The sequence below is a fragment of the Panthera tigris genome, chromosome E1 (assembly GCF_018350195.1).
Source record: "Panthera tigris isolate Pti1 chromosome E1, P.tigris_Pti1_mat1.1, whole genome shotgun sequence".
NCBI classification, from domain to species: Eukaryota; Metazoa; Chordata; class Mammalia; order Carnivora; family Felidae; genus Panthera; species Panthera tigris.
The window spans coordinates 31,007,487-31,295,844 of NC_056673.1; the positions used below are offsets into that span (position 1 = coordinate 31,007,487).

At 38.3% G+C, this 288,358-nt stretch overlaps 3 protein-coding genes and 1 long non-coding RNA gene across 16 annotated transcripts; 1 reads left to right on the forward strand and 3 right to left on the reverse strand.

Moving 5' to 3' along the window:
- Positions 1-14,871: 14,871 nt before the first annotated feature.
- On the reverse strand, positions 14,872-183,324 carry STXBP4 (syntaxin binding protein 4). Of its 6 annotated transcripts, XM_042966314.1 has the most exons (19): positions 183,281-183,321; positions 170,335-170,411; positions 169,261-169,385; positions 165,134-165,266; positions 155,529-155,635; positions 155,123-155,342; positions 154,077-154,155; positions 147,756-147,850; positions 136,919-137,015; positions 134,511-134,602; positions 122,717-122,806; positions 118,520-118,585; positions 93,218-93,394; positions 85,987-86,103; positions 85,421-85,470; positions 83,235-83,368; positions 37,358-37,415; positions 19,119-19,261; positions 14,872-16,709 (listed from the first exon to the last, which is right to left on the reverse strand). In XM_042966314.1, exons 3-18 carry the CDS (start codon positions 169,305-169,307, stop codon positions 19,135-19,137), a joined length of 1,689 nt encoding a protein of 562 aa, XP_042822248.1. In that variant the 5' UTR covers positions 169,308-169,385; positions 170,335-170,411; positions 183,281-183,321; the 3' UTR covers positions 14,872-16,709; positions 19,119-19,134. The 6 variants fall into 6 exon arrangements, with proteins under 6 accessions (XP_042822248.1, XP_042822249.1, XP_007086755.2 ...); XM_042966315.1 differs by lacking the exon at positions 14,872-16,709 and having other exon boundaries at positions 16,716-19,261; positions 155,123-155,132; XM_007086693.2 differs by lacking the exon at positions 14,872-16,709 and having other exon boundaries at positions 16,716-19,261.
- A 72-nt stretch (positions 183,325-183,396) lies between these two features.
- On the forward strand, positions 183,397-191,349 carry LOC102970338 (cytochrome c oxidase assembly protein COX11, mitochondrial). Its single transcript, XM_015539545.2, has 4 exons — positions 183,397-183,807; positions 186,979-187,134; positions 189,825-189,950; positions 190,336-191,349. Exons 1-4 carry the CDS (start codon positions 183,445-183,447, stop codon positions 190,516-190,518), a joined length of 828 nt encoding a protein of 275 aa, XP_015395031.2. The 5' UTR covers positions 183,397-183,444; the 3' UTR covers positions 190,519-191,349.
- Positions 191,350-191,795: 446 nt separating this feature from the next.
- TOM1L1 (target of myb1 like 1 membrane trafficking protein) lies at positions 191,796-238,913 on the reverse strand. Of its 8 annotated transcripts, none has more exons than XM_042966494.1 (16): positions 238,848-238,913; positions 237,884-237,921; positions 234,962-235,046; positions 232,810-232,888; positions 226,966-227,115; positions 226,233-226,358; positions 224,643-224,744; positions 223,336-223,452; positions 212,463-212,596; positions 206,975-207,035; positions 206,480-206,597; positions 205,488-205,584; positions 197,304-197,355; positions 195,299-195,404; positions 192,536-192,600; positions 191,796-192,048 (listed from the first exon to the last, which is right to left on the reverse strand). In XM_042966494.1, the coding sequence occupies exons 1-16, from the start codon at positions 238,856-238,858 to the stop codon at positions 191,833-191,835; spliced, it is 1,557 nt and encodes a 518-aa protein (XP_042822428.1). In that variant the 5' UTR covers positions 238,859-238,913; the 3' UTR covers positions 191,796-191,832. The 8 variants fall into 8 exon arrangements, with proteins under 8 accessions (XP_042822428.1, XP_042822427.1, XP_042822430.1 ...); XM_042966493.1 differs by having other exon boundaries at positions 237,419-237,921; positions 238,848-238,905; XM_042966498.1 differs by lacking the exon at positions 238,848-238,913 and adding an exon at positions 194,767-194,848 and having other exon boundaries at positions 191,963-192,048; positions 237,419-238,029.
- LOC122233552 lies at positions 197,373-200,722 on the reverse strand. The gene is made up of 3 exons (XR_006211149.1): positions 200,634-200,722; positions 198,385-198,540; positions 197,373-197,583 (listed from the first exon to the last, which is right to left on the reverse strand). It is a non-coding gene; the product is annotated as an uncharacterized LOC122233552 (long non-coding RNA).
- Positions 238,914-288,358: the final 49,445 nt, after the last annotated feature.

The following is a 288,358-nucleotide window of genomic DNA, read 5'->3' on the forward strand; positions in this document are numbered from 1 at the left end:
GGCTTCCTTCTGGCAATGGGAAGCACCCACAACAGAAGGGAGGATGGGAGGAGAGCAGGGTCAGGACAGACTGTCTTCCTTTCTGCCCCTTCTTGCTGTGACACTGTGTTTTGATAGCAGCCCCATCTCTGCACAACTCCAGCTCCAGCGGGAAGCCTTCTCCACAGTCCAGTTCTCAGTGGTTTCTGGCAACATTTCGTCTTAACCCTCTCCAAAGGTGCAAATGGCTTCTAACTGTTGGTGGTTTCTGGGTGCTTTGGCATGACTTGCTTGTTCCCTGAACTGTCACCAAAATATAAGTTGCGCCTTCAGTTGGACCATGTGTGGTGGCTTCTATTTCCTGTCAGGTTTCTGACTGATACAGAATTCTACTTGGTACAGGTAGGATCATGATTTTCAAATTCTCTGGGATGGTTTCTGGCAACTTTAGATTTCTGGAGGTAATTCTCAAGACAGCCCTGAATTGATGCCTTATTATACACATATAAGACAGGAGTTTTCAGGAGGCTTGCAATAAAATCTCTCCCTCTCTGCCAAACTTTCAACATCTCCTCTATGAGCATCAGTAGGTGTCTCCAGACCTCAGAAGTCATATTCTTCCGAGCAGATTTGGTGTCTATCTACAGGACTACACGACTCAGTGATATGAGAAATCTCTCCCCTCTGTTAGGAATGGCTCTGCAGTGTTCCCAAAATTCACTCTTAACTTCCTGTCTTTTAGCTCCAGTAATGGTTCTCTTGTGAAGGCTATACCCATAGTCACACAATGTTGGTTAGATTGTAGAGACACCGGTGTGAAAGAAGTTGCAGATGCAATGGATTTAGGCATCAGTGTTTTCCTTTAAGATCCTGTGATCTCATAACATTTTTTTTTAATAGAACAGAAGTTGTATTCTCTAAGAATGTATGACTGGACTGAATTGTGTTTTGGGGATATCTGGGATCTACTATAAGTAGGAAAAGGCAGAACTATTTTCAGATCTGACATATCCTGGCTTAGAATCCCAAACTGAATCACTCTGTAGTAGTCTAGGCCAACCTTAACGGAACCCGAGGTGCAGGAAAACTGTATGTTTACAACTGTTATCATGGTGAAATGTAGAAAAACTGGATTTAGGCAAGAAAATATTTGAAAATCACATATCTGACAAAGGACTTGCCTCCAGAATATATAGAGAACTCTCAAAACTCAATAGCAAGAAAATAACCCAGCTTTAAAAATGGGCAAAAGACTTGAACAGACATTTCACTAAAGAGGATATACAGATGGAAAACAAGCCCATGAAATATTGTTCAACATTAATAGCCAGGAGGGGCATGCATATTTAAACCATGATAGGATACTACTACATACCCATGAGAAGGGCTGAAATAAGATAATCATGACAATACCAAGTGCTAACAAGGACATGGAGCCCCTGGAACTCTCACACACCACACACAGAAATGTAAATGGGACAGCCATCCTATAAAATAGCTTGGAAGTTTCTTGAAAAGCTGGGTAGACAGGAAAATGTCCCCCCAAAGATGCTCACGCCCTAATTCCCAGATCTATGACAGTACCACTTTCAAAGGCAAAATCATCTTTGCAGATGTAGGGTAGGGACTTGAAACGGTGACATTATCCTGCAGTATCTGGGTGGGTTCAATCTAATCACATGAGTACTTAAAAGCACAGAATTTCCTGCTGGGTCAGAAAGAGATGTGATATGAAGAGGACATAACTGACTGTTGCTGGCTTTGAAGGTGGAGAAAAGGGGCCTTAAGCCAAGGAAGGAGAAAGGACTCTTAGTTATACAACTGAAAGGAACTGAATTCTGCCAATAACTGCCTGAGCAAGGAAAGGGTTCTTTTCTAGAGCTTCCAGAAAGAAGTGCAGCCCTGCGGATAGCTGGGATTTAGCCCGCTAAAACACACATTGGGCTTCTGACCTATAGAACTGTGAGATAAGAATACATCTGTACTGTTGAAGCCATTAAGTTTGTGGTAATTTGTTATGACAGCAGTAGACAACTCATACACCACATGGTCAAGCAATCCTGCTTCTGGGTATTTCCCCTAGAGAAGTGGACACATACGTTTATACAAAACCAAGACACAAATTTTGTATCATGTTTTCTTTTTTAAACCATAATTGCAAAACAAACACCAGTACATGGATGTTTACAGCTGCTCTATTCCAATCATTCAAACTTGGAACAACCAAAATGTCTTTCAGTGGGTGGACAGATAAACAAACTGTGGTACATCCATACAATGGAATGCTCCTCAGTAATGAAAATGAACTAACTAGTAATACATGCAACAGCCTGCATGACTCTTGAAGGCATTATGCTGAGGGAAGGAAGCCTGTCTCAGAGGGTACACACTCTATGACTATTTATATATTCTCAAAAAGAGAAAACTATATCTACAGAGAATGGTGCAGTGATTGCCAGAATTTGGGATGTGTCAATGAGAGGATGGCAGGAGGGAGCTTGCGGGGTGATAAAACTTCAGTATCTTCATTGTGGTGATGGTCAAGTGTATCTATGCATGTGTTAGAAATTCATAGACTTGTTTACTGCCCAAGAAAGTCAATTCTCTATATGATTATTTTAAAGATATTAAATAAACCCAAACCATAACAACCCAACAACAACAACAAAAAAGGAAAAACAGAAACAAACTTCATGGGCTGACACAGCTTTCTGCTCTGTGGCGTCGGAATTTCCAGTCCTAGTCAATGTGCCGTGAACATGGCTGGGGAGGAGACATGGCCACTTTTCTTACTTCATGCCCTAGCGGCTCCCTCAACAACTAAGAGTGGAAGGAGTTCCAGCAGGGGTTCTGGACATTGATCCAAGATTTTCTTTCCTCCCCAAAAGGAGGGGTTGGCTTATCCAAGCTCTACAGTCCTTCAGAGCAAATGACTAGGATTCATCTCAGCCTCTTGCCACAGGTGAGGTTGACTGACCACTTTGGCTTGCCCAGGACTGAGGGGGAGGTGGTTTTCCAGGTAGTGGGACCTCTAGTTTTAAGACCAGGGCAGTGGGGGCACCTGGGTGGCTCAGTCAATTAAGCGTCCAACTTGGGCTCAGGTCATGATCATGTGGTTCACGGGTTTGAGCCCTGCATCGGGCTCTGTGCTGACAGTGGGGGGCCTGCTTGGGATTCTCTCTCTCTGTCTCCCTCTTTCTCTGCCCCTCCCCCACTCGTGTTTTCTCTCTCTCTCTCTCAAAATAAATAAACAAACTCAAAACAAAACAAAACAAAAAACAAGCCAGGAGAGTCCCAGGGTAAACTGGGAGAAGTTGGTAACTTTAACATGACTTGGGAAAGTCACATAATTTATCTGAGCCTCAGTTTTTCATATGTAAAACAGGAAGAATGCTTACCCTGACTATTTCACCAGGTTGTTGTGAGATGCCAAATGGATATTGTAAATTCTATATAACTACAAGTTGGTAACATTATTATTAACAACAAAAAGATCATGGGATTTAGAGACAGTCTTTTTTTTTTTTAATGTTTATTTATTTATTTTGAGAAAGAGAGAGAGCAAACAGGGGAGGGGCAGAGAGAGAGGAAGAGAGAATCCCAAGCAGGCTCCACGCTATCAGTGCAGAGCCTGATGAGGGGCTTGAACTCACAAACCATGAGATCATGACCTGAGCCGAAATCAAGAGTCAGATGCTTAACCGACAGCCACCCAGGTGCCCCAGGGGACAGTCTTAAAGTGTGCGAAAAGGGGAGGTGTTATTGAAGGAAATCATACAGTTGGGGAAAATGTGTATGTGAGTCTAACTCCAAGCATTGTTGAGATCACAATTTCCATTGTGACTATAAAACTACAAATACTCAAGAATGTAACTTATGTTTTTGGCAACCTGCTCTCTGGGAGGTTTCAGTTACCTGGATCCCATGGCAGCCTAGGGGAATGATTCTCAACCTTTAAGACCCAGGTGCCTGGATCCTACTCCCAGAGATCCATATTTAATGAGTCTGGGTTTGACAAGGCTTCATAATTTTAAAAATCTCCCTGAGTGATTCTAATGTGCAACCGTGGGCTTCTTAACATATCAGAGCTGCACCTCACCCCCGTGGGGAACTTGGAGGTTTGTTCATTTGTACTCACAGTCTAATGACCTCACTTCACAAAGGAAGAGTCAGGTATGCCTCCAAGAGAGCTGACTTCCGATCTCCATAGGATAAGAACTCACATCTACAAAGAATGACCAACAGTGGGACCAGTCACACAGGGAAGTTAGTACTGTGATTGTTACTGTTCTGGATTGGGGGTGGGTGTATTTGTTTGCTAGGACTACTGGAACAACATACCCCAAACTGAGTGTCTTAAACAATAGAAATGTATTGTCTCCCAGTTACACTGGTTAAAGGCAAGAGACAGAGGTGTTGACAGGGCCATGGTCCTTCTGAAGGCACTGGGGAAGGCTCTGTTCCACACCCCTCTCCTAGCTTTAGGTAGTTCTTGGGCTTGTGGTCATATAACTCTGGTCTTCACATGGTGTTCTCCCATGTATGTTTGTCTATCTCCAAATTTCCCCCTTTAATAAGGATATTAGTGATATTGGATTAAGGCCCATTGTAATGACCTCATTTTAACTTGATTACCTTTGTAAAGAGCCTGTCTCCAAATAAGGTTACATTCTGAGGTAACAGGGGTTTGAATTTCAGCATATGAATTTGGGGAGGACACAATTCAACCCCTAACGTGAGAGACAGCCACAATTTCCATGTAGATGATGCAATTCAGATGGGCTATAAAACACCATGGTGGGATGTGGTCACAAGTGACTGGAGTCCAGTCTAGGCTCTGATGGGAAGGCAGCCCCTGGTCAGCAAAGGAAATCCATGTGAGAAGGCCTATTCACAGGTTATTTCTAGTTGATAAATCAATATCTCGGTTGAATGTTATAAGAGATGAGATTTTAAAAAATCTTTAGGCAAAATGAGAATTTCTAAAAGGAATTATGAAGTTCCTGCTCAACATATCCCAGCAAAGCTAAGTAGCTATTGGTTACGAATACTCTAGAAAAAAAAAAAAAAAAAAAAAAAAAAGGATACTTTCCATTGAAAGATGGTTGGACTGGAGGGACTTGTAAGTTCATATGGACTCTAAGATTTTGAGCTTCCTGCAAAGGCATTGTTCAGAGGCTCACCTAATGTTTTGGGGCTGCATCCTGCAACAGACACTATCTCCAGAGGAAGAACATGTCAGACCTGGCTCTGGTGCAAAGAGTAAATGTGAAAAACCTAATGATGTATTGGCTCTGCTAGACTCCAGAGCTATTTTCACTCCATAAATGTTTTCAGTGGAGAGAGAACAGGACCAGGATCTTTGACAATGGCAGCAGATAGATGTCAAATTCGGGTGCCCTGCCGAATGACTCACTCAGTGATACCGCTGGGAAATATTTAAATTGACCTCCAGAATTAGTCCTTGCTCTGCTCTCCCACCTGATCCTTTCCAGAGAATGAAAAAGGAAATATCACATCTGTGACATCTCTTGCTTTCTAGTAAGACAAAAATCCTGAATAAGCTCCCTTTGCTGTGACCCAGACCACATAAGTGTACCCCTCATAGGTGTAGACACAGACACTGAATGTGCATCCTGGTTTTTTGTTTTTGTTTTTGTTGTTGTTTTCACAATAATCGATGTAATTATGTGTATAGGTCAGGTCTCATTCATACCATAGACTAAGCATTCATTTTTCCAGCCCCTGTAAACATTACAAATTTTCACTAGATTGTATACAGAGTTTTCAATGTAAAATAATCAAATGAGATATACTTTTTTCCATACATACATATAATTACTAACATTTATTTTTTCTTATAAAAGATAAGCTTACTGTAGGGAATTTTGAAATGTAGAAAAATATAATGAATAAAATAACTATCACTAATAACGTCATCTAATATTTTCCTCAGGTTCTTCTATGGTATTTATATATAAAATCCTGTTGGTATCACACTACATACAGAATTCTGTTTTATTTTATTTCATTTAATATTATATTGGGATACTTTCCTTGGGTCATCAGATATTATTAAACATTTTCCATCATGTGAGATACCATATTTTGTTTAGACACTCTCTTAGTTTGAGGCATATATAGGTATTTGTTACCATTAAAATTTTTTTTTCATCTTTATTTATTTTTGAGAGAGAAAGAGACAGAGTGTGAGCAGGGAAAGAGCAGAGAGAGAGGGAGACACAGAATCTGAAACAGGCTTCAGGCTCTGAGCTGTCAGCACAGAGCCTGACGCGGGGCTCGAACTCACGGACCACGAGATCATGACCTGAGCCGAAGTCGGCTGCTTAACAGAATGAGCCACCCAAGCACCCCTACTTATTACTATTTTAAATAATGCTTCAGGAAACCTTTCAATACAAGATTTTTTTGTCTAAAATTGTGATCATTTGTAAGGATAAATTCATAGTAGTAGAACTTACAAGGTAAAAATATATGAACATTTTTAAGGTTCTTAACAGATATTCCAAGACTGCTTTCCAGGAGGTTTATGCCCTGATAATACTTGAAAATATTAACGTCATGTATGATCACTAACATAGGGTATTATTATGTCTTAAAAATACTTTGATTTTTGGGGTGCTTGGGTGGGTCAGTGGGTTAAGCATCTGAATCTTGATTTCAGCTCAGGTGATGATCTCATGATTCCTGGGTTTGAGATCCGGGTCAGGCTCTGTACTGACTGCTTGGAGCCTGCTTGGGATTCTCTCTCTCCCTCTCTCTCTGCCCCTCCCCTGCTCACACACACATGCTCTCTCTCTCTCAAAATAAATCAATAAACTTAAAAAAATCCTTTGCATTTTAAATCATATCTTAAGTAATTACTAATTCTAGGAAAGCCTCATATCACAGGTGGGAAGGTTTGTTTCTAATTTCTTTGAAATTGGCAGGAAAGAAAGCACCAGAAAAGACTGAGGGAGTTTGTATTGTTCACAGCCTCAAAGAGTCACTTCACAGAGTAAATAAAACAGAAATATCTGTCCTGGATCATTCGGACATTTGACTCTCATCAATGTGGGATCAAATAATTTGATCTCCTTTCAGTATTTTCTGTTAGCATGTTTAGCAATAGCTTTTAAAATCACTCTGATTGAATTAAATAATTTTTGAGAAAGCCCAATTTGTTTTCATTTGTTAAAACATTTCATCTTTAACTTAAATTTTAAGGTTGGGATGATCTAGGAACAAGGAAATTTGATCCTTAATACTACATTTAATTGATTCATTTTTCATTAAAGTGTCTTTGACACTAGGGTGTGTAACAGACATTGTTGCTGCTCTCGGATCCCTCTACCACTCTCATGGACTAATATTATTAGCCTGTGGGCTTTCACTCCTGACACCCAGCAACTACATCTCTTTGTTTATCTGACCTGGAGAGGTCAGATAATGCCAGGTTGCAAGAAACCCTTTTTTTCTACACAGAATTAGGAGTACCTGCAAATGTACATCTCCCTCCTAGGCCTCCCATGCTTAACCAATGACGGATGGTGCAGGGGTACAAATACTACTTGTTCCCTGGCCTCTGACTTATACAGCTGAGATAGGACTTAAACTGTCTCCAGAGCTCATCTGTGCGACTGAGCCTAAGTGCCCTCCAGACCCCTAGAGTAGGTTTTGCTTGAATCACATCCTTGTGTGTTTTCCCCTTCTTGCTTTTGTGTTCATCCTATTTCTCTATTTCCCTACTGTTTTTTCTTCCTAATTCACAGAAATCTTCATCTCAGGAAAACTGATACTACAAGATGTCTTGTGGTTGCTGTTGGTCAGGCAACCATAATGATACGGCTGTCTTTGCCTGCCCATGCACAAACTTAGTTGTTTCTCCTATGGCATGAATGAACTGTTACACCTTTACTTTTCAGTGGATAAAGCATTTAAGGACTACTCTGAGGAAGGAATGTGCATCTTGACTGCTGTCAAAAAAGCTATGAAATCCTTTTGAAAATTAAAAAAAAAAAAAAAAAAGCAGGTGCCAGCATAAAAACTACAGAATAGATGTCAAAGATTGGGGAGAATATCCTAGAGACAGGAGTGGACCATTCCTTTAAGAAATGCTTTATTTTGGGGCACCTGGGTGGCTCAGTCAGGTAAGCATCTGACTTTGGCTCAGGTCCCGATCTCACAGTTTGTGAGTTTGAGCCCTGTGTCATGCTCTGTGCTGGTGGTGCAGAGTCTCCTTGCGATCCTCTGTCTCCCTCTGTCTGCCCCTCCCCTGCTCTCACTCTCTCAAAAATAAATTAATAAACATTAAACAAAAGGAATGCTTGATGAAAGTGGGTGGAACTGGAAGGTATTATGCTAAGTGAAATAAGTCAGGCAGAGAAAGACAGATACCATATGTTTTCACTCATATGTGGATCTTGAGAAACTTAACAGAAGACCATGGGGGAGGGGAAGGGAAAAAAAGAGTTACAGAGAAGGAGGGAGGCAAACCATAAGAGACTCTTAAGGACTGAGAACAGACTGAGGGTTGATGGGGGGTGAGGGAGAGGGGAAAATGGGTGATGGGCATTGAGGAGGGCACTTGTTGGGATGAGCACTGGGTGTTGTATGGAAGCCAATTTGACAATAAATTATATTTTAAAAAAAGAAATGCTTCATTTTGATGGCACAGAGGATGTTATTGTAAAAAAACATGGATGACAACTCTTATTCAAAAAAGAGATTCTACCTCATGCTGGTCAGAGTGGCTAAAATAAACAAATTAGGAGACTATAGATGCTGGCGAGGATGTGGAGAAACAGGAACCCTCTTGCACTGTTGGTGGGAATGCAAACTGGTGCAGCTGCTCTGGAAAACAGTGTGGAGGTTCCTCAAAAAATTAAACATAGAACTACCCTATGACCCATCAATAGCACTGCTAGGAATTTACCCAAGGGATACAGGAGTGCTGATGCATACGGACACATGTACCCCAATGTTTATAGCAGCACTTTCAGCAATAGCCAAATTATGGAAAGAGCCTAAATGTCCATCAACTGATGAATGGATAAAGATGTGGTTTATATATACAATGGAATACTACTTGGCAACGAGAAAGAATGAAATCTTGCCATTTGCAGCAATGTGGATTGAACTGGAGGGTTCAATACTGAGTGAAATAAGTCAGGCAGAGAAAGACAGATACCATATGTTTTCACTCATATGTGGATCCTGAGAAACTTAACAGAAGACCATGGGGGAGAAGGGGAAAAAAAAAGCTACAGAGAGGGAGGGAGGCAAACCGTAAGAGACTCTTAAATACAGAGAACAAACTGAGGGTTGATGGGGGAGTGGGGGAGTGGGGGAGGCAGGAAAATGGGTGACGGGCATTGAGGAGGGCACTTGCTGGGATGAGCACTGGGTGTTGTATGGAAGCCAATTTGACAATGAATTATATTAAAAAAACAAACAAACAGAAAAAAAAACACCAAAAAAACCAAAAAAGCGATTCCAAAGAGTTCCATTTTGAATACAAAAAGTTTTAGGAATATCACAATTTATTTGTGTTTCATTTTCCTTTCTATATATACATAATAAAAGTCTATGTCCAAATAGGTCTTAGATTTACTTAAAGGGGCCATAAGACAAAAATTAAAAGTACTATGACAAGTTTTAAATGGCTCTCTTTTTTTCCCCATTTTTCATGATACATAAAATAATGGCAAGTCTTATAATGGATGGAGTCTTAAATTTGGTGAAATGCTAGTCAAGAATATGCTACTCAAAACAGAAGGAACATAATCAATGAACAACCTTGGCAACATTGAGAAAATGGAGATAACGTCAGACTTCTCATCTTCTATAATTCATAGTAAGAAATCCATTGGTGAGCAAGGACCCCCAGTGTGGTCATATTCTTGAAATTTAGTAGACTTTAGTCTATTTAATATTTCATATTCCTCCAAAGTGTGTACCTGTGTGTATATGTGGTACATGTATGCACACAAGGTGTGTATACACACACACACACACACACACACACGCACACACCCTATTTCTTTCAGATTTTCCTTACATGGGGCACTTTTGCCATTGAGAGAAGTAATCCATGCATTTAATTTGGTGCCAGCTTTTTATTTTATTTATTTTTCGTGGGGATCACAAGGCTCTATATAACTCATGTGATCCCCACACAAAAATAAAACAGCTGGCATTAGATTAAATGCATTGTTTACTTGCCTGAATGGTAAAACTGCTTAGTATATAAATCTGCCTACAAACATCATTTCATGTCCCATTTCAGAGAAATACCTGACCTGGACTGTCTATATGCCAAGGTAAGTCTATTATCCACCCAATTTGTTTTGTCCTCTTGTTTTCCCTTCCTGTATTTTGCTGATGAAAGATGAATTTCTCCACTGTGAAACAGCAACAGTCATGCAGTTCTGGTGGGCTTAGTTATAGATGGGATAATTTCTGCACTTTCAGAGTACTGTGGCAACACATAGCTCCCTTGTGCCAAATCAATTCTTCAACAACATAATTAATTAACCTCTAAGAACAGAAGTTTGAATGTTGTTGCCTTGAAATGCACTAGCCTTGTATTTTGCTTTTAGGCTTTTTCTACTCTTCCATGCCAAAATCATTCTGTTGTGTTTTTTCAAAACCTTGGGAAAATCAACAATGTTTGAGTATGTGCTTTTATAATCCTTCCACTGTGATCATACTGTGAGTTTTACGGCCAGATTTGGGTAGAATACACTTCCTTCTTCAGCAAAACCCATTATATTGTCCCAACATTAGTTGAACTGGCTAGTGTAGACAGGCTTAAACTCCCACCTCACTTTCTTTTTCATTCACTTTGTCTTTCTCTGCTAGAAGCAGGAAACAGTTAAAAGAGTTTTTGAAAACAATAAATTACCTTAAAAATGTATTCTGTAGAGGTACCTGGGTGGTTCAGTTGGTTAAGCATCTGACTTCAGCTCAGGTCATGATCCCACAGTCTGTGAGTTTGAGCCCTGTGTCAGGGTCTGTGCTGATAGCTCAGAGCCTGAAGTGTGCTTCAGATTATGTCTCCCTCTCTCTCTGCGCCCCCCCCCCCAAATATAACATTAAAAAATGTATTCTGTAATTATTTATTGATTACCGTACTGTGTCTCGTGCGAGAGACAAAAAAATAACATATAGACTTTGACTTACAGGGCTCAGTCTAGGAGAGACATATGCCTCCCTTTAGTGCCCCAATTAATTGCAAATGTAGTGTAATAAAGGCTTTATTAAAAGGTTTGCAGTAAGAGGGGGAGGGGGTGGGAATTTAGACCATGACTCCTTTTAGCTAACCTTTTCACCCTCCAGGATTCTAGATAAAAACACCCAAAAGCATCAAATAGACAAATAAGAAATGACAGACTATTTGAGCCATTTTCTGTCTCTCCATTTCCCTCCCAATGATAATTGATTGACTCACCTAGCTGCTGGTGTTGAGTGGGACAGCTGCAGTGAGAGATAGCTGGCTTTAACCAGAGTTCTGGTTTTCGTTATGACATGGAGAGAAGAAGCAAAAGAGAGTGGGTAGGACCGAATGTCAAGCCTTTAAGACTCAGTAACCCAGCACACCAGGTAAAAATAAACAGTAAATAAATGTAGTAACCCAGTGCGTGTGTGGACAGACAGGTCAGCAACTCCTCTTGGGGTAGAAGTTCTTGGTGCACCATTCCCATGTGGGAAGAGGGCTGGACGCATGTGGAAAAATGGCATCTGTAGAGTGCCAGTGCTGGGCATGGGGACGGCAGCAGGTGCCCAGATCTTCAAGGAAGAGATAAACAGAAAATGTGTGTTGAAGGGCAGGAAGCAATCTGAAGAGGAACTGAGGCTATAGAGATAGAAAGGATCTGATAATGTTAGGTGCTAGGGAATTACTGAAGAGTGGCAAGGGGGTAATAGAATCAAATATGTGCTTCAGAAAGAGAATTCTGACAGAAATGTGGTGGGAAGATTGATGGGGACAGGTGCGGTAGACAGCCAGGAAGGTATATTGCCTATATTGCAGTTATCCAGGTAATAAATTGGAAAGACCTAAAAAAACAAATAGGCAGTGTTTTCTTGGAACACAGGAAAGGGAATATATGTAAGAAGCATTCTAGAAACAGTACCTGTTTTATTCTTTATCCCAAACTCACCGAGCATGCAAGTCACTACCTGAGCGGGCAGAGGCAGAGATAGACCAAGAGTGTTACTCTAAAGGAGTTTCTTTCATGAGGAAGGAAATATCAGGAGTAGGGAATTAATGACCTTGGGCAACACTAGTCTCCACCAGCTTGCAGTTCCCTCTGTTCTTTGGAGTTACTGCTAGACTCCAGGAGGTTTATCTAGTGCCAAGGCACTCTACGTTTAGATGGCTTGATGTCACAGTTCAAACTGGGTTTTGTTGAGAGGCCATGAATGCAAAAAGTCCTCACTCAGGTCCTGTGGGGCTTCCTGCTACTCCTGTGAACCTTTTTGGTTCATGGAAACCAATCTGATCTTCCACCTGGACCACACTGGGCTGGAGGAAGCTCACTAAAGTTGCCTAAGTTTCCATCTGCCTAAACACACCATGCACTCATTTCCATCCTAGGTACAGTGAGGAATGGGTCTCCTGTGCTCTCAAAACTAACAAATATAATTGGGGTTTTGCTGCTCCTGGAAAGTGGCCCAGAAGTGGCCCCACTTTCTCTGAGTCCCACCAACAGTTTTGTTCTTTCTTCCCTCCTACAGCCATGGGAATTATTTCCTAGGTAGGGAGTAGCGTTGCTCTTCCTCCTCATGTACACCCACAAACTTTTTATCTAAATCCAGTGCCCTAAGGAACCAGACTTCTGAAACTCAAAAGAGCCTGTGCTGACCTCATACCCCTTTCCTGAGGCAAGAACATTAAATGGTCTAGAAGTTCAAATATGTGATAAAGAAGAGAGAGAAAGAAAATAAATGGAAAGAGCTTTGGTTAATTTCAGTTGAATTTCCTTTGCATAAAATATAATCACATGGGGGCTAGGACCACATCTGTTTTGTGCCACATCCTTAGTACTTAGCAAAGTGTCTGACATCTAGTAGCACTCATTGTGCTACTAGAAATAAATACAAATGCATGAGAGTTAAACCCAGGACTAAGCCTTGGTTATGGATAGCTCATTACACATTCAATTTGGCAAGTATGTATCAAACACCTACTACGTGGCAGGGACTGTGCAAGATCCTCCTGGATGGTGCTAGAGCCTTCCTACAGTGTGAACAAGACAGGTGAATCCCTGCCTTCATGGAGCTTACTCCCATTGTTAATAAGGAAGACAATAAACAACAGATCCTTACAAATTGATAAGTAATGGAGAAGAAATAAATAGGGTGAAGTAACAGAGGATAATTTAGTGATGGGGGAATGGGGATGGGGGGCGGTGAGAGCTGTTAATCTGACTGCATTTTCCCTCCAACCATCCTGACCCCTGAGAGTAAAAATCAAACTTAAGAAAAAAAAAATTAACAAAAGTAGTAGTAATGTCAGTTCAATGTAAAGTCATATGAAGAAAGCAAATACAGAATTTCATGCAATATCTACATCATTGTCACACAGGCACACTAATACTACATGTGCATAGCTGTGGTTAAAACATCTTGGGCATTTTATTTCTCAAGTGAAGTTCCATGGGCATATTCTGTTTAAAGTTCATTTAATCCTCAAAAATTACATGCAATAGAGCATATAAATTGTTTTAATGTTAGTTCTTTCTCTTCTGTAGATTGTAAAATTCAAGTTTGTTAGCACTTGAAAAAGGTGTGGCTCACTTTAGCAGAGAAAATAAAAATGTCCCTTTACCCCCAGAAAAGGGATAATATTTTCTAATTTTGCAAACACTTGATGAAGGTATCACTTGACTCTGTATTTTTACAGCTGCTCAGCATTTATTATTGGAGAGCCCCTTCTCACAGTATGTTTCTCTTTCATTTCTAGTCAAGGGGTGTTAATATTATTTTGTAGTTATTCAAATTTGAGAGAGTGATAAAGGGCCTCTCTTCAGGGGTTCTTACTAAACAAACCCCTGACTTCTTACTCCTTTAAGGAAAAATAAAAGGTTTTTGAGGAAAAAGGAAAGAAAGGAAAAAGGTGTTAGATTATGAGTTTCTTGGTTAGGGAATCAGAACTATTCTTGAAGGTAACTTCAAGACCTTGCATTTGTCTGGCATTTGGCAGGTACTAGGAAAATGGTCGCTGATTGAATTGGTTTGACAAGAGTCAGGGGATCACCCTCTTCCTTATACAGATGGAGAAACCTCAAAGAACTTGTAGGTGTGTTTACATTGGGTTTCACACTTTGCTAAGGGCTCTCACCCAAGTTAGCACATTAAAAAAATTTTGTTAATGTTTATTTATTTTTGAGAGAGAGAAAGAGAGCACGAGCAGGAGAGGGTCAGAGAGAGAGGGAGACACAGAATCTGAAGCAAGCTCCAGGCTCTGAGCTGTCAGCACAGACCTAATGTGGGGCTCAAACCCATGAACCGCGAGATCATGCCCTGAGCTGAAGTCCGGCGCTTAACCAACTGAGACACCCAGGCAACCCCCAAGTTAGCTCATTTAGAAGTGGGTCTGCACCATCATTATAGACAAGTAGGAAATGTCAGTAAAAAGATGAGAGTAATGATGTGTTTGACAGTGAATTAGTCACTGCCAGACTCCTCTATATACAGCGAGGCATTCTCTGCTGCTAAGGGACAACTAAAATCTAATGATGAAAAAAATTCAGGTCCTTAGATAACAGTAAAAAGCGGATTACTCTTCTAAGGACAAAAACAACCAAAAAAGTTACTGGCAATGTTTGCACTAAAATAAGTTCCATCATATATAGAAAATAAACTCTCATATACTATTGGTGGTGGTGTAAATTGGTTCTATTTTAATGCAGGAGAATTTATGAATATTTACCAAAATTAAAATGAACAAATCTTTGATACAGCAATTTACTTTTATGAATGTATTCCCATTATAGACCTACTGGCATAAGAGTGCATGCATATATGAAGAAAAGGATTTACTGACTGTAAGGATGTTCACTGTGACATTGTTTGTAACAGAAGACAACTCAGAACAGCTTAAGTGTTCATCAAATAGACTGATGGCTGCAGAAATTATGAGTTATCTGGGTAGTGATATTTTATGCAGACATTTGAAATGGAACAATCTATGCATCGACATGAAAAAAAAATGACCACAATAAATTACGTCAAAAGCAAGCTGATTAACAGTATGATTAACTTTGAGTAAAAATACTCATCAAAGTATTCGTGATGGCTACTTCTGGAAAGCGAGATGAGTTTTGTTGTTGTTGTTGTTTACTTTATACAATTCCCTACTACTTGATTTTTCAATGGAACTAGATTACTTTTAAAATTCAAAAGTTAAAAACAAGCTGTTCAACTCTGGCCACCTGAGAAGCTTTTTAATTTTTAACCAAGAGTAAGAGGACCCAGGAAATGGTTATTTTGCCCTACTCTGCCTTGGTGCCTCGCACTATGTTTGGCACACCGTTGATGCTAAGTACTCTCAGAATAAAGGAGTAAGGATGACCGACCCTGGTCACTCTTTCATGAAGTGAGGTGGAAGGACGTAAGAACATCAAGGTTTTCTAACCCTAGAATCTGAGCCAGTGGGTCAACAGAGAAGTTTATCACATTAATAGGGTTGATTTATATTCACGAAAAACTGGTTGTATAAACACCAACTCTCTAAAAAACAGTCTGATCGTTCTATTTGCATTGGATAAGGATTCTTAATGAGTCTCCACCATGGTTCTTTGTCTCTTGGGCATTTATCTGTTGGCTTGGAGGTCATAAAGAGGAAGGAATCTCAGACGGAGCTCAACAGTCCAGCCGATTCAGACCCTGAACGTCCTCAGTACCATTCCCATAATAAGGAGCTCAGATTGAACACTTCCTGGGTCAGTGCTTTCACTTCCCACAGGGTAATTCTTTCCTGATGAGCCCCAACTATCAGAAAGTTCCTTGTTGCACTGAACTGGAATCTGCTCCTTTGAAAAACTGACTCACAGACCCTACCTCTACCCCCAGTGTCACATACAATGGATCTAAACAGCTCTGCAGAGTGGTTTAAGAGAGTGGCTGTGCCAGATCTGTCTTGGACCCTGGCTTCCACATGTAGGTGTTGTGTGACCCCCTAGGCAAAGACTGGCAACTCTCTCTAACCCTCAATCTCTTCTTTACAAAATGGGGATTATAGTTTCTTCCTCACGGGGTTGTTTTAGGAAGATAATGAAATAATCTATGCAAACTACCCATCACAATGTGTAGTACAAAATGCTCAACAAAAAATATCCTTACAATTTCCAAAGACCTTTACCATGAGGTATTCCATGAGGAAGCAAGGAAGAAAGTGGCACAAACCAGCAAAGTTAACATATAAGGTGTCTGTCGGTAAAATGCATGCCTGAGGAGCTTGATCTCAAGTGACTCTAGCATCTCCTCTGTGTTTTCTTCACTTAGAAACAAATTAGAAAAAACACTCCCAGCAGGGGGAGGGAAATTTCATACCATTAATTTAACAACAAAAAGTCTGTACTTTGACAATTATAGACACTAACTTATAAAAGTAACTTCAGGTGTTTGAGAATCTCACTCACCTCTGGGGGACACAAGGAAAGAGCTCCCTCGAGGGCTTCTCTCAAAACTTGTCTCCCTGAAGCTTGCTCATATTCACACAGCTGTCAGGAGAAGCATGAGCCTTCTTCAGCCATTCTGAAACTTTTCTTGGGGCTAACGACTACCTATCCACCTGGATTTGACTTTATGTTATTATTCAAGACGTAAATTATAAATCCTATATATATTCACAACGTAGACCTATATTTACAACATACATCTATCTATATTACGCGCCATATGAAATTTAGTAGAGTAGGAGGCTTTAGGATCTAGGTCCTGTCTTGACCTGGCCACTGACTCACTGTGTGACCTCTTAGGATCTCAATTTACTTATCTATACAATGGCTATAATTGAGGAATCTTATGCTATCTTCTAAGGATCTGTAGGTTTGCACAGCCATGCTGGGGGCTGCTTTAATTGGGCTTCAGGCTTCTCTCATTTCAAGCAGAGTAACAATATTAAAAAAAAAAAAAAACAAACAAAAAACCTGTTACATATCTTGGGATTCTGCTTGAAAGCCCATTTGAAAAATGGGTCTTTTTCACCAAAAGATGTTTGGAAAAAAAAAAAAATCTTCAAATCACATGATCCCCAAGGCTGGGTTCCTTTTTCCTGTTTGTATTTCAGAGGTGGAGAGGGAATGAGGAGGAAGGGGTTGGGAAGAAGAGGCCACTGTGACAAACAGTAATTTCTCAGTCTTACCACGCATGGTTAAGAACAGGGTATTCTGATCACTTAATGATTCTTACTCACTTTCTTCCTAAGTATATTACCTAATGGTATCAGGACATTGGATATGAACAAATCCCTTTTTATCATTCAGTTGGTACCTAACACCCGGGACATTTAAAATGACTTTGTCCTCACTCTGCCCCAATTCCTAGCCCCAGGTTTAAATCACTAAAAAGAAAATCTTTAGCACTCCAAGTCAATGGCTCAGTCCTTCCAGGAGCTGTCTTGTGGCATCGTTACAACAAAATAACAGAAGATAGAAAGTGTAATCAGTTTGGGAGGTGACATCAGCAGTCATGAGGTCAGTCTTGAACTCACAGCGGGAGAGTTCGTGGATGTGTCCAGATAGCAGAGGAGATTCCGGGTGCCCCACTTCTCATTAACTCCCTGCAAATGTTTCCTCTGGCAGGGCAGACCCCTGATGTAAACCAGTCCCTTTACTTTAGAAAAATGTGAGCTGCTGAAAGAAGCCTGTTGAAAGGGCATCACAGAACTGCACCCTGACTTGGTGAATATTTGGGGGTATGGGAGGTGGAAGGGTTTATAGGAGAATAGTGGGGTTGAGTTTATAGGAGAATAGTGGGGTTGAGTTTATAGGAGAATAGTATGTGGGGGCAACATCCGACTGAAGAGGTACCTCTTGAATCTCTGTGGCCACTGGAGTGCACAGCTGTGGAGCTCAGCTGTATCAACAGAGCCACTGTGGCCTGCGTGTTGGGCTGTGACCTCCCCCTGCAGGGACAGCGGGGTGCAGGAGAAAAGGGGCTCGACGTGGAATCAGAAGACTCAGGTGTGAAATCTCAGCTCTAGGACAAGGTGCTTCATTTCTCTGAACCACTATTTCCCTAACTGAAAAACAAGAATAAAAATACCCACTGGATCTGCCTTACGGGCATGTTGAACAAAACAGGCATTTCGTAAGTTAGAGTCCCACAAATACGTAAACTGCATTCAGTAGCCAATGAGATAGTTGTCCAAATATGATCCTTAAGAAACCCCCAAAAGCTTGCTCAGAGCACTTTCCCAAGATACTAACATAAAAGGTTAGTCACATCAAATAAATGAAGTGCTTCACTGTGTTCACATAATTTTCCGGTAAGTCTTAATTAAAAAAACCCGTTGTATCGGATACTCTATAAAGAACTATATATAAAATTACAAATCAAGTTGTATATGAAAAATTATACATATGATAAAATCTATATATGATTTCAAAAAATATAACTAGATTATTCTTAAAGGACTACTGTAGTGGCAATTGATCTTGTAAGTGTACACACTTATATCAAAAAGTTTTACCATACCATATGCTCTCACTCATATGTAGAATTTAAGAAACAAACCAAACAAACAAAGAAAAAAAGAGACAAACACAAAAGCAGACTCTTAAATACAGAGAACAAGATGGTAGTTGCTGGGGGGAGGCGGGTAGGAGAATGGATGGAGTAAAAGGGGTTAAAGAGTACAGTTATCATGATGAGCACAGAGTAACACACAGAATTGCTGAATCACTATACTGTACACCTGAAACGGATAGAACACTGTATGTGAATTGCACTTTAATTAAATAAAAAAAATGCTCATCACAGTCCAAAAAAAAAAAAAAAGAAAGTCTTACAAAAGTAGACTAAACCCAGAGTCTCCATTTTAGAACTTCAATAAGTAGTGTGTGCTTTACTCCTATTTTAGAACATTGCATGTTGGAGTCATCCATGTAGACTGAGAAGTTAGAGACCTTGGAGCTCTGCTTCCTACAGAAGACCATCAACTCTTCGATCAGGAAGTTCTCTGGAACAGTCCTCTTCATTTTCCTCTGAGCAAGACAGGTTCAGTGCACTCATCACGGGATGGATCCAGGATGTCGTCTGTGTTACGTGGCTTGAGAAGAACAAGGAATGCAATTACAATCTGAAAGATTGTCCTTCTACCCATCCATGCAAGTACTGATCCCAGTGACACCACATCCACCCTACTGCAGCCCCTGGTCATGGGAAGCAGTTGCAACTCGATCCAATCATTTTGAAAAGTCTTGGATATGTTTTAAGGTTCAACAAAACCTATTTGTTTCTTTATTCTTTGGTAGAAAGGAATGTAGGACAATGCATCATCTTTGACAACTTGTTCTCCCTTACCCGACATTCAGTCAGCAAATCCTGGGATTCTCTTGCTGAAACATCTGTGGAATCTTTTACTCCCCCCCTCTTCTTGGGCTATACTCTGGGTCACTGAAACAGCTTGTCTCTCTGCCTCTGTTTCTACTTCTTTTCTAATTCAATCTCCTCTAGCCAAGAGATCTTTCTAAATGACAAATCTTACGCTGTTGCTTACCTGCTAAAAATTCAGTGCCAACCAATGCCTTCTGGATCAAATACCTACTCCATGGTATGAAATACCTTGATTTTTTTTTTTTTTTTACCTGCCTCAATGATACTTTTTTTTTTCTGCTAGTCTTCTTCCCTCCCATCTTGTTTATCTAGTTAACTTATACTAATTCTAAAGAACCAAATTTCCCTAGGGGTGCCTGGGTGGTTCAGTTGGTTGGACATCTGACTTCAGCTCAGGTCATGATCTCACAGTTCATGGATTTAAGCCCCACACTGGGCTCTGTGCTGACAGCTCGGAGCCTGGAGCCCACTTTGAATTCTGTGTCTCCCTCTCTCTCTGCCCCTCCCCTGCTTGCACTGTGTCTCTGTCTCTCCCTCTCAAAAATAAATGAATAGACTCAAAAAAAACAACAAAAAAACCCAAATCTCCCTCAAAATTCCTCCAATCTGAGTTCCTGATCTTATCTCTTATTACACTGTATTTTAAGTGTCTGTTTATTTTCAGGCCTTCTTACTGCATATGAAGTTCCATCAGGGCAGGAGCTATGTTTCCTATGCCTGAATTTATATGGTGCCTAACACGTGCTCAGAATGAATGACTAGGCATTTCAGGGAAGAACACAAACAGAGGTGAGGAAGGACGTACAACAGGTATAGGGCATGTTCAGGGAGCGGTGAAACAACATTACAAAGTGTGCCTCTACCTGCTGGATGGTATTTCTCAGACCTGGTTTCCAACCCTCAGCCTTTGGCTGAATGAATCTCCGGTATCCACCACTATCTGCCCAGCTCCTGAGCGTGGACAGGCAGCTTCTGGAATTAGGATGATCTGTTTCTTCTTCCTGGACACTCTTTCTACCACTGGCTTACCCTACTGCCCTCATCCATTTAGATCAGTCTCCCCTGACTCCTATCCCACCCAAACTCAACCTCAGAAGCAGTACCATGTCTTAGATCAAGTCCATCTGAGGGCTGGCACTTAAAATGATCAAATAAGATGGGGGGGGGGGTGTCTAAAAATATATCCTACATGACAAAATAGCATTTCCAAGGTATGTTAAAAGGGTTTTTAATTACTGTTACGTGAAGAAGATAATTCCACGGTCAAATAAGTTTGAGATACACTAGGTTAAACAGAGCTAAAGTTTCTTAACTGAAGGACTTCCCTAAACCTTAAATATATTAACATGTTCTATGCCTCTTCAACAGTATGTGGTATTACTCAAGCTAACGTGCCCCTGTTAGCACATGTGGGACCAGTGTTCCATAGAGCATAATTTGAGAACTATCACATAAATGCACGGACTTTATTGGCTGATGACGGCAATAACTGAAAATGTTGGACTTACTACAAACAGGCAGTTTCATCATCAGTGATGTTTTTGACCCTAAGTCCTAAATTCTCTGCATATATCCCAAAACAAATTGTTCAACTCCTCAATTTGAATATTAAAATCACCTTTCCACGGAAGATTGCTGACAGTTTCATGATGGCGCAAACAAATTTAAGTTGCTTTGAGAATCAAGGTGAAGGTGGCAAGGCCCAAACATCTTCATCATTTCAAAAGCTCAGAGTGTGGTTAAGTGGTACAAAGATTCATTATTCTCTTGACAGTAATCCACATCACTGTTATCTCTTTAAAACGGTTTAATGGAATTTCTTATTATAGTGACTAAACTTACTGAAGCATTAGATTATGCACAGGTTAACTTCATTTCCAGGCCTTTGGGGTTGGGGGAAGCTGCAAGTCTGCCCAAGTTGAAAGTGGCTTTAAAGAAATACTAATGAGTGTAACATATGAGGGCCAGGATACCGCCACACAAGGTAAAATAAGGACACGTCATTCTGTAAAAAGCACCTGTTTAAAACTAAAAGGAAAAACTTGATGAGACAATTTTGCTAATTTTAAAAATCTTGGTATATTTACTTTGATGTGATGATGCACATTTGTAATATGTTAGTCTGAAGAAGAGACTAAATTATTATAAATCCTCCCTCCCCAGTAATGTCCCGTAATTAGGAAGTGTGGGAAGGAGGGAAAACAGGAACAACCACCTGAGGAATGACTTCAGGTGCACACTCTCCTATTAAACTTTCTGAAAAATAATATTCTCATGCTTCAACATTATAACTACCTATAAATGGACATTCCATTAAACTTATCACTTAGATGAAGCAAAGGCAAAATGTCTAAGGAAAAAAATGTAGTTATAGACTCTGAACGATGACTATTAGAAAGTTCCCCTAGAAAGTGATCTTTGCCAGGAAACTTCATCGGGCACTTTTACACGAACAAGTCTACATCTGAACTTTTTCCAAATCCAAAAGTAACATCCTAAAATACTAACTGATTTAAGCTTATGTTCACAATACACTTCTCCATATATGTTTAAAAAAACACACACCCAAACACCAAACATGCAATTACAAAGGGTACTCACTGGAAAAAAACATAACAGCCAACAAAGGGATAAGGTTTCTATACTTCAAGTACACCTAGGCCTTGTGTACAAACATTCAGACTAATGCTTCTAAAACTCAGGTCATGCAATAAAGTGCCTGGCAAAGAGTTGATATTCAATAAAAGATCATGGCTAGTTTTGTTTTGTTTTTTGATAATTAGAACTTTGTGATTATTGCAAGAAAAACTTGGAACTCTTCCTATAATGCTGGAATGGGGCCATCTGTGTGTATACCATTCAATTTTATGTCCTAGTGAGCATAGTGACTAAAGAGCTTTGACATAATCAGTATGAGGAGATAATCCCAGATTTACTGGCTTGGAGAACATTCTAGTATTAGAGATATTTCCTCTCTGATTTGTGTGCTTGGTAATTCAACTGAGAAGAGACAGACCAAATCAGCCCTGTTGAGTCTGTTTAATTAATAAAGACCCCATGGTTCATACAGTGAGATGCTGCTACTTAGTATGAAAAATTTAAAGGTCTGGAGAATAAATGAGGCTGACTATGGAACGTAAAAATCTTCCATTTGAACACACACTACCTCTGGCAAATGTTCCTGCAGGGAGTGCATCTGACCTGATTTGGGGAGCAATCAACAGCAGTTCAGATATATCGGAAAATCCAAAAAGCATAATACCACTTGCCTCTGAGTGATTGCCAAATCTGTTGGTGGAAAACAGGAATATTTGATCTAGGAAGATGACAGTGTTGTGGGGTTTTATTTTTCTTTTATAATATTAGTAAATTGAAAGACATATTTTAGAACTTATAAAAAAAACCTAAGAGAACATGCTTTATTTTATTGGCAAAGCAATGTAAGTGAATTATTTAAATCCCATTATAATTACCCTCCTTATGTTTCTTACCTCCTAGCATGCAAAATGCTTTCTTTCAAAATAAAAATTTAGGACAGCCTTTAAGAGAAAAATGGTTTAAAGACAAGAAGTGTGCTAGTTTTGAAGAAATTCATTCTTAATAACCGTCTGTGATGATAAAAAGGTTCTTTTGTTAAACTCCATTGTAAATGGCACTATTTATATATCACTATGAATTTAGCAACACTGCATGTATAATTTTATCATGTTTAAGATAAGGCTGCAAAATAATGAGCCAAAGTAATTAACTTGCAATGTCCTTTTTTGGGGGGTGGGGGGATAATCCTATTCATATAATATTCATATGAATGAGAAAATAAAGACAAATAAGTAAATATATGTTCATTCAACCTGTTTCTGGTACCAGTATCTTGGAATCACTGGAAAATTTTACAACTGGCCATAAACTGCAAGTAGTAATAATAATAAAAGACTTATACTTAAAAAATAATCCCAATTGAAAACAAATGGGAAGCTAAGAACAGAAAGTGATCCATGTCAGGACTCTTGGGTAGCTCAGTTGGTTGAGTGCCTGACTCTTGATTTCAGCTCAAGTCATGATTTGATACCAGGTTTATGGGATTGAGCCTCGTGTGGGGCTCTGTGCTGAGCATGGAGCCTGCTTAAGATTCTCTTTCTCTCTCCCTCCACCCCCTCCCCTGCTCATGCGCTCTAAAGTTGAGACAGAGAGACAGAGAGAGAGAGAGAGAGAGAGAGAGAGAGAGAGAGAGAGAGAAAGTGAACTATGTCAATAAAATAATTAAAAAGTCACCAAACCTTGGTGAGGCAGCACATAACCTCGTCAGACACTGGTTATGAGAATGACTAGGAATCAGTGATATGAAGTAATCCATTCTCAAACACGTTTAAGAGAAAATTATAAGTTGTTTGTTCCTAGTGACATATAAGGAGTTCTCTCTTACATAATTTTGGAAATACAGCCCTAAAATCAAATAGGATATTTCTCATTAATTAACTTTTTAAATATCACAGAACACTTCCAGCACTTTTTAATTGAGTATTTGGAAATCCAGTGGGGGTCTGATCAAATATTAGCAGGATCTCATCCAAATCTTTACAGTCTTCGGGACAGATTTTATTTTTGTTTCCTATTTATGGCAATTTATATAAAAAATACATCAGATATCTTTTGAAAATTTAAAAATCCAATTAATTAAAAAACCTCTGGGGCATGTAGATAGCACAGTCAATTGAGCATCTGACTCTTGATTCCAGCTCAGGTCATGATCCCAGGGTTGTGTGACTGAGCCCCATGTCAGGCTCCACAGTGAGCCTGGAGCCTGTTTAAGATTCTCTCTCTCTCCTCTCCTCTCCTCTCCTATCTCTCTCTCTCTCTCTCTCCTTCTGTCCCTCCCCCTGCTCGCACACACACCTACTCTCTCTCTCCCTCTCTGCCCCTAGCTCCCCCCACTCACACCTCTCTAAAATAAAAAAAAATAAAAACCAAAACAAAACAAAAAACCATTTACATCTCAGATACCACATTATTATTATTCTGATAAGAATCTAAAGCTATAACATATTACTTACGCATAATATTGGAAAAAACTGCTGTTACTAGACTTGGAAAAGATGAACACTGAAAATTCCTGAGAAAAATGTGAAAAGTATAAATAATATTTTTAAAATCATATACACAGGCTTAGATTGTTGTCATTTACTGTATAGAGCCCAAATACTCAAGGTCCAAAGCTGATACATGTTTCCAAAAACTGTTCTACAGTCACAGATTACAGCTTTGGGCAACTCTAAATGATTGATGCTGTTTTTCATTGTGATAGGATTAAAAAGTACAGAAGGCCTCAAAGAACACATCCTACTGACACTGGTACTTATATACTGGACAATTAGATACTAATAAATAATCACAGAAATTTTGAGTCTGTATATCTACACATTCTCATGGACCCTCTGGCAGTGTCCATCAAACTTTATGTTCTTCCTTCCCTATCACAGAGTTGTTACCAGGAGGCAGCTGCCCAGGCAGCGACTACCTGTTTCAGCTACCCTTACATCCTAGTGTGAGCATGTGACTAGTTCCTGCCAATGGAAGATGAGAGAAATGTTTATCTCTTGTGGGCCAGGTTTTTAAGAAACTAGAGTGCCTTCTCTATTCTCTACTCTGACTCCTCATCCACTAACTGAACACAGAGGACTCTGAGGACCTAGGAGATGTGGAGCCATGAGCTAGAAGGAGCTGGCATACCAAAATCACCAGCCAAAGAAAAAAAAAGCCATTCAACAGCCAGGAAGCTCTGCACTGACTGGTATGAGCATTAAGCTATTGAAAGGTGGCGGTTTGTGACTACAGTTGGTGTCATTCTAAATGACACTTAAAATACTCTCAAGAGAGTATCTCAAGATGAGGCCATGACTATTACTTCCCCAGTAAACACATGTTCAACTTCTACAAACTGAAGAGGTTGGCCTTCTAAAATATAGAAGACAGGCAATAAATATATTTTTCATGCTATTTTAAATATATCACTAATAAAGACTGCCAGAATACAGATTAATGAACTGAATTTAATTAGAAACAAGTTTGCAAGACCACTGCCAAAGTTTCCTTCCACTTTAAATTCTCACTTATGAGTCCAGATACATGAAATATAAAAGCTACTTTAATATTTAATGTTTAGGTATTTCACTTTATTTATCCAATAAGTTTAATACACATCTGATTAAGTATGTGTTTCTCCACTATCAAGTTTGAAACCTTAAAAACACTAAAATTATTTGAAACATAAAATCTAAACTAATTTTATACTGATTCTAATAATATTTTTCTATTTACCAAAGTTAAATAGACACTAAAAATATATCAATATGAATGTACATATTTTACTACAGAAGAACTGAACATTCTAAAAATCACAAAACTGGATGGGACTTTGAGAATTTCCCATCTCTAAAGTCTTAAAGTGTTCTATCAGTATTAAAGACTCCATAATGTGTAAGTGTAAAAGCCACTTGAGAGTGAATTCTGTAAAGTAGAAACCCTCAATTATAAGAAAAAATTATGAGATAAATACCAAACACGTCATCAACCTTTACACTTATCTCATCAACTTTACTATTTCTTTTTTTTTTTTAATGTTTATTTACTTTTTGAGAGACAGAGAAAGAGACAGAGCGCAAGTAGGGGAGGGGAAGAGAGCGAGGGAGACACAGAATCTGAAGCAGGCTCCACACTCTAAGCTGTCAGTACAGAGCCCGACACAGGGCTCGAACCCACTAACTGCGAGATCGTGACCTGAACCGAAGTTGGATGCTTAACCGACTGAGCCTCCCATGTGCCCCAATACTATTTCTAATGGCGTCATCTTGGACTTGTGAATCAATGGACTTATCTGTCTTTTAGAACCTTAGTTTATTTTGAAGCAGAGGAAAAAGTTATACTTATCACCTTCATTTCATATATAGGAAACTAACACCGAGAGGGGTGAAATAACTTACTTTATGTCATAAAACTGGAACGTGTTTGAGCCAGGATCTAAACCCAAATCTAACTTCTGAGAATTTAGCCATTATGTTAAATTCTCTCTCTGAGGCTCTGTTATCTGGGTTGGTTTCAACAACAATATGTATGGCGGTTCTGGGATGGATTAAATGACCACCTGAAAGTGCTCTTCAGTTTTACAAGATGAGATAAAGATGTGTTGACTGATCACAGATCATACGTTTAAAGCATTTCTTAAAGCACTTGCCACAAAACTCATATTTTAATTGAGTAAGTATGAATAAAAAGTACTTGCATGAAGCCTGCTTCTCCAGACGTCTCCTATACTTTTCACATTGTGAAAATGAATTCTTAATATATCTGTCTTTGTCCACCAGGCTGTTAACTTCCAGAGGGCAGAGAAGTATTGCACGCATCTTTACAGCCTCGGTGTCAGGCTCACAGAAAATGAGGGTCAATAAATGTTTGATGCATAGATCCACCAGGCATTTCGCTGATATTATTATACCAAAAATAAAAAAATGCTCAAAAGTGGTAGACTAGCTTATTTATAATTGAGGATCAGATAAAACCATCTTCAGATGTGAAAATGCAGTAGCTGCACCCGGAATGATTCAGAAATATGTTATCAGGAAAGAGTTCAAATTATATAAATAGCCTAAAAGTTACCAAATAACCAGGACCACTAACCCTCTTCACCCATATTCTAATATCCAAGTAACTTGAAAAGGTCTATTCATATACTTGGTAGTAGGTAAAAATTGAACCACTATGATGATTCAAACAATTTTGACTAGAGTTTACTTGCTAAATAGCCAGAGTTGTATGTAAACTTACTCAAATCCCAGGATTTAAGTTATAATTATTTACATCAAACAAACACTATAGTTCGCTAAACAAATCTTGTGTTAGTAACACTGGTAAAGCATAAAATGCTACCAAAGACAAACATAATGGTAAGTAGTCTAGCTAAGAGCTCACCCTACCCCTCAATTCTCTAACCTTTACTGAAGTGATTTTACTACACTGGAATTTTCAGCCTCTGAAGTAATTCAGGATGTAGCCAAAGCCATGTTTCTAGGCATCTAATATCCAACAAAAGGATGGAGACTTTTCATAAAGGGGTCTGGTTAATGCTAAGTAACAAAGTTTAGGTGAGATCTAAGAAGATCCTTCAGCCCTTTCAATATCCTGGATCATTCTTTTGATATAGATGTTTAGATATGTGGCAGCTGGATAAGACTTCACATCAGATTAGCATTTTGTACTTTACGATGTTCTTTGATACTGATTACCCAATTTCCTTTTCGTACAAATCTCATTAACCTAACTTTTCGCTACAACTTCTACAATTGCAGAAACGGAGGCTAAGGTAGTTCAAGCATCCTGTCCACGTTCACACGGTAGCAGAACTAGGGTGTGGATGTAGACCATGGCCACTGTTCTTTCATATAGACTATGCAGACCTCATTTGAAATTCCAGATCGCCCATGTGCTAACTGGGTTGACTGTGTGTCTCTGGGACACTTACTTAAACTCTGAGTCTCAGTTCCCTAATATAGAAAACATGCCACACCTGCCTCAATAGTGTTAAGAGATAACATGAATACATCCTCTAGATCCATGCTGGACACATTCTAGGTCCCTTATAACCATCACCCTGTCCCCTCTATCTCTGACTCCCTGTATTTGTTTTATATTGGTGCAGTAACAGATTCCCACAGATTTAGTGGCTGTAAACAACACAAAGTCACTGGCTTACAGTTCTGTAGCACAGAAGTCCAACAGGGTGCTTGCTGGGTTAAAATCAAGGTGCTGGCAAGTCTGCATTCCTTTCTGGAGGCTCTAGTGGGGACTCTGTTTCCTTGCTTTTCCAGCTCAAAGGCCATCCACGTTCTGTTATTCCTAGCCCCCATCTTCAAAGCCAGCAACATAGCCTATCTGTCCCTGCTTCCACTGTCACATCTCTTTCTCTGACCCTCTTCTTCTGCCTCCCTTTTCCACTGTTAAGGCCTCATGTGATTAGATTGGACCCACCTGGATAATCCAGGCTAGTCCCCCTATTTTAAGATCAGCTATTAGCAGCCTTAATTACACCTGCGACCTTTATGCCCCTTTAGCCCGTAACCGAATGTATTCAAAGTTTGCGGAGATTGACACGTAGACACCACTGGGAGCCATTATTCTCCCTACCACACTCTCCCTCCCCTTAACTGCTTCATCCATGAAGATTAAGGCACAAGAGAAAAGGCACTGGTTTGGATTAATTTTTGCAATTTGCCTAAAACTTGGTAAATGTATAGGAAGATTATATACTACATTGTAATGGAGATTATTGGATGAAGAAAAAGAAGGTGCTGGAGATCTTATGAAAAGTAATTTAAGAAAGAATCAGCTGTGGTGAACTGAATTATGCTCCCTACCCCCTCCAATTCATATATTGAAGCCCTAATCCATAATGTGGCTGTATTTGGAGACAGAGCCTTTGGGGAGGTAAAGTTAGATGAGGTCATGGAGGTGGGGCCCTGGGTCCAATGGGACTAGTATCCTTGTAAGAAGAGGTAGAGACACCAGAGCTCTATCTCTGTGCACACAGACAAGAGGCCATGTGAGGACACAGTGAGAAGGTAGCTGTCCATATCCCAGGAAGAAAGGCCTCACCAGAAATCAATCCTGATGGCATCCTGACCTTGGACTTCTGGCCTCCAAAACTATGAGAAAATAAATTTCTGTTATTTAAGCCACTCAGTCATGGCAGTCCTAGCAGACTAATACAGCAACCAAATTTGGAAGGGAAAGTGTCTGACATAAAAGTTAGTATTTGTTAATAAATTTAAAATAAAGGGTACTGGAGGCAAAGAGAATTCCACATCTGGCTAAATAAAAGTATAACCCCCAGAGAGGTGATGCATTTCCAAAGTGCTTCTTGGAATCCCAGAGGATTTGCTTATAGTATCCCAATGAAATGCTAAAAAACATGTTTTATGCCTCAGTTATACCTGTCATTGGTCAAATGGGGGGAAAGAGTTTGATGCTGGCTGTCTAGATCTGGATGTTTTATTCATGTCCATGGGTTTTGCCATTCTGTATAACCTAAGCCAGCTGGCTGGCCTTTCATTTAAATGACAGTTGCTCATACAGCACTTCATATTGCTACACCCCTTCGTAGATATTTATAGAAAATCTAGAGCTAGCTGTCTCCTCCAGCTCCTGAGCAATGCAACCTCTCGGCTCCTGTCACAGGGCTTATGATTGGCTGGAGAGTGGCATAGGTGCAGGTTTTGGTTAGTCGTTTCTATTTGCAGCTGTGCAAAATAAAGCTGAGCTGTCATTTAAAGCCCCTCCATTGCCAAATAGCAATACTATAAAATAAAGGAAGGGAGGGAGAACTAAGTTCTGTTAAGTGCTCACCATGTGCCAGGTATTTTGCCAGGGGCTTTACCTCCCTTATTTATTCAATTCTCAAAACAATCCAAGGAGACATAAACTATTAGCCATGTTTCGTTTGTTTCTGAGAGAGAGAGAGAGAGAAAGAGAGAGAGAGAGAGAGAGAAAACGCAAGTGGGGGAGGGGCAGAGAGAGAGGGAAACACAGAATCTGAAGCAGGCTCCAGGCTGTCAGCACAGAGCCTGATGTGGGGCTCGAACCCCACATGAACTGCAAGATCATGACCCGAGTTGAAGTTGGACGCTTAACTGACTGAGCCACCCAGGTGCGCCAACTATTATCCTTGTTTTTGAATGAGTAAAGGGAGTGCAGACAGCTGAAAACAGTATCAATTAAATCAAGGTCACACTCACAAGTGGTACATAAACTAAAGGAACCCAAGTCTGTCTGAGACTAGAGTCTGCATTTTTTTTCTCACCAATTGCTTTCCTAAATTGCCACTGACAGTATTCATGCATTTGATATTTATTTAGCACCTACCGGGCATTGTGCTAGTTACTGGGTATTCTAAACCCACTGTCACATAGATGTTTACATCCAAACCAGTGGTTTCAGTACAATTTATTCATGTCTAAGAAGTGTTCAGGGACCAAATATTTTAAAAGTTCCATATTTCCTCCTTCAATTCATCTTTTATTTCTTCATTACAGTCTCATTAAGAATGAAATGCTCAGGATTCTCAGGCAGGCAGAAGATGGTGAGGGGATTACATGCACTCTCCTCTAAAATGAAGTTAAGTGCATAGAAATTGCCCTGATACCTCATCAAGGGGGCCTTACACTTATAGTAAGTCTGTGAATGGGTGTTCCTTAGCCCACCCAAAATGAATCAAAGCAGCCAAATTAATGATGTCTTCAGAGAGAGGGCTCCTGACAGTGTCCACTAAAGTGGAGCTAAAATAGTCTGCCAAGGATTTAGGAAAAGTCAAAAGTAGTAGTTTTTATTTCCAACACAGAAATGATCCATTCTTCCTTCCCCTCTGATCTCTCTAATTTCTAATTACATTAGAATTACCCAGCATAGGCTCTACTTGTAAAATAGGGGGTAAGAAAACAACCTCAAATTTTCCTCTTTTGTGCTTTCTATTTATTTTATAAATGAGAGGACACGATGTAACCTGAGCCTTTAATTAATACAGTTGGCTGACAATGGGAAGTCTTATTCATACATGTTATGATCCACATTCTTTCCTACCTGGGAACAACCTCATAGGATGTCCTACTTCAAATCAGACAATCATTTAGGAACATTAATTTCTCAGACTGGAGAGAAATGAAGAAAGCCATGCCTGCCAGACATCAGTTACCTTTTGGAGTCATTAAAGCAAAACTTTAAAATTTTTGTTTTTACATTTATTTATTTTTGAGAAACAGAGTGAGACAAAGCGTGAGCAGGGGAGGGGGAGAGAGAGAAGGAAACACAGAATCTGAAGCAGGCTCCAGGCTCTGAGCAGGTGGTCAGCACAGAGCCTGATGTGGGGCTCAAACCCACAAACTGTGAGATAATGACCGGAGCTGAAGTCAGGCGCTCAACCGACTGAGCCACTGAGGCGCCCCAAGGCAAAGCTTTTAAATACTGTCTCATAAGAACTTTTTTTGGGTGGATTGTCATTGTAAACAATGTCCATGTTCAGTATTTCAACCTACCCTCTGTACTGTCACTGTTCATCCTGGCAGAGTTCCTGGGCTAGCAAAATGTTCTGAAGACCAAAGACTGCAAAGATGTGGCCTGTGCCCCTACACCTCTTGCCCCCTGAACCCACAGCAGACGTCTAATTGATCAGACGTCACTGAGGCTGAACATAGACTTTGAACTCTTCACAAAACAATGCTTGAGACAGTGAGGTGAAATCTATTTGCCTTCCCTGCTCCAGACAGAAACTTTTGTTTTATTCAGAAATTACAGACTTTCTAGGTTATACTGATAGGCATTGATAATGCTGGAAAGTATACTGCTTCCTATGTAATGGACAAACGTTTTATAACATGAGGAGAGATCTCACATTAAAGGTGTATCAACACAAATGAATACACGGAGAATTATAAGTCAAGCATAAGTAACTTTTAAAAACAAATGATTGGGGTGCCTGGGTGGCTCAGTCGGTTAAGCAGCCGACTTCGGCTCAGGTCATGATTTCGCGGTCTGTGAGTTCGAGCCCCGCGTCGGGCTCTGTGCTGACAGCTCAGAGCCTGGAGCCTGTTTCAGATTCTGTGTCTCTCTCTCTCTGACCCTCCCCCGTTCATGCTCTGTCTCTCTCTGTCTCTAAAATAAATAAATGTTAAAAAAAAAATTAAAAAAAAAAACAACAAAAAACAAATGATTACACCTACTGGAAAAATCACTAAACGGAGTATAATTTCATGTTTGAAGTAAGTGTCTAATACTTAGATTTTTGCATTATTTATATAGATATACAGGCTATACACACACATATATAAAATACGTTTACTTACATTATATTGTGAAATAGCATTGTGGCAGGCTCCTCCAAGACAGGTCCCAATGATCCCCACCTTCTGGCATTTATACTCTTCTACACTGTACCAGGGTTAGTCTATGTGACCGATAGCATATGGCAGGAGTGATGGTATGTCACCCACTTTTGAGACTGGTCATAAAGACACTGTAGCTTTTTTCTTCATGTTTCTCTTGTTCTCACTCTTTCTCTTGTCTCTTGTTTTGGGCAAAGCCAGCTGCCTTGTTGTATAAAGCCCTTTGGAGAAAGGTCTGTGCCGTGGTGAGGAACAGAAACCTCCTGCCAACAGCCACACGTGTGAGCTTGGAACAAATATTCCAGCCCCACTAAGGCACTCTTCGATCCCTAGCTTTGGCTAACCACTTGATTGCAACTTCATGAGAAAACCAGAGAGAAAGAGCCGATGATCCAGTAAAACCACACCTGGATTCTTGACTCTCTGAAACTGGGTGAGAAAATAAATGTTTGCTGTTTTAAGCTGCGAACTTTGGGAGAAATTTATCAGGCAGCAATAGAGAATTAATACAATTATGATCACTGATCACAGTGAATCTGAATTTTTCCATAAAGAAAAGAATACAATGAAGGCAATGTGGCAGCAATGTCTAGTTTGTAATAATTACATTCAGCTTTACTATCAAACATAACTCCCGACATAATAATTTTGTTCAATTCTACAATAAATTTTAAAGTGGAATCATATCAAAGGACTACTATAAATCTATAATAGTATGCAACTTCCAAAGGGAAGAAATTGGCTAGAAAAACAGGTAAGTTAATCAGATACTTTCATCATAGCACCATCAAGATAACTGGCATTTTGTCGTTAAATTTAAGAATGCTGCCACTTTCTAAGGAGACAATACAAAGGTTTTCCCTTGAATGTGCTGGTATGCATGTGTGTGTGTATATATGTATACACACACACACTCATATATATATAGCAAGTGGGCAAGCCCTGCCTATGTGCATATTGCATACACATATTAGTATACACACATACACATATATACAAACACACACGTTTGTTAGTTCTATGAAACGCCGGCTCTAGCAATGCCAACATTTGATTAAATTTGTGTATGCCAGGTAAAACGCTTTCTTCTCTTACATCAGAACTTAAGTAGATGATTACTATAAAGTATTAATAGGTGTGCAGTGGACAAGTGGATGGATAGGAATATTCAATGAGGACTATATTCATCTGGGCATTCTTGGGACAGCAATGACAGTTATTCCTTTGCCTGAGGCTTGGCTTCCATCAGATGTAACAACTGAATTTTGGGGAAGACAGTGACAGGTGTCAATTTCAGGGAAGAGATTCTATGTATACAGACCATCATCTCCTCCGGTGTTCTGGAAGGGCAATTTCAGACTGTTCTTTTTAAGTTAAGGTGAGAGAGGCAATGGCCTGAGTTCATTAGTTGTTATTTCTTGCCTCCAAAGTACATTTACCTGGTAATTGAACTGCTTTTACCCCAAAAGCTAAGGTTATCCAGGCTCACAATTTTAGCTGGGGTAAGTGAGAGGATGAAGATTAAAAAAATAAAACAAAAAAGTTAAATAAATGGTTCCAAGAAAGACCTACAATGGATGCTTGCTTACGCAGCCATTACTTATGTGGCAACATCACCTATCTGAACATAGCAGCTAAGAGCTAGGAAGTAACCCTCTATCAAAATGTTAACAGTGAGGGGAGGGAGTGAGTTAGGGCTAAACTTTACTGTATGTACTTTGGGTCAGGTGCTATGGTAGGTTTTTCATGTACATAAGCTCATTCATTCTGGACGAGAACCCTACGAAGTGCTAATATTCTTACCAGTCCATAAATATGGAGAATTAAAGCCCAGAGAGCGTAAGTGAACATGTCTTAAGATCGTTCAGCTATGCTGTGGAGACACCAGCATTTGGACCCAAGTGGCCTCGATATAAGAAGACAAGGAAGTATGTAACACTTATTAAGTAAAACTTTCATCAAGAATAGTTAAGCTAAAATACATGTTGGTGCTTGAATGGGGTCAACTTCTAGCAGAAAAATCTAACTCATGGCAAGCAGCTCATTCCTCCATGAGGCCAGGTAAAGGAAGAACTGGCATATTGTTAGGTTTTCCTATCTTCACTATCTGACCTTTCTAATCTCCAGAAGATAACTACTTATTCTTAGAACTAAGTTTCTGTTCTGCTATTTAAAAAAATGGATAAAGTATAGAGCTCTCCCCAAATCAAGATCTGTTTAAAATATCTTTCTTGTCACATGGAAACATACTATGTTAAAATGAGGACGTGGAGGTGGTAAAGCATGGGTGTGTGTGTGTGTGTGTGTTGGGGGGTGGCTTTATGTACCTTGGTTCTGCAATTTTGCTACCGTGTGGCCCTGATCAAGTTAGTCTCTTTTCCACATAGGGTCTCCAACTCTAATGGTGAGACACTGATACCCACCAGTGTCCTCTGGGGAACAAATCTATGTTATCATTTCTGTAATGCTTTCTTTGTAAGTCAAGATTAAGGTCAAGGAAGAGAATCAGCGGAGTTCCAAAGGGCAGGTTGAAGGGATGTATTTTCTATGCTGGAGTAGACTATATAAATGTAGCGTCTCTTTCTCTTCCTTCCACAGGACTGTGAGTTAGATCTGAAGGCAGACAAATGGCTTGTTTACCCTCTCTCTTCTCCTCTCCTTGGATGCTACTCTTCTTTGTAGCAGACACCAGACCAAGACTATTGTTCCAGTCCCCAAGGCACAGTGGCTTAAGCCAGCTGGGTACCAGGCAATGGGAAACACTCTCGCTTCCTCCTTGTCTTTATCTTAGTGACTGTGTCCTTAGTATCCTTTCCTCATATGGCACCAGTTAGGCTCTGACACTCAGCTTTGGGTGAGGATATACTGACAGCTGGCTGAGGCTAAGGAGTGCTCACAGGGTCCAGACTCATTTAGATATTTTTTCAAAGGCCTTTGAACCAGAACCCCAGTTAATAATGAATGCTAGTTTGCCTTCCTTTGATCTGGCATTTCTTTTTGGGGACTTTCTAGGAGACAGGCATGGCTGAGGAGACAGGATGCAACTCACCACCACCATAATAGCATCCTAATAAGAGCCAAGTGGGGTCCACTCTACACACCATTGGGAGAATTAAATGATGCAATGCATACAAAAATCCACCTAATATATGCCTGACTACTGAGCATCATCAGGCCGTGCTCTGTAAATGCTCATTTTCCTCTCCCGTCCATCTTTTCCCTTAATCATTACAAAGTAAGTATGAGAAAGAAACCCAGTGCAAACGTGAATGTGGTTTTCATTTTCCTGCCACCACCTCTACAGTATTATGATTCAAATCTTCCAGGAACTGAACACAGTTAACTTAGCATAGCAGGGGGCAACTTTCCTTCCAGAAGAGATAGGATTCTGGCAGTGAGCAGTATGGTACTAAATGTAACCTTTGCATGGGAATCCTGGGTCCTCTATTCCAAATGTCCCTTTCTCCACACATTATAAACTGTGCCTTTGCTTTATTAATTACTTTTTGCTAGGGACCACAAGAAAAAATATACATCACAAAAATGCTTTGCCAAGTTTATTCCTAGTTTTTTTCTCAATTCTTTTTAAGTATGGAGCTTTTGAGTTCTCAATGTTTTCAATGGTCATATGACTTTTTATGTTTTTCCCCACCAACAATTATGGGTTTCTCCATACTGTAAATTAATTAACGACTACTCAGCATCTACTGTGTTCAAAGTTCTATGCTAGGAGCATCACATTTAACAACTCTATGAAGTAGGCAATACTTCCCTTATTTTATGATGAGAAAACTGAGGTGAAGAGTGACATAGGAACCTGTGTAAAGTCACAGAGCTTGAGAATCAAAATTTGAATACTGCTTTGGAAAATACTTGCACACTTGAAAGGACATCAAGGACATACCTCCCCTTTCCTCTCCAAATGCATAACAAGAACACATTACTAAAAAGGACAATCAAGGGAGTCTTTCAGGTGTCAGGAGTCTTTGGGATTCCCCTTTGTGATCTCGTAACAGCACTTGTGACACGACGGGAGCTAACCAGGACACAATGGAAGTAGATCAGACTGCGTTTCCAGGGTAAAGCTAACCAGTCCAGCTAGGACAGGTATTACTCTTGAGGCTTTCAAAGGCAGGTCTCTATTGCTGACAATCCTGCAGTGAAAAGACTTGGATTCCATTCTGGTTTGGTAATTTAGTAGCTATGGATTTTTGGGCAACTGCTCTAAGCTCTTATGCTGTCCATCCATAAAACACAAAATAAGGCCACATACTTCAAAAGATATTCTGAGAATCCGCTGAAATAGAGTTTGTTCATATTATGCCTCATTTATCTCTTTAGTTATTTACTTTTTGTCTTTCCCTACTGTTGTGTAAATTCCATGACATCAGAGAACCAGCCAGTATATTTTGCTCCTGTATCTCCAAGGCATGGAACATTGCGTGGCATAGAGCAAATGCTCAAAATATATTTGCAGAATGAATGAACTGTGTACATTGTAAAATATTAAAACAGCTGATTATTATTAACACTATTGAGTTTTAAGACATACAAAGTTGATTTTTTTCTTTAGATATTAACTTTTCATGAGTATTAATACTTTTAGCCAGAAGTGAATTCAGGCAGCCAACATTTAAGTTCAAACTATGATCCTGTTCCAACTTTTTGCTGTTTCCCTTGAAATAATTACTAGGGTTTCCCCCCCCCCAAAACGATATCTGATATTAGCATTTAAATCACATGAAATGAAAATGGTGAGGCTTCATTTCTTGTTACTAATTTTTGTAACCTCCAAGAGGGTTTCTTGGTTTTGCTGATTATTCTGCAACTTCCAGGTTCTCTCCAGATGTGAAGAAAATTGCTTACTTGGTTGAGATGCTTGTACTTACTTGATGAAGTACTTGATTCCATCTGCTGTGTAAGCTTCCTCCCACCCATAAGGTAGACCTACAGTGAAAGGAAACCAAAAATACATTTAATAAGATGATAAAGATAACTTTATTTCCTGGATGCAAACTTCCCACATCTTTACAATTATTTGAGTACATTTCTCATACAAAATAATTTTCTAGAAGGGAGGAATTAAAACAATTCAGATGAGCTTTCCTACTCAGCATCTTTAGAACACAATAAATAAGTCTCGAACAGTTAACAATCTGCTTTAGTTGCATTAACTGGATTATGACTTGTCATTTACACGGGGTGAGCATTTTTGTCAGCAGGATTCAAGCACAAATTTTTGGTGCAGGGGATGGTTTTTGCCTGAAGGCAGAAGGATGGACAAGATGGCCCCTGCTTGTCTATTTTGGCTCAAAGTTTCCTTAATTGGCTCCCTTTACATTCTTTCAGCTCCACAGGGAATTGGTGCATGAGTGCCAGATCAGCAGGGGCTTGAAAGCAGCTTCTGGACAAGACCAAATTCCTCGTGAAGGCTGAAAGTTTAGCAAAGTGATTTACAATGGATTGCAGCATTTTATTTTGTTAATTAAGATTTTGTGCATTAAACATAAACGGCCAAACAATTTGCTAAACGTAGCTTTCATTTCTGTAATGGGATTGAGTTAGTGAGCTATAAAGAAATGCAGATTGAAGTAAGCGAGAAATTATATGGCCGTATTTCTATAAACGAGCACATTTGTGTCCTCATCATATCAAGACAAGAGGCCCATGTTGAGGTAGCCACATTCTCTTATATTCCAGCTATGGCTGGTACCCCTCTAGAACAACATGGTTTTATCCCTCTGCTGCATCCATCCCTGCATACCGCTCAGGATTTTAACTGACCTTTTGGGTCAGTCCTTTGATCCTGGCTTGTCATGGATCCACTGCTGGGTATAATATGCACAAATGCACTAAAGAACAGACTCCATGGCTCAGGGAGCCTACTTCTTTGGAAAGTAACTGAGCTATCACAACAAACCATTAGGTTTCACCCCCCCCCCCCCCAAGTCTCATCATAAGGAGAGGAAAAAGGCACAACAAATAATTATTTAAATGAAATAAAACCTTACTCTATTTCTTTTTTTAAAATAATTTTAAAAATGTTTTTATTTTATTTTTGAGAGAGAGAGAGACAGTGTGAGCAGGGAAGGGGCAGAGAGAGAGAGGGAGACATAGAATCTGAAGCAGGCTCTAGGCTCTGAGCTGTCAGCACAGAGCCTGACGTGGGGCTCAAACTCACAAACTGTGAGATTATGACCTGAGCTGAAGTTTGACACTTAATCGATTGAGCCACCCAGGTGCCCCCACCTTACTCTATTTCTTCAAGAATATTCTATTTGTTTATTTATTTTGACAGAGAGAAAGAGAGAGAAAAAACACATGCGCACGAGCAGGGGAGGAGCAGGGAGAGAGGGAGAGAGAGAATCCCAAGCAGGCTCTGAGCTGTCAGCACAGAACCTGACATGGGGCTTGATTCCCATGAACCGTGAGATCATGACCTAAGCGGAAACCAAGAGTCAGACACCCAACCGACTGAGCTACCCAAGCGCCTAAAGAATATTCTTCGAGAATAGTTCTGGGGATGTTGTTTTTATAACTAAGGAAAACAAAACAAGCTTTATTAAATTACATCTATTTCCAGGCCATTAACACAAGTTATATAAAATGAGACCTTGGCTAAAAAATTCTGCAACTGTTTCCTTTGTAGATTAACTCAGGCCACCTAGGAGTTTCTTTTCTCTCTTAGTGAATAAATATTCCTATTTTAAGTAGAAAATAAGCATTTCTGGGAACTCAGCATAAGCAAATGACTAGCTTCTTACAAGTCCCTGAAGTGACACTGTGTCCATCTCTGCCAGTAGCACGTGCCCAGCCAGACAGGCCATAACAACTGCTGCTGCACGGGTTCAAGTAGATTTATTTTCTTTTTTCACACTTCCTGCATTTTTGCTACAGATCACTTTACTGATCACTAACAACCACCTGACCTGCAGGGAAGAATGTCATGACTGTACATAAGAGCTTCAATAAAATGCTCAGAAATACAAGGATATCTGGTCAGTAAGGCAAAGGCAGCTAAAAAGTTAAGTAGAAAGTCATTCTAATATGACTAAGGTTTTTGTCCAAATGATTTGTTTGTCCAACGCTCATATCTGTACCTGCAGATTTTAAGGCACAGATTTTTTCTTTTATGAAAAGGAGACAAAATGTACACTTTAGTATCTTTTAACCCATAGCATCATTTAAAAATCGAGATTGACATTGGAGTACCACACATTCCCTATCAGAATAGGATTCCTGCCCTGATTATTTTCTTCCAATTATTAAACAAGGAATATAACCTCATAACAGACTCATTAAAAGTACTAGTCCATATTCATTTTAGTCAATATGGTTATTGAATGACTACAGCCATAAAGATATTCTTATGGGTTAAATAACATGTATAGTTTATTTTAGGATAAATTCTCTGTTCTGAAAAAAATAAGCATTTCTTTTTAGAAGAGTGAATGGTTTCTTCTTTTTCATGCAGCTCCTATAATCTGAAAAACAGAACTAGAGACTTAAATGGATAGTAGCAATCTCTCAGTGATCATTCAGTAGCAGAAAACACAATTGCTGTCTAATTATAAACTGAAAAGCACAATATTGATAAACCAAATAGCTTACTTTATATAAAAAGAGCACTTTTGCTTTCCAGAAGCTTGTATACTTATGATGGCCTCAGTTTTCCATTAGTAAAAGATTTCATTTCTTCATAATAAGTGATTTGGGCAAAATCACAACATGATCTAAATACTTTTTAATAATAATTATTATTCCAAGGCATTAAATTTTTTTCTCCATTTCCCCATTTGCTTTATACTTGTAAATATATAATGTTTCTATTTTTTATTTCATATCTGTCTTAAAACTTTTATGACAACCATAATGACTTGGAATTATTTCTGATTGGAAGTATTCGTCTATGCACCCTTACATAACATTCTTTCCATCAGAGATCATCTGTTCCCAATCAACCACTTCGTGGGGATGACTCCAAAATCTTCATGAGTATCTTGCCAAAGTAAGAGTATTGTACATATTTAGCTGTTGCCTAAGACTCAACATATCTAAAACTAAACTCATGGTGTTTTCATACAAACTAGTTTCCTTCCAATTTTCCAGTCTATTTAGGTAATGAGATTCTCTTCGTTACATTGGGCCCATTCATCAAATATTTATCAATCATTTATTATATGTTCAGTATTTTACTTTGTGTTCAGTATGTGATGATGAACAAATAAACATTGACCTTGAGCTTACGGAGCTTTAAGAAATAAGCACAATGAAGACCTCATTCAAAACGGAAAGAAGTACAACAGGAGAAAAGTGTTGAATACTGTGGAAAAGTAACTTACAGTTACTAACACACAAAGAACTACAAATCACTAGGAACAAGGCCAATGACAAATAGAAGTCTGTGGAACATGTGAAACATTCAGGACACAGGAAACACAAATGCACTTAAACACATGAAAATATGCTTAACTTCACTCTTAATGAGACAAATATAAATTAAACTTTTATGAGATGCCATGTACATCATGTTAGCAAACATTTAAAAAGTTGTTTAAACAAGACACCGTGTTGGGAATGTGAAGAGACAGTCATTCGCATACTGATGGTAGTATAAATTGATAATGTATTTATGGAAACCTGTCAATATCTATACAAAATCGTAAATGCTAAAATAATAACAGTGGACATTTATTGAGTGGTTATGTGCTAGACATTGCTACAAGCACTTCACATGTACCAACTCTCTTAGCCTCACTGCAATTTTAAGAGAGGGGCTGCTATCATACCCATTTTGCAAATGAGGAAACTGAGGCACAGAAAGGTGAAATCATTTGCCCAAGTGACACAGCTGGCAGGTGGTAGAGCCCAGACTCTTAAGCACTATCCTGAATCTCCATGTACCATTTAATCTAGCAATTCTTCCAGGAATTTAGCCTACAGATATGTTTTATGTACAAGATTATTAATTGTTTAAAAAAAAAAAAAGGACTGGAAATAATCTAACCACCAATGGGGACTGACTAAAGACCATATAGCCAGATAATGGGACATTGTCCAGCTGTGAAAAAGAATGAGGACGTAATTTATGTACCAATTTGGGTAGGGGGTGTGGGATAAAGGAAGGATCTCTGGAGGAGCTGGAGTTCAGGAGGTATGGACATGGAGAAGAATACTCTAGGCTGAGCAAACGGCATGTGCAAAGGCTCTGGGGAATGGGAAAAACCTGGCACCTCTGAGGAACTGAGAGATCCTTGTTGCTGGAGTGTAGTGAATGAAGGAGGGGAGAGTGAGACAAGATTTGGCTGGACAGATAAGCAAATAGGACTGTGCCGGGTTTTGCAGGGCATGTTAAAATTGTTTGAATGTTTCTTAAAAAAGAAGCAGGAGATCTGCTTCTCATTAAGATGAGGAAAACTGCAAAGAATGTTGCTCCCACCATATGTGGGGAAAAGCTGCACAAACTAAAAAATATAATAATTTTTTCTGAGTCCCTTAGAGACTGAATTCCTCACCTGAGCTGACCCTGAAGTGAACTGAATTCCAAAGGGGTATGAGCCCCTCTGAGAAAAGATGGGACACATGAACTTTTCCCTCTTGGCACAGCACAGCAAGAAATGTTGCCATCAGAGTGGGCAAGAGGAAAACATCTAAAATTATAACAAATTTGTGAGGTCTGATTATGGGCTAGCATGATAGTTTGTAGTATTCCTGGGAGCCCCCTACACAAGGAGAATCTGCTCTCCCTAAACAGCTCCTTGCTCACGAGAAAGACTGGGGGTGGACAGGAGACCTGAGAGAGCCCCTGAGTGGTGCAGGCTCATGTAGGACCTACAAAGTTTTGAGGGTGGAGCAGGTGTTCCATCCATGTTCTGCTCCTCGCATGAGTATAAGACAGTCATCAGCTGCTATAGGGGACAAGCATAAAACCTGTGGAGCCCTGGACCCTCTCTGATATGAGGGAATAGTTGGCTGCTGCTGGGGAACAGGCAAGAGATACTCCCCACCTTGGATAGGACACTGAATGACACGAAGCAAAAGTCATCTGTTCTTGAGGGAGGGGTAAGAAGTTGTCAGACCCCAGTCCCTGCCCAGATTCCAGGAAAACTTGGTTTGTCCTGGTGGGGGCCTGGGGCAGGATGCTATAGAAAACCTGATGTCTTCATCCTGCAGTAACACTAAGTCACTGGAGGGGTGAGGGCAGGAAACCTTTCAAATCCAGAATCCTACACTGATACAAAGTGGAGTCTGACTTCCACAAGGAGAGGGGCAGGAAGCCTACTTGAGCACTGAGTAGGAGGTAGTGTTGTTTACTGCTGGGGAGGGATAGGAAGGCTGACGACGTCCCTACTTGGGCACAGTTCCTGCTAAGCCAGAGACTGGAGTAGGAAAACCAAGAGCCTCTCCCTCACCCTCACTCCCCCACATTCACCTCTAACCTTGCACTGAGCAAAAAGCAACAGCCATCTACTTATGGGGGAGGACAAGGGAGCAGCCATTAAACATCCACTGTGATGCACAAAGAGCCTACTTCCTGTCAGCTGAGGATGGAGCAGGAACACTGAGAAAAACCCTCCCACATCCTGCACTTTACATAAGCACAAGAGAGTGGCAGACAACCACTGGAGAACTCTAAACTCAGTTTAACTCCAGAAACAAAATGCAAACCCAGCTTGCCTACTAATGAGACCGAATCCTTCCCCAAGCCCCGGCCCCCACCACACTAATGGCCTGACAGAGATGAGACAGGCTCACTTCTGGGCTTAAATAATATTCATCCCAGTGTTTATGGTTTTGTACATTCAATGTCTGACACTGAATCAAAATTGTGAGACACTTAGGAAAAAACAAGAGAAAAAATATAGATCCATTGACAAAAGATAAAACTACCAACAGCACCAGATCCAGGGATAAATAAAATATTGGACTTTAAAATAATTATGATTATACACTAAAAGATCTAATGGAATCTAGTGAATTAAGGTTGTATAACCTGTGGCAATGCTCATTACTTACGTATATTATGCAGAAGGTGGGTGAGTGAGCTTGTGGAGGCCCAGAGTCTTGTGAAATAGTGGGACAGAAGGACAGACGGCCATGTGAATTGAAGGGATTTGTAAGAATGATTGGAATATGGGTCCCGGACTATAAACTGAATGAGAAGACAAGTGAAAACTACTGTGGAGGCTGAAGGATAGAGAAGACAGACAGGAGGTCTCATTGAGGACAACAGAGCACATAATGAGCTGGAAAGGTGGGAGGTTTGAGTGGGAGAACAGGGAGTTTGAACCACTATCTGCTGATGCCAAGGTTCTTGGGGAAAGTGGAGGACTGCAGTAAAATGGGAAAAAAGGGCAGTGGACAAAAGAACTGAAAAGTAAAGGTGGTGGCCACCACACATAGACACTGGCAGTTGGGTGGGGAGAAAACTGGAGAATGAGCATCTGAGAATAAAATAAAGACAATACCATCAATCTCAGACAGAGCTCAAACAGAGCCACATTTACTTGAAAAACACTTGCTATGTAATTGTTATAAAAGCTCAGATACAATTTACTTCTAGGATCTCATATATTGAGAGGAAGAGACGGGGGTGGGGGGGAGTATGGGGAAGGGAAGGGAAAACAGAAGGAGAAAGAGAGATCTCCAACTCATAATTAGGTTTCCCTAAAGAATACGACATTTATCACATAGTGGAATTTTCACTTGTAGTCAGAAAATTCGAATCTGTATGTAATGTTCTTCAATGACAAGTTGAATAACCATGGAAAAATAATAATCATGGGGAGTCTCAACTTTCTCATCTGCAGTATATAGTAGTGATAATAGTAGTTGTCTTGCCTAGGGGTTATCATGAGACTCCTATTAGATAATATAACTGTACAATGATATACAAAAAGAAGACCATTATTAGGCATAGTAATGAAAATAAAAGCCCCTTCTTCAGAGCTTATGGATCCGGAGATATAGAGTAACAGATGCTTAATATAAAAAATAAGTGTTTAAATTAACTACAGGGGAAACCTCCATTAAGGTGTAGGTATAGTTTCTACAATCCTCTTCTTAATACAGGAAATTATATCATCTCTATTTCACTCATGATAACATGCATTGAGTGGTGTGATGGTAAATGTTTAACACCCAGCTCTTGGGGGGTGGGGGAGCCCTCATTTATAGCAGTTGCTGATTTCTCTACTATGAAATACTCCTACAATGGATTTCAAGCTACTAATGTAATGTCACTGCCTACAGGGCTGTGTTGTGTTCCCAGACATAACATACACAAATAACCTCAAGAACAAAGACGATAGTACACAGTAGGAAAATAACTAGAAAGGGGTGAGTTTCGAGTATTTATTACCTTTTCTTTTAATGTAACTTACTTTACAGTTTAAACAGTTTTATTTTTAATAATGACTGTTTGATAGCACACAAAATTCTTGCAAGCCAGTACTAGCCAGCTCCAATATAACCACTGTGGAACCCATCTCTTAACCCCTTAGTCCTAAAAGACAGAAAGTTCCAAAAATCAAAGGACAGAAATACCATTTTGTCCATTAGGTGATTACGTGAAACTGCTATCAGCCTAGTCTAATGATGTGGAGAATCACTGCCCTAACAGTAAACTATGTATTAATCAAATGTTTACACAGAGTTTTCTATGTGCCTGACATTCTTCCTAATATCTCAGACACTTAATTCACTGTATCCTCATCACAACCCTGTGCGATAGGTGCTTTATTAACCTTATTTTACAAGAGGAAGCTGAGGGGTACAGAGGTTTAAGTAGCGCGCCCATTGTCACGCTGCTAATAAATGGTGTAGTCACAATTTGAACCCAAGAAATCTGGTGCTATAGCCTGTGCTTTTCACCATTGCTGCACAGCTTCCATTTCCCTAATGCCTGGGTTCATTGCCCTTGCCAATGATCAACATTTCAAAATGGTCAAATAATATCTTTGCCTAACTTTTTGAAGAACAACAATAACAAAAAGAGAAAACAAAACTCCCATATCTCAATTTCTGCATTATTACCCATAGAAATGCTCTTTTGAAAGGAACTGAAATAATTTTTAGGCTTGAACACAAAGCAGTCTATTTTAGAGACATTTTATGTTAGATTTACGATTGTACAAGTTAATTTGTAGGTCTGAATCACAGTGCCGATTTTAAAAGAATTACTAGCTAATTTTACTATGAAAAAGGAATCTGTTATACTGAGAGATGATTGTAATCTAAAAATAACCAAATAATGCAATATTTTAAATTTAAAAGTAATTTCTAAGGAAACAATTTTTTTAAAAAACTATATTAATTTCTTGAACTATGTGCTTTAAACACTCATTGAAATTAGAGTTGCATAAACACTGTAAACAGACATAATTTTGGACCCATGGCTTGAGTTTTTACCACACGGTTACATATGTCATTTAAACAAGCAAAGAATAAAAATAAAAATAAAAGCAAATGACATGTCTAAGGTAGAAAGATTTTATAGCTTTCTATATTTGCATGTCTCAAATTCAGAAGTTGAAATGCTAACATAATTATGGGAATGCAAACTGGTATAGCCACTCTGGAGAACGGTATGGAGGTTCCTTAAAAAAGTTAAAAATAGAGCTACCCTATGACCCAGCAATTGCACGATTAGGTATTTATCCAAAGGATACAAAAATGCTGATTTGAAGGGGCACATGCACCCCAATGTTTGTAGCAGCACCATCAACAATAGCCAAATTATGGAAAGAGCCCAAATGTCTATCAACTGATGAATGGATAAAGAAAATGTGGTATCTGTATATATACATACAACATATGTATACACACACACGCGCGAACACACACACACACACACACACACACACACACACACACACACACAAACTAGAATATTACTCTGTGATCAAAAAGAATGAAATCTTGCCATTTGCAACAATGTGGATGGAACTAGAGTATATTATGCTAAGCAAAATAAGTCAGAGAAAGATAAATATTATATGATTTTACTCATGTGTGGAATTTAAAAAACAAAACAGATGGAACATAGGGGAAGGGAAGGAAAAATAAGATAAAAACAAAGAGGGAGGCAAACTATAAGAGACTCTTAAATACAGAGAACAAACTCAGGGTTGCTGGAGGGGTGTTGGTGGGAGATGGGCATTGAGGAGGGCACTTGTTGGGATGAGCACTGGGTGTTGTAAGTAAGTAATGAATCACTGGGCTCTACTCCTAAAACCAATACTATACTATATGTTCACTAGTTTGGATTTAATTTTTTTTTAACATTTGTATTTATTTTTGAGACAGAGAGAGACAGAGCATGAACAGGGGAGGGTCAGAGAGAGAGGGAGACACAGAATCTGAAACAGGCTCCAGGCTCTGAGCTGTCAGCACACAGCCCGACGCGGGGCTCAAACTCACGGACCTGAGCAGAAGTCAGACTCTCAACCAACTGAGCCACCCAGGTGCCCCTCACTAGTTTGGATTTAAATAAAATTTTAGAAAATTAAAAAAAAAGAAATGCTAACATTATTAGACATAAGCTATTTCTAGATAGAAGTCACTCACTAAGCAAGTTAAAAGGCCATAATATCATCATGGTAAAAGTATTCCCAGAGGTTAGTTAGTGGTTCCCAGTCCTCTTTATCTTGTTGTCTCCATTTCTGGGCAAATAAATACTACCCTAACATCCATTTAATAGGATGGAAAAAGAGAACATTCATTCTCCACATATCTCTTCTCAACAGATACAAAACTCAGTATATTTTTACATTTGGAAGTCTTTTACCTCCAGTTAAAACCATGGGGTCCAGATATTTTAAGAAGCCAGCTTAAAAGTTCGTTCTTACACTGCTATCTCTCATCTCATGACTGAGACTCAAGATAAGAACACAGGATTCTACTGGCAAATATCTCTGGGCATTTATACAATATTGGGGGGAATGGTCTGATTTAGGTTTGTATTGCTTAAAATCAATGACATACAATGGACTTCATTACAGGCACCAATATAACTTAGCGTAAAACTTTCTGAGGCTATCCTCACTATACTGTGAGGTCTTTCTTTGCATTATCAGTCTAAACAGATGATGTGGGGTCTGGGGAGGGGAGTTTCCTAATTCCTTTTAGTGTATGAAGGTAAACAGGATTTCTTTAAAGCAAGGCTGTTATTAGAGTAGTCAACAGATTAAGAGGTTAGTGGCTGCTGAACATGAATTAAGGGACCTACTAGAAAGGGAAAAAAATGAACTGCACCTTCTTTTTTCTACTCCATTCAGGAAAACTGGTTTCGTGAATAGAGGGGTAAAGCTGCTGTCAAGTAAGCTTGATAGTCACTAGTTAAGAATAACAACAGAATGTTGGGTCGTCCAAAATAGATACCACTATTTGCCTGCAACTAACAGGTTGCCTGAGAGTAAAAGGCAAACAGACTTTATCTAAGAAAACAGGAACAGCAGTTTACGTCAAAATGCTAGATGCAAACTGACAAAGAAATAAGTATACTTCTTAAAGTGATTTAATGAGTACAATGGAATGTCTTCAGCATCTTACTACCACAACATATGTATAAAAGTATCCCATATGAGAATACTGGAATTCTAGAAATTATGTATTTTGGAAGTGAGCTTTTGAGAAAACATACTTACTGTTCATGGTTGTTTAAGTTTTCTTATAAACTTAGCAGCCTAAGGCAACATCCAGTTATTAGCTGACAGTCCTTCAGGTTGGAAGTCTGGCACGGCATGACTGGGTTCTCTGCTCAGGGCATTAAAACTGAAATCTGGGTGGGATGCCTGGGTGGCTCAGTTAAGTGTCCGACTTTAGCTCAGGTCATGATCTCACGGTTCGTGGGTTTGAGTCCCGCCTTGGGCTCTATGCTGACAGCTCAGAGCCTGGAGCCTGCTTCGGATTTTTTGTCTTCCTTTCCCTCTGCCTCTCCCCTGCGTGTACTCTGTCTCTGTCTCTCTCTCTCAAAAATGAATAAACATAAAAAAAACCAAAAACCTGAAATCAGGGTGTTAGCTGATATTGTTTTCATCGTGAGATTCTGGGGGAAAATTTGCTTCCAAATTCATTTTTGTTGTTGGCAAAATTCAGTTCCTTGCAGCTGTAGGACTCAGGTCCCCATTTTCTTGTGGGATGTCACTTGGGGATCATTCTCAGAGAGCTCAGATGTAGATGGCATTCCTTGCCATGTGACTCCCTCCATCTTCAAGCTAGCAACAGCAAGCAGCATCTTTTTCATGCTTTCAATCTGACTTCTATTTGATTTCTAGACTCAGATTTTTTTATTAAAAAAAAATTTTTTTTTAATGTTTATTTTTGACAGAGAGAGAGAGAGAGAGCGCGCGCGCGCGCGCGCGCGCGCGCATGAGTGGGGGAGGGGCAGAGAGAGAGGGAGACACAGAATCCGAAGCAGGCTCCAGGTTCTGAGCTGTCAGCACAGAGCCCGACTCGGGGCTCAAACTCACAGACCGCGAAATCATGACCTGAGCTGAAGTCGGATGTTCAACCGACTAAGCCACCCAGGCGCCCCTCTAGACTCAGATTTAAAGGGCTTGTGTGATTAGGTCTCCCTGAATAATCTGTTTTAAGGTCAACTAATTATATATGCAAAATCTCTTCACGGCAGCACCTAGATTAGTATTTGGTTGAATAACTGGTAGAAAGTGTGTATATACCAGTGGCCAGGAATTTGGGGGAACATCTTAGAATTCTGTCTATCACAACGCTCATATTATTTATTTCATATAATGTCTAAATCAGAGGTGTGACACTCTTTTGTCCCCAGGAAGGGAAATGTCACTGATAAAAACATATCAAAGGCAATAAATTTAAAAAAACTTCACAACTAATTTCAGTTTCATTTTCAAAGGAGATGTATAAAATATCAATAATCTATAATTTAAATTAGTCATGGGATTATAAACTTTTCTTCCCAATAAGTTTAGAAAACTAAAAAAAATAGTTTTGTCTTTTATTCTGTAGTCAGGGAAAGCAAGAATTAGAAGAAAAGAAAGGGGAAGAAAAAGAGAAGAAGCAAGAGAGAGACCAGAGGGTAGGAAAAGATGATGAAGAGATGAAAAACAAAAAAAAATGCTTATTGCTCCTAACAAAATTGGCTATGAAACCTTTATAAGTGTATGTAATTATAGACCATATTTTTGAAAAGTGTAAGAGATAGATAAAAGGGATTAGGACAGGTTACATTTAAGCACAGTTAAGTTTGGCAGGTAAATGGGTTTGGACATGGTGGTCTCGAATCTCCAGATCCCATCTCTCAACTTGATTTGGAATCTCACCCAAGCTGGTCCGGCCAGTCAAAATCTCCCTCACCACTTGTCCAGCATGGTAACCTCCCAACAGTCTCAGCAGTGTTGCTGGCTCCTTAAATGCCTAGACCCTGGATCTGTCAGAAACTTAAGCTCAACATTTTTTCTACTCACATTTACTGAGTGCTTACTATCCAAGCCTTGGGAGAATGGCGACCAGATTCAGAGCAGTGCCTCACACACACATACACTGGGCACTTAAGAAGTACTTGTTGACTCACTATAGAAATTTGCCTCCAACGAAGGCTGATGGTTCAGTGAATCCCGCACATATTTGAAATTCTACTGTTGTTCTAAGGTCTTTGTACTCATCAGGGGAACTTTATCACAAATATTTGCACAACTGTTATTTGTAGGTTTTGACAATGGGGTAGTGGAGGACCATCAGATAGGCAATTTTGCAAACACTGTCATAGATCAGATGAAATTAAATCAAGGCCATTGATGTTTCCCACCCTGAGGATAAATAATGTACCTCTAAGCATCACTAATTCCTAAGTATGTAGCATTTTGCTGTTAACATCCTCGTCTTTAAATTTAAAAAAAGAAGTTTACCTGGAAATCTGTTAAGGATCTCAGGTAAAATTTGAATAAATTGTAAAAACAAAACTTTTATATATTTGCCTCCAAGATTTGACTTTTTATTAAACATATTTTTTAAAAAACAGATTTAAAGAAAAGCAGTAAAAACACCTTTGTAGAGCAGGGGAATTTTCAAATAATAACTTCCTTGCAGTCAGATAAACTCATTATGAATGAACTTATGAAGCTGAGTTACAAACTCAAATAAAAGTGGTTTGAACTTTGCCTTTTCTCCTCTGCAAAGAAGGTAAGTTCTCACAGCATAATTACCATTAAAAAAATTTTTTTTCCAACCCATAGTATAGCATTCAAGACCCTTTCAAAACACATACCCATGAAAGGACACATACTTGAATGTTCATATGAGTTTTCATAGTAGCCCCAATTCAGATGTCCATCAATTAAGTGATGAGATAAGTAAGTTGTAGATTATCAGTCCCATGGAATATCACTCAGCAATATTGATAACTGACACAAACAACACCATGGATTAATCTCAAAAGCACTATACTAAGTAGAAGATGCTACATGCTTATAGTCTAATATGAAATTTTATAAAAGGTAAAATTATAGTGACAAAAAGCAGATGAGGGGCTTCCTGGGAAGTAATGGAGGAGACTGATTACACAGGAGCACATGAGAAAGTCCTGGAGTCACGGGGGTGTTATGTAACTATATACATTGTCAGAACACAATGACTTGTACACTTACATTTTATTGTATATAAATTACACCTCTTAGTTTAAAGGAGCAGAGGGAATCTCAAAGCAGTAGCATGAACAACCCCATTAAAAAAAAGACACTTTAAAAATATGGCTCCAATCTTTGTTTCCATCTTCACGTCCTATCAATCCGATCTACTGTCTAGGCTCAGAGCTATTTCTTGGAACATTATGTCCATCTTTCCCTCTATGCTTTTCCAGATAACTGTTCTTTCTACCTGGAATGCTCATTAATATGGAATACAGTCACTCAGTAACCACTTTTGAATGAATTTTAAAGACCATAGTCATGTACCAGAGTCTCTTTGTCCAGCTATAGGCAGGTCTCTGATTTAGGAATTTTTCATTTGGGAAGTCTATCAAGAATTTTTTCATTTGATGGAAAACTTACATACAATGGAATGCACAAATCTTAAGTGCACATTTACTGAATTTTGACTAATGCCAACAGCTGTGTAACCTCAAACCCTTTCAAGATATAGAACATTACCATCACCCCAGAAAGGACCCTTTCCAGTGAATCCCTACCACCATACTCCCAGAGGCTAATTCTGTTTCAGTTAACAAAAATAAATTTTTTTAACATTTACTCATTTTTGAGAGAGTTCAAGCATGAGTGGGGAAGGGGCAGAGAGAGAGGGAGACACAGAATCTGAAGCAGGCTCTAGGCTCTGAGCTGTCAGCACAGAGCCTGATGTAGGGCTTAAACCCACGAACTGTGAGATCATGACCTGAGCCGAAGTTGGCCACTTAACTGACTGAGCCATCCAGGTAACCCGACTGTTTCAGTTTTTAAAATTTTTTTTTAATGTTTATTTATTTTTGGGGGGGGGGAGAGAGAGAGAGAGAGAGAGAGAGAGAATGAGTGGAGGAGGGGCAAAGAGAGAGAGGGAGGCACAGAATCCGAAGCAGGCTCCAGGCTCTGAGCTGTCAGCACAGAGCCTGATGCGGGGCTCGAACTCAGGAACCATGAGATCATGACCTGAGCCGAGGTCAGACACTTAACCAAGTGAGCCACCCAGGTGCCCCGTGAAAAGATATAATTTTTAATTTTTGAATTTCCATAGTTTTAAAAAATGATTTATATTTCTTTGCTTAGAAAGCCAGTCTTTGCATTGATTGTGAGTGTATTTTCCTGCACATAGTTATAACAGACATTAAAGTCCTCATACGAACATCTGGGTCTTCTGGGATTTGACCTCTGTTCTTTGTCTTTTCTTTTGAAAAACAAACAAACAAAAAAACCCAAACATTTAAATTCCTGTTTGTTTTTGCACTGGGTAATTTTAGTGTACATTCTGGAAATTATGAAAGTTAATTTGTGGAAACTATAAATTCTGTTATATTACTCTGAAGAGGACTGGTTGGACTCAAGCTATACCATCTATCTCTTGGGCAGTGGATCAAATCTCAGTTCAATTTTTTTTTTTTCACCCTTGGCTGGGCTGTTGCAATCTTCCCTGCACTTGTATAGTCTGGGTTTAGCCAGAGACTTGGGCCAAGGTTATACATGGAATTTGAAATTCCCTATATCTGGCTGTTTCCTCTCTGAGCTTTCTCCCTTCACTTTCTTTCTCCCTTCACTTTCCAACAGTAGTAGTTGCCCCAAACTTCATCCTCTAGTCCCATTGGTCATTAAGACTGTAGGTTATCAGAATTTTACTGCCCTGTAGGATCTGCTAAGGCTTGGAGTAGGTGAGGCAAGGGAGGTGTCCAGGGCGCAAAATTTCAGGAGGCTTTAATTCCTAGGCTTGCACAAATGCTGAGTCAGCACCCAAGACCTGGGTGGGGATGGGGGGGTGAGGGGGGCACCTAGGTTGCCTTGCTTGCCTTACCCTAATCCCAGCCCTGAGTCCTGTCTTCACCCTAAAAGTGGAACAAACAAGAAACTTACCTCATGTTGGTTTCTTTGTGCAAGTTTTGACTAATCTCTGGAATCTGCCTGTTTTTATTCACTCTCCAGGGGCTTCACAGGTGGTTGTTTTTTGTATTTTGTACAGGCTGTATAATTGGGTTCTGCAGGATGGTTAGTCTGCCAGGAGCCTACTCAGCCATACTGGAAGCGGAACTAATGGAATTTTTGAATAGAAAGAGATCTTAGGAATCCTCTGTCCAACTATCTCATGTCACAAATTGGAGCCTGACACCAAAACAGGTTAAAGAGCTTTGTCACAGAGTCAATTACAGGGAAAAACAGAAATGTAACTTCTGATTTAGCGATCATCCACAATGCCGTTCTGCAATGACGCTGTAAGAACAAATTCTGTGCAGAGTGTAAAATGCACTCAGATCTCTCTCTCAAATGTAAATAGTGTATTAGCTCTCAATTGTTACCTCCTGTAGGTGTTTGCTATTGGTATGGGCTGAATGCGTCCCCACAAAATTCATATATTGAAACCTGAGCCCCCAGCGTCCTTGTATTTGTAGACAGGGGCACTTAAGGAAGTAATTAAAGTTAAATGAAGTCATGAAGGTGAGGGCTCTGATCCAACAGGATTATTATCCTTATAAGAGACACCAGAGAGCACCCCTCCCCCTTACCTTCCCCAAGTGTGCACAGAGGAGAGGTCATGTGGGCACACAGACAGATGGTGGTTATGCAAATGCCAACAGAAGAGGTCTCAGAATGAAACCTACTTGGCTAGTTCCTAGCCTCCAGAACTATGAGAAGTGAATTTCTGTTGTTTAAATCACCCAGTCTACAGTATTTTGTTATTGGAGCTTGAGCTAAGTAACACAGCTATAAAAATGGATCCAAATTTGCACACTGGTAAATCAGCTTATTTGACAGAATTACCTCAGTTCAACTACACAAAGGTAAATTCATACTCTTTAAAAGAGTTTGAACTCAGAAATATAAAATCTGCCAACCAGTACCATAAAAATAAAGTTGTTTTGAGGGCTAAATCCAGAACGTTCAGTAAGTCTTTTGTGAGGCTGCAGGGCAAATAGTGTTTCTAAAACAATTTCATCCTATTCTTTTTCTTACCTTATTTTTTACATGCTTATATAAAACTATTAATAAAAATCAGAGTCTATGAGTCCATTCTGCAAATGCCTTAAATAGTCATGCCTTCCCCGACGGCATGTAAGCAGACACCATATAAATGAAGTTCAGGCCCAAACACACTCACTTATTTGCAGACTCAGTTTTCTGATCCATTATGAACCTCTGCTCCTCCCCCCTTGATCTCCACACCTCCTGGCCTCACAGCCTGCCCTATCATTTGGACCTCCACCCCACCCCTCAGATTCTCCACAGAAAGCTGTTACTTCATCTCCTCTCGTGGCATCATAGGGGCCTCACCTCCCTTTTTACCCATTCTTTTTTTTTTTTTTAACTTCATGTATTTATTTTGGGAGAGACAGACACAGCGCAAGTGAGGGAAGGGCAGAGAGAGAAGGAGACAGAGAACCCCATACAGTGTGAAGCCCAATGTGGGGCTCAAACCCATGAAACCGTGAGATGATGACCTGAGCCAAAACTGAGAGTTGGACGCTCAAATGACTGAGCCACCCGGGTGATCCTACCCAAACATTCTTGATAATATAGGTCCATGGTGACTTGGCCTGGCATCTTGTCATATCTTTAGGTCAACCCAACCCAGCACAGCCTTGGCTTGGAGCAGTAACCAGTCATTATCAAATAATAGGTATTTTAGTATATATAAATTAGGAAGCAGTAAGTACAGTCAAGAGTGCATTATCTACTAGGATTTCAAGTCATATTCCTCTTTTTACATTATTCTGTTATCTCTTCTGTCTTTTTTTTTTTTGTTCATTGCCACTTGCTGTTGTAATCAGGTGGTCTGTGATGGTTACGTTAGGTCACAATATTTCATTCCTTACTCCAGCTCTCTTTTGTCCCACCTCTCCATCTGGCAGCACTTAATAAAAGCCACCCATATCATAAGGAGCTAAGAAATATGACAGTTATCTCTCATTTGCTCGGTGATGATTATAATTTCTGATAATTCAGGATGAAAGCACATGCAATTATAGTCGATTTTTATTTCTATACATTGACTTGGTTTGATTGATGTAGAGAAACATTCCAGGTAAGTGGGGTGCCAGCTCCTCCAACTCCCCCCTTAACTTCATACTGTTGTATTCAGCTTTGGTAGGACCCCAAAACATTTCTTTTCCCCTTCACTGAATTAGCTTAATAAATTACTGAACAAAAAGAAAAGCTGTTATATTTGGGGATTCTGATAACAAAAGTACTTTGGCAGGAGATTATCCAACTACTTTGTCCTCTCTCTGGACAACCCAAGTTTTGGGGTTGGAAGTTTGAGCAAACCTTCCTTTTCAATATTGAGCATCTATTTTAATTAATAATAAAAAGAAGGGTAACAAATACAAGAAATATAAAGTCACATACATTTGAATAAAACAAAGGAAGAATTAGTGAAATCTGATTAGTTTAAAATTAGTTTAAAATATGTAGTCTCCTACTTTCAAGTACACCTCGATTTGAGATAATGATCCTTATTTAAAGATATATTGTAACGATTGGATAAAAACCTATAGCTAAAAACCTAAAGCATTTGTTGTTAAAGTAGTGCTTCAAAAGTTCTTAAAAGTTTCTTCTTTTACTTTAAGCAATCTCATTTTGGTTTTAATATTTTCACGTGCTTAAGAAATCAAACATAAACACACATACCTAAATATGAAAGTTTACAATCTAGGCAGAAACTTCTGGTCAGCTGTTGTTAGGACATTTGTAAACTCAAATTAGATGCAGTTTAAATTAACTGCATTCTATGAATGATACAAATCGCTGCAGGGAATAAAAACCTATCTTCATTTATAAATATGGTCGTACCCGAAAAAAAAAAAAAAGAGTAAAAATGTTCCAACGATTCTCAACTTTTGCTTTTGCCAACAGAACCCACGATCTGTCACTCATGTCTGCCTTTGTACAGGCTACTAACTTTGCTGGAGTCACTAGCTCACTCTTTTCTTCTCTGCCTTATAAACATCTGCTCATCAGTCCAGAACCAGCTTAAATGGCACTTTCTGTGTGCATCCTCCCCCAGGTTCCTTGGCAGAGTTCATCCTCCCCTGCTTTGTGGCACTTGCGTGGTTTGTACCAGGTTCACAGCACTTACTGCTCTCTCATGTGAAACATGAGTTCCTTGAGGGCAAGGACCATGTTTTATTGGTTTTTGTATCACTTTCTGGTATACAGTGGAGTCTTTGGTGCACAGTAAATGTTCAACAATAGTTTGCTGTGTTCTCACACCCCAAGAACTAAGACTTATCCTTAGATTAAAAAAAAAAAAAAGGCAATATTGCCTGGAAAGATTTAGAAAAAAAATGTGGCATTTTAGTTAGGAATGCTTACAGGTGAAAGCAACATGCTACCCAATTAGCTGGGCAAACAAATAGGCATTTACTTTTAAGGAGCTGGGAGGTTTCTCAGCAAGAACATTAAGATTCCAGGTTTTTTCTATGTTTTTACTCTAGCATTCTTGGTGTATAGACATTTCACCCTCACAATTTTCACTCTGTGGTTGCAAGAGGGCCTGCAAAGCTACAAGCATCACATCCACATTGAAGACAGAAAGAAAGGAAAAAGAGCCGGCTAATTGAAAGCTTCCCCAGAAATTCCTAAGCAGACTCTCCTCGATATCTCATTGGCCAGAAGTGAAGGCTACCCCAGATGTAGGAGGTTGAGAAAGCAAGTATCTGATTTTATAGTTTCTGATGCGATAGACCTAGTTGGGCAAACACTGAGTTGGCCGTAGGTGACAAAGACAAAATGAAAACAGGAGAGTGGTTTAGGGTCAAGATATTAACATACCAGGTTTGTCAGAATGAGAACGCCTGAGACTTTGGAGGACTGTAAGGTATTGGTGCAAATGAGTATATAGTTAATTATTCGTGTTAAGATATCTTCTCAACTGTGGTTGCTTATAATGGCATAAATAATGAGATAACGGTTTCAATCTTGTATTTCATGATTCTTCCGGTGCTTTTAAATTACAACAGTTTTGGGGAGCCTGGGTGGCTCAGTCGATTAAGTGTCCGACTTTAGCTCAGGTCATGATCTCCCAGTTCATGGGTTCAAGCCCCACGTCAGGCTCTGTGCTGACAGCTCAGAGCCTGGAGCCTGCTTCGGATTCTGTGTCTCCTTCTCTCTCTGCCCCTCTCCCATTCACACACACACTCTCTCTCTCAAAAACAAATAAACATAAGAAAATCAAAATGTATTTATAAAAAAAAATTACAATGGTTTTCCTCTGTCTCCTATTTACCTCAACTTCCTTCTGGTTCCATCACCCCCATTCAAATTTTCTCTGAGCCAAATCTTAAATGTTGCATTCTCCATAAACATTTTTCTGATTTTAAAACAATTTCCCTCCTTATTCTTCTAAGCTATTAGCACTTTGTATCATTCACAAAATACTTAGTATCTCCAAATTTGCATTATGAAAATTTGCACAAATATTTTATTCCCCTCCTCCCATAGACTGCTAACTCCTTGAGGGTACTGAGTTTTCCTCAGACCTACTTGGTTCCAAAAGTATTATTTTGTGAACTGAATATTTAATTCATTTCCTTTTATTTGCTTATGGAGACTTTTTTTTTTAATGTTTATTTATTTTTGAATGACAGAGAGAGAGAGAAAGTGCAAGTGAGGGAGAGGCAAAGAGAGGGAGACACAGAATCTGACAGCTGTCAGCTCAGAGCCCAACACAGGGCTCGAACCCACAAACTGTGAGATCATGACTGGAGCCCAAGTCGGACGCTTAACCGACTGAGCCACCCAGGTGCCCCTATTTGTTTATGGAGACTCTTAGTGTTGGAAGGAAGGAAATGGAAGGGAAGACCAACATGTATGAAAACAGGGCCACTGCCAGCCTGTGGTGTGGATAAAACTTTTCCATTCTGTGTGGAAAATGGCTCTCCTGGTATGTGCCAGGGCTACAAAATAGTGCCTCCTCTGAGCTGATGCAATTCTGAGGGCACAGAGCTTGCAAGGGCACTCGTCTTTCTGTGAAAATTATAAAAAGGTGCTCCTTCCTCTAGAAAACGAGGGCCTGTCCCAGGGCATCCAGTCGCTTGTATTTCAGCCCCCACATACTCACTTGCCCTTGGCTTACTGCACAAAAGGCTCAGTGCTCTGCAGCAGCCACACAGAACGGATTTCAGAGGAAAAGACTCATTTCCATGCAATATATTTACAAGTCTTTGGGGATTTCTCCAGGCTCTGTAGTGATGGGAAACACAGAGCTTCACATTTTTAGATAGGTCTAATTCTCAAAGGTTCTTGCTCATAATTCTTGCTCAGAATGGAACCAAAATTTGTCCTTCTGTTGTTTCTACCTGATGGCCCAGAGACTTAACTTCTGATGTTATATATAATAATCATGTCTCAAAGCACTGCATTGGCATTGAAGCTATCTCCTCAGCAACACACAATAGCATGCAACTATTTATAGGAAAAAACCACAAACATTGTACTTGATTATCAGACATGTATGTGTACGTGTAAACACCTACATTTAAAATGGTGCACCTGGGTGGCTCAGTTGGTTAAGTGTCCGACTTCGGCTCAGGTTATGATCTTGCAGTTCATGGGTTTGAGCCCTGTGTCGGGCTCTGTGTTGACTGCTCAGAGCCTGGAGCCTGCTTCAGATTCTGTCTCCTTCTCTCTCTGCCCCTCCCCTGCTCACATTCTGTCTCTCTCTCTCAAAAATAAATAAACATTTAAAAAAATTTAGAATAACATTAAAAAAAAATAAAACCCAATAAATCCAGTCAACTTTAGGAATCTAATTTAGATTCCCTGGGAATCTTACACTTCACTGCTGTTTCCCCACTAGATCACAGTCTTTTGTTTTACTCAAAATTTTTATGACCCACCTCCTTTAATCACTTGCCATCCTACATTGATCACTGACCGTCTAACAATTAAGTATGGAATTTTAATTCGAAAACATTACCACTGATAAAAAATTAAATGCTTGCAGGTAAATTTATAGAATAGTAAGAACTGATATTTAAGATGTAGCAGTATTAAAAATTATTCTTTCTCATGTCCTCTAAGTATCTTGGGAAGAGTCTGAAATTAATTGAAAAGAGAATTTCAGAAAGTAAGTGGTGGTGGGGGAATCCTTTTAATGTATAATATTTTCTACTTGAGAGGTATGCTTTGGTAACCTTAACTGTGGTTATGTGTTAAGAATAAAAGTGAGACTATAATGTTGGTTTGATTTGATGAGTAATCAAATACATTCTTAAAAGTTATCAGTAGGATTAAAGCAAAGAAGTACAAAGGCTAGGGGCAGAAACACAACATGCGTATGTATATCCAAAGATGAATTTTCCTTGTTTGAGGTACTTAAATATCAAAACCATGAAAGAAAAGGAATGATCTTCTATTGCAGGATTCCATTTATTCAATGATAATTTATTCATACATTTTGGTAATGAACACAGGCTGGGTAAACTTTGTCTTTGTATCATCTGATATATGATAGAACTAGATACAAAGATACTTGGCTATAGTAGAAGATTAACCATCAGTTAAGGCATCACATATATGCGGATATATTTTTATTTTATATACCTATATTTATATATTTTATTTTAAATCCAAACATTCATTTGCCAATTTTTGTTAGGCCAAAGGTTGGTTTTTGTTTTGTTTTGTTTTTTGTTTTTGTTTTTTTTGGTGCTTAGTCCTCTGATTAGGGTTCTATATTGTTCTTTTTGCAGAAACCACACTCAAAATACATCAGCTATCATTTCCAGTTTCGGTTTCTTTAAAAGTGCATTGAGAACTAAGAACAGTTATGAAACAATCCAAGAGCAGAATTCTTCTAGACTTTTACAGTCCACCCTGCCCCCGATCTTTTACAGATGACTCCCTCACATCTAATCAATAGCATTGTAAGCTCACCTTTATCAAATCTTTCTAAAGCATTCAACTTAATTTTTATAAAAATAACTTTTTCTTTCCACATTCATGGTTCATTAAGTTACAAATTACACAATTAATTTATAGTACCAAGTACACCTGGCATTAATCGTTTTGGAAAAAAACACAACCAACTCTGATAAACATTTTAACTGGTAGCAGCTTATGTTCAGGGTAGCACTGGAGGGAAGCCTATCAGACAGGAGTAAACATCACCCATGGGCATCCATCCGTATGCTTCATGGAGAGAATGGAGTAGGCTGATTAAACTGGTTAAGACAGTTTCTACTTTTTTTGTAAAATTTTTTTTATTGACATTTATTTTTTGACAGAGAGAGACAGAGCACGAGTGGGGGAGGGGCAGAGAGAGGCAGGGACACAGAATCCAAAGCACACAGCCTGTCAGCAGGCTGTCAGCCTAAACTGTCAGCACACAGCCCTATGCAGGGCCTGAACTCACGGGCCATGAGATCATGACCTGAGCTGAAGTCAGAAGCTTAACTGAGCCACCCAGGTGCCCCAAGACAGTTTCTACTTTTTCAGAGAAAGTCGTTCTAAAAACATACGTATATACATATGCACAATATTAACAACTATGGAGTATTTTATAATTTACTGAGAATAATTTTTAAAAATTTACTATCTAGCAGGACAATTACTTAACTACTCAAAAGCATATGCTTTTACAACTACTCGGTTTTTCTTGGTTTCCACATCGCTATACTTGCCTTATTATCCATCTGTCTTTCTGACCACTCCTTCTCAGTCTAGCTTCTTCTTTCTCTAGACCTCTAAATTTTGTCCTTAAGATTCAGTCTAGAATCCCCTTCTTTTCTCAACTTACATTCATATCCTAGGTGATCTCACAGTTTCCATAATGTTAAAAAACCTACATGTGCTGATGACTATCATATTTGGCCAACTCAACCCTTCCTTCTGATTCCAGACTAGTATAAGCAACTCCACAATAACATCTCCACTTAGATGTCTCTTAGGCAAATTAGACCTGATTTTTCCAAAATTAAGTTTTATGTCTCAAAAGCGGATCCTCCCCGAAATCTTCCCCATCTTGCTAAATGAATCTATTCTAGCCTTCTTTCAATTCTTGGAGTAGGCAGCTCTTTGCCTCAGCCTGGGTTGATCCCTACTTAGCTTTCTAGATGGTTGGCTCCTAGTCATCTTTCCAGTCTCCACTTGAAAGCTTGTCATATGGACAGATGGTCCCTGCCCTCCCTCCATTTCTATCAGAGCAACACGTACACTACAGTCATTGAACTTCCTCAACAGAAATGACATATTTATTGGTCTTCCTGTTTATTGTTTGTTTTCCTTAACTGTACATAAGCTCAGCAAGGATAGGGATCATGTTTCATTCATCCCTGTTTACAATGAACCTCGCCTGACACATAGTAGGCCCTTGAAAATATTTGTTGGATAAATACATAGCACCTTATTCTTGTTCCTTAGAACACTTACCACAATTTGTAAGTATATAATTAAACTTTTAAAGGATGTACAATTACTCTCCATCAAATGTATGCTCTGGGGAGGCCATGTCTATTTTATTCTCTCACTCAACACACAGTGTCTGACACATAGCAGGTACTCGATCAATATTTGTTGAAGAAAGGATGAGAGGGAAGGAAGGAATAAAAGTGATGAGATGATCGAGGGAGGGAATAGACCCTAAAGAAGAATGCTTTTACAGCAGTATTTGGAGACTATGGTAACAATTCAAATACAAGCTAAAACCACTCAATCCATCATTCAGTTGTTTTGCTCATATAATGTAAACATCTGTACCTTTGGAAACAGCTAGAGGAGTCAGCATTTGCTCATAACACAGATGTTTGATGTTATATAGATACAGCTGAAACTATCATTTTATTTTCTATTAGTGCTGCCAATTTGAACAGATCTGTGTTTCTTTAAGATACATACTTCTTAAATGAGTGCTGTGCTATTTAGTCAAGACCAGAGTGTTAGGAAGCCTTGACCATGTGATGCATGTTCAGTGAAATAACCTGGAATTTGTTCCAATTTCCTGACAGTAATGTTATAGCATAATGGTTGCCTAAGAACTTTGGTTATCATCAAAATATGAATGGATTACAAAGGCAAAATTTCACAAACTCAGTGTAAGTATATTTTTTATATTTAAAAATATAAAATCTGCCATATTACTTGACATACTATAGAACTGGAGAGTGCTTCACTTTCCAGTGTGCATACTCATTAAAAAAAAGAGACAGAGATTATAACAGTAGATTGTAATAACAAGAAAGATTCTTTGAAGAGAATAGCTCAAAAAATATTTGTTTAGTACAATATCAAATTAAAGAGTCACAGCCTACCAAGAATTCCAAGATGACATCAGACAAAGAAAAAGAAATTTCTTTAAGCAGACAAAAAGTACATTATTTTTTTAAAAAAACCTAACAGTGAATCTTTAAATATTTACCTCCTGAGAAATTTCTCTCTAGAAAGATTCTTAATTATACTTTGTTTATTAGCTCATCTGCATTATAATAGCACTATGCACTCGTTTTTCATTAACAAAAGGTTTTGATTAAAAACTTTACACAGATAGTAGCTCTATGTAGCTGACTCATATTTTATTATTAGTGGTAGGTGTGCAGAAAGGGAATACACTGGTTTTGTACAGGAAATACTACAGAGAATTGAAATCTAGGTCACATAACTGAGCACTGCTATAAAAGAACAACAAAGGGCCAATGTGTTTTTTTTTTGCCTTCCACTCAAATAAGAAAATCATGTTTAAACAAAAGTTAACAATTAAATGCTTTGTAATTACATTTGGTTAACTTACATGATAATTAGTTATAACCATAATTATCCTTTTTGACCTCATAGTCTTAACATGTTACCTTCATATTTAAGAGGTTATATTCAGTGTGTACTAAGAGCAACCACTAGACAGAAAGCCAGATAATAAAATTTGTGCTTCTGTGAAATCTTTTATCTGGAAATACCAATTAAGTTTCTGTGAAATCTTTTATCTGGAAATACCAATTAAGTTTCTGTAGCGTCATTAGGCAGTAGAGTGAAGACAGGGAAACTTGGCATGTTACATGGCAAGCCAACAACCAAATAGAAAAGAAAGCCTGCTTGCTGCCCTGTGCATTCCAACAGATTTCCTTTGCTTCCATGGCTTTCTGAATGTGATATCACAGTGAACACACATCTGTGTGTTGTGATTTAGGTGCTTGATGGCTTTTGGAAACAACACAAGTACCACAAAGTATTTAGATAACAAAATGTCTAAGCTATATTCTCAAATGAGAATATGCTCCACAGCAATGTTTTGAATGCACTGATCAGGTCTTCAGGAAATGGTACTATCTCCTTTGAGCATTAAAAAAAAAAAAACACATTACAAGTGTGTATTCCTTTTTTTTTTTAAGTTACAAATGTGTATTTCTCATGAAACTTTTTAGTCCCTGAGACATGAGAAAATAAATAGCTTAGATGTTTTAGTTTAAATATAAACAATCAAACAAGTCATTATTTTCTGGTGTTTGTCTTTGCTCCTGTATTGAACCACTAATGCTATAAGGCAAGAGGCCTAAGCTGTATCATGTCTGTCCCTAACAATTCAGAAAGAGAATTGAAGAAGTCTTCCTCTGTTATTTCTCACTGTTGGTAAACCCAGCGCGTGAATTATTTCTGATCAGTCAACTTGAGTTCAGATTTGACTCCTGAGCTGTAAATATAAAAAATAATCCTAGGTGCTGGGAGATGACGTCTCTATCTCCTAACAAATGTCATTACTTAGGTGTGCTTCCCTTTGCAATTTCTTTACAACTCTGAGCTTCAGGTTCATTACTGTCAGAACCCTGCTGAGGAATTACTATTATAAATTGTGACCTGGTAACAGTCACAAATATGCGAGTAAACAGCTTATTTAAAAATAATTGCATCCTTGTACTTCATTACAGAGAAAACAAACAGTGGTTTCTACTTCACAGAACGACAACAAAAAGAGGGTGTAGTTAAAAATTCAGGAAATGTATGAACAAAATTTGCTCTTCTATTTGGGAAGAAGAACGTAATTTGTCACTCTTTGGGAGAAAAGTTCAAGGTGATGGGCTGAGGCAAACACAAATGGCCGCATTAATGTGATCTTCCTCCTAGCCCACTCCTAACGAATGAAAACACACAGAGAATGAGGTTGATAGCTGTTGGCTGGATTCAGCACATCCAAGTCTTCTGTTGTTCAACTCCCTAGGAAGTCATATTACATACTGATATATTTTCCTTAACTTCAGATTAGAAAAAAGAGCTAGATGATTTAAGAACTGTGTTTAATGTATTTATATTTTTAAAAAGAGCCAATGTGTTTCCTAAGGAAGTCTTTGAAGGTTGATTTACTGCAAGATACTCAGAAAAACCTGCAGCAGTCTGTTTCCTTAAGTTAATGTCAATTCACCATCTTCTCAAGCAATAAAGTAGCATTTTGCTGTTCATACAAACCCTCCAACCCAAAGCACAGCAATGCACTTGACAGAACTTTGTCAGTACCTTATCGATAAAGACAGATCCACCTTTGGATTACAGCCTACATTATAGGAGGAGGACAGAGCAAGGATGTGTTCAAGAAAGGCTAAAGTTGGCCAAAAAACCTTGCTCACAAAGAAAGGATATTATAGATACTTCCAACTCTTATTTTTTGGATCCCCAAATCAGGACAGTAATTAAAAGGGTGCCAAAACACTCAAAATCAAGGTTGGCTCTGGAAAATAGATCCATGATTGTCATGCCCAAAGGATCCATTGAGTTTGATGGGGTGGACTCGGGGCGGGGTTTTTTTTTCAATTATGAAACCACCAGAGAGGTGTTGCATCTTTTATGGCCATGTTCTGCCTTGATGCTATTTGACCAATTATTTTCCTGAAGTAAACAGGATAAAGGGTAATTTGACCAATTATCCTTTCCTGAAAGAAAAAAAAAGAAGAAGAAGAAGAAGAAACTGTTTTCCCTTGGGTTCTCTCTTACTTAAATAGTTCACAGTTAGCCTAGTCTTAGAGACATTTCTGTCACAAAGTCTGCACACAGCGCACACAGTTGTGATGTGCTGCCCTAAGGGACATATTACCGTTAACGGCCCATCCAGTCATTTGATTATCATTGTATGGTTAATGGCTTTTTAGGATAATAACTCTGATACAGACAATCAAATGCTTTAATTACTTTATTACCCTTTTTTATTGCAGAACAGATCCAGGCCATATTTGACTTTAATGTGAGGGTACAGTGTGGTACAACTTTAAGGCCATTATAGACAAGCATAATCCTCAACTAGGTTCCTCAGTTTCTCATTTTAGTTAAGTCTCCAGGAGTAGAGGTGGCTCCTACTCTAGATCTTATTCGTAAACAATGATTTGCACATCAAGACAAATGACAAAAGTACAAAACATCAGGAGAACGATAGACAAAATGACAAATGGGATGAGAAGCTTTCCAAAAGACTGCCAGGGGAGGGGAATATGGAATAAGTAAGCTTGGAAAGGTGGAAAGGGTATGGGGTCAACTCTTTTGTATCCCAGATATCAGACCAAATGAGCTTATAAAAGAATTGGTTGTTCCTACATTTTACAGGTGGGGAGACTGAGGCCCAGACAGGTTATGAACCTCATCAAGGTCATGTTGCTCATAAGAGGAAGATATGGGATTTGAATCCAGGAGACCTGGTTCTTGAGTCCACACTGTTAGCCACTGTGCTCCTTTTCCCATTATATAAAAAAACAACATAAAAATGTTAGAAGTTTTAAAAAGTTGGGGAAAAAAAGGGACTGAAAGTTAACGAGGCCAAAATGTAACTAATGGTTGCCTCTTGGTACTGGATTATGAGCAAGTTTTCCTGCTTGTTCATTCTTTTCAGATCTTTGCAAAATAATGAAAATACAGTTTAACACATTTTTTATGTCAGCAGACAATAAAATAAAAATATTGCTGGCCTAACTAACATTTTCCCTCTTATCTTAGCACTTCTCGATTTAGAAAAACTAGGCACACATTTAAATGACACGTTGACAGCTATCGGAGCACATGGCATCCCTCTCTAGAAAATCACAGAAACCTGGGCCCAGGCAAGAACATGTTCAGATTAAGTAACTTCCAACATATGCTGTAGGATCAGTTTAGATTCAGCTCCATTTCCCATACCTTTCTTCCCTTAACCCTAACCTTGTTTTTTTTTTTAATTTTAAAATATTTTTTTTAATATTTATTTTTGACACACACACACACACACACACACACACACACGCACACACACACAGAGTATGAGTCAGGGAGGGGCAGAGAGAGAAGGAGACACAGAATTTGAAGCCGGCTCCAGGCCCTGAGCTGTCAGCACAGAACCCGACTTGGGGCTCGAACTTAGAAACTGTGAAATCATGACCTGAGCTGAAGTCAGACGCTCAACCAACTGAGCCACTCAGGCCACCCAACCCTACACCTTTTAAACTAGAGTTACATAACTGATATTTACAATATGAACAGGAGGTCTTAAGAGATATTGAAATGCCCCATGAATCACAGAAGAAAGATTCAACTGACATTCGAGACAGTGTTGGTGTAAGATGCATATCTGCCCTCACCAATCTACCGAAGATTCTCTCGTAAAGGTCACAAATCCTTACAGTCAAAGCTGGCCCATTTCCCACATATTGTCCTCTTGTTACCAGCATTTAGTACCACTTTCCAATCTCTCCTTGAAATTCTCTTTTCCTGTTTTGTTTCTGCTTTTTTTTAAACCTCCCAGCAATATTCTTAGTTTCTACTTCTATCATCCTTTCTGTTCCCCTTCTGGCTCCCCTTCCTCCTCTAAGTTGTCCCTGACTTTTCTTTCTTCCTCTGTTACACCTTTTCTCTGCAATATTAGGGCTTGAATTATCAGAACCATAAGAATAATCCCTGCAGCAACATTTCCAACCCTGTGGTCCCTCCCTATCTCCCTCTAGATGTCAGTATTCCTAGTGCTAGTGTGTAATACAGAACTTGTCCTTCTTCTGGGTTACTTGTGAATTTTCATGGTTCTACCACCTGCCAATAATCCAGGCTCAAAAATTCAGTGCCATTTTGATTTCTCTTCCTTGTTTCTTTCTTTATCCTATGTGACCTACCTCTATGATCTTATTCACTTATTCAATTCCTACATACGGAGGATGGACTGCTGTAATGATGGATTCTGGGGCTGTGGTGGTGAAGAAGGTGAGTAAGGACCCTGCCTTCCTGGAGTTTATATTCTAGTAGGGCAGACACAATTTCAGGGAGCAATTAGTGCTTTTAAAAAAACAAATAACAGTAGAGGAATCATGAGTGATCAGTAGTGGTAACAGGGGCTACTTACTATGTTAGATAGATTGGCTAGGAAAAGCCTCTTCAGAAGATGATATTAGAATACAGACAGGGGTGTGAAAGTGAGCCTTGTGAAGATCTGAAGTAAGACCAATCCAGGGAGGTGGAACCGCAAGTACAAAGGTACTGGGGTGGAAATGAATTTGGTATGTTTGAAGAACTATAAATAGACCAATGTGACTGGTCCAAGATATCATGTGGATGACAGGGTCAGGTTTATGCATTAAAGACCACTAGAGGATAGACTGTAGGGGAGAAGTAATAGGAAGTAATTGCTATTTGTTTTTAAATATCCACATTCTCAGGCAATACCCATAATCATTGAGCCCCTTTATATAAATGAAAGTTTCAATTCAACAAATATGTGATCTCCTAACTCATAAATAAGGACATTATGACTTTAAATACTTTAGTTCCTTAGTTTAGATGAAAACAATATCACGTTTCTGAAATGGACAGTAAGCAATGGAGCATCTATTTTTGATCATTTTCTACTTATATGTTATGTAAATTAAACCAAATCTTTTGGGCATTTTGTCATCAGTAATGTCCAAGAGCAAATTAAATTAACAAAGTATTTATAAAAACTTCACAGATTGCTAGAAATGAGGTACAATGGACCAGGCATTCAGTGTACCAAACAGGAATGAATAATGCTAAAATTATGTTTCCACTAGGGGTCTACAAAGAAGGAAGCTGAAAATAAAATGAATAAAAGATAAAGGCATTTCAATTATTGTCAGGTTATAAAAGGTTTGTACTTTTATGTGATGTGAAGATAGAGAATGGAGGCATAGCAAATGAGTCCATTATGTCAGTATCATTTGGAGTCAGACAATTAAGCTTCTGGCATCTACCAACACTGAATATGTCTCATATAAAACTGAGCACAACTTGGTAGACTGAAGAGAAAAAAAGACAATTATGAAATAATCAGTATTCATATTAGGTTTTTAAGGTTCCTTTTATTTACAAAAAGCAATTCATTCATTTCTGTATTCTCTGGGTTTATTCATTTGCTTCCCTGTACATAAATAAATGTCATGCTTGCCTTTTCATTCCCAAAAGTCTAAGAGGGGAAGAACACCACAGTAGGGAAGGATGACTTTCTTTCTTATTAGGTTTATGGGTTAGGTAACTTAACAAGGAATTCATTCATCAAATGGTCTTGGAGAATCAATCATGTGTCAAGCACTGTAATAGGTAGTGAGAATGCTAAGCTGAAAGAGACATCACATGGTGAGGAGGGAAAGCAGCTCTCTTAGGAAGATTCATGACAGCATTTCTAACATAATGGCAGCCGTTTCTAGAGGCTGATGCCTTAATTAAGCTTGTAAAAAAGTATCCTTTCCATCCCTCTCCCCCCCCCCCCCCCCCCCCCCGCCAATATTTCCTTTGGATAGAAAAGAGTCAAAGAGGTGAAGGAGGTAGAAAAGAGTCATCTCATGGGGAGTATGAAGGTTGACTCAAAGCTCTAAATGTAATTTGTATCTTTTATTCTAATAGAAAGGAATGTTCTATTCCAGGGAAAATTCTAGCCATGCCATTCTGAAGGTTGTTTTCTCAACTGGGAAGACAGAAGCAAATGGCAGTAGTTGATATTTTCTATTACTGTGTAACTGGTTGATGATATTTTCTATCACCGTGTAGGAAACTACCACACATTTGACTAGCTTAGACTAATACACATGTATTTATTATCTTACAGCTTCTGTGAGTCAGGAGTCTGGGCGAGGCATAGCCAAGTACTCTGCTTAGGGTCTCACAAGGCTGCAGTCTCATCTGAGGCTTGACTGGGGAAGGTTGTTACTATCAACAGAATTCAATTCCTTGCGGTTTTAGAACTAAAGGCTTCATTTTCCCTGGCTACCCACCTGAAGCTGCCTTTGGCTTCTTGCCATGTGGGTCTCCCAACGTAAGAGCTCACCTCTTTGAAGGCAAGAAGGAGTAGGAGGCTCCAGAAAATGGGCACTAAAATCTTATGCAATATTATCATGTACATCCTGTTTTTGCTGTGTTCTATTGGTTAGAAGTAAATCACAGGTCCTGCACATACTCCAGGGGACAGGATCACAGAAAGTATGAACACTGGGAAGGAGAGATCATGGGAACCCTTACTCAAAGAGAGTCTACTACATTACCTAGACTTTTCCCCCTCTATGTTAATTTAACATACCAAATCTACTTTCTCTTTATCTTCAAATATAGCTTTTCTCATCTTTAAAAGTTTTTTTCAAAAGCGTAGGTTGATCCTGGCTTTAACATTCCTGCCACTATTCTTAAGCATTCTTGTTAGTTCTAGGTTGTCTCTTTCTCCAACGTTTGTATATTTGTTTGAACATCTAAGCTCATCAAAGAACTCTGAAATTCCCCTTGATTATATGTACACCTCTGCCCTTTCCTTCTTGTTGACACTGTAAGGGAAGTTCTGCAGTAGACTTCATCTTTTAGGAATTATTACTACATAAGCCACATTCCCATCCATAGTCTCTAAACATGAGAACAAACCCATTTAACCCAAGTTTAAAATAAAACAAAACTGGATTCTGGAATCTGTGGTATATGTCTAGATAAATACACAATTCCTGGAACCTGTGGTATATGCCCAAATATATATATAATTAAACAACTGCATCCTCTTTAGATTCTTTTGGTAGAACTACAATCCCAGCAGGTTTTACAATAGTTGAAGTGCTTCCCTATTATAACAGTTTGGTACATACCAGCCTATGATCCACTTTAATGAAAACATCACTCATATTCTTTTTCTGCCTGGGCTATTCAAGGTCCACTTTTACAGATTTACTTTGGTTTCTTTCTTTTTTTCAGCTCTTTTTGAAGCATCACCCTCCCTGACATTCATGGATTTCTTATAGGAAACTGCCTATAGTCTCACTCCCCTTCTATCCGATCTGGAAAAAAGGTGTGGTCATTCATGGAAATATTTTGGTCTCAAAGCCCCCATCGATGGTGTGTGGCACCCACCTAGGGTTAGTATGTATGAGAGGGAAGAGTTAATTCCATTCTTCCACAAGTCTCTCCTACCTCATGACTGCTTGCTTGCTTGCTTTCTACTACAGGGGCATCCTCAACATGAGCAGAGTCTGATCTTAGTGTCTGATATGTAGGTACTCAACAAATATTTATGGAAAGAACTGGCTGACGTCTATTTGTGTGGATTTGCTATATATTACATTCATTCATATGATGGGTATTTATTTCTATTTTTAAAAATCCTAGGAATGAAACTAGGACTAGTAACTAGATGTTACTAAATTGTAAAGATCAAGATATGCAAGATCCTTGTTCTCAAGGGGCTCATACTTTAATTGAGGAGACAGACAATAAACAAGTAAACCATGAAAAAAAAATAGTGTGAAGTCCTATGAAGAGAATAAAATATGGGAGTGAAAGAGAGAGCTGGAGGTAGAGAGGAGGCCAACATTAAACAGATTATTGGGGTGCCTGGCTGGCTTAGTCAGAAGAGCTTGTAACTCGACCTTGCGGTTGTGAGTTCAAGCCCCATGTTAGGGGTAGGGATTACTTAAATAAATAAAATTTAGAAGAATAGATTGTTATGAAAGCAAACAGGTTGAGGATTGAGTGATACCACGAACTGGCCTTCTCTATCCATACTGTCCTGTTTTTCTCAAGCATACCAGGAGCATCTATCAGCATTACTATTTGGCGGATTCTTCCACCAGGTATCTATAATGTTTACTCCTTTCTCATATGAGTGAAATGCCTGTGGAAGTCTAGTGTAAGGGTTCACAGTGAGCTGGTGGCTAGCTGTACCCATTCCCGGGAAGTTTTACTACTGCTGTCTTCTATACAAACTCAGCAAGTTTTCCCTCTCCTTATACAAGACTATGACATTTGGAGAGCCCTTGAGGTTGCTAGTTAGACATAAACTTTATTGTTTCAAACTTCATTGCCATGGAATAAATTTGAGCTGAAGCTGGGTTTCTTTATTGCTCTTTTAAAGAATGAAATGTTACTTGGCAACTGTTTTTAGGCATTTTAGCACTTGGTTTCTTACACGTTCTCAGTGGAGTAATTTAATAACGATAGATTACATAAATCGACATTAGTAGAGATCTTTCACCACCTTCTAAGGTTTCTTGCTTTCAAAAGAAAAAAGAAAAAAGAAAAGAAAAAGGGGGGGTGGGGAGAGAATAGTTTATATCAGATTAGGTTGCAAGAACAAAATACTCTTTTTACATAATGACAATGAATGATGAAGATTATAACGATGAAGATAATGATGATATATATTGAGTCCTACCAGGTGGGAGCCACTTTAAACATTATCTTTAATCAGCTAGCCGCTTCAGATACATTATTTTAATCCTCTAAACAATCTTATGAGTTGGTGATATCTCCAATTTCATAGATGAAGAAAATGAGACTCAGGGAGACTACAGAACCCCTGAAGCATAAATCTATTAGGTGGCAGGCCTAGATTTTGAACCTTACAAGGTTCAAAGTATAGTCTTTTTACTATACTATTCTGCTTCTGTACAAGTAAAAATGAATCTATCTTTTCGACAAAGATATGATTTAGGGTACAAACAACTATTTTTTTATATAAAAACTAAAGGCAATTTCACAAATGATACTTCATCTTATCCTGTGACGTAATGAGCCTTAATGCTCCTACTTTCCATTTCATAAATGGAACAAAACTGAGGTTGAGGAATTTACCTAAGGTTTAAAAAATCTTGTTCAAGAAGCAGGTTTTTCTCACTTCCAATGCTCCTTCTCTGTCCCACTTGGACTTTTACTTTCATTAGCATTTGGTGGTTATTTTAAAGGAACAAGAGGGGCACCTGGGTGGTTCCATCAGTTAAGCATTCGACTTTGGCTCAGGTCATGATCTCACAGTTTGTGAGTTCGAGCCCCACGTAGGGCTCTGTGCTGACAGTTCAGAGCCTGAAGCCTGTTTCGGAGTCTGTATCTCCCTCTCTCTGCCCCTCCACCACTCATACTCTGTCTCTCTCTGTGTCTCTCTCTCTCAAAAATAAATAAACATTAAAAAAAAAATTAAAAACCCCAAAGGAACAAAAAACACAAGCAGCATCGTATAGTCCCAAGACCTAATCATTTTTAGTCTAACTGGTAATGTTGGTTACATAAGTTCATAAAGTCACACATTTTTGAAAAATATTATTAAAGATTCAGTTTTTGACTCTATATCTTCCATTTCAAGATTTTTATCAGGGCATTATTCCTTCTGTATGCATTGTTTTGTAAATGCTTCCAAAAAGAAATTTTTTACTGTGAGGTTTCCATGATGCTTAAAGCTTACTTTTAAAAGGGATGCTTTAAATTTTAGAATCAACAAATGCTCACTCTAAAAAAAGAAAAAAAATCAAATATAAAGGTTTATAAAAAAACAAATACAAAAACAAAAACATATTCTCCCAATCTGACCTGAGAAAGCCACTGCTACCAATGAGTTAGGTATCCCTCTCTACCTGACTGGAAGTTATTAAAGCTCCTTAAGCCTTACTGCTTTATTCTGAATATTTGTAAATCATGCAAATTTAAGATGAGGTAAATTTTGGCCAATTCTAACTGAAATAAAAAACGAACTCTAGGGGCGCCTGGGTGGCTCAGTCAGTTAAGCATCCGACTTCGGCTCAGGTCATGATCTCACGGTTCGTGGGTTCGAGCCCCGCGTGGGGCTCTGTGCTGACAGCTCAGAGCCTGGAGCCTGTTTCGGATTCTGTGTCTCCCTCTCTCTCTGACCCTCCCCCACTCGTGCTCTGTCTCCCTCTGTCTCAAAAAAAAAAATTAAAAAAAAATGAACTCTAAAACACAATCTTATATTTATATAGTGCTTTACATTTACAAAGCACTTTTATACTAGTTCCCTCAATCCTTGAGACTTAGGAAGACTGTATCCCTACTTTACAGACAGGAGGCCAAGACTCCAAGAGGTCATCATAGCTTATCAAATCTAAGATACCACTGAGAATACCACATCTTGCCATTTTATATGCTCAAAAAAAAAGGAAAAAAATCCAATTCAATTGTGACATAATGACTTAACTGTACACCTGTGAGATTCGTAGGACTTCATATTAGAAGATCCGAGTTAGGGGTCTGGCATTGCCCTTTCCAAGCATGTGACTGAAGTAAATTATTCAAGTTATCTAAGCCTTGATCTTTTTTTTTTTTTTGAGAGAGGGAATGAGCACACGAGTGGGGGAGAGAGACAGAGGGAGAGAGGGAGAGGGAGAGGAAGAGGGAGAGGAGGGGGGGGAGAGAGGGAGAGGGAGAGGGAGAGGGAGAGAGAGAGAGAGAGAGAGAGAGAGAGAGAGAGAGAATATTAAGCAGGCTCCGTGCCCAGTGTAGAGCCTGATTCCATAACCCTGGGATCATGACCTGAGCCAAAATCAAGAGTGGGATGCTCAACCGACTGAGCCACCCAGGTGCCCTGAAATATATGACTGTTTTATTAACATACAATATATATATTTTTAAGTAGGCTTCCCACCCAGTGTGGAGCCCAACACGGGGCTTGAGCTCACGACCCTGAGATCAAGACTGGAGCTAAGATCAGAAGTCACATGCTTAACCAACTGAGCCACCCAGGTTCCGCTTCAGATCTTTTAAGTTAAAAACAATAATGTCTATCTCACAGGCTTGGTGCGAGGACATATGGATGTAAAATGGTACTTTCAAAGTGTAAAACTGATAAAAATTTTAAAATCTCCTATATCTATGGCATTATTATCTTTAAATATATGTATCTGTAGTGGTAATATTAATACTCTGTTTTGAAGGCAGGAACTTCTGGATCTTCACCCAAGTGTTGTATCATATTAAATAATTATTAAAGTCATTACTGCACATGACTGCTACTGCCACTGTCTCCCCTGAGATGAGCTGTTAATACTCTGTCCTCAGATGAACTCCAGAGAACACCTATTTCATTAACCCAAAAGCATGTATTCCATTTGGATGAGGACATTTTCAGGCTTCGAGGGAAAATATTCCTTTCTGGCACCATTCACATTTTGCTTGTCCAGTTATAACTGGATAATCCTACAGGAGCAAAACATGAACCCCACTGTAGATGCTCTATTATTGCAGTCAGTTCTAATTGTGAAAGGAATTGGAATTCCATTTTTTGAAAGAGAGATAATGTACTATACTATTTTTTTAAATTTTTTAATGTTTATTTATTTTTGAGAGAGAGAGAGAGAGAGACAGCGAGAGGCAGAGTGCAAGCAGGGAAGGGGCAGAGAGAGAGGGAGACACAGAATCTGAAGCAAGCTCCAGGCTCTGAGCTGTCAGCACAGAGCTGGACGCAGGGCTCAAACCCACAAACTGTGAGATCATGACCTGAGCCAAAGTTGGACGCTTAACTGACTGAGCCACTCAGGTGCCCCAATAATGTACTATACTTAAACATCAATGCCTTCTTTAATTTTTGAAGCAGTCTTTGTATTTTTTTTTTTTTTTTGCCTTTGTGTTGGAAATCATTCTGTGTTACAGTGTGTTCACCCATGTTAGTACTAAGATATATAGGCTTTTACCTGAATAAATCCTAGATGTTGCACATCCTGCAAGCCCCTTGACAACTATATTCCTGCCTGGTGGGAAGAATTAAGTCTCATTCACTTGGTCATGCCCTTCATAGCTCACGGATGCTGGCAGTATATGTGATTAAAATATATATATGAAACACTTCCTTGGAAATGATCTTCTATGAAAATGCCTATCGTGGTAGCTCTGGGATTGATTCATACTAGACAGTTTTTGGGTATAGTAAATACTGGAAATATGGTGGCTTTCTGATTTTTATGACTGACAAACTATTATGTTTGCTTCCTATGTACCGATAGAAAACAGTAGATAGTTACTATAGATTTGGCATTATTAAATAACTTCAGCACTTCAATTCTCAGGAATGTGTTTAATGAAAAAGGCAAATACCCAAGAGTTAATTAATGTGCAGAAGGAACAATAGGAAAATATGAGACAGTTGAAGATTGAAGATGACAACAGATAATTGCTTTGTGCTTCTGGACTTCTGGTTTACTCACTGACCTCATATGTGCGTGAATATTAAGTTTAAACATGAATACTTAATTTCAGGTGTTTCAAAATGTTATATACACTGATGAAATACTAAATCTCTTTTTAAAAATGAATATTTGTTCCTTGCTATTCAAACCTAGCCCAAGCTACTATCTTGTCCCAAGTCAATCACTGCAAAACCATGTAGTCTTTCTGCTTTTTTTACTCTGCTACTCTTACAGCCCAGTTTTAAACAAAAGCAAGAATGAGCTTTTAAAAATGTAGATCAGATCAGGTTTCTTCTCCTGCTTAAAACCACCAACGGCTCCTATGACACTCAAAATAACATCCAAACTCCTTAGAATGGTGTTCAGAGCCCTGTATGGTCCAGCTTCTTTCTGCATCTCTACCCTTAGCTCATGTTAACTCCTCTGTTTGCTCATATGTACCAGCAACTCAGAATTTCTCCTAAGTCCCTCCAATATGTCAAGATTGCTCCTATCTGACTATAGATGCTGGAGAGGATGTGGAGAAACGGGAACCCTCTTGCACTGTTGGTGGGAATGCAAACTGGTGCAGCTGCTCTGGAAAACAGTGTGGAGGTTCCTCAAAAAATTAAAAATAGATCTACCCTATGACCCAGCAGTAGCACTGCTAGGAATTTACCCAAAGGATACAGGAGTACTGATGCATAGGGGCACTTGTACCCCAATGTTTATAGCAGCATTCTCAACAATAGCTAAATTATGGAAAGAGCCTAAATGTCCATCAACTAATGAATGGATAAAGAAATTGTGGTTTATATACACAATGGAATACTACGTGGCAATGAGAAAGAATGAAATATGGCCTTTTGTAGCAACATGGATGGAACTGGAGAGTGTGATGCTAAGTGAAATAAGTCATACAGAGAAGGACAGATTCCATATGTTTTCACTCCTATGTGGATCCCGAGAAACTTAACAGAAGACCATGGGGGAGGGGAAGGAAAAAAAAAACGGTTAGAGAGGGAGGGAGCCAAAACATAAGAGACTCCTAAAAACTGAGAACAAACTGAGGGTTTATGGGGGGTGGGAGGGAGGGGTGGGTGGGTGATGGGTATTGAGGGCACCTGTTGGGATGAGCACTGGGTGTTGTATGGAAATCAATTTGACAATACATTTCATAAAAAAAAAAAAAGATTGTGCCTATCTCAAGGTTTTCATACTTGGTCAGAAAAACTCATCCCATAGATTTTCTCTTGGCTGAATCCTGGCTCAAAAGTCATCTCTTCAAAGAGGTGTAGCATTCTCACTTATACATCACCTGGTTTTATTGTATGTACAACAGTCATCACTGTCTGGGATTGTTCACTTTGCTAATTTGATTGTCCATTTTTACCCTTACAATTTACTGAAGCAGCTTGACAGTAGGGACTTTGTATGCTATTATCCCACTGCCTAGGTCATGGTCTGACTCATTGCAGATGCTCAATAAATAGATCGTGAATAATGAAGTAATAAATCTAAATGGCTACTTCAAAAAAAATATTTTAAAGAGACAAAGTACAAGCAGGAGAGAGGGGCAGAGGAAGAGAGAGACCGAATCTCAAGGAGACTCCATGCTCAGTACAGAGCCCAACATGGGGCTCGATCCCATGACTCAGGGATCATGACCTGAGCTGAAACCAAGAGCCAGATCCTCATTTGACTGAGGCACTCAGGTGTCCCAATGGTTACCTTTTCTTTATTTCTTAAATTTTTATTTATTTATTTTTCAGAGACGGTGAGGAGCAGAGAGAGGTAGGTACAGAGAATCTGAAGTGGGCTCCACATGGACAGCAGAAAGCTCTATGCAGGGCTCGAACCCATGAACTGTGAGATCATGACCTGAACGTCAGGGAGATGCTTAACCAACTGAGCCGCCCAGGTGCCCCAATGGTTACCTTTTCTTAAGTTACGTATTTTTCTCTCACTTTTTTTTTTCTGGAAATAAAACTGTACTAGGAAAGAAATTACTTATTTCCTTGAAGCTAACAATAATTCACTCATTTAAAGCAAAATTAAATAACCCAAGCAGAGTTTCTTTCCCAGAGATCACCCAAGATTTGATATATTTTCTTAACAGAACATCACAGCAGTGACCTACTTTCAATTTGCAACAATACAAGAGAATATATGAGTTCACCATTTTCCTTGAATGGTAAGACAACACCAATATTTACAATGGGTATTATCTAGCTCTAAATGATCAAGTCACTAGAGAACAGATCTACTTTACTACAAAAACAGGTAAAATTGCCTCCAAATGGCATCAGAGACATGTAAACTATCCGCTTATGCTTGGAACACCTTCTTCAACTCTAGGAGAAGAAATATATATATATATATACATATATATATATATATATATATATGTATGTGTATATATATATATGTATATATATGTATATGTAAACATATATATGTATGTGTATATATATATGTATATGTAAACATATATATGTATGTGTATATATACATATATAAATATATATATAAATAATATATATATAAATATATATATGTATATGTAAATATATATATATATATATTTACATATACATATATATATATAGCCATGATAACTTTATGGAGAAGCAAATACCATCATGCCCATTCTAAATAGTATAGCTGAATTTCACCAAAAATATATGACTTCTCTTTTGATAAACTCATGTTATCTTATAAAAATGTGTGCTGGGAGAAACAAAAAAAAGCAGTGATAACAGTTTGAGAATCAGCCTAAGTACAATGAGAAGATGCTATATCAAGTCTGAGTTCTGGATCTAAAAGAAAAAAAATCATAAAGTCCTACAAATGTTGCAGTACGACATTTCCCCTTTTTCTCATAAAACCTTTTCCCATCTGCCTAAATAACTTCTAATTAGCTTCAGAATATAAAGACAAAAAGCATCTATTATTGACATTCTAATTTTAAAAGTTAAAATACTGCTAGTTTCAGACAGTAAGGAACATCTGAATTGATGCAGGAAGCTCCCACAGACAAATATATGTAATCAGATAGTCATTGCTTGGTAGGGGTAAAGTTCACCTTCATTTTCAGTTGGTTGAGTAAAAAATTATATAATTATTCAACCACTCTATAACAGTTGAATATCCATAATTCTATTATAAGAAATGCTGTGATCCAAATACTTATATATGCATTTTTAAGCACATCTCTCATTATTTTCTTTGCAAAATACCAACAGGTAGGATTGTAGGGTTAAAATAAATGACCAACAAAATATTATTTTTGACTTTCAAAAACAGTTTTCAAATAGATATCTTAAAAGCTCTCGATATATACTGCAAAACTGATTCCCAGAAATGTTGTGCCAAATTATATTCCCACCTGTAGTGGATGAGAATATTTACTCTCAACATTAATTACTGGCAGGCCCAGATGGCTCCTAAATTGGATGGATTTTTTTTTTTTTTAATGCCTAATATATGAGTAACTTAAGAAAGTGTATTCTCCACAGGAAGATTCCTGCTCCCTGCTTCCTTTGCTCAGGCATCATTTGGGTCCTCGTGGGTGTAGAAACCTTGGCTCCAGGTGCTCATCCCAACCCCATGAATCTCTGAAGCTTAAGAGCTCACTTATCATTACAGTTTTACCCTCTGTTCTTGGTGCAGGGAGACGTGAATTTTTTGGTTTTCATCTTTTAAATACACAAACATAATTTTAAATGTCATTTCTAAGTGTAGGAGCAGAATGGGGAGGTTTTGGCATGAGATCACTCTACCATCTTGGTAGAAGGTAGTCTATTCTAAATCTTGACAGCTCTATTTTCTTGCTTTAACACTGTGGACTTTATCATGATCATATATTGGTATGCTTATGTACATATTTGTTTAAAAGATCTTGAATGAAATGTGTGTGTGTGTATGTATACACACACACACACACGTTATGTATTTCTCTTTATAGAAACTTGATGTAGAGAACTCTACTCAGAATTGGTTTTTGACCTTTGAAACAATGTGTGGACCCTCTGGTTGCACTGACATTTAACCACGTTGTTGTTGGGGAGTTACCCTCTCAAAGCTCTGGCTGGGGCTGGCCAGTGTATACTTGTGTTGTGAGTATAAGGATGATGCAGTAGTCTGAGGGGAGTGAGAGGTGAGCCAAGACCAGAGGTGGCTGTGAAGAGTGGGATGGCATTTGGTGCAGAAGCATTTGGTGCAAAGGCTCCCTTTGCATTTAAAGTGTCCTGTGTGCCCCAGTGCATGTCGATGCATGTGCGCATGTCACTGTGTGTCTTTGCTGCCTAAGAGACCAAGCCCCAGTCAGCTTTCTGCTTGACACAGAATCTGTGTGAATTCTGAGGATTCCAAAAATGCCATTGACTCACCAAGATAAAAGAGGAAAAAGAGTCCATCTGCCCCCCTAGTGAGTCTTTGGCTTTATTCATTACCCCTTCAAATTAGAATGCATTAAGGACTGTCCTCCTGCCAGAAGCACCTCCAATTATCCCATAATTGCCACTGTTGTTAGGCAGGGGGAGTAACAAGTTGGGCATTTGTGCTTTCCTTGTATGTGGCCTCACCTGCCCTATCGAAGTTTTTGGGATTTTCCTGTAACTACAAGTGCTTTTGAAGATTTTTACTCAACTTTTATATTCCATCTATCATTTCCATGGGAATCGTGAAGGAAGGTGGATGCCTGTGTTTGTGCTGCCCATCTACGAGGAAGTCAGTAAGTTCTTATTAAAGATCTCCTATGGAATAGCTGGCCAGTTATTATTTTATTATGCGTTTTAAAAGTAGAACTGCTTCTTCCTGCCTTTGTAACAGAATTATTTTGTGAAACTAGATGTCAATCAAAGATTTAAGTTCAAAACAAGTAGTTATTTCAAATAAAGATTACACTAAAACATTATGATATTGACCATGTAAATACTGATGGAGATCGATCGATAGAGGCACCTTGTAGGGGTTCCAATACTGACTGAAAATGCCTATTTTGTCTACATGCTATTTCAGTGGAGGCAGTACAGTGGAACAGACCAAAATTTTGTTATAGTTAGCAAAAAAACAACTGAAAGATAAGATGCTGATTGAGACATTTAGCCATGGTTTCCTGTGATGATTACATTATAACTCAAAATTGAAAATAACATTATATGTTATACATTAAGGAAAGCTCTCATCTGTCATATTTTTCAAATGGATCCAAACTGAAAGATTTAGACGATAGTTACTTAATACTTAGCACAGAGAAAAAGTAGTTTTAAATTAGCTGCTTTAGATGATAATAATGTGGTATCAGCATTAGCAGCACCAGCAGTAGCAATGTCCATTAATGAACACCTTATACTACCAGGTGCTCCGTTAGCTACTTTACATGTATCTCATTTAATCCTCCAACCCTGCCAGTTTAGATATTATGAACTCCACCTTTTATATGGGGAAAGAGGACCAGAGGTTAATTAATTTGCCCAATGAAGTTGGATGGCTAATTGGGGTATTCCCTGGGGCACCTCCAAGGATCATCAGAAATTCTGCAGAACACTGTTTACATGGGTTCAAACTGTTCCTCGAGGATGCCTCTATGATTCACATAATTCTCCATTGCTACAGCTATCCCGATGAGAGCTGGATGGCCAGGTTTGCAAGGCTGTAAAAAGCACTCGTGCCCTCTGTGATCCTACATCTAGGTTCTTAAGTTGGGGTTTATAAACACTCTGAAGATGGATGCAAATGTATATAATTGCACATGTCTGGTAACAGGGCTTTCTCCAGATTTCAGTAGAGGCCACCATCTAAAAAAGGTTCAGAATTATCTTCTAGATATTCCATCAGAGACTGGGTTTAAGCTATAACACCCAAGAAATCTGATTCTCATTTCTGAGGAAATCCCATTGTATAACATCCTAGATTATACTTATGTTAAGAAGAAAGTAAACGCAATTACCCAAGAGAAAATTCTGAATTGTAACTTGAAATAACCAGACAGTCACGCCAAAGGAAATGAGGTAGAGGCTGCAGCTGAATTATCTACCTCATGGTAGTAATTTTCTGCTTTCCATTACATATAGAAAAGCGACTGCATAAAGAGAAAGAAAATGAGCTGAGTTTATCTGAATTATCAAACTGAAAAAGATAGGTCATAAAAATTATGAAAGTACTGGGAATACATGCCAATGTTAGCAATTATATCTCTAAATAAGTAAAAAAGACAACGCAGAAACTATTTGCTAGTTTAAACAGCAAATGAGGTACAATCTTACGACATAAAAAGTGCCGATGGACTTTTTCACTTCTCTTCCAAAGGAGTTCTGCTGAATTTCAAATATTTTCTTTGAATAATCATGTTTGACAAATGTAAAGGTTAACGTTAGCAAGGTAATTAAAATTAATGATGGCAGTGTCCACTGGGCTATGTGTGTGTATGCAGGTGTTTCCCTCCACTGGTCCCACCCTAACTTAAAAATATCTGATATTTTAAATTCTGAGTGTACACATAATACATTAGAAGTGATTATTTTCATCTATCCTGAAACCCACAGAATTTCTTCACATAGAGAGTTCTTATAGGGTTTTTGAAATATAATTTGACTTTTTTTAATGTAATAGGTTATACAAAATTAAGAAAAAAAACCTCACTGCACAAATTGTGCATGGTTTCCAATTCTCTTTCTATAACACAGTTTTGAAGTTAAAAGTTACCCCAAAGGGTCTTTGAATATCCTCTACAAAGCCAAACCATTTACTACACAGGACTTTACTCAAAACTTATTATTTGGATACTTTGTGAACAAAGAGTTTTTTCTGTGCCTCTCTACATTTATATTTATATATATTTGATATCTCGTCCCCAGCATAGGAAAGATTAAGAGTGGCAAACAGAGACAGTGGAATGCTAGAGGCCAGCATAGAGACAACCAGCAGACAGACTGACATCAAGAGAAGAGACAGAAGAACAAACAAATTAAAAGGGAGTCCAAATCCATGAAGAGGCAAAAGTGCTGGGAGACAGGAGGAGGGAAGGATGGAAATGACTGATCACTTAAGCTCTCCCCAAGGATCTCCCTGTCTGCTGGGACACTGGCATTACTAAGCCTGTTCCCCTGCATCTCTTTCTAGCCCAGTGCTGACTCTGGGGGTGTCCAGGGACAGATCATGCAGTTCTTTAAGAGAGGTATTCTCCTGGCCCTGGCTCAGGAGGAAATGCCTGAGCCAGCAGCTCTGATGAGTGGGGAACTGGTTCAGCTATTCCATAGCCCTTTAATTAATTACCCTGCTGAGTGCCCCAGGGTCTGTTCCCAGTCTTCCCTGCCTGTGATCCTGGACATTTTTTCACGGTTCTAGTTAACTTACTGTTTCAGCATTTTTGTCCTTGAACTTTATTGTGTTTTGGGGTCTTTTGCTCAGCTGGGCTGTACCTTCCATTTTATTCTATCTGTTGGGTATTATTCAAAAATCCCTAAATGTTGGTTCTAACCTTCCAGGTTTCCAGTGCTGTTGTGGATTTATTTTTCTATCTGTTCTTCCATTTCAAAGAGACTTTGGATGGAAGTAGAGGCAAAAACATGCCTTAATCAGCTATCTTCTGTTGGAGGCCATTTCAGGCACTTTAAATAAAGTAAATATTCTCCCCCTACAAGGAGTGTATCGAGATTTTTATCAATTAGCTCTCAGTTTTACTATAGGCAAACCAACGCATTTAACAAAATTAAACTGTCAAGCTTGAAATCTCCTTTTGTTTTGTTAAATGAATTACTGGGGGAAAAAAAAGTGAAAAAATGCAGAAAACTTACAATCCATGTCAAGTATGGCCCGAACAGATTTAACAAGTTCCTTAGATTCAAGTGCCAGTGTTGCTGCGATGTTACGTCCGTTCCTTCCCAGGGGTGTGAGGGAAGTCTGAGAAGCTAACAAAGCTCTTCTTTCACTGTGATGGCAATAATGCAAAGATGAGCTTATTACGCAATAAATAGTATCCATCTTGGCTGAATCTGAACTCTTATGTACAAAAATATTTGTATTTCTGGGAATATTGAATTCTTACAGTCATAAAATGAAGTAATCACAAAACATTTCTGTTTTCTATTCTTCGTTATGTAACAAAGACATATTTAAAGAATTAGACTGACCTGATAAGAAGGAGAAATAAATCATTTGTTGGGCTTATTTTGTGAGTGCTTATGTTATGCTAACATGATGTAGCCTTTTATTTAGTTTTGTAAAAATTCAAATGAAGCACTCAGACGTAAATTTATTAAGCAGACATTTACTGTTACTTCTTATAATATTAAATATAATTTCAATGTGTATGTGCTCCTGAAATTTCTCTTAAGCTCTTCCATTTGTTGTCCCTAAATCTGAACAGCATTTATAACACTTTTTGGAGATGCAAATGTCACCTGAAATGAACGCACTCTTTTATAATTTAAAATGCTAGGTTTTACTGCAAAAAACCATCACATTAAAACTTTTATTTGAAAAGGGACAATTTTAAACTGATAACAAAACTATTATTATTTATAGTCCATCTTCTTAAGCATGATGATATTCATTCACAAGCAGACACTAAAGCATCAATTCTCAAATTCAAATACAGAGCCTTTATTCTGTGTTGAATGATCAAGTCTTAAATTTATTATAGAAGACATAGATATTAGAAAGACTGAACCATACTGTACTAGAGTTTCAGTTTCTAAGACATGGTGAAAAGTTGCTTAATATTGTTTTTTAAAGTTACCTTTTTTTCCATGAACCAGTTTAAGTTTGAGGGCAAGCTCTGGCTTTTGAATAGTCATTTTTAATCTTCATTTTTAATACCAAAACTTCTGAATTAGTATTCAAGGTCACAATGAGACCTTGGAGGGTGGGGACGGGAAATACATCTAACCATACAAGGGAATCTGATTGCTGAGTATTTTAACATTGTTATTGAAAATAATTATTATGAAATTCATGTTATCTTCATTTTATCTTGCATCATAAGCAGCATGGAGAACAATGTCTGATCTTTAATTAGAATAAAGCATGACAATAAAGTGAGTTCAAAAGTATACTATTATCACGTAAAGTACAGAGTAATCAAATTACTATGGTGCACACCTGAGACTAATATAACATTGTAGGTCAACTATATTTCAATAATAATTTTTTTTAAGTGTACTACCATAGACATTCTTCTAAGGTTAAAAAAAAATGCTTTGTGGAACCCTAAAATAGAATAAGAATACAATGAATCATCATTTATTAAACTGTTGTTTTCATAGGGAAGGGCAGAGTTCTCCTGTCTGCAAGTATGCATTGCTAGAAGTAGAAGTACATTGCTAGTGGCAGCTTTTACAAGATGAGGGAAAAAAACTGCTCTGAAAATGTATAAACAGGAAACTTTCGTTTCTGTATCTCTCATTATGTATCACAATGACCAAAGGCTTGCAGTTTGAAATACATAAATTGTATTAGTATGTTTGTAGCTCTTAGTAAGAAACTTTGAATTGGAAACAATCTGTGAACAGTAACAAAATCAAGGTGTATTCTCCAAATATATATATTTTTTTATGTCTACTGAATGTTGAAAATGAAAGAAACCGATTGTATGAACATGTTTTATAAAATTGTTTGCCATAATAACTGATCTGCTGGCTTGAGACTGACCTTTAAAGTGATTTTTATTTATACACAGGATGCTTACAGAACTTCAAGGTAATCCCCTCTTTACAGAATTCCTGACAAAAACAATATAGGTGATTCCTACCTCAATAGAGTACTAGGTTACAGTGACTGACTAAATACCTCCAGGAATTTCTTTTACAGAAATGGGGTCAAAAACAACACGTCCTTGTATCTGTTTCCACAAGACATTAAGAACAGCATCAAATCGTTATGTAGCATCTTAAGGCTATTTAAGAGATTTCTAGTATTTTAGTCACAATTACCAAATGAAAAACGTAATCATACTCTACAGTAAACACTTAAATGTTCTTACCTTAAATTTGATAAAGGATAAGAATTATCAGAAAGTAATTCTTGAATAGTCTAGAGACAAATAAGATAGTAAAGGAGATATGTAAGTTTGATATTTTTAAAACATCTTTTCTTACTTAACTAATGTTTATAACCTCCCTCCTCCTTTCACTCCCAATTGATTAAAAGGTGTTTCTGTTATGTGGGGAAAAAAGAATCAATTACATTGACATGCAACACCACTCAGATGTGTAATAATAGCTATGGAAACATTTCTTTATAGGGTAAATATTTATCAAATAATATTTGTATAGTATTAACAGTTTTGAAAAAGAGTTCAAAAAACATAGTATATATTTGGGACCATGTTATCCTGTCTGGATTATTGCTCTGTTAGCAATAGAATCTATTTGTTAGCTGGTCTTTTCATTATTTATGCAATTTTAAAATTGGCTGCTGGTTAGCATTGCTGTTTTGAGCCCAGAGAATGTCTCACTAGCCACCAAACACCATGACATTTATCTGAGTGTCAGTCATATATAGATTTATTAAAAATGGGCATAAGGTAATGTTAATGGGAAAATTTACCTCTACAAAATGAAGAAGCTTTTCAGTGGATGCCTCAAAAGTTTTTCGAGCCATTTCCGATTTTCGCAATTGGCAGTCGAGCACTGTGATTCTCTTTCTTAACTCCTGAACACTTTCCTGGATGGAGGTATCAAAAGGAGGGTCTTAAACATTTCTTTGATTTTATATCAGTGGCTCCTATGTTCAGTTTTTACTAACTAATATCCAACATTACCATATTATTTTCTCTTAGTGTACTTATCTTCTGATTTGGGGAGGCACTTAATTAACTGTATATGCATATTTAAAAGTTAGACTGTATAGGGATGCTGCAAATTTTACAAGATAAGCTGCATATGGCTTTATTGATTCTTATAGTAAAATACATTTGAATTGAGTTTATCATTGTTTTGTTTTTGTTTACAACACGGCTTACCAGCTGCTGACAGAAATCGCTACCAGTGTGGCATAACAAAAATTACTGAGAATACACATATATATTTAATGTAATATGATATAATGTAAAGATGAGCTGGCAGAGAAGTAAAGGAATCCTGTGAACAGTAAAAGAATCCCATTGACAGTAAAGGAATTTCATGAAGACAAACAACAATGCTGGGTGAACCTACTTATAAAAGAGAATGCTGAAGCATAATTTGCTCTGAGGGTATATCTTTGGGCACACATGGCAAACGAGAGAACTTTAATGGGTGAATTGGAAAGAAACAAACCTTACAGAAGTAAATCGATGGTTCTGATTTGGGTTCTGGAGAGTAGGTTAAAAAAAAAACCTTCATGGGTCCAAACTCATGAAGGTTTGAGGTCATAATTTACATTGCCTGTGTGTCTTGTAAATTTATAAGCTGAAATTTTGGTTTAAATAAGTTCCAGACTGGCAGAAGCAAACACAAAACTTCAGTGGAGGGATATTTTCTCAACTCAGATCTCAAAGAATTTCTACATATAATGTGTCAAAAGAACAAGACCTCAGGAAATAAGCTACCATGAATAAAAGTCAGCTGAAGGAAACAAATTATATAAAGGAAACAAACTATATAAAGACAGCAGATATTGGAGTAATCAGATATAGACTACAAAGTAGTGTTTAATGAGTTTTAAAAATTAGGGAGGAATTTAAGACATGATAAAGGGAAAATAAACTATAAAAATAGATCCAGATGGCATAAAAAATCAATCTTAAAAATAAAAATATAATCAAAATGAAATCAGAAACTCATTTTATGGGTTTAATATCCAATTAGATATAGCTGAAAAGAGAATGGATAAACTGGAAGGCAGAGGTAAAGAAGGTTTTCATAATGCAGCAGAAAAATAAAATGGGAGGATATAAAAAAAGGAGAAGAGGTAAGGAGAAAATAACTAGATGAAGACATAGTATATACTCAATCTGAATTACACAGGAGGGTTCAGAAAGAATGAAAGAGACATAGCTCAGGATAACAATTTGGAGTTTTTCAGATATAACAAAAGACAATGTTTCTCAGATCAGGAAACTCAGTGAATCTCAAGCACTATAAATAAAAATAAGTCAACACATGACTCATCACAAACTGCTGAACACAGATGATAAAGAGATCTTAAAATCATCAGGAAAGTAACAATGGATTGCAAACAAATAACAGATTGGCTGCTGATATCACAATCATGGAATAAAGACAATGAAAGAAATTAAGTGCAAACTTACTTTCAATGTAGCAGACATTATTTCAAGAGCAAGAGTTCAATAATGATGTTTTCAGTCAAACGAAAATGAAGAGAATGTGTTACCAACAGATCCTCATTAAACACGTTTCTAAAAGCTGTACTTCAGGAAGGAAATAATTTTAGCAAGAAGGCCTGAGATGCAAAAAAGAATGCTGGACATAGAAAATGGAAAAGAAGGCATCTATTTAAACAAAAGTTGACTCCACAAAATAAATTGTGATAGTGTCTAACTTATGGTGTTAAAAGTCAAGAAAGAACTAAAATACTGACAAAAATAGAAATTAAGTAGGAAGGAATGATTGGATTTAGGTTTTAAAGTACTATAATATTTAGAAGCAGGGGAAAATTAGTGATTAGTTTTATAATTTGAGTGAAAATAGAATGTTAAAATTTCTAAGATAATCATTAAAAATTAGAAACAGAGTACATACCTTCTATAAACCAGCAGAAGGAAATACATGGAATGGGAATTGGGGAACACAGGAGAAATCTGAACCAATTAAAAAAAAAAAAAAAAAAACAGACAAGGAGTACCTGGGTGGCTCAGTTGGTTAAGCATCTGACCCTTGATTTTGGCTCAGGTCATGATCTCACAGTTCCTGGGATCAAGCCCCAGATAAAGCCCATGTCGGGCTCTGCACTGACAGCGTGGAGCCTGATTGGGATTCTTTCTCCCTCTCTCTCTGCCCCTCCCGGCTCACACTCTCTTTCTCACAAAATATAAACAAAAAATAAACATTAAAAAACAAACAAACAGGCAAGACATGACACATTGAAAGAAAAAAAAAACACAACCAAAAACTAAAGCACAAATAAAATGCATAAAGAGGGTAGAAATGAAGCCAACGGCATTAACAAATAAAACAGGGTAAATGGAAAGATCTTTCCAATTAAAGGTCAAAAATTAGTAAGATGAGGAAACAATTCAGCTATATGTTGTTTACCACATACACAATTAAAATGTGAGGACAATGCAAAGTTAAAAGTGAAAGGAAGGAAAACAGATACACCATAAATACCAAAAGAAAACTGTTGTAACTATTCTAGTATTAATCAAAAATAAAATTAGGGGGAATATAAGATTGGTAAATTGAAGAGTCACAACATTCCATAAAGGATGATAATGTAATTCCAAGCCTATATATGGCTAAAAACATTACTTTTTTAAAAAGGGGAGATTTTTTTCTTCTTCTTATTTTTTTAACGTTTATTTATTTTTGAGAGAGACAGAATGCGCGTGCGTGAGAGAGCACCAGTAGGGGAGGGGCAGAGGAGCGGGAGACACAGACTACAAAGCAGAAGCAGACTCCAGGCTCCAAGCCTTCAGCACAGAGCCCGACATGGGGCTTGAACCCATGAGCTGTGAGATCATGACCTGAGCCGAAGTTAGATGCTTAACTCACTGAGCCACCCAGGCGCCCCAAAAAACAAGGAAGATTTTAATGCATTTCTCTGACAAAGAAATTAAGATGACTAGAGAAAAGCTGGACTTTACAATTAATGAATCTGATCTAGTGGAATATATAAAACGATACATCAAAAAACCATGAGGAATTCTTTTGAAGCTCACTTTGACCATGTGTGAACACTGGCTATACAGTATAAGCCACAAAGCAACCACCAACATATTTTGGAATCAATTATACTATAGATTAGATTCTCTGGCCACAATGCAATTATCCAGTCTTTTGCTTCAGTGGTGTTTATAAATAAAGACTCAATCATAAACATGTAAATTCTTCCCGAATTCATCTATATATTTAACTTATTTTCAGTAAAAATTCCAGTAGTTTTTTTTTTCTTTTGGTTGAATTTATAAAATACACATAAAAGGACAAAGGGTCACGTAGCCAACATACTTTTAAAGAAAAAGAACTAGGCAGGATGGTCATATATCAAGATTCCCTATAAAAGATAGAGTAACCAAAACAGTATGTTATTTGTGCAAGAATGTACAAATAGACCAGTGAAGGAGAATAGCGGGCCCTCAGAAAGATAAATGCACACGAAATCTTGATATATGACAGACCTGATTTTGTAGATCAATTAGGAAAGAAGAGGCTTTTGAATAAATGGGGCTGGGATAGTTGGTCGTTCATTTAGTATAAAGAAAGAATAAAATGGATCTCCAGCCCCATACAATGCTACGAAACCAATGACAGAAAGATCAAAACTTAGAGGCAGATATAAAGAATATCTTTGGGAATAGAAGAACTTGTAAAAGGGCACATAAGGGAAAAGACTGATAAGTTTGACTACATGAAAGTCAGTGTGTCTTTTGCCACTGGGTGAAAAGTAAGCCAAGAATCTGAGAGAAAAGATTTTTAATAACATATAATTTAATATAGGTTTAATAACTTGAACACGTGAACAATCACTACATATTAATGTGCAAAGAACAACCTAATGGGAAAAACAATTGTAAGTTATGAAAAGGCATTTCATAAAACATAAATGCCTAACAAGTACATAAATATATGCTCAACTGGCTATCTGGGCCAGGGCAAAAAGCCCTGGTTTATAGCATTTGGGGGTATAAATAATTCCACCACAGCTGATATGAAGCTACCAAACAACCTGATATCACTGAATATGCAGTTGAGAAGATATGCATACAATCACCTATTTTGAGCCGGTGCTAACTGGTCCCAACACACCCGTGGCTCAAAGTCATTAGTAATCAGGGAAATCCAAATTAAACCATAATGAGATTTACTTATTACACCTACCAGATTGATATAAATTAAAAGTAAATGAAAACAACGTGTCAGCAAGGATGTGCGGTAAATAGTATCTCTCATTCACTACTGGTGGGAGTAAAAATTGGCTCAAAAGCTTTCAAACACAATTAGGCATGACCTAGTAAAGTTGATCAATCATCATTCAACCTAGCAATTCCACTCTAAGATATGAACCCAAGAGAAACTGTTATACATGTGGAGCAGGATATATACAAAAGTGTTATCAACATTGTTCATAATAAAGAAAACAGAAACAATTGGACTGTTCATCAAATACAGAATGGACAAATATACTGTAGTATATCCATTCAAGGGAGTACAAAAAAAAAACAATGAAAATACATGAACCAACTATAAATTTCAAATAGATGAATTTCAAAAATAAAAGTTTGAGTGAAAAAAGCAAGAATAATACATGTAGGACAATTCTATTTATATAAAGTTGATAAACAGGCAGGACTCAACAACATTTACCAGTAAGAGATATAAACATATGTGGTAAAATGATCAAGAAAATGGTTAATACTAAATCCAGGAAAGTGGTAACTTCTGAGGGCAAGGGAGAAGATTGTAACTAGGGAGGGTCACTGGATCTTCAAAGGTTTTGGTAATGTTTTATTTCCTAAGCTGGGGGTAAACAGAAAAAATAAAAAATAAAAAAGGTAAGTAAGTATAGAGATAATAAAAGGGAAAACTTGAGGCACCTGGGTGGCTCAGTCGGTTAAGTGTCCGACTTCAGCTCAGGTCATGATCTTGCAGTTTATAGTTCAAGCCCTGTGTTGGGCTCTGTGCTGACAGCTCAGAGCCTGGAGCCTGCTTCAGATTCTGTGTCTCCCTCTCTCTCTCTCTGCCCCTACCCTAATCATGCTGTGTCTCTCTCTCTCTCAAAAAAAAGTAAACATTAAAAAAATTTTTTTAATGTTTATTTTTTTTAACGTTTATTTATTTTTGAGACAGAGAGAGACAGAGCATGAACGGGGGAGGGCCAGAGACACAGAATCTGAAACAGGGTCCAGGTTCTGAGCTGTCAGCACAGAGCCCAATGCGGGGCTCAAACTCATGGACCACGAGATCATGACCTGAGCCGAAGTCAGATGCTTAACTGACTGAGCCACCCAGGTGCCCCTAAAAAAAATTTTTTTAAAGGAAAAACTTACAGTGAAAAAAACATAGTTACAAAATGAACCTGCGTCTTAAAAAAGAATATTTGAATCTACGTCCTGCAACATCTTGGTCAATGTCTCTTGAAGCAATCTTAAACAATTAAAAAGAAAAAACTTTCCTTCTCTTTCTCCACTGGTATTGAGTTTGGAAAATGTTGAGATGCTCTTGTCTAATATTTTTTCTTTGAAAAATAAACAAAAGATTATTTTTTTCAGAGACACGTTAACGGCCAACTTAGAATCCTGTTAGGAGGAATGGCAGGAGACCCCATTATGCTAAAAAAGAGAAAAACTGAATTAATTACATTGCCAGACAACTTAGGACCAAAATGTCTCTCAGCTAAGAGCTGGAACAGAGAATTGCAAATAATCTATGCTTAAAAAAGTTTTTTGAATCAATTCATGAGAACTCTGAATATTATATTACTTAGAATGTATTTTTAAAGACTGTTGATTATCCCTCCAAAAGTAAACAGAGTTTTATAAAACTGTACTTTTGACATTTTGATTAATTCCCCAAATATTTTCAGAATCATGTTAAAGTTACTCACATGAACTAAGCATGGATCTCTGATTTCAAAATGTAAACACTGGGTCAAAAATAATAAATATATGTAGTATTTCTAAGTATTGTTGCCTTTTCAAGTAATATAACTTTCCCTTAGCCTTGTGTATTATCAAAGTAGGAACATCAGCTCTTTCGGAATCGGTTTAAATGGGCAGATGTGAGAAATGTATTAGTGCCTCTCAAGAGCTAGCCAAAGAAAATTTCAGATTTTCTTCTGCATTTTGCTTTTCTAAAACTGGTTTCACTTCCACTTGGTATATTTAAGGTATTTAACAGTTTTATGTTTATATAGATAGACATAAATTATTCAAATTTGCTTTATGTTTTCTTGAAAGTTGACTGTATTAGAGATGTAAACACCTATCCTAAATGAACTTGTTGAAGTCATTAAATATGTATTTCAATTTACTTAATTTTCTACCTCAGTGAAGTAAAAATGTGTATGTCTACTATAGTTTTTGAAGACCTTTCAATGAATATAGTATGTATTATGTTAAAAAATCATATAAAAAAATTCCCATAAAAAAAGGATCACATTGCCTTATAAATAGCATTCAGCATTTTGCTATTGAAATTGGAGCCTATTAAATTCAAACTCAGTTTCTTCCTATTAATTATCTTGGCCCTGGGCAAAAATTATTTAACATTCACACTTCCTTGAGTGCTCTAATCAAAGAGCAAAACCCATCCCTAGACTCTCCTCCTCCCATCCCCACAAGGCAAATTAGTAAGTTTAGGAACAAATGGAGAAAACCAATGTAATCAATTAAATGTTAAATAGTTCTAGGACTTACTGCCTGAGCTGCACAATGTTGACCAATGACCCAAATAAATTTGGGTCACATGCTTTTTCATCCCCAAGCTATGTGGATAAAGGGAGGCTCACAACCTTCACCTTACCCCCCCATCCCATCACGACACATCATCCTATCATTGAATAATAGAAGACAAACACTGACCTAGTTTAGAAGTGCAGATGAAAAGAAAATGAAAACAGGATACATGACAACGGCAAGGAAACCATGGTAACTAAAAGAGAGGACGGTTTTGCTTACTTTATTTTGGTCCGAATAATCAGCAAGCTGAGCCTTTAGATCTGTGATCTCGGCCTCTAACAGATGGATCACTTCTTCATAGTCCATTTCCATTCCGTGTGCCTGTCGCTGTGCGGCTTCGGCAAGGTGAATCCGACTTCGCAGGGCTCTGGTTTCTTCAACAACAGCTTTGGCTTCCTGAAGATTGCAAAATTCATGCCATTGAAAAAAAGCCATGTTAAAAAAAAACATACAGTTTAAACAAAATATTTTCCTCCCTCTGGAAGTTATAATTCCCCAACTTAATAGATATACATGTGTTCCTCACATATCAATGTGAAAATGAGTCTCCACGTTATTTTATTATGGACAGTAAATGCCTGATCTTACTTTTCCTCTGTTGATCTCCTGGATAATTTTCAGTATAGGATTTCCAACTTCACACAGCTAGCATAACATTTTGGAAATAAGGGAACTAGAAGGGAATTGAAAATGGAGACTAGAATAAGAACTGGCTCAGAAGATAAAAAGAGTAGGCTTCCACAAAACTCAAGTAGGTGGTAGGGCTCATGTTCTAGAAAGGTGCTTACAGCTTCATCAGATACAGCTGAGAGATCTGTGGTGTAGCAGACTTCCCTGTGGTCCAAGCCCAGGATCCAAAGCTTATTCCTAGACAGCAGTCTAACTGCTATTTCTCCCTTTTGATTTAAGCCAAAAGGTGGAATTCAGTAGCAAAACATATAGCTATTTCTATAGGGTGCAATGCTCACATGACATTTATTAAACACATGTTATGTCCTAGAAGATTCATGTGTCTTTTCTCATTTAACCTCTAGAACAGAGAAAGGCATTATTAAAAACTATTTTATACATAATTAAACAGAGGCTCAGAGAGGTTACCCACTCTGTCCAAGGACACATAGTATTGCCAGAGTTTAAACCTGGGTCTGCTAAACTCCAACATTAATGCTCTTTCACCTTTTTACTCTACAACTAACTGACAAAACAAATGACAAAACAAACAAACAAACAAATAAAAACAAATTAAAAAAACCCCAAAATTAGCTACATTCTCTACCTTAGGAAGAGGATGGAGTGACCAAAACCATTTGCGCTCTCAAAATGTGCTTTGGTGCTGGGTCGACGACAGTCCCCCCAGGACACCTAATATAATTTCACATGGCAGTTATTATACTGTAAACGATTTCTTTTTCTTTACTTGATGCAGAAATATCTTTTCTCTGCAATGGAACTTTCTGCTCCAATTGCCATGGCTAATATTCAACTATGGCTATTTTAATTTTCTCAGAGCTATTATAGGATGCTTGCTTTTGTTTGAATCTAAATACGTTTGAAATGAAGGGAGAGTTAAGAATATGGACATATTTTTAAGGGTCAATTTTTCATTCATACATGCACTAACTGTTTCCTAAGTACTTATTATATGTCAGATTCTGTTTCAGGTACTGAGGACAGAGAACCTAACAAAACAGACAAAAAGTCCTCCCTCATGCACCCCCTCCCCCCCATTTACACTCTAGTTTGGAGAGATAGACAATAAATTAGGGATTAACAGTGAAGACCTTACTGAGAAGACATTTAATCAGAGAGCTGCAGGAAGCATGGAGCCATGAAGATTTCTCAAAGAGCTTTCTGGGAAAAGGAACCAGTTTGTGCAAAGGCCCTGAGGTGGAACTGTTCCTTGCATCTTTAGAGAACAGCAAAGAAGCCAGTGTGACAGAAGTAGAGAGTGGTAAGGGACAGGAAGAAGGGAGTAGTAGGACACAAGGAGTGAGGGCAGGGATGGTGTTGGGGTGGAGTGGCAGACCTTAAGAGGCTTTTGTAGGGCATCATAAAAACTTTGGCTTTACTCAGGGTGAGATGGGAAGTTATTGGGGAGTTTGGCGCAGAGAAACGATTACGATCTGACTTAACCTGTAAGTGCAATACTTTTGCAGATGGGTTAAGAGTAAATTGTAGGGAGTGGGCAAGGGTGGAGCAGGTGGAAGAAGGGGACAGGCATAAAGTAACTGTGGCTTGAACAAGGGTGACAGTGTTGGAGTTGCTGTAAAGTGGTGAGATACTAAATATAGTTTGAAAGTAGAGCTAACAGAAGGCTTCATCATCATTAACAGCATTTACTAGGCAGCTAGCACATCCAGACAATCATATTATGTGATAAAAAATACAAAGAGGATAAAAGGTACCTTCCCTTTTACGGCTCAGTTCAGAAAATTAGGTATAACTTAGATAAGCGGAGGAACAGGGTAGGGCATGTTAGACAAAAAGACCAATGTGAACGAAGGAAGAGAGACAAGAAGGAATGTGGTACATTTGAAAAATGGCACTAGATTACTTTTGACTGGAGTACATGCTTCCTGGGAGAACAATGGATAAAAAAGGTTGAGGAGATACAGGGAAAGAACAAGCAAGGCTCTGGTGGAAATGGCATGACAGGCAAAAGAGCTTGCATCAGGTAACTTTTTTTTTTTTAATGCTTATTTATTTTTGAGAGAGAGAGAGAGAGAGAGAGAGAGAAGCAGAAAGAGAGAGACACAGAATCCGAAGCAGGCTCCAGGCTGCGAGCTGTCAGCACAGGGCCCAATGTGGGGCTCGAACTCACAAACCATGAGATCATTACCTGGGCCAAAGTCGGACATCTGACTGACTGAGCCACCCAGGTGCCCCATATCAGGTAACTTTTAAGGCCTTTTGAATAGAAATTGATTTGAGAACAGAGTGTCTCAGAAAGCAGGGTTCAGGATGGAGAGATATGGCCAACCAACTGCCTATCACACCTCTGATTCAAAGAGCTCCATTTCAGGCACAGGAACAAAAGATTCAGCGGTAGGGAATACAGTCAACAGTATTGCAACAGCGTTGCATGGCGACAGAGGGTAATTAAAAGCACAGCATAACTATGGTTGTTGAATCACTACCTTGTACACCTGAAACTTATGTAACATTGCATGTCAACTATATTCAAATAAAAAAAAAACAAAACTTGGGGCGCCTGGGTGGCTCAGTCGGTTAAACATCCGACTTCAGCTCAGGTCATGATCTCACGGTCCGTGAGTTCAAGCCCCGCATCGGGCTCTGTGCTGACAGCTCAGAGCCTGGAGCCTGTTTCGGATTCTGTGTCTCCCTCTCTCTCTGACCCTCCCCCGTTCATGCTCTCTCTGTCTCAAAAATAAATAAATGTTAAAAAATAAAAATAAAAAAAACCCAAAACTTCATTTCTTTATTTTTAAAACTGTCTTATAATAAAAAAATACTGCTACAAAGAACTATCTGGGTAAATAAAAGAACATTTATGAAGCCACATCAATTGGTTCAGGCCAGGTGACCAAGTCACTGGTGTCACAGCTTCATCACCTTCACATCAGACTGCTTTTGTACATACAGGATGCAGATGGATATTGGCACTACTGTAAATGATTTACATGGACCAACTCAGCCAATCCACACACTGCTGCCTGAGGTATGTCTATTATTATACTCATTTAACAGGTGGAAAAAACTGAAGCACAGATACATTAAGTAACTTGCTCAGAAACACAAACCTAGGGGCGCATGGGTGGCTCACTCAGTTAAGCATCTGACTCTTGGTTTCAGCTCAGGTCATGATCTCATAGTTCATGGGATCGAGCCCTGCATGGAGGTTCTGCACTGACAGTGCAGAGAAACTCTCTCTCTCCCTCTCTCTCCCTCTCTGCTCCTCCTCCCTCTACCCCGCTCATGCTCCCTCTCTCTCTCTCTCAAAAAAAAAAAAAAAAAAAAAAAGTCACAAACAGGCTAGGATTTGAACCAAGGCTGTCTAGGCACAAAGCACAAAGGTCATGCTCTTGGCTACTATGCCATACTGTCTCTCCAAAAACAGAAAATGATTTAAAAAAAAATGACTTGTATTTGACAATATCGTCAGTGCCCAACCCCACATGAGCTTAGGATGTGACCATTACAATATACTGAAATACCTTCGAGGCTGCTACACTGCTCCCCCCTTTTCCATTCATTCAATCAAGCTAGAAAAAAATATAGTGCCACTGAAGAGAAAGAGGAGGGGCAGAGAATTCTCCATAGCTGCAATGAATAATAACTAATCTGATGATTTGTCTCCTTCACACTCACTTCATGCAGCTTTTATTCCTCTATAAAAACAGCACTTTTATTTTTGTTCAAAGAATGCTAGTTAATTAAATGAAGAATCTGGATGGAATTTATATAGTCATGATAGTTCACTGATGGTAATACAGTGTGAAATGCAGTTGGGTGGTAAAAGATGCAGAGGTTTAGATGCTGAATAAATTCATGCTATTTCTTTTGTAAATGTATAACTGTTGGGTTGGTAAATGTGACCCCTTAGCAAAGTTCTAGCCCAATTCCCACTGAATGGCTGTTTAAAAGATTAGTGCATTGAAACGATGACTTTTAGAGGAAGCAGTAAAAAAGAGACAGCAGCAGTGTGCTGTATTTAGCAATACAGGATCACATAAATCCATTTTTTCTTTTCTTCCCGGGTCATCTTCTAATAAATAACTGCAAAGCCTCCCATGTCCGTAACAATTGAGCCAGAATTTTCTGAGTACCTCACCATGAGCCTGAAATCCAATCAGGATAAATGCTGCAGCTAGTTCACTGATTTATTTTGTATTAGATAAGAGATTAATTCAGTTTAGAAAGTTAGAAAATAAAAGAGAAACCAAGATGTTATAGCAATCAGAAAAATCAACATAAGTATTATGCTTTTTAATACTAAGCAGTGTGAGCACATACACCAGAAGCACATATCCATATACAAGAAATCAAATCTCTGGTTTGGTTTTTTTTTTTTTTTTTTTTGGTGACACTGAGGAAATACCTTCAACTCATACTGTCCCATTGTAAAACGAGGATTTTCCACCTTACATTTTCACAATGAATCTTCAGGAAAGATCAGGCCAAATTCTCCTTTGACAAAAGAGACAAAGGGTACTATAAACTCACACAAAGGGCACCATAAGCTCAGACAAAAGACAATGTGCTATGTGCTTTTCCACCCCCACAAGGAACATGATGTAGAAGAAAAAACATGAGTGTTAGATGAGCTAAAGCTAGGTCAGAATCTTTGATGTGTAATCTTTCTTTTTTTCTGGCTATGTAATTCTCTAAGACTCAGTTTGTCCAGATGTATAATGGGAAATAACACCTACTTTATAACATCGAAACAATTCTCACAGGAGGGTTAAAGAAACGATTATAGTTCTTGGTACTGCTCTTTCCCATTCCTCTTTACTGCTTTTGAAAAATATACATAATCACCTATGTGATCAGAGGGCTAGACTAGACAATTTATTAAGGGCTTTCCTGAGGCAATCAATTAGTAATACCAGTTATTGAACTTTAGAGAAGTTGTTTGGGAACATTGTAGGCATGGGTCTTTTTAACGTTAGCAACAATTATGTAAAAGATTTTCTTCTCCAGTTACGACTCCCTAAAGTAGGAGCAAGCATTAACAACAGTTGCACATTTGTAATTAGGCTAGCACATCCATATCACTAACCTTCGAAATTCTGTAATTTTTAAGCTAATCAGTAAATCTTTCAAAATGTCAATGGGCGACAGGAGGAAAAAAAAGAGACTGCAAAGAGATATATGTCTTGGTGTAATGTAACTTACACTACTAAGCCTGAAAGAATACTTCTCTTATCAGCTTCCTACATTCACTCATTGGAGAACCCTTGTTGGTCTTTGTCCCACTACAGCTTGTGAAAAAAGATAAAAGGGTTACTGCAGGAAGAGGGCTGTTGAAGGAAAAGTGTTTAAAAAGCAAGTTACCTCTAGTTTCCTTTTCAGATTTTTAAAACATGTATACCATTTCTCTCCAGTGGATGATCTCAAAGTAATTTGCAGATATTCACAAATGAATATGCAACTCATTCCTTATTTAAGCATGGACGCACTTTGGAGAGGGGTAGTTAATTCACAGAACTTTCTATGTGCCTCTGATATGTGCTCTCTCCTTTCTCTTTCCTTACTCCTCTTTCATGCATACATCCAGCCTACCATCCACTTCATACCCAGCCAGTTATTAAATACTGTGAAGTCTTCGTTTATGATATATTTCCACCTATTCCTTAATCTGCATTCTTGCCTCCACGACTGATTCATGTTTCCATCACCTCATAGTTAGATACTATGAGAATCACATAAATGATCACCCTGCCCATTGTGTTCTTCACTATCTGCCCATTGTGTTCTTCACTATTGCATATTCTGCATACTTTTGAAGGATCAATTTTCCCAAAATACTGCTCACGTAACAAGACTGAGATAACCTTAGGTAGTATGATAAAATAGAACCTCAGTCTCCATACTTCAAGGCTCTCCACTGCTTGTTCCAAATCTCTATTTCCAGCTTTGGCACATTCAATTCTCTTACATGATTACCATATCCAAGTACATTACTTTCCAAATTTCCCAGACTAAACTCTCCCACCTCTAAGATGCTGTCCAGCACAATGTTCCTTCTGCTATGTATACACTTTTCCTCTTTTTCCTTCATTTGATTATCTATCATTTAAAATCTCCTTTAGATTATACCTTCTCTAATCTTCCCAGACCACTTCCGCTTACAATTTTCCCTCCTTTTATCTTTTATATCTGTTGTCTATAATTAATCACATACTACTTGGTATCTCCTATTGCTATCTTGAATTGTCATTAAAATATTAAGTATTTTACTGTCTGACTTCTAAAGCCAACGAGTCTTGATTGTTCAAATTAGAACACAAGCTGAGAGTAAAACCCTATCTAACATGAACAAGTGCTCCACTTAAACCATAAATATGAGATACAACTGAGTTGATGGTAAAAATGACAACTTTGTTTTTCATATATAGTAACTGCCTTAGAAAATCTTATTAGGTAAGAAGCTTTCATAGGAAAGTTCTTCATAAAAGGTTTCAATTTTATTGGACTATTAGAATGATATTTCATTTGAATAATTACAATAACAACCATAAACCATGCTATGAAAAACACTTAATGAAAAGCAAATCACTTCATTATATTCTCTTTATATACACATTTAAAAACCCTTTCATAGTATTTATCAAGTAAATAAGATATCAAAACTATATATCAATTATATCAAAACTGTGTGGAATTAGGAACAGTTACACTTCATTGTGTTTTACAAATTTATTCTTAGTTTTTCATCACATAGATTTAAAAATTATGCACACTAGTTTATCTTTCCCAAAAAGTAGTTTTTCATCACAAGCTAATATAATATATGCTCTCAAGGACTATATAATCTTGAAGGTCCATTCCAACTCCACCTGTATCCCTGCTTCTATGAATTATGTGCTGACACTTCTTTGGAAAGTGTGTAAAATGATAGACACTCATAAATCCAAGAAACAACGATTTTCTTCAGTTTGTAAGAAAAAACAAAATCCCCACTTTGCAAAGGAAGATTTGGTTAAGCTTTCTGGAAGAAAAGCAGGTCAATCAAATTATAATTAGCTCTAATTAACCCTCCCAAGAGCTGTCAGCTTCTCTACCTGCACCTGCCTCATTCTCCAAAAGGTGCAAAATTGAGCTCTGACTCTGAACATCAAAGAAAACCAAAGAAACAATTTTCAGTCTCTGTCTATAAACAGAAGTCCCTAATCAAAGACAGACACACAGGTACACCTATCTCATAAATTTTACCATGTAACTTGTTCACAATATAAATATTAATTTGTTAAAATCCAGTTAAATATATTTAACCCTAAACATGCATTTTCTAGTTTAGTGAAGGTTGATAGAAAGAAAAAAAAAAACAACTGTCTTCCCACTTCTCCAAGTCTGATTACAAATGTACTGAAGGAAACATCTACAGTATTGGGCATTTCCTTTCCTAATCAGAATGTCAACTCTGCTCACTGAAACCTGCTACAACACAAAAGCTATGTTTTGGCTATTTAAACATTTAGAATTTATCTGGAGTTTGAGGTTTAACAAAGAGCTGGCTTTGAAACAGAAATATGTAACTTCCAATTTAACTTTTAGAGTTTTAATTCAGTTGGGATCGTAATTTTATCAAATTTTTTTGTTTGTTTTGGAAGAACTTGACCGAGAATTCCAAGCTGTAATCTAGATAGAAGGTAATAATATTCCTAAATTCATTTGGAAGAAAAAGAAATCAGTGAGAACTGGTACCACAAATTTTGGGAAACAACAGTAACAACAGGAAAGAAAGAGGTAGGATGTGGTTCAAGGACATAGGCATATACCAAAATAGTTGGTACTGGCCAAAGAAGAGTTAGATAAAACATTCATTCACCCAATAAATATTTATTGACAAAGCAGCTGAAAGAGCAGATAGCCCCAAACAGACCCTAGAATATGTAACAGTTTAATCTATGGTAATGGAGACACCACAAAAGAGTGAGTAGTTGCAACAACAAATTATCTGGGAAGACAAAAGTATAAAGTGTAGTTCCTCATTTCATACCATAGACCAAACAAAATAATTTCATAGATAGGTTAAATAAAGACAAACACAGTGAGGTGGAAAACCAGGTTAATATGTATCTGATGTCTGGTAAGGAAGGGACTTTTAAGAAAATTATTTAAAAGGAGAAGGCACAAAGAAAAAGATCTGTCAACACAAAAACACCTGTATTAAAAAATCTTTGAAAAAATTAGGAAGAGAATTTGTAGATGGGGGAAATATTTACAACAGATTTGGTAGCAAGAGCGGGTAATAATTACAGTGTAAAGAGATCTTATAAAATGACGTGGGAAAAGAGGAAAAACAGTTATTAGGAATATAAGAGAAATGAAGAGCCAAAAGGGATGAGGGGTGGGGGATAAGACGAAGGGCATATGCTCAGGAGTGACAGAATGTCCCTAGCAATCGGATCAGGAAATGAGCTACCTTCAATATTAAAGAATTGTGATGGAATTCACAATTTCATCTGAAACTCATCACCACAGACAATCCTTGGTATCTAACATGGATGACAATGGATCAAAGTACAGTATTTTCAAATAGGGTGATTTATTTATATAGGGTTGGGTATGACTAGAGAAGTCTTGTTTTTAATTCTAAAACAGTTTGTGAATAAATCACTTAACACAATGTCAGGAGAGTCCCATATTGAAGTAAGAGTACTGAAAGTGTTTCTCACATAGTAAACTGCCAAGATAAGAGTTTTATAGTGTCAGCTGCCTTATCACTACTTCCTCCTTGGGTAAAATTTACTAGTTTGTCAGCAATATATATTGTTCTAACATCAAGAGACATAAAAGTCTGGCATGTACACAGATGCTTAAAACACACCCTGAAAGGTGTTCTCTTAGTAGCTAATGAAATTTTAGGGATTTGTACTTTTAAGTTAAATAAGAAAAATTAAAGGGAGTAATGTCTGCTGTGGTAGATAAATATACCTCTGACAACACACCAGCGATTGGGCACCTACGCTACAATGCTTTATAGGTTTTGCTCTATTTTACTTTCTTCTCACTGGATTGAGAGTTCCTTGTGAATAAGACGTCTAGCTTTCCCAGTACATCCATACAAAAGAGCATTCAATAAATGTTTCTTAAATTCCCTTGCCAAGTCTCCCTTGTAAGTCACTACAATGCATGCGTGAAACAATTGATGACAGAGTGCTGAATTGGTCCCTGAACAGCCAGAAAGTAAGTGGCTCACGGCGGGGAACCCAGAACCCCAACATCAGTTCTAGCTAAGCCAACCAACTACAGAAAATACTGTCATCAAATGAACTGGAAGGTTTCTGTGAAGAATAAGGTCATTTCCCTTCCAAATTCCTCCAACTTCAAAAATTCTGTGATTCTAATTGAGCTGACACCATTCAAATGGCTTCTGTAGTATCAACAGGATAACAAAACTTTACTCAGGTTTTCTTAAAATGGTAAGACCTTTTCTACATTAAAAAGAAAACTGTTTGGGAATGGGGATTCTGAAATAGACATCTTTGTTTGCCAATGCTTGGTCAGAATGCCACATTCACGTCCAGTGAATCACTGGATATGGCTGGTGTCTGGGCAAAGAGGGACGCCAACTGGACTGTTCTTGTGTTCCCTTTCCAAGCAAGCTGTCTTTAACTCAGGCAGTTTCTTGAGCAAAGTCTAATGTTGGAAAATACATGGGTCATATTTTGATTCACAAAAAGGGAATTAATGTTGAAAAATAAATTCAACCAAGTTTTCTTTTTTAATAAGTTTCTCCACTCAGATTGCTGTCTGTCATTATAAGAGCTTTATAATTTCATCTCTCAACAAGGCTTTTAAAAAATCATTTAAAGATAACTGTAAATTATACACATTTGTAAGAAATAATAGAGGTTCCCTGTATTCTTCAATAAGCCTCTTCCAATGCTTATAACTTGCATGACTATAACAGTAAAATATCACAAACAGGAAATTTCATTGATACAACCCACCAACCTTAATCAGATTTCACCAGTTTTATAAGCACTTGGCAATAAAGAAGAACAACCTATAGATACATGCAACAACCTGGATGTGTCCCAAGGGAATTATGCTGAGTGAAAAAAGCCAATGCCCAAAAGTGACATACTGTATGATCACATTTACATAACATTCTTGAAATGACAAAATTATAGAGATAGAGAACAGATTACTGGTTGCAAGGCGTTAGTGGAGGGAGGACAGAAGGAGGTGGCTGCGGCTATAAAAGAGTAGTATGAGAGATGCTTGTAAAGCAGATTTTTAATAGAAAATAAAAGTTGACATTTTGAGGTCACAAAGTGACTACCTGAAATGGAAACATAGGAACATTTTACTATAGTACCCTTTCAGAAGAGAAAAGACTGACAAATCAAATATATGTATTTTTCTTCTTTTCCTTTCTGAAGATGAGACAGCATCTTAGAATATCTACTAGTGCTATACTGAAATACTATAAAAAATTCAGATCACGAAAAAATAAAAATAAAAAGGGTATGGGCACTGACACCACTTCTAAAAATTACAGGCTTTACTGTTTCTTTAATAAATGCAGAAAGGAACACAATCTCTAAGAGTGTAAATACATGAGTACTCCTTTAGTAAATCCCATAGTATTGTTGTTCCTTTTAGAGATATATTTAATCCGTTGTTAGTTTCCTTTGTTGCTTCATCCATCAACCAAGACAGCTCACAAGCCAGCTGCAACAGCTGTAACTAAGTTCATGTTCAACCTCAACTACCCACAGAGATTCCTGTGCTGATTTGACCTTACGTTTCTGCCTCAGGACTTCATGCTCTTGTCAAACATTCAACCCAACCTTTGCACAGGTGAGGCTAACTGCAACTGGGCTTATCTGAACGTAAAGAAGTTGCCAAATGAGCAATTTCCCATGTTTCTTTAGCGCAAGGACTGGTTCAGACAAGCTAAATACTTTGGCTTTGGACTGTTTACCAGTTCACCGCTGCCTTAGGTCATAAACACACTGCTGAAACCAACTTGAAACAACTTAAGTGTGAGAGTACATTTTTGAAAAGTTGTTGATCAAAGGAAGTTGTTAGGAGAATGGCCCATGCCTGTTAAAAGTTGTTAGAACTTGAAAAAATAACGAGAAGTCTTATTTTGTGGGAAATTGCGCTCATGATTTTAAACAGTAAGGTGGGGTTATTCTGTAAGGCATAAAAGAGAACAGTGCAGCCAATTCCTTACAAATAAGTAAGTATTCTAGTAGTCAGCCCTGGTTGAAAAAAAGCAGCACACCTGATCCTTTCTAGAGAAAAAGGATCTCTTCATAGCTTGTTCTTGCCTTTTTAGTTCTTTCCTTCCTCCCTCTCCCTTTTTCCCTCTCTCCCTATCTTTCAGTTCTTCACTGCTTTCTTTTTGGGTCACTATACTAAATAAAGGTAATTTAATTTCCATAATTTGTAATAGTTAATGGACCTTCAAAAAGGGGAGATTATTCTGTTTTTAGGATCAGGCCACTGTCTCACAATAATTCAATTAAAAGTTTATAAATGAGTGAACAAAGGATATCAAATTGAACTGGTAACCATCATTGTAAAATAAATTAAAAATCAATCTAGTGGTGTTTTAATAATCAGGTTACCTATGTACTTTTCATATAACTCAAGTTTCTGGTTTTTAAAAGTTTTTAAGAGAAGAGTTATACACATTCTCTATTTGTGATTTTTAAACACTCTTTTGCTAATTGTGAATAAAGAAATTAATCCTTGAGGAGACAGAATTTTAGTATTTTCAACAAAGTATAGGAACTCTCATTAACAATTCATCTGTATCGCTGAAATCCCCTTAAACAGAATGGTATCATTCTATATACATAAGAAGTTGAATGGTATACACGGTCAATATACTAAAAAAATAAAAACATAAAAAATAAAAAGAACAGTTTTATGGTTGATTTTGGGCAGTATATTTTTTATTGAAAGTGTATATTACTGAAATGAATAGCTGTGCCAATATGTATGGATATACTTGTATATACAAATACATACATATACTTTAAACTGTTTTTGCTAAAACTGGAAAATATACATTAATTTTTTAATGCATATTTATTTATTTTTAAAAACATTCTTTTAATGTTAATTTATTTTTGAGAGAGAGAGAGTGACAGAGTGCGAGCAGGGGAGGAGTAGAGAGGAGACACAGAATCTGAAGCAGGCTCCAGGCTCTGAGCCATCAGCACAGAGCATGCCGTGGGGCTCGAACTCACAGACCGCGAGATCATGACCTGAGCTGAAGTCGGACGCTTAACCGACTGAGCCACCCAGGTGCCCCGATGTATATTTATTTCTGAGAGAGAGAGAGAGAGAGACAGAGCATGAGGAGAGGGGCTGAGAGAGAGGGACATAGAACCTGAAGCAGCCTTCCAGGCACCCCTGGAAAATATACATTACATAATACTAAGAATACTATGAATCATTACAGCATGAACCATTATAGCCTCTCAATCACTAAATTACAAAGTCTTGACTGCTCCATTACTGTACATTCTATCACTGTTAAGTCTGATTGATTACTCTCATTGTATCTTTCACACAGACCTCGTTGGTGTATTTCCATTGCCACCACCAGGTTAAACCCTCTACTACTTATCACCTGGAAGAGTGCTTCTCAAATTTTAAAGTACGTACAAATCACCTGGCGACTTGTTAGATATGGATTCTGATTCAGGAAGTCTGGGGTGGCATGTGAGACCCTGCAATGCTAACTTCCAGGTGTTACTGACACTGCTGGTCCCGGATCATGTTCTGAGTAGCAAGAAGGTAGAGTTCTAGGGGTGCCTGGATGGCTCAATCGGTTAAGCATCCAACTCTTGATTTCCACTCAGGTCATGATCTCACAGTTCGTGATATTGAGCCCAGTGTTGGGCTCTGCACCTGCTTGGGATTCTCTCTCTCCCTCTCTCTCTCTGCCCTTCCCCTGCTCATGCACACATGTGCATACTCACGCTCTCTCTCTCTCTCTCTCTCTCAAAATAAATAAACGTTAAAAAAAAAAAAAAAGAATGTAGAGTTCTAGATTTGCAGTGTCCATTGTGGTAGCCACTAGCTATATGTGGCTATTGAGCACTTGAAATATAGCTGGTCAACTGAATTTTCAATATAGTTTTAGTTAGTTTGCATTTAAATTAAAACATTCTCAAGTATAAAATATTTTTCCATTTTACAAAACTTTACTGTTTTGATGGAGCTTTGTTTCATTTTAATGACTGCATCATTTAAGATATAATTGTTGAACTGTAGTGTTCAATAGGCATGTAAATCATTTGTGTAATATACATAAACTGATGTGGTTACTATGGATTAATTAATTTAAATTTTTAATGCAATAATGTAAGAATGTGCTTATCTGAACATTTTATGCAACAACATCAGTTACAGTAATACTTAATGTAAATCATAATTGGTATTTAAGTTGAAATGCTTATTTTTATTAGAATATAATTATTTTTTCTATTTAAAGTAGTAGGTATGGAAAAGATTTTATATTTAAAATGAAGACATATTTTTAAAAAATTTTTTTAATGTTTATTTATTTTTGAGAGAGACAGAGACAGGATGTGAGTGGGTTAGGGGCAGAGAGAGAGGGAGACACAGAATCCGAAGCAGGCTCCAGGCTCTGAGCTGTCAGCACAGAGCCCGACGCGGGGCCCGAACTCACAAGCTGTGAGATCATGACCCGAGCCGAAGTCGGACACCCAACCGACTGAGCCACCCAGGCGCCCCTAAAATGAAGACATATTACCGGTACAATATAAAATAGAGATGTATTAACTAGTAATATAATCGGGACAATAAAAAGAGGCAAATTTCATGATAAATTCAGTTGCAATCTACAAAGCTGTCTGTTGTGATGAAAAATTTTAAGTGTATAAAAAGTGAACAATATTAAGAGGCATTTTTGTACCTACATAGTGAATCTAGTGAATCTGGTAAGTTTTCTCTTAATAGTGAAACAAGAACCAATGATATCAGTCACCTGAAATCAGAAGTAAATGTTTAATATTAGTAATTTTGGCCAGCTATAAAACGGCTTGGATCGTTGCACAAAAGAGTAAATAAACCATTTTTAGATCAAGATGGTAATTTCAGTTACGATAAAAGACTAGAAAAGATATTTTACCAAAAATGAAAGATCATCAATTAAGTCACAAAACAAATGCCTACAGAATACAAGAACTTTTTAACAACATCAATGATCCATTGATTTAAAATCTGAAAAACTACAAAGACCTTTCTTTAGCTTTAGGTGAGCCATGTGACATAGGAGACACTGCCCAATTCAAACTTCATGCATGTACTGTCTTAGGGAACTTCCAAATTTATGACAAAAAGCTATCAATCTGCAGCCTAAAAAAAATTAAACTTGTGGTCTAGATATTTTTAACTTTTACATCTTTCAAAGAAAGAGTTTCAGCTGGATATTGAATAAAATTGCTTATCATAATAGATGATGCTGCAGCCTTGTTGGATCAAAAATTCAAACTTACTGACATTTTCCAACAAGAGACTGTTTTCTTTATTGCTTCATTCCACTGTACATTACATGTGGAAAATATCTGTGCTCAGTTTTTGAAACTGAATGTGTGAAAAACGTCATGGATACAGTTGTTAATATTGTTTAGTATATATGTGCAAATTCTATGACTCTTCACTAACTTTAGAAGACAATGGGTTTAATGATCCTGTGTTCTTTGCCAATACTCTTTGGCTGAATTGTGCAAGAGTTTTACAAAGATTTGCCATATTTTTAACTTGAATTAAAAATTTTCTTAAAACAGAAGGAATGCTTGCCTAATATTCAATAATCAAGGACAAAAAAAATCATTATCACACTGCACATGAATAAGCTAAATTTAAAGCACCAAGAAAAGGGAAGGCTTATTTGTGAAGCCAAACAAGTATAAGAATTTATACTGACATTAAAACTTTTAATAATATCCATCAATAATAATGATTTTACATATTTTCTACCATAAATTAATATGCAGATTTTAATTATTCATAGTGTCACATAAACTAGTTACAAAAAACTAAGAAAAATTTAAGGTATGCTAAGTTGATACTGATAAATTTAGAATTGCTTTCAATATATACTTCTTTGAACTTGATGTTAATGGTATTAAGAATTAGTGATATACTTAATTTGAAAAGACGTAGTTTTGAAATAATTTGCTTGAAAGGCAAAGTCTTCTAGAAAAGCATGAAACTGTTTTATCCATATGCATGCAAATATTATTACAAAAAGATTTTGGTATTCAGTTAGTAGAAAATTTTTAAGTTATGTCTGGAAAATTTGTGTATATGAAACCATTTTTTCAACAGTAAATCTTGTTAAATCTAAACACAGATACAGCATTTTCAATGAAAATTTAGTGTACAAAATAAGATATGCTCTAAGTGTAAATAACACTGGACTTCAAAGATACAGTATGAAAAAAGAATGTAAAAATATCTCATTAATGAATTTTTAATATTATTGCATCTTCAATCCTATTTTAGATATATCAGACTAAAGTATATTTAAAATAATTTTACCTATTTCTTTTTACTGTTTTAAAAATGTGGCCACTAGAAAATGAACAATACGGGGACGCCTGGGTGGCTCAGTCGGTTAAGCATTTGACTTCAGCTCAGGTCATGATCTCACGGCTTGGGAATTCAAGCCCCGTGTTGGGCTCTGTGCTGACAGCTTGGAGCCTGGAGCCTGTTTCGGATTCTGTGTGTGTGTGTGTGTGTGTGTGTGTGTGTCTCTCAATGGCCCCTCCCCTGTTTGTACTCTCTCTCTCTCTCTCTCACACACACACACACAAAAATAAATAAATATTTAAAAAATTTTAAAAAAGAAAATTAACAATACATAGGGGGCTCTCATACCTCCATTGGACAGTGCTGGTCCACACTATTACAAAAGCTTCTTATTTGATCTTGAGTTACTGAATACTCTTAAGTATAGATATTCTTCATTCATCCCTTTATTCACCAAATATTTACTGAGTACCTACTCTGTGTCAGATATTATTCTAATATAAATCAGAGAACACAGCAGAGATAGCTCCCCTACGAAGCTTACCCTCTATTTGGGAGATATAAAGGGCAAAAACATGACAAGCATATAACACCTAAGAAAGCAATTAATAATACCACAAAACTTCTCCACACATAGTAAGGGTTGGAGGTCAGTGGAGTGAGGGTGCAGGGAACGGGGGGGAGGGAAGAGTGATAAGAGGTGAGGTCACTGAGGTAAGAGGAGTGTGAGAACAGCAGATCAGGTAGGTCATCATAGGCTCTCACATTGACTTGTAGGCTACTACTGGTAGGATTTTGGCTTTTACTCTGTGATGGAAATCCCTAGAGAGTTCTAACTTAAGTTTTAAAAAAATACTTCTGGTTGCTCTGTTCAGATTAGACAGTATGGTGGTGGAACAAGGGTAAGAGCAGGGTGATCTGGTAGGAAGCTGTCATTACAACACAAGCCACAGATGATGGTGGCTTAGACTAGTGATGGATGTGGTGAAAAGTGGTGAAATTCTGTAGCTTTAAAAAAGTAGGGCTAACAAATTGGATGCGGAGTGTGAAGGAAAGAAAGGGATCAGATTATAGGTGAAGCAAGTTGATAATTTTTCTCCCTGTCAAGTATCTTCAGAGGCGGTCTGTTGTCTAAAATCTTAGGTTGGTATTCAAGTGCCTATATGCTTTGGCCCCAACATAGCCACCCAAACGCCACTTCCTAACACTTTTCATCTGTCCATAGCTCTCTTATATTCCTGGGCTTTTAATAATGCTGCTGCTGCTGCTGATAAAAGAATACAAACCTAAGTTACTATTTTTGAGGAACCTACTATATTATGACAGTTTTACTCTGAAAGTCTCAATTCCTATGAACAAATTATAAGACAGATATCATCACCACAGTGTTAGATACAAAAACACAAACATACTAACAGTTACTGTACAGTTAGTGTGCAAAAGGCCTATTTTGACCCTCAAGACTTTTTCTTTCATAGCATGATTTCTATGCTGTGCCCTCCGTCTGGAAAGTTCTTTCCTTTCTATGTCTGGCCCAGTTCATGTATGCGTCACCCTCTCTATAAAAAGTCTCATTATCTTCTCAGCCAGAATTAGGTTTTCCTCCTCTAAAGCAAATGGTTAAAACAAATCATTCCCACATATTTTTCAGCACCTAGCATTTCTTTTTCTAGTATTTATAATAATGACAATGATAGTTTATATTTGTTGAGTGCTTACTATGGGCTGTACACATTTATACTATATATGCTATATATGTTGCTTAATACTTCTAACAGTCTTGTGAGGGATCCCATTATCAAACTCATTTTAGAAGTGATGGAAATGAGGCTTGGAGAGATGAAGTAGCTTGCCCAAGGTCAAGAGCAAGCAAGAGGCAGGATCAGAATAAACCTACATGGTCTAACTCCAAAGCCTATTATCTGCCTCATTACTCCTTACATTAATTCACCATTCATCATATAAGATTTTTTTTCCTATTTATTTTTCCATCTATGTCCCATCTTTTTCTATTGAATCTTGTTAAGTTCTGAGACATATTTGTCTTATTTATTCATGAAGACCCAACCTTCCCTAATAACAGAAATTAATCTGTTCAGAGAAATAAATACAGGAGGGCCTCAAGTGGAAGAAGTAGGTATTGCAAGGGGAAAAAAAGCAAAATTGTTAAATTTTTCTTTAGAATCATTTCTTAATCAGTCCTTAATGTAAATATTTTGTCAAGTATGCTCTATATTCTAAAGTTCTAAGCTCTAACCATTTAGGAGAAAAGACAATTTTAATTAAATGTAGGAAAAAACCCACCTTCTCATTTGTTCCAAATGTAAAAATCAACAAAGAAGATGTCTAAATGTCTACTTTCAGGATGCAAACACTAAAACATAAAAAAGCCTGGCCATATAAACTGATGCAGGAATTTAAGACACAGCTAAAAACGCATACCAACCAAAGCACAAAAATATTTAATGAGAGTCTTAAAATTGGCCAAAAAAATAGAGGACTTTTAAACACTTATTATTTGGAAATAATTTTGAGTGCACAGCAGAGTTGCAAAAATTAGGAGTAGTACAGAAAACATTCTCATACCCTTCACCCAGATTTACCTAGTTCACCAGATTTATCCTTTCATTAACATGTTCATGAGTGAGAAATACGCTTGTAAGCCACTGGTATGTACAGGTTGTTGCTGAAGTCCTGCAAATTCTCAATCTCTCTCATATAGAAACACACATATACATGCACACACATGTGTATAGATGTATATGCATAAAACACATATACACACACATCACTTTTTTTCCTTAACCTTCTGAGGGTAAGTTACATACATCATGGCTCTTTACCCCTAAAAACTTCAGTATTTCCTAAGTATAAGTATATTCTCATATAACCATAGTTTAGTTGTCAAATTTAGGAAATTTAACACTGATCCAATACTTTTATCTAATCCACCATTTGTACTCCAAGGTTGTCAACTGACCCAATAACATCCTTTAGAACATTTTCCCCACTCCAGTGCATGATCCAGTCTACTATGGTCAGGTCTTGTATTTATTCTCCCTGTCTTTAGGCTCTTTTCATCTGAGATCTTTTATTGCTTTTCTTTCTTCTTTTTTTTAATGACATTGATATCTTTGAAGAATACGGCCATTCTGTCTTTCTCTTGTGCTCTTTCTCTCTCTTTCACACACACACTTAAAAAAAATAAAACTATTCTTGATTTTGAGTTTGTTTAATGCTTTCTCATAGGTAGACTCAGGTTACATGTTCTCTGCTGGAGGACTACATAGGTGATGTGTCCTTTTCAAGGTTTCACATTTGGAGTCACATTCTCCATCTGTTCTTCTTCTCTGGTGCTATCAATTTTTAGCACTGGGCAAGGTGTTGTCTTATTTCACTACTGTATAATTATTATTTTCCCCTAGCAATTAATAAGCAGTTTATAGAGAGCTACTTTAAAATCATGTAAATATGTAAATACTCTGCTCTTCATCAAGATTTCCCCCTAGATTTAGCATCTGATGACTCCAGCCTGATTCAGTCTATACTAAAACAGATGCAAAATGCTGATTTCCCAAATCTGGCAGCCTCTGTAGTTACGTCAGCACTCAACAGTCTATAATGAGCAAGAGCTCCCCTTTCTCCCCATTAATTAACTAATCTATTTACTAATGGTATGGACTTAAGGATTACTTTTTTCAATGGTCTGCAACTCATTACTGTATTTAATTATTTTGGTACTCAAGTTCTTCCAGATTTAGCCAGCAGGAGCCCTTTTCAAGCTTATTGCTTATGACATGACCCCGTCATTTGGAGCACTTCCTTATTTTCTGGTAAAATGAGATGTTCTAAGTTCATCTTGTATTTACCCTCCCTCCAATGCTTAAATCAGTCATTTCTCCAAGGAGACTGGGTTCCTTTAGTAGTTAATGATATCTGGGCATTTACATATGCTATGTGTTCACTGCTGTTAGAGTGTCTGCTTCTTGGTTCTTACAACTGACAGAGTCAGGGAATGAGTATATATATATATATATATATATATATATATATATATATACACACACACACACACACACATATGTATATATATAATGCATAAAAATATACATATATGTATGTGCACACATACATATAGATATTAAATTTTTTTTATGTCTATTTATTTTTGAGAGACAGAGAGACAGAGCATGAGCTGGGGAGGGGCAGAGAGAGAGGGAGACACAGAATCTAAAGCAGGCTTCAGGCTCCAAGCTGTCAGCACATAGCCTGATGTGGGGCTTGAACTCACAGACCTCAAGTTCATGACCTGAGTCTAAGTCGGACGCTTAACTGATTGAGCCACCCAGGCACCCTGACATACAGCTATTTTAGAAATGATACAATCACAATACCTCCAATTCCAGTCCATCTCACAGGATTCTTTTGTGACTTTACTCTATTTTGTATGTCTGTGTGTTTTCATTGAGATTCTGGCTCTCAACGACAATCAACACATTTGCTATCATCCATAATACATCTAAAATGGTTTCAGACTTGCTTTGCCTGCACCACTAAAACAACAATAAAACTAAACAACAACAACAAAATACTAAAAAAAGGTTCAGGATTTGTCTGCAATTCTTTTCCAACTCAGTCCCAACCTGTCAAAGTCTGAACACAAAGTCTGAACTTGTGTTCACAAGTTACTTGAATTGGTTTTCCTTTAGCATGAGGATGGTATTCATTTGAAATACAAACAGATTCATTTATTTCAGTTGGCTTGTAGCTTTAGGTTCATTTTCCCTTCCTTATCTTTATTGATTTCTTTGTACATGTGTTGAACGTGTAGAATATTAACATGCACCCAAAAGTAAAAATTACATAAAAAGTAATTCTCAGAGAGGTGTCTCTCCCATCCTGTATCTTTTCCACCCTGTGTCCACCCACACCATAGATAACCAGTTTCATCACTGTGTCGTCTTCCTTTGGTGTCTTTCATAAGAGATAAACAGATATATAACTGCTCTTGTTTATTAAACATTGCATATATGCTCTTTTGAACTCTGCTTTTTTCCTTGGTAATATCTCCTGGAAATCACTTCATATTACTCAAGAGGAATTAAGGTAAGTTTCCAATATTTTCTAATTACAAGCAAGACTGCAATACTGTGCATATATATTTTAATACTACTAGAGGCATATTTTCAGGGTAAATTCCCAGACATGAGATTGTCAGGTCAAAGGGTAAATGATATATTGATTTGTTAGAACGGCCAAATCCTCCTTCATAGGGGCACCATTCTGCATGCCAGATAAGAATGACTGTTTCAAAACATCCTCACCAACAGAGTACCATCAAGCTTTTGAATTTTTGCTCATCTGATGGGTGAGAAATGGTATTGGCATAGTTTTTCTAAAAAAAAAAAAAAAAAAAAAAAAAAAGCTTTGTTGAGGCAGAATTCTTCTATAGTAAATTTCAATATAGTAAAATTTACTAATTTTAGGTATACAGTTTGTTAACTTTGTTTAACCCAAGGTTATAAAAGTTCCTTCTAGGATTTAATTGTTTTAGTTCTTATGTTTATATCTATAATAATTCAGTTAGTTTTTTAGTATGACATGGGGTAGGGGTGGAGATTCATTTTTTTTTTCCTCATACAAGTATTTCCTTAATCTATCCCCATGTATTGTAATGAGCATCTTTCCCCCAGGTGAATTGTCTGTGAACCTTTTCGAATACCAAATGATTCTAAGTGTGGGTCAATTTCTACCAGTGTCACATTATGTTAGTTCCAGGCTTATAGCCAGGAGGAGAAGTTTGTCTGATTATGTACACTCTTCCAATTCCTTTGGTAGTTACTTATTTTTTGATGTCAGGTTTTAAAGCTGTTTTCTGTTGGAAGATGTCTTCAGCCAGTTTTTATATTCTATCATTACTAGAAGCTGGAAGTCCTATCTGAGTGTAGACTTAATTGGTATTTCTCTTATTATGAGAAAGCTTATCTTTTCCTATAATTAAGGGACATTTTCATAATGTTTTTTGGGTGAACTATCTGTTCATGTCTTTGCCAATTTTTCTACATCATTTTTCGCTTCTCAACTGTTACAAACTTCTATCTGGTTATTACTTGTGTACATGAATACAACTGAGTATTGCATTTTGATTTTATATCTTGCTAGCTTGTGAATTTTTCATTGAATGAATATTATCATTGATTGTGAATGGTATTCTGGATAACTATTATATCATCTGTAAGCAAATGGTTTTACTTATTTCTTTTCTAATTCACATACCCCTAGTTGTTTTTCTAGTCTAAATGCATTTTCTTTTTTTGTGTGCTGTTTCTATCAGGTTTAGGCACTGATGTTATACTAGTTTCAAAAGAAGAACTTGGAAATTTTCTTTCATTTTTTTTATCCTCTGAAGCCACTTATGTAGTTTTGGGATTGCCAAAGGTTTGGTTAAGTTCCCCTGTAAAACATCTGGCCTGGTCCTTTTCTAGAGGGTAGTTTCTTGATAACTCTGCTTCTTTTATGTAAATTGATCTGTTAAGCTTTCTATCTCTACTGAGGTCAGTTTTGACAAACTATATTTTCCTAAGAAAATCTTTTAAAAGAGCTTTTAAAACATCATTAACATGATCCCATTCATATTAATTGAAATAACTATGATGGTCTCAACTCAGTCATATTTTATTGAAATTATTGTGTGCATATATTATATTTACTGTGTTTATTTTGTGTGTTTCTTTCGCTTTTTTTTTTTCCTTTAAATTACTTTTGGTATTTTGTAAGGTGTGTATTTTCATTCCATAGGTTACCTTTGTTTATTACTTTTTATGGTGCCTGAAATCTCCTCTATTTTTACCTAATGTTTTACTATCTGACATCAGCCTTACTTACACAACAGAGTGGTTGTATTCTATTTTCCTTTTTTCCCCCTGCTTTATCCTCTCATTTTTTAAATAAATTGCATCTTCTGATTTTTTTGTCAGACATGTGACCTCAGTCTCATTTTTGTCTCAGCAATAGAATATCTGTGAAATGCTCATTCTTTGGGAAACTCTGGACAAAGTTATTCCAGTAATTTTTTGGCTGGATGAAACTCATCCTCTCCTAGATTCCTCAGGAATACTATGTATGTGCAGCATTCTCTGAATACTGGCACATTCCAAACTATTTTTCCAGGGCCTTGGTATCTGAAAGTCAGCTTGGCTGTATACATTTTGGTCTATATTTTCTTTCCTTTAGTTTCTTGAAAATGGTGCTCTACTTGGCCTTACTTTGTTGTGCTGAGAAGGCTGATGCTGGTCAAATTCTATTGTCTTTGTAAGTTATTTGATCTTTTCACTTGGAGGCATGGTGCATTTTCCTATCTTTAAAGCCTAATACGTTTACTGGATATGTCACAGAGTTGATCTTTCGAGGTCAGATTTCCCTAGTACCCAATGAGAGATTCAGGTCTTCTTTTATTCTGGGAAGTTTTCTTGGATTATAGTTCTAAATATTAGTGTTGTTCAGTTGTTTTATTTCTTCAAGAAACTCTTTTACTTCCTTTCACTATCGTTGTCCTGCTTATGGCATTTTTTTTCCAATGCTTTTTTATCTGTCTGTATTTATAAACTTAGTTTTCATTTCTGATATGCTTTTGTCTTTTCCTATTTCTTTCCTAAGTTTTACCAACTCTCCTTTTACTTCTTCCTGACTTTTTTTAAAATCAATTTCTATTCTTAGTTTTTTAAAAAATTTCTGATTTAAAGTGTTTTTTTGTAGTGGCAAATGCTTTGTTTAAGGATATTTGAGTTTGGAGTGTCATATTAGTTTTCTTCAGCTTTGTGGTCAAATTGTTTTGGAGAGTTTTTATCAGAAGGAAAACTTTAATTCATATTGTCTGATTTTTTACAGTAGTTTTGTAATAATGGGGACAGATTTAATTTTTTTTTTTCCTATTCCTTTTTCTTTCACAGAAAGAGTTCTTAGTTCAACAGCGCACTCTCCTGTGCAGTTCTTTATGGATCATGATTGTCATGGTGGAGGTAGATGGAAAGGACTGGTATGTATTGTTTCTCTTTCATTTCTGCATAATCTTTAATTTTCTCCTCTTATTTCCTTATTGCCTAGTCTCCAGGGGATACCATCTTGTTTCTGTTCACTTGGTTATTCCCCAGAGACAATGATTTTCCAATGTTGCCACTTCTGGTTACACACTTCCTCAAGTCCTGGGAACCACCAACTACTATTCTGTGCTTAGAGTCTGGCATTCATTATTGCATTTTCTTTCTGGAGGTGATTTTATTTGAACTTTGTCTAATTGTTCTGTTTTTCCTAGTTCTTTTCCAGAGTCATTGAACACTTACCACCCCTGTTCTTTGTATTCTAGGTTTCAGCTGCAGGCAAGCTGCAGGAGTTTGAAATTTTTTTATTCTATTTATATATATTTTCAAAGATGTGATGTTTTATGTCACAGTCATATTGAAGGTATGGGTTCTATGTGATTTTATTAGCTTTCTTTGTCGATTTTATGTTTTCTGGGGGGATAAAGTCAGGGAAATTCAAAATCAGTTGATTGTCAGTGATCTCTAGAAACGTTCTTTTATCTTTCTACTCTTAACAATATTTATTTGTATGCCTATTTCATGATAATGCCACTGTATCTGTTCTGTTGTAAGCTGCCTAAAATTTTGTGAAGAACAATGCAGAGTAAAAATAAATTTTTACTTTTTGGTACTAAAAAATAAAAGTAGGGGCACCTGGGTGGCTCAGTTGGTTAAGCATCCGACTCTTGATACTGGCTTAGGTCATGATCTCCTGGTTCATGAGACTGAGCCCCATTTTGGGCTCTGGGCTAACAGTGCATCCAGTTGATATTCTCTCTCTTTTTCACTGCCCCTTCCTTGCTTGCATGTGTACGCACTCTCTCTCTCTTTCAAAATAAATAAATATACATTAAAATAAATGAAAGTAAAAAATCCTCTGCCTTGGAGGTTTCTTTTCTTCTTTTGTTTTTTCTTTAATACAATGAAGTATGAGAAACAGAAGAAAAGAAAAAGGGAAAATAAAAGGGTAAAACAATAGAATAGCAATGAGATTGGCCATTTCAGTCCATGGTTATCTGGTTTTGAAAGCAATTTCTTTGAGCAACAGTAGCAGGACTTCAGCACAGAAACAGCCTCTGAAAGTGATTGCCATTAAGATTTATGCTATTTTATACTATGTTACTCACATCTGTAAGCTCCAGGATATTACACAGCATCATTGCTATATACCTCATATGTTTATGCACTTACACATAAAACACACATATGTAATATATGCACTTACTTGTTTCACATTCTGGAGTTCTTCTGTCAACTGTTTCTTTTGCCTTTCTGATTCAAATAGTTTTTCCTATATTTAAAAACCACTGAATTAATAACATGTTATGAAGTACCAATGAGTATCATTCTCAGGGCTTTATTTCAACATTTATAAATTGTCCAAACATCCAATCGCTACAATCTGAAAGTAGTTCTCAGTTTTCTAGCTTTACACATACCATTCAAAATTAGTTATTTACAGTACAACTGTGATATAAATGCATTTCCTGTTAACTGTAAATAGCCATTTTGTACACTCTTCACTTCTGAGCTCCAAAATAAATCCATCAGGATGAAAACGTGTAAATACTAACAAAATTTGGAAAAGAGCGATCATTACCCAGGCGCTTCCAAACTGAAGAGCATTACTGTTACATCTTAGAGGTAAAGGTCTCTTACCACATGAAAGAGGACATAAGAAATTGGATTGACTATTCTTTTCCTGATTTAGCTTGTACTTGGAAGATTATCCACAAAAATGAAGATATGGCTACCATAACCAAACTACAAAATAATAGTTACTAATGTAGAATATGCATGCAAATTAAATACTATCATCTTTTAACATTAACTTAAGCACATACTCTAAAACATTCAGTGTTTTAAAAATATATCATAAATAAATCCACATTTTATTGATCAAATCAAAAATACTCAGAGTAATTTAAGGACCATTTTACTATAAACTTGGGCAGAGGAACTGCTTGAAGATTAAGTTGAGTGGTAAATATTCATGGCAACATTGCAATGTTTATAAGAAGCATTCTGCTTCCTGGTATATTTCAGCTCATTCTTATCTAACAGATGAAATGAGGGTGTATGAAGATGAATATCATATAGCAATCTAATGAATCTGCCACAGGCCGGGAGCCAGGAAACTGCTGGCTCTCATGCTTTGATGCTCTAGCAACTCACCTTCACTCTGTGTCCTACTTTTTTTGCATCTGTAAATGGAAAATACATCTATTTTCATACAGCTTTGCAAACCAGTAGCAATCTAAACTTTGTAGGGAGATGGCTTCAAGTTAAATAAAGAACACAGCACTTTTAAAAATCATTCTTGTAAAATAAAGAAAAAAGTAGCCACTGGCATCAACTTATCTTGGTTTCGTTTTTATTTGTATTGTACCTCAAGTCAGAGATGAAGGATAGAGATGTCACAGGATAACGGCAAGTGACTAGAGAGCACCTACACATTCTGTGAACTGCATTTAACAACCTCTGTCATTTGTGTGTGTGTGTGTATAACACAAGTAAAAATACTGAAGGTACAAATGTTACCTCAATGAAGTATTTATTGCTTTGTACACTCTATATGGCCAAACAAGTGGTTCTCAGCCACTAGGTTTCCAGGTAAAGTAAATTATAAAGTACAGAATATGCTTTATCTGAGATTTTAGGTCCTATCACATTAGGGTATGTTCAGTTACGTTTTACAGACATTAAACGTGAATCCTGATTTATTGAATAGCTATTTAGGGAAGCCCTGCTTAAACATTATCTAAATACACTTTTAAATTAAAATTCTAATAATTAATACTGATATTCAAATAAACACTGAAATATATCACTAAACAATGATAAATATTAAGAAAATGAAAAAAGACTTGAGAGCCTCTCAAAATTCTAATGAACCATAAGATTAAATGGCTTACAGAGAGATAAATTATGTAAGATGCTATTTTACCAAGATAACCATTGTTGGAGATGTTTTCAAAGAGAATATGAGGAAATATTGTCAATTTATTCTTAAAGCTAAATTTGTATTTTTTCATTTTGTGACTCTTAACTGTTATACCAACAAATGTAGAAGTGGTTTCAAAGTTGTAAAAAAGTCTATAAATATTCCTTTAGTAATGGAATGTTCATACACACTTGGAAGGAACATGAATTGGTAAAATCTTTTGAAGGGTAATTTGGTAGCATGCATAAAATTTTATGTGACATATCCTTTGATAAAGCAATCTGACTTTCAGAAATATTCAATTTGTATTTTTAAAATTGTAGAAATTACTCAAAGATACAACTACAAAGCTATTTATGAAGGAATTATTTTTAATTTTTTTTAAGTTTATTTATTTTTATTTTTTTTTAATGTTTTTATTTATTTTTGAGAAAGAGAGAGAGAGAGAATGAGCAGGGGAGGGGCAGAGAGAGGGAGACACAGAATCTGAAGCAGGCTCCAGGCTCTGAGCTGTCAGGACAGAGCCTGACGTGGGGCTCAAACTCATGGACGGTGAGATCATGACCTGAGCTGAAGTCGGACGCTCAACCGACTGAGTCACCCAGGCGCCCCAAGTTTATTTATTTTTGAGAGAGAAAGAGACAGAGTGTGAGTGGGGGAGAGGCAGAGACAGAGAGGGAGAAAGAGAAAGAGAGAGAGAGAGCAGACACAGAATCTGAAACAGACTCCAGGCTCTGAGCTGTCAGCACAGAGCCTGACACGGGGCTCAAACTCTGAATGGCAAGATCATGACCTGAGTGGAAGTTGGACACTAAACCAACTGAGCCACCCAGGCACCCCTGAAGGAATTCTTTTTAATAGTGGAAAACTGGAAACAGTTTAAATATTCATCTATAAGGAACTGGCTAGAAAACTTAGGACAGAACCATTTGATGGCAGAAGAGCCATTGGGGAGAATTTGGCAGATATGCATATAATAACTTGAAAAGTAGCCTAAAATATAAGGCTAACAGGGATGCCGGGGTGGCTCAGTCAGTTAAGCATTTGACTCTTGATTTCAGCTACTTGATTCCACAATTTGTGGGTTGGAGCCCTGTGTTGGGCTCTGTGCTGACAGCATGGAGCCTGCTTGGGATTCTCTCTCTCTCCCTCTCTCTCTCTGCCCCTCTCCTGCTCATGCTCTCTCTCAAATTAAATAAATCGACTTAAAAAAAAAGAAGATATAAGGCTAACAAAGAGAGGGGAAAAAAAGAAAGCAAGCTGTAAAAATGTGTGCAGTGTGTGAAGAAATTAATGTTAAAGTTAAAACACACATATACATTTATTTTTAGAAATATAATTGGCTGTATAGAAAAAGGCTCTCGGGATGCCTGTGTGGCTTAGTTGGTTAAGCACCTGACTTCAGCTCAGGTCATGATCTCACGGTTTGTGAGTTCGAGCCCCGCGTCGGGCTCTGTGCTGACAGCGCAGAGCCTGGAGCCTGCTTCAGATTCGGTGTCTCCCTCTCTCTCTGCCCCTACCCTGCTCATGCTCGCTCTGTCTCTGTCTCTCTCTCTCTCTCAAAAATAAACAAACATTAAAAAAAATTTAAAAAAAAAAAGAAAAAGTCTCTAAAAGGACAAACAAGGTATGTTTAACAATGGCTTCCTGTAGAAGTTGGAGTTTAAATACTAAGGTAGGAAAGAAATTTCTTCCTTTTTTTAGGTGAGGTGTAAAGATTTCAGTTTAATAAAAATTAAATAAACATAGATTTTTACTTATTTCAGAAAATAAAGTAAAATAATTGAAAAAAACATATTCCTATGGTGAATTAATCATGAATCAAGTAGTTACAGTGCTTTTCTTAAAGACTTGGAAAATCTAATGTATTTATGTAAAAATTAGGATATAATTTAATATTCTACTAAAAACAAAATGAAAATATGTAAAATGAATCAAAATCTTAAAGTACATTTGGGCACAAAGTATATTTGGGCACACTGTGTGTCTATTCTTCTCTTAATCATATTGCTTTAATTCCAAATTATGTTACCAAAACAAGAGGTCTCTGAAGCATGTATTTTCCATGGGAAAAAAGTATTTCCAATGAACACCTAAGGGATCCAAAATTGTCATGGCTTGCTTTGTTGACTCATCTAATCTTTTTTGGCTTCTCATCCTTGCCACCAATATGAGAACAAAAAGGGGCAGAAGTAGCCAGATCAGAAGGTATGAGCAAAAACCAGTCTACCCTGAATCTTATATGGACATGGTGAAATATAAATAAGTATGTGAACCAAAAAGTTGACTCTTTAAAGGCCTATTGACTAAATAAATGATCTATTTTGTGATATTAACAGTTTTTGCAATATTAATTTTATTTATAATATTACAAGCATTAATATCATACATTTGATAATTTACTTATAATAAATATAATAATTTTCTTCCTTTTCTTTTTTTCTAAGCAAAATGTAAGGAGGCGAAATTGGAGATTACCTTGAGTGTATTCACTTCCTCCAAGGCATCATTTCTTTCACGCTTAAGCCTTTCCATTTCATCTGCCTCTAAGGAATCACAGGGAAGAAGCTGTCAACATTAAAATACAAGAAAAAAGTAATGCATTAAATGCTAATTATGAGAACTAGCATGAAAATCCTTTTTGACGAGTGTTAAGCTTTTGCATTTTAATAACAAAATTTGGTTTCTTTGGAGTCATTTGATTAGATGAAAGAGAATATTAAAGCAACCTGGGGAAACTTGATTTAAGCTTAACTTCACATTACTGTTATTTATAACAGAATCTAGATGATTATAACATATACATATCCTGTTGTCATCTTTATGATTGTTTCAACAATATAATTTCCCTTAAAAGTCCAAATTCTAAGACTATGTTTATAATGTCAAAAAGACGTTGAGTTATTGACATAAACTCTTCCCCAAAGACATCCACGCCAAGTACATGGTATGTAAGGCTAACAAAAGGCTGGACATTATCAACCAAGATGGTTTATGTAAACCCAGTAAAGTTCATTAATCGATTATATGTCTTGTTTTAACTAAATAAAATGCAATATTAACAGCCAAGCAGCTTAAAAAGATCCCTGCACAGAAATTGTGGATTGAAAGTAATATTAATAATTCATGCGCAAGTGAATAACAACAACAACAAAATACCAGAGATGACAATTTCTCTTCTCTTACTGCTAGCATGATCTCTTTGACAGTCAATTACAAGGTAAAAAACAATGACAATCTAATCAGAGATAAAAATCCAAGTCTAATTACAGCCATCTTGTATGTATACATTATAACAGAATAAAAAAAGTATAGAAAATATAATTTAAAGGACTATGTGGAAAAAATGATTGCTCTTATAAGAATGGGCTTAAGGTAGGGCCTTTCAGAGAGGAGAGGTAAATACAAAAGATCATAAAAATAATTAATAATGTCATCATTTATTATGAACTTACTGTGTGCAGATACATTGCTAAGGACTATATATATATTCAAAGTTATATCCTTCCTATAACCTTGTCTCCATTTAACTGAGGAGGAAACGGGCCCGAAAGGTAAGCTGCTTGCTTAAACTTTCACAGCTAATAATGGCCACCTCATGATTCTCATAGAGATCTGACTTTAGTCATTAGTCTGTGATTTTTACTAACTGCCTAACAGAAATCATGGTGGAATGGATATAAGAAATTCAGGTTTAATTTTAAATGCTAGAATAACTGAAGTAGGAGTCATCCCTCAATTTTAGGGAGAAATATTTTTCCTTAACAAACATCCTAAGCATTTTCTAAACATTTTGTCCTGACAATTACCTTTAGGTATGTATGGCCATTTGTTTTCATCATCTCATATCCTTCATCTGTCTCTGTTATTCTACTCTTTTGTGAGTACTCAACACACACTCAAAGAATTCATTCTTATACTATTTAGAATAGTTTTTGATACATATTCAAATGTAACAATATTTCTCAAAGCTCATTCCAAAGGATATTAACTAGTTTTGTACAAAAGCAAAACTGAGTCTTGGTGATGGTGGTAGTGGTCCCTGTGGCCAGGTAAATTGGAGAAATGTAGGATTTAGAAAAAATGAACTTTCCCGCAGAACTTCCAACATCCTTAATACTCTAATGAGCATTTTGAATATCCCCAAAGGAAATAAAATTTAATAACTTGTTGCATTTCCTCAAGTTATTTGACCATATCCCCAACCACCACACCTTTATTTATTTTGGGACATCTCAGTGGACTAATGCCTGCAAAAGCACAAAGTGTTCTGGGAAACACTGCTACTCAACATTCAGATAAGCCTATTATGTCTTGCATGTTATCTAAGACATGAAAAACACAGAATTCAAAAGCTTAAATAAGAATCTAGATAACACAACTATATCAATTTATTAAGAGAAATTATAGGTTGGCGTTTTAGGGATACGATTATAAACTTGTGAGCTTAAAACATGGAAGCAAATCATGAATAAAAGAGCCCATGGTACCATTTTAGGAGGTAAAATGCCAGCCCGAATAGTCATAGAACAAACCATGACTCAAAAACAAAAAAAACAAACGTGCTATAATCCTATTGCTGTTTTAGGCTAAGCAGTGAAAACCTACAGCCAGAGAATTGGCCATAGATGTTACCTGTGAATTCTTTGAAAAACCTCTTCGTGCTCAGTCATGTGTTAAGAGTTTGAGTATCTTCAACTGAGCAAGCAACAGATGAAATGAATTGTTTCTATTTAACTTCAAATGATTTCAGACAGATAACTGTTTTCTTTCCTTTTTTTTTTTTTTAATGTTCACTTATTTTTGAGAAAGAGAGAGAATGAGTGGGGAAGAGGCAGAGAGAGAGGGAGACACAGAGTTTGAAGCAGGCTCCAGGATCTCAGTTGTCAGCACAGAGCCGGATGTGAGGCTCGAACTCACGAACTACAAGATCATGACCTGAGTGGAAGTCGGACGCTTAACCAACTGAGCCCCCCAGGCGCCCCAAGACAGAGAACTGCTTTCTAACCTGCTTCCAATTCTTGGGCTTTATCCTTCCCTTCCTCCATTCCTTTCCTGTCTGGCTCTCACAGTATCATTTGTGATCCTCAGGCTGTCCTACCTCTGAAACACCTGGTAGATAACACCATAAATCATTTCCACTCTATTCTGGATAGCCACTATTCCATTCCAACACTCAATTCATTCCAACACTCAATTCATCTTCAACAGAACAATGTCTGCTTCAGGTCAATTTTATTGATAAAGCCTTCCACTAGAAACCAAGTCAATTACCTCCTTTCCTTAAATTTCTGTATATTTCCCTATTTCCTCCTTCCTTTCTCTTACTCCTTTACTTCTTTTTTTTAATGTTTTATTTTTATTTTTGAGAGCGAGTGAAAGCAAAGGAGGGGCAGAGACAACGGGAGACAGAGGATTTGAAGTGGGCTCTATCTACACTGACAGCAGAGAGCATGATGCTGGGTTTGAACTCATAAACCTTGAGATCATGACCTGAGCTGCAGTGGGACACTTAACTGACTGAGCCACCCAGGCGCCCCACTCCTTTACTTCTAATAATCTGGTTTACATATATTTCTTCCCATCCGTACATTTTGAAAATAATTTATGTCCCATGTCACCAATAAACCTAGTATTTGACAAAATAAATGCACTCCCCCATCAACTTTCTTAACCTCCTTTCTTTCATGTAACATTGCTTAAGCCATTTGTCCTTGACACTTTCTCTTCCCTATGTTTTTGATTTCCCACTATCTCACCTGCCCTTCAGAATATTTAGGCTGCTTCTAATAATTTCATTCTACTCCTTAAGTGGGAGTGGAGGAGGTTCCGCAAAGTTTGTCCCTTTCTCCCTTTCTCGCTCTCCCTGAGTGAACACTTCCACTATCATCCTCCAAATCCCTCTCTGTGTCTAGTTCCTTATTTCCAGTGGCCTTTTGGTCACTTACACCTGTCAGCATATTGAACTTACTCTCTAAAACCCAACTATCATCTTCTCCACTGTTCTCATTTCCCTATTTCTGTCAATAGCACCACCCTACTATTATTCATCATCCTAATCAAAACTCTGCAGTTAGCTTTAATTCATTCTTCCTTATTTCTTACACTCAAATGCAAGTCTTAATGATGATACACTTGTTGTTGGTAAATTATCATATATCTGTCTCTCCATTCTTCCCATTTTCCTCACCTTCATTGTTTAGTTCTTAATATTCTATATTTGGACTCTTTCCTTTGTGCCCTATCTAGGCTACCTATGACCAGTTTCATTACCTTCCAAGATAACCAACACTACTACAAGATTATTATTTCTAAACTATCAATTTTGATTGTGTCACTATTCTCCCTAATGGCTCCTCACTGACTACGAGTAAGGTACAAACTTCTAAGTATAATATTTACATTTTTAGGCCTAACTTCCTTCACTGATCTGCATGTACCTGCTTATCTTTTTAAAAAAGTAGATTACTCTAGGGGTACCTGGATGGCTTAGTCGGCTAAGCATCTGACTCTTGATTTTGACTCAGGCCATGATCTCACATTTTTGCGAGTTTGAGCCCCACATCAGGCTCTGTCCTGACCCTGCAGGGCCTGCTTGGGATTCTCTCTCTCTCTCTCTCTCTCTCTCTCTCTCTGCCCCTCCCCAGCTTGCACCCTTTTCTCTCAAAAATAAAAAACTTCCAAAAAAAAAAGGTATATTACTGTGTTTACCATTACATTATGTATATATTTTTATTCATGCTAATTCTCTTATCACTTTCTGTTCACCTCTTAAGTAGATAAAACCCTACATATCATTTAAAACTCACTCAAAAGTCAACTCTGTTAGGAATCTTCTCTGAATATTCTAGGCTCCATCATAACTATGGTCTTACCATGTAGTGCTAGAGCTTGTTTAAAATCTATTTATGTACATGACTTTCCTTGCACAATACTTTAAATTCCTTGAGGGACAGGCTTAAGTTTATTTATTTTAATAACGTGCTGGAGCAGCTAACACAATGCCATCCACACTATAGTTGTTCAATATATATTTAATGTTTTGCAGATGAAATATAATTAAGTGGCTATAAAGTACATACTGTCACACATAGTGAGACATACCTTTTATATCATGACCTCACTATAAGTGAAACATTACTCACTCTTATATAAATTTACAATTGTATTTCCAATTGTAGTCTCTCACCTGTTAAAATAGGGGTGCAATGCACTAAATTGATTTAGTAAGAAACCAAATTGTAAAAAGTCTTCATTAGGGAACATATAGTATTCTGTATATGTGTGGTAAACCCATCATATTATAATAGACCATAGTCTGCTGTTGCTAAGGTTAGAGTTCTGTTAAATTGACGCTCTAACCTTGCTTTTCTGTGTGTAACCTTATGCCAGCAGCAGGTGTTATCACTGTGTGAATTTTTTAACATAGCAATGATGATTAGAATCACAGTAAGACAATTACATTTTTAGTTCTAAAGGCCATATATTTCCAAAATTGTTAAGTTTTTTGTCAACTAAATGAAAGTAGGACTGACTTACACTGGCTTAACAATTCTTCCTTCTTGAAGCATAGCATCTCAAGAAATCTTACCAGATGCAGATGAAACAATGAGCAAAAGAAGCTCGTTACAAAAGAGTACATATTGTGTGATTCTATTTATGATGAAGTTCATCAACAGGCAAAAGCAATCTATGCTGTTATAAGTCAGAATAGTGGTTCTGTTGTAAAGGTGGGAGTGATGGTCAACTGAGACAAAGTTGGTACATTGGAGCCTTTGAGCGGTGATTACACACAAGATAGTAACAGAAATTCATCAGGTTGTACACTTGAGGTTTTTGTTCTTTACAGGGTGTTCATAATGTTGCAGCAAAAATATTTCTGAAAAGATAAATTAAGGAAAAGACAAACCAGAAGGGAAAAAAAAAAAAAGGAAACACAAGTTAAAAAAAACCCAACCATCTCTAACAGACGGATTATAAAATCTGACTCTGTTGTTTGTGACAAAATGGTTGAGGGGGTAACCATAGTGGAATTTCCCCACCTTCACAGACTGTCACTATCCTCAACCACAGATCAATTGATACTTCAGGTGCAGCACTACAGTGTTTGTTTGTTTTTTTTAATGAAACAAAAATTTTGGGAATAATACTACAAAATAATAAGATACTTTTATTTGTTTCTGATGAGCTACTTGGCAAGCAGTGATTTTTATAGTATTTTTAAAACCATGGTATGTGACCCATTAGTGAGTTTTAAGTCCAAATATTAATGAAATAGAACTGAACATTAAATAAGAATGCAATAATGTAGAAAAAGTAAGTAATGCTTTGAGACTTTTGTTTCAGTTATATATGTGAGTGTGGTGAAGTAAAAGGTATTCTTATTATGGATTCAAGTGAAAAAAAAAGCCAACATTTTATGGGGATATCTGCTACATGCTGACAAGCACAACACAACAAACGAGATCTTATAAACTGATATAATGACAATTGCACAACATTTTGATCTGAAGTTACAAACAGGAAATTACTGGCATGCAGAAGACCTTGCACAATTACCATCAGCACCTTGCTTTTGTCATCAAAGTATCACACACTGTATACACTCTTATCTGCCCTAAAATCATATTGGCTAGAAAGGAAGTAAATTACTAATGTGGAGAGCCAGTATTTCTCTGCAGCTAAGCAAGCTTTGCACGCTCACCGAAAGTACTGTGAATTCCCCGTTTCTCTTCTGTTGTAAGCTACCCGACCACCTTTGCCTTTCCTCACCAATAGTGGGGACAGTAGCTTTGAGAACTGTTTGGCAGAAAGAAAACAATGCTTGGTTGTCAATAGTAGGTAGGAAAATACATAACACCTGAAACGATCGAAAAAAAAAACAAAAACAGTGCTCTTATAGCTTCAGCTTTCCTACTTTAAATGCTACCGAATCAGTTCTGATAAATCAGTGCCTCAACTCCAGGAGACTGGGTAATTTCCTGAAAGTTTCCAAACAACTAGATCATGGGAACTCTCGTTCTCAGTGTTAGGAACTCTGTTATTCAGTGTTATAACTCGGTGTTATTGCTGTTGTGACTGCAAAGTGGTATAGCCACTTTGGAAGACGATTTGATGGTTTCTTATAAAACCAAACATCTTAACATATGATCCAGCAATTGTACTCCTTGGTAATTACCCAAAGGAGCTGAAAACTTATGTTCACACAAAAACCTGCAAATGGATGTTTACAGTAGCTTTATTCACAATTGCCAAAACTTGGAAGCAACCAACATATCCTTCAAAAGGTAAATAAGCTTCAAAATGGGTAAATAAGCTATAGTACATTCAGATAATGGAATGTTAATCAGCACTAAAAAGACATGAAAATATATGAAGGAACCATAGATGCATATTACTAAGTGAAAGAAGCCAATGTTAAAAGGCTGCATACTGTATGATTCCAACTACATGACATTATAGAAAGAGCAAAACTATGAAGACAGTAAGAGGATCAGTGATTGCAAAGGGTGAGGGGAGGGGCTGTGGGGAGATGAATAGGCAGAGCACATTGGTAAAAATCAGAGCAGTAAAAACACTCTGTATGATACCATAATGATGGATACATGCCATTATACATTTGTCCAAACTCACACAGACTATACAGGTCCCAGAGTGAACCATGATGTAAACTATAAACTTTAGGAGATTATGATGTGTCTATGTAGGTTCACCAATTATAACGAATGTACCACTCTGGTGGGGAGGGTGATAATGGTAGAGGCTATGCATGAATTGAGGCAGAAGGCATGTGGGAAATCTCTGAACCTACCCCTCAATTTTGCAGTGAATCTAAAACTGCTCTAAAGAAATGAAGTCTTAAAAACAAAAACAAAACATCATTTATTATAATGGCAAAAAAGTGAAAGGTAACTAGAAATAAATCTAACAAAATATTAATAAAGCTTGTATTGGAAAAAATGTATCCAATTATTATTTGCCATTCAAGAAGATATAAATAAGAAGTCAAAACATGCTCATAGCTAGGAAGACTTAAATTTATAAAGAGGTTGATTCTTCCCAAAATAAACTAGAAATTTGAGACAGTAAGATTTTTGCTAGAACTTATTTGGAAATGATAAGAAAAAAGATTAGCCAAATCAACATTTAGTACGAAAAACAAAGTGGGAGGTTATGTTATCAGGTATCAATACTTAAGAAGCAAAGTACACCAGAACTGAAGAATCCAAAAATGCCCATGCATGACACAGCTGGACTACAAATAATCCATCCACTGAAGTAAGAATTTGTATTTTAAACAGTACCTTTATAAAAATAATTGACCAAAATTGATATATTTATATTTTTTGATTAATTGTGTACCAATAAGTATAATTATTACTCAATTCAGAAGAAAATTTTAATGTCACAGCTTATTGAAGATATTGAATTAAAACATACATTTTAATTGTCTAAAATTTTTGCAATAAAATGATTAGATGATCACTGATAGATATTTAAGCATACTGTATTCTTTTATTTTTTAATTTTTTTAATGTTTATTTACTTTTGAGAGAAAGAGACAGAGGCGTGAATGGGGGAGGAGCAGAGAGAGGTCACAGAATCCAAAGCAGGCTCCGGGCTCTGAGCTGTCAGCACAGAGTCTGGTGGGGGGCTCAAACTCATGGACTGTGAGATGGTGACCTGAGCTGAAGTAGGATGCCCAACCCACTGAGCCACCCAGGCGCCCCTAGGCATACTGTATTCTTGAAATTATAATATATCAAGGTAATATTCTAGGGTAATATAGAATAAAAATAAGAGCAGAGAAAAAGGAAAGATGATAAATTTCTTTTTTTTTTTTTTAATTTTTAATGTTTATTTTTGAGAGAGAAAGAGACAGAGTGTGAGCTGGGGAGGGGCAGAGACAGAGGGAGACACAGAATCCGAAGCAGGCTCCAGGCTCCGAGCTGTCAGCACACAGCCCAACGTGGGGCTCGAACTCACAAACCGCAAGATCATGACCTGAGCTGATGTCAGGCACTTAACCAACTGAGCCCCCAGGCACCTCTATAAATTTCTGACAATAAGAATAAGAAAATATTTTTAAGAAAAAAATTTTTTAATTTTCAAAATTTTATTTTGAGAGAGAGAGAGAGAGAGAGAGAGAGAGGCGGAGAGAGAGGGAGAGAATCCCAAGCAGGTTCTGTGCTGTCAGCACAGAGCCCTACATGGGGCTCAATCCCACAAACCATGAGATCATGACCTGAGCTGAAATCAAGAGTCAGATGCTTAACCAATGAGTCACCCAGGTGCCCCTCAAAAGAAATATTTCATAAAATTGACTATATGCTCGATATATATCCAAAAGATTAATACCATAGAGAATTTATTTCTAATTTCTGCTATATATATGACCAAAGAATTAATAACACAGAGAAAGTGTTTCTAAAGTCAGTGAAGTACACTAGAAATCAGCAACTGAAAGGGAACTATAGAATTAGAAACTGTCTAATATAGTTCAAAATAAGCAACCACAATGGGAATATTATACACTGAAATATAATTAAAATATGATCTATAGAAACTGGAGGGTGTGAAGATTTTGTAAAAATTGTATAGTACATCTATGAGATAAAGAGCAGTACTGTTAAAATATATTAAAAATAAAATTCTGAGTTATTTTTTAACAAATTTTAGTATCCTGATGAAAGGAAAAATTTTCTAGGAAGATGTCCATTAACAGAATTATTCATGAAAAGGACAAAAACTTGAATAAAATAACATTAGAAGACATTAAAAAATAGGAAGTGCTTTCTCTACCAACAATGACCCAGGTTCATCTGGCATATAAACATTTTCAAACCTTAAAGGAACAGATACAGCTTCTATTATTTAAACAGCTATAAATAAATAAAAAAAAATTTTCAAAAGGGGCGCCTGTGTGGCTTAGTCGGTTGAGTTTTCAACTCTTGATATCAGCGCAGGTCATGATCCCAGGTTTGTGGGATCAAGCCCCGTGTTGGGCTCTGTGCTGAGCATGAAGCCCGCTTAAGACTGTCTCTCTCTCCCCCCTTGGGCTCTCTCCTCTCTCCCTAATTTATAAATTTAAAATAATTTATAAATAAGCAGATATAAAAATATTATAACTCTTATTTATTAAATAAAATAGTGCTAGCTTCTTTCTAAGAATTAAAAATGTAGAATGGCTCAAATATCATGAAAATTTATTTCTAGCTCACTTTTGCAGCTCTAGTTCCAACAAGAATTGGAAAAAAGTAAAATTTTGTGGAAGAAACAAAAATGTAATTAATTTAAAATGCCCTACTTAGAAAACCCAAGACAAATGAAAAACAACTAGAATAAGAGAGTGGCATCACACAAAATAACCATTCCAAAATTAATACCTTGGGGCATTTGCTGTCTCAGTCATTGAAGCATGTGACTCATGATCTTGGGGTTGTGAGTTCAAGCTCCAAGTTGGGTGTAGAGGTACTTTAAAAAGAAAATCTTTAAAAAAATAACTACTGGGGCGCCTGGGTGGCTCGGTCGGTTGAGTGTCTGACTTTGGCTCAGGTCATGATCTCGCAGTCTGTGAGTTCAAGCCCCACGTCGGGCTCTGTGCTGACAGCTCAGAGCCTGGAGCCTGTTTCAGATCCTGTGTCTTCCTCTCTCTCTGCCCCTCCCTCACTCATGCCCTGTCTCTCTCTCTCTCTCTCTGTCAAAAATAAATAAACATTAAAAAAAAAAAAAGAATGGTCAACTGCTATAAAACTCTCCCCCATTCTAAAAAATAAAAAAAATAAAATAAAAAAAAAATAAAAAAATAAAAAAACAACTACTATCTTTATTACCAATTAGAAAATATAATGGTTAAAAAAATGCCATTTCTAATAGCAACAAAAGCTACAGCATACCTCTTCAGATGTAATAAGAAATATTCAAGACACATATGAAGCAAGACATAATTTTCTCTTTCCAAAATATCAACAAAGACCTAAATGAATAGAGAGGTAAACTACATTCAGCTCTCCCAAACCACTCTCTAAATCCAATGCAATTCAATTTTAAAAAGTCCCAATTCAATTTTCACTACCACGGCAAAAATGATTCCAAAGATCATCTAGAAGATCAAAACCAAGAAGTTAAAAAAGTATGTATTAAGGACTTAGCCTACCAGATAACAATGAACCTAGAAATATCTAGAAATGTACAGCTAGAATAATTAAAATAATAATGTATTGGCTGAAAGAAATCGATCAATGGAACAGAGTGGTGGGTCTAGACACAGATCTGTGTATCTAGATAGAGATTCAGTATAAGGATAAAGTTTGTATTTCAAATTAGTGGCAAGGGTGGCTAGGTGGCTCAGTCGGTTAACCATCTCACTCTGATTTCGGCTCAGGTCATGATCTCGTGGTTCATGAGTTCAAGCCCCGCATCGACAGCTGACATCTGACAGCTCAGAGTCTGGAGCCTGCTTCGGATTCTGTGTCTCCCGCTCTCTCTGCCCTTCCCCTGCTCACACTCTGTCTCTCTATCTATCTCTCAAAAATAAATAAACATCAAAAAAATTTTTTTTAAAAATTAGCAAAATTGGACGGTTATCAAATAAATGACGGTGGAAAATGGGCAAGTGGTTATCCATTTGGGGCCCTAACTCATGCATAGACAAGAATAGATTTTGAGTGAATTAAATGTATAAATTGGAAAGATCTTCCTGAAAAACACAGTAACACAAAAACTCCGTAATAAAAAGGACTGAAAAATTTGATAATACAAATGTCAGAATTCAGTAGAACAAATGGCTTGTGAAGTTAATAGCCTTCACAATTCCACTTTATCGAAAGGACAAAAACAGGCAAAAGAGTTACCCTGACTGGAGGTGCGTGGGGAAGAAAAGAACGAACAGGAAAGGAACCTGGGGGTGGGAGAACATCAGGGTCCTAGTAATGTATTTCCTTAATGTTGTGTTTCTTGATCTGGATGCTGACACATGAAGATGGTTCAGACTGTAAAATTTCAGAGGATATACACTTATGAGTACTTTTCCTGTGGCAAATTTAGGGAGTACCATAAGGAAATAATGAAGAGAGGAGGGATGGGAGAGATCGACCTGAAATTTTTCCTTGTGATGTTACATTAATCTATGTTTTATCTGTTTATGAAGAAGCATATACTAGTTGCGTAATTTTTTTAAAGTGAAAAATGATAAAGGCTACATATAAGACATACAACATTCAAGACTTATGATCCAAGTACAATCAAGACAATTCTATAGGGCACACTCTACCTGTGAATCTAGTATGTTGGAAATTTCGCATTCACCAACATTTACTTCATCCAACTGCAAGGAAAACAAGTTTCTGGCCACCTGGACAAAATCTGAAATGGAACACATTTTAGTAGGAACACAACATTTAACCTCATCTAAATACATCTTTACCTTTTTTTAAATGAAGTTGAAGCTATGCATTAAAACTAACGTTTCAAATTTAATTTACTTCAATGAATTACCTTAAAGTGGTATTAACTGAAGTGACAAATATAAGCTCAAATAAAAAGTAAGTAAGAGATAAACCAGTTTTAACTTACTTGAGTTAAATTTGCTGAGGTAAATAAATCAGTTAAGTAACAATAAAGCACCTACATATCGTAGGTACATCTATTTTCTCCAACTCTTATTACGAGCAAGAACTTTCTCTGAAATATATGACAATATTGTGACTTGCAGCTTTTTTAGCTGGAACCGGAGGTTTAACAAAAATAATAATAGCAGCAGCTAATGTTTACGGAACAGCCTTCTTGCGCTAGGCACAGTGCTTTGCTATTTCATCCTCCCTTTGAGGATGGGTAGGTCCTCTTATCCTCTGTTCTACACACTGCGGCTAAGAGAAGTTAACTGCCAAACTTCCCAAGGCTGCTTGGCAAATAAGTAGCAGAGCAGGACTCAAATGAAGGTCTAACTCCAAGCCTGATGCTGGCTAGCAAACTGTAAGCTTCTTCAGACATGAGTGTGACCCATCCATCCTCAGATTTTTGAATTTTAGCTATTATATTTTTAATTTCCAAGGATCCTTTTCGTATTCTCTGATTGTTCCTAGTCTATAATATCTTACTCTTTATATCACGGATGCCTTATCTTTGTTTACCTTTCAGAGATGTTCATTATGGTTTGTCTGAAGTTCTCTCCCACTCTTGCATTATTCCTCATTTTTCAGGGTTCCTGTTTTTCTCTTTGTCAGACAGTTTGGGGCTCTTATATTTTGTCAGAGAATTTCTGCAAGTGTCTGGTGACCCTTGGCTATGAGTGCATATTTAAGAAGAATCACCACCAAAACACGCATTGGAAATCCTGTGTGCATAACTTGCCTTGTCAACTGGCTGGTTTCACTACAGAGCAATCAGGTGGCCAACTGACACCTTGGGGTCTTGCCTATCAACATGGCTGCAAAATTCACCAAGGTGTGTGTTGTGAGTGATAATTCAACATACACTCCTCCAAATTCCCTGACTGCTGGCAGCTATAGGTTCAGAATCTCTCTGGTTTAATTTCCCAAGAGGATATACTTCTTTTCCTCAGCAGGTATAAGGCAGTGCTAAATCCTGGGTTGCTTGAGAGGAGGCAGGTAATAGCATAAATACTCCTTGCACAGATTTCTAACAATCCTATTTGAAATGCCCTGCCTATACCTACCCTTCAGAAATACCTGATACTTTTAATTCCTAATTCTTTTCAGTGATAAATCAGCTTGTTCTCCATTGTGGTTCCCCCATCTCTTCAGACACATGGGCTTTGTTGCCTCTATTTACTAATTCATTTAGTTTCTTCATCCATGTTCTGTCCTTATATATTGTGGTTTTAGTTATACATGCAATTTCTTTTTTGTTCTCTTCATTATTTGGGGGTGATTTTCAAAAGGAGAGGAAAGGAAACATATTTTTTTTATCACTTTGAAACCAAAAAGTGAATTCTTTTTTAGTAATACAGATGCTTTAAAAATGATACAATATTTCATCTACTGTATGAGAAAAAAATTAAATACTGAATGCTGTCAAGGATACAAAAAACTGTTAATTCAACAAATTCATATGTAAAATATCTCTTGAAAACAACTTATCAATACCTATCAGAAGTGTAAACCACTTGTGGGAATTTATCTAAGCAGGAAAAAAACTATGATGTTAAATATAGAATTACCTATAATACCAGCTACTGAGAGACTATTAAAATCCCAGAAGTGGAAAGGCTTAATATTATAGTACATCAACTAAGTATGTCAATATCATGCTAATCTTATAAGAATAATTATACAGTACCATAAAAATATTTATTCTGTCTTATTAGCTGGAAAAAAGTATGGAAATTCATAGTAGTGGAGTTAGTTAGGACTTCTATAATTCACATTATTTCTTTTGTTATTACTAAAGCAATGTTTACACAATAAGTAAAAAATAAAAAAGGTATGATAGGATGATGATATTTTAGAGCTGGAAGATTCTAGGAAAGTCTCCTTTCTGCTGACCCAGCCAGGCCAGTATTTGTAGCTGACATTTTAGGATAGTGATTAAGGAACTTGAAATAGATATGGTCTTATTTTTCTCTCTTTCCTTACAAAGATGCATTCCTAATAAAAAGAGGTCACTATAACTCTCCCACCAAGTTTCTGTGATGACACAACATGATAAACCTAATATTACCTCCAAAAGACACTGTCCCCTTTGGGTCTACTTGCACTTGCTGTCTCAGGGCTTGGTGTTGTTCCTTTGTGGGCTGAATACCAAGATAATCTAGAGCCTGGAAGGAAAAGGACTCAAGTGAAGCAATTTTTCAAATCTCTAAAGGATAAAACTTTTCATTACAACTTTATTTTACAACCCAGTGAAAAAAATCAGTATCAGGAACAGTGACAAGAATTACATGCCCAGAGAGGGTCTGTTGACTATTTATGAATTAATTTTCTATAAAATATTAGCCTGATTCCACCACCACCTCAGTTGTTTTGTGGGGCTTTTTTTCTGCAAGACTAGCACTTTGGCTGATGCCAAATTTATAAGCATAGCCCTAGAACCAAAACTCAATTTCTTAGTTTAAAATATGTGATATGGTACAGAATAAAAAATAGCAAGGAAATTCTACTAAGTCAGGTTAAACATTAATTTCTAAAAGTGGCACTATAAAAATGGATATATTTTTTTTAACATACTTGAGACCAAAACTAAAGTTGATAAATATTCTAATTTTGGGTTATTTATCGATAGGCTTACATAAATAGTAAAGTAGAAAGCTTTCTCTGGAACCTACCTCTCTCTGCCATTTTTTTTTCTTTTTTTCCTTTTCTTTTCTCTACCTCAATTTAGTACCCATAGCAGATTAAGTATTCAGAGACTGCTTGTTGTATTCCAATACTCATTCTCTTCTTCTTCTTTAGTAACATAACCACAAGTTTTAGCTAGCAACACTTCCATCCTGCTAAAAGATATTTCCCAGCCCACTTGAGGGCTTGATGAAGCCATGGGACTATGCAATGGCGAAGGACATACAAGGTGAAGTATTGTGGAATACTTCTAGGAAGGCTTTCAAAAGTAGGTATAGGCTATTCTTGGCTCTTTCTCTCCCCTCTTTGGGCTTAATTAAAAGAGAAAATAGATGAAAGGAAGGAAAGAAGGCAAGGAGCATGCTGGAACTCAAGTAGTCATCTTGGTTCATAAGCCACTTTGGTGGAGCAGAAAGATAGTTGGAACATGGGTCTCTGACCTATAGAACTTCCATCCCAGCCCTGAACCACCTTCTTTAAGGCTTCTTTTTGGTGTGAAAGAAATAAATTTCTAGTGGAAACCACTATTATTTCAGGTTCTCCAGTTATATATAGCAAAACCTAATCTTAACTAATATAGAGGCTGATTAGATGCCCTTATTGGATTTGGGCAAGAATATATTTTGTGTCAATCATATTAAAACAAAAAAGTAGGCAAAGTTTAATATTGGTAATTATTCCTTATAAATTTCTCCCTCCTTCAAAATCTGCTCAGTCATTCATCAGTTCATTTACCAAATATCTATTCAATGCTTACTATAATCGTCAGGCACTACACTATGCAAAGGGGCACACAAAGAAGACACAGCTGCTACTCTAAAAGAGTGATGGTTTCTAGGGTGAGAATAACATGTGAATAAATGTAATTAGTGCAATATGAAATTTAATAGAAGTGTGTATAGGATATACTGTGGCAAAAACAAACTGGTTAATGTATAAGTGGTTGGGCACAGTGAGAGGAGGAGACAGGAGGAAGGAAGAATATTAGGAAAAATTCATTAAAAAGTTATTTTAGAATTTAGCTAAGTATCATCTGCCTCCTCTGTCTACATAGTCATAAATATTTGCCTTACACAACATGGAATACTGGTTCTTAACATTTCTTAAAAATTTTTTATGTTTATTCATTTTTGAGAGACAGAGTGCAAGTGGGGGAAGAGCAGAGAGAGAGGGAGACACAGAATTCGAAGCAGGCTCCAGGCTCTGAGCTGTCAGCACACAGCCCAACATGACACTAGAACCCAGGAACTGTGAGATCACGACCTGAGCCAAAGTTGGACACTCAACCGACTGAGCCACCCAGGCACCCCTGGTTCTTAACTTTTGATGTTCTTTTCCTTCAATTATAAAAATGCTACACACACACACACACACACACACACACACACACACACACACAAAGAGAGTAATACAAAGAATATCCATGTACTCAAATACTCATTGATATTTGCTTGATATATATATATATATATATATATATATATATATATATATATATATATAAAGAAAGAAACACTATAGACTTGGTTGAAAGCTTTCTCCATTGTTCCTCAGCAGGAACCACTATCCTAAGGTTGGTATATCCTTCCTTTCCATGATTTGATACCATTACTACATGTATTCCCTAATGTTATGTATTCTTGTGCACTTAAAATTTTACATCAATAGTATAATACAAATGGATACACTTACAAATTATTTTTATTTTTACTTTAATGCTATGATTTCATAATTGCTCAATATTGTTATCTGTGAAACTAGTTCACTTAACTTTAAATGGTATCCCACTGTATGAATATAAATTATATACTCTCTGATTGATGGGCTTTTATCATTATTCCTACTTATTTTTTAATACAAAACATTATACATATCTTCTTGTGTGGATGTGTGAAAATTTCTCTGCAGTATATCCCTAGAAGAGGAAATGCTGAGTCACATATGTATTGTATCTATATATTGTATCTATCTATCTATCTATCTATCTATCTATCTATCTATACTCAACTTTACTAGATACTGTAAAATTACTCTCACACTGGTTGTAACAATTTACACACATCACTAGTATATAAGCCCTTTTATTTTTCTATATTTTAAGAGCACTTGCTGTTTTCACACTTTAAATTTTGTTAATATGTTGAATATGAAATAGTATGTTGTTTGTTAAATTCCCTTCGTTATAAGTGAGATTAAACTTCTTTTACATGTTTATCAGCAATGTTTTTAACTCATAAATTACTTAGCAATATGTTTTAAGTTGTTATACATGGTTTTAAGAAATATTTTTGCTAGTGACTCCTAAATTTGGTGACATTCTTCCAAATGTGAAAACAAAGAAAGTCTTCAGATCTTGCGAAATGTCCCCTGAGGCAAAAAAACAAAAACAAAAACAAAAAAACACTGTACCCTTTACCCTTGAAAACTACTGCTCCAGAGGCAAACACTGTTAATGGTTTGATGTATAATTTTCTAAATTTTTAAATGAATATACATACACCTATATATTAAATATACATAAATTATGTGTTTATTTACAGCAATTATTACATACAGTGTTGTACATTACTTAAAAAGTATTAACATATTATAGGTTTCTATTCTGTACATTTTACATCTCTTGCATGCATTTCAAAACTGCTGTGATAGTGCATTAGCACTTAAGTATACATATATTTCAAATTTTGAATATAGCAAAACATTGTATAACTTTTAACTTTTGAATTTCTTTTAACCTTTTGAATTTCTCCCTACAGGTAATACCTGTCACACTTTTGGTTTAATATTCCCAAGTATTTTACTATATAACATTTGATATATATTAAAAACAAATATATAACAGATATACATGTCTTAAGGCAGGAAAATAACTTAAAAATTCCATGAATCCATCTAAGAAGTACAAAACTGCCAGTACTGCTGAATTCAGGTGATATATTCCTACTCCTTTAGAGTAGGAATGGTTTCGTCATTCCTCCATATTGCTATGTACTCTTGTAACATCAGCATATTCATCTTCACTGATAAATATCTGATTAGAGGAACATTCCACAATTTATTCATCCCTGACTCCTGTACATTGGGGTTTTCTGCTTACTAACAATGCAACAATGAACATTCTTGTACACATCTAAAACTTTCTGTAGGGTTTTACTCCTTACTTAGGAGTAGTTTTGGTGGGTCTTTTTTCTTTTTCTTTTTTTTGAATGATGGTAGGACTTCTGAAAATATTTTCAGGGAGCCTGGGTGGTTCAGGTTCAGTTGGTTAAGTGTCTGAGTTCGGTTCAGGTCACGATCTCACAGTTCGTGTGTTCGAGCCCCATGTCGGGCTCAGTGCTGACCGCTAAGAGCCTGGAGCCTACTACAGATTCTATATTTCCTCTCTCTGCCCCTCCCCTGCTTATGCTCTGTCTCTCTCACTCTTTCTCAAAAATAAACATTAAAACAAATTTTTTAATAAAAATATTTTAGATAGCAGTATTTTTTTTTTAATTTTTTTTTTTTTACGTTTATTTATTTTTGAGACAGAGAGAGAGCATGACCAGGGGAGGGTCAGAGAGCGAGGGAGACACAGAATCTGAAACAGGCTCCAGGCTCTGAGCTGTCAGCACAGAGCCCAATGCGGGGCTTGAACTCACAGACTGTGAGATCATGACCTGAGCCGAAGTCGGCCGCCCAACCGACTGAGCCACCCAGGCGCCCCGATAGCAGTATTTTTTAATGTTATAAGTATTACAAATATTTTCTCCCAGTTTTTGGCATAACCTTTTACTTTTTTATATTCTCTTTATGGAGTCTCTTATGGACAATTGCCAGGTATGTTTGTATACCATTATTTTATATTTTTTAAATATATGTTTATAAAATATTTTAAGTTTTGAGTTTTGTATAAATAGTATCATACTATACAAATCAATATGTAACTTTTTGTTTTAATAACAAGATTTCTTGAGATGTAATTCACCTATCATAAGGTTCATGATTTTAGGGTATAGTTGCATAGTTTTTAGTACATTGACAAGTTGGGCATCAATCACCACAAACTGTAGAACATTTTCATTGCCTTAAAAGGAAACTCTATACCCACCAGCAGTCACTTGCTATTTCCCTGTCCCCCTAGATCCAGGCAACCACTAATTTATATCCTGTCTCTATGGATTTGCCAATTCTGAGCGTTTCATATTAATAGAATCATATCATTGTGGCTTTTTGTCTGCTTCTTTCATTAGCTTAATGTTTCAAGGTCTATCTGTGTTGGAGCATGCATTAGAACTTCATTCCTTGGGGCACCTGGGTGGCTCAGTCAGTTAAGCGTCCGACTTCGCTTCAGGCCAGTGATCTCGCAGTTTGTGAGTTCGAGCCCCACGTCAGGCTCTGTGCTGACAGCTCGGAGCCTGGAGCCTGCTTCGGATTCTGTGTCTCCCTCTCTCTCTCAGCCCCTCCCATGCTCATGCTCTGTCTCTCTCTGTCTCTTGATAATAGATAAATGTTAAAAAAAAAAAAAATTAAGAACTTTTTTCCTTTTATAGCTCAATAATAACTGTCCATTATATGTATGTACTATATTTTATCTTTTTTAAGTTAAAAAAAGGTAAATCGAGAGTAAAAGAAACAAGCTATTAGTATAAAAACAGCAGGTAGATAATAACAAATTAGAAACTCAACAGGAAATATAAGATGGCTGCAAAGATACAGTGAACTAAAGAAACAATGTCGGGGTGCCTGGGTGGCTCAGTCGGTTTAATGTCCGACTTCAGCTCAGGTCATGATCTTGTGGTTCATGGGTTTGAGCCCCACATGGGGCTCTGTGCTGACAGCTCAGAACCTGGAGCCTGCTTCAGATTCTGCGACTCCCTCTATCTCTGCTCCTCTCCCGCTTGTGCTCTGTCTCTGTCTCTCGAAAATGAATAAACGTTAAAAAATTTTTAAAAAGAAGGAAACAGTGTCTCACTAAAGCTAAAATACTAAGCAATAATACGCATATAAGTTTGGAAGAGGCTTATCAGAGTTAAAGTATCATACATGCCCTGTATGTTCAAAAGAACGGTGAAGATTTTATTAACTTTAGACTGATTAAGTTCAAGATACATGTTGAACTTTTAAGGTAATCACTAAAAGAATAGCAAAAGAAGGCATAATTTCCTTTTTAAAATTTTTAAATGTTTATTTATTTTAGAAAGAGAGAGAGAGAATGAGTGAGAGAGGGGCAAAGAGAGAGGGAGACACAGAAACAGAAGCAGGCTTCAGGCTCTGAGCTGTCAGCACAGAGCCCAACACAGGGCTTGAACCCACAAACCATGAGATCATGACCTGAAGTCAGATGCTTAACCAACTGAGCTACCCAGGTGCCTCATAATTTCTAAATAAGTTAGGGGAGAAAAAATAAAATGCAAAAACAACCAACCAAATATTCAAACATAACCAAACCAAAGAATACAATAAAGGGGGAAGGGGAAGAAGTAATAGAACAAAAGTATTATTTTAATAAAATGGTAGAAATAAGTAAAAATGTATTATAATTACACAAACTATTAAGTATGTGGAGCCATGGGAACGTCTGCATAAGACTAGTGGGAATGCTACTTTACAAATCAATGCACCAATCCAACAATTACTTTCTGAGCAGTTACTATGAGTCACGCATTTTTTTAGGAACCAGAGAAAAGGAAGTGAAAATTTTGGCAACACCTCAAGTACAGATGAAGGTAAATAAACATTTTGACCTCATCATGTTTTAGTAAATCAACTTTTAAAAAGCATATGAATGATAAGCTTGAAATTTAGAAGAGTTATCTCTTGGGGAGAGAGAGAGGTGTATAATGATCAAGAAGAAACACACAGGCAATGTCAAAAATTCTCATTCTTAGCTATGTGGTGGGTACAGGTGTGTTTGTTTTAGTATTCTTTAAGCTGTACATGCACAATATAATCATTCTGTGTCTGACTGATATTTTCACATAAAGAAATAAAAACAACTTTACAGAAGTACAGCAAACAAAACACCTGTCACAGAAGGTAAGCAATATATGATTATTATTGGGGCGCCTGGTGGCTCAGTTGGTTGAGCATGAGACTCTTGATTTCAGCTCAGGTCATGATCCCAGGGTCATGGGATTGAGCCCTGTGGGGGCTCTGCACTGAGTATGGAGCCTGCTTAAGATTCTCTCTCCCTCCCTCTGCCTCTCTGTCACTCTCCCTTACTTGTGCTCTTTCTCTAAAAATAAATAAATAAATAAAAGTATATGATTATTTTTATACTAAGTAATAATGATTACAAAATAAAATCAGCTACAATGGAAACTGACCTAGAGCTAAACTTTAGAAATTTATTCTAGATGAATACAGCATGTCAGTGAGGTAAGTTCATAAATATAAGCAGGAAATAATCTATTTCTGGTCAAAAAATAGGTTCCAAAAATTTCTTGAATAATAATGAATGTCATCTTTTAACCTTTGGCAAAAATGCAAATTTGTTAATTGGACAAATAAATGCCCTTAACTCTAATGTCTGAATGATGAATTTAAAAAAAATTTAACTTCTTTACAATATTCATCACATACTTCCCAACCTAATACAAAGAACATCTCATTAACTGTAATCAGACACTGGGTATGCCGTTGCTCACTACAGCTTTCTTCAAATGTTACAGAAATGGCAAGAGGTAATGTAAATATCAGCGAAATGGCATCTGTATCCCAAAGCATCTTTCTTAGGTACAAAAATACAGATAGCACACAAGTACAGTAATTCTTTGTCTTCAAGCCAACTAATAAATTGTATACCTATTTGCTGTGTTTACCATGTCTACTTACAGGTTTAACATTAGGATTAAATGAGACCCACAGTACTCATAAAAATACTTAAAAAAATGTGGCACTGCAAATAACTATGGTGAACTTATTTTAAAATATCTGTAAAATTACATCATCCTCAGGCAAAAAGGCAATCCATTTTTCAGGCAAGGAATTAAGAGATAAGTAGTTCTGTATTAGAAATCACTTTCCAGTATATCCTGATACAAAATCGTCTAAGTAGACTGGTAAAACATAGAGGATTTCATGAAGACAATGCCATATATGTATATGTCTTGACAGGTAATTTGCTTCAGCAAATTCTAACCTCTCGTCTTTCATAAAAATTGTACTGAGTAGGCTAATTACTTAATAATCACATGGTCAGTCAATACCTTTTCCTTGTGAAATTTTATTATAATAATTTCCTAGATGCTATATGTAATATATTTACAGAAGATAAAGGAAAAAGATAATTTTATTTCATTTTAAATATTTGATCACATTGGCCTTATCTGTTACTGAATCTGTCTGCAAAGTAGCAACTGAAATAGAAGGACCTATTTCAAATGGAATGATACAGATATTATTATATTATTACGCAACTAAACGAAAAAGGAAAGGTAGCTCAGCAAATATTTTGGTAGATAGGAGCTAATTTGGATTTTGGGGAAAAAAAATTCTTATTAAGTAAGACACAGTTTCAAACTCTGAAAACAAAGAATGCTCTACTAAATAAAGTCACTAATATATTTTGAATAAAAACGCTGAATTTACACAGAACATGGGTTGCCATTACTGTAAAACCGCCATTTTATTTTTCCAGAAAAACAATTTGTTTATGCTAAAAGGAGGACCAAAACCTAAAAATTCTGATTCAACAGTAAAACAACTCAAATTTCTCAGAGTCTGTATAAATTTAGATGATTTTCTTATCTCTAAGATAATTAGATTAAAAAATAGCATGTGCTAGTCATGCGGTTATGGGGTGATGATGGGAGTTTGGAGCTGATGGCTAAGAAAGGATTCTTGAAGATGTCTTTGGTGCAAAAAGGTGATTTTATTAAAGTACGGGGACAGGACCCATGGGCAGAAAGAGCTGCACTGGGGTTGTGACGGGTAACTGTCTACTCTCAGGTTGGGAGGGGGTTAGGGACAGTGTAAGTCTCTAAGGAATTTTGGAAGCAAGGTTTCCAGGACCTTGAGGGGCTAGCTGTTGTTAGGAAAATGCTATTTATTACTGTTTAGTAAAATCTAGTCATGAGACCCTTCAGATGTACATCAGGGAGTCATATGCTTGGAGTATGATTGCCAGCATATATCTTGGGGGAGTTGAGATAAAGGAAGGTTACCAAAGGAATTTTTATATGTTAAAGTAGACTTACAGGATGGGGTGTCAGGACTAATGTTAAGCCAAGATTCCCTTTTGTCCCTAGCAAAGTGTCATCATTGAGGCAGCTGAGCTCCTAGAGGGAGGTCACTCTGCCTGGTTCAAGGACTTGTCAATGGACTGTAGGCAGTAAGGGAATTTAATTTTTCATTTGCCTTTGTTTCCCACATCACCATGGCCGGCACTTAAACCCCCTTACATCTTGATGAGGGTGATATTAAGGCTCCAGGAAACAGTCTATAGGTTTCTGGAGATTAGGTATGGATAAGATTGCCCTTTACTTGTAGTTTACTAATTTACCCGTAAAACTGAAGCAGACACCTATCCTGCATGACTGTGATCTCTATCAGTCAACAACTTGCTTTCTTTCCTTTCCCCAGTTCTTGGGCAGCCAGGAGTGTCTGAGGAATATCACACACATCCCACCTAGAGGGGGGGGATGCTGTTAGCCTGTACTTTGCCCTCAGCTTGCCCTATGCTCCCTCATCACTAGGAAAGCTTAAATCAAATAAAAGAACAAGGCTGCCAAGTAGTTATTAGCTGGATAACTTTCTCCTTACCCAGAGAAATGGTTAGTATTAAATATTGGATGTTCAGAAATGCATATTAAAGCAACATCATTAAAAAACAATAACTTTATTTTTTAGTCATTTATAGATTTTTTAAACCTCAAATAATCCAGCCACCAATAAAAAGAGAGTACACGTTAGCAGAAGAGAGCCAGGAGTTTGAAAATCTAAGGGAGATATCCTAAGTACTTAATAATGGGAAAGTTTTAATGAGCACAAACCAAGTGTTTAAACAGTGGTGGGTGTACTAGATACTGCTGTGAAGAAACTTTATCTCACTGTCAAAACAAAATACACATAAGAGTATTCAGCACTACGATGTGATGTTAAGTGATGTAGATGTGCAAAACAAGGGAAACAACTATAATAGACACAGGGACTGGAACTGAGTTACAATTTGAACAATGGTTAAGATTTAAATTGACTACGAAAACGGCACTGGTATAGGACCATGCAAAGATGTGACTATGGGAATAAGTGCAATGTGTATTGATTGTAGCTATGCACTTTCAACTCCTCCTAAGATGTAAAAAATCCTTATCCACAAAAACTGACAGGAAAACAGAGGCTGTGGACCTTCAGCCCTATATCCACTTTCATATTAAAAAACAAACAAGGGGCGCCTGGGTGGCTCAGTCGGTTGAGCGTCCGACTTCAGCTCAGGTCACTTCAGCTCAGGTCACGATCTCACGGACCCTGAGTTCGAGCCCCGCGTCGGGCTCTGGGCTGATGGCTCAGAGCCTGGAGCCTGCTTCCAGTTCTGTGTCTCCCTCTCTCTCTGCCCCTCCCCCGTTCATGCTCTGTCTCTCTCTGTCTCAAAAATAAATAAACGTTAAAAAATAAAAAAATAAAAAAAACCAAAAAACAAAAAACACGGCACATTTTTGCTGTAAGCTCCCTGGTGACCTGACAGGAAAAGCTCTAAAATGCTTTTCTACTTTTAATTCTTCCTTTTTAATCACCTTTGGTTTCTTTCACATACAATACTTTACTCTCCCCAGGACTATTTTTTTGGCACCTCCAAGTACATTCTACCATTTTCTTTGTATTTAGTGAGCATCTGACTATTTTGTTGTTTAGGATTTAGTTTCCCTTTGCTTTTTAAAAGCTTAAATAATGGAGAATTGTTTCCTTGCACTTACTGCTTTTACATACACTTTGTCATAATTTATTCCATGTTCCCTTTGAGTCTACATTGTAAAACATCACATTTGTCTTACTCCTGCACAGGAGGAAACTGATTAATTTGGTGTCAATTTAGTTACCAAAGGTTTTATTTCTATTTTGTACTCCTGAGTTGGCTGCTCAACTCAAACATAAATAATTAAAACCCAAACTGCCATTCATTTAATTGCAAATAAGTTAACTCTTCAAGAAAGTAATGGCTTTAGTTCTTTACCCTCTCAAAGAATAAGAATACTTTCTCACTGTTGTTTTATGGAAGAAAAAGGGAAATTTAAAGTATTTACCATTTCCAGTTTCTCGGCCTTAAGGCGAACAGAAGGATTTAGGGAAATCTTCTTTCCTTGTGGTCCATAATTATCAGTCCAGGCAGGGGCAATATCTAAGAGACAACAGGGTGCACGTTAATTGGAAATTTAATTGGAATAGAACTTTTCATTTGACAGAATGTGTTCTGGGTTCCTGCTGTTCAAAAATAATTCTGGCTAATCAGTTGGCAGTTTTCACTTTTGTTTTCATGATTTTTTTTTCTTTAAATCTAAAATGTATTATATCAATCAGCTTCACTTAAGCATTAAAAGATATGATATAAAAAGAATGGCCAATTACGCATTAAGTCCCATGGAAATATTAATTTAAAAGACAAACATATATCCTACCACTACCCCATCATCATCATGTCTTACTCGTTGTAAACCGAAGTCTTTTTTCTTCCAAATAAGTAAAATCGTATTAGGAATTCAAAAAGATCGTGATACTTCTTTGACAGGCAAATGTGGTTTTGTTAGGGGAGTTCTGAAGGTACTAAGGAAAAACTCATAAATGCAAATTGTTTCAAGTTTGCACCTTAAGTATGATAGACTCAGAACTTCTGGAACCAAAAATCCTATTTCTTATTTTACAGAAGGGTTATATTTCAAGGAGCATAGATGGACTTTCAAGAATTAAATTTCATACACCTCTCACCCATCCTAACAACCTTCTCAAACTCCACTGATGATTTAGATGTGCCTTTGTCCTTGCTGCATGAGTAAGAGACCAGACGCCACAAGGGACTAGACCTTGAAAAATTATTTGTTGTTTTTTTTTCATTTTTTTTCAGTTTATTTATGTTGTGAGACAGAGAGAGAGAGAGAGAGAGAGAGAGAGAGAGAGAGAGAAAGAGAGAGCGCAAGGAGGGGAGGGGCAGAGATAAAGGGAAAGAATCCCAAGCAGGCTTTGCACTGTCAGTACAGAGCCCGATGTGGGGCTAGAACTCACAAACCGTGTGATCATGACCTGAGCCAAAATCAAAGGAGTCGGACACTTAACTGACTGAGGCACCCAGGAGCCCCGAAAAATTATTTGTTTTAATATGACAAAGTTTGTGAAACAAATTCCTGTAATTCATGTCAATCCTTACATCTAAATTGTCACTATTCTAAATACACTTCTAAATGGTATTTTACTAGTTCTACATAGAAACAAGAGGAAGAGAAAAAACTTTTTGAAATGTCACATCTTTATGCAGTGTTTTAATTTTTTTAAATTTCTCAGAGCATCTGTCTCTAAGTACAAAATGATTTGCATTCTCTTTCTTAAGAACATAAGAAGCGCATATGAAAATAAATAGTCTTCCTCTAAACCTTTAACACATCCTTAACATTCTATGTAAAATCTTGAATATAGCTTATAGGTGTCAAGATCATAAAAAAAATGGTTACTGACTTTTAGTTTCAAATGGAATCAAACCTTAAGCAAGCGTGATTTTAGTATAATAGACTTCTATTATACAATTCCGATAAAAGCAGCAAAGTCTCTTTTGTTAACATGATACCTAATTTTTAGCTATGAGACAAAAAATAGTATATATCTATATATCTGTATCTATATTTTTTTCTCTTAAGTGAAATTCTGTGCCAAACCTATAGTGTGGCACAAAAGATCGGCATGGAGTGGTATAGAAGACCCAACAGCAGATAAGTCAAACTTTTATTTTTCATTTTTAAGGTATGGATTTGTGAGGCTTGACAATGACCTTCAGCTTGGTGCCTGACCTGCAGTTAAGGCACATGAATACTAGGTGGACCCAAGCTAACTTAATTATGATTTCAGACCAATAATCTTAATCCTGGGAGTGAATTACTCAATTCAAGTGTAAATGTGTGGAAGGGATGGGGGATGGGAGGGAGAGAGAGCAGACAGAGAGGGAAGGACAGGGACACACACAGCATCCAACCCACACTAAGACCTTCATTCTCACCTACATTCTCCTAGATCTAAGCATAAAAATTTGCTATGTGTAACAGTGGAAATTAACAGAAGATCAGCTCTTATTCATGCTTACTTTTAGCTAGGCAGTGCATTAAGTACTTCATATAGATACACTCATTAAGCTTTACTATAACCATATGACATATATGTTGCTATTCCCATTGAAAAGATGAAGAGATCAAGGCCCAAAAACATAAAGAAACTAGCCTATGATCACATAGCTAGTAGGTGACCATGTCAGGTTTCTAAACTCTTGTGACTCCCAGAGCTATTATTCTTTTTCTTTTGTTTGTTTGTTTAGAGAGTGCGAGTGAGAGAGCAAGCAAGAGTCGGGGAGGAACAGAGACAGAGGAAGACAGAATCCCAAGCAGGCTCCATGCTGTCAGCACAGCTCGATCCCAAGAACTGTGAGATCATGACCTGAACCCAAATCAAGAGTCAGACACTTAACCGACTGAGCCACCCAGGTGCCCCAAAGCCATTATTCTTAAGTGTTGTATCTTTTATCAGGTTTTCTCATCTGTAAAGTAGAATAAAAGAGTCCACCTTACTGGGATTGTAAAGGTAAAATAAAAAACCATAGAAAACTATTAATGAACACTATCGAATATTGTTAATATTAACAAAGCAAAATATTTTAAAAGATTTAATGTAAAATTACACTAACCCCCCCATTGAACAATATGCAATCATGGCTTAACAAAATCTCACTTTCTTTCAGATGACCTTCCCCTAAACCTATATCTTTGAGTCAAAACCTTAGGAGGATTTGTGCATAAATCTGGCATGCTTTGGTAATTCAGAATAGCTTGACCTGAAAAGCCTCCATAGACAGACAGCTTTTCCCATTTGCCAGTGACATCTCTCAATTCTGGCCTCAAGCTCTTGATTTGCTCCTCTCTAGGGGAGTGAGGATTTTCAAAGGATGGCTTATTATTCTCTTGGATCTTCTTTTCTATTCCTCTTTTTAGGAGAAGAAAGAGAATGTTTAAGAGGGCAGGATCAAAACCATTTGGTTTGTACCATGAACCCTCCATGGATATCTTTCCCTATCACTATTTGGTTTCAGTTCTAAAACCTTAGTGTGGGAGGACTGTGGTTTGTGTTATGGCAAAGTTAAAGCAACGATAACATTTCTTCACGCAATAATTCTTTACTAATTTTTTTAGGAATGTCTTTAGTATGTTTTCAGCCCACTTATAAGATCATGTGTTGGTTACCTTATAGCAATAGGTAACCAAATGGCTGTGGGTTCTGAAATAAATTTATATAATAGAAAAGTTGTTAAAAACATATTCGACTAGTGTGTGGATTTTTAAAATTCTAACCAGTTTTACACTTTGGAATAATTTTGAGATGGGAACAGAGGTATATTTGCCTCAATTAAGTTTAATTTTTGTTGAGGTTAACATTAAAACTTGTTTACATTTTTTTAATAAATACCAGCTGGCCAAAGGAATTTAGATGTGACAGTTAATGGTCTAATTTGGGAACAATCTATAATTAAGTGCTTATAACAGACAAATCACAACATAGATAAGTTACCTAGAGATAATTTAGAGTTGATTTTGGTTTTTTTTCCCCCCACAGAAACATTTGGCCTACGACATTTATGTGAAAGTAAAAATCTAGGACTAACTCAATGCTAATTCTACCCTAGGAAACTGTTCTGTTTTAATTGCATTTTAATATTTACTTTTCATACAGCTTACTCACTCAAATGTATTTTTCATTAAATCATTTTTCTATTACAAAATATGGTATTGTCTATTTTAGTCACTGATGTAAATTTACTTCATTTTATTCATCGCTCTGGGATCCCTTTGCTCTAATCAGATCTGCCTCCTAGGATCATCTGACACCTAGCTGGTCCTTAGTTCTTTACTATTGCTCATGGTACCTCTTCACTTGGGATGATCTCCTTCATCCATCGAATGATGTTTACCACTTCTTTCAAGATCTGGATGATGTCTGTTTTTTGCTAAGAATTCTGCATGTTGTGGCAAATCCTTTACTATGTACTAGTTTTGGGGGGTGGCGGGAGGATGCAGAATTGAATTAAAGGATGGGAGCTTTTGCTTCTGCTCTAAAAACATGCCCTGGAATATTATCTGAGCTACACCTTAGTCTGTGGGTTCTGTAATATTAGTAACAGCAAACTTTACTGAGCATATGCTATGTACCAATTACAGTGTTAAGTGCCTGATGTGCATGATTTCACACAGGAGTATTAGCTCACAAAGACCCACTAGGCGACTATTTCAAAGTCACACAGCTGATAATTTAGGAGCAAAGACATGAACGTCTGGGTCTGACATTTGCATTCAGAGCCTGTGCCTTCCCTACACCACGCTCACCCATTTCTCTCCTCAATCCACTTCCTTCATGTCTTTGCACTGTTTGTGACAAAACAGTATGTTCCTCTGAGCATGAAGACCACTCACATCCTGCTCCAGTTAACAAAGAACACTGCAAACAGCAGTTATTCAATAAAATAGACACATACGTATATATGTTCTAATCTGAATAATGAAAGTTTTTTTTTAACTCCATGTTTTATTTCACCATAGACTATTAAATAGTTCATGGAAAATATCCTAACTCCTTCATAATTCCTACTGAACTATGTTTTCTACATATAGGACATACTCAGTAAATGCTTCTTGAATTAATAAAAGACTGAGAAGCATTGAGTAGTTCAATTACTTTCTTTTTTTGTTTGTTTGTTTTAATGTTTATTTTATTTTTGAGAGAGAGACAGACAGAGCGTGAGCAGGGGAGGGTAAGAGAGAGAGACACACACAGAATCCCAAGCAGTTTCCAGGCTCTGAGCTGTCAGCACAGAGATAGACGTGGGGCTCGAACTCATAAGCCGTGAGATCATGACCTGAGCTGAAGTCAGATGCTTAACCGACTGAGCCACCCAGGTGCCCCTCAATTACTTTCCAAATTAAAAATATGTTATATAAATGTATCCTCACCATCGTTTGTTTTTTTCATTTATCTTTTTTTTTCTCACATGAGAAAAAACAATACATCCAGAGAATAGAAATTAATTACATTAAGGGGATAATACTAATAAAGTTTCTAAGAGTCAACAGACTCCACTCAGTAAAAGGGCATATAATTTATGGCTAAAGACTGCTGCCGACCCACTGGTAAATACTGCTCCAAATCAGAGGAAACCACTATGGAATCTGCTTTAAGTTCCTGTTAAGTGTGGTGCCTGTGTGCTGTGGTCTGAATGTTTGTGTCCTCCCCACATTCACATGTTGAAACCCTAACCCTCAAAGATGATGGCATTAGGAGATGCCTTAGGTGATAAGGGAGGAGCTCATGGATGGGATTAATGTTCTTATAAAAGAGATCCCATAGGCTTTCCTACTGCCTCCCCACATGAGGACATGATGGTAAGCCTGCAACCTGAAGAAGGCTCTTACCGGGACCCTGCCAACACCATAATCCTGGACTTCAAGCCCCCAGAACTGTTAGAAATAAATGTCTGTTGTTGATAAGCCACCCAGTCTGTGGTATTTTGTTACAGTAGCCCAAGTGGACTATCATACTATATAATTTATACTAACTTGTCCTTATTTTACAATTTTGATCTAGATTAATGCCATTAAAAATTAAAATATACAGGTAACAGTTTGCATTATAATTTAAACATATGTAATTAAAATTTCCTTTCTATAAGCATGGCTTTTTGATTGTTGTTGTAGTACTTAATTTTTGGAGATAATTTAAAAGGAAGGCTTTTTTTTCTTGATATCTCAGCCACTAACAGATACTTTACAGTTTGATAAAAATTCTTTTCTTATGTAGGTTACACAGTTAATACTTCATTGTTTTAAAAAGTCAGTAAATCATTTTATGGTAATCATAAGCAATAATATTCAATTCATAACATTGATGTTCTTTCTAACTTACATCTATAATAATCTCTTCTTAAAAAAACATATTTCTTAAGCTATGCTCCTATCTATAATATCTCTTAAAGGTGGGTTTAATAAACCTCATCAGTATTTCACTAAAAGGACAAGGCAGCCTAATCTTGATTTAAAGGCGAGTTTACATTATTTGGTTTCAACCGTCCATTGGTTATTACAGCTTCACAGATACTGCTATGATAATGCATCTTAAAATTTCAACTCTTTGTTAAGGAAAATTTCTAATAAAAATCATAATCGAACAAGGACCACTGCACAATACATTCATTTTACTCTTTTATTCATTGAAGGAAAAAAGGCATAATGCACCCTTCTTTAAAGTCTATTAAGTCACATTATGTACTCCTCGTTGAGAAAGAGTAATTGAAAGAAATAACAGTAAAGAGGAATTAAATGTGCATTTACCTGTATTAGACATATCCGTAGGGCTGTTTTCTGAAGAAGTAATTGGAGTCTGTTCTGTTTTCTTGTATCCAGTTTTTATCTATGAAAGAAAAGGAAGAATATAAAATGTCATTTTCTAAAGTAGGTCAAAGACCAGACTAGAAGCTCACGTTAACATAAAAAGAATGGTTTATAAGATTAAAGCTGTGGTCCAAAAAATATGAAATCTCTAAAATTTTGGTATATTTATCTTCAAGCAAAGCATTTCAGAATTAAAGGTAACAACTGCTTTCAGCTCTATGCTGTCCAAGGACAACAAAACATAAGGCCATGTACCTTATCTTTGGAAAGGTATTATAACCCCAAATAAAAAAAGTAGAAGAGGCTGACAGATAATATTACACTCTGCATCTTATTAGCAGGCACCTGAAACTGAAATTACCTTTGATGAATTTTATTCCATTGATTGAAAGCCTACCTGAGTTTCCTATTTTGTTCTATAGCTAACATGGAATTTAAGAGTATATGCTCTATTTGTTTTAACTTTGATTTGTTAGGGCACTGCAGCAATTAGTAATGAACTGCTGATTTTGATGTAGAAACTCCTCCTTCTGTGTGATTCTACTGGGGTGAACTAGGTATTAGCATACACACGTGAGGGAACCATATCCACCTACACTGGGTAATCAGGATTACTGTCTCACTGTGCAGGAGAATAAGCTAAGAACAAAAAGGTAGACTGCCTGTCTTCAGTCAAGCAGAAAATAGGAATAACAAGAAACCATTAGACATTTTCTGAAAATAAATATGACATGCCTAACACAGTTTTGAGTGCTATCTAGGCATATCTTTGCAAGGCCCTCCCTGATCTTGACTTTCTGAACCAAAGACACACTGACTTGAAAAACTGTATTATTGACACGGCACAGCATAAAATTCTTAAGCAGGAAAAAAAGAAAAGATCTTTCAAGTAAATAAACTGCATTGCCGAAATTATAATTCTATGTGTATGTAACAAACATAAAAATATACAGACCGGATAAATATACAGAGAAATGTAAGATTACCTGATTTCTCCTAAAAGAAGATAAAATGGTATCTGTAGTTTGGGGAGTAGATGAAGTCTTTGGAATTAGTATTTCAGGGGGAGAAGGAAGAAGGCTAAATGTTGAGGCTTGTGGTCCATATTCTCCTGAAGCTTGTAAAAGGGATGTACAAGATGGATTTTCTAGATGACTGCCATCCGACTTTTGTCTTATGAAGGCTATCTCCCAAGCAGGTTCTGACCTAGCATTAAAAAGCAATAACTTTATGGATAGGTTATGGATATGGTACAATTGAATTTTAAGATAATGTTTCAAATATTATGAAAATATACTTCTTTTAGGGTCTAAAGTATTTAAGTCTCTTAAATTACTATTTTTGAGAAGACATGCTAAAAAACTCATTCTACTTTATGGATAGGAGAGTTACCTTAACTTGGCTCTGGTAATTATGCTTTTTGCTTCTTCAAAGGATACACCAATCATAGATTCCCTGTTTATTGAGACAAGTTGATCTCCTGGCTTCAAACGTCCATCCTAACGAAAAAAGTAATATATATAAAGAAACTAAGATTGATGGTTTAAAAAAAAAAAAAAACTGATGTAACCAAACCAAAGAAAAATTTTAGTCAACAGTCTCTTAAAAAAAGAGTGAAAAGAAAATACTGGACAAAGAACTTCAATAGCAAAAAGTTTTTAGCTAGTTTGCCTACATGTGGATGAAATGGAATGGTTCGTGCATACACAGGCTAAATTTGCACACTAAAGAATCCTGAAGACATACATGAATACATATATGCCTAGATTAAGACACAGCCTGCCTGGCACACCAGGAAAAGACCTGTTTTAAAAGCTTGGTACTACGTATGAGACAGATACAGCTCTGACTCTGTGATAAAGTGAAATAATTCTAGAATATTTCAGAGTGCAAGACTCATTCACTTTAGTTTCTGAGCATTCCTGCATCTCTCATCCCACCAAATTGGTAAGATTCATTCCATAGTAAGATTTAAAAAAATTTTTTTTTAATGTTTCTTTATTTTTGAGAGTGACAGACAGAGCATGGGTGGGGGAAGGGCAGAGAGAGAGGGAGACACGGAATCCCAAACAGGCTCCAGGCTGTGAGCTGTCAAGCACAGAGCCTGATGCAGGGCTCGAACCCATGGACTGGGAGATAATGACCTGAGCCCAAGTCAGACGTTTAGCCAACTGAACCATCCAGGCGCCCCTCCGCAGTAAGATTTCTAAAAATTCAGTCAAGGATCTTAGTTAGATTGATCCTACCCATATTTCAGCTCTTTACTGGATCCGTCATAACTCCTGGGATGCAGGTCTAGCTGGTTGTATATTCAGCTTTACTCATGTCCTACTAAGGATGACCACTTCTAACCGGCTGCCTTGCGTTGTCTGCTAAGACCCAGCTCTGGCTATAACTAGCCTAACTGGATAAGAACAGAGCCTACTGATGACAAGATTTCATTTAATTTAAGTTTCTCAGTCTTTACCTGTCCTTTTCCTTAATTCAAACTGGAAAAGAAGAATGAGCTCTTTTCATTTTCAGCTCCTAAGACATGTCTCAATTATTCTCAAAGATAGAAGGCAATATTTCTGTAATGAGGGAAGAAGCTTATATGGTTAAAAGAGCTAGATTTTTACCCTAATGGCATTTAATTAAGTTCTACAAATTCAAGGAAATATCTCCCTTCAAAGTCTTATCTACGATATATTCTAAGATATATTCCTTAGAAAACTAACTGATCTTCAATCTGAACTTCATTATATATAATAATGGTAATCTATAGTTACTTCACTACTAAATAACAATAGCTATTTTTTTTGTTTTTTAAAAAGATATTTAGTGAGGCACCTGGGTGGCTCAGTCAGTTGAGCGTCTGACTTCAGATCAGGTCATGATCTTGCGATCTGTGAGTTCGAGCCCCTCATCGGGCTCTGTGCCAATAGCTCAGAGCCTGGAGCCTGCTTTGGATTCTGTGTCTCCCTCTCTCTCTGCCCCTCCCCTGTTTGTGCTCTCTCTCTCTCTCTCTCTCAGAAATAAACATTAAAAAAAATTAAAAAAAAAAAAAGATACCAAGTGCTATCTCTTACACTGAATACTAAGTACACAGGAAAATAAATAAATATAAAATATCAAAAAATTTTATGGAAATGTCATTTCAAATACTACGTAAAAGACACTATAACCTAAATGCATGACTCTACAACTCTTCTAAATTCTGAACATTACTCAAAAAATTAAACTAAAAAAAATTTGATTTTAAAATACATAAAATTTGAAAATTTCAATTTTATAAATATAACTAGCAAAGTCAGAGAACACAACACAAGTGCTATATTGACAAGTGATTTTTCCCCCCTTCTACTGACAAATGTATGAGGAGTAAAACACAACAGTAATGCTGGAAAAGACAAAGCAAAGTACCTACCAGAAGGATACTACATATTCAGTAAAACGAAAGAGCTTTTTTTTATAAGATTTTATAAACACAGTTCTGTAGTTGCCTGGGCCCAAACCTTATTACAGAGTTTGATTACATATGCATGTAAATCAACTCTATCCAGACATACTTAGACATTTATGTACATTAGCTTGTAATTTAATATGCTAAATTTTTGTTTTAGAACAGCTATCTACCCAAGGTTAAGATGAAACAGTAACAAACAAGAAAAACAACCTTTCTGCCACAGGCAAAAAGATAAGGCTAATAATGGGGGAGAATAAACAAAATTCTAGAGTGCTTATTTCCAGGAGGAAGGGTGGGGAATGTGATCAGGGAATGGACACAGGAAGCCTGAGTAGTACCTAAAATTTTCTACTTCTTAAGTCTAAGTAACTCTAAGTGAACTCTAAGCAGATTCATAGGTGTTCATTCTATTTTTATGCTCCATTTATATGTGTCAAATGTCACATCATCAAAAAGAAAAGAAATTCTCCATCCCCCCCAAATAAAAAGGAGCTCATAATATCTGCCCCAACAATGTGTTTAGCTAGCTGAATTATGTTTTGGCTTTATATTCCAGTTCTATATTGGAAGTAAGGGTCAAATAGAGAAATTTTTAATCTAATTTCAAAATAAATTAATAAGTAAGTGAAATTAAATAAATGTCATTATTAAATCCAGCCCTAGGCCATTTGGAATCAATGGTTCCAGCTCTTTATTGGAATCAGTTCAATAAGGTAGATTGCAACTAAAATTTAATGGCTATACTACTATTGACTTGTATCACAAAGCCTGGCAACAATTTAGGGAGAGAAAAGGGGAAAACGAAGACAGAAGAAAGCTCTGTTTCACTGGAGCAAAGCTTTCAAGGACACCAACAAGGAGGGGTATCTGGGTGGCTCAGTCGGTTAAGCGTCTGACTTCGGCTCAGGTCACGATATCACGGTTTGTGAGTTCGAGCCCCACGTCGGGCTCTGCACGGACAGTTCGGAGCCTGGAGCCTGCTTCGGATTCTGTCTCCCTCTCTCTCTCTCTGTCCCTCCCCTGCTCACGCTCTGTCTGTCTGTCTCTCTCTCTCTCTCTCTCTCTCTCTCAAAAATAAAAAAAACATTAAAAAAAAATTAAAGGACACTGACAAGGAAAAAAAAGGATTTTTTAGAATCAGGGTGGCAGACAGTACATACTGTCAGATGGCAGTTCTTCCATTTGGGCAGGGGCCTTCAGACACAGTGGACAGAAGAGGAAAGAGCAGGAGGTGTGGCAGCCGGATAGACCCGAATGCTAATTTGAGCTCTACAACTTGCTAGCTAGATGTTCATAAACAAATAGAGAGAGAGAGTGAGAGGGGAAGGGGGCAGGGAGAGGCACAAGAGCTAATCCACAAATCCACAAAAAACATAGATCTGAATTAAAAATTGTTGGAGGGAGCTCCCGTATCCACGTATCTTATATAGACCACAGCTGGCTGTCAGGGTTGCAGAGGAAAAGGCTACTGAAAACACACAGGTGGGGGCACCTGGGTGGCTCAGTTGGTTAAGTGTCTGCTCAGGTCATGATCTCACGGGCCGTGAGTTTGAGCCCTGCATTGGGCTCTCTGCTGTCAGCACAGGGCCTGCTTCAGATCCTCTGTCCCCCGCCCCTGCCCCTTCCCTGTTAGTGTGCTCGCGCATTCTCTCTCTCAAAGAAATAAACAAATAAACATTAAAAAAAAAAAAAAAACAGGTAGGCAACAGGGTTTCAGCAGACCTGCTATCTTCCACATTTTCTTCTCAGAGTGTACAGTATTAGCAGTACAGAGGGAAAAGCTCCCATGAACACAATTTAATGTATCTTATATTAAAGCACACTGAGGTACCGAAGTAGCATTTTCCATCAGGACAAGAGTCAGAAAAGGGACGAAGAATAATGCCCTCTAACTGCAGCTTTTGGTGTTTATATATATTTTTTCCTTTACTAAAAAGTATTTACAGCGTTTTTTTTTTTTCTTTGCCTCCTAGAATAAGATCTTAGCTGATCATGTGAATTTCTGAACCTGTTTAAAAGTCAGAACCTGCAAACTAAAACGCAGCTATTTCCGTAAAAGTCTGGCATTCAAAACCAGTGAATCTTGCCCCAGTTGGATTAATGTATATGTGAAGATACTAACTTCGGGGACATGCCGAGGCCTCTTCCACACTGTCTGGGTTCTGATTCAGCAGTTACTGAGCAACTGCATAAGGCGCCAGGCAAGGCGCCAAGCACTTTCACATGCCCACCTTCAGGGTCTGCATTCTTTTGCATTGACATTTACAAAGATGTCGAAGTCATAACATATCCCTGACCATTTAGACACTTCTGTTAAAAACCACCAGCCCTGTTCATTTACAATAACCATCATATAGTTTTCTAAATAACATGTTACCATGTTATCAGAAACCATCTATACAGCCTGACTCTGATTTAACTAACTCTTGATTCCTGAATACTAGGGAAGGCTCCTGCAAGACTTCCCGTTCTTTTCCCATTACTTTCAGAAACTGTCAACTTCTTTTACTGCCAGTTACTAATATGAATTTAGGCAAGACGCTTAATCTCTATGTGATTCCATTTTCTTAGCCGTAAAGTGGAGATAAATACCTATCACACAAGGTTGCTATTAGTAATTAAGTAACATAGATGAAATTCTAGCACACTGTAGGTGTCAAATAAAGGTGAGTTGAATCAGAATTCCATGCCTGTTGTAATTTTCACATTGATAGCAAATTTAATCCTATTTACTCCTCTAATTAAGAACCTTTAAAGGCTGCCCATGGGTAGGAAAAGTTGAAATTCCTTAGCTTCCCAGACTCAGCACAACAAACTACCTACAATCTACTTTCTCCAGCCTCACCATCCACCTTCCCTCCTCAGCATACAAATTCTTCAATCTATTCTCAGAAAATGTTGTTCACACCACCTACCCCATCACTTCTCCACCTGATGAACTGGCACTTAAACTTCACCGCCAAGTACAAACATTCGCTCTGAGGTAAGTTTGCCCCAATCGCCTGGAATTACTTATCTGTTCCTCTCTTCCCAAAAGCACTTTTACTTATCTCAGTAATTACACTTACTTTGTGCTGTCCCTATTCATCCACATAGCTTTTTCTCTCCTATTAGAGCACATTAATCCAGCAACTTCCAAACTAGCAGCCCTGATTTTTTTCAGTTGGCCAAAACCATGTCCTTTTCATGGTTGTTTCCCCCAGCCAGGTACACAATAAGCCCACAATAAATTAATCAGGGCCAGAAAACAGTCTGAGAAAATTAAGGTGGCTCAGACAGTAGTAATAATGGCAAAAGAGAAAAGAATGACTTGTAAAGTGAACCCTCTTGGGTTGCTACTTCCTTAGCTTCCACTGATGGGACTGGCTTCTAGACACTATGTCATCCAGAGGCCTTGGTCCGAGTTCCACGGTTAGGATCAGCACATTCTGAAAACAGACTTCCTCTGAAAGATAAATATGTCCTACTTCGATCCTCTGTGAACAATGACTAGCCATTAGTATCTACATCTGTGTGATCGCTGTCTTTACCTACAGGATTTGACTTAAAAAAAAAAAAAAAGGTCCTGAATTTATCAAATTTAAGATGACATTGACTGTAAGATGGCCATTATTTTACACAGCACTAAGAGAAAAAAATGCTGCCAATTACACTATGAAATTGGTTGTAAGACTCATCTCATAGAGCTTATATGTATGTGCTTTAATATAGGTCTTAGAATCAGTTAAATGATATATGAAATGTAGTATCAGGTTTGAAGAAAAGCTTTTGATCACTGCCTGCTTTCCTTACACTATTAGCAGAAAAACAAAGAAGCAAAAACATGTGAAAACTTCAAAGAAAGTTTGTGTCCAGAATGTAACACAAAGGACAAGGGAAGAAGGGGACTTGGTATGGAGCCAGATGGTGGCAGGGGAATGGGGAACAGGCAGAAACATGACAGAATGACTAAGGGATCATTCATTCATAAATATTAACTGAGCAATTAGTTTATGCCAGGCATCACTTTGGGGACTAAGGGTATTATTGTGAATAAAACCAGATAGAATCCTCCCACCTAGGAAACATATTGTCTTGTGGTCCAGACAGAGTTGATAAAATAAGTACAGATATGGATGTGTGTCTACAAACTGAGATCGGTGATATCTCAGGAAAGAAACAGGATCTAGGAGCACATATAGGAAAAAAGACCTGGCCTAAACTGGAGGGCACCGAGAACACATTCCTTAGGAATTAGTCTTTGAATAGACATTTGGAAGTCATGGCGGCAGCAGCATGGGTGTGTTCTGAGTCAGAGGGTACAGCATATGAGAAAGAACTTCAGGAAACTGAAAAAATACCGCTCCGGAAGCATAAAAATGGAAAGCCAGAGAAGTAGAGGGCAGAAGTCACGTGATACAGGCAACTGAATATTAGTTAGATAGGCTGGGGAGGAAATAGGCATGGTGCATAAAAGCAGACAAAGCTATTGTGAGATCTGATTAAAAGCTATGTGCTGGTGGTGGAGATCAAGAAGACTGATGGGCTCAAGTGATATTTAGAGAGTAAAAAAGTCAACAGCATGTGCTGATAAAACTGGGGAGGAATGTTAAGGGAGAGGAAGTAGTTAGGCTTCTGTTAGGTTTTCGAACTTGGTACAACTGGAAGGTGTCATTCATCAAGTTTGGGAACAGAGGAAGAAGCTCTCTTTGGGAAGAGATGGCCAGATGAGGCTATGGTGTGACTATCATGACTCTTGCCTCAACTACAGTGAGTTTGAGATGCCTTAAGGAGATCCAAGTGGAAATGCTGACCAAGCAATTGGACATGTGAGTATGAAGCTCAAAGGAGTATCTCAGCCAGAAAAAGGTCTAAGATTGAACACTAAAGACTCCAGACTGATATGGAACTGGCTGGTGGGGTGAAAAGGGCCTTGGAGTTCTCATATTTCCTCAGTACCTAGTACATCTAATCTCATCCTATAGGCTGTCTCTAACACTTTGAGATAGAAGAATCTTTCCTTCTATTGCAATGGAAAAATTGTCAAGATGCCCCAAGTTTGAATATGTTTTTCAAAGAAACATGGTATTTTGGTTACTGAACCAGTACTGTATTTTGTATTTCCCAGTAGGAAAACATTCATGCATGTGTAAGGGGGTGGGGGTGAGGGTTCAGGCAGCTGTGATTAATTAAAGATTTCTTCTGAGTTCCAATAGCCCTCTAACATATGAAGTTTGGGAATATAAATGCAAGATAATCCATCTATAAGCTTGGGGATTACCTATATTGTAACTCTCAAACAACAGAATATTATAATTAGACCAAGTGAAAGCACTCATATGCATTTAAAAATATGAAGGTGCTCAGTTCAGCAACTTAATAAGGATAATCTTATGAGCCTGTGTTTCCTATTGTATGAATACATCTACTATGCAGAAATTTTGCACAGATTAGAAATTTATCAACATGCCTAACAGTATTTGGAACACAGTAAATGCTATTATTAATAAAAACATTTAAAAATAAAACTGCATCAATTTGTATTTGCAGAATAAATATGCATGTAACTCTCCATCTTGAGGAAGTATACAAAAATGAGTGTGAGCATTGCAAGTGTATTTATTCTTCTCTGTCTCCACCTTTCTCTGTTTTGGCTGTTTTCTTCCTTTGGACTTGACCAGATACTGTCAAGGAACATTAATAACTCTGTGCTGCTCTCTAGTGGTAAATATAGAATATAGTCCATTAAATGACTACTTTTTGATAGCCTTCCAAACAATGAAATTCTAAGAAAAACCAATAAGAGAAAGTATTTAATTTCCCAGTCTGCTACCACTGATAGCAGATTAAGTGTCACTCAGCATGCTATCACTTTATTATTTTAACTATAAATATGTTTCATTGGAATAAAAAAGCACAAACTGATGCGTATCATAATAGCAAATTTTTATCACTTGTTAGATACCATGATCTATTATTACACTGTATGAAGTGTGGTCTAAGAAATAACTTGGCTATAGTGCACACACACACACACACACACACACACACACACGTCCCTCAACTAAAGCAGTCATAAACATCTCAATTCTTACAAGACTAATTTTATTTTTTGTTTGAATTTGTTAAACACCTTAGTATTTAAGTAAACTTTATTTGGTTAATAATTTAAATTCAATAGATAAAAGTCTGTATTATTATATATCCTAAATTTATTATATAACACTTACAACATGGTAAGTGTATCCTATTATCTCAACAAGCTTGAAACAATTGAAATCATTTCTACTATTTTCGAAATTATTGGCGAAACTAATTTTTTTTTCCTAACAAGGGGAATAAAAATCCAGTTGCCTAGATAAACTACTTGCTAAACAAATGTTTGGGGTGAGGGTGGAGGTAAGGGCAGGACTATTTATTGAATCAAAATAACTAAAAGAACAACAATATGAATAAACTTAATGTTAAAAGGATCCTTTCTCATGCTCTATAGCTTGCTGTTAATACAATTATTTTATGAAATTCTTTATATCCTATATCTCTCCAAAAAGGACTGCAGGCAATTTTCAACAAAAGACAGATAGAATCACATTAGTAAAACAGATATGGCAAATGAAATTCAGGAGGAATGAAAATGAAAATATAGTAACTAGTTTGTTAACTAAGTTGTTGATATTGTACTTCAAATGTGGATCTGAGCTTTCTAGCAACCAGAGCAAAAAGGAAATCATGATTTATATATTTCTTATAACAAAGAGGGGAGTAAGGCTTTCTAATTTGTAAGAAAAGAAAAAAAAAAGGTATTTTCTGGTCTTAAGTCTAAATCTAATTTCTCATGTGGGCAACTAAAGCGTGATATAAATAACAAACTAAACAAGAATTACTGCAAATTCAGAGATGAGCAGAATTTATATGCTGAGTCTGTATATTTTGCATTTAGGAGAGGCTAAATATGAAGGTACTTCCAGTTTAAGTGATCTGACTTAATCCAAATTCAGCAGTGGAGAGATAACATGCCTTCAAATACAATTTCTCAAAATCAGACTTTGGATAAGAGTTAAATAGCATATTATTAAAAATATATAACCTTTAGTTAAGAGTTTGAAGTCTGGGGGCACCTGGGTGGCTCAGTTGGTTAAGTGTCTGACTTCAGCTCATGATCTCACTGTTTGTGAGTTGGAGCCCCGTGTTGGGCTCTGTGCTGATAGCTCAGAGCCTGGAGCCTGCTTTAGATTCTGTGTCTCCCTCTCTCTGCCCCTCCCCTGCTCACAGACTGTCTCTCTCTCTCTCTCTCTCTCTCTCTCCCAAAAATAAATAAACATTAAAAAAAAAAAAAAAGATTCTGAAATCTGTTATTTTCCAATTTATTTCATGTTTACTTCCTATTTATTTGTTAGGTTAAAGCTCCTTGAAGGTAAAGGCCTATTTTCCAGTTCTTATAAGATCTTTCACTGAGAAATAGTCACCGGGACATTCAATTAATACTAAAAATTTACTGATGTAGTAGGAAAACAAACCTCACCACTAGTAGGTTTGGTTTTTGGTGAAGTATTATTTTTATTTTAATTTTTACCTTGTAACAGTCTCCTCCAGGAATAATTTCCTGAATATATACCAAGGGACCTTCATTCCGGTTAATTCCTCCAAGGATCTTCAGACCAAGGCCCGTTTCCTTGGTGACTATAATCATCTGAAAGGCAGGATCCCTAAGATAAAGTAAATTAGCACTCACAGGTTAGCCTAGAGGATCTATGCCCACTTTTTCTTCAAACCACTTGTTAAATCAAATTCTTAGATCTAGATAACCCCATATACTCAGTACATACCAGTAACAACATTTAGAAAAGTATGATGATAGGAAAACAATCAAATGGATTCTGTTATCTGTAGTATTTTTTTTCTATAAAAACAAACCATAGAAGAAATTACCGCAATAGTGCTTATTTCTCTGTTGTAGAAGGAAGAAAAATACCTTCAACATATAATTTAAATATATTTAAAGGTTTATTAAAGGTAACTGAACAGATTTCCCTTTTTAGCTGGCTTCTTAGACTACACTGAGGGATCAATCCCAAAATTAAAGATTTTATTGAGTTAGGTAAGTGACTTTTTAAAAGACATGTTGGCAGTCATTTAAAGCAAAATAAATATGACCTCCATTTGAGTATCAAAAAGAAAAGTTTATCTTTTTAATTTCAGAAGAGTATTTTCTGATAGAAAGCACGTGCTCATCCATAATTTCTGTCAAACGTTAAGAACAATGACATTAGAAAAGAAGGAGGGGCGCCTGAGTGGCTCAGGCAGTTAAGCCTCTGACTTTAGTTAAAGTCGTGATCTTGCAGTTCATGAGTTTGAGCCCCACATTGGGCTCTGTGCTGACAGTTCAGAGCCCGCAGTCTGCTTCAGATTCAGTGTCTTCCCCTCCCTCTGCCCCTACCCCACTTGCTCTCTCTGTCTCTCAAAAAATAAATAAATACTAAAAAATTTTTTAGAAAAAGAAAAGAAGGAACTGTCAAAAGAATTCTATAAAAGGCATACCCTCAAATTGTGTTTCTGAACACTCCAGTCAGAGTGGAGACTTTTATTGGTCAAAGAGGGCTTGAACACAGTTTCAAATAAGGCTTAGGGCTGCCTGCTTACATATGCTGTAACTGGGGTTGTGCTAAGCAATATACATACACTATGCTATTCAACTTAGCATTTATACAACTCCTAAGATTATTACCCTCATTTTTCTGAAAGCACCAAAGTCTGGGAAGGTTAACTTGGTGGTCTAAGGTTATAAAGCTGGAGAACAGCAATGGAAACCCAGTTTGTGTTACTCTAGAGGCGAAATGTGGCATAAGATATGCTTCGTGGTCGTATTAAAGCCAGTGATGAATATTGGAGCTATCTTCACACATATCAAAAAAACTGAAACTGGTATTAAAAAAGGTGCCTCGTATCTTAAATATTATTACAGTTTTTAGAAAAAGCTTTCTTAGCTTCTGCCACAAGAATTCTAACTATATCTTTAAGAAAGCATGTATTCAAAAGTTAAATAATAAAAAAGACAGGATGAAAAAAATTAAAATACAAAAAACCCCACAAAACCTTATAAGCCTTCCTGCTTTTGAATATTTTGCTCTCTACACAGGACATTGTTCAGGGTTGCATTATACAGAATTAAGCTCTGGTGTTGGATGGCCTCTCTGGTTACTAGGGCAACGGTCAATTAGCTAGAAAAAGAGGCAGAAGGCACTAGGTCCACAATGTTTCACTGTTACAGATTTCAGAAGCTCAGCCCACTTTTGATGGAATATTAGGTTATAAGGGCATAAAAGAATGAAGCCTAGAATTGAGAGAGAGGAGGTAGAGGGGGAATTAAGGTACCTCATTAGGTACCTTGTATAACCTCTTAAACCCTCTAAATGCAAATTTCCTTCAATGGGGATATTCATAATCTCCACCATATATTAGTGCTTCAGTAAAGGATCCCTCTTTTTCTAATTGTCAACAGAATTTCTGTATTTTGTACAGCATTTACTTGCCAGGACCTTATGTTACAACCCCCTTATGTTAAAAATTTATATTATTTACTTTTTCTTAGCTATTACAAATAGTTCTGCTGCTCAACTTTAATCCCAGAGAATTACAAGTTAAAACTAGGCAGAGATATTGCTATTTCCTTACAAGATCAACATATAATTTAAAACTGTGACAATATACTCCAATGACAAGGCTGTGGAAAAAGAGGTACTCTTGTACATTGTTGATGGGAATGCAAAATGGCATAACTTCTAATGAGGGAATTTGGTAAACTCTAAATTTACCCTCTGATCCAGAAATCCCATTTCTAGGAATCTCTCCCAAAGATACTCTGGCAAAAAATACAAAATTACGTGTATACTAGGTTATTTATTTTCGCATAATTTGAAATCTTCAGAAATTGCAAATAATGGGTATCTATCAATAAGGTGCTGGCTGAATAAACTATGGTAAATTGATAGGATAGAATACATAGTTACAAAAGGTACAAGAAAGACATTTATAGACTGATATAAAAAGACCACCAGGATATAATTTTAAAAATTTATATATATATATATATATATATATATATATATATATATACATATATATATATATATATATATATTTTTTTTTTTTTTTAAAGGCAAGATCAAAGAGTATATATAATATGCTACCTTTTTGTTAAGAATATGCTGGTGAGTGGAAACTGGGAGGTGGAGCCTGGATGTTGGGGCCATCTTGCCTCAGTCATATGATTCTTTCCCATGGCCTTGATTTTGCCTTAAGTAGTTGGGCAAAACTCTCTGCTGTCCCAGAAAGTAAAACTGTTCAGCACCAGAGCATAAAGCTGTGCATGGAGCTCTTTGCACACACCACAGATGAGCCTGGCTGGTGACCCCTGGAGACCAGAACTTTTCAGTGCTCTCAGGAGGTGATGTCAGAGAAAGACATCCTGAGTTTAACCAGCCTGACACCCTTCTCCAGGGAAGACCTGTGAATCTGAGCTGAAGGGCTAATGTGCATGTGTTTACTATGAATAATAGCTTTCAGGTAAAAATATTGACTCAAGTGTGTATATATATACACACACAAATACATATATATATAAAACATGCGTATATACTTATATGTATATTATTTGCTTATCCAAAAAGAAGCACAGGGAAAGAACCAAAAATAAAAATGGTTATCTATAGGAAGAATGAGGGCACAGAGTGAATGAAAGACAAGAATGCCTTATTCTATGAGTTACAGGTTTGCAAAATGGCCACAAGTTCTTCCCATCGCTGTCTGTATGCCCTTTGGAATGTGACTTTACTGTTCCTTCCATTAAAAAGTAGAGTCTAGGGGTGCCTGGGTGGTTCAGTTGGTTGAGCATCTGACTTCGGCTTGGGTCATGATCTCACGGTTCGTGAGTTCGAGCCCCGTGTCGGGCTCTATGCTGACAGCTCAGAGCCTGGAGCCTGCTTCAGATTCTATGTCTCCCTCTCTCTCTGCTCCTCTCCCACTCATGCTCTGTCTCTGTCTCTCTCCTTCAAAAAAATAAATAAAAACATTAAAAAAAAAGTAGATTCTATATCTATACCCCTTGAATTTGGACTTGGCTATCTGAATTGCTTCAGTCAATGACAGACCAGCAAATGTAAGGGAAACAGACATTTGAAAAACACTTGGGCTTGCTGCTGGGAACCATTCCACCATCCTGTGAAAAAGCCTGAGCTAGCCTCCTGGAGAATGAGACCAGGTTCAGAGACATAGCCATCCAGACTTTCCAGATGAGGCCCCAGAAATGTGAATGAGGCCATCCTACACTATCCGGTACATACCAGAACAACCAAAGCATGAGAAAAAATAAATGCTTGCTGTTTCAAGACAATTCGGGTGGTTTGTTACTCAGCAAAAGTTAATCTTACATTATCTTGTTTTGATACTTGAATCATAAAATATTTTAAATATTCAAAATAACAGATCAAATTTTTTAAAAAGCAATTTCTATAAAGAATTATAAAAAAGAATGCAGAATTTATCCCATACATTGATTTACATTGGAAAGTAATTATTGATCAACTTCCTAATTATTGCTTTAGACCAGTTAGCTGTATAAAATTTTGAACTAAAAGCTCATTAACATTCTGTATATTTCAAACTATGTAGCTCAAAACATATTACATTTAATTTAAAAATTACTTTTCAAGTAGGCTGGATGATACCACAGCAGGTGTATTTTTATTCATGATTTTACCACAGGAGCCTTGGATTTAACCACTGTGTAAATGAAGATCTTGATGAAGAGTCTAGAAATTCTTCTTTTCCTAAGAATGGAGAAGTAGAAAATAAATTTTCATGCCTTAAGAGTAGTCAAATTCGATTTCAATTTTGCATAAAAACATCACATACACTTGGTATGTAAATGATATGCATTTATATAGACACGTTAGAGGTTGACAATATCTAAGAAATATAAAGACAGTTCTCCAGATCGAGAGAGAGAGAGAGAGAGATAGCTATAGCTATAGGGCTATATTCACATCATTATCTGTATCTATATAAAATTGGCATTTTCTGGCAGAGATGAAAAATACAGTTAAGCTTTAGATAACTATATAGCTTCCACCGTTAATACACTTAAATCACATACTAATAAAAGACTGTGACAAATATCTCTTGTGAGCACAAGGCTAGAAAGTTTTTTTTTAATGTTTATTTATTTTTTATTTTTTTAACATTTTTATTCATTTTTGAGAGACAGAACACTGGTTCGGGAGGGGAAAAAAGAGAGAGGGAGACACAGAATCTGAAGCAGGCTCCAGGCTCTGAGCTGTCAGCACAGATCCCAAAGCAGGGCTTGAACCCACAAACAGTGAGATCATGACCTGAACTGAAATCAGATGCTTAACCGACTGAGCCACCCAGAAGCCCCATTAATGTTTATTTATTTATTTTGGAAAGGCAGAGATTGAGAGAGAGAGAGAGAGAGAGAGAGAGAGAGAGAGAGGGAGAGAATGCACAAGTAGGGGAGGGGCAGAAAGAGAGAGGGAGACACAGAATCACAATCAGGCTCCAGGCTCCAAGTTGTCAGCACAGAGCCTGACACAGGGCTTGAACCCATGAACCACGAGATCATGACCTAAGGCAAAGCCAGGCGCTCAACCAACTGACTGAGCCACCCAGGCGCCCAGGCTAGAAAGTTTATAGTCAGAATATCTGTAACATAATTATATAATACACTGTTGAAAAAAACAGAAATTCCTATTGTCATACCAACTATCTTGAGGGACTTCTTGTAGATCCAATATTACTCTGAATCATATCATTCCACAAGCTTCTTAAATACTTTCCTGTGAAAAGAAAAAAAATACGTGCGTGTGTGTGTGTATATATGTGTGTGTGTATATATATATATATATATATATATATATATATATATATATGATTTTAATGTCTCATGTGGCTCCACTGTGAAAATTAAAAAGAATGATGCAGTTTCATTTAATTAAAAAAAGTTGTATTTGAACAGAAGTTTACCATCTCTGCATAAGAAATATGGATAAAGTACAGAACCTTAAAAGCCACTGGGAACATTTAGCACAACCCTCTTATTAAAGAAATGAATAGCTAGATTCAGAAATTGTGTGCTTTCCCCACACAAGTGAGAAATAGTGGTTGTTTTTCTAGCTAGCATTCAGACTTCAAAGCCTAGAGTGTGGTGGACCTTGACATCAGATAGGCCTAGATTCCAATGTGACCTTCTTCTCCAGGCCTTAGTTTCTTCATAGGTACAGTAACTACCTTGACTGTAGTGATGGTTTTACAAATGAATGCACATGTCAAAACTTACCAAATTCTCTCACTATAAATAGGTACTGTTTATTACAAGTCAATCATATCTTAATAAAGCTAAATTTTTAAAAATCTGATGAATCTGATTTTTATTTAAAGTTGCCAGAGGGGAAGGGGCTGGTTGGGGGTGGGGGGTAGAGACTGGCAAAATGGATGAAGGGGAGTGGGAGATACAGGCTCCCAGTTATGAAATGAGCAAGAAATAAATAAATCACAGGGATGAAAAGTCCAGCATAGGGAATACAGTCAATGATATTATAATAATGTTGTATGGCAATGGATGGCAGTACACGTGTGGTGAACAAAGCATAATATACTGTTGTAGAGTCACTACGTTGTGTACCTGAAACTAATGAAACACTGTGTGTCAACTATACTTCAATAAATTTTTCTTAAATAAAATTCTCTAAAAACAAAAAAAGGGGAAGCTTGACCTCGGCATATATCTTCCTTCCCTTCAGAGAGCCCACTTACAAGACTATAAACTCATAATGTACATGAATAACTGGGAGAAGAGCCATCAGATTAAATGTTCAACAAATTTCTGGAAGACAAAAAATAGGGAGGTGATAACGGATAAAGGAAGGCTGAAGAAGCTGAAAATTAGGGCAAGCCTTCTTAAATATTTTCGAGTTTGAGCACACACAGAGAAAATCGGAATATACGTACAAAGCACCGGGGTAAACAGAGGCAGCATGCTATACCTCTGAGGAGCTACGGGAAGTCAGTAACTCAGCACACCAGTAACTGATTCAAAGCAAAATTCTGGCCTTGGAAACAGCTGGACAGAAATGCAGGACAAAACTATCTTGCAGAATCCCACACAGGCTGAGGACTTGGGGACCCAAAGTTCTAGGAAGAGCAAAACTGAGGCAGAGAACTAAAATCAAGGGGATCATCCCAGCCCTTCACTAACCATTGAATGATGAAGAAATCACAGATTCTGCTGTAAATAATTTGAATAGACCCTGAAGAAAGAGCCAAACACCTTCTGGGAACCTAACATAGTGTTGTTCCACTAGCCTGGGTGTTAAAATCCTATTTCAACTTTCACAGTCCCTGTGGTAGCAAGCAACAGTAACAGGGGAAGCATGCAGATCAAAAGCAGCAGAAAAATGAAGCCAAAGTGAGTAAGATCCCCATCTAGTGGTGATTTGTCTTTACTGGACACAGGGTCCCCAGGTGCTGAAACATACCCACGTCTAATGGCTATGTCGTTGTTAAACTATACAACAGATTTCATATAATGTCACACTTAACAAGGCAGTTTTAAATATTTCTATTTAAATTATTAAAATGAAATTTAAGTATTTAAATTATTTTATTCGCTTAACACGCCTGACAGTGTCCTAAGTGCTCGAGGTGAGCTTAAAAAGCACAGTCTATCTCCAGAGACAGTCAAATAAACAGACATCAGGAGGGTGCTAAGTGCTCTGATAGTGCGCACAGGGGGCTGGGGAAGCATGGGGGAGGGCCAGCCTGCCCAGAATGTTGTCATTACTGAACACCAATATGACCAGGCACCATGTTGGAGGATTTTATACTCCCTCAAAGGAGCCCCACAAAGCAGGTATTACATATTTGTATTTACATAAATGAAAGACATTTACGTAAATGAAAATGTCATGCAGAAGCTATGTGACTTGTCCATGACCACAAGGTTAACCAGTTATAAACTGGAATTTGAATCCAGTTCTGTCTAGCTCCAAACCCAGTATTTTTCCACTACGGCATGCTGGGAAACTGAAATTTGTAGAAAAATGTCATTCTCTGAAAATATAGGAGTATTAACAGTAGTAATATGCTGTCTCTCTCTTATTTTTTTAAGTTCATTTATTTTGAGAGAGAGAGAGAGAATGGGGGAGGGGCACAGAGAGAATCCCAAGCAGGTTTCCTGCTGTCAATGCAGAGCCCAACTTGGGGCTCGAACCCACACACTGTGAGATAATGACTTGAGTGGAAGTCAAGAGTCAGACACTTAGCCTACTGAGCCACCCAGGTGCCCCTATGCTGTCTCTTTTATATGGAGACATTACTGCTGATTAAACTAACAGAAATGTGTTTAATTTTATCCATCCAAACAGCAGGCTTTTTTTTTTTTTTTTTAATAAACAAGATATCTATTGTCATATCCTTAAAGCTTAAATATCATAAAGTGCCTTTTCATTCCCTCTCTTCTATTTATTCCCTACTCCTTTCTTTATAGAAGTTAGCAAGCCTCTCAACCAACAAGGGTTCTATAATGTTACACACACACACACACACACACACCCCCCACAACTTCACATTATTAATGAATGACACAGAAGGAAAATACTCTTATTCTTTTACTAAAAATATACCCATTCAAGAAAAATATATTGTTTTTCTAGTTTAGTGACTCATAAGAGGGAAAATGTTAGGTCAGCAAAAGCAGAGAAAGTGGAACACTGCAGGAAAGAATCTTGTTGTAAGCAAAAAATCCATTCCAGAAATCTTAAATTAGAGCTTTACTTTGATCAAAACAGTTTTAATTCTACACGACTAGAAACCTCATGGGGGTGCCTGGGTGGCTCAGTAGGTTAAGCATTCGACTTCAGCTCAGGTTGATCTTGCGATTTGTGAGTGCGAGCCCCATGTTGGGCTCTGTGCTGACAGCTCCAAGCCTAGAGCCTGCTTCAGATTCTGTGTCTCCCTCTCCCTCTGAACCTCCCCGCCTCTCAAGAATAAATAAACTTAAAAAAAAAAAACTCATGAGATAAAAAGTCTGCCCATGATAAATATGTGTGAATAACAGACTTAATAATTTATATTCCCAAAGAGATGGCATTCAATACTTTCTAAAACTAGTTCTTTTTACTAGACCAAAAATAAAGAAGGTAAAAAGGGATAAAAACATCTGGTAGAAAATATGGTAAATATTAACTTCATGAAATTGCAATGTTGAATGAATATTCATAATATTGATAATGAAACAGTATGTCTTTTAGTTTTTAAAAAGTTAAAAATCCCAATGAGGTGTATGTAATGGATGTATATATCCATCCTATCACCACACCATTTCCACATAACTTAAGTACCCACTGTTTTTGTTTCTTGTGAATACTGTTAGCTCCTTTATGCATAAACAAATACGAATAAATATTGATTCCTTTGCTTTTGTTTTGACTAAGAAATTAGCTACAATCAGGCACAAAGCATCCAGCTGTTCATGCTGTGCACTGTACAATCCCTGAGGGTATGGATTATAAACCCATGATATAAATAGGTTCTCTGATGTATGCAGTAGTTCTGAATGCCATAAGCATTGCTGTGCAACCTATTAGTTGTTTGGTTTTTTTAATGTTTATTCACTTTTGAGAGAGACAGAGTGTGAGAAGGGGAAGGGCAGAGAGGGAGACACAGAATCCAAACGCTCTCCCCTTTTTTAAATTTTGTTTAGTTTTTTTTTTTTTTAATTAATGTAGAACCTGGAATTATTTCCATATTTTTACAAAGCATCCTTGTGCTCGCTTCGGCAGCACATATACAAAGCATCCTGACTCTTTTTTATTTTCATAGCTGCATGGCATTCCATTTTATGGAAGGACCATATTTATTTATACCCTTATTGATAGATATTTAAGTAGTTTCACATGTTTTGCTATTATAAACATGCTGCAATGAAAACTCTATATACAGGTCACATCACATGTGCACAAATTCATCTGTATGACAAATTCACAAAAATCAGCATTTATACACACTTGATATTTTTATATAAATTGCCAGACTGCCCTCAATCATCAACTGCCCTAATTTACCATCCCTCTAATAACAGTCTCTAATACCCCATGTATTATATAACTTTTGGGTTTTTGACAGTCCTGTTGTAAGATCTTAAATCTGAGTGAGGCTGAACATTTTTTAGGCTTAAGAACCATTTTGTATCTCACATAGTTCACATGTAACTGTATTTTTATATCTTTTGCCAATTTTTCTACTCATTGTTAGCTTTTTTCTGTCCAGTTTCTGGAGTTCATACATCCTAGGGAGACTATTCCCTCTGTCTGCACTAAGAATTGCAAATATATTTTCCTCCTTTTGTTCTTAGCTATGGATTTTTGTTGTTGTTGTCATACAAAAGCCTATGGCTAAATTTATCAATCCTTCATGATTTGAGGATTTTAAGTCCAATGTAAGTTCTATATACTCAAGTTATAAAGAACTCTCTCATATTTTCTTCTAGTATTTTGATGGTCTCATTTAAAAATCTTTGATCCACTTGGAAGCCATCCTAGTGTACAGTGTAAGGTATAGATCCAACGCTTATTTTCTCCCAAGATCACTCAGTTGTCTCAACCACATTATTAAATAATCCATCTTTTCCCAATGATCTGCAATTAGACCCTCACCATACATCAAAACTCATAAATGTTTGGGCCTACTTCTGGCCCATTTGTTAGCCTATCTCAGTGATGGAGGCTTTGTAATATATGTTTTATATCTGGTAAATCCAACCTTCCCTCGTTGCTTCTTTTGTTAACCGTTTTCCTGGCTATTTTTGGTTGTTTTACACCTCGTTTAAAAAAACAAAACAAAATAATGCCAATTGTTGGGGAATCATGTTAAATTTACAAGTTAATGGAGGAAGCATTGGTAACTATCTTTATACTGCTGAGTCTTGCTACCCAAGAACTTGGTATGTCTTTCCATTTGTTGAAATCTTTTGTGATCTTCTGTAGTGTTTCAATATGAATATAGTGTAAAGCTGTTTTCACGTGGGTCTCACATATTTTTTATTTAATTATTTTCTAGGTATTTTCATCTTTTTTGTTGTTAATGCCTTTAAAACATCTATTATTTATTTCGAAGTATTTAAAAAGCTAGAAAAGCACTCTAATGACATTTATTTCTTTTTCTGAAGTGAAAAGTAACTAGGGGTGAAGGGAAGAAGGATGAGGTGTGATGACAATGAAGGAGGCATGTGTGGGCTTAGTGGGCTTAATAGTTAGCCCACACAGTCCCTTCATCTCCTTCATTATCATCATCATTATCACCACCACCATCAGCGGCATCACCTAATAAGGAAGGTGATTTATCAGAAGCTACTGGCCTCAAATACATCTATGTGTCTTTGAAGATCACCAGATTGTCTGGATCAACTAATTTGGGATCTCTAGTTCATCACTGAGGGTGAGGGCTTAGGCTTCTGTTATCAGCGAGGAAACAAAAGAGAAGAAAGGAGCTCAGGAAGGCTCTTAGAAGAGAACACACACTGCTAGCCTTTCCAGGCTAGCAATCTAATTGTCTTCTCAGGTTCACACGCTACATAAAGTAACCAGATTCCAGACAGCGCAATGAGAACACATAGGGCACTCCGTGATTTTATGTTCAAACAGGAAGATATGACTAAGGTCACAACTATCTAAGAAAGACATGTAAGTATGGCTTATAGCCATACTTGTAAAATATTCCTCAAAAGTGAAAATTTAGCTCAGTTAACAAACAATTATGAACAATATGAAATAGAGGATTAGAAAAAAAATGAAAGAGCAAACACATTATTCATGAGGAAATTTGAGGAGAAAGGATACCAGCAATGGTGGGAAATCCAAGTCCAAGGTTTGCCTACAAAAGGCAGGACACTAGGTCCCTTTAATACTCTATGGGTGGCAAGAGGTGATCCAGCAAGCACATGAAAATATTCATTAGTTCATGTATACCATCAAAGAATAGTTATATAGACAATGACAAAACATCAGAAACCACCTACATATCCAAACAGATGGCTGGTTAGATAATATACCATCTATCCACATACAATGATACTACGTAATCATCAAAGATGTTTATACAGATGAATTCCTTCATATTTGTTGATTTAGAAAGCAGTCCCCAATATGTAAGTATCTGAAAAACAACAGCAGGGTAAAAACAGAATATAAAGAATTATTTCACCTTTTCAAATTACATTTATGGAAAATATATGCTAAAAGGTAAACAATAATGACCAACAGTTGAAATTAACTGTTAATCTGGTATGAGTGCCCCTTCTTGGTATCTAATTGAAAATTAGCCCCTTCTACTTAAGTTTCCTTTAATGTCATTTTCCCTTCATGTCATGCTCTTCTTTTGTCACCATTTGCTAAGGTATCAAAAAATTCTGCAAGGTGAAAGAGAAAATAACCAGAGAACTGGTAGATACCAGAGAACTGGCTACACCCTTTAAATACTTTCTATAACTATTCCTTTGTAAGCAAATTGGTAAGCAGTAAAAATAAAAGACACTTTCTCCCTGCTATAGTTTTTAAAAAGAAATAGGACTTATAGCAAAGAAACTCACAGTACAAACAGTATTTAATGTTAATTTTTCCTCATATTAACCATCTCCAGTCCATTTAAACAAAAAACACTTTGGAATTCTCCTTGCCACTGGTTTTATATTTACTAGTGCATTGCACTGGGAAAAGGACTGTCCTACAAGTTAAGATATCTGGGTTTGAGTTCCATTTCTGCTGCCCACTAGCCAAGGGGCTTGGAGGAGACACTGAACCACTCTGCTCCCCAGTTTCTCCATATGTAGAATGACAAGGCCATTCATAAAGTGATCTTTATTTATGTATTTTTTAAATTTTATTGGAGACAGAAAGAGAGGGAGGAAGGGAGGGGCACCGAGAGAAGGAGAGAGAGAATCCCAAGCAGGCTCTGTGCTCTGTGCTGTCAGCACAGAGCCTGATGCGGGGCTGGAGCCCACGAACTGTGAGATCATGACCTGAGCCAAAACCAAGAGTCAGCTGCTTAACTGACTGAGCCAGCCAGGCGCCCCCTCATAAAGTGATCTTTATGGTTCTTCTTTGGTTCTATGAATCACAAATTCTATTCCAGGCTTACTAAACTACAAGCCCCCACAGTTTTTTGAGGGGAGGACTTTCTTTTTAAAACATGCATGCACCTCTAAGACTGGTCTGGGCTATGAATGGGATAGGGTGGCCGGCAATCAGGTCATTTGTAAGAAATTGGCGGGGAGGAAAAAAAGTACTTGGAGAGTGAAATTCTACATTAGGTAGTTATTTCAAGAGAAGAGGAGGGAATGATGACGCTGGTTAGCGAATAAATAATCTTGGGTGGGGGGGGGCACCTGGGTGGCTCAGTCGGTTAAGTGACCGACTCTTGATTTTGGCTCAGGTCATGATCTCACAGTTCATGAGTTTGAGCTCCAAGTTGGGCTCCAGGCTGATAGTGCGTAGCCTGCTTGGAATTCTCTTTCCTTCTCCCTCTGCCCCTTCCCTGCTCTCTTTCTCAAAATAAATAAATAAACTTAAAACAAAATGTTAAAATAATTTTTAAAAATTTGGATTCTGTGACAGACGAGTTGGAAATGCTTACTATTCATAGATTAGCTGGAGCTAATGTTAAAACATTAACACAAATATATCTTGTTGTAAAGTGAGACCTATAGATTCAGTATTACACTTAAATAGACGAAACAAAAACAAAAACAAAAAAACGGGGTGGCAAAATGTCCTATACCTTACCACAGCAGAGATTCTTTGAGAAGCATTAGTATTTAAATAATCCTAGGGTTATATAATCAGGAATGGCTCCCTTGCCTGGGCCAGACTACTTAATTGATCTTTTAAAAGGGGCGCCTGGGTGCATCAGTCAATAGAGTGTCCAACTCTTGACTTCCACTCAGGTCATGATCTCAGGGTTCCTGTGTTCCAAACCCGCCTCGGGCTGTGCTCTGACAGCACAGAGACTGCTTGGGATTCTCTGTCTCCCTCTCTCTTTCTGCCCTTCCCCTACTTGCTCTCTCTCTCAAAATATATAAAAATAAACTTTGCAATAAAAATAACATGAGGGGTGCCTAGGGGGCTCAGTCAGTTAAGCTTCTGACTTTGGTCATGATCTTGTGGTTTACAAGTTCAAGCCCCGTGTCGGGCTCTGTGCTAACAGCTCAGAGCCTGGAGCCTGAGATTCTGTGTCTCCCTCTCTCTGCCCTCCCCTGCTCGTGCTCTCTCCCTCAAAGAAAAAATAAATATTAAAAAAAAAAAATTTTTAGTAACATGAAAGTTTCAGGAAATCAAGATATAAAGGCCAAGAGAGCTATTTTACTATCGTCTTTATTTTGTACCCACAGGCACTACTACCACTGCCAGTGATTTTGTTTTGTTTTGTTTTGTTTTCAAGAATCTAAGCAGCTCAGGAATGCTACTCATTGGCCTTGGGGGTGGACACATAGCATCTGCCTTTAACACACAGACCAACCGTGTGGGAAACACTGGAAAACTGCTTGAAAGGAGTCCCCATCTTCTGGAAACATGAGATCTTCATCAGAGCAACAGCTCACTACTCTCAGAAGTTTCCTGATGCTACCAGACTGCCTTCTATTTGCTTTCATTCATGCACTCGTGCACCAAACACTTACCCAGTACAATCACGTGCACTACGCTAAGTGCTTGTGATAACATGGTGAACAAGCCACAGTCCCTGCTCTCGTGGCACTTACATTCTAGTGTTGAGAGAAAAACAGTAAAAAAGGGAAACACTAAAGCAAACTGGGGATCACATACTCAAAGGTGACATGAGCAAATGTGACTGGACAGAGGAGGGCTGATTTGGGCTGGGTAGTGTGGTATTCCAGCTAAGATCCAAACTGTAGGTCAGCCAGGAGAGAAACTGAGGGACAAAGTATTCCAGGAAAATGTCTTGAGGCAGCAAAATAAATCTGGGGTGTTTACAGTACACAAAGAAGTGTGGCTAGAGCACAGTGAATATGGGGAGAGAGAAATAGGTGAAATTTAAGAAGCAGACAGGATCTAGATGACATAGAGTCTTATGGGCTAGGATAAGGAGCTTGGAATTTTGCTTGATATTATTTCATATACCCTGACTATTATTAGGAGACCTGAATTTGCCTGTTGCCTTGTCTCTTCCCTTTTACCTCCTGAGACTGGGTTCTCTGCTTTTGCATTTTCCCTGGTTTTCTGTCTCTGCCTTTAACCCCGCTTAGCCCAGATAGGCTGATAGGACTTAAGCCTGAATTATGTCAAAATGTCATTCCATCTACTTGGGGCAAAGTGTCCTTTCAAAAGCAGGGTCTTAGACTGCACAGGTGACCTATCCATGAAGCTGGCCCTGATCTTGATAAATATTATTTGAAAAAAATACCTTCTATAGATGAATAATTTCTGTTTCATTTCACCTGATCTGTCAATTACATAAACTTATTCAAGATCTTTTAAATGGAGTAGCTCTTCACACTTGTGGCTTAAAGGAAGCTGCCAGGAAATAAGAAACTAGAATGTTAAGACTTACTGAGACAACTTCATGCCATCACTGTGCACAATCACTGGAAACGGTGATTACCCAGCTTATTCTCAGGCAAACTAGAATTCATTTGCTCTCACTATTTATTGAAATACATTACTTTTCCTCTTTTAGGTATCAGGAAATTATTGTAATAAGTAGCAACAAGATAAACAACTGTTTGCTAGGTGTTTCATATTGCCAAATGGAGCTAGTAATTTTATTAAGCAGATAGCTAAGAAATGCAGCTCAGTGACTAACATATTAAGATTTAAGTAGCAATTTCCATAATTTATGTGATACATAAAAATACTAAAAAATGTATTTACAAATCAAAATTTTAAAATAATACATCGTTATAATCTTTAAGTCTTTGGGGAGTCTGGGTGGCTTAGTCGGCTGAAGCTCAGGTCATGATCTCGCAGTTCTTGAGTTCGAGCCCCACGTTGGGTTCTGTGCCGACAGCTTGGAGCCTGGAGCCTGCTTCAGATTCTGTGTCTCCCTCTCTCTCTCTGCCCCTCCCCCTCCCACACTCTGTCTCTCACTCTCTCAAAAATAAATAAACATTAAAAAAATTAACAAAAAAAAATCATCTTTAAGTTTTCACAAAGCCTGAAAACCAATAATCGGTTAAAATATACGACTATCAAATGGTATCTATTTTTTTCCCATTTTTTCCTTCTTTTCCCACCTTCAAGCAATTTGCTCACCCTCACCCCACAAAATAGTCTGTATAACAACCAATTTTACGGATTATGTAAAACTGAACATGATCATAGCTAACTAGAACACGTTCACAAGGTTTAATTACTTACCGCTAAAGAATAATATTACACATTAGAAGTGCCACGTCTGAGATGTCAGCCCAGCCCCTAATATTTTCAGTTTGTAATCAACACCTCTACCTGCGAAACACGGTTGTACTAACCTTGCCCTGAGGTGCTCCTAGTCCATTCACGGTAGAACTCATTACTTAGCATTAGTTACCATAATGATTTATGCAATATCACAAGCACACTCAGACTCATGAGAATTACAGCCAACACCATTTTTACTGCTATCAAGATTACTGTACCTTGGAAAGGAACAGTTTCATTTGCAATTACAAAACAAAATAATAGATGCCAAGACAAAGACACTATTACTGACATATTTATACGGTAACCTGTTACTACATGGAAGGGGTGCCTGGAGAAAACGAAATGGTTGAAGGGAATGCATTGTTGGCTTCAATGACACCAACGTTTGCATGGGGTTTGTGTCTATGCTGTGAGAAACTTAATATATGTCAGGTCTCGCCCTGACAATCGGGTATAGGAACGAAGGTAGAGAGAGATGAAGAAGATTTTCAGACTTAATACAAGTAAATTTGTAGAAGCAGAGCATCTTGAAGTTTTTGTGATGGAGGAGGAAAGAGTCAGAAGATGCTTGGATGTTACTGGCTTTGCAATTTTCTGGCCCTGTGCCTGCAAGTTAATCAATTACTCATATGCTCTCAAGGTGACCATCATTACTCACTGCAACTGCCTTCTAACCTGCTCTACTTCCATTTTTGCCCCCGCTCCCTTTAATCTACTCTCCACAACAGAACCTATGTGTTTTTTAAAAAATGTGAATCGGATCACATCACTTACATGCATCAACCTGAATTCTGCAATAGCTTCCTAGGACTTTTAGAATAAAGTCCAAACCCTTGGACGTGGCTTAAAAGGCTATTATCTGGCCCCCGGAGACCTGTTTTGACCTTATTTCCTACTACTTTTCTCCGTGCTCCCTATGCTGGGTACACACTGGCCTCATGTTTGCTCTTTAATGCTATTTAGCTCTTTCTTGCCTCTGGGCCTCTGTGTGACTTGGAACTGCCATTGTGTAGGTAGGTTCCTTACGATGCAGGACGAGGCTCCAATGTCACATCTTCAGAAAGGCTCCACTCCCTCTTCTCATCATTATGTTTAATCACACTCTCCTATTGTCCAACTGTACTGATTGTTATCTGAAATTCCCTCGTTTATACATGTTACTTGATAACCTCCCAGGTCCCTCAGTAGAAAGTACACTTTTTCATAAAGAAGTGATTCATGTTTGACTTTCTCTGTGCTGTAGCCTCAAGTAGGTTGAACACGGTCTGGCCCATGGAAAAATTACAAAAAATAAATTAAATGGTTTTATTAAATAAATGTTATTTAACACCAATTTTAATAAATAAGTGTTATTTATTTATGTCTCAGGCTTTCGGTCTCCTCATCCATAAACGGGGGATAATCCTACCTGTGCCAGTCATTAGAAATAGAATCTAACGTTTACTAAGTTTTTACTATGTCTCAGGCACTGTGAAAGTCACTTTATATGCATATTCTTATTTACGATTATGCTTTCCATTTTACACAAAAGGCCACCACGTCTTGGGTCAAATAACTGGCCTAAGGACACAGGGCCATAGTGTGACGCAGGTATGACCCCGGAGCTGCCAGAGCTCAGAACGTGGGCTTTTACCCACTACTTTATAGTTCCTAGAAAGATGCTTCCTTCCTTTACAGCAAAACTAGCCTGTGCCCTCTGCTCCCCCCAGCTCCTACTTCGTCCGTCCCGTGGGTCAAGTGAAGAAAGGTATTACATCCCCTACGGGATTCTTTTCCAAGATGAACATCCCCATTTCTTTCAATCCTTCCTTTTTAAAGGATCCTCGCATCTCGGTCACTCTCCTCAGGCCAAACTCGTTTGACAACGTCTTTCTGCTCCAGAACTGGTCTTTTTAACTGGGCAAGTTAAGAGGCATCAGAGGAGTGGAAGCCAATTCCCAGGGGGCGAGGAAACGCCGACGTGGGAGTGTTGTGGTGCGCTGTGGTGAACACAGGCAGGCTTCCTGGAAGAGGTGACCCCTGAGCTCAAGTCCAGAGCAGTAAGCAGCGGCCAGCGGCTGAGGGCCGCTAGGTCGAGACAAAGGGTGGCGGACTTTAGGAAGATCAGGGACACAAGCCCAAATGGTGATGTGCTTGCACGCGGCGGAGCGCAAGGCGTTTTCCTAAAAGGAAGTTAGAATAGGCACTGGAGGGAAGCACAGTGGGAGGAACACTCATGAAGTAAAACGCGAACTTACCCGTAATCTGGCTACCCGGCCTCCGTAGCCCGACTGCAAACGCCGCCACCTGAGGAGTCTAGTAGCCAAAGCAGCTGCAGGCTCATCCCAGATGTCGCGAGACTGAGCTGGCCTCGCGAGATCTGGCCGCTCGTGCGTGACGTCTGGCGCTCTCTCCGGGGGCTATGGGAGGGCTCTGGCGTCCCGTATTAAGGACCGCTGCTGTCTGTGGCTGGCGTTGGAGTCACCCTGGGTCCCCGACCTGGGTTGCTGAGAGGGTACAGCCGTATCTCAGGGTGGGAAGAAATGGGACAGGAAGTGATGAGACAGGGCTGAGGTGGATTGGGACATGGAGGCGTCCGAACCCGGCCCGGGACCTGGCCCTGCGGCCGCCGCGGCGGCCGAAGAGCACGAACCCTTTCACGCGCGCGCAGGAGGAGGATTGGCGGCGTCGGAACAAGACAGTCCTCACGTACGTGGCCGCAGCCGCAGTGGGCATGCTGGGGGCGTCCTACGCCGCCGTGCCCCTTTATCGGCTCTATTGCCAGGTAGGCGCCGGCGCTGCACCTTGGGCTGTGCCATCAGGAGGGGCGGAGGTGCAGGACAGCTCCCTGGATAGCGATCGCTCCTCCGTGTCGTGTTGGATGGATGTCTGAGGTTGCTCCACCAGAGAGGAAACAGGCTTTGAAAAGTGACTTGCCCAAGCTTACCAGAAAAAGTTAGTGGCAAAGTTACAGATAGAACCCACGCCCCTATAGTGATCGTGCTTATACCGACCACACTGCAGAGTGAAATTCCCTATCTCTGAGCTACATCACCTAAAAGGTCCGCAGCCTGTATACTCTGCCGTCCAGCAACCTGCCTTACCCTCTTGCTACTCACACAGATGTTCGCGTTTAAAATGTAAATTACATTAGTACCGTCATTCTGTGAACCGTGTATGGTTTACGTGCGAAGGTTAACCCAGAAATGGGAGTATGCTTGTAACTTGGGCTTAAACTGGGAGTAGCGTTTAATTCATACAAAGAGGCATGAGGCTTCCCTCCACTGTTAATATATGACTGTAATGTGCTTACCCAGGGCTCTCTTTTAGATCAGAAACCCTAATGCAGTTGTTCTTCAAGTGTGTTCCCCCGGACGACCAGCGTCCCACCACCTGGGAACTTGGGTGCACATTCTTGGATCAAACTGCAGAGCTACTGAATCAAACTCTGGGGGAGGGGCCCAGCTATCTGTGTTTTAATAAGTCCCCTAGCTGATTTTGATGCAGACTAATATTTGAGGACCATGTGCGAAGCCACACTTTTATTTCGTATATATTCATATATATTCGTATATATTCTACTTAAGTAGTTTGCTGCTTTGGCTGGTCATTAGGACTACTAGTGGAGCTACTTTAATGAACACGTTAGGGCTCCCTTACCTAGAAATACTGATTAGGAGGTCTGGGTGTGGCCCAGGAATTTCTGTTTAAAAAACATAACACAGGTTAGAGCTACACATTATTCATTAAATGATAGTGATTCTCCAACTTTGTTGTGAGTGGGAATCATCTGAAGAGCTTTTAAAAAATCCTGACACTCAGGTGACATCCTGAACCACTTAAATCAGAATGTCTCAGAGTGGGAGTCAGGTATTAGTAATGTTTTAAAGATTCCTTGGGTGATCCCAATGTGTACTATTTTGGGAATCATTGGCTAACTGCTTTTTCCTGCTAGGATTGTTAATGCTGGTCTTACTTTCCCTGTCCTTTTGGAGATTAACTTGACCTTATTTTTTATAACTAAAGCAAGTCAAAAGGACTTTTCAGTCTCCTAATATTGGCATTTATGTGGGTATGCAGTAGTTTGATTCAGGAGGATGAGTGTAGAATGTGAATTAGTTTTCATCAGACGGCAGCCTGGACCTAGCATGAATCCCAGAACTAGCAGTTGGTTAAATCATAAGCAGAACTGAATCCAAAATATCAAGTATAAATCTCTGAAAATCATGGGGGTGGAAGGGGTCAGTTTTATTCTTCAGGGAATATTTAGCAGTGTGTGAATACATTTTTGGTTGTCACAACCTGGAAGGTTGCCACTGGTGCCACTGGTATCTAGTGGATAGAGTCTAGGGATGCTGATTGGTAAACATTCAGCATTGCACAGCACAGACACTCGCTCCTCCCCAAACCAAAGAATTATCCAAACCAAAATGCCCTTAGTTCCAAAGTTGTGAAACTCTGCTTTAAACTGAAGTGAATGGCAGTATTTTTGCATGTGTGTGCAAATGCAGAGCAGGATAGGCAAAACAATTGTAATTTATAATCCTAAACTTCAGTCAAGTTTGATGTTAAGTTTCCAGAAGAGCATCTCTTTCGCTTTTGGAATCACAGAACTTTAGAGCCAAAAATAAAGAAATATATAAAAAATTTAATACAGAGACCTCATTTTATGAGTATGAATAGTGCCCCAAAAGTAAAATGTATTTAGTTCTTGGAGCTAGTTAATGGCAGAACTAGACTAGAGCCCAGGAAATATTTTCATTGCCCTTCTCTATTCTTATTTCTCTAATTATCAAGGTTGCAAATTTGAAGGATCTGTATTCAGAGACTTCCTGTCAGAATACATTAAGGAATCTTTATTCAACTGATTCAGATTCTTCAGGAGTTACATCTTAAAACAAGCATTATAGCCCTCTCGGGCAGAAGAATTTACTTACTAAAAAAAAGATAAAAGGCTTGCCCTCTAATGCATCTTGTAGGTTCATAATGTACTTCAGTAATGTTGCACGGCAGCTGAGTACAGTTAGGTGACTTGTGTAATAAGTGGAAGATAGTAATACTGTATTTTGCTGGGAGTCTTCCCCTAGCCTCAAATTTGATATTTTTTTCCTAGTATAGTAACAGATTAATTATCCGGAGACCAGAATTCTGGCAACCTCACGCATCAGAAGAATGATGACCCTGGAAGTAAGGATTTTTATTTTTAAACATCTGTGATGATAAGGAGATAATGGCAATGAAGATAGGCAAGAAGAGTCAGGCACAAATTATCCTGATGTCTTAAGGTTCGTTGATTCAGCGGCGAAAGGGATCAGGTTCTCTGATTAACTGATGATGTTTATAAAAGCTGTACTATACAAAGAAGTACAGGAAAAAATTACAGAAACATTTATTAACATGGCAGAACACTTGTGATGCTTGAGAAAAGCAGAATACAAAAGTGAAGCTACAAACTAATCTATGCCGTAAAAGTGATGATATGGAAAGGGATCAGACGGGACTGTGGGTAATTGAATTATTTAAATAGTTTCATTGAAATGATAGGGTCATAGATAATTTTTACTTTTACTAATGACTAATAATTTATATAAAACACTGGCAATAAAAGGAAATAGGTTTAATGAAAAGTTAAGCTAAAATTCTGAGCTATATTACCATTGGTGAGTCAGCTTTCTCCCATGTGACTCTTTTTTTTTTTTTTTTTTTTTTTTTTTTTACTGTGTCCAATACCCAAGTGATTACCGGAAAAAAATATGACTCTAACAAATATAGGCCCTTGACACCCCAGAGGTGGTCAAACCATTGATACATTCATAGGAAATGGGCAGTGACAGTATGAACTGGGATCCTACTAGATTATTAAATTGTTTTTAAGATTTTGTTTTTATCCCATAATCACCTGTAAGTATTGTTTAACATGTTCTACTTTAATATACTTAATATCTTTAATACCTAGACTACTGGTCTTGGAGGGTCAGCAGTAGCAGGTCATGTGTCGGACCAGATTGAAAACATGGTGCCTGTGAAGGATCGAATTATTAAAGTCACCTTTAATGCAGATGTGCATGCAAGCCTCCAGTGGAATTTTAGACCTCAGCAAACAGAAATCTATGTAAGTGATTAAAGTAGTTATGAAAAGATTACTTTTTTCATTGTAAAAATTATTTTATTGCATCACTGAAACTTTCACAATTTAGAGAACACTCATGTAAACATAATCTCAAAAAACTGATACTCCATTACTGTAATTCTTTTATTCTCACAGACTACTTTTTGACAGGGCCCTATCTCAATGTAACAGAATATACTTTAAGTTAAATGATACTGCAGTAAACGTCAGTTTGGAACAATGGAGAAGGTCCTCGGTTTTTATCAGAGTCGTATTAAGAATTCACTAAGAAATTTGTGGACAGTAATCCTGAGAGTAGGAGCAGCGGTGCTGCCATGTGTAGCAAAGCCTCAGGTATAGATAAGGGGAAAAAATGGAAAATCATTGGTTACAATGAAAAGTAGTTCACTGATTTTTAAAAAATATTTATTTATTGTGAGGAGAGTGCACACGGGAGAGGGGCAGAGAGGGATGGAGAGGGAGAATCCCAAGCAGGCTGTGCGCTGATAGTGCAGAGCCCTCGTGGGGCCGGATCCCAGGTGCGCCGAGAAGGGATACTTTTGATATAAATTAGTAAACTACTGCAGCCTCTGGGTGGCTCAGTTGGTGAAGTATCTGACTCCTGATTTCAGCTCATCACCCCACGGTTTATGGGATCAAGCCCTGCCTTAGAATCTGTCCTGAGTGTGGAGCCTGCTTAAGATTTTCTCCCCCTCTCCCTCTCCCCCCTCCCTCTCTCAGCCTCTCCCTACCCCTCTTCCTGCCTCACAAGCATTCTGATTCTCAAAAAAAAAAAAAAAAAAAAAAGGATCCCCATCTCAGGGCTCTTGGCTGGCTCAGTGGGAAGAACATGTGACTCTTGATCTCGGGGTTATGAGTTCAAGCCCCATGTTGGATGTAGAGATTACTTAAAAATAAATTTTAAAAAATGTGTGTGTGTTTGTGTGTATCCTTATTTCTTAAAAAAAAATGAGAACCTTTGAAGTAACCATAATAGTCATGTTCTACTTCAGAAAAGCTCTACTTTAAAAGTTTCCTAAAATCTTGACTAACTGGAATCCTGGAGGATTTAATTGAAATTATCTCATGAGCTGAGGAATAGCCAGAAAAGCTTAATTGTGACCCTTATTGGGAAACCCTTATAAATATTGGTGTTCCCACATGTTAGTAAACATGACTGAATTCTTCAATGATTAAGGGTTTCATAGGTTATGATTTTGAATGTTCTAATTATATACTAGTGTACAAGATATTAGTGTCTGAAATGGTACAAAGGACAGAGAATCCTTTGGAAATTAATTTTTTTAAAGCCTTGCAATTTTTTCCAAATGTTTTTTTTTTTTACATGTTATTTATTTTTGATAGTACAAGTGGGGGAGGGGCAGAGACAGACCGAGACACAGAATCCGAAGCAGGCTCCCGGCTCTGAGCTGTCAGCATCTGCAGAGCCCAGTGCGGGGCTCGAACTCACAAACCGCGAGATCATGGCCTAAGCCAAAGTCGGACGCTTAACTGACTGAGCCACCCAGGCACCCCCCAAATATTTTTGAGAGAGAGGGAGTGCATGTGAGCAGAAAGGGAGAAGGCCAGAGTTTCCGAAGTGGGCTCTGTGCTGACAGCAGAGAGCCCAATGCAAGGTTCAAACTTAGGAAACGCGACATCATGACCTGAGGTGAAGTCTGATGCTTAATCAACTGAGCCACCCAGGGCCCCTACAGCCTTGCAATTTTAAAAAAATCTGTTCTCTCAAAAAGTGTATTAGTGCTTTTTGGTTAAATAAAAGTTCTATTCAGTTTTACTCTGGTTAGAAGTTCAATTTACTCTGGCTGTAAGCTGAGTTTAATGTTAACCTCTTAAAAAGAATCTATATTGGTCATATAATGATGTTCAGGTATAAGTGTTAAGTCAGGCTTGGGCTATGATAGGCTTGGCTTTCCTTGGACATTTTATTTTTTTTGTATTTATTTTTTAATGTTTATTTTATTTTTGAGACAGAGAGAGACAGAGCATGAGTGGGGGAGGGTCAGAGAGAGGGAGACACAGAATCGGAAGCAGGCTCCAGGCTCTGAGCCATCAGCCCAGAGCCCGGCGTGGGGCTCAAACTCACGGACCGTGAGATCGTGACCTGAGCCGAAGTCGGACGCTTAACCGACTGAGCCACCCAGGCGCCCCTCGGACATTTTAAATAATTTGCAGATCATTGCTTGAAGACTTCAGATATATAAGAGGACGGTACACAATTAATGATTAATAAGAGTACTGGTTCTTCATGGACATAGGCAAATAAAATTTAAAAACCAGATGTTGGGGCGCCTGGGTGGCTCAGTCAGTTGAGCATCTGACTTCGGCTCAGGTCATGATCTCACAGGTTGTGAATTCCAGCCCCATGTCAGGCTCCGTGCTGACAGATCAGAGCCTGGAGCCTCCTTCGGATTCTGTGTCTCCCTCTCTCTCTGTCCCTCCCCCACTTGTGCTCTCTCTCAAAAATAAGTAAAATGTAAAAAAAAAAAAAAAAAAAAAATTAAAAAAACCCCATGTTCATGGGTAGTATCCACAATTTATTTTGCTGACCTTCGACATTAGTTTATTAGATAAAATATTGTGGTCTGACGAATAGGAAAAATAATGACTAATAGGGAAAGGAGGAGCTGTGAGATTTAAAGTATTGATAATGTATATTTTTCTTAAAACAGGTAGTGCCAGGAGAGACTGCACTGGCGTTTTATAAAGCTAAGAATCCTACAGACAAACCAGTAATTGGAATTTCTACGTACAATGTTGTACCATTTGAAGCTGGACAGTATTTCAATAAAATACAGGTATAGCTATATGCAAACTTTTATGTATTTTCATCATATTCCATAAACTGGTTAGTACTAAACTTACTGCAGTGTTTTGTAGAAACTAATCATTTCTTCTAAACATTGAACTTTTTTCCCATTGCTTATAATAACTATGGTTCGTTGTTGAGACGATGAACCAAATGGGAATCTGCTTTTAACTGTAAAACAATTTTTGGTCTTAATTTTAAAGCAAAAGTCAATGAGATGAAAAGATAATGTCATTCTGTCACAGAACTTAGTTTATATTTAATTGTATTTTTTATTATAATATTAATTACAGTATACTCACTACAGCCAAGAAATGAACCATTATTATTTGTATTCTAACAGAAACTAAACAAATACCCTTTATAACTTCTAGTGCTTCTGTTTTGAAGAACAAAGGCTTAATCCACAAGAGGAAGTAGATATGCCAGTGTTTTTCTACATCGATCCTGAATTTGCTGAAGATCCAAGAATGGTGAATGTTGATCTCATCACTCTTTCTTATACTTTTTTTGAAGCAAAGGAGGGACAGAAGTTGCCGCTTCCAGGCTATAACTGAAGTCAGCATCTAAGTCCTGCTTCAGATTTGTGATTTTTGAAAAATCATGTATTTAGTCTTCTCAGGGGAGAAATACTTTACAGTAATGTAAAGCTATTTTAAATATTATATAATGCTGTGTTTATTTTTCAACTAATTTACCCTGCTTAAAATTGAATGAACAGTTTCAGCTGTCAGTCATAAGGAGTCCACAGGCCCATTTAGAATGTAGGACTATTCAAAACCAGAGAGTTTGATAGGTAATATTACAAGAAACGCTTTGTTTCTTAAATAAGTAGGCACGGACTTCATGGTTCAGTTTATTAGCCCTTCATACTTGTAGCACTGAGTCCTTTTATTATTCCCACAGTTGTTTTAGGCTCCAGGCCATAACTTCTGCCTATTTTTGTTATTTCTAAAATAGTTGGTTACTACTTTCTTTTATTGTGAACCATCCTATTTTAAAAGCTCACAATAGAAGAGGAATCACTGAGTCCTAACAGCCTGCCCAGAGATTACATTCTGATTTCAGATTTGACTCTCTTTTTCCTTTAGGATCTAGGCCTATTTTATATTCTGAGTACTAATTATTTTGAAATTTCAGCATCATGAAAATGAAAGAAAATGCATAAATACGTTTACTAGGATTCTAGTATTTCCTGTGATAGTTCAAGTCCCTGAATGTTAAAATGTAAGTGTGGGGTTGTGAATAAGTGTAAACTTACTGACATCAGAAGTTCTACGGACAGACGTGTAAAAAAGATGTATTAAATTGTTTTAATGGTAATTTTTTTATCATTGTAATTTATGACATAAACGTACAATATATTCTGAATGTTTTCAGTAGCGTTTGTTTCAAATAGAAATATTAATTGCAGTAAAAAGGGGAGAAAAAGATCATTTAGTATTATAAAGAACCATATTTAAAGGCAACTTGATACAGAGTCCAGTGACCTCTTCACGGTACCTGAAATATAAACTACAATCATCAAGGCTTTTACAAGTCCTAATTCTAAACAAGTATTCTTTATTTAAAAAAAAAAAAAAAAAAAAGTAAAAATTGACTTTTACATTCAACTTTAAATGAAGGCACTCAATAGTTTACATAATTATTTTGTAATAAAATAATCTTCATCTACTCTTACACAGCAGTGTGAGGATTTCTTTTCTAAATGTAGGAAGGCCTGTGAAGCCTAAGATGTTATAATTAAACCCGCTGGCCGAGGTACAATGAATTTTTCTTCGGAAGTTTCAAGTGAATATACGTTATAACCAAGTTGTTTCAAAATAAAGCTTAAGCTGTGGTCAGGAAATATAAGTGTTACTCTGGAACTGTTACTCTTCTGTTACTGCAGAGGAGAACTGTTCCACCATGGTTCTGATGTGCTGGTAGGTCTGGTCTTCTGGGCCTCCAAGCTGCACAGGAGAGGGGACACCTCTAAATGCAGTTAGTGAGCTGGTCACCCACTTCCACCGAGTGTAAGAAGAAGACAGCCGGCCTTCAGCCTTTCCTTCTCTTTCTCCATTCCTGGATAACGAGAGACTCACAACCTAATGCAGAAACATGGGAATGTATTACTTCCATGGAGGAGGGTGTGAGGGGAATAAACAAGGTTAATGGGCTACTGGTGGCCACGCATTCATTAGTAAATAAAATGGTATGATTAATACAGCATATAGGAGGAATCCAGGCCTCCCTGGATGAGCAATGAGTGGGTTCTACCACTCATTAACTGTACATAAAAGATACATGTCTATTTCAGTGCTAAGAAGTTTCTGTTGATCATTATTTTTGTTAGCATTAATATTTCTATACCATAAACCAACTTCTACATTCTAAAGATTATTTTTAGCTAATAAGATTACAAAGATATTTCATTCCAATTTGAGTGACTGAGATGAGCTTTTGTACTAAGATTTACACTCAAAGTGTCAGACTCAGATGGCCTTCACAAAATGTGAATACTAAACACACAAAGTGGCAGTTACACAGGAATTCTGTAGAGTGGGCAATAGAAGTTGTGTCATTGAAGTCTACCTCAACAGTCACTGTGACTTTGGGCTCCTTTCTGGTGATGAACATCAATTTCTTCATAAACAGCTCTGAAACAAATAAGCCATCATGGCAAAAAGGTTATATATCAGTTTCAAAGTACTACTTTGGCTTTAACTGCCAACACCTTAACTAAAAATCTGGTGCTGTTTTAGGTACTCAGTGTGTATCAGTGAATAAAAACAGATCTCTGCCCTGAAGCTTACATAGTAGCTTTCTTAGAGCCTAATGCTGTAATTCCCTTGCATCTTATAAATATGTATTTCATATAACCAATTCATTTTACTTGTGACTTAATGAAAAATGTGGCTCAAACTTGAACAGTTTCCTTTCTGCCTATAAAAAAAAAATTGTATAGTTTTTCCAGGTTTTAAAACATTTAAAAATATTAGTATTTCCACCTATGTTATTATAGTCCAAACACCTGGGCCACTTTTTTAATGTTTATTTATTTTTGAGAGAATGAGAGAGACAGAGCGTCATGACTGGGGAAGGGGCAGAGAGAGAGGGAGACGGAATCCAAAGCAGGCTTCAGGCTCTGAGCTGTCAGCACAGAGCCTGACACACAGGGCTTGAACCTGCAAACCACAGGATCATGACCTGAGCCCGAAGTCAAACGCTTAACCGACTGAGCCACCCAATCTCACATTTAATATCTGTTGCACTGTCATATCTACTGACAACAATTTCCTAATTAACTAGAATATATTAAACTTAACTTCCTGTTTGGATACAATTTCTATTTCTTTAAGCTACTAATACATTCAGTGATACTTTATCAAGCAGAATGACCTAGGGAAATTTTGCAACCCTACATTAGGAAAAAAATTCTTAATGAACTCCTAAGTCTGTTAAAATTCATAAATTATACTCAAATGGATCACTACATTTGTGGTTTAAAACCAGGGGTCAGGTTCTGTGCAGACAAGCTCAGAGCCTGGAGCCTGCTTCAGATTCTGTGTGTGTGTGTGTGTGTGTCTGTGTGTGTGTGCGTGCCCCTCCACTGCTACTGCTCTCTCTCAAAACTAAAAACAAAAATTTTTAAAAATAAAGCCAGGGGTCAAAACCTCAAATGTTTACACATGCCAGACAGATCAAATAAATGGGCATAGAGGGCCATTTGGGGCCTGGTGAACTACACAGCATACCTTGTCTTGAGGAGGCAGCTACTATTCAGCCCCAACCTATTGCTAGCATTTAAAAAATGCGTTGCCATAGCATCAAAAGAATCCAAAGTCCAGAATTGTGTTTTTTGTTTTTTTTCTTTTTAACAATATCCCAGTTTTTAACTTTTGGCAATTAATTTTTAAATGCATGCTTTTAATTTCACATGGGTCAAACAAAACACAGCTGTAAACAAGATATTGCCTAAAGGCTGCCTGTTTCTGAACAACGGTTTCCATAAACTTGCTTTAATAATTTTGGGGGTAAACTGTCAGTCAAACCATATTAAGGCTCTAACGAGCCTACCATCACATAAATATTTATATATACTCCACCAATATGAAATCATGAAATAATGGTACTCCAAGGATTTCAACTTAAAAAGACTACACTAATCCATTTTAAGCACATTGTTGACATATAGTGAAGACTAAAAACAAGTTCTTATTTGTGATTAGTCAAAGAACAGTTCAAATAATCCATCAATGAGGTGTTACTTATGTCACCAATCAGTGAATATAGTGTCCTTTTCAAACTAGAGAGAACCTTTCTCCCAAGGCATCTACAAGGAATCCACTAATGTACTTGATGGTTCCAGTTATTTCTTAATGTGCAGCCCCAGCATTTTTATTTTTTAGTCACAAGGCTGAGCACAGTAAGACCATTAAGAGCAACAGTCTCCAAGGGCACCTGGGGGGCTCAGTCAGTCAAGCGTCTGACTTCGGCTCAGGTCTTGATCTCATGACTCATGAGTTCGGGCCCTGCATTGGGCTCTGTGCTGACAGCTCGGAGCCTGGAGCCTGCTTCGGATTCTGTCTCCTTCTCTCTCTGCCCTCCCCTGCTCACACTCCTTCTCTCTCTCAAAATAAATTAATTAATTTAAAAAAAAAAAGAGCAACAGTCCCCATAAAATCTCATAAGTCATTTTTAATAAGATCATTATTTTCTGCCAAGACCTAAACAAAGTTAAATATATAACCAAGCCCCGTTTAGCTCTGTTACTGAAGGGAACCAAGACAAAAAATAAATTAATCATTTTGTAAATGACTTACTCTGTAGTGACAACAGGAGCCAAGGGATCAAATTCCATTACCTCGTAGTAATTGGGTGGCTGGAGATCATTCTCTGCCATTGCTTCAGGCAAAACAAAACAAAACAAAAAAAGCCCACCAGTAAACACACATTGTGCTTTTCAAGAACACATACACAATTAATCTCTTTATGATTGCGACTTCAAACATGAGACCCAACGAAACACTGACAGCCAGAAACAAATACAACTGGTGTTCTGATGCTACTCCCCAGTACAACAAATCTATAGAGAACAAAAGGATTTTCAAACTTCCACTAAAGACTCATTTCCCTCAGCATTTCAAATACAACATTCAGCACCACAGAAGCATTTTTTATAATCGAATGTCGGTCATAATGATATGAGCCATGAATTTACTTCATTTACTTAAAGAAGCACATTGAAGTCCTAGTGTTTCCTCTCTTTCTATTTTCAATCAGCAATAAATCTCCGGCAGACTCCTATACTCTTACAAGATCCCTTATTCAATGCAAATAACAGGTCTCAAGTACCTGGATGACTGACAGGCAAGGATGGCAGTCTCTGGCTTGATGGTGTTGCTGGAACGTTCTGCACATTAACTGGCTGTAGTAGTACTGAATTTGAATATTCTGGAAACTGAAGAAAACACAGTACATGTTCAAATAAACATTCTACATTAAGTTTTTCTTTTATTATTTAGATTACCAGGCTTCTAAGTGGCACTATTCCAACTACCATATCCTCCCAACTGGACAAGAATTAGAAATTATGAACTATTACTTTTTTAGGTTAATAACCATTTATAACACTTATTACTTTTCTCTCTGGTTTCATGCCCACTGCACCTCATTTCCCATATAAAATGTAAAATTAACATTTTGCTTTAAAAAAAAAAAAAAAGAATTGTATGGCTCAGTCTAGGGTCTGTTGTTTCACACTAAAAAATCTCAGCCTCAAACAGGAAACTAAATCTTTACCCTACAGAAAGGCATAAGATAACAGCACCAAATCAGTACTGATAAAGATTAATCTCATAATCTTCCTCATTCATTTCATGAATAAATCTTGGGCACCTACTAGGTGCTATAAATAAAACAGGCCAAATCCCTGCCCCCTTGAAGCAAACAAATGTAAAGAGATGTTAGATAGCAAGTGCTCTTAAAAAAACAAAAAACAAAAAAACAAGGCTCAGGTAGATGGGGTAGGCTATTGCTCTGACAGTAACGGTCAAGGAATGCCTCACCATTGGGAACATTTTAAGCAGAGTCCTGACTGATGTGGGTGCTGTGATCGATTATCTGAGGGGGCCCAAGGTCACATCCTCTGAAGCAGAGAAGGCCAGTGTCATTGGAGCAGAGTGAGCCAAGGAAGAGAGGTGAAGTTGAAGAGGTAATGGAAGGTGTGAGATCAGCATTTCAGGTTTTTACAGAGCGAAATGGAGGAAGGAAATCCTAGGTGGGTTTAGAGCAGTTAATATGACTCCTTTTTTTTTTTTTTTTAAGGATAGTTCTGGTTTGTTTTGAAAAGAGATTGCACAGTGGGGGTGAGGGTGGAGAGGGAGGTGAAGGCTAAAGCAAGGTAACCTTAGGAGGCCACTGCAATATCCCTCTGATGGCTTGGACTGCAATGCAGAAGTGGAGGCCATGAGAAGCAGCTAGATAATGGATACACTGTTCGAAGAGAAACGGTAAAAAGGCAGACAGCAAGCACTGGTCTCCAAGGTTTTGACTTGAGCAACTGCAATAGTGGAGGGTTCCTTTACTGAGGTGGGGAAGAGTACAGGAGGTGCAGGTGGAGAGCCAGGACTAGGAAGAAAGCAAGAAGAGTTTCCTCGGAAAGTTGAGTTCTGAGTTTAAGGGAGATCGTGGGCTGCAGATACCAATTACAAGTTGTCAGAATCTGAATGGTATTTTAAGATAAGAGACCAGAAGACCATGGAAGAATGAAAGCAGAAGTCTGAAACTTAAGCCCTGGGATCTCCAAGACTCAAAGGCCAGTAGAAGAGCGGGGACCAGTAAAGGAGACATAGTGGAAAGGAGGCAAGAGAAGAAAAAAATGAGTGGTGTCTGAAAGCCACATGTGCAAAACAGGAGGAAGTGACTGACTGTCACCTGCTGCTGATAAAGCAGGTAAGACGAGGACTGAAAATTGCAGTACTTGATTTGGTAATGTAGAGATCACGGGAGACCTTGACAAGAGGTGTGCCAGCAGAGTGGTAGGAATGAGACAGCCTGTCTGAAGTCTATCAAAGAGGATGGAAGGAAAGGAGGAGACAGCTAATATAAACAAACACTAAAGGAATTTTGATCCTTAACCATTTTTCTAACAGAAGTAAGACTCAACTTGTCCATCTTGAAAGATTAAAAAGAAGACAAAGAGAAGTCCTAACAAGGGCTGAACAAACAAAATGCTGAACAAAGCCTAAGGGTCCTAACAAAACGCTGAACAGAACATGAGATTTAATGACCAGGAATTCCTTCTTAGCCATGACAGCCTGCTGACTAGGTGCGCTGCCCGGGAAGTTTCATTACTTACGCTCTCATATGTATGGTTTGCGGTGATGTTTTGGCCGGTCCTTTGGGTAAACCTAGGAGAGTATGATAAGACAGTATGATTACCCTACAGCGAGAACACAAATGCAAAAAGTAAGATGACTTCCTACAAACAAAACCTAAAATGTACTTTCGGACTGCAATGGAATATTAATCTTATGTAACAATTGCCATCTGGTTTTCATGCTCACCAGCTTTTGATGTTCAAATACCAAGGAGTAAAGACAAAGAAGGTGTCCCTGGGCAGTGGCAGTCCTGAGACCCTGAAGTATACATGGTATACTAGTGAGAACAAGCCTTTAACCTTTCCATCAGAGTAGCTACCATCCATCATTTCCTGAAGGATGAGACGCAATACAGAGTAGAGGTTAGGAAGGTGGGGAGGGTCCTGGTTCTACATCTATACCAAATACACTTTGCCCTATCTCTCCTACCAAAGGCAACTCTAAAACCAGAACAGAATACATGGGGCAAATATTTGAGGACTGAAAAGTCAATAGTTACAGGATGACTGGGAAGGACTGGAATTTGAGTATCCACAGATCATTAGTACCTTTCTTCCCCCACCTCTGGTGTTCCAGAACCTGAACGCAATGAAGCCTAAAACCCCAGAGTGGGCAGTAAGGACAGACAGCTCTAGGAGAAGCCCTTCTGTTTTCACTCAAGGAGCAGAAAAGAGAAGTCCTAATGCTCAGAGATAGTGTGGAAATTCCTTACTCTCTTTTTTCCTTTCCTTTCTGTTCTCTCCCTCTCTAAAGCTGAGGCAATCCCAAAATGGCTGGAGTGACAGCAGAAGCCAACAGGGACCTGTAGAGGCTTAAAAATTTGAGAGGACCCTTCCTTCCAACAGGTGTAACTGTGATCCCAGAGGGCAGGGCAAACTCTGTTTTGTTGTTTTCATTCTTTCTGTCCCACCATTTGGTTTTAGACACAAGCATAATCAAGGAAATAAACGACATATAGTAGGCTAACTGAAGCTTTCTGACTGGAGAACGAAAAGGGCAAATCCTAGAAAAGCAGAGCACTAGAGAAATCACAAAGAGGAAGGAATGTGGAAAATCAACCTTCAAGTTGTTTATGAAATCCTGGGCTCACTTCCTGATCTATGTCTCTGTGGATCTGATCCCAGTCAGGATGCAAAAGATGTTGAGAAATGAATATACACCCATCCAGGCCTCAGGGTGGCCCACAGGAAGCAGATCTGAAAAGCACTGCAAAGTCTTTGAAAACATAACTATGTTAGAACAATAGCACAAAAAAAGGCAGGTTGAAACTGCGGCATGCATCTAGTGAGGTTTGCCTTCTAAAATCAAAATAGCACCATCTTCAACAGGATTCAAATAAGAGCAAGTGTCTTGGTGCGCCTGGGTGGCTCATTCAGTTGAGCATCCAACTTCAACTCAGGTCATGATCTCACAGTTTGTCAGTTCAAGCCCCACGTCGGACTCTGTGCTGACAGCTCAGAGCCTGGAGCCTGCTTCAGATTCTGTGTCTCCCTCTCTCTGCCCCTCCCATACTCATGCTCTGCCTCTCTGTCTCTCTGTCTCAAAAATAAACACTAAAATCCTATGATTTTAAATAAATAAATAAATAAATAAATAAATAAATAAATAGCAAGTGTCTCATAACATTAAAAATGCCCAAGATACAATCCAAAATTACTAGGCATGTGAAGAACTGGGAAAATTTCAACAGGCAAAAAAAAAAAAGGCCATCGACAAACGCTAATATCAAGAGGATAGAGACGTTAAAACTACCTCAGATTTTAAAGCAGCCATTATACAAATGCTTCAATAAGCAACTGTGAACACTCATGAAAAAAACTGGAAAAATAGAAAGTCATTTCAAAGAAAAATAAGACCTAAAGAAGAGTCAAATAGTAATTTTAGAATCGGAAAATACAGTAACTGAAATTTTAAAAAAATTTACAGAATGACCTCCATAGCAAAATGGGGATGAGAGAGGAAATAAGTAGCAAACTTGAACATAAATCAATAGAAATGATCCCATCTTAAAAATACAAACAAAAAGCAACAACAACAAAACAGAGAAAAAAAGTGAAAAAACTAATGAACAGAACTCTGGAGATTTACAAGACAATATCAGATCTAACATTTGTGTCATCAAAAGTCCCAGAAGGACAATAGAAAGTGTACTGTTGAAATATTTGAAGAACTGTAAGGCTGAAAGCTTCACAAATTTGGTGAAAGACAGAAACCCACAGATTCAAGAAATGCAGTGTAGTGGACTGAATGGTGCCCTCCACCCTCAAAAGGTATGTCCTTGTCCTAATTCCTGGAACCTGTCAATGTTACTTTACTTGGAAAAAAGGGTCTTTTTAAAAAATTCTTTAAGTTTTTATTTATTTTTGAGAGAGAGAGAGAGAGAGAGAGAGAGAGAGAGTGAGTGAGTTGTGGAGGGGCAGAGAGGGAGAGAGAATCCCAAGTAGGCTCTGCACTTTCAGCACGGAGCTTGATGTGGGGCTCAAACCCACGAACTGTGAGATCATGACCTGAGCCGAAACCAAGAGTTGGATGCTTGGGGTGCCTGGGTGGCACAGTCAGTTGGGCATCTGACTTCAGCTCAGGTCATGATCTCAGGGCTGGTGAGTTCCAGCCCCATGTCGGGCTCTGTGCTGACAGCTCAGAGCCTGGAGCCTACTTTGGATTCTGTGTCTCTCTCTCTCTGAGCCCCTCCCCCACTCACACTGTCTATCTCTCTCTCAAAAATAAAGATTAAAAAAAAAATTAAAAAAAAAAAAAAAAAGAGTTGGATGCTTAATGGAATGAGCCATGCAGGTAGCCCGAATAAAAAGGTCTTTTCAGATGTAATTAAGTTAAGGATCTTGAGATGGTGATACCTTATATTACTCGAATGTACCTTAAATTCAAAGACAAGTGACCTTAAAGAGAAAAGCAGAGGCATAGTTGAAATACACAGGGAAGGCAACATGAAGGTGGAAGCAGAAAGTGGAGTGATGTGAGCCAAGCCAAGGAATCAGAAAAAAAGGCCGACAATCATCAGAATCTGGAAGAGGCAAAGAATTGCTTCTCCCATTAGAGCCCTGCAGGGAGTGTGGCCCTGATGAATTTCAGATTTCTAGCCTCCAGAACTAGGAGAAAATAAATTCCTATGGTTTTAAACCACCCAGTTTGTGATTTTTTTTGATGGCAGCCACAATAACTAATATTCTCAGCAAATCCCAAACAGAATAAACCAAAAGAAATCCATGCCCAGACATAGCATAATCAAACTGTTCAAAATCAGGGGAAAAAATTATTGAAAGCATAGCATAGAGATAACAACACATTACCTATAGGAGAACAATGATGTGAATGGATACAGACTTCTCATTAGAAACCATTTTAGGCCAGAAGAGGTGGTGGGAGTAATGTTTAAAAACTGAAAGAAAAAACCATCAACTCAGATTTCTACATCCATTGAAACATCCCTCAGAACAAAGATGAAATAAAGACATTCTCACATGAAGTAAGACGAGATTTTCACTGCCCATAGACCTGCCCTAAAAGAATCACTAAAGAAAGCTTTTCAGAGAGAAGGGAAATTATATAAGAAAATAAAAGATCAACATAAATGGCAAATATTGGGTAAAAACAAAAAAACTATTCTTCTCGAATTCCTTAAAATATATTTGAGAGTTGTACACAAAAATTATAACTGCTTGTTGGTATTTTTTCAATGTAGAATATATACAATAACTATAATATAAAGGAAGGTTCTCTAAATTTTCTACGTTTCACTTCAAGTGGTAAAATACTGGTTCTAAGCAGACTAAAATATTATGTACATTGCAGTCCCTAGAACAACCAGTCCCCTCCCTAAAATAAACTACACAAAGTTACAGTCAAACTCACAGTAGGTAAGATGGAATACTGAAAACAGTCAAATAATCCAAAAGGTGAAAGAAAAACAGAAAAAAAAAAAAAAACAGCAACAAAGGGGGAAAAACAGAAAAGAAATAATATAATGCTATACCTAAACCCAAACATAATTACATTAAATATAAGTAGTCTACACATACCAATTAAAGACAGAAATTATGAGAATACATAAAAATGCATGACCCAACTATATGCTATCTATAAGAAACTCACGTCAAATATTTTGATATACTTAAAAGTGAAAAGATGGAAAAGAATATACCATGCCAACACTAATCAAAAGAAAGCTAATGTGGCTGTATTAGTACCAAAGTAGACATCAGGACAAGGAAACTCACAAGGGACAAAAAGGAACTGTGCATAATTCTTTAAGGGTCAATTCACCAAAATGACACAACAATCCTGAATATACATGCACTTAATAACCAAGGTTCAGAATACATGAAGCAAACACCAATTTTACAGAACTTTTTCTAGAAATATTATATACTGTATGATTCTGTTTAGACATCATTCTTGAAAAGGCAAACTATAGTGATGGAGAACAGATTGGTGGTTGCTGGGGGGTGAGTGTGGGAGGGAAGCATTATAAATAAATACCCCAAGGGAGTTTCGGGGGTGATGGAACTATTCTGTACCCTGTGATGGTGATTACATGAATCCGTACATATGTTAACATTCATAGAACTGCACACAAAAGAAAAACAAAGAGGTCAACTTTACCTTATGGAAATTTTAAAAAATTAATTAAAGCACAGAAAGAAAAAAAGAAAGCAAGCACTGAAATCAGATCCACTTGAATTTGAATCCTGTTTCTGCACTAGTTGGGCAATGCTTTTGGGCAGGTTAATCTTCCTTAGCCTTCACTTTTGAAGAAATGAGAATGATGGAGTGCCCACCTTCCAGCACTAGTAAGTAATTAGTAAACATTTCTTATTCTTGTTAGCGTGTTCCCTGATAGTAAGTGGACTATGAATATGACCTATTACTTTATCCCATAATCACTGTTTCTCCAGATTCCTTTCTGTCATGAATAATTCCATTACTCATTTGTTCTGTGATAGTGAATAAACACAGAGGGGTGGAAAATTCTTAAGACCCTAAGACATTTTTGATGGCTGGTTTTGCCTTTCATATGTGATCTAGAATAGGCTTTAACCTAGACATATGCTTTAGGTAACTTTAGTGCTTCAATTCCTGACACTGTTAAAAACCTGGTCTAATTATAGTTTCACTCATGTATAAGCTCTTTTAAAAATCAGAAAACAGATACAAAAGTCTTTGTATAGAAAACCAAATACTGATATTACACATTATCTTTTACTCCAGTGAATTCCCAGAACTACAATTATTTTGGTATCTGGATACCGGGTGGACAACTGTTATAGGGTTTCTAATGTATAATCAGCAAAGTGCTGCTTTATGATTCTCCTAGGATGCTTTTTTTTAATATTTACTTCTGAGAGCAGGGGGTGAGGGAAAGGGCAGAGAGAGGGGGACTGAGGATCCAAAGCAGGCTCTGTGCTGAGACCAGCGAGTCTGACACAAGGCTTGAACTCATGAACCATGAAATCATGACCTGAGCCATAGTCAGATGCTCAACTGACTGAGCCACACAGGCGCCCCAGCTGGGATGCTTTTTAAAACTAAAGAGTCTTTCTACTGAGTTAGAATTTCTGGGGACCAGCAATTTTATTTTAATAATCCCCCAAGTGATTTTTATGCACACTACAGCATGAGATCCATGATATTACAGATTAAAATAAGCAGCTATGGGGCACCTGAGAGGCTCAGTTGGTTAAGCGTCCGACTTCAGCTCAGGTCATAATCTTGTGGTTTGTGAGTTTGAGCCCCATGTTGTGCTGTGTTAACAGCTCACAGCCTGGAACCTGCTTTGGATTCTGTATTTCTCTCTCTGCCCCTCCCCTGCTCGTGTGTGCTCTCTTAAAAATAAACAAACATAAAAAATAAAATAAAATAAGCAGCTATGGGGCACCTGGGTGGCTCAGTCAGTTGAGTGTCTGACTCTTGATTTCAGCTCAGGTCATGATCTCACAGTCATGGGATGAAGCCCTGCATTGGGCACTGTGCTGGGTGTGAAGCCTGCTTGGGATTCTCTCTCTCTCTGATTCTCTCTCTCTCTCTCTCTCTCTCTCTCTCTCTCTCTCTCTCTCCCTCTCTCTCTGCCCCTCCCCTATTCATGTTCTCTGTCTCAAAAAATAAATAAAATAAAATAAAATAAGCAGCTATTAGCTAGTATTTTATCTTTTTATAAGCTTTATACAGATATTTGTGTAATAGGATTTCATCTATATTTCACTCCTTCTCATTACTCAACATGATTTGCAGGATAAAGGAAAACAGAATCAGTTACTTTAGATCACATTATTTACTAAGCAACTTCCTGGAAATCTGCCTACAGCATTGAAACATTATTTGCATCACACTTAATCAAGACCAGAGGTACTGACCCAACTAATGGCTCATGACATAGCCACTGGCACTATCATTTCCCAACTCAGGAAGCTTTCCTTGGTCCTCTTCTTCCCTCTCCAACTACCCCCCCTCCTTTTTTTTCCTTTTTCTTCTCAGTTTGATTCTCCTTTCTCATTCCTCTCCCTCCAGCCCCCTGCCCCCCACTCCTTTTTCAATATATAAAAGTAATGCAGTGATTGGTCACACTGGATAAAAACACTAGGCAACTCTAAAAATATATCTAAATCCACTGATATAAAAACATATGTACTTTTATCAAGATATGTCAAGATATCAAGCAAGGTTCAGCAGAGTTTGTACAGTGTGCTGCATTTAATAAAAGAAAAAAAATCATATTCATTATTTACCTAAAGTCACTTTGGAAGGACAAATAAAGTGGCTATAGGGTAGCAGCAGAATGTGACATAAGGAGAAGGGGGACAGAAAGGATGGAGGTGGGGTGAGATCAAGTAACGTCCTTGTATATCTTTTCATATCACTTTTTCAGGTATCACTTTGATACCTGAACCATGGAAATGCATCGCCTATTACCTAAAATATATACATTTAAAAGGAAAAAACAACAGCTTCTGATGTAAAGAAAATCTAACTTCTATTTATTTTTTGCTGTATCTACTCTATCTTGCCTCTTCTTAACCTTAAGGGAAACTTGCCTTTTTTAGTTTCTTCTGAATCCTTCTTGTATTTCTTTATGCAAAGAGGGAAATGTTTACATTATTTCTTACTTTCTTACACAAATGCAAGATAGTACACACATTACTTTGCAGTTTTTCACTTTATAATACACTGGTGATTGTCTCCCTACAGACAGCCTACTTTTGTCCTTCAGCTGCCTGGTAATACAATATTTAGATATTTAACTAGGCCACAATGATGCATACTTGAGTTGTTTCCAATTATTAGCTGTGCCCAAATGTTGTAAGGAGTAATTTTGTAAACAACTGATTTTGCATAAGCGAGTATGAATTCCTAGAAATGAGATATGGTGGGTTCAAACGTGAGTGTACTGATAATTTTAATAGATACTGCCACTTTCCCTCATAAGAACTGAATTTTGTGATAGAATCTGTCTTTCTATAGCCAATAAAGCAGGTTAACAAACATTTAGACTTTTAGCCATCTGAGAGGTTTGAAAAAAGCCATTGTAGTTTAATTTATATTTCTGTAACTGTACATAAGGTTGGGCGTCACTGCCTATGTTTATGAGCCATTTGTATATCTTTTTAGTGAACTATCAGTTCATCAGACCTGCTACTGCATAGCTATATGAACTTGGGCAGTTTATATTCCTTAAGTCTCAGCCTTTTCTCTTGTAAAATGTGCATAATGGTAACGGCACAGCTCCAAAAATTTTTGCAAAGATTAAATGAATAAACAAACACAGTTTAGCAAAGTGCCCAGCAAGTGGCAAGTGCTCTGTAACTTGTGTGGCCATTGTTTGATTTTACTCTCTTGTCATTCAATTTCCCTGTTACCACTGAAAAATAACAATTTATGGAAGGTTTTATGTATCGACTGCTTAATTAGGAGGTACTATAGCATCTTACACAATCTTTGTAAGAATCCTAGAAAGTACTCTCAGAAGAAAAAGGAAGGCTCAGGCTGGTGAAGTTTCTCATTAAAGGTCACCAAGCTGGTAGAAAGCAGAGCTGAGATTCTAACTCAGGACTGTCCAATTCCTAAGTCTCTACTTTTTCTCTTATGCTTTCTTGAATATGAGGAATTAGAATGAGTTGGTATTAGCTCCAGATTCTTACTGACATACTTACAGGGGTGTTTCTGTATCTTCCCAGGCTAGCAAATCCACCTGTGGATGAAGACTGGGTGTCAAGTTGTTCGTTACAACAGGACTCGGAGACCTGAAATCTAGAATATAAAATGGACTTGGCTTTAAAAGATTTTGTCATTCAGTTGTTCTGTTGGATTTTCCACAATAAAATTAAAAGCAAAAAGAGAGACTCAGATATTTCTGCCACCGTAAAATCATATGATTTCCTCAAACAGAAACTAAAGAACACTATTAATGGTAACTGGAAAGAAATTCCACCACACACACAAAAAAAGGATATTGTAAAGGTAACAAATGTTAATATATTGGGTTTTCTAAAATCCCAAACTGATCTAGAATGGAAGAGATTTTGTGTGTCTTACTCCATCAAACACAAAAGTAAGAAGCTAGGGCATATATGGAACTCTACCCTCTCCTCCCCCAAGCTCTTAACTTCCTATAATCCTAAGTGAGACACCCTAAGGTAGGAAAGTCTCCAAGGCTGGGTAGCTAAAAGGTGGCAGACCACAGAGATTTCAACTTGGACTTCTACTGCAAAAGCCCATGTTTTCCCCTCTCCATTTCACCGGCATGTAGATCAGTCAACTTAATTCCTGACTTTCTCTATCTGCATCAAATATTCCCTTACCTAATGCTGTGACATAGCAGAGAAACTCAAGGTAATATAGTATGTGGTTCAGAGTAGTTTTAAGTTTGGCCATGGAGTTGAACTACCTCTATAAAAGCAGGCAGGTGAATTGGATGAGATTCTAAACCAGGGGGATGAGTTTCAGGGACCTACTCCCCCAGATACATCCCATGGCTGTACTGGATTTGACCCAACCATATGTCAATAAATAATTGCATCTCCTGATATAGTTCTCTGACATTCAAATTGACTTCAGTCTTTCTCAGGTTGCATTTAATCAAGAAACCAAGGAGCACAGTTTCACATCAAGCTCTTCTGCTGAAAAGGCCTATGTGCTTATTTACTTAAGTCTGAAAGCTGAGCATTCACAGTGTTGAGTTCTCCCAGAGTGGCCCTCGGCATTGGAGGGCTGAGCCTTGGGTACAAGAGATCACAGGATGGGGCAGAAGGTTCACTGGTAGTCTGAAAACAAAGCAACCAAAAACAAAATTCAGAACAAAATTTGTCAGGTAATTTATCATGGCTTTCTCCCCGGAGACTTTTTTTGTTTTTTGGGGGGAAAGGAAAATCCTATTTAGATGCAACTCAAGGAGAATTCTCTATTCAACAGGCAACACTCCTACTAATCACATCTCACCATGTACATGGTTGCTGCTTAGACAACCTTATGACCTCTTAGTAACATCAAGTTGTCACAGAAAATACTCTATACCACCAAAATCACTCCAAATTGCTAATGTCTCCTCCGTTTTAAGACTTTTCTTAGGTAAGCCTTGCTCCCTACTATACAATTTATAAAATGTTCAATTGCTTATTTTATTACATTTCTGTTCACTTACATTGGCATCTTCCCTCTGGTTCCTGTTTTGCTCCAAAATCCTTTGTTGGTTCCGAGTAAATCTGTTTGAGTTAGCAAAATGTAAGCATTTAAAAGAAAAAAATTACAAAAATGCTATAATCCTTTACAAATTATTAATATTCAAATATTCAGGAACAAAGACAAACCACTTCATCCCCATCGACTCCCAATGAAGTACTTTAATAACTTTTCCCCAGTTTATAGAGGTAATAATGCTTTAAGAGAAAACTGTGACAAAATGAATACATATTAAAAACAAATAATAATAACTCCATCACCTAGAAATTGTCCCTATTAACACCATGATGTGTTTCCTGTATTTTTTTTTCTGTAAATTTTTTTCTGTAAATCTATGTTGAACTTTAGTTGCAATCATACTTCACATAATTCTGTTATGTTGTGAGCATTTTTCTAGTCAGAAATGCAATTTTTAGTGACCTGCAGATGTTACCTTAGGGATGTAGCACACATTTAACTACTCTTGATCTCAAACATTTAAGTTGCTTCCAATTCTGCCATTATAAATAAGGTTCCATAAAAATACAAAGATTTTTTTAACATAATTTCACTGTTTATCTTCATTTTTTATAAAGACACCTGATCCCTACTAAACATATTGACCTTTTACAACTTAAGTTGCTTGTACATTGTTTGTTCACTGGGAATAAAAGAGGAGCAGATAAATAAACAATAGGTTTGGAAGAAGAATGAAGTTGAAGGCACAAGTCCAAGGTTTAAGTGTCAGGATATAATTTTGATCCCAGTTCTCCATCTGCTAAAAGAGACCAGCAGCATTTGAAGCATTTCCTCAGAATGTTATTTTCTGGGGCAACCCCTAGAAAGATAATACAAGTGGATTAATGTGGAAATACTTTGCAAACTGCGAGTTGCTTCAGAATCATGTAGTATTAGTATCATAACACACTGACTGAAAGAACCTACACACCTTAAGTTTGGAACATGCACTTAGGGTTCGTAAATTGGAACATGTAAGCTTCTTTCCCTTTCTAAAACACATGGTTTTTTCTTCCACCTACTTATGGCATTGGTTTCTTGTATGGTAGTTATGGGCTGGGTATGAACAACCCTCACAGATCCAGCCTTGAGTAACAAACTTCTGTTTTCTTATTTGTACAACTCTTCCCTAGATGTCAAGGGCAGAGACTTTGGGGGATGTTGGAATAGGGTGAATGTACTTTGCATATGGATGGATGTGAATCTTTAGGGAACAAGAGAGCAGACTGTGATGAATAGAAAAATGCCCCCTGTCCGAGATCTCTATATCCTCATCATCGGAACAGTGAATATGTTAGGTTAGATGGCAAATGGAAGGGAGACTTTAATAGGGAGATTATCCTGGATTACACAGACAAGCAAAGTAAGCACAAAGCCCCTTTAATGTGGAAGAGGCGGCAGAAGAGGAAGCAAGAATGAAACAATGTAAGAAAAACTTGACTGGATGATGTTGTCTTTGAAGATGGAGGAAAGGGGTCATGAGCCAAGGACTGTGGACAGGCTCTAGAAGCTGCACAAATTAAGCAAACGGATTCTCGAGAGCCTCGAAAAAGGAACATAGCACTGTTGACACCTGGATGTTAGCCCAGTGAGACCCATTTCAGGCTCTTACGGACTATAAGGTAGTTAGGTTCATGCTTTTTTGAGACACTAAAATGTGTGATAATTTGTTACGGCAGCCATAAGAAATGAATACACCAAGAATATTATCCTTTAGAGGTGAAGAAATTCTCTCTGAATCTTAAAACTTCAGTGTTTCTATATCACAACTGACTGAAGTTGGGTTTAACACAGATGGTTCAGAGCTGAATGAGAATGAGCTGTTCACAGAAGGAACCCAATCTCCTGATACCTAGACCAAGTAAATACACATTTCCCTTCAGAGGAAGCTTTTAGTCAGTGGTCTTAATGGTTTGTAATAGAATTCCCCAAGATGAAAACCAGAAGGCAGCACTCTGATGAAAACCATGCGGTTTTCCTTATTTTTCCACTTACTGAGTCATACCACAGAAAACAAAGGCAACAGCATGAGTTTGTTCAGCGTTCAGTCAACGCCCAGTCATCCCTTCATATGAATGGCTGCTGTCTCTGATAGGCAGTACATACGAGATAGTGAAGGAAAAAACCTATTCATAGCTATTGGTCTTACTTCACTGATTCTCCTGGTTCATTCTTGATCAATGGAAAAAATTCTAAAAGGCCCAGAGGGATGCTAATGGGGAGGAGATAGAATAAATATTTAATGAGTGTCAATGGGCTAGCATTCCCCAAGGTGCTTTTATATACATTAACTCATTTAATTTTCAAAACAAAAATGAAACCCTCCAAATAGGTGGTAGTATCTTTAACAAACAGGAACAAACCTCAGTCTTAAAAAAGTAAGCAATTTTCCCCAAATCATCAAGATTTGAATAAAAAAAAAACAAAAAACAAACTTGAATCCAGTCCTATTCCCTATTTCCCTTCTGAATCACTAAGGAGGGACCACACAAGGGAAAACTGTCTCACCCCAAATGCCAACATCACTCCTATTGAGAAAGGAGGATCTAGAAAAAGCATGGGGAGCTCAGAGGCTCTAGAATTACTTCACAGGAAGTCCTACGGATTGGTTTGGAAAGAGAACATGAGACTTGCCTGGAACTAGGGTTTTCTGTTTCTCTTCTCAGATTCCTAAAATACACCTATGGGTTCATTATGTACAACTGTTTTATACAACATTTTAAAATTGCCAAAATAGGTTGTTTTATGTAGGTGACATTAATTGTTAACCCAGGTTCATTTGCTTTAACTTTTTATTAGGTAACTTTCAAACCTATAGGAAAGTAAAAAGAACAGTATAATGAACACCCTTTTATTCATCAGCTAAATTTAATAACTATGTACCTTTGCCACATTTGCTTTATAGATTTTTCACTGAAATATTTAAAATCATATACTTTATGACATTTCATCCCTAGACATTTTGTATTATTTATTTATTTTTTTTTAGAGTAAGAGAGAGAGGGAGCATGCTCGTGAGTCGGGGAGAGGGAGGAGAGGAGAAGGAGAAGGGGAGTAGAGAGGGAGAAGGAGAAAGGGAGAAAGGGAGAAAGGGAGAGAGGGAAAGGGGGAGAGGGGTAGAGGGACTCTCAAGCAGGCTCCATGTTCAACATGGAGCCCCATGCAGGGCTTGGTCCCATGCTCCTGGGATCATGACTTGAGCCGAAATCAAGAGTTGGAGGCTCAATCAACTGAGCCACCCAGATGCCCCTCATCTGTAGATACTTTAGAAGGTATTCGCCAAAAATAAAGACATTTTCCAACTGAACCACCTATTTAACCATTATATTTCCCCCCTTAAGTCCTGAAATATTAATATTCTATCCATGCTCAAATTTCTCCCATTAGTATCTAAATGCTTTTTAATATTAGTGTGTTCAAAGTTGGATAAAGCCCACACATTACATTTGGCTGCTGTTCCTTGCTTTTAATTATTTTATTTTTTTACCTTTGGACACCCCCCTTTCCCCCATTTCTCCTACTCCCCACCCCTGGCAACCACCACCATGTTCCTCTGCACCTAGGAACTTAGTTGGTTTTGTGTTGTTTTTGCTTTTCTTGTTTTTTTGTTTTTGTTAGATTCCACATGAAGCTATGTTTATACACAGTACTCTACATGAAAACAGAGGAAGATGTCACTTGTCAGTCTAGGCATGCCACAGGGCTGGATTGGGGCTGGATTCTGGATGCTCATTCTCCCCCCAGGCCTGTCTACTTTCCATAGCTTCACATACCATACAAGCTCTTGCTCTGCTCCTATTAACCAACGACCACTCATTCTGCAGTTCTCTCCTCACATGGCACCTCCTCAGACACACTCCCCCTGCCTTCTCTCCACCCAGATTAAGTCCGGCTGCTATTCTCACCAGACAGACCTCTTGTACTTGGTTCCACTGTACTTATTCCAATTTCCAAGTGTGTATATTTGTACGTACGATTTAAGATATTTTTCTGACTTATAGGCTTGCCTATTACAATAGATTATAAGACTCTTATTTTGATGAATGACTTAGAAACAACTTAATGCCTAATAAGTGAACTGTGAGAAACATGGACTATTATTATGCAACTATAGGGCACCTGGGTGGCTCAGTTGGTTGAGCATCTGACTTCGGCTCAGGTCATGATCTCATGGTTCATGGGTTCGAGCCCCACGTCGGGCTCTGTGCTGCTAGCTCAGAGCCTGGAGCTTGCTTCAGATTCTGTCTCCCTCTCTCTCTGCCCCTCCCCTGCTCATGCTCTGTCTCTCTCCCTCTCTCTCTCTCTCTCAAAAATAAACATTAAAAAAATTTTTTTTAAACAAAAATACAAAATGGTTTATCAAAAGCATTAAAAAACATATACTAGGGGCGCCCAGGTAGCTCAGTTGGTTAAGCATCTGACTCAATTCAGCTCAGGTTATGATCTCACAGTTCATGGGATTGAGCCCTATAGGCATCAGGCTCTGTGCTGACAGTGTGGAGCCTGCTTGGGATTCCGTTTCTCCCTCTCTCTCTGCCCCTCCACTACCAAATAAATAAATAAACTTAAAAAAAATAGGCTATACCAATACTTGTTATACAATGAATAAAATCAAGAGAGAAACAAAACCATATGTTCTCTACATGATCACAATGATAAAAAAATTTAGGAAAAAATAATTTTGTCACTAACATTTTAGTATATTTACAATTTTGCCTTCATACTTTTCTGAATGGCAATTAAAAAAAAATCTATGTTCATATACAAAATGTCCTTACTGACTGGTACGGTTTTACACAGACTATTTTCTTCATATAAAATATCCTCCCAGGGTGCCTGGATGGCTCAGTTGGTTAAGCATCCGACTCTTGACTTCAGCTTGGGTCATGATCTTGTGATTCGTGAGTATGATCCCCACATCAGCATCAGGCTCTGTGCTGGCAGTGCAGAGCTTGCTTGGGATTCTGTCTCCTCTCTGTCCCTCCCCTGCTTGCTCTCGATCTTCCTCTCAAAGAAAAATATACTTTAAAAAATTATTTAAAAAATAAATAAAATATCCTCCCATCTCCTGTGCACATTCTATGTTTTTGTCCATCTCAAACTTAGAATAAATCTCCCTGCTTTGTTTACACTCTTCATTTGTTTGAGTCTACAATGTACTCTGTGCAGACAGTATCAGGTCCAAGCCCCACCATGGTCAAATGTTTATATACAGCCTGAGAGTGCTTAAGAATGCTCCTGGCACTGCTCAGATGTGCTCTCATTCTTGCAAGCCATATCACAAGCTCCCAGAAGGCCAGGACAACATTCCCTATCTTGGAAGGAAGGCGGCCTTATCCTGAAGTTGTTCTTGATCTTAACTGAGGTTCACCTGGTAGACACTCTTATAAGAATGCTGAGCAACTGGTGGGAAAAATAGAATTGGAAGAGGGGAGGGTGCACCATCAGCTCACCTCTCACATCCAAGGATAGCATTATTCAAATCCTCATTCACTTGAATTAGCTCAATGGTTACGTCTTCATTCTCCACCACCACAAGCAGGTCCATGATCCTCTCTTGCATCTCCCGACATGTCTTATAAAGCTTCTGTCAAAGAAAGGAGAGACATTTCTTCTTCTGTGCTAGGGAAGTTCTATAAAGACAACCGATTTGCCAATCTGTATATGCTGGTTATCACCTCCGCAGTGAGTCACCTATGGGAGATTACTGAAGGACTTAATTATGCACAACTCATCCTTCTTATCAGAAGGCAATGAGTTGCACATGATTATACTTTCCTCTAAAAACCAAAATAGGTGTCATAAGGACACTATGGTATACTGCACAGAACACCAGGCTCGAAATTAGAACTGGTGTACAGGAATTCTAGAGGTATGGCTTACTAGCTGTAGAATACAGAAATCACTTGTTTTCCAAATCTGTTTCCTTGTTTGACAAATCAAAGTTATATTAGTTGCCACATCTATACCTCAAGGGGTGACATAAAAAGCAAATGAGATGTGTATAATGAGGAACTCCATAACTATAAAGCACTACATAAAACACAAAATGTTTATTGTCACTATTAGCAGTAGTACAAGAAAGTAGTAGTTAAAATACATTTACAGCAGCATAATTTTCCTATGATGTTTTACTTAAATAAATAAATTTTACAACATTCACATTTCAAGGTAAACTGAACCAAGATTAAAAAAAAAACAGTCATGGATACTATCCTTATGTGGACTACCTAGAATCACTGCATTAAGACAGGACTGCACTCCCCAGTCTCCTCAGAAGCATCAGGGACACCTACAGTTGACCCACGGATTCAGAATCTCCAGGACTGAGGGTCTGGGAATCTACATGTGTTTTTAGTAAGCATCCTAAAGTGTTTATGTACACAGACAATTTGAAAACTGCTGCCTCACAAAACTTCCGTCCTCATAGGCAAGGCTGAGGAGCATAAAACTAATATTCCTATTTCTTCAAACCTACCTTAGCTAGAATTTGTAAACATAATAGTACATTAAGGTCAGGCAAAAACATCTTCAAAATGAGAGCTACTGAACTTGCTAAATCGTCAGACTATTCCATTACCTGACTCATTTCCCCTTGAGACAGACAGACACACAGAAAAACTTACAGTTGGCAAAACCATTTAGAATCTCAAACAATCTATTTCAAGGTCCTGACAGGAAATCACTTAATAAACCCATCAAACCATTAATAACTGGCATTGAGACTCAGAGGTAAAAGCCCCTACCCACTACAGAATCCTAACAAAAATATTTAGAAGACAAAAGGAAACGAAAATGAAAAAAACGATACAGACAGATGAACAGACAGGCTCTGGATTTTGTCACTGCAGTACGCAGCCAGAAAAACTGTCCTATTTGCTAATGATGTGGCTACTATCAGGAGGGCTTGGCAAACTTTTTTCTTAAAGGTCCAGATAATATTATTTTTTGCTTTGTGGACCACATGTTCTCCATGAGAACTATCCAACTCTTGCCATTATAGCATGAAAGTAACCAGGGATGATATGCAAACAAATGGGTGTTTTATCCTAATAAAACAAAGAGAGGGGGCTTACTTATGACCCCCTGGAATAGTACAAAGAAAACAGATCTCAGACTCAGTAGACCAAAGGCCTCTCCATATACATACCTAATATGGGATTTAATTAAATCTTAGATTCAGTTTTATTTTGTTTTGCTTTTTTATGCATCTGTAAAACAAAGATACCAACTATCTTGTAGGGTTGTGAGAATAGAAAATGGTAAAGTTGAAACCCCACGGTGTCTGGCATACAGTGGGCAGTCAATAAATGTATTAATGATTGCATAAGGAAGTATCACTAGAAGCTTAACTACAAAACTAATACAATCCTGTAATAGTCATGCTATTACTCAGGACCTAATATCATGCAAAAGAGAGAACGAAGAACGGCATTCGATATAACCCCCATGATGAATGAGAACTTTTCCCTTAGTGAGTATAATGAAATTGTTCTCCTTCTTGATCACTGGCAGCCTTGCTACAGCAATGTCAAGATCAAGGAAATACAATGGCTGTTAGATACCTGTGACAAAAATGTAGAAATTAATTTCAAATGAATTTGCAGCCAATATCAATAGCCCCTGGTCACAAGAAAACCCTCCATTTGCCCTCTCAAAAGACAGCTGGAATGGAAACATGAAAGAACACCGCATCTCTCAGCAGGTTTGCAAAGCAGAATTTGAAAAACCTCTTCAAAAGCCAGCCCACTCTGATCTTTGCAATTGATGTCTGTCTCACAGGAGGGCCAAGCCACCTGGAAACAGCCTAGATCAAGCACCATGAACCAAGAGGACAGGTCAGAAGTTCCCCACAGCAGGCACCTGTAGGGCCATGGATGTGGGGAGCCAGGGGGAGAGAGTCAAAACACACAGCAACAGCTGTTGGTGCATATGTCCATCATGGAGCCCCTGGAATTGCACCCCTTTAATACCGTATCAAAGCAAAGGTAGGCTTCTCAGGCTTCTCAGGGAATTTAACAATTAATTTGAAAGTCTTTGGAGCAAAACAAAAAGGAGCTCATTAAGCGCTTCCTCTCCTGATATCCAGATGGCTCCTGGTCCTCCACAGAGAACTCAGGGATTAAGGGAGGAGGCGCTATCGCACTTTCAATTCCAGCGGTAACTGGATCACGTTCAGCAACACAACACAACTCATGAAAAGAAAACCAGAAATGCCTGAATATCTGCCCTGAAAAAGTAAAAGCGGGAAGAAATATGTTTCTTGCAAGCCTTCTCTGGAAGTACTATCTGCAGGGCAATACCCCTATTATCAGCCCATAACATATTTCCTCCCTCTCAATCCTACCCACCCAGACTGCAAGAGACCCAGAGAACGTCTCTATCTGCAAAAAAATAAAAACTAACCCCCACCCTAAAACTGAACATTTCTCAGTTTAACTTGCTCGTAGGTTTTTTTTTTCCTTACACAGACATCAGCTGAGTGAATAGCAAATTAACTGTCAATACTCAGAAAGATCATTAACTCATTAGAATCCTCTGACCCTTTTCTCTAACCAAATATGGTCAACATTTTATTTCTCCAAAAGCCTTTGTCTTCAGTAACCCCTTAGCTCTTTTTTCCTAAATCATTAATTCTTCAACAAAAAAGCATTTGATCTATTGAATTCAACAGAAATTTAATGAACTCATTAAGTGTGCAAAGCATGTACAATAAATACACATAGTTATATCGATTTAGAAGTATAAGGCTTAGTTACTGCCTTCAAGTTGCTTCCAACCCAGCTAGAGAGGTATGTAAAGACTGGTTAGCAACCTATCCTAGAAAGTCAATTTGGGGCTCAAAATGAGAAACAAGCTGGTATAATGGATAGAACATAGGTTCAGGAGAACAAGGTTCTCCCCCCATCTCCGTGACTTGCCACTGTATAGGCACATCAACCCCTTTTTGTTAAGGAAGGGAGATGGTCTCAGTGACACTGAAAGCCCCTTCCACAAGTTTCTGAATGGTAAAGACAGTAAGAGTGTTTAGTGAAAGAGGACTTTTTAAAATTTTACATCCCCCCCCCCAACCTGTTACAAATTATCCTTACAGGATGAAATTTTAGATTCAACTAAAATTTTCAGTGAAATGTTAAACTTCTCTGCTAAGTTAGACTAAGGTTTTCTCCAGTTGTACTTCAAAATCAGAGCTTGCTTTTTTATTCTACTGAAGACTAAAACATTCTTTTCTTTCATTGTCCTACTGGGGCTAGGCCAAAACAAGAGAAGACTGAAATGGGAGGTACCAGGGAAGTCGGCTATTCAAGTTAAAACTGGCCTAAAGCCAAGTGTAAAATGCCAAGAAAGCAAAGGCAAGACTCACGCTCCGATCTTTCATCCATGTGACCAGAGTAGATACTCTGGACTCATCAAAATACTCAGACTGGGATGCAGCTCTGAATCTTTGTACCCCAATGTGGCAATCTAAAATAAATCCAGGGGTGCCTGGGTGGCTCAGCCGGTTAAACATCCGACTTTGGCTCAGGTCATGAACTCACAGTTTGTGAGTTCGAGCCCCGTGTCAGGTTCTGTGCTGACAGTTCACAGCCTGGAGCTCACTTTGGATTCTGTGTCTCTTTCTCTCTGCCCTTCCCTGACTCACACTCTGTCTCCCTCTCCCTCAAAAATAAACATTAAAAATTAAAATAAAAAAGATAAAGAAAATAAATCCAGTTTCCACCCCCAATCAAGTTCAAAGTCCAGGAACAATATGGCAGCAAGGAAAGGGGTCTACCACACAAAATACTTCCACTGCTTAAGTGTCCAACAAAGAGCAAGAGCCCGACTAGTTAGCAGGGCTTCAGGATTTGATTGTTCAGCCTGGGCTGGAAGAACAGAAAAGGGAGTTTATGAAAGTCTACTAGATTTCAGATGGAAGGCCACACACAGGGAAGGGGCTGCAAATAAACAGAACAGCTGGTAGCCGGTAAAGCACTCACAGACAAAACCGGAAGAGATTCCAAGTACAGAGACTGGTTTTAATGTAAACAAATTGCATAATAAGACTGTGACCACTGGTAAAGTATAAGTACAAGAAAAGCCAATCATTTTTTTTTTTTTAGAGTCTTCCTATGTGTTGAATGCCTTTTGCCCTCCAGATCCCCCAGCCACACTCTTCTGCCCTGCTCTATGCCCTGGGGCCTGGCCTGTAGGGAACACATCACCAGGTCCCCTGCCCTCTCCCTTCTGATGGAGTTCAGCATACAGCAGGCACTGGCAGGAAATGGGAGGGAAAGAGGACAGTGAGATCTGGATATTTTTCCATCTACTCCTTCCACCAAAAGCACCTCTACTCTCAAGGCTCTTCATCATTCTTTCCTTTGAGTTCTGGCAAAACTTCCCTCTTGCCTATTTATGCGTAGGGATATTAGTTAATAGCACAGGATAATGAACTAGCTCCTGTAGTTTCCTTAAACCCTGCAATATCTTGCTGAATAAGTAGTACCTTGATTAAACTCTCTTCAAATTATCCAAATTGGCCATGCCATCTGTTTCACTGACCAACTCCACAAAGGCATGAAAACACGTACTTAGAATCATTAAAGTAGTATGATACCAATACAGGACTAAACAGATCAAACGGAACAGCCTCCAGAAAGACATCTTTGTATTAGAATATAGAATGTGATGAAGGAGTGTTTGAAATGAATGGAAGTGGTATGAATCGTTAGATGTTATTTGGACAACCAACCATCTAAGTGGAAAACAAAAGAATGAAGATACAGTCTCTCGTAGCAAGGATAAAGATTTTTATTTTAAGCCATATAAAATCTAGAGGGGGAAAAACATTTATTAAAGATATTTTTATTGAGGGGCATCTGAGTGGCTCAGTCGGTTAAACGTCTGACCCTTGATTTCGGCTCAGGTCATGATCTCACAGTTCAGGAGTTGGAGCCCCGCATTGGGCTCCACACTGACAGGGGGGGATTCTCTCCCCTACTCCCTCTGCCCCTCCCCCTGCTAGCTCACTCTCTAATAAATAAACAAACTTTAAAAAAAAAAAAAGATTTTTTTTTGAGTGACTACATCATGCCAGGCATTGGTCTGAGAGCCAGAACCTGAGCAGTCAGTGAGATAAGCTTTGGGAGCTTCCCTTCTTGTAGGCAAAGGGGGCTGAACGAATATTCGAGAAAAGCCTCAGAGCACTAGGGTGGAGGATGAAATGGTGATGGGGCAGGAGAGTGGCTGACAAAAATCTAGAGTCTGAAGCCTGGGGAGTCCAAAAAGTCTTCTTGGAGGAAGTAACATACTAAGCTCCAAGTGAAGAGAAAAAGCTGGCCATTAGAGAGGGAAAGGACAATCAAGGATGAAATCCTCCAAGATTTCAAGAACAAACTTGGTGTGTCCAAGGAACAGGAAGGTGTTCAGTATAGGCGGACCAAGGAGTTCCATGTGCTGTGGAAGGAGAGGTAGGCAGGAGCTGATCAGAGAGGGCTTTGTGGCCAGAATAAGGAGGCTGGGGTTTTATTCCACGTCACAGGAAGCCACTGGAGGGTTTCAAGCAAAGACAACATGATCTGATTTGCCTTTTAAAAAGCTCTATGGAGATGCTCAATATCATTAGGAAATGCAAATCAAAATCATAATGAGATACCCTTGGCACCTAGTAGACAGCTATTTAAAAAAAAGAAAGAAATGTTGGGAAGGAAGCAGAGAAACCACAATTCTTGTATCTTGTTGGCGGGAATGTAAAATGGTGCAGCCACCGTGGAAAACAGTTTAACTTTTTAAGGAACTGTCAGAGTCAGAATTACTATATTACCCAGCAGAGCTACTCCTAGGTTATAGGCTCAAAAGAACAACACAGAGGGCTCCTGGGTGGCTCAGTCGGTTAAGCATCTGACTTCAGCTCAGGTCATGACCTCATGGTTTGTGGGTTCGAGCCCTGCATCAGGTTCTGTGCTGACAGCTCACAGCCTGGAGCCTGCTTCAGATTCTGTGTCTCCCTCTCTCTCTCTCTCTGCCCCTCCTCCAATCGTGCTCTGTCTCTCTCTCCCAAAAATAAACACTGAAAAAAAGTTAAATAAAAACTGAACATAGGAATACAAATACACACACACACACATATATGTGTGTGTGTGTGTGTGTGTGTGTGTGTGTATATATATGGATGAACGTTCATAGCATTAATAGCCGAAAGGTGAAAACAACCCAAATGTCCATCAACTAATAAACACACAAATAAGATGTAACATATCCATACAATGGAATATTACTGGGCCACTAAACGAATGGAATTCTGATATGTGCTACAACATGAGTGAACCCTGAAAACAAGGTTAGTGGAGTAAGTAAAGTGAAAAAAGGCACAAAGGCCACATATTGCACAATTACATTTATATAAAATATCCAGAATATGTAAATCCGTAGAAACAGTAAGCAGATAGGTGGGACAGGGAAAAGAACAGAACAGGGGAGAGACTGCTTAATGGGTATGGGGTTTCCTTTTCAGAACTAGTTCCAAAGGTTCTGGACCCAAAGACAAGAACTGGTTCCACTGTGAATGCACTAGATGCCACTACAACATATACTTCAAGATGGTTAACTTTATGTTATGTGAATTTTACCTCAATTTTTTAAAATAAGCAAGCTATATAGTTGTTGGCTTCTAGGACAGTGTTTTACTCAATATCCCAAAAACCTTCTTGATAACAAAATACCTAAAAATGCTAGATACAATATATTATTCTAACATACATGCCTAAGTTCTTAAGAAAGAATGAGAAATCCTCAAACACTGAAAAAACAAATAGGATCCAAAGACAGGAGAGGCAATAAAGGTACAAGGCTTGTAAGGCACTCATCTGCCAAGCTCCAATAACCTTGAGAAGCAGGAGACAAGGCCTGGGGCCTGAACAAGATGGGAAGATGCATCAAAGACCCCAAATATGCAGCGGGGACACCTAAATGGCTACAACTGATATGTAAAATAAGAAATCTATGTATTGGTCTCTGCCTCTGGTTTCTAACAGAGAACTCCTAAATCCCATGGAATTCCCTGGGTGATAGGAGCATCTTTAGTTCTAATGAGGTGACTCGGTGGGCTCCTGGATGGGGGCTGGTCACCAGAGAGACCAAACCATGATTAGAAGCTTGGAACATCAGCCCCATCCTCCATCCTCTGAGTAAGGAGAGAGGCTGAAGATTTGAGGTAATAATCAACATGCCTACATGACAAAGCCTCCATAAAACTCCAAAAACAAGGAGTTTAGAGAGTGGGTGAACACATCCATATGCCAGGAGAGTAGTACATTCCAACTCCATGGGTACAAAAGCTCCTGCAGCACTTGGAACCGTCTGGACCTTCGACTTATCTCTTCACCTGACTATTCACCTGTATCCATTGTAATACACTCTATAATAAAACAACAAATATAAATGTTTCCCTGAGTTCTGTGAGGCATTCTAGGAAATTGCCAATCCCATGGAGAAGATCGTGGAAACCCCCAGTTTACAGCTTGTCAGTCAAAAGTCTGGGATACTCAGGCTTGCAACAGGCATCTGAAGTGGGGATGGTCTTGTCCTTAACCTGTGGAGTCAATGCCAACTCTGGATAGTGTCAGAATGGTTTAACGTGAGGGAAGAAAAAACACCTCACACACTTGCTCACACACTTGGTGTCATAAGTGTTGTAAAAAAAAGAAATAGTTTTCCTTTATGAGGGAATTGAGAGTACAAGAAAAGATTCCAATTCTTGTCAAAAGATTAAGAATAGCACTCCTCGTGAGAGCTCTATGTGTTACCAATGAAAAACATAAAACGAAGAAGAAAGTTACACATTCAGTAGGCTTAGTCAGGTGCCAGAACCTATTCAACTTCAATGGGACATGAGTGGTATTCTAATGTTGCTTTATACCCCAAGACTCCTTATTATTCAAGGCAACACACAGCCCTAAACTCTGGCATCAAGACAACGTATTAGCGTTCTCCTTGCAAAATGTGACCAAACATCTGTACCCGAACACTGGGACACAAAAAGGCATTTTGGTGTTGTCCAGGATGGCGCACAGTATAGAGCTGGATTCACATGTTTAAATGGAATGTTTCTGTGTACATTTTTAATGGAGGGTTGTTTGCCACAGATGGATGAAGCAGGGAGGAAAGTCATAAATCATGTCATTGTAGAAGCTCTGAAAGGCTTGGGAAGACCACCTGGCACTAGAAATACTGCTGTGGTCATTTCTTAAAAATATGATCTGTCCCATATTCTTACTTTGATATTTAACTTAAAAATTTTAGTTAACATGCTCATCACACGTAAGTCACAAAATTTATATCTGCAAAAACCTTGAATTATGGATTTTTTAAAAGGATTACTACAAAAGAACTATTTTTAATGATTAATTTTCCTTTTATTCTAATAGGACATTTTAACATTATCTTTTTTAAGTGTCCTCTTAGCTCTTCATATTATACACACAGAAATGAAGTTCAAGGCCAAGAATCCCAAGAATGCTTAGCAAAATATGATATTCCTATGTAAAAGATTCTAAAAACAATACACTTAAAGCCACTGTGCCAAAATATTGAGTTGTTTCTCAAGGAATATTACACTGATGTTTTGTAGGATGTTAACATACTCAGCAAATGAGGATTGTCTGGTCAAATATGTTTCAAAATGTTGGGTTAAAGAAAGATTCTTAGGCATCCTTACTATACTAATAAGCTCTATGAACCTCCAAGAGAAGAAACATAATAGGTAGTTGGTTTTGCAAACTTACTTGACCACAGAGGTCATTTCCCCCCATAGAATATACCATAAGTGGTAAATGCAGTCTACAAATATTTCTTAGAATTTGGTCTTGCTTCTCTAGAGTTTATCATCTCAATGTCGGTTATATTGTCCTTCAGCTTATATCCCTTTTAAAGGTTCCCTTCTGCCATCAGGCCCACTCTGGCATGGCATATAAGGTCCTCAATGACTTGTACAAGACCAGATCTTAACACTTCTCACCTGGAGCTTTATGCTCTCAAGCTGTGGTTTTAAATCCTCTTCTTATCCCTGTGTACCTGAGAGATAACACAAACTCAAATCCATTTACAGTGGGTGGAGAGTGGTGCAGAGTTCCTTAAGAAGTGTATCTGACTCCCTGCTGATCTCCGGAAGTAGGCATGCATAGATGTAGTTTGAGAAATGACTTTTTTTTGGGGGGCAACCTTTTAAAAATTTTAAACCATTCTGAGTTCATAGGCGGCACAAAAACAGACCAAGGCCTGCATGTGGACCACCGGCCATGGTTTTCTAACTCCTAAATTAGAGGAAAGCATAATCCAGGACATCCAAGACTTCCCACAAGAAGTACCACCGCAGAGCAGTGCCTGGCGGGGGCTCAGTCAGTTAAGCATCCAACTTCGGCTCAAGTCATGACCTCACGGTTTCTGGGTTTGAGCCCCATGTCAGGCTCTGTACGGACAGCTCAGAGACTGGAGCCTGCTTCAGATTCTGTGTCTCCCTCTCTCTCTGACCCTCCCCCACTCATTCTTTCTCTCTCCCTCTCTCTCTCTCTCTCTCTCTCTCTCTCTCTCTCTCAAAAATAAACAAACATTAAAAAATAAACAAAAACCCTCACTATTCTCTTTGCCCCTACCCCTGATCCCAATGTATGATAAACAAATTTATATTACAGCATCTAAAATACTTTATTTAAACTGGTTGTTGACCAATCTTGCTTACTAGACATAAGTTCCCTGGGGACTAGGCCAACCTCCTGGCTTCTATATCCTTTACCACACTGTCATCACTCAATATGCTTGTTGAAAGGATGGATATAGAGACAACTTGTATATACTTAAAACAATTAGTGACTGAGGCACCTGAGTAGCTTAGTCAGTTAAGCATCCAACTCTTGATTTCAGCTCAGGATGATCTCATAGTTCATAAGATTGAGCCCTGCATCAGGCTCTGTGCTGACAGGCCTGGTTGGGATTTTCTCTCTCCCCCTACCCCTCCCCTTGCTCTCCTTCTCCCTCTCTCCTCTTCTCTCTCTTGCATGCACACGTGTGCTCCATCTCAAAATAAACATTAAAAAAAAAAACAATTAGTGACTAGTGCAGATTGTATACGACCAAGGCTATAACTGATTTAATGTTGTTAAATTATTTGTTGTGAGAGAATAAGAACCATGTCTAAGTTACTATTACATTTTTGATAAAATCATCCTGGCATGTCCTTGCTAAGTTTAGAAATCAACTGTAAATGAACTAGATAATATTATTCTTACAGCCTTGAGATGGAAGAAACCTTAAGAGATGGTGTGACTGACTGTCCATGAAATCATACTACACCTGCAGAAGCTCTATGTCTTCACGGTTTTCAGACCCAGGAATGTTCTCCATCAGTATGGCAGACATCACTCTCACATTCATTTTTGCCATATCCAATTCACTGTGCAACTTTCCAATCTGTGGAGAGCAACACAATCACAATGTGACACATAAAGAATGGTTACCCTGTTTTCTGCTACCAAGAGGACATTTGCTAGTAGAGAAAAGTCTTTTGCAAAATTTAATATTTTCAAATTTATATAAATACCTAATTGTTTTATAAATGTACAATCTATTATCTTCTCATTTTTTTAACACTTATTTACTTTTGAGAGAGGAGAGAGAGAGCACAAGTGGGGGAGTGGCAGAGAAAGAGGGAGACACAGAATCCGAAGCAGGTTCCAGTCTCTGAGCTGTCAGCACAGAGCCCGATGTGGGGCTTGAACCCACAAACTATGAGATCATGACCTGAGCTGAAGTCAGGTGCTTAACCAACTGAGCCACCCAGGCACCTCAACAATCTGTTACCTTCTAAAAGGACTTGAGATCTCTCATAATAAATCTAGACATCTGCTTTAAGAAAGTCAAAAGTGAATGGAAAAAAGTCAGATTAGAACCAATATGGAGAAAGGAGAAGGTGACTATTACGGGAACCTGGACAAAATGGCAAATGTCAGCAGCAAAACCAATGGGAAGAAAAAAAATTAGCATTTTCTAGTTCCCATGGTGTTAGAAAAGGGAGGAAAAAAATCGAGAGAAAAACTTTTTTTCTTCTTGCATTAAATTCTAAGAGAAATCAATCACATGGATTTTTATAGAATACTGAATAATTCAAAGTTTTAAATGATAGTTCCCTTATAGCAAAACATAAATAAGTATCAATAATAACTGGTTATCTGGGTCTTTGATAAACAGATATAGACAACAAAGTAAATGTAATTCAGTTGGCCCAGTTAATGCTAGAAATAAGGCTACCACTTACCAAAGTCTTTGGAATGGTATATTACAGACAGTCCTAGTAGGATCAACAGGAATCGGCTAGTCAACACAAGATCCATTCCACAGCCTAGTCTCCACAAAGACAACCACTAACCAAGCACAATGGTTAAGAGCTTGGGCTTTAGAATCAGACAGAATCCACAGGATTCATTCTACTTAGAACTGAACCATGATAAGTCACATAGTATCACTAAGCTTCAGTCCCCTCCTCTGTAAAGGGAGGGTAATAATGTGCCTCCCTCTACCAGCCAATGTGAAGAACAAACAAACTGCATATGAAGTGCTGATAACTTAGAGTCATCAATAAGTAGAGTTGTCACTGTTGTTACCTGTTCTGGGACCAATGTAATAGTAGAGCTCTTGGGAACAATCACAGTAGGAAGAACTGGCGCAGATGGAACAGATGATGGCGGGTTCGAGATGTGAGCGGTCTACCAATGTGAAATATGGAAATATTATTATTGGAATTAACACAGCCACCCCAAGCCCAGCTTTTCTATTCAGATGGCTCAATTGCTCCTCTCAACTAAAGTCCTGGGTAGAGGGTGTTGGCCCAAAGTCGATTGTCAAGTGTCCAACCTAACCAGCATTTTGAGAACAGTACTAATAGTGTATCCATAAAAAGTATTCAATAAAAGATGGCTATTACAATTATTAACTAAATTACAATAAATAAAGTGCTCTTAGTTTATACCAAGAATCTACAAGATAAATTGCCATGTGAGATTATTGCCCTCTCTTTAGGTTTTTAAAAAGAAATCCTAAATCAATTCTTGTCAAGTCTTTTTAAGCCATGACTGGCAAGACATCTCCTTTCTCCACTAATGAATGCTTCCCCGAGGCAATGCCTCATTTCCAACCTTGAGTGGAGAACCCGAAGCACAGGGCTCAGGCCAGTGTTTTGACATTAGGTCCACAGAAGTCACCTAGAAATCTTGTAAATATGGGGAGTTTAATTTAGCCGACAGTAGAATATGCCTAACATGCTCCCATATTATATATACCCCAAAGCACATACTGAGCAATTGAGTAAGAGGTCCTAGGCCACTACTATATTACACTTTGGAAGAAAGAATAAAAGGGGTGTGGTGAGCAGACTCATGCAGGTAAAAGGTTGGGGCAGGTGGCTAGGGGCCAGGGAACAGCCTGCACAAGTAGAAGAGTTAGCCTTCAGGACAAAGCCTCCACAAAGATCAGACTTCAGGTATACACATGAACTACTTTTCCATCAAGGCAGGACTCCTCAATCTACAGAAGGGAAGAAGGACTGTTTTTCACACTGTGGAAATTACAGCAAGAGCTGAATTATAATCAGTACTCAAAGTGTTACAAGTTCAAAAGCTAATTTGCAAAAATTATTTGCAAATTTGAGAAAGAACATATGTGAATATCCAGAAACTCTTCCATAGACACAGGATTAATAACAAGTTTGACAGATGACTCCCCATGGTGGAGACCCTTGCCTGTCTAGCACAAGTTCTTTCTTTTGAAAACGGCCCCCTCCTCTAGTCTACCCAAATGATTTCCCTCTGGAGCCACCTGTTCTTATATGATCTCAGTTAATTTGTTCAGAAGCAGAAGACTGACCCATGTTGGTCCCTTTTCCAAGGTTTCTAAGCTTGGAATCTGAAAAAGTTAAAGCTCTAACATGAAAATTTGAGAGCTAGGTCTACTACGTGGGAAAAGATAGTCTGCAATGAGAAACAAGTAATGACATTTGAGTGCCTGGTTCTCTGTTTTAAAGATCCAGTTAACACCAACTTCTTGTGGCTTGGTTATTCTAGGAGATATTGCAACAGCCTTCTTATAAATCCATCTTTTTGTTTAAGTTGGATAGAGGCAGAGTTGTCCCTTTCTAAGAGAAAAGAGTCATATAACAGACTATCTTATTCTGTAGCAGTTGAAGAAGGGCCTCCTACCTCTTGTCTTGCTGTTTCAGCCTCTGCATCTGAGGGAGGAAACTGAACACCTTTCTTAAGAAGGTCAAGGTACACTTCTTTCACTTCACTTACATCCACACCTCCTGGGAAACCTTGTGACCAAGTCTGAATTCAAGAAATCATTCCAGAGTTAAAACAACAGCAAAATCAAAACACAATTTGTAAGCTGGAGACAGAAAATGAGAGATTGACAATTCTGTATCCTCCTAAGAGAAAGTTGGTTTTGAATGCCATGGACAAAAAAAAAAGTTTTCAGAAACTAAAATAATAATAAATTTTTAATCATCAGATTCCCATGCCTCAGCATTTTAATGAAACCCTGGAATAGGTACTACTGTTTTTTGCTGTACTGAATCCAGAATAGACAGATTCTAAAATAGCATCAGTAGGTCCTTTGCCAAATAACTTTGAAAGCAGTCTGTTATCTACTCCAGAACAGTTTCCCTATCTGCCAAATAAGTATACACATCACTCTCTTATCAGACACGAATAAAACAGAAACTGAGAAAAAGTACAGAAATAACTAAAAATTCTTCAGAAATAGGGCACCATCCAATACCAATAAATTACTATTACCTGGAAAATAAAAGAGTGAGATGCTTTCTGGCTCAATCCTAGGTTTCTAAAAGGGTCACTAGACCGATCAGGACGTACATAATTACAGTTCTAATCTTAGAGGCCTTCCATCCCATAAGGCATACAATAGACTTACCTTAATGAAATTCAAGATTCTATTCTGAATGTCTAAGGGCAAGGTGTATCTGGGGTTCAGCAGCTTAACCAGACTATCTTTAACGAATTCCTTCTTCACAATCAGAGACTGGAAACTTGGACCACAGTTCTGCATGCACATGTCAATAAGCTAAATTAGAGAGAAAATTTAAATTTAATTATATCTCTCTGGCAAAACCACCCTCCTACATAGAAGGTAAAAATCGCTAAGTAATGATTTCTACCAGCATCCTAATTAAACAGAATTTACGGTCTACTAAAATAGATGATAAAGCATGAGGTTCTAGGAATGTGAAGAAGTAGAAGGCATGATGTAAGTGCTCAGAGGGACAGATTTCTTGGGGAGTCGGGACACAATCATCAGAGCATTAAAACCATTAAATACCAGTACTTGGTAGTAAATGCTAAGGGCCAAATGTAAAGTGCTACAGACACATGGGCTACAGACTGGATGACATTTGTCCTAGTTTTTCCAGGGAAGTTCTGGTATATTCTTGTTGTCCCAGCTTTACTAATGATCTTTTTCATTCTCAAAATTGTCCTGGTCTGGATGATAAATTACACAGTCATCTTAGCTACAGACCTTTATGGACAGGTAAATTAGGGCCAAGTGATAATGTAGGGCCAGGTGGTTTTAAGACTTTTGAAAAAAGGTGGTCCTAAGTTGGGCTTTGAAAAATAGTTAAGAAAAAATGAATGTAGAGCTATATTCTAGGAAATCAAATGGTATCAAAATACATACATACATACATACAGGTGACAAAGCATAGGAGATCTCAGAAGGAAAATGAGTACTCTGGTTTGTAGGGGCTTCTTCATGTGGGGAGACTTCATTGGGGAGGTAGGGTGGATAAAGTCTGGAGCAGCATCATACAGACTATACAGAAACGCATGGCAGTGAATGAGAAGAGTGTGGCCACTGCACTAAGAGGCCAGTGAAGGGTCCTTGTTTGTCGCCATCACACCTCTATTCTGAACTTGAGAAGAAGGTTAATGTGCACAAATCCTGTGGGAAGGTGTTCAAGCAGCACTCTACAGCAGGCACCTGGAAGGACGGAGAATCCAGTAGAGACCCACTAGTACAGAACCAAGGCACAAAGGCCTAAACCAGGATGATGTGGGTACGAGGAAAGGGAAGGAAAGACTGCAGAGAATCACGAAAGTATAACTTTACAACTGATGTTTGTAGGAAAAGGATGGCTGAATGTGAAGTCACTGTTATTCTGCATGAGATTCATGGCCCCTCGAATGGAAATTTGGAAGTGATTGGAGTAGTAGGCTTGGTCTGTGGTAAAAATAAGGAGCTGAAATTTAGATATTTTGAGTTTAATGGTACCAGGGACTGAATGTCTGTGTCCCTCCCAAATTCATAGGTTGACATACCTAATCCCTAATGTGATGTGCAAGTGGGTCCTTTGGAAGAAATTAGATCACAAGTGTGCAGCCCTGAGCAAGGAGATTAGTACCCTTATAAAAAGGGACAGGAGGGGTGCCTGAGTAGCTCAGCTGATTAAGCATCTGACTTTGGCTCAGGTCATGATCTCGCGGTTTGTGAGTTTGAGCCCCACATCAGACTCCGTGTGGACAGCTCAGAGCCTAGATCCTGCTTCAGATTCTGTGTCTCCCTCTCTCTCTGCCCTCCCCCACTTGCACTCTTGTCTCTGTCTCTCAAAAATAAACATTTTAAAAAATTAAAAAACAAAAATAAACATTAAAAAAATTTTTTTTTAAAAGGGACGGAGAGGATCTCTCTTGGGCATTAGAGGAGGCAACGACAAGATGGCCATCCACAAGCCAGAAAGCAGACTCACCAGCCACTGGATCTGCTGGCATCTTGACTTTAGACTTCATAGCCTCCACAATGTGAGAAATATAGGTCTATTGTTTAGCCAGCCTATGGTAGTTTTGTTATAGCAGCCCAAGAGACTGAAGGCAAAATAGATGGTGAGAACATTTGAGACATTTAACGGAGAGCTGTACATGCACATTTGCAGCTCAGAAGGGATGGAAGCCTCACGTGAGAAACCAAGGCTGTGTTTGGGGAGCAGGGAAGAATGGCTGGAACACTGGGGTTCACCAATCACACATGCCAGAAGAAAACTCCATAAGGACAATCAAAGATCAAAGTGCAACTAATGGAAACTGAAGCATAAAGAGAACATAATATTGGTAAAGTCAAAAGAGGGCAGTTTCCATAAGGATCACATGTCAAAATAGCTAAGAATAGGACATGAAAAATACTCGCTAGGTTTGTGGATTAGTGGGATCATTAGTCACCTTGGGGGGTGGGGGGGTCCATTTTCAATCAAGCAACATAAGCAGAAGTCAGGCTAAAAAAAATGAGCTGGTATTGAAGAACTAACTGCATGCAGAAAGCAGATTTCTCAAAGGGATCTAAAAAAATTAAATTTCTATTTTCCATGCTGCCACCTCTCAGGTTAGAGAGGTCACAGAAACCATAATGTGACTGGGAGAGGCATGATCGTCTCTGCAGAAAAGCAGCCCTGAAAATGGACTCTCCACTATGCTCTGTGCTGGGTCACTGGAGTGCCAATATACAAAGAAGGTATGAGAGTTGTGGTTTTAAGGGCAATGTGGCTAAGAAGGCAATCAGAAAACTGAACACAGGTAGCCAGCTATCTGAAGCATGGAAAATATTTAAAGCAAAGGAAAATGAAAACAAAATCCAAAACCTACCGAGATAAATGAATATTTTAGAGCAAGTTATTTAGAGAAAATTTAAAGAAGTTGCATAACAAATGAATTTTTGCTTGATGCACTGTGGTGAGTTATTAGGTGAAACACGGAGAGGAAAAGTACCACTAGTTCAATGGGAATTTGTACAAATACTTCATTCAACCCATTACGCAGTCTCATTAGACAAGATAGCCTCCAAGTCTCACTTTCCCTAATGGTGAAACAAATGGGGAGTTTCTTACTAAATATTTCACAAACCGATTTTTATCTTTAGGATCACTGAGATTTGATGGTAATGGGTAACATTCCCAGGAGGTTACATGCATAAAATTAGACAGTCAACATAAAATGCTGACAATGTTAACATATGGAGATCACAAATCACGGCCCTTTTTGTTTTCCCCATCGGAATCTACAATTTCAGGACTAATTACTTCTAGCTCACCTCTTTCATTATGTCACCGGTACCTCTTTTCACCCCAGAGCCCACAGAGATAAGCAATAGAACCTATTGTGCCAAACTGGAAAAATACCCCGCTTTTACACATTCTGAAACTGGGCTTTGGTACAATTCAAGCGTTCAGATCATGTTCAGATAACCTATCTCTGGAAATAGACACCATAATCTCAGGTGGGATAGAGAACCTAGAAGCCAAGGGACCAAGAGAGACTTGGTAGGACTAAAGAGTAGGTCTCACTAATCTCCTTTTGTGCTGGACTTGGCAAGTTGTTTATCCTTCCAAGCCTCCGTCTTCTCATCTGCAAAATGAGCCATAATACCTCGCTTTAGAGACTTCTTGTAAGGCCTAAATGAAATATAATGTATATGAAGAGCCACACAGATAGCAGGACCTTAATAAATGGTAACGATTTTGATCATCTGTTCCCATGGATAATTTCCTATCAGGAGAGAATATGTTGACTAGCAGATATAAATATTCTTCTTAGAAAAACTGGAAGAAAAAGAGCTACTTGGTAGTTTTATTTCTTGCAATTTCTAAACCAAACATAGTAAACCAGGCTTTGGGGCCATCCAGAGCTGAAGACCCCACAGAGGTATGGCCATCCCAGGGGATGAGCTCACCCTACAATGAGCTCCTGGATAAACAGATACATTTTACACAAATTCTGAAGCCCCCACAACTCACCACCTAGGTGGTGTTCCACAAAGGCCTATTAATTAATTGATTCCCAGGAACCTGTTCAACCACTTTCCACTTGACAATAATAGTATCTTGCTGAGACTTATCACAATGGTCGCTCTCAAAGGGCTAGCCTCTGGCTAAGAGTTATGAAGTTTGGTAACAAAATGCTTTTTAAAAAAACAATCTATTGGCTTCTTGACAAAACTGCCCCACCAACTGATGGTAGGAAATTGCAGTGTAGTCCAATCCCATCAAAGACCTAATCAAGATCAGTGAAGTCCATGGAGAACCCAAATGACACATAATTCAAAGAACGTTTATAATTGACTTTGACAGGCTCTCATCACTTCAGAGTAATAAAATGGAAGTGTCACATATGGGCATCCATTTTTAAAGAATTCATTGGTAAACATGTAATTGCTTTGACAGACATTGGATGATTCTTTCTGTGGCTAATTTCCCTCATAATTAAGTCTAGCTTAAGTTAATATTAAAGTCTGTTCTGAAGCCGTAAACACCTCTGCAACGCAGTGAGTAGTCGGAAATGAAGTGATTGGGGCAAATCTACATGAAGCTATCAAGAGTCAAAGGCCTATTTAAAGAAAACCCAAGAAGTAGGTACCTTAATGAACTCTGACCTAACAATGAGGGGCTATTCTGACCCCCAACCCATGACTCCCCCCTCCCCTTACTTTGGCACAGGTTTTAGATTTGTTTGTTCTCACATTCTGGTATGGAAAACACGAGGTGGAAGATGTACAGTTATCAGAGGTGGAACAGGTAATGGGAACAGGCAGGTAGCTGGTAGTAAGGCTTTAGATACCGAACTACCCAAAGGGAAGAAAGAGTGGGAACCCAAAGAGAAATGGAGGGCCAGAAGAGACAACACTCTAGAATAACCTCACCTTCTCCCCAGCTCATCATCAGAAAAGGGAACCAGGATGGAAACAGAGAGGGAGATAGGGATAAGAAGAAACCACAGAAATGCCAAGAAGGCTGGGCACAACAGAGAAAAAGACACATCCAGCATATAAACACCTGTAAGAAGGTGAAATAATACCACAGGCTGAAACATAGAAGGTGGCATACATTTATCTTCTCAAGCAAGATGGCAGTTTTCTTCCCTTGAAACTCAAACACTGGAGCTGTGGTCACCTCAGTCCCATAGTCCTCTTGATAAATACTCCCAGAGCCCCTAAGGGGAGGGTGATACTGGCTGATTAGGTCCTTAACCTTGTGGCCTGGGGCTTGGCTGAGGTAAACAAAGGCATGCAGGAAAAATGAGAAAGCTACAGAGCTCACTCTTGGGCAGCAGGCAAGGCTTACAAAACCTACCTTAGTGAAAAAGGCAACTCACTGGAAGTGACTGAAGAGATCCTATGGCCCAGGATGGGGGTAGGGGGTGGAAACGGGAAGGCATCCAATAAATGCCCACACCCAAGTCACAGACAGTAAGGTGTACAGCACTCTTTAAATGAACAAAGAACACTCTCCAAATTATACCACGCAGGGGAGGTTGGTTGAAACTTAATGAGCTGCCAGCACCTCAGAATTCCACAGAGCTGTTCAAGTGAGGTAAAAAGCTAACAGGGAAGCATTTTTCAAGACTTCAATTCTCCCCATGGGTAACACATAGACAGACTTCTTGACTGGATCAGTGTCTACAAGTTTTGAATTACCAGTTCCCATCTCCTGAGCAGGAAAAGCTGATTTTCCAGGAACACGCTCTCCACGAAATTAAATGCTATTACAATCAGCAAAACTCTCTCAATTCTGCAATTCTCAGTTTTAATCCATATGGTAAATAACTTTGTGCTAACCTATTATCCCAGAATCTGTCTGTCTATCTATCTATCTATCTATCTATCTATCTATGTTTCTTTGTTTTGTTTTGTTTACTCCAAACTAAAAATGTGACTATAGCTTGGGAAATCCTAGAGTCTTAATCATAATATTATAATCATAATATTAAAAATACTTACTGACAAGGTAAGCTGGATTTCTTTATGATTGTAGTTTTTGGAAATCCTTTTCTTCAAAGCTTTTACTGCATCTTTTGGCCTATAGCAATAAATACAATGGAATCATCAATTTAGGCATTGCCAAAAATAAGAAGTCTCTGAAAATCAATATGCATCGTGGAAAGAGAAGACCAAGATCCTGGTTCTGCTGTGTGACCCTGGGCAGATTACTTAACTTCTCACACCTGTTTCCTCATACACGTAGGCAGACAATACCATCTACCCCCTTAAGAATCAAATAGAATATTTACATACCAGTATTCCTCAGAAAACACTACACATGAAATGTATTCATATCCATATCCTTCTATAACTGCACAAAACTGGTTTATAGGAAATGTAATTTCCAAAACAATGAAGGTTACCATTTTTAAGACTATTTCCTGAGCACCCTAGAGGGAAGGGGATATAGGAGGAATTATAACTAAGTAGGTCAGCTTCTGATGGGCTACAATTTTACATTATAAAAGGAACAATTATGTAGAAACAGAGGGTCAAAATTTACTTTGATGTGATTGAAAGGTACGGTAAACTTCCAGTTAGAAGATCACTTCTTGGGAGATGTAAAGTATAATATGATGACTATAGTTAACACTGTTGATGGGATACCTGAAAGGTGTTAAGAGTAGACCCTAAAAGCTCTCATCACGAGGCCCCCAATTTTTTTTTGTTAACTGTATGAGGTGACAGATGTTAACTTATTGTGGTAATCATTTTACAATACATACAGGTCAAAGCATCATGCTGTACACTTTAAACTTCTACAGTGCTGTTTGCTAATTATAGCTCAACAAAACTGAAAAAAAAGATACAAATCCTTTTTACATTACCTTCCAATTTTGTCTGTGTTTGCATGGATAGAATTCCTATTATAGGACAATTACATATGCTTACCTAGAATTATAACTATTATAAATATATAGATATTATATGTATTTCTAAAAAATCATACATAAAATCTAAGATTAAATGCTTAGAAAAGTTTAAGAATAAAGGTACTTTTTTGAAAGGAAACATTTTACTTTGAGATTCCCTTTTTGTATTATCAATGAAGAAATTAGTATTATCAGTGAAGAAAAGGCCAGAGGAACCAAATATGGTAAACAAGATGATAGGGAAAACACCATAAACACCTTAAAGTACAGTCAATTAATATAATCAACAATTACGTATAATGTTTTCTTTGTCAACAATCAACATAAACTAGACTAAATCTTTTTGCTATCAGTTATCAGTTTAATGTACACAGAAAAAGTAACAGAATTGTATCCCTTATAACAATCTGTAATTCAGACTAAATTCACAAAACAGTTGACCTTAATGATTTTATTTAAAGCTTCAATTCCCTAAAGTTTAAAACGTATAACAAAAGCACACCATTTAAGAACACAGCATGAACGTGGGCCAGTTGACATTAAGAAAAAATTGTCTCATAAACAAGGAGAAGAAAAAAAGGCTGCTAGGTTAATTCCCGGTTAATAATGACAATTGCCTTGGGGCGCCTGGGTGGGTCAGTCGGTTAAGCATCTGACTCCGGCTCGGGTCAAGATCACGTGGTTTGTGAGCTCGAGCCCCGCATCGGGCTCTGTGCTGACAGCTCAGAGCCTGGAGCCTATTTCAGATTCTGTGTCTCCTTCTCCCTCTAACCCTCCCCTGCTCACGCTCTGACTCTGTCTTTCAACAATAAATAAATGTTAAAATATATAAATAAATAATGACAATTGCCCAGGACAGGTCACCGGTAGGAGTTTACTAGCTTCTGGATAATATGTTTCAGTTACAGTAACATAAAATACTGGCAGAGCAGGGGGAATTTCTAAAGAAGGAAAACTTCTCCTTTCTTTGAAGAAAAAGGAATTTGAGCTTCACAAAGACAAAATTTGAAACTACTGAAGAAAAGGCAAAGAGAAAAATTATAATGGATTCTCAAGTATTCCACACACTGAAATAAGCAGCCGTCTTAATGTTTCAACTAGACACACCTTCAAAAGATAGTGGTGCCCAAGGGGTGACGAAAACACTCAAGAAAACCAAAGAGTGTTCAAGAGAAAATGTGTTGTAGTCCTGACGCTTCTTATCAGAGGTAAACTCGTGCACCACACACTGTACTCACCCATCGTGGGTAGTGTTAATTATGTCACAGATGTGCATAAACTGGCCCCAATCTTCAGTCTGAACTCCGGCAAATGTAGCCTTTTCTGCAAAGAAAAGCTCTTGTGTTGAGTCTGAGCTAACACAGAAGAAGAAATGTCTGACCTTCCCAAAATAATCTGCTTGGGGTTTACTAGCAAGTACCATTAAGTTTATATTACCAAAAGACAAAAGAGATTTTTTTTTTTTCTGAGCAATTCCCAGTAATTCAGGAATCAATCAGAACTCAAGTTCAGAGTGCTGCCATTACAGCAGTAATGGACCTATTAATAAAAGCTACAGGCACAATACTCAGGTTGCAGGGCCAAGACAGGCCAGCTAAACCTCCATCTGCCTGCCTGTCCTTCTGAGGACAAGCACCTGTTGAGTGGTGCACAAAGTGAAGTGCATAGTGCAAAGTATTTTACCTTACGCAACTTCATTTAACCCACTGTTACAGATGACGAACAGAAGTTTAGAGAAGTTAAGGAAATTACCTAAGGCTACACAGCCAGTACAAGGTAGAACTAGCACTCAAATTTCAGTTATTTGATGTCCATTTTTATTTGCTTTTTTTTTTTTAAGTCATTTAGTCTCCTAGAGTGGGGGAGGGGCATACTGAGAAAGAGGGTGATCAGAACTACTGAAATTGTATGTGTCCTTGAGCATTAGAGCAAGGTCACTCCCAGCACCTTTACTAACCAAAGCTGCACCAGGCAGACTAGAGTGCTTCTGCACCTGGAACTCCATCATTAAACAATCAGATAATTTTCCCTCTCCAGATATTCTTGGTAAGAATATAAAATGCCATCTGGGAAGAGTAACAGAACACAACCTAAATGAGCTCAATATATTTCCTTCATGGGAGGAGGAGATCCTCAGCATGAAAACACTAGGTCTAGGGGGAATGAAGAAAAAGTTAAAAAGGAGAATGAAGAGGAAGGAAGAAAAGGGTTTGGTTGGAAGAACCCCAAAGCTTAGTCTGTTTCCGTATCTAGGAAAAGTACCATTTGAATTTGGCACTCCATCGACAGAGCTGACCAACTTTGTGTCATTTAGACACCTACTATTGTTCCTTCTGCCAGATTCCTTGCTCCCATTTCAAGTGCTTCCTCCTACCTTCCCTTCTTCCTAGAAAACTCCTATTCACCCTTCAAAAGCCATGACAAAGTCAGTTTCTCCCGTTCCATAAGTTTTGTTTTACAGTTTTCTTATATTGCAAGGGTACTATATTGTAGCTACTACATAATGTGTCTGTCTTACCTACAAGATTGCTCATTCCGTGAGGGTGGGGACCATGTCTCACCCTTGCCTCATCCAGATCCAGGTGTATAGCTGGCAGTCAGCAAATATTTACAACATTAAATCATCAGCCTATGAAGACACAGTCTGAATCTATATCCACTCAAAGTTCATTTTAATGTCCAATAGGGATATAGCCAGCAACAGTTTAGAAAGCATCTCCCCCCTCGGTGATGGTTACTTTCACCCCCTTACGAAGATGTGGGAACTAAGGTTCAGGACGGGTGGGGTGTTCCCCACTGTTAATGGAGCTGCAGTCAAAACTGCCCAAATCTGAGCCTCCTTACTGTAACCACCTGGTTCTCAGGATTTCGTCACCCCACTAAGTTCCTGACATTATATTTAGCATGCTTGGTTGGCATCCATAGGCACCGTGCCACACCCGGTTCCCCGAGGGAGGCGTTGAGAAGGGAGGAAGGGAGAGGGCACTGGTAAGGCAATCCAGTCGCTGGTTTCTGCTTTCCGGTACGTTATTCAGAGTACAGCCACAGATGAAAGGAAGGAGTTAGGCAAATACCTGCGTGGTGCCTCCAAAGGCCTCTTGCGACCCCGACTGTTCCTCCGCTCCCGCTTCCCTCACTCCAGTGCTGGGCATTTTCATTCTCTTTGTTTACTCACAAAAAGTAACTCAGCTTGTTAAGGGCTTGGCGCCAGAGAGGACCGATTTAAAGGACCTGCCTCTCACACAGAAGTCACATCACTCAACCTCCGCGAGGCTTCTTCCCTCTTCGGTGAACAGGTCAGAGCCACACTGGGCCCTCGAGTGGGCGTACGATATGAACAGCTTTCTCCTGGCACAGAAGTTTACCCTCTCTCCTTGCAGAGGCCCAAACACTCCACACCTGAATCACGTGCGTGATTCACCTGTTCGGTTACACTTTCCGGGGAGCACCAAAAGGGAGGTAGAGTTTGAGGAGGGGTTCCAGAGGGAGTCGGCCACAAAGAAATGCTTCGAAGGCGCTGGGTGGGATGCGGGTGCCCTGGGAAAGTTGCGGGCGGGGGGGGGGGAGGGGGGAGGGAGGAAGGGAAGGGTTTCCTCCAAGTTGGACCAGGCCGAGAATGGAGTCAAGCGGGAAGGGGCCCCGGGCCCCCAAAGCCGGCCCTGGCGTCTCTCTCCCCTCCCGCCCCGGCTGTTTACCTATGAGGTGGCCCACGGAGGTCGCATAGGGATCCCGGTGACTCTTCCCAAACGCCATAGTAGCCCCACCGAGCCGGGCCCAGGAAATCCGCCTCCACCGCTCTCGTGCTCCCGACTCCACCCGCTCGGTGCCCCTGGCTCCTCCTCTTCGTCCGAGCGCTTCCCGGGCTCGGCGGAGGCTGCGCGACCTGCCCTGCCGCTGCGGGGCGCCGGGCACCCTGCGTGGGGCGCGGGGGCGGGGACACGGGGCGCCCGCGCACCTGCCACGTGCCTCGCGGGACCAGCGAGGAGGCGGCGCTGCCAGCTCCAGGTGGCGCGGGCGGGCTGTGGCCGCCGCGTGGAGCCCGCGGGAGGACTCGCGGGACGCCGACAAAAGACCGAGGTGGGCTTGTAGCCCCTAGGAGCCGGCGGCCCAACGGCCACAGCCTGGAGATTAGAGACCCAGGCTCTGATTTCACCGCTTACCGGACAAGTTGCTGCTGTGCTCTGCGCCTCTTGCTCCGCTTTGTAGAGAAGGAAATAATCGGGTTAATAACACAGATCTGAGGATTATTGTGAGAATTAGGGATATAAACCGCTTAGCTCAGTGTCTGTCACCACAAAATAAATATTTAACCACTGAATGAATGGAGTAAGTAGAAATCCTTACTTTCTACCCCCACCCTCACCCCAGAGATCCTGAGGAGGTGTGTTCCTTGCCCTTTAAAGGAGGTGATAAATAGGAGGGATTGGCTTCGAATTTAGGGACGCCCCAGGACCCGGCGGCCTTTGTCTCGCCTGTATTTCCTGAGGGACCACAGGGCGCCTCCATGAAAGCTGTGGGTTCCTGACCCTCCCTCCTCGGAGTTGTGTTTTCCAGTAAAGCTGAGGAGAGGGGTTTTCCTCCTGCTCTGGCAGGGAGTGGGTTTGGCTTCAGGACTGCTTTGGAATGTAAATCTGAGCCTGAGCAGTCCAAGCCCTTTCCAGCTGCTTTTCAGAAGCAGAATTTATTTCCTTTTCCTGCGCATTCAATTAACATCTGATTAGCCATGTTAACAATCTCCAGTCATGCCAGAGACTGCTAGAGAGTGGGGTGTCTCCAGGTGATGGCAGCTAGCCATAAACTGGGTTCTCTGTCCCTCCAGACCTTGCTTCCTGCAGTCAACTTGGGCCAGTTCTACAAGCCCTTCTTTGGTCCTGGAAAGGGTGAATAGAGAGATCAAAGGGGGCTTGTTCTGACTTATGTCCTTAGTCTTATATTTTATTTCATTTTTTTTTTCTTGGTCTTATATTTAAAACACAAGTCAAAACCAATTGCAACGGTGCCAAAGGGTTAACTTTTTTTTTTCCCTGTTTCTGTTATTTTAAATTTTTCTTGACCTACGTGAGCAAAACCAAGAATGAAACATTTTTAATGTGATGGCATTCCTTATAATGGGGTTGATCATACCTGTAACTCATATTCTCCACCAGGGTGAGTGGCTATTTCAGATGGTGTCGTTTGTCCATTTCTTTAGTCATAACTATATATAGCCTGCTAACACTGCTGAAAATCTCTTTTGTGACATCACCAACCTAATCTCTATTCTATGTTATAGACTCCAGGAGAATATTTCACCTTCTCTGAAACACTACAACCAAACAATCTTAAAGAGAAAGTCTACTGTAGCTTAGGCTGCTGGTGATGTCAGTAGCCTGCCAAAAGGAACTGAGAACTACGAAGGAGCGAACCATTTGGACAGATCTTTTTCTTTTTTCCTATTTATTTATTTATGAAAGAGAGAGAGACAGAGAGGGAGAGAGAGAACCTTAAGCAGTCTCCACACTCAGCACGGAGCTGGACTCAGGTCTCGATCCCATGACCTTGGGATCGTGACCTGAGCCGAAATCAAAAGTCAGATGCTCAACTGACTGAGCCATCCAGGCACCCCTGGACAGATTTAAAAAAAAATTTTTTTTATTAGTTTTCTTTATTTTTGAGAGGCAGAAAGAGACAGCACGAGTGGTGAACGGGCAGAGAGAGAGGGGGACACAGAATCCGAAGCAGGCTCTGGGCTCTGAGCTGTCAGTACAGAGCCCAATGCGGGGCCCAAACTTACAAACCGTGAGATCATGACCTGAGCTGAAGTGGGATGCTCAACCGACTGAACCACCCAGGTGCCCCACCCCTGGGCAGATTTTTAACACAACTCTGCTCCTTATGTGAGAGGTTGTTTTGTTTTTTATTTTCTTGGGTTACAGGATTGAGGCACTGAGAACAGGAGAAACAGCACCAGGAAGTGTGTTGAGGATGTTATGACTGGGTGATCAGAGCCAGGATCTCAGCTATACCTGGAAAAGTTTTTCTCTCCCCATGTGCACATGAGGGTGTTATGTTTCTTGCAGCCTTTTTCTTTTTCTGTGCTCCGCCACTTTCCTCAAGATCCCCCTAATCCCCAGGGGTGAAAACCAACTCAATGTTAATATGATCTGGGAGCAGGATAGTAGAATTCACAACCAAGCTAAAGTCAGAGAAGGGGAAGAATCCCAGGAAGAAACGATGGTAAAAATTTTGGATATAAGGAGCAAAACCCTCACCACACCACCATTTCAATTCCAAAGAATACTTTCTAAACATTTATATGTAAGTCATAATGCTAGGTGGAAGCAAAGAAAATAATCTTTATTTAAAACATGTGAAGGTGCATTAGTAGGTATTCATCAAGAGGATACAAAAATGCTGATTCGAAGGGGCACATGCACCCCAATGTTTATAGCAGTGCTACCAACAATAGCCAAATAATGGAAAGAGCCCAAATGTCCATCGACCAATGAATAAAGATGTGGTACATATATACAATAGAATACTACTCAGCAACCAAAAAGAATGAAACCTTGCCATTTGCAGCAAGGTGGATGGAACTAGAATGTATTATGCTAAGTGAAATAAGTCAGTCAGAGAAAGACAGATATCACATGATTTCATTCATGTGGAATTTAAGAAACAAAACATGAACCTAGGGAGGTTCATGAACCATAGAGAGGGAGGCAAACCATAAGAAACTTAAATACAGAGAACAAACTGAGGGTTGCTGGTGGGGAGGTGGGTGAGGGGATGGGCTAAATGGGGGATGGGTATTAAGGAGGCCATTTGTTAGCATGGGCACTGGGTGTCATATGTAAGTGAAGAATCACTAAACTCTACTCCTGAAACTGGTACTACACTATATGCTAACTAGGACTTAAATTAAAAAAAAAAAAAATACATGAAGTGCCTGGAACTGGAAATCTATCTGAATGTAGTCTTCACAATCTTGAAGGCAGGTAGAATTCACCTTAACAAAAATGTAATCTGAAATTAAGAAAAATAAAGAAAATACATAGCTTGGCTACAAGTTTGAGTAATAGCTGCCTGATTCTGAAGCTCTTATTATTGCCATTGGTGAATCTGCTTATTGAACATGACATCACCGCCTCTCCCCCCCTTTAAAGCATCTGTTTGAGGGGTGCCTGGGTGGCTCAGTCAGTTAAGCGTCCGACTTCAGCTCAGGTCACTATCTCGCAGTCCCTGAGTTTGAGCCCCGCGTCGGGCTCTGGGCTGATGGCTCAGAGCCTGGAGCCTGCTTCCGATTCTGTGTCTCCCTCTCTCTCTGCCCCTCCCCCGCTCGTGCTCTGTCTCTCTCTCTCTCATTCTCTCTCTCTCTCTCTCTCAAAAATAAATAAACGTTAAAAAAGTTTTTAAAAAATAGGAAATTTGTTGCCAGCAGACCTATCTTGCAAGAAATATTAAAAGAGATTCTTCATGGGGCGCCTGGGTGGCTCAGTCGGTTAAGCGCCTGACTTCAGCTCAGGTCACCATCTCGCGGTCCGTGAGTTCGAGCCCCGTGTCAGGCTCTGGGCTGATGGCTCAGAGCCTGGAGCCTGCTTCCAATTCTGTGTCTCCCTCTCTCTCTGCCCCTCCCCCATTCATGCTCTGTCTCTCTCTGTCTCAAAATAAATAAACATTAAAAAAAATTAAAAAAAAAAGAATCTGTTTGATTCATAAGGAGACCACTTGAAGCAGTCAGGAATAGGGGAAGTCATATACTTTGCCGGTGCAGAGTCCTGCTGTTCTTTCTGAACTTGTTCAAGAAGGCTAGTATTTTCTGTACTGGAACTATATGCTAGCTGTGCTCTAAATATACTACATGCACTATCACTTAATCCAAAATGATTCTATGAAACCAGTAACATTATCACTGTTTTACAGATTAGAAAAACCAAAGCTGTATCCCAGGCTTGTTAAGTCAAAATCTCAGGGTGGGACACAAGTATCAATACTCATTACAGCAATCCATGTGATTCTAAAATATCAATATTGCCTTCCTCAAAAATATCAGGTAGGACATTGAGATGATGTGTGATGCCCTTCCCATTAGCCAGCCTTCTTCCCTCCTTACCTTTCAGTGCACTTCTCTATCCTACACTCCTTTTTCTGACTGCTGTTTCACACCATCTTCACGGGGCTCCATTTTCCTTTTTAGCCTGTCAGAGTTCCACAGTCCAACTTTTCCTCTTTATTTTCCTCCGGGTGCCTTTTCCTTGTCCCTTCTCTATGAAGACTTTTCTGACCACGCCCAGGAGAACTGAGCTTTTCTCCCCCTTGTCCTACACAAAGATTTCTTAGAGCCCACAGCACTTTATAGTACTTCTTTGTTTGAAATCTACCCCCTGTCTCTGAGATATAAGTTTCTCCAGGGAACAGGGCCCTGTTTATTGGACTTGCCATCCAGGCACTTCACAGGCCCTGATGAATGTTTATTGAATACATAAATAGTTCTCCAAAATCTGGAGCTTCTCTATTCTTCCTGAGATCCAGTCCTTAATTCCCTCCTGGATGCCTAGTCAGAACTCTTAACACTATATTTAGAATTAGGGACACCTGAGTGGCTCAGTCAGTTAAGCATCTGACCCTTGATTTTGGCGCCAGTCATGATCTCATGGTTTGGGAGTTCAAGCCTGTGCATTGAGCTCTGTACTAACAGTGTGGAGCCTGCTTAGGATTCTCTCTCTGACCCTCTCCTCGTCTCTCTCAAAATAAATAAATAAACTTAAACTTAGGTATATATATATGTATATACTCATCTGCTTCCTTTTTCATCTCAATATCCTACCTAATATTTTTGAGGCAGGCAATATTGATATATTAGAACCACATGGATTGCTGTAATGAGTATTGATACCTGTGTCCCACCCTGAGATTTTGATTTAACAAGCCTGGGATACATCAAGGGCATCAAGACTTTTCAATGTCCCCAGATGGGCTAATGGTACCATTATTCCACAATTAAAGTATCTTGAAGTTGTCCTCAATTTTTCCCTTTCCATTAGTTATTTCCCTTCAATGAGCCCCCCACCTTGTGTTCTTTATCTGTCTCCTTGCCTTTTTCTCTCTATGGACACTGCTCAATCCAGCGGTTCTTAAATGTCACAAGCCCTAATAGTGTTTAGGGATTGGACTAAAGCCTGGGTTCTCCCAAATGCAGCTAAGACCCTATGCATCTACAAATGTATTAGTTAGCTTTAACATTTACCCTCTCTTACACAATAATTTACCTATTATTTTTGACATCAGATGTACAAAGATATATGTGGACTTCATTTCAACAGTTATTTTTAATATACTAAATCTTGGCAACTCTTGATTCTGGAAATTAACTTCAAAGCTCAGCTTTCCCTCCTTTCCTGCTCTTAGGATCACCTGTATCAGCTTCCCACGAGAGGTCTTCTTTCTCTGAACCCCATGCCACGTACGTTTTTGTTTCCTGTCTGTGAGTTTTTGGCCAAACTCAGAGACCCAAGATGAGCATGGGCAAGGCAGTCAAGAGTGGTGGAGGCTAACACCTGCTGTCTTTTTACTGGGTTAGCTACTATACAAAGTGCTTTTGGTATCTCCCATAAACCTCATAATCTTGTAAATTAAAAATCATTCCTGTTCTACTTACTTGCCTAAACTTACTCAGAATCAAGAGGAATTTGGGTTTGTCTCATTCAAAGCTTGGGCCCTTTTCCAATTTCATCTTGCTGTCCCCAGAGAAAGGACCAAGTCACTGATTTCAAGGAGGACCTGCAGCATTTAGTTCATGGCTCCTCATCCAGCACTGCCAAGTAGGAGTGTGTTGATCGACTTTAAACATTTATCCTCCCTCCAATATTGAACTTTATTGTTTTTTAAGGAGTAAAATGTCATATTTCATTTATTACTATTTTTATTTTTTTATTTTTTAATATGAAATTTATTGTCAAATTGGTTTCCATACAACACCCAGTGCTCATCCCAGCAGGTGCCCTTCTCAGTGCCCAGCACTCATCCTCCCCTCCCTCCCACCCCCCATCAACCCTCAATTTATTCTCAGTTTTTAAGAGTCTCTTATGGTTTGCTTCTCTCTCTCTTTTTTCCCCCTTCCCCTCCCCCATGGTCTTCTGTTAAGTTTCTCAGTATCCACATAAGAATGAAAACATATGGTATCTGTCTTTCTCTATATGACTTATTTCACTTAGCGTAACACTCTCCAGTTCCATCCATGTTGCTACAAAAGGCTGTATTTCATTCTTTCTCATTGCCAAGTAGTATTCCATTGTGTATATAAACCACAGTTTATTTATCCATTCATCAGTGGATGGACATTTAGGCTCTTTCCATAATTTGGCTATTGTTGAAAGTGCTGCTATAAACATTGGGGTACAAGTGCCCCTATGCATCAGCACTCCTGTATCCCTTGGGTAAATTCCTAGCAGTGCTATTGCTGGGTCATAGGGTAGATCTATTTTTAACTTTTTGAGGAACCTCCACACTGTTTTCTAGAGCAGCCGCACCACTTTGCATTCCCACCAACAGTGCAAGAGGGTTCCCGTTCCTCCACATCCTCTCCAGCATCTATAGTCTCCTGATTTGTTCATTTTAGCCACTCTGACTGGCCTGAGATGATATCTCAGTGTGGTTTTGATTTGTATTTCCCTGATGAGGAGTGACATTGAGCATCTTTTCATGTGCCTGTTGGCCATCTGGATGTCTTCTTCAACGTTTTTTTATTTATTTTTGGGACAGAGAGAGACAGAGCATGAACGGGGGAGGGGCAGAGAGAGAGGGAGACACAGAATCGGAAACAGGCTCCAGGCTCCGAGCCATCAGCCCAGAGCCTGACGCGGGGCTCGAACTCACAGACCGCGAGATCGTGACCTGGCTGAAGTCGGACGCTTAACCGACTGCGCCACCCAGGCGCCCATCTGGATGTCTTCTTTAGAGAAGTGTCTATTCATGTCTTCTGCCCATATCTTCACTGGATTATTTGTTTTTCAGGTGTGGAGTTTGGTGAGTTCTTTATAGATTTTGGATACTAGCCCTTTGTCCAGTATGTCATTTGCAAATATCTTTCCAATGTTGAACTTTAAACCATCCAAATGATTTCCTTAGCTTCCCTCATCATCTTTACAATTAAGGATCTCAATGGAGATCTTGGACAAAAGGGCATCTGCTGGCTAAATTTGTCATCTCAAAGGATTCCTATGAAGCTTAAACCTAGTTTTATTTGAAAAATAAACTAAGGGAACCAATATTTTCATAACCCAAGCCAACTATCTGTAGATTTCATGGTCTCATCAGTTCACACTTAACTCATTTAGGGTTTGTAATTTAATTCTTGTGTGTTCTTTTGAAAATCTTGTTCAGATTTGCAAGTCAGTTCACCTGGGTTCAAATCCCAGCTCTCAGGTGACAAAAATAATCCCAACCCTTCTTAGGGTTCTTTTGAAAAATAATGAGATGATGAATGTAGGCACTTAAACTGGTGCTTGACATATAATAAAGCTCAGTGTATATTAACTAGTTATTGTTTTGTTTTTTTTTATCCAGTCCACCAGGTGGCCTGAAATAGTAAGGCTTGGCAGTATCTCTCTAAATGTCATTTTAAATATGCAGGTGTTACCTGTTTGGGAAAAAAAGGGTCCTAGTAGCACCCACTAGCATTTTGCCGTCACACGTTTAGTTTCTATAAGCACATTATGAATAATGTGTGATTTGTTGAACAATTTACTTGAAAAAAGATCTGTGGGAATGGGGCTCTGGAAAACCCGGAGATTCAGAAATGGGATTTCAGGCTGGAGTGGTGGAACAGCAGACCCAGGGGCCTGCTCCTGGGAGCTTTGATCCACAGGAGAGCCTGGAAAGAGGAATGGACAGCAAGGTGAACAGAGGCATTTCATGTAGATGCCAAAATTGTTTCAAATCCCAGCACTACTATTCACCAACTGTGGCCTTTGACCAGCAAATCATTCCTTCAACACCTGTTTCCTTATCTAGAACCATGGAGCTAATTCCACATTTCACAAAATGTGGGTCTGAAGATTAAAGGACACAACATTTGGACACTTTTAACAAATGCCTTGACATATCACTGGTGTTCACTAGTTGCTAAAGCCCAAAACCTAAATAAAGTAGGCTCCTGTTCCCTACTTTCTACCATATTGTTGTGGTTGTACCCTTTTATGACACTGATTATAACCTGAATGATTTTGTGTAATTATTTGTTTACTTGTTGCCCTTGTTACTTAATATTGCCCACCCCTCCTTATACACTGCAAAACATACCCTCTCATCACCCTGTGTTGCCTACGGGTAAGACCCACCCAACAGTGTCTGTCAGCCCCTGAAAGCAGACTTACCCAAAAAGATGAATATTTGCTCCTACATCCACACTGCCCATTCATCCTCAACCCACTTCTGTGCAGCTTTTAGGTCCTTTTCAAATGATACGGCGTTGCCAGTACTAAGTACAGGCTGCTCAATTCATCCTGCTTTCCCTCCCAGTACCATTTGTCACAGTTGACTCTGCCTGCTTCTTCTGTTTTTTTGTTTTTTTTTTTTCTTTTTTTTTTTTTTTTTTTTGAGAGAGAGAGAGAGAGAGAGAGAGAGAGAGAGAGAGAGAACCCAAGCAGGCTCCACACTCAACAAGGAGTCTGACGTAGGGCTCGATCTGGTGACCCTAGGATCATGACCTGAGCTGAAATCAAGAGCCTAACTGACTGAGCCACCCAGGCTCCAGACCCAGCCTACCTTTATTTATTTATTTATTTATTTATTTATTTATTTATAAATATTTATTTATTGGAGTGCTTGGGTGGCTCAGTCAGTTAAGTGTCCGACTTCAGCTCAGGTCATGATCTCACTGTTCATGAGTTCAAGCCCCATTGCCCCATTGTCAGGCTCTGTGCTGACAACTCAGAGCCTTGAGCCTGTTTCGGATTCTGTGTCTCCCTCTCTCTGTTCCTCCCCCACTCATACTCTCTCTCTCAAAAATAAATAAAGATTACCAATAAAATAAAATAAAATATTTATTTATTTTTGAGAGAGAGTGCAAGCGGGGGAGGGGCAGATAGAGGAGACATAGAATCTGGAGCTAAAATGTCTTCTGTTGCAAAATGCACTGTTATTTTAGGGACTACTAAAAGATAAAAAAAAAAGTTTTCATCTAATCTATGACTTCCTGCTTCCTTATCATTTAGAATGTTTATATTTGTTTAACTAACCCACTGAAACTCACTAGGCCTAGATTTTTTTTTTTTTTTTTTGGTACACATAACTTCTGTTCATATACAGAAGGGAAAATGTAAGCAAAATAACTTTAAGAAAGATTTTTTTTGTCTTCCTGTACAGAATCAAACTCTCCAGACTCACTCTTTCACTCAGAGATGTCAGTGTGATGGTGCATTTTCCAGCACTATGTCACCCTTTCTGCCATCAAGAGTACTGGGAATGTGGCATCTCTTCCAGTGCCTCCTATTCTCTCCTAGTACTTTCCTTTAAAGTGTTGACACCCGTTTTGCAAGTTTTGATGGTGGTGCTTTCTTAATCTAACAAGAAAGTTTCAATGAAAGGTTTTTCAGACAAGGAGCAGGACTCATTTCCCCTCCCTAAGTGGTCCTTACATAGGTTTGGGGCCAAAATTTCAAGGCATTGCAGTGGTTTGGGGAGCCACCAGCAATAAACAAATTGCATGTGCCCAGGCAATGACCACTATATCCACATCTCTACTGCCACCTGATGATAAATTGTAACACACCACGGTTGTATAAATATATTAGGAAGGTTAAAATATGAGAGGAAAAAGAGAGAGTATCTTAAAATTGTTGAAATTCCCTTGTAAGTACTTTATAGATAGTCACCCAAGGAATAAATATACAAATGGGACTTGTGTTCCTGCTGTGTAAGGCAACTAAAGTCTAAAATAAATCACCCTTAAAGAAATCCTGGGGCACATGGGTGGCTCAGTCAATTAAATGCCCGACTTCAGCTCAGGTCTTGATCTCACAGTTCATGGGGTCAAGCCCCGCATTGAGCTCTGTGCTGACAGCTCAGAGCCTGGAGCCTGCTTTAGATTCTGTGTCTCCCTCTCTCTCTGCCCCTCCCCCGCTCATACTCTGTTTCTCTCAAAAATAAATAAACACTAACAAATTTTAAAAAAGAAAGAAATTCCATGTACTAAGGAATTGTTCCATCTGCTCCTAAATCCTGGAACCAGTAATGAATTCTTGATTATAATTCAATCTAGAGCAGGTTTAAAAAAAATTTTTTTATGTTTATTTTTGAGAGACAGAGTCAGATGGAGCACAAGCCGGGGAGAGGCGGAGACAGAGGGAGACACGAAATCTGCAACAGGCTCCAGGCTCTGAGCCCTCAGCACAGAGCCCGACACAGGGCTCAGACCCACAAAATGTGACACTGTAACCTGAGCCAAAGTCAGTCTCCTAACTGGCTGAGCCACCCAGGCACTCCACTGTAGAGCAGGTTTTAAATGGTGAATGTACTTTTTACTAACAATTTTACTTGTCATTCATTTTTATCTATCTTGAAAGTTTACCGCAGTGTACTCTAAACTATCTGGTTTTTAATGTTAGAGAGGGACGGAGCCAAACTCTAAGAGACTCTTAAAAACTGAGAACAAACTGAGGGTTGATGGGGGTGGGAGGGAGGGAAGGGTGGGTAATGGGTCTTGAGGAGGACACCTGTTGGGATGAGCACTGGGTATTGTATGGAAACCAATTTGACAATAAATTTAATATTAAAAAAAAGAAACATGCCAACAACAGTAAAAAAAATTACCTGTTTTTTTAAAAAATATATAAGTATTATTCATAGTTTCAATAGAGGGCCCTGAATTTCTTGGGTATGGAGAATAGAAGGCATTTTATTTTATACAGGTAATTTTTTCCCTAACCACGAGAGGGCAGCCTTGTTTAACTTATCAAATTCTCCCAAAGGCCTAGCTGGGCAGCTACTTTCTGGCAGAATGCTTCACTGAAGCAGGAGGGAGGGCTCCAGGAACCCCAGTTAGCTGTGTTTTTCAGGGGTTTGACTGCTGCTCTTGAGGGAAGCACAATGATTCCACTCATTGTTTTATTTTCCTGGGATCTCACATTGGCAGTAAAATGTGGCATAACAGTAAAACCTAGTATTCTCTATTTAGAAGGCAGATGGGGGTCTAGGGCAGGAGGTTGTTTGACCTGTGTCATGAATCAGGTGGCTGCAGGAGGGGAAGGATTAGTAAAATCCATGTCTAGGATTTGAACTTCTGAATGACAAATACATTATCTATAGTTGCACAAACTTTGAAATATCATTAAAGCCTGTCTGGAGAGGCTACACCATTAAGAAAGGTGTGGATTTGAAGACGGGTCTAGCAATGGAAATGTGCCGTGATCAATTAGCATAGATGGCTAGGGAGATGAAAGTGTATCAAGCCTTATATTTTACATACTTATTAGATCATTTATTCATTCATTCCTTCACTTAGCACACATGATTGAATTTTATCACACTGAGGCATAATATGAACTCCTCAGTGAGAGGAACTGTCTAGTAAGTGATAATTGCAATTCAGCCCAAGTAGTAACTAAATGTGTGGACACAGTACCACAGGAGCACAGAGTGGGAACTAACTTCGCATGGAAGATAAGGTGACAGCATGGATTAAGGGTCTTTGCAGCGTAGGGTTAGAACCAGGTCTGTTAGCACAAATGATGCAATGACCAGGAAGGGAAGAGAGCTCTAGTAAGTCTGGATTTCACAAACTCTGCCCCTGACTCCCTTACAGGGAGAACTTTTGCTTAAGTGCTTTTCTGTCTCGGTAGGAGAGATAGCAGTTACAGAGGTGTGCCCAATTTCCTTTACAGTTTAAAGGTCCTTCTATGTCAGCTTTGCTAACTGAGCTATGAGAACATACGGCAACATTCACTTCTTCGTTCTACAAACACATAAGGATTCACTGGTTTGTGAAGGAGGTAAAATCCAATCTTTGAGCTCCAAGTGCTCACAATTAGGTAAGGAAAGAATTCATAACTTAGTAGGCAAAGGTAATTTCTTTGTACATATGGAAAAAAAATTTTACTTTTCATCAAGTCCTGGAATCTAGTGATCACCATTTTGTTCTCATTGGCTCCTTTTCAAAAAAAAAAAAAAAAAAAAGCACATCAAGATGAGTTTTGGGATCATCATCTAGGATAGAAGTGGTAGAAATCATAGTATTTCATATTACTCTCAGCTCCAGGTTATAAGGTGAGTGCTCAAACATGTTCCTTACAAAAGCATAGTAAGACAACAATGTTAATTGTTAATATTAATTTCACCCCAGAGTGAAAGAGAAATGCTTTTCAGATCATGTCCTGTTTTGATATTTCTGTATCAGGGCTTTCCAACATGCTTGGAGGTATGTTCCAATTCATGAGAGGAAAAAAAAGTTATGAAAGAGATAACATAGGATAAATGTCACTTGTAAGTGAATTAATTTATATATTATTTACAACAAAATCATCTATATATGTTAAAACATATGTACATTTACTCAGGCTGTATGTGCACATGGACCCAAAGACTTAATTCTGAGCCTCCCTGAGGACTTTAGTCTCAGATAATCTGCTGTAGATAGTCCTGAGCCCTTCCTGAGGAAACCCACATACAACCCATTCCAGAGCATTTCCTTGTTTGAACACTTGGCCATGTTCTAAATCAGGGATCAGGAGACACTTTCTGTAAAGAGCCAGATAGTAAATATTTTAGGCTTTGTGGGGCACTACTGAACTCTGCCTGCCCCTGCAGTATGAGAGCAGCCACACACAATACATAAATGAATCAGAGTACAAAAAAAAAAAAAAAAAAAAAAAGGTGGCAGGCCAGATTTGGCCTGTGGACCATACTTTGCAGATGTCTGTTCTAAATCATTTGATGCTACCATTTTAGGGGCTCCTGGGTAGCTCAGTCGGTTAAGCGACTAACTTCAGCTCAGGTCATGATCTCGCGGTTCATGAGTTTAAGCCCAGCGTCAGGCTCTGTGGTGACAGCTCAGAGCCTGGAGCCTGCTTCGGAGTCTGTGTCTCTCACTCTCTCTGCCCTCCCCTGCTCATGATCTGTCTCTCTCAAAAATAAATAAATGTTAAAAAATAATAATAATTTAGCTAATTAGACCAGGAGAGGCCATTTGAAGTAAGGGGTAGCAAATATATCAGCCTGTCTCAAGGTGATGAGTAGCCTTGGAAGGAACTTGATATCAGATTTTTGAGAAAAATCAGTGTTTCTTGACAGACATATGGATGGATAGATAGGTAGATAGATAAATAGATATGTAGATACAAAAATATTACTATGGTCAGCTACATCAGGAGCCAAGAGTAATCAGAAGGTACCTGTAAATCAAAGGCAAAAGACAGAAAATGATATCTAAGTAGAGGGTGGAGTAGTTGGTTAACGATATCAATAGTAGAGAATCTGAGTTTACCATTGGTGATGGTTGTCAAACTTTGGATGCTAAATTCCTGACAAGACAATGGGTCTTGAGAATTGTATGCCCTGAAAAAAAAAGAAAACAAAAAACCTTACAATTTTTAATCCATAGTCCAGCTTAAGTGTAGCTCTTCCTGAGTTCCTGGGAGACTTCTGTTGTTTTTATTTCCACATGTGGCCTCACAGCTGATTTCCCATTGCTGGAGGTAACCTCAATGAATCTTTGTTTCTGAGAACTCCCAAGAGCCTAGCTAAGACTCTCCTCTGCCTGCAGGTTGGGAACCAGAGTTGTATATCAAATATCACCACCGCTATGGCTGGCTATGTTAGAATATTTCTCTGTTAATCACTTGTTTCATGCTTTTTCTCTAATGTTTGAATGACGTGTATAAGACTAAGTAAAACTCCCCTTGAAAAAGCACAGACATTTTCTCTGGGGGCATCGCATGAATGTGTATCCCCTTCAGGCCTTTCGGGGGTTGCTCAGTCAGGCATTAGGGCTCCATATGGTGGAATTTGTGCCATGACAAGTCTAGCTTATTCCAGTTGTTGCTTCTTTTGAAGATCTTGGGAAAACTTTTCATATTTCTCACCTGAGTGCAGCAAAGGATTTTGGGCTTCCTGGGAACAGGTTTAAAGGAAGATTACATTATTAATCAATACTCTTTTATGTCCAGTTATCCCTGGCCAGAGATGAGTCCTTTACATTGCTCTTAACAGTCCCTGGAATTTAATTCAACCCTTGTCATCTCTGACAGTGTTTTATGGTCCCCTTCTCTGGCTGCCAATCTCAAAATAACAGATTTGGGAAGAAATTTTTGTCCTTTTCTTCCACAAAAATGGGAAAGAAAGTACAATTCTGCAGCTACTCAAGGTAGAAAGGTACTTTATTTTTGAAGGGGGGTTGGGTTTGTTAATGTATCTTTTTTTCCCAACAGCTATACTGAAGGTTATTTTATTTCTCTAATTCATTCTTATTATTAAGAACAAGAAGGTTAGCCAATTGACAAACATTGCACCCTGCTTTTGGAAACTCCTTCTTACAGATCTGAGAGTACATTGAAATTACTAATATGAATTCTTTAGTTATCCCCTCTTGAGAGCAGGTGAAAATAGACATCATTACTATTATCATTCTGTTAGGGAGCAAACTGCATTAATAACATACCTAAGATTTGCAAAATTGTCATGTATTAGACACCAACGCATAGAGTATTGATAACTTGTCCAAGGTCCTATAGTAAGTAGCAGATGCATTTGATACTGGTATATGAAACCACTGCACTGTCCTACTTCCACAGAGTTATGCCCATGAGCTCACGCTTCAGAAAACTCGAGAGAAGTTACCATGCCCAGAGCATGGAGATCTGAAGAAAACCTAAGTGTGAGCAGCCAGATATTTGATCCTTCTGAATTTCCATTTTCTTTTTAAGCAGGAGAAATATACTTCCCAGGATTGTGATTTAAGTACCAAGTCAGACAGTCAGTGTCATGTATTGATGCCCATTACATGGCAGCCTTCAGTTAGTCACCTTCACAATGAGGTTACAGATTGGAAAATTCAGTTCAGGGACCAGCTGATGCAGAGATGGGCAGAGGCCTGTGGCATACCCTTGTTTTACATGAAGCTTGTCTTTTCTTTATACAAAGCTATGTTCCATGCTGCTCACATGGCTGTTTCCTGTCCTAATTAATTTTTGAGCTCTCTGTTGGATTTTAACTACGGGCCTATTAATTCATGAGAAGAGTTGACAGATGTTGTAGGTTGGTCATAGCAAATTAATAGGCAGGTGCTGGGTAGAAACTCCTGGACTCTTCAGTAATTGACTCACAGAAAAGTTACTACTTGGAAATAGGGAGCGCAATCCAGAACATGTTTAGTTACCCAGAGTTGCATTTTTAGAAACTGAGGCTGAAAACACAGATCTCAGTGTCGACTTGTGCTTTCCATTGGGGTGGGGAGGGTGAGTTGGGAGCATTATAAAGAGAAGGAATGGGGATGATATTGGGCTGGTCCCTTGCAAAGACTTGAGCAAAATCCCTTGGAATGATATAAACACAATGGAAGCAAAGGAGATTAAACACTTTAGACTTAGCCAGATTTGTCCTCGAACCTCAACAGACAACTCTAGAGAGAGCTAAACTATACAGAGTTCCCTTTTTGCCTCAATGAAGAGCTTAGAACCAAAGGAAAATGGGGGGAAATGGCCAAATTAATTTTTTTCCTAGAAGTCCACTTATCAGTTCTGGAACTTTGCCCTGTTGTTGGGAGAAAAAGCCAAGTCACGGGAGCTAAAGTGCAAGAAAGCCCCTGTGCCCCAGTGTAAAGATGTCCCTGCCTGACACTGTCCTGCCCTAGCCCTAGGAAAAGGGGACATGAGAAGTGACAGAGCTGATTGGTCTCTTCCCATTTGGAATCCACCCTGAAGGTGCCTGGCCCCTGAGAGAAATCTACAGAAAAGGGAGAAAGACCCTGCTAATAAGGAGGCATTTTTATATCTGTAAAAATTCTACCCCAAAAGCACAGCCTGAAGTCTCTGTAGATCATCTGGATCAGTGCTCCTGCCCCTGGAAGGCTGCCCTGTCTTCCCCCAACCCTGCCCCATCCTTGAGAAGGAGTCAGATGAGGGCGAGGGAGAAGGAAGAGCCTTGAGTTGCCTGTCAATACCTGTCTCTATAGGGAAATCAAACCATCCACGTGCTATGTCTATAAGCAGGATTTCTGTCAACAAGAGCATCCTCTTGGGAATGAATTGAAATTACATAGAGAGGGATTTAGAGCATTCAAGAAGAACTTCTAATTAGTACAGTGGTGCGATTGTAGAATAAACAAAGATAATGGAAAATCTCTTTAACACCTAAAAGGTAAAGATAAACAAATGCAATAAGTACTATTTTAATATGCCCCCTACCTTTTCATTGTAATTCTTACCAATCTTTTAAGACCCCCTGAGCAGAATTCTATGCCCCTTATGCTTGCTTCCAGGACATACTTGCATATTTGCATGTTTATTATGATACCTATTCACAGGCAGACTGTCATCTGTTCTGCTATTAATATCAGTGGCATTACTTAAAGAAACACGGTGTTATTTGTAAAGTGTTACCCAAACAACGGTTCGAATGGAGTAAAATGGATTATTTTTTCCCGAAAATTTTCAATAATGAGGGTTTCTATAGGCAAAGTATGTAATTATAAGCCTCAAATATCACTGAGCAGATCCAGTGTTTAATTTTCTCAAATGAAATGGCTTCTTTCCCTTTAACTGCCAGCATCCTCATTAGCAGAACATCTCATACTCTTTTCTTCATGACTTGTTATATTCGATGTTATTGCAAAACAAAGCTCAGGATCTTTCAAATATAGTAGCTGCAATAGGTCAGCAAAAGCATTTTTGCTGTACTGTGTGGATGACAGATTTTTTTTGCTCCCTGTTGGCATTGTGAGTTCCTGGCCATCCTTTTGTACAGGGACTGGTCTTTGCAATGAAAACAATGTGCCCTTATTTTTCAGTCACATGATAGCCAAATCATGCCATGGAAACATAAATTGTGAGAGAACTGCCTGTATTAGAGTTGTGCTTTCCACAATTGGCTGTACATCAAAATCACCTGGGGATCTTTTACCCCCCAGCAGCTTCTTACCTGCACATCAGATCCACAGAATCAGAGTCTCAGTGGGTGGGGGTGGGGGTGGGGGGTTGAGGTTGGGGAAATCTGGTGAGCTACATTTTTTAAAAGCTTCTCCCATATTTCAGCTATACACTTGATTTGGAAACCACTGTACCAGATTACCTCTTGCAGTCTCTCTGTGTTTAGAAATCCTTTTAATGAAAGCAAATATTCCCTCCCCTGCCCCGCCCTTGTTGAAATTCTTGCAACTAATTATAGTTGCCCAGTTAATAACTACAAAAGAAGCATAATCTATTATTATTCACTTATTTTGGGGGAGGGCATAAACTCATTGGGAGACATCTTCAGAAGAAACTATATGTAATTTTCTCTAAAATGATTGTACAAGGAATAAATGTTTCCCACTTAGTACTGAAATAAAGGGGGCCAAGCAAGGTCAGCCAAAGATTTGACGAGATGATGGATGTGAAAATATTACAACAAAGGTTGACATAGAATAGGTTAATAGATGCTCAATAAATCTATTTATTTCCTTTTAGATTTCCATTTCTTCCCTATTTTCCTCTCTCTCTCTCTCTTTGCAGATATCCGATGCTTCTATTTTCAATAAATACAGGGAACAAAAATACAAAGATATTTAAAAAGTCAGACATTAAATAATATGTTACTACTCTCCAGAATGTAATTGGAGCTAATGTATCTCCACTTTTACTGCTCCACTGACCAATGTCTTAATTAGTATCTAGCAAACTAGCCCCTCTACAAGTTAATTCTCTATCCTTCTTGAAAGCAGTCCCAATCCTCTGTTTTTCTTGAAGATTAGCAACAGTTCAGACAAAAATCAATCCCCTTTTTCTCTTTGAACCCCAAACACTTTGTACCTCTGCCGTAGAGTTGTCACACTCTGGCTTTTACTTTAATTACCTAACTGCATTCATTCTCCCATTTTGATTACTCTCTATATATCCCACCGTACCCTACCCATCATAGGTATTCAGTAAGTGTTATTCTGTTCTATGCATTTATCATCATTGTAATTGGTTAGATTTGGGGGTATTATTTTCTTCTTGCCTGACTTGACTGCTGTATGGTGAAGCTGTCTTGAGGCAGGCACCGTCTGTCTGACACAGAGCCCAAAATGTGCAAACCTGCCTCAGTCCCAAATGGCCTCCAAATTCCTCCCCATTTCTCTATCCCTCTTCACATAAAGAGTTGTTACATTCTCTTTCTCCATTTCCTTACCTCACATTCTCTCCTCAATCCATTTTAAATGGTTTCTTTCCTATCACTTCAGGGAACATTCTTTCATCAAGGTCACCAATGATCTCGAATGATCCATTGATCATTTCTTTGTCTTGCTTTATTGATCTCTTAGCAGCATTCAAAACAACTGATGCGCGCTCTCTCTCTCTCTCTCTCTCTCTCTCATAAACATTCTATTCACTTGATTCCATGACACCATAAATATAGTTTCTTAGTTTCTTCCTATCTCATAGATTTTTTTTTTTTTTATGATCAAGCTTCTTTCTTAGATCTGTAAATGTTAGGTGCCCCAGGGGTCTCTGTTCTGGACCCTCTTTCCTAATCTATCTGTGGACTCTTTCCAGGTGATATCATCCAAGCCCATGGGTTTACATACAATCAATGTACAGATGACTCCAAGCACGTATCTCGGGTATTTTTTCTTGAAACTCCAGACCCTTCTATCAAACTGTCTAATTGACACAGCCATATAGATGTCTATTAGCCATCTCAAATATAACACAATCAAAAGGGGACTCTTGATTTCCACCTCCAAATACACTAGTCCCCCAATCTTCTTTGCCTCAGCCAATGGCATCACAGTCTACCCTGTTGCTTGGGACCTAAAAATGATTTCTTGCTTTCTTTTACCTGCCGCATCAGTATGTCCTGTGGATGCTCAAAACATCCCAAGTCTATCAACTTTTTTCCATGTCCATCCTTACAGTCAAAATCTAAGATTACCGTAATCCATAGTCTTTTTTTTAAGTTTATTTATTTTGGGACAGACAAGTGGGGCAGAGGCAGAGAAGGTCAGAATAGGAAACTCTATGCATGTATCACATGTGTGTATCACAATCACCTGGAAGATCTATTAAACCTCAGAGTGTTGGGCCTCACCCCAGAGCTTCTGACTCAGCAGACCTGGAACACAGGTGGAGAATTGTCATTTCTAACAAGTTCTCAAGTGATGTTGATGCTGCCGGTTTGGGGACCACACTTTGAAAACTACTGTTTAAAACACTATGATCCCTCTTTACCCCTCTGACCTCAACGCTTACTTCCCTCTCTCTTTCTGTGCTCCTTCTACTCCAGACCTCCCCCTGCCCACCATTAAAACTTTTGTATTAACTGTCTACCTTTCTCATTTGAATGTAAGCGTAATGCTCAGCACCTAATCAATGAGCCATAAATATCTGTGAAGGATGAATTAGAATTCCTACTATAGTATGACTCACATTATCTTTCACCCTTTAGTTGGTTTATCTTCCTTCAAGGAGATGAAATCCTTGAGGGTGAGAATGTATCTTTTGTCTTTATATTGACAAGCCCAGTGCTTGCCATTTAGTAGGTAGGTACTCAATAAATATTTGCTGATTTAAATTGCTTCTCCTTTCCAGTGTTGGGGAAAAACATTTGCCATGAACTGGTGGTTTCTTTGAATTTCTTGACCTGTTCAGGTCTAAGTATGGTTAACCAGTACTACATGGCTTTGGTATGTTGAGGCTAGTTAAACTGGTTCACAAGAGCCAATTGCTAAATTTTCAGAAATTTTGTGATCTGGTTGATGTCATGTTGGTTGCTTGAAATCAGCCATGGTGGGAGTATTTACACCATAGAAATAAGCAAATGCTCCAAATCAAGTATTTTAGTACTGGTATTTTTCTGCCCAGTTTTCCATCCCTCCCCCCACCCCTTCACATTTTGTAATAGCCTCTGGATTGGTCTAAGGCTTAAAGAAATAAACATGATACAAATTGACCCCTGATCCCCAAAAGAGTTGTTCCTTAGTATTTCTAAAGGAGCCTGGGAGAGAAAGGTACCCATATCACTTGGTGATAAAGCTATGAAGACTGTTCATGAAGGCTGCTTTACCTTCACCTTGTACATGGTTTGGTTATATTAAGCCAATGGGTTTCACATCCCCTGCCAGTCCTCCTTCTCTCCTGCCTTTTTTTTTTTTTTTTTTTTTTTTTTTTTAATTTAAGCTTGTTTGAATGGGTTTGGTCACTTACAACCTAAACAATTCTGACCCGGCCAGAACACTTATTCTGAGTTAGTATTTTGTTGAGAGTGTACCTACCAATGTGATGTAGCCTAGTGCAGTTGGAGTATATTAGATTATGAAACCAGAAAACCTGAGTTTATTGGAATGTCAGCTCCACCCAGGAGGAGCTATGTGTAGCTAAGAAAATTATCTAACCTCTCTGAATCTCTGTTTCTCCAACCATAAAATGGGGGTAATACTACCTACTCTGACTCCTCCACAGATTTCCCGAACTGCTCCAATTTGACAACAGATACGAAAGTGTTTTATAAAGCATAAAGATATCTATAATCTGTTATTAACCCAAAGAAGAAAGGATGGTGTTTATAGAATGAATTGATCATTGGGACAACACTTCTGGTATTTCTGAATGTAACTATCTATAAACATTGGAAATTTCGAGGGTCCCTCATCATCTAGGTTGTGTGAATGTCTACTGAATTTATGGGAGAGCAACAATAGCAGCAAAACCGGTTCTTCTCTTCAGATGCTATTTTTAGAATAGTTTGTGAAGAGAGTAAGGGAGAAAGAAGCCTTGGCCAGGGGGTGAAGAGAACTTGGTCCTAACCCTTATTCACCAATCAATATATGACTTGAGACAAGTTAGTGGACTTTCCTGAACCTTGATATTCCCACCTGTACAATGAAGAGTTTGGCCTAAACTCTTCTCTAAAATGCCTTATGGCTCGGGGCGCCTGGGTGGCGCAGTCGGTTAAGCGTCCGACTTCAGCCAGGTCACGATCTCGCGGTCTGTGAGTTCGAGCCCCGCGTCAGGCTCTGGGCTGATGGCTCGGAGCCTGGAGCCTGTTTCCGATTCTGTGTCTCCCTCTCTCTGCCCCTCCCCCGTTCATGCTCTGTCTCTCTCTGTCCCAAAAATAAATAAAAAACGTTGAAAAAAAAAAAAACTTTAAAATGCCTTATGGCTCAATATGTCAATAATTCTAATTGAGTAAACAGGACATGCACATGTGAACAGACATAACACTTACAAAGTAATTTACCAGCGAGTACACACAAGTTCAGGCAGTGTATATTAGGTATTTAGGTGGGTCAACTGAAAGAGTGACCCCATTTGGGTGGACCTTCTCAAGAAAGATATTGACATCTTGACTAATGATTCCTATGCCAATGAACTGTGTACAATTTAAAAAAATTAAAATTAAATGTTCATCATGTGAAACTTAACTGTGTGCATCAAGGCCTCCATGATAGGTGAACAGATCAAGCAAAATTCCACTTGGTGTCTGCTAATGCCACATACTTTCATATTCATTATTTCACTGATTTCTAGAGAAGTTCAGCAACTTGCCAAAGGTCACTGTTAGCAAGTAGCAGCATGGAGATTCAAATGCAAATCTTTTGAATTTAAGTTCAGCATTCCTGCTGCTATAACACTAGTGCCTACCTTCTAAGTTCAGTGTTCCTACCTTCCACTCGACATCATCTGGTACATGCAAATGGGTTGCACTCTACCCCAAAGAACCCGGTCAACTGGCCATCACCAGAACCCCCAACCCCAGATTTGGCTTGCATATTTCTTTTACATTTTTAAAAATTAAGTAACATTTCTTGTAACTGCATCGCTTTTGTTTTTTTCTGTTGCTGACATTCCAGGAACTGGCAGTTTCTGTTTCTACTGATTCCCTGTATATCAATGGGGACATGTAACCTCAATGCACATCTGGCTTGCTTGAGCGGCTCCCTATCCTTCAGTCCACCCCACACCCAGCTGATTCTTACGATGGCAATTCCTTTACTGTGAAGCATTCTTCTCAATTTTGAAAATGGAGAATTAGAGAAAACATCACTAAGTTTCTTTGTACTACTTCTCTCCTGTCTATCTTGTTAGTCTTGACCACATACCCACTCTGCTTTGGCCACTGGAGTATTTACTTGAGTTGCTACTAATAGATTAATGCACCGTGCTTTATTAAGATGTATGGATGTGTCATCCTAGTGCCATGCTAAGCATCAGCTGTTCTGGAGGGCAGCTGCCGTTCCTTCCTTGATATGAGTCCCTCCTCGAGCTCTCTGAGAAAGATTAAATGATTAGGCCCTTCTGCCAGTGCCTGAAGCACTGCCTACCCCTTTGTGAGTCCTTTACAATATTCTGAACAAATAGATGAAAATAAACTGAGAGAGAAGTGCATTTATCACGTGCCAGGCCAGATACCCTGTTTCAGAAGCTCAGAAACAATAATGTGAAGTTATATTCTTTCTCAGTCAGAGGCAATTGCTGAGCTGCAGACTGCACATGGTGAGCAGGAATCATCTCCAGGTGTCAGGCTTCACAAGCGGACAATTGCAGTAGTTAGTAGCCTCACCTACGAAAGTATGGTTCTCCTTTCAGCACTGCTCATTAGAGAGCGTGCCACAGACCACAGGTCACGTGTCACGCATACAGGTTGAAATAATCCTTAAGTTTAAAATGACATACAGGGGCTCCTACTAATTACTGTATTTTGTTCATACTGAGAAAGCAGAAATGTAACCAGTGGAGTCCATTTGGTACCGATAACCGTTATTTTATAATCCTAAAGGGAAGTATAACTTGGGGCTTTTTGAAGATGACAAAAGATTAGCTTAAGAATTAATAAATTCAAAGTGTGTAATGGAAAAACCTATATTCAGTTTAATATACATTCTTTTACAGATGAGGAACCTTTGAGGATCAGTAGCTCACAGCTGATTGTTTTTGAAAGATACAAAAATATGTATTAGCAAATTCAGGTAGCAGTTTTGTTTTTATCATTGAATAAATGATACTTTATGATTTTCTTTTTAAATTTTTTTTAAATGTTTTTATTTGTTTTTGAGACAGAGAGAGAGACAGAGCATGAGCAGGGGAGGGTCAGAGAGAGAGGGAGACACAGAATCCGAAGCAGGCTCCAGGCTCTGAGCTGTCAGCACAGAGCCTAATGCAAGGCTCAAACTCATGGACTGTGAGATCATGACCTGAGCGGAAGTCGGGCGCTTAACCGACTGAGCCACCCAGGCGCCCTCTAGTTTATGATTTTCTACATGTGACAATTTTCTACATGTGACAATCCAGGTTGTGTAAAATACCTTTCTATGCCTAAAGTTTAAAAGGTAAATAAAATAAGCATTTCACATATATTCTATTAAAGTCAGGTTGATTGAGGAATAGTTTACATACAGTAAAATTTATGCTTTTTTGATGCACAATTCTAGGAATTTTAAAACATGTTTGTATTTTTGAGAGAGAGAGAGAGAGAGAGTGTGTGTGTATGAGCAGAGAAGGGCAGAGAGAGAGAGAGGGAGACACAGAATCTGAAGCAGGCTCCAGGCTCTGAACTTTCAGCACAGAGCCCGATTTGGGGATCAAACCCACAAACCGTGAGATAACGATATGAGCTGAAGTCAGACGCTTAACTGACCGAGCCACCCAGGAACCCCCATAATTCTAGGAATTTTGACAGATATACACAGTTGTGTAACCACCACCACAATCAAAATACACAATGTTTCCACCATTCTTGAAATTTCCTTCATGACCCCTTATAGTCAGTCTGCCCTCTCCTCAACACCCCCATCAGACTTGGGAACTATTGACATGTGTCTTTTACATTAGTTTTGCCTTTTTAATGTGTCATTATAAATGGAACCTATAGCATATGCCTTTTAAATCTGGTCTCTTTCACTAAGCATAAAGCTTTTGAGCTTCCTCCTTGTTGTTGCATATATCAATAGTTTGTTCCTTTGTATTACTAGGTAATATTCCATTGTATGGATATACCACACATTATTCATTCACAAGGTGATGAGCAATTTCCCCCTTAGTTTTTGGTTATTACAAAAAAAGCTGCTATAAACATTTATGAAGAAGTCTTTGTGTGGGCATATATTTTCATTCCTCTTGGGTATGAAGACTTCACTTTCACCTAGAAGTGAAATGGTGGGCTCGTGGGGTAAGTATAAAGTCAGCTTTTTCAGAAATTGCCAGAATGCTTTCCAAAGTGGTGGACGATAATGATTTACATTCTAATCAGCAGCGTGTGAGACTTCCAGTTGTTCTATACTCTTACCAACACGTAGTAGGCTGTCTTTTTTTTTTTTTAATTTACATCCAAATTAGTTAGCATATAGTGCAACAACGATTACAGGAGTAGATTTCTCAATGCCCCTTGCCCATTTATCCCATCCCCCCCCCCCACAACCACGCCAGTAACCCTCTGTTATTCATATTTAAGAGTCTCTTATGTTTTGTCCCCTCCCTGTTTTTATATTATTTTTGCTTCCCTTCCCTTATGTTCATCTGTTCTGTGTCATTTTGTTTTTAATTTTTTAATCTTTATTTATTTTTTGAGAGAGAGAGACAGAGTGCAAGCAGGAGAGGGGCAGAGAAAGGGAGACACAGAATCCAAAGGAGGCTCCAGGCTCTGAGCTGTCGGCACAGAGCCTAACGTGCGGCTTGAACCCATGAACCATGAGATCATGACCTGAGCCAAAGTCAGTCACTCAACCGAGTGAGTCACCCAGGTGCCCCTCATCTGTTCTGTGTCTTAAAGTCCTCATATGAGTGAAGTCATATGATATTTGTCTTTCTCTGACTAATTTCACTTAGCATAATACCCTCTAGTTCCATCCACGTAGTTGCAAATGGCAAGATTTCATTCTTTTTGATTGCCGAGTAATACTCCATTGTATATATATACCACATCTTCTTTATCCATTCATCCATCGATGGACATTTGGGCTGTTTCCATACTTTGGCTATTGTCAATAGTGCTGCTATAAACATTGGGGTGCGTGTGCCCCTTCGAAACAGCATACCTGTATCCCTTGGATAAATACCTAGTAGTGCAACTGCTGGGTCATAGGGTAGTTCTATTTTTAATTTTTTGAGGAACCTCCATACTGTTTTCCAGAGTGGCTGCACCAGTTTGCATTCCCACCAGCAGTGCAAAAGAGATCCTCTTTCTCTGCATCCTCACCAACATCTGTTGTTGCCTGAGTTGTTAATGTTAGCCACCCTGACAGGTGTGAGGCGGTATCTCATTGTAGTTTTGATTTGTATTTCCCTGATGATGAGTGATGTTGAACGTTTTTTCATGTGTCGGTTGGCCATCTAGTTGTCTTCCTTGGAGAAGTGTCTATTCGTGTTTTTTGCCGATTTCTTCACTGGATTATTTGTTTCTTGGGTGTTGAGTTTATATGTTCTTTGTAGATTTTGGATACTAACCCTTTATCTGATATGTCATTTGCAAATATCTTCTCTCATTCTGTCGGTTGCCTTTTAGTTTTGCTGATTGTGTCCTGCACTGTGCAGAAGTTTTTATTTTGATGAGGTCCCAATAGTTCATTTTTGCTTTTGTTTCCCTTGCCTCCAGAGAGGTGTTGAGTAAGAAATTGCTATCGCCAAGATCAAAGAGGTTTTTGCCTGCTTTCTCCTCGAGGATTGTGATGGCTTCTTGTCTTACATTTAGGTCTTTCATCAATTTTGAATTTATTTTTGTGTATGGTGTAAGAAAGTGATCCAGGTTCATTTTTCTGCATGTCACTGTCCAGTTTTCTCAGCATTTCTTGCTGAAGAGACCATCTTTATTCCATTGGATATTCTTTCCTGCTTTCTCAAAGATTAGTTGGCCATATGTTTGTGGATCCATTTCTGGGTTCTCTATTCTGTTCTATTGATCTGAGTGTCTGCTTTTGTGTCAAGGCTGTCTTTTTAATTTAGTCATTCTAACAGGTGTGTGGTAATATTTCATTGTGGTTTTAATTTACATTTCCCTAACCAGGATGCTATTTGTAACTATAGGTACCCAATAAATGATAAGATTTGAGTATCTTTCCATGTTCTGCCAGTGATCCCACCTTATCTACAGTTTACTTTCCATGGTTTCAGTCTATCAACTGTGGTAAACCAACTATGGTCCCAGAAGCAGAGGCTCCTCCTTCTGACAAATGGTCAGAAGGTCAATAGTAGTCTAATGCTACGCCACAATGTCTATGTCATTCACCTCACTTCATCTCATCATGTAGGCATTTTATCACCTCACATTCTCACAAGAAGAAAGGTGAGTACAGTACAATAAGACATTTTGAGAGAGACCACATTTACATAACTTATTACAGTATTCTTTAATTGTTCCAATTTATTGTTATTGTTGTTAATCTCTTATTGTGACTAATTTATAAATTAAACTTTACCATATGTATCATATGTATGTATGAATGTATAAGAAAAAACATAGTCTATATAGAGTTTGGTACCATCTGCTATTTCAGGCACCCACTGGGGGTCTTGGAAAGCAGTCCCTGTGGATAAGATTCTGTATCTTCTGTGATGAAGTGTGTATTCAGATCTTGTCCACCACTAATTGGGTTGTTTGTTTTTTATTATTGAGTTGTAAGAGTTCTTTATATATTCTGGATACCAGTCCATTATCTGATATGTGTTTTACAAATATTTACTCCCAGTTTGTAGCTTTTCATTTTCTTAGCAGTGTTTTTCAGAAGTTTTTAACTTTAATGAAATCAACTTTTTCTGTTATCAATTTGTTTTCTTTGATAGTTTATGCTTTTTGTACCTACCTAAGAAATCTTTGCCTAACCTTCTTTGACAAGGATAGTAATTCTTTACGAAACCGAGAGAAATTTCTCCATGGCTTTAAAACTTTCCTGTAACTTACTTCTGTGCAAAAGTTTTCAAGGTAAATCTCTCTTATAAATAAAATAAATCTTTCTAACTGAATTATTTTAGTTCATAGTGTTCTTTTTCTAAGGAGAATTTCTTTATGTTCATACACCCATCTTTATATTTTTTATTATAATGCATGAGATTCATCATTAAGTACTAAAGTGTTCATAGAGTTCTTTTGTCTGGTCAATCCATGCGCATATTTTCTGTGGCAGTAAATTATTTGATGTTCTTTTACCTATATTGCTTTTTTTTTATCACTTACCTTTTTTTAAGTTTTCATTTAAATTTCGGTTAGTTAATATACAGTGTAATATTAGTTTCAGGTCTACAATTTATAGATTCAGCACTTATGTACATGACCCAGTGCTCATCACAAGTGCCCTCCTTAATCCCTATCCCCTATTTAACCCATCACCCACTCTCTTCCCTTCTAGTAACCATCAGTTTGTTCTCTATAGTTAAGAGTCTGTTTCTTGGTTTGCCTCTCTCTCTCCCCCCCCCCCATGATCATTTGTTTCTTAAATTCCACATATGAGTGAAATCATATGGTATTTGTCTTTTTTTATTACTTATCTATAAAATTAGCCTAAACTTTAATAACATACTGAAAATCACAGCCATTTTCTTTTTAAATTTTTATGTAAGAATAAGATCAACTCTACAATAGAGAATGCTATATTTCCTGAAGTATTGATTTAATTAAAATGGTGAAATTTCATTGTTAGTAATAATTATCATTGTGTTATTAACCTCATTCTTGCTTTTCTGCTTCAGTTTTGCAAGAATCCTTACCCTCCAGCTTCATTTTTGATATAGTATAATATATTTCCTAATCATATGGAGCTCTGCATAGTAGCAAATCACAAATAACAGAATTAGAAACCTACCTCATTGGGCATAACACTTTGTGCTCCTCTCAGTTCTTAATCTTATTATTGAAAGTATCCATAATTCTTTGACAAAAAATACTCTTTTTGATTTCTTCTCTACACAGGGAATTAGTTCCTCACTTGTATTACCAGTGTAGCTCTTGGGTTTCTGTGTTACATCTCATTGTGCCTGTGTGTTATTTCTTATGTTAGATTATAAGTTTCTTGAGAATAATGATTGTGCTTTATTCACCTTCATATCTCCAGTACCCAGCATAGAACCTTCACACAGGTACTCAGGATATGAAGGTATGTATTAAATTTATGTCTGGATTAGTGCAAACTAACAAAATGTAAATTTTCTGTATTCATTTATCCTTCTGGAAACAGAAGGCAATAGCTCTTGGGGATCAAAAGCTGGGTTTTGGAATCAGATATACTTGGGTTCACATGCCAACCTTGTCACATCCTGGCTATGCCATCTTGGAAAGATACTTTACCTTTTGTCCATAATTTTTTCTCATTTATAAAATGGAGGTAATGACACTCAGCCTCAGGCTGTTTTGAGTGTTAAATAAACTGGGTCACACAAGGTACACAGCACAGAGTGTTCAATACATGGCAGTTACTAGTAGTGGTAGCATCAAAATTATCTGTCTGTGTTCACATCATCACAGTATCCTGTCTGACACAAACTTAAGATATTGAGTTTTACAGGCCATCACCAAACTGTAATATTTGTTTTAGATAAATTTTGCTTCTTGTATCCTTTGAATTATGTAGAATGTTGCCCACCTGTCTGGAATTTCGCTCTTAGTATCTCAGAACTTGTGGCATCTACTGAGGTTTGGTTAGCTGGACTTTTCTTAATGGTGTGTTATAGCTGAGTCTTATATCATGTTTAAGGATGATGACTTCCCAAGTGAACAGATCATACAGTGTGTACCTATCTTTTCTGTATTCTACTCACAAATACAAGACTTTTATCTGATTTCTGCTTCATTCATAGAGGGGTGGACTCACTACCAAATACTGGAAAGTGGTCATAATTATTTAAAATGTTTATAAAATATTATTATAATTTTAAAATATGTAATTTTAGGTTTTTAATTTTAATTCTAGTAGAGTTAATATAATGTGTTCTATTTGTTTTAGGTGTACAATATAACGATTCAACAATTCTACATATTACTCAGTGCTCATCATGACAAGTGTGCTCTTAATCCCCATCACCTATTTCACCCATCCCCCCAGCCACCTCCCCTCTGGTAACCATCAGTTGGCTCTCTATTGTGAAGAGTCTGTTTCTGGATTTCTCTCTTTTTAACCAAGCTCATTTGTTTTGTTTACTGACTTTCACATATGAGTGAAATCATAGGGTATTTGTGTTTTTCTGAGTTATTTTGCTTAGCATTATACTAACTCCATTCATGTCATTGCAAATGGCAAGATTTCATTTTTTGTGGCTGACTAATATTCCATTGTTTAGGAGTGTCTGGGTCACTCCATTGGCTAAGCATCTGGCTGTTGATTTCAGCTCAGGTCATGATCTCATGGTGTGTGGGATCAAGCTCCACGATGGGCTCTACGTTGGCAGTGGATAGTGACAGCCTGCTTGGGATTCTCTCTCCCTCTCTTTCTGCCCCATTCTGTCTCTCTCTCAAAAATAAATCAACATTTTAAAATTCCAGGTATTAAGTGCTGCTACTTGTAAGAACTCACAAAATTTGGCCCCTCTGGTTTTCAAAGCCAAATGTTATAGAGATTTGTCTTCCCTGTGCAAGCTCCTCATTGGGGGAGGTCTGTTTCTCTCCCCTTTTCATGTCCACAGCATCCCTCCCTCCAGCAGACAGTCCCAGTAGTCCATTTAGTATCTCTGCCCTTCCTACCCTCTTCCATGTGGCCTCTTCTTTACATTAATTGTGGAGTTTATTCTGCCAGTCTTCAGGCTTTTTCTGGGTTATTTACACGAATGTGAGTGTTATCTAGTTGTATCCATGAGATGAGGTGAGCCTAGGATCCTCCTACACTGCCTATACACATATGCAAACAGGATACTCTAGCTGAACACATATGAGACCTTTCATTCATTCACTCACTCATCTACTTTTCCATTTAAACATTCCTTAAGCATCTACTACCTGCTAGGCACTGAACTCAGTCCTAGCAATTCTTAGTGGTATAAAAAATTGCTTCTTACAAGTGTCTTAAATCATAAAATTCTTGATTAAGTTCACCTAGAAAATGTATATTTTCTGAAAAATAACAACACATCTAGTAACATTTTTACATGTAAATAACTAAAAGGGCATAGTGTATTTTTTAAAAGTTTACAAAACCAGTCTCAGGAGAGAAATGTATTTAAACTACCTTCCCAAGAACGCAGTAGAAGCTAGCCTTCAAGAGTACCCCCAACCTCATCCAATTTCACATCTTCTAAACCCCCATGGATATTAAGACATTGTGTCTGTGCCATCAATTTTCAGATTTCTTGTGAACTTAAGAATTCAAGCATGGCACAGACAATCTTCCCTAGAACATCCTGTTACTCATAATTTCTCCAGTGTATGTTCATGCGGATCCTTACTTTGGCTCAATAGAGCTCAACACATATCTTGCTACATCTGATAATTTAACACAAGGAGCCAAGGTTCTGGGAATCACCTGGGTATTGTTTCACATGAATCTTTGTTGTTACAATCAGATGTCTTCTACACAAAACAGCCAGGTTATTTTGGACTCAAGCAATGAAAATAAGGGTATTTCCCCTCTGCTCTTCGGATCCCTTCTCTGCCTCCCTCCTCTTTGAGTTTCCGTACACACTTATAAAACATCCATACCTGGGTCTTCAATTCTCCAATTTTCCTGAAGTCTTAGGCTAATGTTTCCATTAGTTTGGCTTTGCTTCCTTGAAGCAGGATAATTGATTTGCCTATATCCAGATCTATACATTATGTATTAGTAGATGAGAAATCACACACAAATGGCAGGACTTGGCAGGAGGCATCAACACAGATTAGCTCTAGCTGATCAAATAATAACCACAAGCCAGCTCTGCTCTCTGCTCAATGAGTCTCAAGAGGGAAATCACAGGAATCTTTTCTATTTTTCAGAATGCCTTTCCCTCTCTTGTACTCTTAATAAAAACATTTATTCCCTGGGCATCCTGGGGTAAAATTTAGTCCTAATCAGTAACAGTCATCACAGCATTAAACATTAAAGAGGAGAAATGTGATGGGGCTGTCAGGGTTCAGAGAATAATGGCAGGAGTACTAAGCTGGTATTAAAATACCAATTAAGCACTTCTTGAGCAAAATGTGGCATTCTGGGAAAACCAGAAGGAGCTAGGTAGCTGACAGCTTGGATCTGAGAAGAAAGGTATTGGTGTACCCACTGAATCAGTGAACAGAACCTGAGAAAAAGGAGCTGCCAGAATTTTCTGGCAGAGAGAAAATGTTTTCTTAGTGATGGCCTGGAGGCCAGCAATAAAGTTTTACTTAGGCCTGAATATCTGAAAAGGGTCCTTGCTCTTTTATCTGCCACTTAACAGAATCTATATGTGTGTTTGATTAGGCTGATTCATGGCCTCTTTTGGAACCAAAGAAAAAGGGATGAGAGGTTTTTGAACTCACCATTATTGGAATGTCTCCTTGGAACTGGAATTTTTGCTTAGCCACAGCATTCCTGCTGTTACCGACCCCCATAACTTCCTGCTTGGGTTTTAACCCCATTCCAATGGTGGAGCGGGAGGGATGGAGTTAAGGGGCAGTTAGGGAAAGGAAATCAGAGAAGTCAGGGGCTGATCTGTGTGCTAAAGTTTTCAACTGGAGTTGGTGGAGTGGGTATATCTTATAGGCAGTGCTAGCTAACAAGAGACCTTACAGGGTAGAGATTAACATTCAGGGATTAACAAGGAATGTACAAAGGTCCCTGGACCAACGAGGGAGACAGAACCATCTACTGAAAACCAAGGAATGTGAATCTAGCTAAAGGTAGCCCAAAGAAGCATGAAAAAGCAAATGCGTTGGCCATCCAGAACAAATCATCAGAGCCGAAGTTTTAATTTCAAATATTTGAAATATTTGAAAAAAGGTCAACTAGCAGATGCATTTATTCTACTCTTGGCTTTGGCTTTTTTGACCCCTCCTATGTCTTTAATTCCCTTCTCTCTGACCTCTTGAGGGTCTGGGATGCATGGTGGTTAAGTATTTAGACTTAGACACTATACAAATGAAATTCAAACCCCACCTCTGCCACTTAAAAAGTGTGACCTCTGAAAAATTCATTCATTCTTCAGGGCCTCAACCCTTTTTTCTGTAAAGTGGAGGAAATAGGTCCTACCTTGCAGAAGGATTATGAGGATTAAATGGTATGAGGTATGTAAAGCTCCTATTATAGGCTCTAACTTGGTGAATATATGATGCTATAGTTATTAACCTGGCTTCTTACTGAGAGTCAGACAGTCCTGGACCCTAGGTCTGGGTCCTGTAGGAGTCTATAAATTTGTTGGCACCGTTTTAGGAAAAGTCATCCCTGGCAGGTACCAGTTCCCTGGGTGTACCTATCCCAGCATTTTGGCACTCTCCAAACTGAGAGTTATTTGCCACTTTAGGGATTCCACGATGGAGTCCCTTTAGCTGTCTAGTCATCCCAACTTCTGGTTTGTCCTTGTGATATTGTGATTTATAATAAACATATACATTTGTTTTTCAGCCCTGTTTCTAGCCCAGATCCTCTAAAAGCCTTGAAATTTCCTAAGCGATGAGAGCCACAAAGGTGTCTTTTGTCATGCTAATGAGGTGACTTTTGGACCCCTCTGAAAATGGGACTGGTTGCCTGGACAAAGATCCATTTATTTAGTGTTGGGATTTTCAGTCCCTTCCCCTAATGGAGGAATTCCCTTCCACAGTGGATTTGGTTGCAGAATCCTTAATGCCGTAGTCTTTTGTTAATCTTATTAAAAGGTCTAAACCCCCTTCAGAGCCACCTAAACAAATTTTTAGTATTTCTCCTCCACTATTCAATGGTTCCTCTACAATTCAGTGATTATTTTAGGCATTATTCACATCATGTTGGATGACCAAGGGTTAACTCAAGAGCTAGTGAAAAAATTCTGACATTACTTATTTTCAAACCACAGCTATTAATGTCTAACATAGTTTTTCTGGGCATTAAGCATTTGGCTAGGTGTTTCAACATCAACTGAGATGTAGGATAATGCACTTTGAATTCAGTGCAAACAGCATATTTAAATAACCAAGCACCGTTTAATATTCCCAGGTGTGGGCCATAGGAAATGATGTTTCTGCCTTTTTTTTTTTCTCCTTTAGTAAGTCACCCTCTAAGAGACAGACCAGGATCTGTAAACACAAACACCAACGAACTCATTTTAAAACAAATAGCTGGTTCCAACAACTCTGATCTAGGAGAAATAACTGACCTTTACTAGCATATGGTTTGCTTTGCCGGAGGAGATTTGATTTTTCAATGTGATCATCTTCTTGAGTAAATTTCCTTTTTGAAAGCACCTTTTTTTTTTTTACTTGTGGGGCTGTCAACTCCTGCCTTGCTTCCCTTGCTCTAGTTTTTTTTTTTTTTTTTCACTGAAAATTGAAAATATCCTACTTTAAGCACTCCATGTCTAAGGTCATTTCTGTTCATTCTGGTGGGGGTCAGACCGCCCTGAGAATAATCATGACCACCTGCCAGGTCTGAGCGTACCCTTGACTAGGAGTATTGGCCATAATAGGTCAATGGCAGCATCACTATATTGTTCTCACCATTATGATTCTAAATTTTCCATCTTGTAGAATGGGAGAAGCTGCATTTGTTCTAATGCCATCATTACTTTGAAATGAAATATGGAAAGGTGAGAGAGAATTAGAGATCAGAAATATCAAAGATTTGGCAATGTAAGGACAGCCATATGGGGTAAATACTTTTTGAATAGTTTCTTTCAAGAATTCCTCACTTATATGAGGCACCTGGGTGGCTCAATCAGTTAAGCATCTGACTTCAGCTCAGGTCATGATCTTGTGGTTCATGAGTTCAAGCCCCAAATTTGACTCTCTGCTGTCAGCACAGAACCCCCTCCAGATCCTCTGTCCCCCTCTCCCTGTACTCTCTCTCTCAAAAAAAAAAAAAGAAAAAAAAAGAATTATTTATTTATAAATCAAGGCAGTACTGCCACAATTATAGGTAGAGTTAGCACATCGAAAGGATATAAACTAGAGAGGAATATGTTTTGCTAAAGCATTTTGTGGGCTCAGCTTGCTGGTGCCAGATAATGGCCAATGATTCCATTAGGTTGGGTCCATGTGCAGACACCCATGGCTATCAGGTGACAGACTGATTTGTTTGAAGATATGTAATGGTACTAGATGCTTCTTAAATTCCTGCTACTCTATAACTCTATTTTTGTGTAACTTCCGGTGTTGGGCATAGGTGTTTGGGTTTAATTACTTTCCTTGTGAGAAAACAGGCCAGATCCCTTATGGAAAATACTTGGGTAGGGGTGCCTGAGTGGCTCAGTCGATTAAGTCCGACTCTTGATTTCACCTCAGATTATGATCTTGGGGTTCATGAGATCAAGCCCCCAGTCAGGCTCTGCACTGGCAGCCTGCTTGGGATGCTCTCTCTCCCTCTCTCTCTGCCCTTCCCCCACTTAACACTTTGTTTCTCTCTCTCAAAATAAATGAATAAACATTAAAATAAAGAAAATACTTGGTTAGGAGCAAATATGGAAGTTGTATAAGAAAGTCATTTTTTTACAGAATGGGATAAGGTGAAGGAACAACCTGATCTTTTGTTGACCACCTGTGCCAGGTGACTTTCATTCATCATCTCATTTAGTCCTCAAGCAAACTTGAAAACATTTAGGCATTTTATCAATGAGAAACAGCTCAGAGAGGTTAACTCACTTCATTGAGATCCCTTTGTGAGTAATTGGTAGAGATAGGACTTGAGCCACGTGGTACAACTCTAGAGCATATGCTCTGTCCACAGAAACCCATTAAACGTGGCAGACATTGCGATGGTGGAGGAAACAAAATGATGTGGAGGGTAGGACCTGGAGATGTTTATGCTAATGTGGGCTCTGGGGAAAATTTCCCAGAAGAAAGAATCATAGTAAAGCCTTGGAGGATGAGTTGGACTTTGAGAGAAAGAGATGAGGGCTGGAGAGAAGTGGGAGAGGGGTAGGTTGCAGGCTGCAAAATGAGCGAAGAAATGAGGTGGAGATAAATGGGTTGTTCAGAAACGGCAGAAAATTTAGTGTGACTCAAATATAGGCTGTGGGGGATCAAAAAGAGTGTGCAATGAATGATAAGGCTGAAAAGGTGGGTGGAGGGCTTTAATATCCCCATGCAGTGTGTGATTAAATTCCAAGTGGCTTACACTGTAAGTGATGTGAGTTCAGAGGAGGGAAAACGCAAGGTATTTGCTCCTTGAGTCATTTTTATAGTGGAAATTCTATGCTGACAGTGCCTCTCCCTGGCTCCATCTTCCCAAGTGATCTTTGCAAGCACAGACCCTGGGTCTGTGTGCAGCAGAGTCCTTAGCAAGTTGGCTAGTAGATCAAGGAAAATTCTATCATTCCTCAAACCAAAGGTTATCTGCTTCCTCAGCCAGCATAGCTGCCAGAGACCCTGGAGGAGTCTGAAAGGACTTACCCATTCATGAGCTTATAAGGCAAAGCAGCTCAGGGCTGTGAAAAAGACCAGATAGCAGGCCTCTAAAGAGGAGGGAAATGACAGAAAAGACAAAGTATATGTATGTGAGTGTGTATATGCATATATTTGTGTACATGCATGTATGTGTCTCTATGTGTTTATAGCATGTATACATATGTATGTGTGTATATATATATAGAAATAAAGATATGTATCCATACATACACACATATCTATATCTATATTCTTCTTGGCTGGGCCTTATCATTTAGTTTGGTATCTCTATTAAGAAAAGGGATTCTAAAGAAACTGACATCAGGACTCAGGTGGGGAATTTCCTCATTCAACCAGGCTGTTTTCAAAGAACAGGATAAGTGGTCTCAAATGAGTTTGCAGGGTTAAAGTTTGAATACACAGGCAGATGTCTATGTTGGGGATTTCCAAGCAAGGCCAAGTGAGCAGGCAGACAGTCTGGCAGACAAGTATGACTCCTGTCCCAGAAGGAATGAAGGAATCACAGCATAAAACACAGAGACAGGTTATTATTATGTTATCCGGTGAGAACTTTTGTAGGGTCTAATTCAAGCTATGTGCCTGTGTGGCAGTGGGCTGGAGAAGTAAGTAGACAGATATAATAGTCAGATCTAGGTTAAATTAATTCATTTATTTAGCACCTATTTATTAAGCACTTATGATGTGCTAATCCCTGTGTTAGAAGCTGAGGAAAGACTGGAAAACCATAGAGAAAATGTCTCTCCTTCATGGAATTCGCATTTCCTTTTGATTTGTCGATTGCATCATCGACACCATTCACAGAAAACCTTCTGAGAGAGGTTTATTGCAGAAGTTGGCATATGATGGCCTGAGATCCAAATCTGGCTCGACCATCATTTTTGTGCAGCTCCAGAGGTAAGAATGGGTTTTGCATTTATAAATGGTTGGGGGAAAATCAGAAGAATATGTTTTGTGACATGGGAAAAAATTATGTGAAACCAAATTGTACTCCATAAAGATTTATTGGAACACAGCCATGCCCATTTGCTTACGTATTATCTGTGGCTGCTTTCACCCTACAATGGCAAAACTGAGTAGTTGTGACAGAGACCATAAGGTCTGCAAAGTCTAAAATCTTTACTATCTGGCCTTTTACAAGTCCCTAGTCTAAAGTCTCTGTACTTCCTTATAACACATTCTCCTTGTTCATTCTAAGCAGGCTTCTGTCTCCATCCTTCCACTGTGACTGCTCTTGTCAAACAAAACAGTATTTTCTATGTTGCTAAGATCCAAGGATTTCCTGTTACTTGATCTTTCAACAGCCTTATACACAGTTGACATCTCTCTTCCTAGAACATCTTTTCCTCCTGGCTTCCATGACACTACATTATCATTTCTTCTTACTTTACTGCCCACTGTGCCACTCTCCTCCACACCCCATTCTTAGTTCAGCTGAAAGTCTAGAAAAGTCCGTGGTACTTATATAGGCTGTACTTGTCTCCTGTGAGACATTCTAATGTTATAAGCCTTCTCATGGAGCTATGGCTACATCTGTCCATATGCTCCTCAGGCTTGTTCCCCACGAGCTCTGGCAATCCCTTTACTATCCAGATCTACAGAAAGGAAAATGGCAGTGCATTTTAGGATCATTGTAACCTGTGGTTTGATGATGACACCCAAATCTCCACTCCCTGTTCCATTCTGGGCTATCTGGTCTGGAGGAGAGATGTAGGCAGAAAGTTAGGTAAATTGTCCCCCTACAACACAATTCTCTATAATGTTGAAGTAGCCAACGTGTGACTGGTGAGGGTATGACATCACATAATGTGAATGTTGTGTTGATTCCTTCCTATGTGATTTTTCCTCAGCAAAGTGAACCAGAATAGTGGCATTATAACCTTCAGTAGGAAAGAAAAAAGACATTCTGTTGTCTGAGGCACAGACAGAAGACTATTTCACCCTATGAGAAGCAAATGAAACATCAGTATCTCTACGGGGGTATCCCTTCCCAGGGTGGGGCTCGCCCAGGCTTGGGTAGATTGCGTTTCCTTCTGTGTGCACATCTGTAGTCTAGTTCCATGTGCATTTTCTCAGACTGGCAAGCGCATTTCCACTGATGAGGTGGAGAATATTTTAGTGTCCCCTGGGGCATTCTCCAACCCTACTGAGTGGCATGTTTGGGTTATCTAACTTCTCTCCTGAGTTTCCAATTATTGATACCAAAAGTACTCGGGTTACAGAGTTACATATGTCTTGAGTGCTTTGCCTTACCCCACATTCTGCATAAATCTTGTTTTTTTTTTTAAGTTTGTTTGTTTGTTTATTTATTTATTGAAAGAGAGCATGAGCAGGGGAGAGACAGAGGGAGGAGAGAGAGAATCCCAAGCAGGCTCCATACTGTCAGTGAAGAGCCCAACGCAGGGCTTGAACCCACAAACCGTGAGATCATGACCTGAGCCAAAACCAAGAATCGGATGCTTAGCTGACTGAGCCACCCAGGTGCCCTAAACCTTGTTATTTTTAGATCTAATTTTGTAAAGCTCGAGGTTGTTCAGGAATGCATATGTCATATCGCAATAATGCCAGTGCTGTGCCCAGGGCACATTTTGCTGATGTTAGAAAACTAGAGTTTCAGGTCTTGGGATATGAGTGAAGCTGTTTTCTCACCCCTATGAGACCCCCAGCACCAACTGGAATATCAATTAAATGATATATTGATTTATTAATCTACCTCTTAAAGTGGTTAGGAAGTGGTAGAACCTCAGAACCTGATTACCTTGGGTTGATACATAGGAGTGCTTTTACTGGAAGAGCTGAGAGGGAGTGCCTAGATCCCTGTGGCCCACTCCCTGCCTCTGAGGCCCAGGGTGAAGAGCTAGCTGTGAACACCAGGCACCCCCTTGGATTCTTCCAGATAAGGAGCAGCCTCCTCTGCTTGTCTGTGAGATTGTCCCTGATTATTTTCTCAAGCCAGAGCCTTCAGGATGAGCTGCGGGATTTGTCCTTTATTTGGTTGCCTTCTCTGGGGACAACCAAGTCATTTCGAGCTTTTTTGTTTTCCTGTTTGGCTTGGTTATTTTATTTAGGAGGATTTCCTGCAGTTAATACCTCTCTCATCTGTCATTCTTAGGAGTGGGTGCCCCCTCTCCCTGCACTGCACCAATGGAAGACAGTTGCTGTCACAGTACCAACAAATATGCCAAATGGGTTATAGCCTCTTGGGATCTGGCAGAGGATGACTCTCTTTATTTTCTAGTCCATGATGCAGGGAATTGAAGACTCTCTGTGAAATCGTGTTACTCTGTGTTACTCTGAAAACACATTCAATGGATTTCAGTCACTCATGGCACATGCGGTAATGAAACTGTGCAAAGCAGGAAGGATTAATAATCTGCAGGGTTTGAGGGAGAAAGGGAAGATAATGCCATTATCTCAAGGCCCAGAGACATATCTCAGGTTGTGATATCAAGTGAGTGGCTTCATTCTGAGGTTTATTCTAGAAGAATCCTTAAAGGATCATGTAAAAAAAAATTGTTCTTTAAGATAAAAAGCTTTATGAAGTATTGAGTCCACAGTATATCTCAATAATAAGAAATGTTGTAAATATATGGTCTTTGAAATGTTTGAAAATGCTCAAAAAAATACCATTCCCGATTTGTTATACCAGAGATTCTATATGCTGTGGGTACATTATTCAGTAGATCATGTAAACTTTTTAACACATTTAAAAGTATATGTTGAGTTCTCCCCCAAGAGCAATTCTATTAATTGCTGGCAATTTCTACAAGCTAGAATCATAATCCTTTTCTGATGTTACATGGCATGCTTCGACCAAAGTATCTTCCTTATACACTCATATTAAGGAATAATTTTTAAAAACAATAAACTTAAATATCTCCAAGGATGCTGTTGACATAATTCTCTTCTTCACATATCATGGGGTTCCTAAACGATAACAGTTTATGATAATATTATCATTCACAGTTTCTAAAAGCTTTCATTTAATCTTTTTTAAAATAGTCAGACATTAATTAGTAATTCATCATACTGGAGGGACAGTATTGTTCCAAAAGGGGCTATGAATAGGGAATGGGGAAATGACAATGATATTATGGTATCATCAAATAAAGATGATAGGGATTTGTTTCAATTAGAAAGAAACACAGACATCATGCCTTGTCATTGTGAACAGTGTTCTCAAGTTGAGAACACTGCAGGGAGGATGTGGTTCCTGGGTTCTGTCTTTCCCTTCCTTTTGATAACTTCCTTGACCAACCTTCCCCACCTCCCCTTCTCCAGTCCCTGCTGCACCTTCATCTGTGTTTTATTCAGAAGACATATATAACTCTCATGATGCAGTAAACAAGCTATGCTATTTTATGTCTGTGATTTTGGAATGCCTCTTGCTTTTTCCTAGAATGCCCTTTATCAATTTTTTTAAATTTTAACTTTTTTTTTTTTTTTTTTTTTTTTTGAGAGAGAGAGAGTGCGTGTGAGTTGGGGGCAGAGAGAGAATTTTTTTTTTAACGTTTATTTATTTTTGAGAGAGACAGAGTGTGACTGGGGACAGAGAGAGACAGAGACAGAGACAGACAAACAGAACCCAAAGCAGGCTCCAGGCTCTGAGCTGTCAGCAGAGCCCAACACAGGGCTCAAATTCATGAACCGCGAGATCATGACCTGAGTCAAAGCCGGAGGCTTAACTGGCTGAGCCACCCCCGAGGGAGAAAGAACCTTAAGCAGGTTCCATGCTCAGCATGGAGCCTGACCTGGGCTTGATCCCATGACTCTGGGATCGTGACCTAAGCCAAAATCAAGAGTCAGACACTCAACTGACTGAGCCACCCAGATGCCCCTCCTGGAATTGCCTTTAGCCCCTTGCCTGTTTCTGGAGAATTCCTTCCCCAGGCTCAAGCTTAAGTTCCACAGTTACCTTTGTGGTGAAGCCTTTTCCCACCCCCATCCTACTACCTTTCCATTCTCTGCCTCCTGCCATGCAGCTATCTATGGTTGCCTTCTTTGTGTCACCCCAAGACCTTGTAAACATGACATTATAGTAATTAGCAAGCAATATTGTATTTATATATTTGTCTTTCCTCATTACTGGACTGTGCGTTTCTTGAGGGGAGGAGTTCTATTTAATTTAATTTTCTTAGTGCCTAGGATAATATCCAGCATAGAGCAGGCATTCTGAAAATAGAGACTATATTAAGGAATTAAAACAATTTTATGAAATGACACATATTTACTGAAATGCTCTATTTCCTGCTCTGTGCTGGTGCTATGAAGAATATAAAAGAGGCAATTATTTTTCTCCTCTTGGGGACTTTATGGTTTAACCTGAAAGAAAAGGCTGACACCCTTGAAACAATTAGGCATTGTTTGCCAAAAAGCATGCTGCAGCACACTAATTGTGGGAAAGCAACCTCAGAAAGGGTTCTGTGGTCAATTAAACTTGAAATGTTGCACATTATATCCTCCTTCAGAGATTTCAATGTCCTTACACTCAGGAAAATCTCTGAGAAATATTGTGATGAAGAAGCCTGTGTAAATTCCAAATCTCATGTGACCAGGAACGTTTTGTGTGTGTGTGGGTAACACCTATTAACATCCTGTGGGTCTGAGGAACATACCGACTTAGAGAATAGAAATAAGTATTAAATTTTGTAAATACAATTATCTGCAAAGTAGTGCAAAGAAAGAGATGTCATTGTGGTTTTGAATAAGTAGGAAAATATCCTGGTATGAATCTAGCTTTGGGGAATTAAATTAAGAATATTTTATGATCTGGATTCTTCATGTTGCTTTTATTTTTCTGTTCCAAATAGTGAAAATAGTTGTCCTTACCATTACCTGGGCAAGGCTGGATGACTTCTGCTGGCAGCAGTAGAGACCCATCATGTGTTATTCATGTCTTCTGCTCATTTTTAAAAGAATTCTTTGGTTTTTCAGTGTTGAGTTATGTAAGTTCTTTATATATTTTGGATATTTACCCTTTATCAGATATGTCATTTGCAAATATTTTCTTCTATTCAGTAGATTGGCTTTTAGTTTTGCTGATCATTTCCTTCCCTTGCAGAAGCTCTTTATTTTGATGTAGTCCCAATAGTTTATTTTTTCTTCCATTTCCCTGGCCTCAGGAGACATATCTAGAGAAAGATTTCTACAGTCGATGTCAGACATTACTGCCTGTGTTCTCTTCTAGGATTTTTATGATTTCAGGTCTCACATATAGGTCTTTAATAGTGAAAGAAAGTGGTTCAGTTTCCCAACACCATTTATTGACGAGACTGAAGAGACTTTGTTCCCATTGTATATTCTTTCCTGCTTTGTTAAAGATTAATTGACCATATAACTGTGGGTTTATTTCTGGGATTTCTATGATCTACATGTTTATTTTTGTACCAGTACCATACTCTTTTAATTACTACTGCTTTGTAATATAACTTGAAGACTGGAATTGTCATACATCCAGTTTTGTTTTCCTTTTCCAAGATTGCTTTAGCTATTTGAGGTCTTTTCTGGTTCCATACAAGTTATAGGATTGTTTGTCCTAGTTCTGTGAAAACACTGTTAGTATTTTAATAGTGATTACATTAAACATATAGATTCCTTTGGGTAGTATGGACATTTTAAGCATCAGCATGGAATGTCTTTCCATTTCTTTGCATCAACTTGAATTTCTCTCGTCAGTGTTCTATAATTTTCAGAGTACAGGTTTTTCACCTCCTTAGTTAAGTTTATTTCTAGATATTTGATTGATTTTGGTACAATTTTAAACGGGATTGTTTTCTTAATTTCACTTTCTGCTGTATCATTATTAGTGTATAGAAATGCAAAGGATTTCTGTATATTGAATTTGTTTCCTCCAATTTTACTTAATTCATTTATCAGTTCTAGTAGCTTTTTGGGGCAGTCTTTCAGGCTTTCTATATACAGTATCATGTCGTCTGCAAATAGTGAAAGTTTTACCAATTTGGATGCCTTTTATTTCATTATGTTGTGTGATTGTTGTGACTAGGACTTCCAGTGCATGTTGAATAAAAGTGATGAGAGAATGGACATCTTAGTCTTGTTCATTAGGGGAAAAGCTCTGTTTTTCACCATTGAGTATGATGTCGGCTGTGGGTTTTTCATACGAGGGCTTTATTATGCTGAGGTATGTTCCCTCTAGACCTACTTTGCAGAGGCATTTTGTCATGAATGGATGTTGTACTTGGTTGGTCACATGCTTTTTTTGCATCTATTGAAATTATCATATGGTTTTTATCCTTTCTCTTATTGATGTGACATATCACAATGATTGTTTTGCAAATATTGAACCACCTTGCATCCTGGGAATAAATGCCACTTGATTGTACTGCATAATTTCTTTAATGTATTGTTGGATTCAGTTTCCTAATATTTTGTTGATTTTTGTATCTATATTCATGAGAGATATTGGCCTGTAGTTCTCTTTTTTAGTGGGGTCTTTATCTGGTTTTGGTATCAGGTGATATCAGCCTCATAAAATGAATTTGGAAGTTTTCTCTTCTACTTTTTTTGGAATAGTTTGAAAAGAACAGGTATTAATGCTTTTTTTTAATGTTTGGTAGAATTTACCCATGAAGCCATCTGGTCCTAAACTTTTGATTTTTAGGAGTTGTTTGATTACTGATTCAATTTCATTGCTGGTAATTGGTCTGTTCAAATTTTCTATCTCTTCCGGATTCAGTTTTGGTAGTTTATATGTTTCTAGGAATTTATCTATTTCTTCTAGGTTGTCCAATTTGTTAGCATACAAGTTTTCATAACATTCTGCTACAATTGTACGTATTTTTGTGGTGTTGGTGTTATTTCTCCTTTTTCATTGGTGATTTTGTTTATTGGGACCCTCTCTCTCTCTCTGTTCTTTATTTTTTTGTGGATTTTTTTTTGGTTTGGTTTATTTTTTGGTTTTTGGTTTTTGGTGTTTTTAATGGGTCTAGCTAGAGTTTGATCAATTTTTTTTAATCTTTTCAAAGAACCAGCTCCTGTTTCATTGAACTGTTTGTGCAAATACCATATGGTCACACTTATACATGGACAAATACCATATGATCACACTTATACATGGAATTTAAGAGACAAAGGAGCAAAAGAAAAAGAAAAGAGAGAGACAAACCAAGAAACAGACTCTTAACTATAGAGAACAAATTTATGGTTACAGGGGGGAGTTGGGGAGGATGGAGATTAAAGAGTATATTCATGATGAAAAATTAAAAAAATTGAAAAATGGAAAAAACTGTTCATCCTTAAAAAAAAAAAAACTACATTATTGCTCAAGCCTCAAGTTGAGGAACTTACCTTGGTTTATCCCTTTTCTTTACCCCTTATATTTCATCCACCAACAAAATTTCATTTATCTCATCACTTGTATATATGTTCTGAACCTGTCCCCCTTTGTATTACCACCACAAACACCTGTGGAATTCAAGCTTCATTTAAAAATTATCTGCTTCTTTTTGCCCAGCTTGACTGAAAAAGTAACACCTAAAATAATCCTGGATTGAGAGAGGTGCTGTAGAAATTTTGTTTATACAGATAAGTTGCTGTTCATGAAAGGCTTTTCTGTTTGATAAACTAAACAGAAGCTTTGATTCTCCAATTCATCAAGCTGAAGGTGAGTTCCAAGAAGCTAAATTTAACTATGTTTTTCTTCCTGTCCCAAGTGGTAGACTTCCTCTTTTGAGATGTTCTTTCATCTCCTATAAAGACACGTTTTATCATCAAATTCTTTTTAATCCGAGTTTGCCTTTAAGGACTTGCACTGTAACCTTTGATCTCTCTTCTTAAAAAAAGGTGGTGGAATGATGAAAGATTGAATCGTGTTGAATTCCAACATGCATATCTGCTTTTCTGTGTTTATGTTTCAAATGGCATCGTTGATGTTCTTTCCTTCCACATTTTGCTTCCTTTCTTTTTTTTTTCCCCAAACATATACATCATCTACAAAATTTTCTTAGCAGCAGGGAAAGTATTTCCATCTCTTCTTCCTCCGGCATCCGTCAGTTTTAGAATAAAGAATTAATTATGATGTTTCTGATTCAAAACCAATGTAGTCTATTTTTCCCACACACCCTAATTTACGTCTCCTTCATTACTCATCTGGATTACACTATTGCCACCTAAGCAGTGTCTCTGCCTCACTCTTGATTAGTTCTTACCCAATTTTCACCCACTTTGATATAAAAATGTCTGAGCGATATTTTTAAAACTTGCATGAGGACGATTCTAACTGAAAATTCTCCAAAGTTTTCCTACGAATTCCAATGGGTTTGGGCTCCTTCTAGCCCCCTGAGTCATTAGACTCTAGCCATACTGGCCTCCTGATTCTTGGACTAACCCAAGTTCATTTGTACCTCAGGATTTTGAAGCCTTGTCTGTTCTTTATTTGTCTCCTCATCTCTCATGTCTTATTTCATATGTGGCGTCTTCAGAGGGGACTTCCTCAACTACCTACACAAAGCATGTCCATGCCAGGGTTAACTGCTATCACTTCACCCTGTTTTGTCTCCATCATGGGATTTACCTCAATCTGAAGTCAGCTAGTTTATTTATTTGATTTTATGGTTTATTCTTTCTGGTTTCCCTGGAACATAGTAGTTGTTCAACAAATAATTGTTGAAAGAATAGTTATGTAGGCATGTTTCTTAATTATATTCCTGTCATAAACACATGTGTGTCTCCAGATTGGAGACTTTGACCCTAATTATAGGTTCATCTGAATACATCAAAACAAATGATGCCTGCTATTCCTCAGGTGCTCATATTGTCATGGAGGGGCTTGAATTGATCATAAGCCTGGGCTGCTATCATGTGTAAGGCTGTGTACTGGTGAATGAGTCTGGCACTATCATTTCTTGGACATCATGGGAAATGCCCGAATGATGGTAGGGCTGAGCATGGATGTCACTGACTGAAGCCCATACATATGTAAGCACCCGAAAAATCAGGGGTGTGTCCTTACTTTCTACCCCTCCCCCTTTGATCAGTCATATCAACAACCTTCCTTAAACATTCTTCAGTACAATCTATCCTTCAGGATATGTACCTTTATAGTCCAGGAGAACAAAGGCAACAAGTGACAGATTCTGTCTAGTAGCTCTCCCCAGGGTAGCCGGAATTTAATTTCAATAAAGCAGATGACTTCTTAGGGAGGGTGAGCTGAGCTATTAATTCATGGGAAGGAAAAGAGGAGGTTAAATGTGGGGCTGTCAATCTGAGCAATGCCCTTGCAAGACAGATGATACCATCTTCCCTTTTCAATAGCCTTCCTGGCATCTAATTTGCATGAGTTGTGAGATAACACTCAGTTCTGTCTCATTTGCAAATCTGGAAACATAAGCGACAGACATTGAGGCTTCCAACAGTAAATCCAGAAAGTGCAGCAAGGTTAACTCTTCTCATTTAGAGACAGAAATGATGTGCTGGTCACCTCCTGGATGGAAAAGAAGTACCTGTAAAATTATAGGGGTATTGGCTTCAGTAAATACTGTTACACCCTCTGAAATAACGCAGTCAGGTAAAGAAATTGAGTGTTTCCAAATTGAGGGTGTCTGCAGAAAACCACTCCTTAATGAATGAATACAATTCTTATCAAGCAAAAGAGCAATCAGCAGGGTTGACAGTCATGGCTTCATGATACTTTTGAAATAGTTACTTTTTTTTTTTTTGTATTTTCTGTTCCTCATTTGGATTGCTAGATCTGTGGCATTCATTCATATACTACACATTTAAGCAATAAAAGCCCATTTCCATAAAAAAGGAAGCCAAGCAAAACATGATTTTTCACAAAGGAACAATAGAGTTGGAAGAATACAGGATGAGTCAGAGCCAGGAATCAGGCCAGGAGACCAGACAGGGATTCCACAGGTTAGAAGGTAGAAACGAATCTGAGGAGAAGCAATGAGGTGTGGGTTTAGATATTATAGGTCAGAGCCAGGAATCAGGCCAGGAGACCAGACAGGGATTCCACAGGTTAGAAGGTAGAAACGAATCTGAGGAGAAGCAATGAGGTGTGGGTTTAGATATTATAGGTCCTTGAAAAAGCAAAGGTGAGGGGGCATCCCCACATTGACCTACCCCCTTGGGCTAACTGGGAGTGGGGAAGGCAATAAAAAATGACAGGTATGTCTGAAGATGCTGTATGCTGCCTCCAGAATAGAATCTCAGAGAGGTGGTAAGACCCCAAAGAGGAAATGGGCAGATGGGACTTTAGAAAGCTCACAGCTTCCACTACCCAACCTGTCATTGGAACAGCAGAGTCACAAGATGCGTCTATGAGCACAGAGGTAGTTGAGGCTCAGACAGTTTCATGAATCTCCTGCAACCCTGCATGGGCTGGGGTCCACTGAATTATTCCCTTGCATAGAAAAAGACATTGAAGTAGGAGAGAGAAAGCTGAACCCCAGGAGATTTGGTAAAGAATGAGAGTCCACTCAGTGACCTGGTAGATTGATGGCCAAAACCAGAAGGGAGCGAGGTGCCCTTTGGAGAACAGATAGTGACATTGAGACTCACTGTAGTAAAGGATTTTGGTGCCTCACTTGTGTTCCCTCTGGCCCTATCACTATGGTGCAGGTCTTGACAGAAGCCTGACTTTCAACTGCTATAGGGCTTTCCCTGGTTCTGGAGCCTGTTCTGCTTCTGTGCCAGGCAGTTCAGCAGTGCTGGAGAATCAGTGTCACCTCTACCCCTCCAGCAGATTAATGGGAGCTGGTGTGAAAATACCCAAGGTCTCTTGTGCTCAGAGAGGACAACTCAAAAGGAATGTGTTCTACATTGATTCTCAGAATTCCTCAGCAAAAAAGAAGTTCCATCATACAGGCTTCCCTGCCTTCCCTAACCCATCTCACTCCTCACTCCCAGACCAGTGTGTATGGGATGAGCCCCAAACAAATTGTGTGCACTTGAATCTTTGTCTCAAGATCTGTTCCCAGAGGAATCCAAACATAGACAATAAAAGTCAATATGTATATACCCTACCCCACCCCATCCCACCAAGCCCTGGCACCATGTAATTTCCCTGGAATTTGGCACAGCTTGACTAAAGAAGAAGCAACTCTAAATGAACTGAGATTGGGCTCCTGGTGGCTCAGTCAGCTAAGCATCTGACTTTGGCTCAGCATGATCTTGTGGTTTGGGAGTTTGAGCCCTGTGTCAGGCTCTGCACTGACAGCACAGAGCCCAATTCGGATCCTTGGTTTCCCTCTCCCTCTCCCTCTCTGCCCCTCCCTTGCTCTCTCTCAAAAATAAGTAAACATCTAAATTAAGTAAAATAACTGAAATTACATTTTTATCATCTGATTGCTAAAAATAGAATTTTATTTCAGTTATAGAAAAACAAGGAAGGTTATATATGTACACTTGAATTTTGGCCAGAGATTCCCATATATTCATTTTTGTACTGATTTGTTTGCATAACTGCCATACTGTCAGCTTCTGCTTTATTCCCTGCCCTTGTCTCCTTGGGTTTCCTGTGAGTACATACGCTGAAATGCCCCTTCTGCAGTTCCTGAAAACCTTATCAGAGCCAATCCTGAAGTAAATTAGATGGCTCCATCATCTACACATTTGGAATGGTTAACCTCATATAGGACACCTGGATGACTGTATAACCTTTGAGTTGGTTGCTATGTATACTTTCTAGAACTTTTCATTCCTGGTCACACTCTACCTGTCAGCTACTGCTGACTGTAGAAGTGACTAATGGTCTTGGTGCTTACTTTACAATCTGAAACTTTCCATATTGGAAAAAATACATTCATAATATTAAATTATTTTTTCTGGTATTTTATCATCCCTCTGGGCTGATTCAATCAGATGCAGCACTTAAGTTCTTAAAGTAGCCTCCAAAAGAATTTTAAAATGAATGAGGACTACTTCCTACATCTCACATCTGACACCAAATTCTACCACACACATAGACCTTTATTAGAAAATCACCTGGGGCACCTGGGTGGCTCAGTTGGTCAAGGTCCAACTCTTGATTTTGGCTAGGTCATGATCTCAGGGTTGTGGTATCAAGCCCCACATCGTTGGGCTCCATGCTGAGCATGGAGCTTGCTTAGGATTCTTTCTCTCCCTCTCCATCTGCCCCTTTCTCCTGCTCACAGACACTCTCTCTCCACAAAAAAGAAATCACTTTATGGAGGAGGCACAAAACAGTTTTACAATCTTCTCTGTTACTGAGTGCCATAAAATCTCTACTAACTGTCTTTCTGGGTGTTCTGTCCATCACTTGTAGAATCCAGACATGACATTTTCTCAGAGGCAGGATTCTGTTCATCTCCTAGCCATTATCAGTCAACTAGAAGTCCCTGTAACAGGGCATCCTAGAAGATCAAATGATAGGGATAAAGCCACAGAGGCCCTCTCTAAGGGAAAAAGCCAGAACTCTGTTCAGATTCTTATACCCTGTTTTTGTAAGAATGGAGTGTATCTCTAAAGTGTTTTAGCCAATGCATATCTTAAATACTTTAGATTTTCCTAAAAAGGGTTCCATACCCACCATTCATCATGCTATTTTATATGCTACACATTTAAGCAATAAAAACCCATTTCTGCTACCTCCTGTGCTAATTAGTCAAACTTCACATGTTGAGATATAAATAGAACTGCCTGAAGTAATTGCCTGTGGACCGTGGCTTTTCTGATATAATACCAGGTGACCACCTGCATTTAGATACACAGGTGTTTTTTGCTTTTTTTCATCAGGGCAGGGATGTAGTAGCAGAGAATAGAAACAAATGTGCCTCTTCATGGCTTTTGAGTTTGTTTAAAAATTTTTTTATGTTTACTTATTTATTTTCAAGAGAGAGAGACAGAGACAGAGAGTAGGGGAAGGGCAGAGAAAGAGGGAGAGAGAGATTTCCAAGCAGGCTCTGCGCTGTCAGCACAGAGCCCAATGTGGGGCTTGAATTCACATACCCTGAGATCATGACCTGAGCTGAAACCAAGAGTTGGATGCTTAACCAACTGGGCCACCCAGGCACCCCTTGAGTTTCTTAAATTTAGGTTCTAAGAGTCATGAAAAGAGTGGTTTTCATATTCATACTGTTAGGAAGAAGGAATGACAAGCCTCAAGGTATAGAAAGGATTCTCCACGTCTCAGGGAGGGGGGACAAGGAGGAGTGAGGAAGTGATGACAGCGAAAGTTTGTTGGAGTTGAAGTCAAGGGAGCCCACATAAAAGGATTATTTACTGGTGAGTCAGTGTCCTCCTACTTTACAGACTCTACCTGAGCAAGGAGTGTTTACCCCCAGTGACCAGAGCCCATCAATGGTGTGGAGGATTGCCCAGTGTCCCTTCTACTGATCATGCTGCATCACCTATGCCCAAGAACTATGCTAGATTTCCTTCATGTCTAGGGAGGACTCTTCTTTGCTCGTCATTGGAACATGAATTACTGACCATTCAGAAGGAAGATGGTTTTGTGCTTGGAGACTGCTCTGTTCCTGACCAACTTATCCATGTGAACAATCTATCACCTTCTCCCACCTTGTAAGATTCCAAGATATTTGGAAGCCATAGAGAAAGGCAGGGTGGGGTCTCAGAAGAAAAAGGTGGAGCCCTCATACCTGTCATGGCAGTAATGGTAAGAAAAAGTATGTTTCCATACCTGTACCTGTGTGGAATACAGTGGAAACAGCTAGAGATTCTCTCTGAAGAAAGTGGTAAACTAACTATATCCACCCTGACCTAGATTGTCAGGTTTAATTCTTTGTGGGGTGCCTGGGTGGCTTAATCACTTAAACTTTTGACTCTTTATTTTGGCTCAGGTCATGATCTCACAGTTTGTGAGATCCGGCCCCACACATGACTCTGTGCTGACAGAGAAGAGCCTGCTTGGGATTCTCTATCTCCCTCTTTCTCTGCCCCTCCCCTGCTCTCTCTCTCTCTCTCTTAACAAAACACTCTGAGTTGGACAAATAAGAATTCAATTGCTTGTGGAAATGTACCTCAAATAACTCCAGCCTGTGGAAAACATGCTGTGAACCACTCAGCTACTCTTGTTTGAATTAAGCTTCTTT

Coding starts and splice junctions, on each gene's coding strand:
- STXBP4 (XM_042966314.1), bottom strand. CDS start 169,307: ATGAATAAAAATACACCTGCTGTGGTATCATCCAGCCTACTTGAAAA. Junction 137,016..147,755: donor AGGCCGAGAAACTGGAAATG/GTAAATACTTTA, acceptor TTTTCCTTCCAG/GCTCTAGATTATCTTGGTAT. Junction 93,395..118,519: donor AACTCCAGAATGTGAAACAA/GTAAGTGCATAT, acceptor TGCAATCTTCAG/GAAGCCAAAGCTGTTGTTGA.
- LOC102970338 (XM_015539545.2), top strand. CDS start 183,445: ATGGGAGGGCTCTGGCGTCCCGTATTAAGGACCGCTGCTGTCTGTGGC. Junction 183,808..186,978: donor TTTATCGGCTCTATTGCCAG/GTAGGCGCCGGC, acceptor TTTAATACCTAG/ACTACTGGTCTTGGAGGGTC. Junction 187,135..189,824: donor CTCAGCAAACAGAAATCTAT/GTAAGTGATTAA, acceptor TTCTTAAAACAG/GTAGTGCCAGGAGAGACTGC.
- TOM1L1 (XM_042966493.1), bottom strand. CDS start 237,476: ATGGCGTTTGGGAAGAGTCACCGGGATCCCTATGCGACCTCCGTGGGC. Junction 197,356..205,487: donor GAAGATACAGAAACACCCCT/GTAAGTATGTCA, acceptor ATACTCTCCTAG/GTTTACCCAAAGGACCGGCC. Junction 192,601..195,298: donor CTTGCCTGTCAGTCATCCAG/GTACTTGAGACC, acceptor TATTTGTTTCAG/AGCTGTTTATGAAGAAATTG.